A 288,358-nucleotide genomic window follows, 5' to 3' on the forward strand; every position below is an offset into this window, starting at 1 on the left:
TATAAAGTACAGGGATAATATTTTTCAGAACCTATGTTCTAAATGTCACCCCAGTACTCAAGATATAAAGACACAGACTGAGCAAACTCAATCTAGGGATTCATGTCCAAACGTTTAATGATGAGAACAAATAGGAATCCTGTCTATTTGTGCATGTGAGACTTGTATGGGGCAAAATGGTCAAGTGATAGCATTGCACTTCACTTATGCTTAACTTTCAAAGGAAAGCTGAATGAACAGACTTAGCTTTAAGTTAAATTCTATAAATAAAAATATCAGGCAAGGAAGTGATTCTGTTACAACAGAATATAAGGCGGAGTCTCTGTCCAATCTAATTCCCTTCAGAGCTTTGCACTGAAAAAAAAAAAAAAAATTAGAATTAGCACAGCGAAAAAACCTGCAGCAAGAAAACAATTTCGTGTTAGTTTCTCTTAGGGCAGCTTGTAGAAGAACAAGGTGCAGGATAGCTAAGGTGCACCTGCCTGGGGAACCTTGGCCCATCGGAGGAATGTCACACAAACTTTACACCTGTGTTATTTTTTTCCACCTTTTAAAGGTGATATGCTATGAAAGATTAGCATTCTAAGTCCACTGGTGCGCAGCGCATCTACAGTGATTAATTCAACCCCTTTGAGAACCACATACAGAGATATAATTCTTATCTTTCAAGATTGCCCCTTAGCTTTTGTCTATTTATGTATCCTTATTTTCTGCCGCTTCCCAGCTCACTTGCTAGCACTATTAAATACTTTGTAATTTCCCAAATGCATTATACCAAAGTTTTGCAAAGCCTCTGCACAGACTTTTTCTTTAAATCTCCCCGAGGTGGCAGCCACCTGTCATGCATCCTTCAGAGTGTAGCTAGGATGTTTCCCCAAACACATCCTTACTTTCTCTTTCGGCTACATCTGAATCTTATGTCTATAGTCTGTCCACCGCACCATATTGCATCTGTCTCTGCTCACAGGCTCCCAGAGTTTTACTGACCCTTGAATGTACTTTGTCCAGTGTCTAGGACTTGGCATTCAGTCATTATCCTGGTAACCTCAAACTTCACTATTTTCTTATTAGTTACTGTAAATACAGACTTGATCTTGAAGCCGAAACCCTATTATATATTATACTACCTTTTATCAGAGAAACTCAAACAGCAATGAGGCTCTAATTTCTCTGATACTGAAAATAATGGCTTCAGGATCACAATTTGATAAAAGCTATAAATGTCCTGTATCAGAATTTTTTGAGGAAAAATGTTACAACATGTAAATTTTGAACAAAAAGAGGCTTGAAAACTTTAGTAGTTAGAAGGCGCAGCTTCTCTATTTACAGTTATTATGAAATTTGCAGGGGAAAATAAGCACAGTAATTACTCCTATTAGAAATTTATTCTGGGGCGCCTGGGTGGCTCAGTTGTTAAGCGTCTGCCTTCAGCTCAGGTCATGGTCCCAGGGTCCTGGGATCGAGGCCCGCATCAGGCTCCTTGCTCGGTGGGAAGCCTGCTTCTCCCTCCCCTGCCCCCCCTGCTTGTATTCCCACTCTCAGCTCTCGCTGTGTCTCTCTCTGTCAAATAAATAAATTGAATCATAAAAAAAGAAAGAAATTTATTCTAAAATCCATTTAAAATTAATGTTGAATTATTGATAATTGCTGATTATATGTATGGAATTGTTTTTCATACTGAAGCTAGAAGAAAGTAGAGCTCATGAACTGGAAAGAGATCAAATAATTGATGTAAAATCTATGATCGCAGAATTTCTTTTAATTTTCCTTAAACAAGCCTAAAAGGTTACTGGTAATCACTCGTTACATTATGCCTCCCTAGAACGTGGGTTCCTGGGTGAGGGAGAGAATATTCTGTGAGTATCTCTCTTGATATAGACATACTTTTGGTTATAGAGACTTCCCACACTTATTCTATACTAGATGGCAAGGTAATTATTTTTTTAATTAGGCTAAATGTTTATAGCCTTTTTATGGAAAAGTTGCCACAATGATGCAATCAAAAATAAGAATGGATTAGGAATTTTACTAGGAGAAATAATATAAAATCCTCTGTCTCCGAGATAACCATGTTGACAGTGAAAGTTGTAATTAATATTATATGAATTTTTGTACCTAAATTAACAAAGACTAGGAAGTTTAAAATATCTAAATGTTTGGAATTAGAAATCAAAATATTTAGGAAATCACACATTCAGGTTTCTAGACTTTTTCACATTGTATTCCAGCACTGAATTTTATGATAAAAATAAGATAAATGGCAATTCTTAATTATCATGCTGTCCTTTTAAGTCTTACTTTGGCTGTCTTTAAGCTGAGTTTAATGTATAGCATGCTAATTAAATAATAGCATGATATGACATTGGTTCTATTTATCTTAAAGGCTAATCATTTTTAATCAGTTACTTTAAATTGTATATAGCAATTAGATTTCTGGGAACATGATTCCATAGTACTTCTGCATCATTTTTAGTATTTTATATTTTAAGTAAGTTATATATTGAAGGCCTAAATTATTTATAACTATATTCGATATTCAAACAAAATGAGTGTGTACTTTTTGCATTTTGTAATAAAGTATTATAATATTTGATTATATTAGACACTTTCTAAAAAGTTCCTCAAATTAATGATTTAATTATGGATAGGTCTATTAAATTCTAAACTACCACTGCAAAAAATTATATGGTGATTTTCGAAATCTCTTTACATCATTTCTGAAAGAGTTGAGACATAAACCTTTAGGTTTGATTTTGTGGGGAGTCATCCTGGTGAAAAGTCAGCTACTGCCTCTTTGGACTGAATTAATATTAGATCATAATGCTTTATAAGGTCTTCCTACACTTAATATTACTAACCAAAAAAGTTTAAGAAAGCAACACTTGGTTGCTTAAAAGTAAGCTATTTGGGGGCGCCTGGGTGGCTCAGTTGGTTAAGCAACTGCCTTCGGCTCGGGTCATGATCTCAGGGTCCTGGGATCGAGCCCCGCATCAGGCTCCCTGCTCCACGGGAAGCCTGCTTCTCCCTCTCCCACTCCCCCTGCTTGTGTTCCCTCTCTCACTGTGTCTCTCTCTGTCAAATAAATAAATAAAATCTTTAAAAAAAAAAAGTAAGCTATTTTTTAGATTATCAAGATACCTTCACATCTAATTATTTCAATTCTCTGTGCTAAAGTTAACACAGGAAAAAAGATTAGATAACAATTTCGTCTGTCCTGAGCTAGTTGTGCGTCTGGTCGACAGTTTGAGCCCTCTCTGAAATAAGGATACTTAATCTGTCAGATATATGATTGCAGTAAATATCTTGTACTATATCCTGTGGGGATAAATAATTTCTAAAAGAATTTGCCCCTTAATGTCTACATTTGAAGATGTATACAGCATAGCATTATTAGTAGTGACGATAAACAAATAAACTTTATAGCCACTTAGTTGTTCTGGCACAGTGTGAATCAACTTGTGTTGTTTGATGTCCCTTGAGCACTGGCTTGAGCCAGTTTAGGTCATGGAAGTCCATGAGGGAGGGGAGTGGCAAGAACAGGCAAGAGGAAAAGGCACAGGTTGCTCGGGCAGAGTGAAAGTTACAGGGAAAACTCAGCTTGCTTTGGAATAACAGCTGGAACATTGCAGGCATGCAGCAAACAGGTCAAAATATCAAATCTTTAATCAGTACTGGTTGAATGATAAAAACCTCCTAGTGACCTGTTCTTCCCCCTGTGTTGTACTAATGCTAACACACTGATTAGAAAATAAAGCTTGAATTTAGAGATAAAATAATGATTTACAATAATGATGATTTTTTTGAAATCATAAAACAAAGGAGAAAAAACATAAAAATTTTAGAAAGTACTATCATTATTTTAAAAATTAAAATGTGGCCTTCCTGGTAAAGGAGGTATATTTAATAATTTATATAAAACACGTCAGTGATATAATCAGCTTTCAGACCATGTGTCATATAAAAATTCATGTTTCTAAATAAACTGTTTCCAAGAATTCAGGATATATTACCAGTCATCTGAATTAATGACCTAAAAAAAAGCCCTTTATATAATAATTATGTAAAACAAGAGTGGAACTGGAAGCCTAGATAAAGCTCATTTGGTGAATAATTCAGACCCAGAAAAATTGATTTCTACTCCTAACTTTCTTAAAGCCTCTGGTTATAGTCAGATTCATCAGGCAATATGATCAAGTAGAGTGTTAAATTTTTCCTTCTTAAATAAGTCTAAGAGAGAAAAGTTCAAACCTAGAATTACATATTTGAAATCTTTATTTTAAGGCTTTAGAATCAGAGAATTTAAGATAGAAAAAGGTATCAGTCTGGGAGATATTTGCAAGTTAAAAACCATAAGAGCTGGAAGACCTTACAAGGTCAATCAAAATGTCTGCTTCTGATTAAACCTAAGAACACAATAAAAACCCGAATAACTAGATTTCAATAAACTACAGAAAAAAATAATTCAATTTCTTCAATCCAAAAGATGTTGATAATACAAAATTATTATATAAAGTTTAGTCTGTGCTAGCTACTATCCCAAGAGCTTTATATATGGTAACTTATGATGAAGAATCTGGGAAATCACAAAACTTTTAAGGTCATTTGAATTGGAATTGTCTAGAAGTATTCAAATGATCTTAAATTATTTCTCAAATAGAGACGTCATCAACAACACATTTAGTTGTTCCTTCTTAGAAGCTGTCATCCCAGTTTGCACATTATATTTTTTATCTCATTTTAATGAAGTTTTTGTATGTGTCTAATATTTCCATACAGAAGTAAACTCCATGAGAGAGCAATAGAGTTTTATTTCTGTTTTTACCACCATCCTCTTGTCACGTGTATGACCAAAAGTAAATGAGTGATGGCTGACTAGCCCAAATACATGGTTGTATCAAATGTCAACAAATAACATTTACACCAAAGAAAAGAGATGGACTCAAAGTGCTATATACTGTATAATGATTCCATGTAACCTTCATCACGAGAAAATTAATTCAGTCCACACATCCTTAGTGTTTGTTTGCTTGTTTGTTTTGTTGTTTTATAGTTTGGTTGGTTGGTGGTTTTGGTTAGAATGCTTTTCATGTAAAACACTAAGTTAAATGTCAGAGCAGGGCACCTGGGTGGCTCAGTTGGTTAAGCGACTGCCTTCGGCTCAGGTCATGATCCTGGAGTCCCGGGATCGAGTCCCGCATCGGGCTCCCTGCTCGGCAGGGAGTCTGCTTCTCCCTCTGACCCCCCGCCCCATGTGCTCTCTCTCATTCTCTCTGTCTCAAATAAATTAAAAAAAAATGTCAGAGCAATCCTTTTTAAGTCATCAGACTCCTCAACAGATGAAACACAATCTAAAATGATCTGGCTCGTTTCAACCACTATAGACTTCTTCCCTGATTCAATCTCCTGAACAACTTCACTAGATGTTGGTTATTTCTGACAATCGAGAAAACAATAAAAATGTGGGAAAGCATAGATAGCTCCTTTACCAGGAAAACTATTATTCTTTTTTAAAAAACATACCTGTTTTGGGAAGAGGGCTTTTTTAGGTCAATAATTCAGATGACTGGTAATATATCCTGAATTATTTTTAACTGACTTTATTTAGAAACATGACTTTTTATATGATATGTGGTCTGAAAGCTGATTATATCACTGACTTCCTTTCTACCAGAGATTTAATTTTATAAGACTAACATAACTGATTGATTTATATAATAATGACTTTTTTCTCAAATTAAAAAAAAAACTTCCTCCTGAAGTGCACAAAGTAAATTAATTTCCAGATTTATTGGCAGCAGAGAGGAGTTCTATCACCCTCATTACATAAATAAAAGCAAATGACAATCAAAGCCCTAAATAATCTACTTTGGTTTGAAAATCACCTTCCTTTGACACAAAGTCCCAAATGTCCCTACAGTGGGACATGTGCCTCATATCGGCAATTCTCTGGTAAAATAACTTAATTTGATCTATATATTATTACATGGTGCATTAATGCACCATAATCATTTTGAAGCCTATACTTTCGCTTCCTTTGAAATGAACTGGGAAAACATGCCCTCAAAACTCTGGTTCACTCTTCTGGGCACTGATATTTCACTATGCAACTGTCAGGAACTAAAAGATTAGGATCATAAAATTAAGTTTCCTGGGGAAATTAAGTCTCCTGGGGAATGTTCCATTCATGAACTGCCTTGTTCCCAGACTCCTCGGTCATTTTATTGCATTTTCCTTCCAACCTTGCCCGTGAGAAGAGGTGCATGGTCCAGATTAAAACCTGAAAAGAGGAGAGAACTGGAGCTTATGAACTAGGACCTAAAAGGACCCTGGGCTTCCAAGTATTTGCTATCAGATGGAGTAATGCAGCCAAAAGAGCTTTTGATTTCAGTAGAAATTAGGAAAAGTATTGGTTTAAAATCTGTGTCTTCTGATTTCCAACCAAAAGTAAAGCATTTTTGAGAAATCTCTAGGCATCCTATCTAATGCATCTCAGAGAGTGAGAGTATTTTATCTTGCCAGTAAAACTGAATGGTCCCTTGTTGATTGATATCAAAGACTATTACTCCCCAAAGGGTCAAATTATTAATTGGTCAGTGCATTATTTTGGGAAATAAAGTCAGAATTTCATCTGGCAAGAATAATGCCAGGTGACAAATGATTTTAAAATTATCATCAAATTATATTTGCCCAATAAATACATCAGAGCCACGAGTTCATAACTGCTGAGAGGACTAGAATATCTGGAGTCACCCTTTCCTGTAGATAGGCTTGACCATACACTGACAAGTTCTCTAACTCTCCTCTTTCCAGACTTTTAAAGATTGTTGAATTGTTTGTATGTTAATATAAGTTAGCTGGTGATATCCTTTCCAGTTTTGTATGATATTGAAAAGGGAGCTATGATAGGAAAAGCAGAGAATGAGAAAGATCCAAAGTTCTGGGTGTGGCTTGATGAGAGAACAGACCTAAGTATAATATGATTCAAAGTTGAATTGTACATTTTTAAATGGCTTTGGAGTTTTCATATTATTCTTGTATTCATTTATTGCACACCCAACAAGAACCCACTATGTATTTAGGGCGGATGAAAAGATAAGAAAAAAAGATAAGCCTGAAAGCCATTAAAAGAGCTTATGGTCCTAGTGAAAGAGACAGGAACATTAATTTACTATAATTGAAGACGGAAGGTGACAAAGTGCTGTAAGGGGGATATAATCCATGCATTTATTTATTCCTTCAAAAAGACACACAAAAGCTGCTTTTATACAATGAATATGGAGAAACTCCCTAACTGTCTCAAGAGATGATGTTCTAGAAGACGGTAATAAGTAGCTTGGGGAAGGGAGGTTTCTTAGAGAATCAGCGAAGATGATTTAGAGAAAATGATATTTGAATTAGGACTTGAACGAGGTGGGATTTCAACAGTAACTTAGAAAAACAAACTGTAGGCATCAAGAATTGTTTCACTCAACTAACATTGAGCATCCCCTCACTGCTTTCACATAGTTGTGTGGTCTGCATAACCACCCTCTGAGGTGTATAGGATCATCACCATTTTACATGAGAAAAGAATAAACTGAGGCTCAGTAAAAGGCCCACTGGATTTCATCTTTTATGTCAGATACTGACTTTAAGTTTTTAAAGTGTTTCATTCCACTGCAGGGATAAAGGTCTCTCAAAAGATTAAGAAGTATTTTTAAGAATGTGGAAGCAACTGATACAACTAGGAAATAAATGAAGAAGACTCCTGCTGATGGGGTAGAAAGAAAAGAGGAGGAAGGATGAGAAATGAGGAAATTTGTTTGTGTTGGCAAAAGAGCCAAGCCTGTTGATAGCTATGGGGAAAGCTCTGGCAAGACAGGGGGAAGATTCAAGAGGAAGTGTCTACTCCAGGAGCAAGACCCCAGAGGGGTTAGTTAGCAAAGGGAGGTAAGACTCAAGGACAGGGAGAGGCCAGGCTCAAACGGCGTGGGGGAGACTGGGACCTCTGGAGCAGTAGAGGGAATGAGTAAATGGGGCCACTTCCTGAGAGCTAGAAGAAGGTTGAGGAAATTCCCAGTGGGAGACCTTGTCACCCTGAGGTATAGGTAAGGTCCAGGGATACAAGTGAGGTGGAGTAGGAACCTGGTCCCATCCACAGTGGAGAATCAACAGAGAGGCACAAAACATGGAATAAAAGCCAAAGGACCCAGAGTCAAACCATCCTGAGGATGGCTCACTCTTCAGGGATGAGGGAAGGGAAGTTAATAATCATGCAGCATCACAAGTACCAAGACGGACACGAACACTCATACTGGGTGTGAGTGATCCACCCAGATGGTTTCAGAAGTGTGCAAGGCTAACGGGGAGGCTGTGGATCAAGAGACCAGAGTCAGGAGTGAGGGCATATCATACAGAGCACTGTCTCACATGCTCCCCTCCTTTATGTTCCAGCATTAAATGTCTAAAGACACATTTTTTAAAAAAATTATTAATATAAATTACTATGACTTTGAATGTCTGATGTAGGTGAGATTTTTCTGATCCAATCTTTTTAATAGGAAGTAGTGTGTCACAGGCTGGGGGCTGGTGTTTCCAAGCATAGATTTCAGACTTATACATTGCTAGGTGGGATGCCTGGTTCTGCGATCTGCTTACAGTGAAGTAGGCCAAGGTAAAAAAAAAACCTCCCTGCAATGTGGTTTCCTCATCTAAAATGAGCATAAGCAGAGTACCAAGCATTAAAGATACTTATATAGTATATAGCAAAGCATCTAATATAGAGAAGGGTCCCATCAATGTCAACCACTACCATTGGCTTTATTTGTTCATGGGTTAGAAGTATACAGTAAGATTCTCCTAATTTCTGTGGTCCAGTTACCAGCTCTGAATCCTCTCAAATCTTCGGAAGCCATGCATACATGTGTTTTGAAGGGACATGAGCAAAGCTACTCTTCCGGGAGATCCTACTTTCCTCCATCAGGTGTGAAGTCTCAGCCTCCTGGGTCTCAGACCCGCTCTATAATGCTCATCCATCAGTTGATCAATTTAGGGTATGAAAAGATGTGGAATTGGAGGGGGATCAGATAACTGGGTAGATGATGAGGCCATTAACCAAAATGGGAATGGAGAAGCACTTTTTTGCTTTGTTTTTTATTTGGGGGAGAAGATATTTGCATATGTAGGATTGGACATATTTGTTGCAAACATCTAGATGAAGGTGCCTTAACTAGGTAGCTGGAAAGATCTTCCTAGCTATCAGGAAGAAGTGAGGCAAAATCTGGAACAAACTGGGACCTCAGATGTTGCCTAATTCAAGATAGGAATGGACAGATGACTGTATATAGCTTGAGAATATATTACCTCTATCAATATTATTTTATTACCTCCATTAATATTATGTGTTACCTCTATTAAAGCTGTTTCTGATTACAATATTTTTAATAAAAGATTATAATGATGTCTTTTTAGCCACTCTGTAGAAAAAGATCCATACTTCAAAAAGTAGGTTTTTGTTGTTGTTGTTGTTGTTGTTGTTTTCAAGCCATTGAACATGGTCGCTTAGTATACTTAGGTCAAAATACTTAAACTGCCTCCACCAGTTTTGCTTTTTTTTTCCATTTATCATCACACATGAATTTTAAAAGCAAGTAATATATATTTTTTTTATTTCTTTGTCTTAAAAAAGGCATGAAATCTTACTGGTCTAAATGCAGTTGTTGGGAAGAAATAATGCAAATTAACAACCACCAGCATATTAGGCAAATTTTAGTTATTTTATGGAGTTTGGTATTGAGCAAAGGTTATTTTTTCTATTAAAGTTACAAGTACTACCACTTGAACTGTCCTGGGAAATATAAATAAGAGTTAGAAAGAAATGATCTCAGAAAGTTTTGTGAAGATTAAGTGGATCGTGCATGTTCCGTGGATGGTGCCTGCATACTGAGCAGGACCTGCCATGCAGGAAGTGCTCAAGGAGTGTCTGCAAGTGTTATTATCATTCTTCTAGAAATTAGTGAAATAGAAAGGCCAGTGCTGTGCACCAATGATTGTCCAGGCTATCCCGGTTCAGTGCTCACTAGTCGGAGTCAACGCTCCTGAGGATGGCTCACTCTTCAGGGATGAGGGAAGGGAAGCTAATAATCATGCAGCATCACAAGTAAAACAAGAGGGGTATGAACACTCATAATAGGTGTGAAAGATCTGCCCAGATGATTTCAGAAGTGTGCAAGGCTAACAGGGAGGTTGTGGATCAAGAGAACACCATGTACAAATGAACCAGACATGAAAGACCATTGGGGGTGGTTTGATGGGTCTGGGATGTGGGAACAAGAGTGAGAACAGGGTCTGGTGTGGTGTAGGGTGAGTAGATGGGCTTGGCTGTCACACGGCCTGGGATTTCATGTCCAGCTCTGTGATTGCTAATTGAGTATGTGGGAACAAGTCCCTCCACCTCTCTAGACCTCTGTTTCACAACCCACAGAGTGGAGATAATAACACTCACCTCTGAGGATGATCATTAGGAGTAAATGAGATTATTGTAAAGGATTGGCATAGCACTTGGCACAGAAGGAAAGGTATTTTTATCACCAGTATCAGGATCAGCCCCATGCTAAGCAGTTTGGATTAATTCTTGGGGGAAAAATAAAACCACCATTGGAGTTTCTTTAAGTGGGGAAAAGTAATGCTCATGCCTGTGTGCAAAAAAGATGTAACTGTTAACAGTATATCAAATTAAATAAAAAGAGTGAGAAATGGTTATAGAGAGACAGTGTCAATACTTTAGGCAAGAGAAAAACAGGCATGAAAAGGGAGAAAAGAGCAAAGGATTTATTCAGCCAAGATTACTATGTATCAGTCACTCTTCTAAGTGTCTGGAATGCATTTCAAACAGTGATTGCTAAACAGTCTTAAAAATAGGTGATCTTAATTCAGGGTGGTATTGCGTTAACAGAGATGTGTGACACGCCCAGGATCTACTTTGTCTATGGAGAAGCTCTTGAGGCATCACTGAGGAAATGTTTAGGGGCTAAAGAATATATGGACATTCGCCTTGGAATGTGCTGAACCCACCCTGAAGAAGGAACAGTATGTGCTAAAGCACAGAGGCAAGAAGGATGTGTTCCAAGGACTAAGAGCCCTTGGTATGATTGGAATGCATTGTGCCTGACATGGAGAGATGGAAAGTAAAACTGGACAAGCAGACCCAAGTCAGATCACAATGTAAGTGTGTCACACTAAGTTAATGAGAAGGCGCTGAAAGACTTCAAGCAAGAAAGTGAATTAGTAAGATTTCTATTATAAACATCCATCAGTATAAAAGTAGGAGAGTGAGAAAGGGTGATGCAGGGATGTCACATAGAGGGATAGTGCAAATTACAGGAAGAAAAGCTAAAAGCCTCAACTAGGACAGGACAGTAGGTCTGGAGAGAAAGTGCTGGAATCAAGAGAAATGGAGAAAGAATTTTGGGGGTGAGGGCGGAGGTAGAGTTTGATTACCAGTTTACTGTCTTGGGAAAGTCAGATGGAAAAAGAATATTTAGGGGAAAAGATAGTGACACTGGCTTGACACTTTTTGAGATGGAGATGCAAGTGGGACATCTAGATAGAATAGTTCAAAACATGTTTTTTTAAAAAAGGAGATTTAGACCAATAGAAATACATTTTAAGCTGCAAACTGAAGCCACATATAAATTTAAATTTTCTAATAGCCACAGAAGGGGGGAAATCGGAGGGGGAGATGAACCATGAGAGACTGTGGACTCTGAGAAACAAAATGAGGGTTCTAGAGGGGAGGGGGGAGGGGGGATGGGTTAGCCTGGTGATGGGTATTAAAGAGGGCACATTCTGCATGGAGCACTGGGTGTTATACGCAAATAATGAATCATGGAACACTACATCAAAAACTAATGATGTAATGTATGGTGATTAACATAATAAAACAAAACAAAACAAAAAAAGGGTAAAAAGAAACAGATGACATCAATTTTATAATATAGTCTGTGTAACCCAATATATTGAAAAGATTTGAATAAGTAATCAATATTAAGAAAAAGCAATGACTTATTTTACAGTCATGTGTGTGTGTGTGTGTGTGTTTAAAGTGTGTATTTTACACTTAACAACACATCAATTTGAACTAGCCACATTTCAAGTGCTCAGTAGCCGCTGGTGGCTAGTTACTGTCATATTAGACAGCACAGCTCTTGACCTTCAGAGCCTATGCAAAAGATGTCTATTTGTGGGTGACCAGAATAAAAATCTTTTCTGAAGCTGTAAATGAAAGAGAGCTAATTGGTGGGGGGGAGGGGGTGGAGGAGTAAGAGAGCTTATACAGGGGGTCAGGGGAAGAGTAAAGAGAGCTTATACGGGGGGACAGGGGAAGAGTAAGGGGAGCTTATACAGGGGGCCAGGACAGAGAGAGGAAATGCCACAACTGCCTCAGACCTTGATCTTCTATCTTTTAAGGATGTGAGATATGAGATTAGCATCTCAGTAATTTGGGGAGACTTTGATTATTTCTGTTGAACTTTTGCGCAACCAGAAACTGCTATATAATATGCAGAGCCTAGTGCAAGATTAAAATGTGATGCCCCCTTATTAAAAAATTATTAATAATTTCAAGATGATGACCACAGAGTATTAAACCCAACACCTGGCCCTTCTAAGTGCAGGATCAGGGGCAAATGCTCAAATAACAGGCCTGTGAAGCCAATGCTGCACACAACTTGCATTTTTATGCATCATACATGAACGCTCTTGCCTTTTGTAAATCAAATGCAATATATTTTTTTAAAGATTTTATTTATTTATTTGACAGAGAATGAGAGAGAGAGAGATCACAAGAGGCAGACAGGCAGGTAGAGGGAGAGGGAGAAGCAGGCTCTCTGCTAAGCATGGAGCCCAATGTGGGGCTTGATCCCAGGACGTTGGGATTAGGACCCGAGGCGAAGCAGATGCTTAACCAAATGAGCCACCCAGGCGCCCCTCAAATGCAATATATTTAATAAGATGAGTAATGAGATGATACTATGGGGTATCACTCCTGGCAGCCACTCTTCATGGCTTGAGGAAAGGCAACTTCTTTCCAGGCTGGGGTGCTTGAGATGCATGAGACCTGCTTTACCCTTCCCACATACCCCCACACAGATGGGACCTCAATCATGCCAGAACATCATCACCCCAATTCTTGCCTCATGTTGAGGGGGCCCACCAAGCACCTAACCTAGTAGATATCTGGCAGCTCCTCAATATCATTCTGCCTTCTAGAAAACCCTATTTCCTTACCCCTTCCCATGATAAGAGAGCATCTGACATGGAAGTCTAAAGGTGGAACCTCCTCCTCAGAGAATGAGAGGGGCAGTAGACCAGGGGAACATAACCTGGAATTCCCTCAGACAAGCAGAATACCTAGAGTTTGGGGGTAAGCTGTGCATATGCAGGTCTAGTTCCAGGCCAGTGCTTGAAGATGTATTATTGGAATTCTTTTATTGATAGCTTTCTGTGAATAGAACTCCCTCTATCTTTAAATGTCAATCTATTTATGGGCGCCTGGGTGGCTCAGTCGGTTAAGCGACTGCCTTCGGCTCAGGTCATGATCCTGGAGTCCCGGGATGGAGTCCCACATCGGGCTCCCTGCTCTGCGGGGAGCCTGCTTCTCCCTCTCCCCCTCCCCCTGCTTGTGTTCCCTCTCTCGCTGTGTCTCTCTCTGTCAAATAAATAAATAAAATCTTTAAAAAAAATAAAATAAATAAATAAAATAAATAAATGTCAATCTATTTCTTCCTGTTTCAATCTTGGCAGTTTATAAGTTTCCGGGAAGGCATCCATTTCTTCCAGATTGCTTAATTTATTGGCATATTGTTGTTGATAATAATTTCTAATAATTGTTTCTATTTCCTTGGTGTTAGTTGTGATCTCTCCCCTTTCATTCATAATTTTATTAATTTGGGTCCTTTCTCTTTTCTTTTGGATAAGTCTGGCCAGTGGTTTATTGATCTTATTAATTCTTTCAAAGAACCAGCTTCTAGTTTCGTTGATCTAATCTACTGTGTTTCTGGTTTCTAATTCATTGATCTCTGCTCTAATCTTAATTATTTCTCTTTTAATGCATGGCTTAGGCATCGTTTGTTGCTTTTTCTCTAGTTCTTTAAGGTGTAAAGTTAGTTGGTGAATTCGGGATTTTTCTATTTTTTTTGAGTGAAGCTTGGATGGCTATGTAGTTCCCCCTTAGGACCACCTTTGCAGTATCCCATAGGTTTTGGACCAATGTGTTTTAGTTCTCATTGGTTGCCATGATTTGTTTAAGTTCTTCTTTGATTTCTTGGTTGACCCAAACATGATTGAACAGAGTGGTCTTTATCTTCCAAGTGTTTGGATTTCTTCCAAATTTTTCCTTGTGATTGAGTTCCAGTTTTAAAGCATTATTGTCTGAGAATATGCAGGGGATAATCTCAATCTTTTTGTATCGGTTGAGACCTGATTTGTGACCCAGTATGTGGTCCATTCTGGAGAAAGTTCCGTGTGCACTCGAGAAGAATGAGTATTCTGTTGTTTTAGGGTGACAGCAGGTACTGGCACAAAAACAGACATGTAGACCAATGGAACAGAATAGAGAGCCCAGATATGGACCCTCAACTCTATGGTCAACTAATCTTTGACAAAGCAGGAAAGAATATGCAATGGAAAAAAAGACAGTTTCTTCAATAAATGGTGCTGGGAAAATTGGACAGTTATATACAGAAGAATGAAACTCGACCATTCCCTAACACCATACACAAAGATAAACTCAAAATGGATGAAAGACCTCAATGTGAGACAGGAATCCATCAAAACCCTAGAGGAGATCATAGGCAGTAACCTCTTCAACATTGGCCACAGCAACTTCTTTCAAGATACATCTCCAAAGGCTGGTGAAACAAAAGCAAAAATGAACTTTTGGGATTTCATCAAGATAAAAAGCTTCTGCACAGCAAAGGAAACAGTCAACAAAACAAAGAGGCAACCCACAGAATGGGAGAAGATATTTGCCAATGACACTACAGACAAAGGGCTTATATCCAAGATCTATAAAGAACTTCTCAAACTCAACATCCAAAAAATAAATAATCAAGTCAAAAATGGGCAGAAGACATGAAGAGACACTTCTCAAAAGAAGACATACAAATGGCTAACAGACACATGAAAAAATGTTCATCATCATTAGCCATCGGGGAAATTCAAATCAAAACCACATTGAGATACCACCTTACACCAGTTAGAATGGCAAAAATTGACAAGGCAAGAAACAACAAATGTTGGAGAGGTTGTGGAGAAAGGGGAACCCTCTTACACTGTTGGTGGGAATGCAAGTTGGTACAGCCACTTTGGAAAACAGTGTGGAGGTTCCTCAAAAAATTAAAAATAGAGCTACCCTATGACCCAGCAATTGCACTCCTGGGTATTTACCCCAAAGACACAGATGTAGTGAAAAGAAGGGCCATATGCACCCCAATGTTCAGAGAAGCAATGTCCGCAATAGTCAAACTGTGGAAAGAACTGAGATGCCCTTCAACAGATGAATGGATAAAGAAGATGTGGTCCATATGTATAATGGAATATTACTCAGCCATCAGAAAGGATGAATACCCAGCTTTTACATCAACATGGATGGGACTTGGAGGAGATTATACTAAGTGAAAGAAGTCAAGCAGAGAAAGTCAATTATCATATGGTTTCACTTATTTGTGGAACATAAGGAATAGCATGGAAGACATTAGGAGAAGGAAGGGAAAAATGAAGGGGGGTAAATCGGAAGGGGAGATGAACCATGAGAGACTATGGACTCTGAGAAACAAACAGGGTTTTAGAGGGGAGGGGGGTGGGGGGATAGGTTAGCGTGGTGATGGGTATTAAGGAGTGCACGTACTGCATGGAGTACTGGGTGTTATACGAAAACAATGAATCATGGATCCCTACATCAAAAACTAATGACATATTGTATGGTGACTAACATAACATAATGAAATTAAATTAAATTAAAAATAAATAAATAAATGTCAATCTAATGACAAATTTCAGACTCCTTGCAGCACATTATCTGCTGTGCTAAATAGCACCAAGCCCCAAAATGGTGCTAGACACACAAATGTCAGTGTGCCTCCCCACACTCCTTGCTCTAGTCTCCTCCTTCCTCCTCCCCATCTGTCTCTCCATGCTCTTTTCTCTGCCCTATCTCCACAGCCTTTCATTGCCTTATGTGATTATCATAAAAATTCAAATTATAATTTGCCATTTCTTTATTTAGTAAACAATTTGATGTTATCTACTCTTGGTTGCTTAGCTTTAAGAGTCAGTAAATGACAGTCCTTTTTTCTTTTGAAAAAGAAAGTGTGGAAGAAAGACTTGTTCATATTTGATATCCCATAATTGATTCTCCCTGTCTATGTGTCTTATCAAAGACAAGGTTCCTCTGATCCTGCATGAAAGGCCCCCTGATTTTGCAGGAGAGGAGGGAGCAGGCAGGGCAGGAGCCTGTGGGGAACTGTAGAGTATAAGGTCTAGGTGTGGACCTGGCCATCATGGAGGTGTGACCCCTGGCGTGTGACTTAACATCCTTCAGCCACAGGTTTGGTACCTGAAAAATGAGGATGTTATGCCTAGATCGCAGGACGACTCATTCTATCATATAAAATAATTCATGTGAAGTACCCATGTCAGTGCCTAGCACATAAAAGACTCTCAATAAATAATCACGCTATTACTAAAAACATTTCCTGGGATGAAAGAGAAATGGAGATCTTCCAGAGATCTTGACATAATAGAGCTTGACTGGGCCCAGATCAAAACAAACAACGAAAAAAAACCCTACACAAAATAAATAAAAATCAATTTTCACAATAGATAATTAAATTTAAAACCCCTTAATATAAAACCCACCAGACTTTCAATGATAAGAGTAGCTCTTAAACTTGACGTTCACCTTAAAACTCAAAGAAACTTCTAAGAGAATAACAACACACTTACGTATCTTCTGGTCTTGACTGTATTGTATCACACCAAGGCAAACTAACCTTTTGGTCATAAATTATGCAAAGTAGTAAGTGCAAAGATGATGTTAGGATAGAATGAGGGAGATCACTATTTTTAAACATCTTAATTTCAAAGAATAGCCATCCTGCCTAGTAACTATGCTAACAGAGAAGAATTTTAATTAATCCTATAATTCTAAAGTACTTGCTTGAGAATGCATTATATGGTCTTTTTCCAATAGATTTACCTGCTTAATTATGTTTTTCTTGGACTGATCTAAAATTAATCTTCATGTCTGATCTATAAGGTCTGTTAGGAATGTAAAATAACAGTAAGTATTCTTATAAGTAATAATAATAATAGCTAGCATTCATTGAATGCATACTGTGTCAGACAGCTTGCCAAATTCTTTAAATACCTCTCATTGACTATTCACAGAAACATTCTGATGAGGGTATTATTCTCATTTTATGGAAGAGGAAACAGGCTCTAAGAAGTTAAACAACTTGCACAGGGTCACGTATGAGGTAGGGATTCAAACTTGGGTTAGCCAGATTCCAAACCCTGCACTCTATTTTTCTAGACTGCCTATTTGTGGGAAATACAGATTAGCCAAAAGAAAATGTTATAACTTCCATTTTATCGTCCTCTTTATGTTTTTGTTTTGGGCTTTAGGAAAACATTCATTTATAAGAATGCACCGAGTTTCTTTATTCAGAAAGGCCAGAAATAGCACAACAATAAAAAGGCAGAGAGAGAAAAAAAATCTAGAAGGTCGATAATCATTATTTCTTTGTGCTAAGGTTGTGGATGGCTTTTCCTTCTTTCTTTCTTTCTTTCTTTATTATTTTTTTAAAGATTTTATTTATTTATTCATTAGAGACAGAGAGAGAGAGGCGGAGGGAGAAGCAGGCTCCCAAGGAGCAGGGAGCCCGGTGCGGGACTCGATCCCAGGACCCTGAGATCATGACCTGAGCCGAAGGCAGACGCTTAACCATCTGAGCCACCCAGGCGCCCTCCTTCTTTATTTTTGATTGTCCATATTTTCTAAATCTACTTAAAGTGATGAAAATTTTAAAATAAGGAGGCACATACAGATGAGGAACAAAGGAAGTTTGCATGGCACCTATCATGCTTAGGTATTTAATAATGATGTTATGATGCTAAGCAATAGCAATTAAAAACTAAAAAAACCAACAAACAAAAATCTGTGGAAACAAATATTTTTGTCAACTCCTTTTGCCTCCACTTTAATTTAGGAGGTGACTTGGAAGATGTACCACCAGGAAACTGATGGCAGCCATCTTGGTTTTCTGTACTCTAGGTCAGTGGGCCTGTTTACTGGCAGCAGTGGTTTTACCTCCGGATTAAGAATGATTAGTTCTACTTTGGAACCAAATACAGTTCAGCTGGAGTTCAAGAAGAATTAAGAGTCTTGTGGCTATGTACATGTTGAACAATTTCCCTTTGTTAAGGGCACTCTGATCTAAAGAAGAAAAGTGGCCACTCTGACAGTGTGTACTTTTTGGGTAAAACAACCTTTTTTTTTTTTTTTTTTTTTTTTGCATTTTAAGAGATTACCTAGTATGGGACATAGCAAGTGTGACCAATAACTTTTTTGATAAATTCCATTTCACAGTAAGTTCAACACACTAGGTGAAAGAGATGATCCATTTGAAATAAGAAAAATAGAGAAAAAAAGAGAACAATTCAAAAGATCATCCTCAAAGCATTTACTGTTCAATATCCATTTCCTGACCTGCCTTTCCTAACTTTGTTCATCCATCATTCCTTCTCATCAGCATGAGGTAAGGTTTCCTTATGAACTAGGCACTGTACTCTAAGAAGGAGACAAAAGTTCTTGCCCTCATGAAGCTTATAGTTTAGGGTCTGTTTATACTTTGTATATAATGAATTAATTGCCCAATTCATGAATATATGAGCCTTATAAACAAAACATATAATCATATGTGATGTGGAAAATTTTTTTCTTAAGGATTTACAATATTCATAAATGTATTTCCCATATTTTATTCTTATGTAGGTGGTAAATTTATGCATGCCACTGATAAAGTATACTCGTTCTAATTTAAACAGGTATAGTTTTTAAGTTGTATTGAAAATTAGCATACATTTCAGAATTAGTACGCAGAAAAACCTTCAAAGTTGTTTATGAAAAATGCCATTTTAATCAGCATCACTACAAGCAGCATATTGCAGCATACCTTAAAAGCACATTGATATTTTTAATTACTCTTCTCCCATTCTCATGGTTTTCAATTCAATGTTCAAATTTTTCAGAGAATAGACATTAGGGAATATTTACAACCAAGTACCCAAATCAGCTTCTTTCCATTTATGTGTTGTGGAAGGGGACAATTTCAGCGGTATGAGTCAATGTTGAGTCACTAACGTAGCTCATTTCAGGAAAATATGAGCAGGGAATCTTGAGTTGTGCCCTAAACTAATAAAGTCAATTGTTAGGTAATAAACACACTTTAGTGTATTTACAGTCTGTGAAATGAGAGAGACTTTCTCCCAGCCCATGGGACTATTTTAAGAATGAGGAAGTTAACATTCTTGATATTAAAATCTTACAGTTTCTTTTACTTGAATTGGCCATCTAAAAGTGTGAGTGGATGTGCAAATAAATGGAGTAAAATATGAGTCCATAGATTTCTTGGGTCTTTTGAGATGGAAACAATTCCAATTTTAGAATCACTCAGCTACTCAGGTATCTTGTAATAATTCCTGAAGTTAATAGTCCATACTTATCCCTTTGGAGGAAGCCATTAAAGCATACTCAACAGATGAAATGATAAAGATACATTGATTTCACTTGTAGAGCTACCGTGATTATCATGTAAGTGAGAATCTGGAATGTCTTAGTTTAAATGTGGCATCGTGTTTGAGTGTGGACACTAATCAGTATGTGCTACGAGACTATTTACTTACTTCATTGTTTCTGTGTTTTACATCTTACCCCAATGCCAGTTCCTCTCAGAACAGAGTTAACATGACCACTGAAGCAGGGAGTGGAGATAAGTCATGAGAAATCAGACCCTAGATCTCCTCCCTCCTCCGAGTCTGTGAAACTAGAGCCATGTTTCATCAGCTCAGAAATTAGCAAGGACTGTTCATAAACCTTTTAATCATAGTAGATAAATCGTTTCTTGTTGAAACAGAAATGTGAACACAGCCCATAAGGAACTGGTCACTTTGATATGGAAACAGTGCATGAGTTTATATGTATTTCTATGTGTATGAAGAAATTTCGAGTTCAAAACTATTGAATTTCCAAATAAAAACTTTGGAACTTCTAAATGCCCTAAGACACTGAGAAGATGATTGAGAAGCAAGAATAGCAGCAAAATTACGTACCCGTTCCTCACCTTGTACATTTTCAAGAATTCTTTAATACTTAAAAAGGAGTTTAATGAAATATTGCACCAAAATTAAGGTGATGTAAATATATCTCTCTTGAATGATTCCATTTTTAGAGACTAATGTTGGGCGCCTGGGTGGCTCAGTTGGTTAAGAGACTAATGTATTCTGAAGTTCCCATGCAAATTTATCCTTTTAAAAACAAAAATAAAGATGAATTTGTAGAATAAAATTATGTATTTATTTGATAAATTATATCCAATGTATTACATAAGTTTATTTATATTATATTTATAACTATGACTTATATAACATATAGTTGATATAATTATAATATATAAGTTATAATTATAAATGTAACTTAAAACTGATTTGATAAATTATATCTTGACAAATAAAATTATTTTGACTTTATTTTGAATAATTTCTGCATGAAACATGAAGGCTCTGAGTATCTTTGTACTTAATTCAAATCCGGGTCAGATGAGCTACAGTAAATAAGAATGAGTTCTCGATGGAGAGGGTCAGGAATAGAAGGAAGGCAATACCATTTCCCATGGGCAGCGATTCCATTTCAAAGCAGCACAAAAGTGAGCTTTAAAAATGGACTTTCACCTGATTTTTGAGGGCTAACGGGACAGGGGGAACAGAACAATATTCTGTTAACTGGAAGAAGAACATCATCACAACAAAGACGACCTAACCTGGTCTAGATCTGGAAGTCTAACACCTCAAAGAATAATTGGAGTGCACAGCCTGGGTGGGCTCTGAAACCCTGGAATCATGTATTCACCAGCTCAGGTTCTTTAGTTGGTAGGCTGTGGTGTTCGTTACTACCTGAAATTTCCAGCACCTTTGTGGTTACCCAAAATAGAATGTGGTGCAGAAGTCCAGTTTGGAGTCTCAAAGCTGTGTTCGAGTGTGTGCCAAGGCTTTTAAAAAGAGGCCAAGGGGATAGATCTTAATCAGCTACATGAGAAACAGAGTTCGGATTACAGAACGGTATAACCACTGCAATTTATAGCTCAGGTTTGGCCGCAAGCAATGGGCATCATTTGCTAAGACCTTTCCAATTCCTTCTTCCCTTACCCACTATTGTATATGGGAATTTAAGGACGACCTGAATTTAGTTCTCTTTGTCTTTTTTTGTAGGTAGGATTCACTACAGCGTGTAATTGTAAAACTCGCCCAATAAGTCCATTCTAATATAATGCTCTAAAATAAACTCCGCTGTAGGTTTCTACTTTTTAGGAGTGTTTTATGGAGCGAGTCCTGCATTAATAAAAAAAAAATTTCTCACAGAATTATCTCATCTTAAGCCATTTTTTCTACCTATCATAAACAGTGTTATTCTCCTCTGATCATTGATTGATCTTAGGATCACTTTGTTCTACTCAACAGTCTGGCCAGTGCCTCAATTAAAATGTATTTAATATTAAGCTTCAAAGCTCCAAATTTTACTTTTCTCTTTCAGGTATAGTCTGTTCATTTCTACCCCCCACTGAATTCCTTCTCACTAAAATTATTGAGAATTTCTACTCTTCCTAGTTTCTTATCTCTTTGAAAACCTCTTTTTGTTGCCGTTGAAGCTATCCCTTGATACTTAAATGAGGCTATTATTATGGGTAGCATTACCCTCCAATTTAGTTCATCAGAGGTGTGAAGGGCATGAAGAGCACATCTCTATCAAAGCTACCACCGACCGACAGGACCCAGGGGACATTCTCCCCCATTTCAGATCTAGAATACACTGTCAATGCCCTTTCACCCCCACCACGACAGTGCCTCTCAGACCCTGGTCCTAGGAATGGCTTTCCCATAAAGTGATCCTGTGCGCCCCAAAAGTCAAAATGTAAAGGGGACTATTAGATAGGTTGTGTCACGTTTCTTCCAGCTATGATTTAAGGTTAAATGAAAGGTAAGAAATATGGGATGCCAAAATTGGTGCTGAACATCTCCGAAATATGTCATATCTGAGAAATATTGTAGGCCAAGATCTAGGGTAGGACCACTACATAAAGCCTGTCAACCTAGGATTAGCGTCACTGGATTGAGATATAAAACCTACGAGCCCCCAAGGTGGAGACACCTGGTGTAGGGAGGAGAGAATGGGCGGGGGGGGGGGGGGCAGGAGGGGTTCAGAGAGAAGTTAGAAGATCTGAGTTTTATATAAAAACTCCTGTGAATTAAAGAAGAAATCAGACAAAGTTAACAAAAATCATGGACCTAAAGTCATTACCATCTTTCTACAAAGGAAGAAAATACAGGAAACATTTAAAGATGCTATTTATAATCCCTTCAGGGGATCACCAGGGAGAACCTTCTCTGTCCCTTACAGCTTGTCTTTCCCTGCTAAATATGTTGTGTGAGGAAAATGTTGTCCTTTACTTACTCTTTACTTAAATCTATTCCCCAGAACATCAGTTCCATTTGCCAATGCCTGTCTCCCTCAGCTATTTTCACTTAAACAAATGAAGTCTTCTATGCATGTTTGTGGTCGTTTTAGTTTTCCATTCAGGGTATTCCTGTCTTGGTTCATCTGATACACACACACACACAGTATATTCTAGTGACCAGACACTGTTCTAGGAACTGGCCATGCTTATGTTTTTAAAGGGAGTCCTGTCCTTAAGGAGCCTACAGTCCAGTAAGAAACAACAATGTATTAAACCTTTATTAAATATATTAAACCCTATTCTGCAACAGGCTCTTACCTAAGTAACTGATTTTCACACACAGTCTCATTCCATCTTCTCAAAAGGCTCCTAAAGAGGTAATTGGTATTGTCTGCATTTTATAGACAAGAAAATCAAGGTTCAGACAGATTAATTTGCCCAAAGCGACAGTCCTTGCCACTTGGGAAACTAAGCCTTGGGGTCAGCTCTGTGTGATTCCAAAGCCTTGATTCTTTTTTTTTTTAACAATGTAATAATTGCTATAATAGAGGGATACTTATACTTCAATTATCATTCGTTATAATTATAGTCAGTGGACGTGTTTGTTTGTAACAAAGATGAATAAGATTATAATTCTGCCTCTCCCATCTGCTAAAGGTATGATCGTCTCTTACAAGGGCCTTACAAAGTCAATTCTCTGCTTCTTCCAAGTTATTTCTTTTAATGCCAATATCTTTCCTCCCTTGTTACTTTAAAGAGGGTAAAGCCATAAAGTCATTAGGCAGAGATGGGAATTTTCTTAATCCAACTGTTTGATAATTCCATGAATTCTTATTTAAAATTAAAATTGAGGAAAAAATACCCATAAAAGTCTGAACATGAGCTGTCTGAAATGTTATAAGGAAATTAAGTTCAGTATCTAGGTGTGTCTGATCTGTTTCGTTTTCCCCATGAACAAATGTATTTGTGAAGATTAACTAATATATTTGCCAAGATCTTTTTCTATCTGGTTTTTAAAAATTACTAATGATTGTTGTGTGTCAGTGGTGTTTTCCACTCCTCTTAATAACTCTCTAGGGTAATTAATGATATCCCCACTTTTCAAATGAGGGAACTGAGATCCAGAGATCATGCCCAGATCTGATAAGGGGCAGAACCAGAAAACTAACTAATGACTATTTATCCTCAAAGCCCATGATTTAACTTTATGTGTTGTACATCATTGAGATAATGATGATAACAGCAAAACCAATGCTTACGAGTACCTATTGTGTATCAGGCATTGTTTTAAAGTTCTTTTTTTTTAGTAATCTCTACACCAACATGGGGCTCAAACTCATGACCCCAAGATCCAAGAGTCTCATGCTCTATGGACTGAGCCAGTTAGGCACCCCATTTCAGGCATTGTTCTAAAAGCTTTGCATATATTAACTCATTCTTCCTCATAACAATCATCTGAGTCAAATACTGCTATAATTCTTATTTCATTAATAAGAGAACTGAGCAGGAGGAAATTCAAGTAGTGACACTGTTGGAAGTAGTACAGTCTGATTTGATCGTTGGCAGACCGCCTCCAGAACCTTATTGTCAATTATTATATCCTTGGCAAATATTGATAGAAAGGCAAAATATTTATACATGACTGCCTGTTATAAAATGGAAGGTATTATGATTTATAGTCCTTTCTTCAATTTATGGTATTTAATCAGATGTCATGAGACAAGAATGCTTGAAATAATTTCCACATTGTATGTATATCTTCAGCTTTATTTAAAACTGGAAAATTATTGACTTCCTAATCCAACATATCTTCCCCTCAACTATGACTGTTAACATTCACCATTTTAAAAAAATTATAAGTAGAAATCCTAAAAGATATTTTAATATTCAAACTCAATATATTACCAGCCTTGAATATCTTTTCAACAGTTACTTTTTCTGTAACAAGGACAAATTCTATTATTCAATTTAGATTTTAAAGGCTGGGTCAACTACATAGAAGTTCAAAGTTTTCTGAACAATGCTGTGGCCAGGGACACTAAGAACAGGATAAACAATGGGTTCCTGTTTTGTATTTCCTGTAGATTATTACTATGTTCTTATTTCTCTTGATTTCACTGATCATTCAATGTTAGTTTTAGGGGAAAAAAAGGGCCAACTATGTTACCACTATATTTAGAACCAAAAATATTCAAATGATGCAGCTCTTAGGGGCTTTAAACACACAGGCTCTGTCATGGCAATTTTCACTCCATTTGGAAGTGATAACAGGCTTGAAAACTGAATACCACCCTGTCGTAAGGGCTTAATGGTTGATGCCAGAAGTTCTTTCAAAACTTCTGAAACTATATACTCTATTACTATCTTTCTGCCTGCCTAATATCATGAAGTAGTTCTTAGATGATTGTGTCAGGTATGTTTCCAGCTTCAAGTAAGAGATTTTCTCAAGAAAACCATTTAACCAGTGGAGAGGTTGGTTTACCACAAACAAGCAGCAGCCCAGGCTGGGTTCAACTCTGTCACCCTACCCTCAGCATGTGCCTCCCAGGACAGAATCGGCATTTCTGTCAGCTAAGAGGAGCAGTGTTTGGTTAAGAGGCAAAGGGCAAAGAAGCCTTCCTCCCTGGAGGCTCCCTGATCTTACCGTGTACGTGAAGTGTCTTGCCTTTAGTTTATTGGCCAGAACAGACTGCAAGAAAATCTGGGAAACTAAGTTTTGAAATAGGCATATTATCAGGATTCTGTAGTAAAGGTGAAAGCAAAAATAGATTCTCAGTAAGGAGAAAGCAATGTCTGCCACCACTGTGCTATATAATTTATTTATTTTAAAGAGTAATAAGTATGGAAAGAGTGACTTGATTGTAAAATAAAATGGATCAGAGAGAAACTTCAGTTGAAAATGACCCTTAAAGAAATACTTGCTGTAAAGGGAAGGGTACTTGCTAGAAGGCAAAAGGTGAGTATTTGCTTCGATTCAGAGGTCCCTCCCCAACCTCTGTCTGAACACAAAACACGCACTGCTCCAGGAAGCCGGGTTCCCTTGTACCTCCCACTGAGACCAGTCCAGCTCCAGCTCAGTCCCCAGAGTCTAGACGGATTCCCACAGCCTCCCCCATCTTTTTCTGTAAAATTGAGATATCATTCCTCATTTCTTGACATTTCGAACATACCCCTCCCATAGCATCTAATTTCTTGTGTTTCCTCTTGTGAGTAAGACTATTGTTGCTGTTTTTAGTAGGTTAACTTTGCTGGTTAAAGCATTCCCTCCCAAAGCTCACTATCTGGCATACATAAAGGTAAGGATATTTGCAGGCCCACTGAGGGAAACAAGTGAGGTTGCCAACAGCCAAAGGTGATTGGTCCGGGAGCCTCAGCAGCCCCGGGCTTCACCTGACAACTGGAGGGGTCATTATTATAGCAACATCTGCAAGCCACCCAGAACACACAAAGAGGTAGGAAGGTCTGGCTCTGAGGACGGACAACACAAAAAAAAAACTATTAACGTGTCCAATCTCTTAGGTTTCCCATTTCCAACTTTCATTCATCTTGGAAGAAGTTTCTCTTATGTGCTTGATATAATGAATCTACAGTTCCTTCTGACCCTTGAAGGCTAGTCAACTGTTCCTTATTGTTCTTTGCTTACCCATCATCTCTGAGTTTTAAGGACACTTTTCTAACATTTTGTTTATTATTTATGTGTGTGACTATCCTTGTAAAATTAACTTTTATGGTCACAGTAATGATGGAAATGTGCCATGGATTATTGGGTTAATTCATTTTTCAAATGCCTCAAAAGATATTTTTCATACTGTGCCTTAATGATTTTGAAGTGTTTTACAAATTTGTAAAGAATATGTAAGAAGTACATCTTCAGACATTCTTATCTATAACAAGCATCCTTCTGCCCATGGTAGAAGAGAGGATTCCACAGCTTTTAAATATGGAACAAAGATGTCATCATGTGTTGCCGAGTGCCTTCTGCAGAGCCTACTGAATCATTTATTCAACAAATATGCATTAAGCACTTACTCTGTGCCAGACGCAAATACAATATATGCGTGGGAAATACAATGTGGTGGGAAATACAATGTGAAGGGAAAAGAGGAGCTTACAGGCTAATGGAGGAGAAATACACTGATTGCTCACAGAAATAAATGCAACCAAGTTTGATACTCAAAGAAATGCAGAATATGATTGTTCAAGAGTTAAAAACACATGACCCTGGGTGGATCAGGGAAGCCTTCCTGAGGAAGGGGGCACTTTAGCTGAAGGGTGCACAGCATTAACAGCTGAGCAGGGATGTTCCAGAGAGAGAGAACGGTGCACGCAAGAGGTCTAAATGTGGCCTATCCTAGGAACTGAAAGACCAGAGAAGCTAGAAGAAAGGAGCTAGAAGGTAGGTCGAGAGATGTGGGTGTTGATGTAAGAAGATGATGCAGAGCTTTAAATAGGCCACTTTAAGAAGGCTTATCTTAAAGATTTCTATACCATATTTAGCAACTGTTGCATATGCTTCAATTTCAATAGAATATAAATATCAAGAGAAGCTAAGTCATGGTTATATAAACAGCAGAGGTACTTTTTAAATATATGTGGGATTCAGACAGCACATATAAAACCAATAAAGTTTTAACTAGAAAACTGAGTTTTAACAGGTTTTCAGAAGTTATTTCTGTATAAACTCTTGCATTTGATAATAGTTCTTTAGCCATTCCTTAAGATTATCACCTTATCCTGTTAAAGTCCAGCCCCAGATTGCGTGATGGCAAATCATCCCCTAAAAAACATTCACTCCACTTCAGTAACCAGGTAGTAGAAATAATTGGACAAACTACTTGACAACTTCCAAACAATTACACCTGCAGATGCAGATTATGATGGGGATTGCCGAATGTAATTTATAAACACCCAAACAAAAGCATAGATGTTAGAATTAAGGAGGGGTTTATCGCCCAGTCCCTCTGCCTATGTTTCAAAAGCACGAGCGTAGAGCGTTTGCATGCCTGGTCTGAAATCACTCAAGCTCCTGAACTTGAGTTTCCCCCTCGGTGCTTTATTCCTTGTTCAGCTTTCAACATATGGAGGTTTGTGTAAATGGCCTGGTTGACACTAAGTGCATGATGCTGTGAAGCATCATCATTTTTATTGCATGTGCTTTACTTTGTTTCGTGTGGTTGGAGCAGACAAGCATAAAAGATGTTATTATGCTTAATCTAGCCCTCATTTTGCATCCAGCATGCCTGACTTGGGGGTCCATCCCTTCCTGCAATCAGCATTATCTGATTTCTGTAGTCTCTGTAGTATGAGACTCTGACTGCCTTTTCAATACATCTTTGAAACTCATGCCAGTGTTTCAGGCCGCCTTGCTGCCTCTCCCTAAGCACTAAAATATTTGACTAAGAGAATAATACATTGTTCTCCTGGAGTATTAGACAATGCTACTCAACTGACATGCGCCACAGAAGCCTTCAGACATTTATAGTGCAACTTACTTTTCAAAGACATTTATAGTGCAACTTACTTTTCAAAGGACTTCAGGGGAAAAAATGTAACCTAGAAAACAATATTCATGGGAAAACTACATTCACTTCCTTCCTACTGAGATCCTTGCAAATAATAGGAAGTGACGAGGAATCAATTGAGAATTCTGAGTTCTCTTGGGAAAAAAAAAATTTAAACAACTCTCAAAGAAGCTTTCAAAATATGTGTATTCAAGAAATCACTCCTAGAAAATCCCTGGAAATCATTGTGATATCAAAAAATTTACTAAACTTGACCATATTTGGAAACCTGCAATTAGTTTACTATATTTTAGCTGTTAAACCAACAATAGCATTTACAGTGTGCCAGACTTTTCTACCTTCTTTTCAGACAACTCTTTCAATCCTCACAACAACCCAGTGAGGTCCTGTGACAGAGGAGGAAACTGAGGCACAGGGAGGTGAAGTAACAGGCCCAGGATCACAGAAAAGTGGTAGGACCAGGATTCAAACCCAGACACACAGACTCCAGACTCTATTCTTAAGCATTAATACATATACACATTTTTAAGGTCTTCTGAAAACAACCAAATAATAAATTGAGAAGGGAAGCTACAAATGGTCTCTCCATACAGAATTAGGAGTTTTAAAGATTACCAATGTGGGCCCACATTCTCCTTTACAGTGAGGATTTTATTTTTCTGAAGATCTCTGGAACACACAATGCTCTGGTACCACCTGAAAAAGCGAGCAATGGTTTGGCAAACTGGGGAGATCATTCCAAATAAGGTGCTCACTTCTTTACAGGTGGAACGGAGGTGTGCTGGAGAATAACAGAAGGTCTCTCTGCTCCAGAACACCAATCTGCCTCATGGTTCTAACAATAGAGAGTTCCATGACTTACCAAGATCCTTTCTTGGATCAGGACAGTTTGGTCTGTGCCAACTATGTCTTAGCATAGATTGTTCTTAGTTTGACCACTGCTTAGCTGAGAGCGGGAGGAGAGAAAGAAATGTACAACTCAACTGACTTTCCACACTTCTGTCCATTTTTTTCCCTCCTCATCTCTGAAAGATTATTCCAGATGGAGCCTCTGAAACCAACCAATCCTGTCCTTATAGAGAGTTTATGAAACTCTGTTAACACGGCTGCTAGTCCCACTCATGACTTACAGCACATTTTTTCTAAGTTGGTCCTCATCCTATTTTTTGAGCCTGCATCTCTGCTCAGCCAACACTTGGCCTAGTGTTCTAGTTCCTCGGAGACCAAGGCTGTGTATGCTCGGCTTTATCCAGTCTTCCCTGCAACTCCAAACCTGGGGCAGCTGGGGATTTGGGTCAGACTTGCAGAAGGCAGGGATGCTCCTACCAGTGTCTGCCTGCTGGCTGCAACACTCACCCACTCCATCCTTGTGTGGTCTCCACCAGCTCCCTTCTGTTCAAGTCTTGTTCTCCTAGCACCTGACAGTACCAAACATCTGCCCCTCACCGCCCCTCCAGAGCTTGTCTGGTTTCTGGGTCCTGGCAATTCTGCATCTGGTCTGAGGGCCCCACTGCCCACCAAGCTCTCAGTGCTTGCTCTTACATTAGAATCACCTGGGGGGGGGGGGGGCTTTTTAGATACATTAGATTTCAACCAGATTAGTGAAAGCAAACTCTCTAGAGGTGGGTCCAGTGTACTGGTATTTTTAAAAATTTTCCAGATAAGCCTCATATGTACCCAGGAATGAGAGTCACCACTCTATATTAGTTTCTCTCAAATTTCAAGGTACATACATATAACCTGGGGATATTGTTAAAATGTACTTGTTGGTTCAATAGGTACGGGTGAGGCCTGAAATTTCACATTTCCTACAAGATCCCGAGTAATGACTTTGATGTTGGTCCATGGACCACTCTTTAAATAGCAAGGCTCAAGACCAGTGGTCCTCCAAGTGTGGTTAAGAATCACTTGGGGACTGGGGCACCTAGGTGGCTCAGTCAGTTAGGCGTCTGCCTTTGGCTCAGGTCATGGTCCCAGGGTCCTGCGATCGAGTCCTGCATGGGGCTTCCTGTTCAGCGGAGAGTCTGCTTCTCCCTCTGCCTCTGCCCCAAACCCCCGCCCATGTTAGCTCTCTCTCTCTCTCTTCCTCGCTCTCAAGCAAGATGGCAGCACACAACAGAAATATAAGGCAAGCCGCACATTTAATTTAAAATTTTCTAGTTGTCACGTTTTAAAAAATAAAATTAAACAGGTAAAATTAATTTTAACAAAACGGCTTATTTAATCTAGTATGTCTGAAATATTATCATTTCAATATCTAATCAATATAAAAATTAATATGATAGTTTACATTGTTGGGTTTTCTTTTGACATCTCAGTTCTGACTAGCTGCATGTTAAGTGTTCAATAGCCCATGTATCCACCATCCTGGACAGCCAAGTAGACTTACAACAGTGATAATAGCATTAATTATTATTGAGTACTCGCTATGCTCAAGCATTACTTGGTTAAGCATTTTATGTACATTATTATATAAGCCCTCCTGCAAGCCTGTGGATTGGTATTGCTTTAGCCCCACCTTATACAGGGGAGGGCTTATGCCAAAGTCCCATTTGGTGTTTCCCCAATACAGGAAGCCCACACCAATATAAGCATCACCCAATTACTTTAAATCATTTTATTTGTAAAAACAAAAATGAAAGAAGAAATATAAATAAAATCATTAACATTACTACTACTAGTATAGTTGCTAAGACATCAGTCACTTATAAAAGTCAGAGTAGTTCGGTGAGTAGAAAAGTCCAAATGTGCTATCCTCTCATTTTTAAAAATATGCCTGAAGTCCAACTTGCACTCTTCTGTGACATCCAGTCTGTTGAAAGGTGCCACCTGCGAGGCTGTTTGGACAGTTAGGGTCGCTGGGGAATGGCAGGACCTTGATGAGTCATGTGGCGAGACAGGGCTGGTGCTGAATGGAAGCAGCTAGCAGGGTCAGAACCTGTCCGTTCAAGTGCAGACCATGACATAAAATGACTCTAATAATAGTTAAATGTGAGGCAGTGAGCTTCTCTTAGTGTTGGTGCAGGAAGCAGGCAGTTTGGAATTTAAAGGTAATGGTTGACTTAGTAGTCTTCGTTTTAGTAACTTCGATAATTTCTCGAGGACAGCCAACTTTTACGTGTATTTTTCTTTTCATTGTAAACTACTATACGGAGGAAAAAGTAAAAACTATTAAAAAGAATTTCTATCTGAGACTAGAATTTGCCAGAATTACCATCTATCATTTTGACCAAGTAAAGTAAGTATCCTCTTTTTAAATGGGCAGGTATATAAGACACAGTAAAATGTGACCATTTAAAATAAATGAACAGAAAAATCCACAATTCAATAGAGATCTTTTAAAACTCTGCTATCCATTTTTAAAATAAGGTTAATCTTATTTTAAAATTTTGATTAGATATTTCAAATTTAAGTTATACTTCTTTTTTTAATTTAAATTTAAAATTTAAGTAACTAAATTTTAATTTAATTTAGTTTTAATCTAAGTGTAGGCTACCTGAAGGATTTCACTATTTTATCACACTTGAAATAGCAGTCATGTAACCATTTTTCTTTACAGATCATACATAATCCTCAGTATTTTCTATAGTCCGTTTCAGTGTCTTTCTTTAATTGCAAAGAAACAATTGGATCTGATCTGAGCCTCTAGTAACCAACCTTCATAACATTCATTATAAAATACATCCAGGTGGCTTTCACACTGGACTAAGGATCAGAGAATTTTCTTCCACCTCCTCTTAGCTCCCAGCAGTACTTTCTCACTGCCTAAGCGTTCTCTATGTTTCGGGAGTAGGGAGATGAAAGAGTTCAGGGATTTCATCTACATGGATTAAAGGCTTTTAATACTTAATATGTTTCCTCGGGTAGGAAGTAACAAATTTCCTTCTAAGGGGTGTTGTAAAAGGCAGAGTAAAACCCACAGAAGCCAGAAGTTGGTCTGATGACCACCCATCGTGTCTTCCTTCAGTCATAGTAGAAAGAAATCCCGATCTCCAGTTGCTACGACTTGAAGAGTCTCCTCCTGTGAAAAACAGGCTATCAAAGATTATGACAAATTCTCTTTATTATTTATTCTTGCTGCCTCTTCGTGCTGTAAACCTTCTGAGGCAAGGACACTGTTTATTTTGCCCACTCTTGTATCATCAGAATGTGTTGAGTAGAGGAGGCTCAGATGTACTTGCCACTTAAGTTGCTGAATGAATGAATAAATGAATGAATGCACAGAACGTCCAGATCTTACTTTATAATTCTAGAAACAAAGTGAAAGCTCAAAGTCTGCTGGCCATTGTTGGTGACCCAATCTGAATTACTTCTTTGGAGGCAGAAGCAGGGGATCTGTGTCTGTCTGCATCATGTCACTGAATGGTCCCCAGTCTCTGCCAACAGATAAGAAATGTCAACAGCTTAACCCAGTAGCTTTCAAAAATAGCATAGTTGATGAAACTGGAAATTTAGGTGCGTGCTAGAAATAAACCATTTGTCTTCAGTCTTAAGAAGGATAGGGTGAGAACAGATATTCCTCAGAGAGATCTAAAATATTTTTTTAAGACCCATCCAGGCGAGTAAATGTCGGAAGAAACATCTTCCCTCTCAATAAAGCATAAATAGGACACCTTATTTTCAACAAATCAGGTAAGTCATTCTGAAAACTTGAGGATTACGGCAAGGCACCGTGTTTCTTTAAGATTGCAGTCAGGATTTTTTGTTGTCGTTTTTCAAGAGCGGTGGCAGTTTTCCCCAAAATTTAAATGAGTAGTTGTACGGTGAACCAAGTTGTTGTGGGTTTCCTGGTGCATGCGCCCTCCCCCCCCCCCCACCACGTGGGGCAAGGGGGAGGGAGGTGGCGACTCAGACATGGCTTTTTCATCCCTTTACAGACAACTCCGGCTGCTGTGAATGCTGAAAATAGCTCAAATGCTCTCAGAACAGTAGCACCACCCAGCAGCTGGGATTCTTTCCCTCTCTTATTTGCCTTCTCTCTTGCCTTTTTTTTTTTTTTTTCCTTCAGACACTTGGATTGGATTTAATCTTAAACCTCTGGAGTTCAAGACCTTTTAAAAAGGGCTAAATAAACAATCTCTACATGTAAAAGGCCACTGACTCCTACTTCCTCTGTTTAGAGCAACTGTTGAACGCCAGCTGCCTGTAGGTAAGATTTTTATTCTGGAATTATTTAAATGGTTTATGATATGTTTATGACTAATGTCTTTTAAATAACTCATTTATAGTGAAGCTAAGCGGGGGCTGCAAACGATTTCCAGGTAAATACGGTGTTCTGGAATACAGAAGTGGCATCTCTGCATTTTTGTGGCTGTACTTTTAAACTTGGCCCCAAGCTCTCTGTCATGTTGACCCACGATACACACTCCCTGTGACTGAGCCGCGTCGGAACTCTAATTAACCTGAGTGCCAACCGAGAGGGGGGCTTCCAGGCATCATAATTTTGTTGTTTAGACTGTTTTACTTATTTTTAACTTTCTCAAGGCACCCAAAGAAAGAAAAAAAAAAAGGGAGAAGTTACAACCACCTGAGTAAAGAAAATGTTAGTACTTGGTCTTTAAGGACAATGAGACAGCTCTACTTTATTTTGTTCTTTCGTCCCTGGTTTATTGATTGCTAGTGTGGAATTCGAACAGGTTTTTTTTATTTGTTTGTTTCTTTTTTTTTTTTTTTTTTTGTATGTCCCTAGGACAATTCAGGTGACTCTGTTTTGAAAATGCCTTACCTAGCCGCAGGTCGTTTGCTAGCAGGTTTCCATAACGTTGACAGTACAATATTTTGGTGAGGTTTCTGTCTCTCTCCTCTCCCCCTCCTTATGCTCACTTTTGCAAAGTACTTTGATCTGTGGACTTTAACTTCAAACACAGCATTTACTTTGATTGTGGGTACTTACTATGTTCAGTAAAAATCCTTTTGTTGTTGTTGTTTGCTTAATGCTTTTATACCATTTCCTTTAAATAATCTATTGGGCTTTGGTTTTTCCCCGCTGATGATGTCTTAGATTAACCCCCAACTCAAAGAAAAAGACTTTTTTATGGCAGGGTCTCTCACCACATAGACTTTACGACAGCTCTCTGCTGCAGATCTGTGAACACAGCAAAGGCTGGTGCATACAACCCGAATCTATCAACCCCTCCCTTGACTGCCCTCTTGCCTCAGAAGTACAGTTTGCCTCAGGCCCTAATGCTGCTTTTTTCACAGGGACACTGAAATCCTTGGAATTTAAAGATTCTTGTCTCCAAAGAAGTTTATTGGTATCTCAGACCACATGTCAAAAGAAAACATGCATTTTAAACACACTGTGATTATCTGGATAACTTTAAAAAAAATAAAAAGAAGAAAAATTAAAAGGAAAGAAAATTTTTAAAAAGGAAAACTGGGTTGGGGGGAGACAAAAAAAAAAAAAAAAGCAAAAAACCTTTTGCTGCCAAAAGTCTGTTATGCTGGTGAAACTTCGGCTGAATGAGGGATAAGAAATTTTTATAAACAAGTGTATTTCCTAAAATAGGCTAAGTGGAGCCCTTTCTTGCCATTCAAACATTCTTTTAAACGTTCCCTTTACTTTAAAGAAAACTCGTGTTGATTACACTGGTTTGTTATTTTCCAAGTCCTCTGCTAGAGACAGAGGTTGGTGGCCCCTGGCACACTGCCCCTGCTAGTTGGTTGCAGGTTAGGAGTAGAATGAGCCTAATCCTCTCAGGAGACCTTTTCAGTCCTGGCCAAGGACTGCGGCTCCTTACAGCCGGCCCAGACTGCACCCTGCACCTTGCGAAGAAGGAAGGAACCAAGTGGCCGCAGGACAGAGTTTCCAGAGGGGCGGGGCTGGGCGAATGCCAGGGGAGAGGTGGCTTCCCATGAGGCGAAGATGTAACATAATCTCCAGAATTTGAATGTAGTCAGAAAACCTAGAGATGTTCAGTCATCCTACTTTTTTTATTTCCAAAAGTTGGACGTTTAATTGCTACCTCTTCCCCTTCAAATCTGCATTGGAAGGTGTATATTAATAATCACATTTCTGTGTACAGTCAACATTTTAAATCCTCTGGTTATTCTGACCAGGTGCTTCACTGCTTCCTGGAGCCTTTGGAGGTCTAGAATTTTCTCCCCCTTAAAAGTAGGAAGTGTCGGCGTGCCTGGGTGGCTCAGTCGTTAAGCGTCTGCCTTCAGCTCAGGTCATGGTCTCAGGGTCCTGGGATCGAGCCCCGCATCGGGCTCCCTGCTCATCTGGGAGCCTGCTTCTCCCTCTCCCACTCCCCCTGCTTGTGTTCCCTCTCTCGCTGTCTCTCTCTCTCTCTGTCAAATAAATAAATAAAATCTTTAAAAAAAAAAAAGTAGGAAGCCTTGATTTGACATAGCTGAATGCAATTGTATTGCCAAAGGCAATACAAGTTTAGTTGGAGGATCCAGCGGCACCGAGATGAAATGGATTTGGAAGATGATAGCCACTCCATTCTCCGGCAAGTCGTCTTTTCCTGTTTTGTCATTGTTGTGGGGTTTGTTTGTTTCCCTTCACCCCTTAATTTTGCTCTGAAATTTTGGATTGTTTGAATGTGAAGCTCAAGGTGAGACCCGCCAAAGACCGAGTTTCACACAGGTTCCACATGAAAGAAGTATTCTACTCAGCCTTGCTCGAAACTTGGCCCACATTTTACCAGAAGTTTCATGAATGTCAGTGAGTCTGGATTTGAAACATAATCCAAAACCTGGGGACTTCTGGCGACTTTGAGGCTTTATTGTATAAGTAGTGAATCTGTCAAACAAGGACATCCCTTATTTTCATATCTTCTACTGTAATTTCATGTGTACACACTTTTTTCCCCAATAAATTCTCATTTGTTCTATGATATTTTAAGGCAGGTTTAATCCTAATATGAATTTTTATAGCTGTAGTATTTAAACATCGGCAAATATAAGCCTGCATTTTAAATTCCAACACAGTCTGAACCACAGTGGTGTGAACATGTTGGTATAATTCAGCTGCAGGAAGGAAGTCCCAGGAGAGTCATGGAATGCCTTTCTTTGCTCAAATATACCTCTGTGCTCGTGAGGAACAAACAGTAACATTTTGTCCAGGTCTATCCATTTGACAGTGTGCCTTTTGTTCCCCTCTCCAAAGGTGGTGTCAAATATATTGGTGGGAAAATAATAAACTTCCAGATTTTTTTTTTTTTTTGCCTGCTCAACTGATACACTCCCAGGGAACATTGTAAGCATTGAAAAGTTCAGTACTATTACTTGTAACGTATACTGAGAATAAAAGAGTACTCGGCAGAGACAATTTCCTTCAGAAAAGCTGGGTGACCTAGAGCTGATGTGTGTATTAACAGTCAGATGGTGCAGGGTTGCGAAGGGCTGTGTGTGTGTGTGTGTGTGTGCATGTGCCCACTGAGTGGGGAAAATGGGGAGTAGAGAGGAAGAGGGGATTTGTGAGCGAGCTTTGTTCAGCAAATCTGTCGCATCTAAAACAAAAAAAAATAATCAAGCCCAGGATCTGAAAACATTCCTTTCTTTTGTTGATCATATAAATATGTATTGGTCGAACACTGAATTTGGGAGAAGGAGGCATATTATTTTTCTCATTAAAGACACCAAGGATTACATTCTGATCATTAGGATTCCAGAAATGGTAAACAATGCCTAATAAAAATATGACCAATTAGGAGACCTACATAGCTGTGGATGAAATTGCATGAGCCAGTCTCAGAAAGAACTTCACGCTACTATGACCATTATAGATGCTAACCCACCCAGAGAACTAAGATTTGACATCTTTCTATCAGCTGGAGGATTTCTGAACTCATTTGAAGGATTTTCATAAAAATAAATTTGTGACCTCACTAAAGATTTAGTTTGACTAAATTTAGTGAGGTTTACGGTTATTCATTATAAAATTAAACTGCCATCAAATTTCATTTTGAAAATTTCATAATCTTATTCTTAATACCAAAGAGCATTTTATTAAAGATACAGTTTGCATTTTTAACAGGTGATGCACAAAATGACTGTAATTGATCCCACACTGAATAAGGCATTTAAAAAGCTGACAATAACAAAACCTGGGGGTCTTGTATGTAGGAGCTGCAGATTAACACTGACTTCACCATTCATAATGTATCATATCTGATTTTGTTATCCCAAAACTAATACATCAGAGCAGAGGAGAGAAAGAAGCACAAATGAAGGTGTAGAGAAAATGAGAGAAAACAATTCAGGACCATCCTACCAGGGGGGTTCTCCCTAAACACATCATGGTACAAAGAGTTTGATATTTTGAAAACTATCATCCATAATAAAATAGAATAAGGCAAAGGGTAAAAATACCAGGCTGAAAATAAACATCAAATTTATGCATATGCAAATGTTTCTTTAAATCATGAAAAGACCTTTCAAGAGTCACCTGGGTGGCTCAGTCGGTTAAGCATCTGCCTTTGACTCAGGTCATGATCCCAGGGTCCTGGGATCGAGCCTGCTTCTCTTCTCCCTCTCCCTCTGCCTGCAGTTCCCCCTGCTTGCACTCTCTCTCTGTCAAACAAATAAAATCTTAAAAAAAAAAAAACCACAATGACTTCACTAATTATTTAAGAACACAAAAATCAGTCACTTGAAAATCTTCTCTTGTGCTTTACTGTCAGAAAAATGGAGTCCATATAGCACTTACCCATTCTTTAAGAATATATTATTATAACCCATATTTATAGTATTACATTAGTTTTCTTAAAAAAAATTAGTGTCAGTGATAGATATCAATATTAGATGATGACACAATAGGGTCCCCACCCAGATAGGCTGAAGAAGGTTATTGACCTGAAGCAGATAAAACAGTCATTTCCAGGAAGGTCATCATTCTCTACCTAAGTTTTTACTTGTTATTTGGATATTATAATTGGCTGTGAAATAGAAGTAGTACTTTAAATAATGCTTTAATAATTATAATATCAAAACACCATGATGATCTTAAGGCCTCTTACTTATCCAAGATGGACTGTCAAAAATATGTGGGCATTTCTTGTAGGTTTAAATGCAGAGACTGCTGTCAGGGGATAGTCAGGTCTCCTTAATATCACTCTCATCCTGGGCTTTATCCTGGGGAATCATGGAGTAGGAGACCCCAGTGACCCTCTAAATCACTCCTGTACCCATTAGGAAGCCCACTTGGGCCACTGGCTAGAGTCAGGGTGGATATGGGAGGAGGAGACTCCCCTTTCCTCTGTACTCGGGCAGAAGGCCTTTCTGAGTCTCTTGGTTCAACTATTCTTTTTTTTCTTTTCTCATGGTTCTTCTCTATTATTTCCCCTTCTCTTTTTCCAGGAGAAACAAAGGTCTTCCCTGCAAATTTTGCCATTCTTGAGTCGTTGGAGGAGGAAAAAGTCCAACGGAGTTAGCTCTGGGGGCTGTGAGATTCATACCCATTACAAGGCTAGCCCGTGGCCCCCTGAGTTTATTTGCATGGGTGCCACAGGTAGACCTGTGTAGTAACTGTTGAATAATTCATAGTAGGATAAAAATAAAGTAGATATGAAGGAAGCCTTTCAGGTCAAAGCAAAATATCCATTTTTTTAACCAAACTTTTTATTTTACAATTTTAACTTTACAGAAAAATTGTGAAGATGGGACTAGAGTTCCCATATACCCCACACCAAGATTCTCCTATTATTAACATGTGACATTAATATGGTAACTTTGTTACAATTAGTGGACAATATTGATACATTATTAACTAAAGTCCATCCTTTATTCTTACTTCCTTAGTTTATACCTCATGTCCTTCTTCTGTTCCAGGATCCTATCCAGAACGCTATATTACATTTAGTCATCATGTTTTCTTAGATTCCTCTTGGCTGTAATAGTTTATTACCCTTCCCTTGTTTTAGATGACCTTGATAGTTTTCAGGAGCACTGGTCAGGTATATTGTAGAACATCTTTCTATTGGAATGTGTCCGATGTTTTTCTAATGATTAAACAGGGATGTGTTTTGGGAAGGAAGACCACAAAGGTAAGGTGCCATTCTCATCACGTCATGTCAAGGGCACATACTATCAACATGAGCCATCACTCTTAATGGCCTTGATCACCTGGCTGAGGGAGTGTCTGTCAGGTTTCTCCACTGTAACGTTACTCTTTCTCCTCCTTTTCTTACTGTAGTCTCCCAGAGGCAGTAACTTCGTGCAGCTCGCACTTAACAAGTAGGGAGTCACACTCCTCTTCCTGATGGAGTAGCTACATAAATTATTTGAATTATTGAATTCTGCATGGCAGATTGTCTATTCTCCCCAGCTTATTTAAATTCAATCATTTGTATCAATATGAACACAGGGATATGTATTTTATACTTTGCATTATAATCCAATACTACTTAAGTAAAGTAAGTATGGCCCCAGCTGTAGCCATGTGCAGTTCTTTCGCGAGGCTGTTATGGCCTTTTTTTTTTTTTCTAAGATTTTATTTATTTATTTGAGAGAGAGAGAGTACAAGCAGGGGGAGCTGCAGAAGGAGAGGGAGAAGCAAGCTCCCAGCTAAGCGAGGACCCCGAGACAGGGTTCAATCCCAGGACCTAAGATCATCACCTGAGCCAAATGCAGACCCTTAACTGCCTGAGCCACCCAGGCGCCCCAGCTATGGCCTTTGACATAGTCCCATCGTTGTGAGGATTTTTTCCCTGGTACTACAAGATGCTTCAGCCTCATTGTATATATTTCCTGTCCCAGTCCTAGAATCAGCCATTTCTTCAAGGAGCCCTAGTTCCTTTAATAAAGAACGATATTAGAAACCAAGGCCAGAGCATCTGTTTTAACTTTTGAATGTGACCTTACCAGCCACTTGCTTTTTCACTTGAAGAAAATTTTTTTTGTTTATGGATTTTTTCAGTCTGTAACTGGTAATAACTTGATATGTATGTAAGGATAGCCTTTCTTGATTTTTCAGACTAACAGGACACATGCTGCCCTTGCATACTCACCTTTCTGTGATTCTGAAACAAATTTAATCCAATATAATCAAATTTGTTCTTTATTGTTAGTTTTGATGGGAGATTGAAATCTTAAATGTGGTCTTCAAGTCTTAAATGCACTGTTTAAAGGTAGAAATTGGTTGTTTCTTCCTTAAATAGATGTAAGAACATCTTACATTATTTAAAATATGATCAAGATTATTAAACGAACATGGAATTCTGTTGCCAAGCCTGCCACTAACCATGTTCGAGGAACCATGCCACGTGCAGCTTAATAATCTCATAGAAGACTCAGACAACACAGACAGTCAACATGCATCAGAAGATGGGCAGTGCAGGGGGCGCCTGGGTGGCTCAGTTGGTTAAGCATCTGCCTTTGGCTCAGGCCATGATCCCAGGGTCCTGGGATTGAGCCCCATGTCCGGTTTCCTGCTCAGCGGGGAGCCTGCTTCTCCCTGTCCCCCCTGATAGCTCTTGCTATCACGCTCTCTTTCTCAAATAAATAAATAAAATAAAATTTAAAAAGATGGGCAATGCAGAGGTCCACAGTGCCATGGGAGCACAGAGTTAGGACTGAGAATCAGGCTTCAATAATACTAGAAAATCAGAGAGGTTTTCACAGAGAGAAGAGCTGTATTTAAATCAAGTCTTTGGTTCACATCAGAGGGCATTCAGATGGAAGAAGGTGATTGTGAATAAAGACTCAGAGGAGAGGGTGCCTGGGTGGCTCAGTTGGTTAAGCGACTGCCTTCGGCTCAGGTCATGATCCTGGAGTCCCGGGATCGAGTCCCACGTCGGGCTCCCTGCTCAGTGGGGAGTCTGCTTCTCCCTCTGACCCTCCTCCCTCTCATGCTCTCTGTCTCTCATTCTCTCTCTCTCAAATAAATAAATAAAATCTTTAAAAAAAAAAAAAAGACTCAGAGGAGAGAAAACTCAGTAGACAGAGTATATCCAGAAATTTGGTATCGCAAAAACAGGACTGACAGGAGACCCCTGGAAAGGCATATTGGGTTGGCGTTCATTTGTTGAGAAGGAAATTTTCACAGCTAGGTCCATATGTTAGTACGACTGCTGTCCAGTGTTCAGGATGATTAGGGAGATGAAGCACAGCACAGACCCTATTAAGCAGATATAACTGATAAGGGGGCAAAGTAGATATAAGAAAAGGAGACTAGCTGCTACAGAGCATGAGCCATCAGGATAGTTCCATACCACTGTCTTCAACTAGACTTTGCCCTAGAAACTGAAAGTCTACCTACAAAATGATTGCACCTGTAATTTTATTTAATATTCAGTATTATCAGAGATAATAGGTTGTATGTTTATTGTTTCACCAAATGCATATGTAGTTCATATTCAGTACTTACTTTTATTTCCTTGATTGTCTATTTTAATCTGCAGTGGTATTACTATTAATATGGGGTTGGGCATGCAGGCATTATGTTCCCCAATGTACACATGAGGACACTGACACCCAGATAAGTTGCTATATCATCCACTTTATGTCCCAGTAAATAGCAAATGGTAGATTGGCTTTCATGTCAAGATTTTTCAAAGTGTGCCATTCTACCCAGTTATAAAATACAAACATAAAAAATAGGTTAGAAATAATGGCCAAAGAATAATAAGAAAATGATTAGTCCATGGGGTGCCTGGGTGGCTCAGTCGGTTAAGCATCCGGCTGTTGATTTTGGCTCAGGTCATGATCTCAGGGTCGTGAGATCAAGCCCAGCGTCAGGTTCTATGCTGGATGTGGAACCCACTTGAGATTCTCTCTCTCTCTCTCCCTCTACCCCTCGCCACACCCCCCACTCCTGTGAGCTCTCTCTCTCTAAAAAAAGGAAAAGAAAATGATTCGTCCAAGCAATGAAAGAGATATTTCTGAATTCTAACAAGTTTTGACTTTCTATGCTTCACTGAGGAAAAAAAAAAACATAAGCAAAAGAAAGATGAAGACTACAGAGAAAGACATGAATGTTCCAATGGTATAATGAACCATAGGTTATGACTAGGCTGATAGAAACAAGACACAGGTAGCAAAAAAAATAATAAGGTTTAGAAACTTGACACAGTTTAAGAAAAATAATGTACTCTCTTATAAAAGGTCGATTCAGTATTAGAGAGGATAGAATAGAATTATTAGTCTCTTGTTCTAAATCTAAATTTGGGCCTGAAAAAAGAAACTGAGTTTAGTTTAATGGAAAAACACATGTACAGCATGTGTTTTTAAAGCATTGTATTTTGGGCACTTTGACTTGTTGCATATCCTGGTCCAAGTACAACTTTGAATCGGTTTAATTCTGGTGGAGCCTTTGCTGTTGACATGCATTCAGCTCAGTGGTGCTTCTCTTGCTCAATTTTGCAAACCTAAGAAATTTGGTTGGTTTTGAATTTAACTCCAAATAGTATTCAGAAGTTCTGTGTTTGTTTGAACTGACCATTTAAATATTTTTAAACTATGCAGCATTCAACTTTTAGAGCAAATTCTTACTATTAAAAACAACCCAAGAACGTTGAAAAAGTTACATATGGGTACATTTTAAGTGAATTTAATGAACATACAACCAAATACAGTTAAGAAATGTACTTTTGAGGGGCGGCCTGGGTGGTCCAGTCAGTTAAGCATCTGCCTTCGACTCAGGTCATGATCCTGGGGCCCTAGGAGGGAGCCCTGCATCAGGCTCCCTGCTCAGGGGGAGTCTGCTTCTCCCTCTTCCTCTGCCTCTCCCCTTGCTTGTTCTCTCTCTCTCTCTCTCTCTCACTGAAATAAATAAATAAATAAAAATCTTTTAAAAATGTACTTTTGATCTAAGATCAAAAATATTTTCTAGTCTACCTCTATCGTTTTACTATCAAAGTATTCACTCTTTAAAAAAATTATTATTATACTGAGACTAAAGACCGTGGTTCAGAATGGAAAATTATCCAAAACCCAATATGGCTACCTAAATGTGCAGTTAGATTAGAAACCCCACGCTGTGGTACCAGCAGAACCACGGGTTAGAAGGTATGGCCTGGCATCAGACTGACCTTCATGTGTAATCTGTGTATAGACCAGAACAGTGAGCCTACGCTGAAAGATTCGGCAGGGGAGTGTTGGAGATAAATGAAGAAGTTTTGTGCTAATTCAAGAAGGGTGTTAAATGTCAAACTAAGAGATCCAGGCCTCATTCTCAAGTAGGAAGTGGTCATTGTCCTTGACTATACAGGACAATAAAATGCTAACTTTTGGGAGAAGTAAATAGCTTCCAGAGTATCACCTCTTAGTGACTGAGTTTAAATAAGAAATCAAATTATTCACTATAAAACTCATTTTATAACTTAGAGTATAAATTGTTTTATATTTCTGTTTATTTAACTAATATAAAATTTTAAGTAAACTATGAATTATTTTAAAATTTGAAATATACATTATTTACATATAACATGTTAGTTTTTTATAACAATGTAGACAATTGTGTATAAATTGTTTACTATAAAAATCAATAGTTTACCATTACTAGTTCTAACATGAAGTTAAATCATTGAAATCTTCTTTTTGTATCAAATATAATTATTTTCATTCAAGGCAGAATAAAACCAAAGCCAGACATAAACAAGTTCCTAAACTTTATATTGATAACACAGAAGACTGGGGCTTATGATAAATTTCTCAAAAATAAGTAGAAAAATAAAAAACTGAGTAAAAAAGTAAATTCAGTAGGAATTAGATGAGTTTTTATGGAAAGAATAATGAAAAGCTGTCTTTTATTAAGAAAATAATTTTTAAGGTGATTACTGGTCTTCAATACAAAATGCATTTTATGTTAGCTTGTGTTTGAGCAACTTTACTTTAAAAATTAATGAACGTATTTCATGTTCCAAAATTAACTTAGAGTTGGCACTCAGGCTTTGTCTCACATGGGGAGAGCCATCACTTACTAACCACAGCTTGTACAAAAACTTGTTAAAACTTGTCTAGAAACAAAGTGATAATTTTTATGCTAAGGTGAGAAAACGTGATTGCAGTGAGATTTTTATCTTCCTTACAAGCTTTATCTATTTTAGATAATGAAATTAAACAAAAAGCATTGAGAGTTAAAAGTCATTTGTTTCCACATCAGAATTTTCTATACTCACACATATCCTAGCTCTAATCAATATTCTGAATGACTAAATAAGAGCATATGTGTAAGAACACTTGGCAGAAGACCATTTTGTATTTTTCAGTGAACATCATAGCTTGGTAAATTTAACACTTGACTGTGCTTATTAATTTAAGAAGAATGGTCTACATATAAATCAGAAAGGAAGAAAATTGGGAGTTTACTAGTAAAACCGAATACTGTTTTCAGTGACCACAGATAACTACCTCTCATTCCTTAGGCAATTTCATATTCATTGAATGAGATATTGTCATAAAGATCTTTTTACAGTGTCTCAGTCACTTATTTCTGAGAGACTACTTTTCCTAGTATATGTGAATCATATGGGGCTCGAGGGTTAAAACCTTACACTCTGACTATGGACCAACCTCAATGCAGGAAAATTTGATAGCACTTTCAAGATAAAAATTCACAACCAGACATAGGGAGGAATTGCTTTAACCTTTAAAAAAAAAAAAAAAAGCATCAGTCAAAAACCTGCATCATAAAAGTGCACAGAAATATATGGACTGAAAAATGTGAAATTCAGACACCAGAGGCAGGGAGGATGTTTCAATCAGAGAGATGTACAACAGGCTTCATCTGAATTCAAATGTCTTCTGTCTTAAGATGAATAGTGGGTACATGGATGTTTGTTATATTATTCTCCATATCCTTTGCTTGAATAAAGACTTTCATCAAAAAGTCTTTTCCCTCTATCTCACATGCCTTAAGTTTAAGATATAGTCTATAAACAGAATAGATTTTTAAATATATTTCTCAGCTGCTAATATTGAGAGACAATATTAATTTTTTACTTAAAGCGGCCCAGATTTTCTGAAAATTTACAAAGGTAAAACAATACAACAGATGGTATCATGTTTGGCCTTTTTTCTACATTTTTTGCATAGAGCCCAAAACTTCTATCAATGGTGAATTAGAAAAGAAAATGAATTTAGTTCTTTAGCAGACAAGTATCTATTGTAAACCTACATTCAAGATCATTTTTCATAGTGTATTATTCCACAAGACCTAGTTATATACAATTCTTAGAACCTACTAAACATGATATTTACTCTTTAAACTATTAACTAATTTGTCAGGCTTTACAAGAATTTGTAATGGGGTTTGGAGCTAGTAGTGAGTAGGTATATTTTATCTTACCTTTTTTAAAATTTCTTTAATTTTTTAAAAAAGATTTTATTTATTTATTTGAGAGAGTGAGCAAGCAAGAGAGAGCATAAGTGGGGGGAGGAGCAGAAGGAGGGAGAGAGAGAAGCAGACTCCGTGCTGAGCAGGGAGCCCGACACGGGACTCGATCCTGGGACTCCATCCCAGGACTCTGGGACCATGACCTGAGCTGAAGGCAGATGCTTAACCAAATGAGCCACCCAGGTGCCCCCTTATCTTACCTTTTTAACATTGGCTTTGGTATAATAGATTGAGAAGAAAGGATTACTGTTTTAAGATGCTCTATGCAATAAATATATGAGAAGTGACTTTATAATATTTAGGCAATCCTCTCAGTTGCTTGAGGACCAAAGATACAGTTAGATATGCATCAGTTCCCAGTGAACATGATACTGTGCAAAGCGAGTACTGCCTATATTTAATATGAAGATTTTACTCTGTAACTTAATATATTTCTTGAAATTTAACTGATTTTTAAAATTTACAGGGCACCTGGGTGGCTCAGTCGGTTAAGCGACTGCCTTCAGCTCAGGTCATGATCCTGGAGTCCCGGGATCGAGTCCCGCATCGGGCTCCCTGCTCAGCAGGGAGTCTGCTTCTCCCTCTGACCCTCCCCCCTCTCATGCTCTCTCTATCTCATTCTCTCTCTCAAATAAATAAATAAAAATCTTTAAAAAAAATTTACGTACATACAACTCTTCCTTAATTTTTACACTTAACACATCTTGGACATCAGAGGGGAATAAAAATCTAATGATCTTTCATTACCATTTGGTAAGAATCAGTATTTATTTTGGGAATTTTTATTCTGATTTTTTTCTCTTTGTTTTATATAGAGTTATTCCAACATGCTAAAATGGAAAAGTTGGCAGACATCACTATCTTTTTAAGAGTTTTGACAAATGATAGATAATACTGAATAATTTTTTCTGGATTTTTTTTTTTTTTGGTTTTTACAAGTAATTTTACATGCAGTCTGAAAATTCAGTACAAGCCAAAAAAGTTCATTATTTTAAGTCATAAAATTCAAAGAAAAGATATTTTGTTTCTAGGTAAATTCCATTAAAGTATATAAAATATTTAAATGATTAACAATAAACACATTGAGAAAAATAGTGACGTTCTAATAACACAAAGAGTAACTTTGAATTCCCTCATGTCATTGTTACTAAAGCTAAGACACCTATTATTACATTACTAATACAGAGTAATATATGGGAACAAAGATGAGAAAAGGACTTTCAGATTACTACCATTAGACAGTGCTGCTTCTCTGACCTTCATGAGAATGCATCCTTTCTTTGTGTTCTGTGACACTGGAGTATTTTCCTTCAATCTCTCTGATGATGCCCCAATTCTGCTTACACGTCTCTTTCTTTGCCTGGCTTGAAAGATACTCCCTTGGGTTCTGTCCCTCTTGTCCAATCTCCCCTGATTTCACCTGTTTCCCCCTTCATAATAATCCCCAAATCTATGTCTCTACCCCTGATCTCTCTCACGAGTTCCAGACTCACATTTCCAAGTCACTGGTAAACATTTCCTATGAACATCTGCAGGGCCCCTCAAACTCAGTACTTCTAAAACTCATCATCTTCCAGCTCCCAACATGCTCTTCTTCCCCAGGCCTATATTTTAATAACTGTGTCACCCAGTTACTCAGGCTTGGAATCTTAAGCAAGCATTCACATTTTTCTTCATACCAATTTAAGTCACTATTCATTGATTCTACCTACACACACATCTCCCTTGAAGCTAGAGTTATTTTGCCAAAATAAACAAACTTTGCATGTGGATTTCCCATCTACCAAACTCCCCTATCATATAGTAAATACATCGCCTTTGCTTTCTCTTCAGGCTTTAAGCACCAAGAAAGATGGCCATGTCAACCAATGGAAGTAAATTCTGTGCATGGTGTTTAGGTATCAATAGTCCTGCGTTTTCCCAGATAAAACACAGAGCTGGCAACTAACTTTTCCAAACTCATTAGTAAGAAAAGGGTGTGGCTTACTGTGCCAACATGGAACAGAGATCCAATGTCAGTCCTATTGCTTATCTCAAAAAACCCTTGTCCTCAAGATTCTCCTTCCAACAGAGTAATGACAATGTTCACAAATCATCTGTTTTGTTGTCACTTATTATGTACTGATATGATGGTTGTAGGCAAATGCTAAATAATAAACATCTTGTTAAAAAAATTGGAATATAATCACAACGCAAAGTTTTAAACCAAAAACTCCATATGATTCATGTGGTAGTAAATGAAGTCTTAAAGAAATAAATTATTTTAAATAGAGATTTAAATCAAACAAAATGTGTGTATCTTCAAAACTAAATAGTAAAATAAATAAGTGCCTGAAGCAATATAAAAAGATGGTATGACAGGGACGCCTGGGTGGCTCAGTCGTTAAGCGTCTGCCTTCAGCTCAGGTCATGATCCCAGGGTCCTGGGATCGAGCCCCGCATCGGGCTCCCTGCTCCGCGGGAAGCCTGCTTCTCCCTCTCCCGCTCCCCCTGCTTGTGTTCCCTCTCTGGCTGTCTTTCTCTCTGTCAAATAAATAAATAAAATCTTTAAAAAAAAAAAAAAAGATGGTATGACAATATTTCATTCAATAAATATGAAATTGATTACATATTAAAATTCATCATCTGTGGTCACTTAAAACACTATTTGGTTTTACTACTAAACTCCTAATTTCCTTCCTTTCTGATGTATTTGTTAGATCATTCTTTTTAAATACAGCCAAGTGTTAAATGTATGAAGCTATAATGTTCAGTAAAAATACAAAAACAAGAGATGGAATCATATGCAGGGAAAGGTCCTATTCATTGAATTATTATGATAATTAAAGTAAATATAACTTCATTTGAATAGCATGATATAAAGGATAAAATCTGAAATGTCAATCTTCTGGATCATCTAATATTTATGACATCATTTATCTTTATGGCATTTAATCAATAACCATTTGTTGAGCGTCTACTGGGTACTCTGTCCACAGTGCAGTGGGAGACAGTTGTTGGAAGGTAATTACCACAGCCACGTGATTGAAATTGTAAAGAGAACTATGAAAGAAAAATGCAGGAGGCTGAGAGCAGAGTCTACAATTTTGAGAACCAAGAATCAATAACAAAAAGACTTCTAGATTTGGAACTTAGTGAAATAATTGGGAAGATGAATTACTTGGGGTAGGAATCAGAAGAGGTGTTGCATTATTCCTATTTTGTGAGCAGCTGAGAAGAAAGTATAAAGAGATTATGGGCATGACCCCTCCAAAAACAGATATATCAGGACCACCATGAACATCTACTCTCTAAATACAAGTCTATTTGTGTGATGGCCTTTGTCTTTTGGAGAAAACATCATGAGAATGATAGCTTGCTGTTCTACTATATATAAATTCTCCATGGATTATAGAGATAATGTTGTATTTGCTCCTATTTAAATATTGAAGGAGTATGATTTCTGAAATGACCTATGAAAGATGAATGTGACTTTGGAGAAAAACTTATTTCAGCTTTGAGTAAGGATTTTCAAGATAAACATCCAAGAAAAAGTCTAACAGAGGAATATTGAAACAAAATTTCTAAATGAATAAAGACCTTACTGATTGCAGCTATGAATTCGAGTACTTTCACATGTGTTCAGGTGTTTGCTTTGAGGCATATGAGTTAAAAGTGAGAAAGAAAATGTTTAAAGTTTTCTTTCTCACTTTTAACTACATTTCAAAGAAATACATAATTTCAACGTAAAGGATATATTTCTTCCATAGATGAACACAAGTGTGTGTGTGTGGGGGGGTGGGATTAAATCTTGTGGTTGGTGTTACATCTGTTCATCTTTATTATGTGACTGAAATAGCAATCATTTAAAATAAAATATTTTCTGGTTTAATAATATGGTAACAAATTATTCACAGTAGGATTGATTACAATTTTTTCTTCTGCTCCTTATACTTAATCATATTTTTGAAATCGGCAACAAACTGTTTTAAGGATGTTAGGGTTTTTCTAAACAAAAATATCTGCATGCAATGTGGGAAATGTGGTTTTTAATGCATTACACATTTTAATTTTTCTGGATATGCTCATGAACTCATATTTTTAAAAGGCAGCTGAGGACTCTTACGGTATTTCTTTTCTGGGGATCTGTATTGCTCTAGAAAATGCTGTTGAAATGGCAAAGTGGATGTCTGTATAGATACGTTTTATTAATTTTTCAGATTATTCCTTCCTCATGTTTGGCTAAACCATGGACAGTAACAAAATGTAGTAAAAAAGAGTCATAAAAGATGAGTCACCTTTAATTCAATAAATATTAAACAATAATTAAACAATTAAACCATTGTTCCTGAAATAAGAGGTGAATCCAAGACCTGGGAAATCTGGACATGAATGCGGAATGGAAATATGTCAAATAAAGTGTAAATCAAAATGGCTGTTGGAGTCCCCTAAACTGTGAAGCCCTTGAGTATACACCATTTCAATGAGCCACCTTGCAGTGGAAAATAGAAATTTGCCACATAGGAATATCAAAGTGCTGTGGCCTAGTATATTTTGTAGAAGTTGAATATTTAACTTTAGTTGATTGCTAAAATTAACTTAGAAAACTGATTACAAAATAGGATTTTGCAAAATGTGATCAACTTTGAAATAATAGTAACAAAGGGTAAGCAATTAATGGAATCATAACTATGGAATCTTACAAATTTATTTTATTGATGTACTATCTGAAGTAACACCATCTATCTTTGGATATTTATCATTGGAAAACTCCTTATGGCATTCATCCAAAGTACAGCTAAATCTTATCAAATTATTCCATTTTCCATATTTTTTAACAATTTATCTATTTCAGAAGTTTCTTAGGCCTTCTCTACTTTAATCCTGCACTGTTACGAGATTTTGTGAATTGTTGTAACTATGTTCTCTCTACCCACTGTCATTAAATATATATCTTGTCATAGTCGTGTGGCTCAACCCTTAGAAAAAGATATCCCTCTTCCCCCATCCAATGCATGCACACACACACACACACACACACACACGAACACACAAATCTTAATTTGTTTCTAGATAGATCAAATGGAGCTCCTTATCCTCATCTATGAAAAGAGTACAACAGAACCTAATGATGTGTGGTATGGTGATAATTACTGAGAAAAAAAAGCAATCAACTCTTTGAGATTGTTAGTTGAAAGGTGCCTTCCTTGTATGAAGCAGAAATAGTTGTCACTCTTCAAATCTGAAAGCAAGAAACTTATCTCTCGCTCGGGATTTTGGCGTACCACAGGACATGCTTCATTTCTAAACTTAGAACAACACCGACATCTCCATCACCGTAGAGTTAGCATGGTCATTCACTTGGCAGATACTGTCTGAACACCTTGAAGAGAAAAGCACTGTTCTGGGTGGTTGGGACTTATCAGTGAACCCTGACTGGTAAAACACTGGTAAAAATTGCTCCTCCCAAAAAACTAAGATTCTCCTGGGAAGAAACAAATAATAGAAGATAAAGAGGATAAGAAATTATATAGCAGGTAAGACAGTAAAAATGCTTTTAACAGAGCAAAGTAAAGAGGATCTGGAGAACGTGCTGAGGACTGTGCAGGGCAGCCATATGCATACGGCTCTCTGGGGGACATGTGTTCTAGGCAGAAGGAGCTGTCCCTGCAAATTCCTAAGGGAGCTACTGCACCCTTGTTTGAGGCATAGCGAGGAAACCAGCAGAGGAGGGGAGATTAATGGAGATGAGCTCAGAGAGGCACTTTATAAAAGGATCGCTCACGGGTTGCTTGCAGTAGAGTGGTATAATTCTGAAAGTCCTTTCCATGAAAAACTGAAGTGTTTCTTTTTGTCGATTTAAACTTACACATTATTTATACCCCATACAACCAGTGGTCATATATTCCAAAGCCCCTGGACCACTTGAATCCATAAGCACTAGTGTTTAATGAAATATTTATATTCAAGTCTATAAACCTAACACTATGACTCTGAGTGCTTCCAGCAGATGATTCTGACTGCTGAGTATGTACACGGACCATGGTGACATTATAAAAAAAAAAAAGGTTTTATATATATATATGGATTATTTCATTGAACTATATAAAATGGGTATTGATAAATGTATTTACTAAAGAAAACACTGAAGTGTAACACAAGCAAAATTATTCTGATTTATTGGCAATTTGTGAATTATTATTTAGGGCCTGAGAGTTTCTGCACCACTGTTCTTATTCATTGTGTGAATAGTTGCATGTTTTGATGTCAGTAATGCTATGAACGATAGTCTCTACACAACCCAAGCTATGTCAAATATAGAAATCTCTGTTCTGGTCACCAATCTCTATGTTAATAATCTATAGCAGTTTCCATTTACTACTTTCAGTCACATCAATGGGCCCACCCAATTTGTATAAGCTATCGCTTAAAGATAACTCCTATAATAAAAGTAAAATAAAAGAGCTACCGTTATGGCATCATTTTTAAACACCTAAGCCTGATCTTTACCATCCAGTTGTACAGATCTAACTGGAGGGAAGGCAGATGTTTTAAGGACTTGAAATAGCTGGACTAACTTGCCTCTGTGATATATTATACAATACGGAGCAATTCTACGCCAAATGGATTTCCCTCCGCTAGACTGCTGTGGCTTTATGTCTTGATTATATTACCTTGAAGGAGTTAATACACTGGATCAAATTCCTAGGACTGAGAATAACTGTTAAAATAGAATTGTGGTGTTGGTATAACGCAAGTGACATTAAAGATAAATGCTATTATCAGACTTTGAGATTATTTTATAAAGGCATTAATTTCTGAAGTCTCTTGAATATGACGTTAATGAAGAAAAAGAAACATTAACAAAAATCTCTAAGTGCTGTAAGGTACAATTAAAGGCCAAAATTTGATATGAAGTATAGGTGTGTGTTTTCCTACCCAGAAATCAAAATTTGAAAGACAGTAAGGGCATTTTGTCCTGCCTTGCCTTCGTCATATACATGAATTGCCCGTCTCATTTCTGAAGCTAATCATGAAATGGCAACATAATCAGATGCTTCTTTTTATAAAGTCATGTTTCCCGAAGGGGCTTAGCACACACTCAATATCTTATGTCATAATAGAAGCCACTGAAGTCCAGAGAAGTGAACTAAACTTGACAATATCTTAAAGTTTTCTAGTAGAAAATCAGGCCCCCTGAACAATAAGCTTCCTGGTTTTTCCATGTAGTTCAATGAGGAAACCATCCCAAAAGTAGAGAAATGAAAACCCTCTTCAGGATCCAGCCCTGGGTGTTAACCTATATTACCTATAAGTGCATGTAGCAAATAAATGTTTGTAAGCTGACCATGTATAGTTAAAGCTATGCAGAGTTCAGGCCATACTCAACAATGAGTAGACCTTGATCTTGGGATGCTTCGAATACGTATTTTTTAATTTTGAAGACTGATTGATATGGGCTTTTTTTGGAGAATAAGCTACCTAGAACCAGGATCCTAGAACAAAAGAGTAAACTTCAGGGAATATTCTCCTTATCGGAAATCAACTGCCTAGGTTTTTGGAAAACATGATTAAAAATCCATCTAAAGTAAACAGAAAAATTATACTATACTATATAATTGTACTGGACTGAGGGGAAATTTTTAATTTGATTTACAGTAATCTTTAAATCTTACAGAGATACATGTTCAAATGTGAGTCACGATTTTTGATAGCATAAACACATTAACAATCATGAGCTGGACTGAGAAGAGCTTCTGTTACATATCTTCTATTTGATATTCTTGCAACATCCTCTCTTCAAGAAGCTGTAAGTAAGGAGTCCAGCTGATTTTACTTCTACCAACCACGGGTCTAAATCATATGCGCACGATTAAAATTCCTGGATGTCTTCATTTGTTTTACATTAAGCTGCCTTGATTTTATGGTTGCTTTAAAACATAACATTTGTAAAAAATCTGGGACTTTAATTTTTCTGTTGTTTTTTGTTTTACATTTTATCAGTGTATTATTAGATACACTGATATTTACTTCAGATCTGTTTTCTAACATTCAAAGTTAAATTTGTTCTTTTAATCAGTGTGACTGGGTAGGAGATCAGAATAAGTGATATGAACAAACAAAAGATTTTTACTTCAAATGAGATATGAGAAATGAGAAGCCATTGCCTTCTTTATATATAATTAGAAGGAAAGGTCTTGGAAGAATGAATATGATTGTTTTCAGTCCAAAATGATATTGATGGTGTGTTCTACCATGATGTTTATTGAATGGTAAGACGGGCAAAATGAGACCTTTAAGCTCCTGTGATCTGAGTTAATGGATGCTCTAGCCCCTGCTTGATAGTCAAATCTGGGTTTTTTAACTTGTTGCTATTTCCAAGCTCTATGACTGTTTTTGTTGTTCTGTCTCCTTTGCTAATTGTCTGCCAGTAAAAATGTGGCTAGCATAATTCAGGATCTGATGTTTATACCAAATTTCAAGTTGTGTGTTTTATAACTAAGAAACTGTCTTACATGTCAGAGTCCTCACATCTGTGATATTTCTGGTGCCTATTATTTTCTTGTGACTTTCCCTTCAAATGCTTTGGAGGAGCATAATTCAGATACAGTCTAAGGATAGTGGAATCTGTAGTCTCATTCCAGGTGGCAGTGACTTTTCCCTGTTAAGACAAATATACAGGTGATACTAATCAATCTTTCCCACAAACTAGACATGATTGCTAGTTTTGGAAGCAAAACTGTTGATCACAAAGGGAAAGGAACATGATCCCTTGGAAGACCAAGGGCGTGGTCTAACCATGACGACTGACTAGGCCTGTTCCCAAATTACTGCTTGGAACAGAGGCCTTCCCCCCACCCCAATTCTCACCCCCACGCTCCATTGACCTACACTGGTATACAATTTCCTTGTGTTGCACCCATTAGAATTTGAGGATTGTTATAGACATTGGCCAACTTTACACAGTTGGTAAAACTACAGAGCTACATGGTTCTAATGTGTAATATGTCAGTGTATCTTAATAGGTTATGTAATTATATATGAGGATGCATTTCTCAAGGGTAAATTTTTTAAAAGATAAGTGAATAATTTCAGAAATGCAGATCCAATGGTGCCATGATTTTAAAACAATAGGAAATCATGATAGAATTTAACTTTTTTTTACTTCATTTGAAAGTATTTACGTTACATATATGTCTTATGGACAATGCTGACTAAATATTTCTGCCTTCTAAGAGGATACAGGTTATACTGTTGAAAGTAAAGAAGGGACACCTGGCTGGCTCAGTTGCTTAAGTGCCCAACTCTTGATTGTGGCTCAGGTCATGGTCTCAGGGTTGTGAGATCGAGCCCCATATTGGGCTCTGCACTGGGTGTGGAGCCTGGTTTAGATTCTCTCTTGTTCCCTCCCCTCCATGCTCTCTCTCTCTCTCTCTCTCTCTCTGGGAAAAAAAGTAAAGAATGCACAGACGTTAATTTTTTTTTAATTCTGCCAAATGAAATGGTTATCCTTTTTACCTTATCTGAGAAGAGTATTTTTATAAATAATCTTTAAAAACAGACTTGAATCTGTCAAATTCCAAATCAGTACTCCAAATAAAATTTGTCAGATTAAATTTTTAGAAATTACGTTTTACCTTGAACTCCTTAATGAATTAAACAAATGAAATTTAAGATTTTCTTAGTACAAAGTACATCATATTGAATCCTTATGCATTTTATAATTCTTCTGATGATTTGTCTGTGTGTGTTTATACTATAACCTGTCTCTTAAAAGACTTCCAGAAAATTCTTTATCATCAAATAGTTTAGAGAAATGAAAAATGCTAGTGGTGTTAAAATGGCTTTAGTTCTATACTCACACCCCCAGAACTTTTTTTTTCTAATTTATAGGTCAATGTCCTACAAAAGCATAGTGGCTACAGAATTAAGATTCATCCATTAGGTCTAATTAGGATCAAATATTTATTATGCACCAGTAGCTCCAGTAAGTGTACTTCCTAGGATGGAAATTGTTTGTGGCTAATGTGCTGTAGCAATCCATAAAATACTCATGGCTGTGTTAACTGGTCCTGAGATCAGTAGCCCCCTTGTGGAATGCCTTTCATCTCAGTAGCTGCTTTATGTATGTGGTTGAGGTTTCTCCTGGTATTTTGAATGTAGCATATTAATGCCAACTTAAAGATAAAATATTATGAATAAGAGACATGCAGTGTTTTCATGTCTGATAAATATCTGTTAATTACCTCAAAAGGGATACAGATTATTCAGAATATATATTTTGTCATGGCTAAATAGGTCAGAATTCATTGCAGTTTGGAAAGACAAATATAAAATGGGACCAGTACCTGGGTTTAATTAAGTTGTCACTTCCTTCAATCTTTTCTTTAAGGCAATTTTCCACTCATTATATCTGAATTCTTTCTGAAAAGAAAGTGTGCTCAGCATATCATTGCTTTCTATTGGCATGATTTTGATGGAAGTTGTTTTCCGTTTATTAAAAAGGGGTGATGGAGCTGAATATATTCTTTTAAAAGTCTTGCAGTAGATGGATATATTAAATTCTAACCATTACAATATTTGTTGCTTAAATTCATGTTTAACAAATAGGTACTGACTCTAGAAAAAACCCTTCTCCAAAGCATCTTGGACTTGTTCCAATTGCTTCTGTGCCTAAGCTTCTCCTGGGGAATGTCAGGCATCTTTCCTTGGTTTCCTGTCGTTCTATATTCTCTCTGCTCTTAGACCTCCCATCCGCTTACGCACATGTATACGTGTGGACACACACACTCTCTCTCTGTTGTGGTCACTACGTATCTACACCATTCAGAACACCTCACCTTCTGAGGACACCTGGGCAGCTACCTCTCCTGCCCCTCACAGCCCTCAATCTGTCTTCCTTAATCTTGAGCAGAGATTGACTTTGCCTAAGGATGCCTATTCCTTGCTCCTTTGCCACCCAATTTAGCAGAATGTCAAAGATGATCACTGCTTTCTGTTCATCTCACTTTTTCCTGGGCTTGCCTCATTTCAGGTTGTCCTTTGTCTTCCCCATCCCTGAGTCTCAGCACTACTTCCTACATCCAGACTGCGCCACTGACATTCTTTTCATAGAGTTCATTTTCCCCTGCCCTCCACCTCAATCTTAATTGAAAAGCTCATGGATTTCTCTCTTTTCCAAATGCATATAGTACTTAGAGCTAATAGCATTCATTAGTAATTAAGTGTCTATGTTATATAACAATTCATCTGTGATTTGTTTGCATCTTTGTTTAAATCTTCTATCATGAACTTTTCGTGGGGTATGTTTTGTCTCCCCCAAGCAAGGCTATAAATTTTTTGAGACAGAAACTGTGTTGTGAATTTTTCACATCCCTTGAAATGCGATACATATAATGGGAATTTTTTATTGTTATTTGTTCATGTGATTTCAATTTCAACACCCACATAAGGTCAAGAAGAAGAGAAAGTAAGTGTATCAAAAGAAGAAAGAGAGAAAAGAATAAGTGCTCCTAAGTGGAAAAGAATACATGCTCCTAAGTAGCTTATATTTTGTCCCCAAGTTTCAAAATCCAAATGAAAGCCAAAAAACAAAGAGCCACATTTTCTCATTCAATTTCCCTATCACTCTTTAGCACTACTCACTACAACAAGAGGGAGCATTTAATTCTCAAATGAGCAACACAGTAGGAAATGTGGTTGAAAGTGGTGCTTGTTTGTTACTCCGGAATTAGTTCAGTTATTTTACATATGCAAAAAGTGTACTGACTTTATCAATAAACTCTGGTGAAAACCAAATTTGGGGACTCCACCGCAGCCACTGATTGACTCCTAGAGCTTTCCATTGTGCTGTATGACTAAAACAGAACATGCTGGTTATCTTAACTCTTATGATAGGTGATACAATGTTATTGAATTGTGAGATTCTTTTTAAATATATGATTTGAGGGGTACAGATTCTGAATGCATGTGTGCTCTAAGTTCTTGATATTTTCCAGTGGGGAAGAGAAAGCATTGCTGGAATTACGAGCAAATTTAAACCCACAATTCAATAGTGATTGAATTAAGCAGAATTTTATATTTGATAATACATAGTTGACACTTAAAATGATGCTTTATATCATCTTAAAATGGGGAATAGCTTCAGAAGGGTTAAAGAACTTGCTCAAAGTCACATTAGTCTAGTGAGTGGCAGAGCAGGGAATCTAACCTGGGTTTGTGTGACTCTCAGCATCCAGGATCAGTCCACTACAACACAGTCTTTCCACGATATGTCGATGGGATCAGAGGGAGGTATTTGCATGTATCCATCTAAGTGGTCACGTATAAACAGTTTACTATTTCCCCAATGATTATACCTAGCAACCAGCCTAACAAGTGTTTGTAGATGGAAAATGAAGCCACAACACTCAGTTGGGGCAGCAGATGAGCAATAATCTCCAAAGAATAACTTCTGATTTTTTGTTTATAAGGAGCTTAATGGGTATACACTTGGTAGGCATGGTAGGCATGCAGTTTCTCTTTCTTTTCATTCTTTTTTTTTTTTTTCCATTGCATTAAAGGCTTTGGTCTCCATTTCTGTATTTGTTTGTCTACTTGGGCAACTGAAAGTCTCCCATTAGATCCGGAAACTCTAGGCAATCTAGTCTACTCTGGCCCATTCTGCTTTTGCCTCTGCCACAGCTCCAAAATTACTTCCTCATTTTTACTGCATACATGGGACTAACTTTAGAGTTTCTTCCCTTCATAAAATTCCACTGGCCTGAAAATCCTTATACCCGAAGTTTCTTTTCTTTCTCTTTTTTTTAAAATTGACATATAATGTATTATTTGTTTCAGGGGTACAGGTCTGTGATTCATCAGTCTTACATAATTCACAGCGCTCACCATAGCACATACCCTCCGCAACGTTCATCACCCAGCCGCCCCATCCCTCCCAACCCCCTCCACTCCAGCAACCCTCAGTTTGTTTCCTGAGATTAAGAGTCTCTTATGGTTTGTCTCCCTCTCCAGTTTTGTCTTGTTTGATTTTTCCCTCCCTTCCCCTACGATCCTCGGTCTTGTTTCTCAAATTCCTCGTATCAGTGGGATCATATGATACTTGTCTTTCTCTGATTGACTTATTTCGCTTAGCATAATACCCTCTAGTTCAGATAAAGGGCTAGTATCCAAAATCTATAAAGAATTTATCAAACTCAACCCCCAAAGAACAAATAATCCAATCAAGAAATGGGCAGAAGACATACCCGAAGTTTCTACAACTTAATACAAGTGTCTCTGTAATTTTGACCCAGAATGACCAGGAATCAGAGGTCCATGAGATTAAGTAATTGTGTATAATTAGCTCTGATAGCCTATCTCCTCCAGCTTTCAGGAGAAAACTGTCCTTTTTTCTTTCTTTCTTATTATTGCTCAATGCAACAGGAGGACTTTACCTCCTGCTCCCTCAAGGCTGACTCTCAGTGGGAGATCAAGAAAGCAAAAAGCTCTAAGCAATTAAATCTTCTCTGACAGTGTCTACTGTTCCCAGAGGTAGCTCAGAGGGGGGCAATTCCTGGAAGCTGTTTGTCTTGGCAACATAATACCTTTTTTGCCCCTGACTGTGGCTCCCAGCAGTCCCAGGACTCAATGGCTTTGGCAGTAGCAGCTGCCACCGAGTGTCCCCGTGGTTCCCTGCTCAGATGCCCGGGAGCCCCTTCTGTGTCCCAGGAAGACGGGGTTGTTCAGCGTCCTCCCTTGGGACCACATCCAGAGTTTGAGTAATGGCAATGCATCACTGATTCCTACTGGTGGCGATGGTATTCTGTGGCTTTATCAAGACCGGTTTTTATTTTTTTTTATTCTTATGTTAATCCCCATACATTACATCATTAGTTTTAGATGAAGTGTTCCATGATTCATTGTTTGTGCATAACACCCAGTGCTCCATGCAGAATGTGCCCTCCTCAATACCTACCACCAGGCTAACCCATCCTCCCACCCCCCTCCCCTCTAGAACCCTCAGTTTGTTTTTCAGAGTCAATTGTCTCTCATGGTTCGTCTCCCCCTCCGGTTTCCCCTCTTCATTCTTCCCCTCCTGCTATCTTCTTTTTTTTTTTCTTAACATATATTGCATTATTTGTTTCAGAGGTACAGATCTGCGATTCAACAGTCTTGCACAATTCACAGCGCTTACCAGAGCACATACCCTCCCCAGTGTCTATCACCCAGTCACCCCATCCCTCCCACCCCACCCCCCACTCCAACAACCCTCAGTTTATTTCCTGCGATTAAGAATTCCTCATATCAGTGAGATCATATGATACATGTCTTTCTCTTTTTGACTTATTTCACTCAACATAATACCCTCCAGTTCCATCCACGAGACCGGTTTTTATTAAAAGGGTCTTGATCAAAGTTCCCTAAATGTACATTAAAACCAAACAAACAAAACAAAAAACAAGCCATACCTTCAGCAAGCAGAGCCATATTTCTAAACACACTTTTGGCCACTGTCTGCCACCCTCTGAAAAAAAAAAAAAGACCATCTTAGTTTGGGGTTCCCTCACATTGTTGCTCAGGCTCTCTTCCAAGAATAATGTAGGTGGAGCCCCTCATTTCTTCAGGTGGAAAGATGCTTCTTCTTGCAGGAGGGCACAGGAACTCATCAATAAATTAGGCTCCAGAAACAGCCCAGGGAAATCTTAGAGCTGCCACAGGTAAAATGTAAACCAGCTCTAATAATAAGTCAGGTTTGGCCATTATTTTTCAGTGGATTATTTGGATTCTTAAAAAAAAAAAAAAAAAAAAAAAAAAAGATGAATTAGCTCACTGACAAAATCTAATTAGACTGGAAAATTACTTTGAGGTAATTAACAAATCAATTCTACGCCCAAATGTCACTGTCAAAACTACAGATACAGGGGCGCCTGGGTGGCTCAGTCGGCTGAGCGGCTGCCTTCAGCTCAGGTCATGATCCCGGGGTCCTGGGATCGAGTCCCGCATCGGGTTCCCTGCTCAGTGCAGAGCCTGCTTCTCCCTCTCCCTCTGCCTACCGCTCTGCCTACTTGTGCTCTCTATTTCTCTGTCAAATAAATAAAATCTCTAAAAAAAAAAAAACTACAGATACAAAATCCATAATAAATCATCTCTCACCATCAGTTTTTCCCTCCTGAAACTTGCCCATGGGGCCCTCCCTTGAGAGCTGCGATTGGTTATATAGAGGGTGCTTTTGCTGAACTGTGCAGGGAGGTTGTGCAATTTGTAAAACCTCACTTCAAATCCCAGAAGCAGATGTACATACGGAAGGGCGAGATTGATGGATGCGAAACTGAAAATATTGTCAAGAACAAACAGCATAATTCATTTTTTTTTAAGATTTTATTTATTTATTTGACAGAGAGAGAGATAGCGAGAGCAGGAACACAAGCAGGGGGAGTGGGAGAGGGAGAAGCAGGCTTCCCGCTGAGCAGGGAGTCCGATGCGGGGCTTGATTCCAGGACCCTGGGATCATGACCTGAGCCGAAGGCAGACGCTTAACGACTGAGCCACCCAGGCGCCCCCAAACAGCATAATTCAAAGCCAACATGATTAAAAAGAACTTCACCCAAAAGACTAAAATGGCTCCTGAAAATGGAGCCAGTGATTTCTGTAAGCTTGCTTCACACACACTGGGGCCCTGAGCCACGGTTTGCTTCCTGAGAGCCGGTCCTTGCTGATGAGGCCAAGGTCATAGGTCGGGGTGTTGTATGGTTAAATGCAAATTTCCAAGTTCCACAGGGTCACAGAGAACAGCCTGGTCTACCTCAGTGGACTACCCCAAAACTCAAAAGATGTGCTTCAGATAAAAGCGAGCTTTGTTACCAGCTCTTACCACAGTGACCAATCTGGGGAGAAGTAGAAGGACCCTGGTCCAGGAGGCAGCAAACGCCACATCCTTCCGCCCCCCACCCCCCACCCCCCCACCCCCCCCGCAGGCACAAGGCAGTGCATGCTGAGAGACAGAAAGGAAAAGCCATTGCCCTGATCACCTGTGGGTCTGATGCACCTGTCTGGGGCCACCATGGGAACCAGGAAGGGACCGGCAATGGCCCAATCCTGGAATTTGAACTTCCAGCTGTCCTTGAAAGAGGACAGTGGTTTCTCTTTTGTGGGGCTCTAACCAAGAGAAGTCAGGCACCCCTAAACATACCCCATGAACTAGTACCCTTTAGTCCTTTCCAGTCAGATTACTGGAAGCTTGTTTGAGCTCACATTCAAACATTAGCAACTAAATTCAAATTTCTGCATCACAAAAAAAATGCATCTCTTGTTTCTAGCTTAAAGCCTATGAGGCTGCAGTAGTTCAGAGGACAGTCTGGTTGATGGGGGAAGAAAACCTCCTCAAAAGGTGGTGCTTCCTTACAGGGCCTAACTCCACACGGGAATATTTTCCTGGGCTTTCCTAACCGTACATCAACCCAGGATGAATTTAGCTCACTGTAGCCTGTCCACAATCTGCATTCCCACCTAAGCAACTAATCAGATAAAAGAGAACCCATGGATCCCCAGAAATCTATCATACTTCTGAAAAACAACCCTGAAGACATGCCCTAGGGTAATGTCCGTGGAGGACTTTTCAGGAACAACTAAATGGGTTTGAATTAGGTCACTAGGGAATCATCTTTCTATAACATTTCAGGCCACTTAAGTGTAGAGAAAACATTCTCTCCTGTAAGTCTTACCTAAGGGCGCCCCTGATGAAAAGCCGCTTGCTCTTTCTACCCTTGTGTTTCTGTCATTTTGTTATTCCTTCTATGATTTCTCCCTTAGTTGTCTTTTCCATGGTTTATAATGTAGAAAGACATAGTTGAGGTTTTGCTGATGAGGGAAGAACAAAGATATGACAAGGACGACATAATTAGGACAGCAGGGCCTACCCCACTTTTCAGGGAGAGCCAAAATGGCAGGGGGAGTCGTGGCCAAGAGATAGTGACCATAGAGAACAATGAAACAGGCTTTTATCACAGGACCTCACCAGACAGCCCAAGTTGTGTGTTGGGGTTGAAGACGGGGTTCAGGGGGGGAGTATATGCTTAAAAATGAAATATACCAGCTAAAGTGAACCAAAAAGGGAAATGCCAATTTGCTACTTTGTTTTTTTTACTTATGTAATTATTTAAATTTAAATTCTCCCCAAGTATTAAGATAGCATTCTACTGGGGCATGTGGGTAGCTCAGTTGGTTAAGCACCCAATTCTTGAGTTTGCCTCAGGTCATGATCTCAGGGTCGTGAGATCAAGCCCTGCATTAGGCTCCGCGCTCAGTGCAGTGTCTGCTGGAGATTCTCTCTCTCCCTCTTCCTCTGCCCCTCCCCCTGCTCATGCGTGCCCTCTCTCTCAAAATAAATAAATAAATCTTTTTTAAAAAGTATTCTACTAAATATAGTACAGTACACTAGAGATTAGAGTAACACACTAATTGAGTAATACAGAAAACTGGATCTAATACCCACCAGGTATTCTTGAAGACCCTGGAAAAGGCTGCATGGACTGAGTGTGTTTCCAAATCAGACAGGAATGCAATAATTTAGACAGTGGGGTCTACTGTTCTGATACCATCGGCATCCTCATAAATAGTGGAACTGTATTATTGTAGTAGCATCCGGCCAGGTTAACTTTTAGGAAACAAAAGTGGAAGACAGAATAATGAAAAAAAAGGGGGGGGGTGAAGAAAAAGAAGATAGAAAGGAAGAAGACAGAGAGAAGAAGAATCAGAAGGAGAAAGAGAAATACGAGGAAACTTAAGTTTGCCTTGTCCAACCATTCATCTAACATAGCGTGGGTGGGAGTAAGACAGGGGATTCGAAGTAGTAGAGTAAACTATGGGACCAAGAAACAGAGCTCTAAATGCCTCGGTGTATATACTGAAAGGAGACAATAAATCATTGCATACCACACTTTTTAGCTCTCTGTCTTCATCCTCAGGAGTAAAAGACAATGTGGAATAAATAATTATAAGACTTATAGCCTGGTTTGACATTGTTTGGCTGAGGGATTATTGGTCCTCTTCTTCACCATCCTACAGAGCAGTCAGGGAGCGGGTTGAACAGTCTTTGTAAAATCAACAGCAATATCAGGGATTAGTGTGTACGCAAGAGACTGCAAGCTCAAAATACTTGAGGTTTTCATGCTGTGCTGAAATTTAGTGGGTCAAATAACTTATCAACTATAGATCTCCTTTAAGCAGCACCTTGTCAAACTAGCTTGCCTCACACTAGGATGCTACAAAAAATATATAATAAATGGAAGTTATTGTAAAAATACGGTAACTTAAAAAAAAAGATAGTGTATCTAATAAAGAGTAACAGTGCAAAACCTCAATCTTACCCACCAGTCCGATCTTGGGATCTGTGGTCCAGATCTAGGGTGCTTTCAGAGATGGGTGTAAATGAGATCCTTTCTCAGGAAACTAGAGCTGGTACTGCCCATGCCCAGAGGGCTCAGCGCCACTGGTGGCCATGCTCACTGTGCCTCTTAGAGTTAAGGAGGGCGCTGACATGTGCTGAGGGCTGTGCAGCTGTGGAGTGGTGTTGGGCAGTGCACATAAGTAGACGCTTCATGTATACATGTTCCCAGTTTGTACCGCTACCTCAAATAGGACAGGTCAATGATTAGGAAACACTGAGAATCTACTTGATGCCAGATTCATGAATGATTTTAGCAAGTATTCCTCTTTCCTGACTTCCCTATATTATCTTTCCTTTTTTTTTTACTATAACAGGTATATCTTTATTTTTTTCAACTTTTCAACTTCTGCTAAAAGTTTATAGTTACCATAATAATGGCTTACAATTCTTGAGTATTTACGATGTCAGTGGCACTGTGGTGAGCAGTTTAAGTGGATTATCTTATTCAACCTCAAAGTAAACGGCAGTGGAATATAAACTCCATGAGGGCATGGACTTTGAGTGTTCTGGACTCTTCTGGATTCCTATTGTCTGGGAGGTAGGAGGCTCTCAATAAATATTTGCTGAAGGAATGAACAAACGGATGAGTGAGTGAAAGAGCAACCTATAAAATAGATACTACTATTATTCCCCTTTTGCAGGATGCAAGGTTAAATGGCCAATCAATGGTAAGAACAAGATGCAGAGCTGAGTAGTCTTCCCCACAGATAGGGCTCCCAATGTGTAGAGGAACTCCCTTTACAAAGGTCAGTGGGTTTTGTTTTGTTTTTATTCACTGCTTGCTTTAGGAACTGAAGAACCCTGAAGTGCCAACTGACAGCTTTGAAAGATAAGATTCTCAGGGGTTTTTTGAACTCCGCACCCAAATTGTTGGAGCACTGGCTGGCCCCTGAGAACCAGAGACTATACTCTCCACCAAGAATGAGCAGAGAAAAGAAGCCAGTCGGGCAAGTTAAATCAGAAATAATGAAAGGGAATTGAGATACCAATTCCGGAGAAAGGCAAGTGGGGGGATTGGGAAGGGCCTCCAAGCTTGGAGAGATTAGAGGCTGCATGGAAGTCCTGAAGCATTGGAGAGAAGACAAGCCAACAACAACCTCGATGGAGTCGAGGCCCAGGTGTGGTGGGAGGTGATAAACATCTTCATAATCACTGCTAAGACCAAGCATTCACATCTGCTCATTGAAGCGGGCCAGGGTATGATTTGGGGCTGAGTTAGTCCAACCTAATGGACCAGAAATAGAGCAGATAACAAAAACAAAAGTACATTTTGAGTTTACTTTGGGTAGATTTTAGTGCAGTGTCCAATCAGGGCCACAAAAGAAAGGGTGCATAATGAAAGGTAAGGAGGAAGGTAAATCTCAGGCTTACCATCTGGTTCTAATGCAGTGATAGGACTGGAGAGGCAAAAGGTATTTTCCATGCATTTCTCTCTATTACTCTCTCTGCCTTTTTCCTTCTTGACGCCTGTTGTTCTCTCTTGCATAATGTTAAAATTTCCAAATGATAGTCTCTTTAATGTCCTCATGTCAGTCATATCAGCATTCTTATATTCACAGACACTGTCGTATTCAAGCAAGGCACAGACCACAGGTCCTAATTTTGCGATTTTTAGTTAGACTTTCTCTACACAATCTTTTGCTCCAATTCTATGCCAAAAAAAAAAAATAGTTCATGCATTGAGAGCTGATCTAAGGTGCTTGTTTTGCATTTTGGCCTTACAGCATCTCTCTATAGTGCAGCAAGGACTGGGTGACCTTTAAGCCCTGATGTCACTGACTTCCAGCTCTCCTGATGCTGAAGCCACAGACCATTTTTGTGTTGGAAATTGCCTTCTTGCAAAAGCCAAGAGGATAACCCAAGCACCATAAATAACCTGGCCTGCCCACTCCACCGTCATATTCCGTAGGCTGAAGTTTATGTGCCAACTGACTTCGAACAGGAGCGCATAGGTTTTGCGCTGTGCCATTGCAGTAAATAGAACCAGGCATCACCAGTGCTTAGAGCGCTGAGGGCCCTGACGGCGGGGGTTCACGGTGCACCCGTGTCTGACGGCCAGCATAGGTAAGCCTGAGTTCAATGTATAACTAAGACTGTTTCGCTCTGCTCCAGTTCCGTAGAAGCCACACACACAGCAGACTTGTATTTCTGTCAAAGGCTTCGGTTTTCCGTCATCTATTTTTTATAGCACTGATACTAAACCAATTGCAGCAAATGCAGGGTATTATTTCTGGCGTGGGTGCATCACGATGCTGATTTGCCGTTCCTAGGAAGCAGGCTCACTGTGCTGGGTTTTATCATTTACCATGGGAGACCTGGTTCAACAAAATGTAAGTGCTTTGAGATGCTTGACATTTTCAAAACGTAAATAACTAATTCTCCATGAATGAGGAGGAAAGGGCCATATGATGAGAAGATGGGATAAGGATGGAAATTTTATTTGGTACCATTTGTGACAGGATGACAGTGGGTTGAAGATGAACAAAACTATTTCTTCCAGCCTTCAGTTTCTCAGTATAGCATTAATCTTTGAAGAGAATCTTGGTTTACTCTCAAGCAACTTTGCAACTTTTCAGAATCATATTTTCTGAAATGTTTGCATGTCCTCATCTGTATGTGCTTGTGGTTTTTAGATTTTAAGAAAAATGGCCAGGATTTATAAACCAGAAAGTTTGGGGGAAACAATCTATAAAGAACCATAGCCCCCTCCCCCATCCCGAATACACACGCACACACCTTCACACACTAACAAACACACAGAGATTTTTAAAAATTAACCAGTTAACTAGCAATGACATTGTATGTCAACTTAGAATACTTTTTACTTACAGTAGATTTACTGATTCATTAAATATCAGTAACAGATGACCATGTATCAAAATTGTCCAATGTGAAGCTTTAAATCTGTAGTGTATTTCACCAGGTCATTAGTGGTTTTTGAGAGCTAATGCTGTACAATTTATTTCTCTATAAATATTGATCACATGTTAGGTGTACAACTATTGGTTTTTCAGGCATGTTGTTGTTTTTGTCCTATTTTCTCCACTTTCAGATGATTTATTCAGTTTTCTGACTGTGAATGTAATAACCATTTTTAGCTGGTAAAAAAGAAAATACCAAACCAACCCATATGAATTGCTACTTTTCAGCGTTCCTATGTGTTTGTGCTTTAGCTAACAGCAAAATCAATAGGACTCCAGAAATGGAAACAAGTCAGCTCTGGGTGGCATTATTCACTTTCTATTAAACTTGACAGCTAATTTGCAAGTTCACACTTTTTTAAAGCTAGAGTTCTTGAAACATTGGCGGCTGAACCCTTCTAACCCCAGCTAAATATGCAGATAGAGAATAGAACCCAGAGAGTTCCCTAGCATTGGTATTGTTTCCAAGGTATTATTTTGGTCAAAGACAGAAATTAATTCTTGTTTAATGCTTTCTAGCAAAATGGAATGGTAAGAGGGCAGTGAGAAAAAAAAAAGTAGAATTGGAAGTGTTATAAAACAAGTCTAAACTTTCCATTAAGAGTCACATAAAGAGGGCGCCTGGGTGGCTCAGTCGTTAAGCGTCTGCCTTCGGCCCAGGTCATGATCCCGGGGTCCTGGGATCGAGTCCCACATCGGGCTCCCTGCTCAGCGGGAAGCCTGCTTCTCCCTCTCCCACTCCCCCTGCTTGTATTCCCTCTCTCTCTGTGTCTCTCTGTCAAATAAATAAAATCTTTAAAAAAAAAAAAGTCACATAAAGAATTCAAAGACCAAATATTTAATCAAAATTAATTTAACAAAATCATATTAAGTAAGGATCCTTCCTTAGACCTACTGTGGAATGTTTCAAATGCCTTTTCTATATAAAGATATATTTAATCTGATAGAGCAAGTGGCATTTTTATAACCCAGAACAATTATTTATTCTTAGAAAAGAAGAAATCCCGGACATGTAGCCAGATATGGGAAAACATATTTATGGTGTAACATTTTTTGGCATGAAATAGAGAGAAGAGAGTTTTTTATGAAACACTTGGCAAAGCAGAAAGCTTAAAAATATTTCTAAACTTGCCCAGTTGCAAAACCACACTGCATGTTTTGCCTTTTCTATTAGGGAAGAAAGAGAACCTCTGGGCTGGGACTGGCCTTATGAGTCCCATCACTTCACTTCCCCTGACAGGGACTAGTTAAACTAACTAAACTCCTGTTGGAATGCCCAGCCTGTCATCTCCTGTGCACAAAAATGAAACACATGACATTCTGAGAAAGAATTTAAAGCAGCCAATTTCTCAGAAAATATTTGAATGACCCTCGGAGGTTAACAGCACAATCATTTACACGAAAATTGCTTCACATGTGGATAATGTGTTCTTTTAGGGTCAGCAAAGTATATGTGTCTGCTCGAGGCTGCACATAAACAAGCCGCCTTGATTAAATCAGAAATGTAGGCAGACGTTGGAGAAGACAGGGAAATCACAGAAATGTTCTATTGCTATTCCTTCTTAATTCTCTAGCTTCTTTCTCTCAATGTTTTTGCCCCGCAGTGTGTTATATTTTGTAAAGCAGTTTCACTGGGATTGTTAAGCAACTAGCAAACTAGATCTTCTAAACTAGTAAGCCACGGTGTTCTTTTTGCCTCCTGGTTGGAGTAAACGAAGTGAGTGGGAGTGAAAATGTTTGCTTACTGAGAGGAAACTTCACTGTATTATTAAATTTTTCCCCCATTTCACCCCAGAGCTCAACAGGAGGTCTAGGTCTTTAGACTATAGACAGAACCTGATTTTGTGGAGATTTTGTATTATATATGGGAAAGTCCTTTAATTCCTTCCACCTGCCATCCCTTCTATGTAAAATGCAAATCATCCTAAAGGCACCCTACCTTCTACCATGCTGGGATGATACCATATACACCTAAGCTTCCCAGCCATGCTTCAGAAATAGGATCTCTAAACTGCCAGGGGTCTTAAAGACCATCTCCTTCTGGAAAAGACAATGTTTTAAGTTTTTGTTTTGTTTTGTTTTGTTTTAAGGATAGAATTCCCCTCCTCTTTCCATCCCCAACTTTTTTTTTTTTTAAGATTTTATTTATTTATTTGAGACAGAGAGAATGAGAGAGAGAGCACATGAGAGGGGGGAGGGTCAGAGGGAGAAGCAGGCTCCCCGCCGAGCAGGGAGCCCGATGCGGGACTCGATCCAGGGACTCCAGGATCATGACCTGAGCCGAAAGCAGTCGCTTAACCAACTGAGCCACCCAGGCGCCCTCCATCCCCAACTTTAAAAAAAAAAAAAAAATCTCATTTCTTTTGTACCTGCATTGTCAACACAGGTCTCTCTAAAAAGTACAGCCATTCTAGGGAAACATTCTAAAGGAGCAAATTCTTGACACTGCTTGAGGAAAGAGGAGACCCAGGCTCCTGATAATCCCTGTTGTCCTCCCGCACCTCCCTCTCTCCTCCGGTCCAGGAGCAGGCATGAGCAGGCAGTTGGGGCTGGACAGCTGCTGTTCTTTGTACCAAACCCCTTTAAGCCCCAAACCTGAAACTTGAAAGCAGTGGAAATTCTAAGTACAAATGCCAAGTCACAGCAATCATTGGAAAATCAACCTCTCCTTCTGTCTTGCCCTGAAAAACAGTGAAAGAAGCAGTACTTTTAAAGCACTTAAATAATCAATGAAAAGGGAGAAACTGTGGGCAATCTCAATGCCAATGAATGTTGCCAATTCTTACCTTGGTTACTATTCTTCAGTAAAGAAGGACAGAAGCTCAGATTAATAGATGTTGCTAAGAGCAACCCAGAACTTTGACATTCTTATTACGCCTTACTCAACATGCTGACTTAGAGTAGAATTGCTAGTGATGGAAACAAGGGGAGAAATTACGCCACTAAGCATGGTATAGTTAGGTCAAATAGATTAGGCTTCCTTGTTGGGGAATCTTTCAGTTTACCTCTATGTGGACTATCAGTTCTGATTCCAAGTCATTGCCGAGAGTGAGCTATCGTGTGAATGAGCCTTTTTCTTTATCACTCTGCTGTGGTTGTGGGGCAAGTAGGTGGCAAACACAGATGAATGAATCTGGAGTGTAGTCTTGAGGTAGCCTTGGGTTTCATGGGTTGTGTAAGAGTGACTCTGGGCTGAAGAAGACAACTCTGGAGAATGGACTAAGTGTCACCCAGAGTACATATTTACCTGGTAACTGTGACTAATCAAGCATGGCTCCATTTGTCAAAGGTATTTCGTCTGCAGCCTCACTTTCAGACTGTCAAAGTTCACAAACATTCAATGTCAGCAGCTTCAACCTCTCTTTAAAGTACATGCTCCCCTCCGACTTTTTCCTGAGTCCTAAGATCTGCTCAGTAATCTCCGGTGTACCAGTTCCTTCATGAGCAGACTCCTTTTATCTTAATACTCCCAGGGCACTCACAGACCAGGGAAGACTTGGGGGGGGGGGGGATTATTTTTTCCTCTACCCTGAGTCGAGACCCATGTATAAAAGAGAGGTTAACAAGAGAAAAACAGAATTTTTTCTGTTTTATTTATTTTATTACCATGCATACATCATGTATACATGGGAAATAGCCAGAGAAAAATGAGTAAATCTTTGAGGTGGCTTAGAATTCAGGCTTAAATTCTATCTTCATAGCGAAAGGGGAGAGTAAATGATTTTTAGGAAAGATGAATGGGCCCTTGGAAGAAGAGATGAAAGGTGTAATAGCGTGTGACAAATTTGTCTGTGTGTGGTGTCAACTTCTAGTATCCTCTCATGTGACAAGAGTTAGTCCTCCCTGGTTGATGACACTCCCAGGAGGGGATTTATGACAACTGAGTTCCTTTTGGAGGATCTGCCTTGAGGCAGACGAGGGGAGTTCAGAGAAAGCCTCTCCCTGCATTTGCTTTTCCAAGTGCCTACAGCCCCAGATAACCAATATACAGTATATTTGGGGTGGCATGTCCAAAACTCCTACAGTCATATTTTGGGGTGGCACATTCTGAGGCCTTTCACTTTTAAATGAGAATAGCCATTTGCTATTTCTTTTAATCCTATGAGTTGCCTTAGATACAAAGCATACTTTTGTTTTGTTTTCTAGTTTAGTACAAGCTCGTACTTGCTAACCCTAACACCTGCATGAAGGTTGGTGATTTTTTTAGGATGATATGACAAAATTTATTGAGATTGCTTTTTCACTGACTTTGTATTTAAGCATTCAAGAAACCATGATAAGGCAAAGTATTTGGGACTATTACAATGGATCGCTTTTGTTTTTTAAAAATCTTTAAAAAAAAAGGAATACATTTTTACATCAAGTGAGGAAACTTACATCTCTGTACATGAATTTATATGAGTTTATTTGTCCTACTGGGAGGTCAATTTTCTTTTTGGGGGGGTGGGGAGTGTTAGGACAGTCACAATGGATCACTTTTAATTCAGACTATCTCTGAGCACTGATTCTGGGGCCAGGCTGCCTGGATAAGAGACTGGGTCCCACCACTTATACCTCGGTAATTTGGCACCTGTCCGTAGCCCCACCTTGTGTGTTACTGGGAAAATTACCAGAGCTCATGGAAAAGAGCTTGACACACGGTCAAGCATGGTAAATGTTGGCTGCAATAAATACTATAATTGTGTTACTGGGAACTCAGCAACATTAGGATCATATTAAAAATTAAATTCTAAACATTTTCCAGGATATTTACTAATTGCAATTGTTAAATAAGCTGAACTTCACTGAGGCACACACACAGAATTTTAGTTATCTGTAGATAAACCATTTATTTTGGTGCATTATAGATGAAAGGGACAAAAGTATACATACCCACTCAAATACTTTAATGATACAGTCCAGGAATGGAGGTTTAACTAAAGTTTAATATAAAAGCAGATGCATTTTTAGTGAGATTTTTATCAGATATTATTTATAAGCAGGTAATTTAAAGAGAATGAAGACTTGGAGGGAATTTGGGGTGGGGCAGGAGGTGGAGAGAGTTGTGTGTGTGTGTGTGTGTGTGCAGTTCACCTTTTCTTCCTTCTTGTCAGAATAGTTCCATTTAGGAAACAACTCTCTTTCCCAATTTGCAGATATCTGCAAATAGTATTCTTCCCAGAAGGGAATAAATAGCTTACTATGATTCATTTGAAGCAAATCTCCTAGGATGTCAAAATGGATTATTTATTGCTATTAGAGGATTGATTTATCTGCAGAAACATGTATTCCTTCTTAGCATGAAATCAGGACTATCCCTTGAAATTGGTTGATTAGACAACTACCTCTTAAAGGCATATGAGGAACCCTGACAAGTTCCCACTAGCTCTCAAGTAGCTCCCCACATCCCTTGACCCTCAGTTCCTACCTGGTCTGAAACTCCTGCCCATAGCGTCTACTCTCTGTTTAGGAAATACAAATGAACAAATGACTCGCTTAAGATATCTTATAATTTAGGGGCACCTGGGTGGCTCAGTCGTTAAGCATCTGCCTTCGGCTCAGGTCACGATCCCGGGGTCCTGGAATCGAGCCCCGCATCGGGCTCCCTGCTCAGCGGGAAGCCTGCTTCTCGCTCTCCCACTCCCCCTGCTTGTGTTCCTGCTCTTGCTGTCTCTCTCTCTCTGTTGAAAAATAAATAAAATCTTAAAAAAAAAAAGATATCTTATAATTTATCTGAGAGACAAGAATGTATTCAACTCCTGTTAGCATATTTTAGAGCCTTAAATGGTCTCATAAGCTACTGCACCCCTTCAGGCTGCAGAGAGAAGTCCCTGAGAGGTGATGTTCAATAGTGAAGAATCTGGGCAACAGAAATTTAAATTGCAGAGAAAGAAAGGATTGAGTTGGGGTACAGATCAAGGAAAGATTCTTTGAAGAGGGGGACATAAAGGAGTCTCCTTATATAATGAATTTTTCTTTGGGTGGAAGGAAAATAGCAGAGCACTAAGTGGGGGACAGGGTGGGAACATTCTGGGAGAGCTGACTTTATCCCGCAGGAAATGGGTTTGCCTCCCCCTTACCCTATATGTCTCCCTGCTCTCCTGCCCTGCTCCATGCAGATCTGGAAAGGACTGGAGAAGCAAAGAAAAGATGGGGGTAGCAGGATAACATACATTAACACTATGGTCTTTGCAATACAGCACGCTTCCATTCTATTAACATGCTGCTCAGTGGGAATGAAGCTTTGCTAGGGAAAGTTTGTTTTAAATAAAGAAAAAGGGAAGTAGAAGTTAATCAGCAAAACAAATCAGGGCTGCCAAAGTCACACTGCCCTCTTCTCCCCTCCTCCAAGACCAATCCTGGGTAAAACAGTTCTGTTTTACCCTTTTCCATCTAATTTTGGTAACTAATTGTGATATGTAACAAACTAAAAATAATAGCAACTATTTGCACAATTTCCTTTTCACAGTTTTTTTTTTTTCCTGAGAAGTAGGTATCAAATCTTGTGAAGAACAAAGTATATATAATGATAAAGTTAAGTTTTCCTAAGTTTGATATCACTGCTATTTTGGTTGCTTTGCGATTGTGAGGCTGATCCCACCCACCTATTTATTGTAATGTTTCTCTTCTAGAGCCAGAATAGGACAGACTCATATACCATTCTGATCTGGGTGCATTTCTTCAGAAGGTACGCTGTGCTCATGGGGAATCGTGGCTGCCTAGGCTTGGGGCTGACGAGGCCAGGAGGAAGTCTATGCATGCATTTCAACAAAAAGATTTCTTAGTGAAGTAAATGAAATAAAATGATGGACACCAAAGAACATAAGTATACCCAGATCTCTCCTCACATTCATGCCTGTTGAGTTCGCAATAGAATTTCTGTCCTGAGATTCTACGTGAATACCCTTGCTTTAAACTGATTGACTTAGGAGAAGCCCGTGGGGAAATCAGAGGAAGTGAAGCAAGGAAGGTGAAAGGGTTATCAAGACAACACTCTTGCAGAGTGATTATTTTGGAATTCTTTACTCTGCCTTATTTCACAATGGAATGTTTGGGGGTCTTAGGAACACTGTGAGGAAACTAAGCCCCCCACCTTTGTCCTAAAACTCCTTCCTTGGGCTGCTTCTCAGTTACAGACATCCCAGAGAGTCCCTACTTGTTATAGGAGATGCCTCTTGCTTGTTAACACTTCACAGGGGCACAGGGAATGCACTTATCACCATGTACCCACCCCAGGCCACTCCACGCCTCCTGCGTGGAATTTTCCCTGGCTGTCCACCCCACTCTGCTCCTGTGGTAAATAGGACAGCAAGGCCCCACTGCTGGATGTTGCTGCTTGTTGCTCCAGGCTAGTTGGATGGCTTCCGCCAATGACTCCCCAAGCTCCTTGGCTCTTCTTCTGAAATCACCCTGGCCAGATATTACCTACTTTACCGTATGTTACTCATCTAACTCATCATGGAGGAATCTACCCAAATCTATCCCCCCAAAAAACAAATTTACTTTGTTCTCTTACCCTTTCAGGACAAATTGTTTCCATCTTTGGACTGCAAAAGTGGAGAAGCTGAGAGTATATATTTTAGTCACTGTATTTGTTCTCTAGGGCTGCCATAACAAAGTGCAACAAGTTGGGGGGGTTATAACAAAAGAAAAACATTGTCTCACCGTTGCAGAGGCTAGAAGTCTGAAATCAAGATGTCAGCAGGGCCATGCCCCGGCTAAAGACCCTAGGGAAGAACCCCCTCCTTGCCTTTTCCTAGCTTCTGGTGGGTGCCAGAAATCCTTGCATTCCTTGGCTTATGCCAGATCATTCCAACCCCTGCTGCCATTGTCAAGTGGTATTCTTTCTTCTTCGTATGTGTCTTTCTCTCTTTATAAGGACACCAGCCATTGGATGGAGGGTCCACCCGAATCCAGTATGACCTAATCTTAACTTGATGACATCTGCAAAAACTTTATTTTCTAGATAAGGTCATTTTTACAGGTATGGAGGATTAGGACTTCAGAATATCTTTCTGGGGCACAATTCATGCCACAATGACCACTACTGGACCATGGGTCATCCTCGAGCAGGAAGCAGCTCCAAAGAATGTATCATATCACATGCTCCAAGCACAACCATCCGTCCCCTGACACTGCACTCACCCCCTCCCACATCCATGAAACTGACCCACTCTGCAGGGGTCAAGAAGGTCCACGGTCTAATGTCTCACTGGCAGGACTAGCCCGAATGGTCCAGGCTATTTCTGAGTGAGGCCAGAGTACAGAGGACTAATCACGCCTCACTATCACTCAGGCACTTTGGTCTCCCTGAGAAATCCTGAACTGCTAAAGCAGAACTACTCCCTGGAAAATATCTACATGAACTTTAAACCCACAACTTACTTTTTCCTAGTTACAATGATCAGCCTTATAATAGATGACTCTTTTCTGACATCCTTTCTGTCACACTTTGAGGCCCTTCCTATCCACCCACAAATACTGAGATTGTCTTTCAAGAGGATGAGTTTCTCTAAAGCTTGATGTGTCCCTTGATTGTTGTGATCCTGGAGAGCTACAGAATGCCTTGGAGTTACATATTCCCACGTAAAAAAGTTGGTAAGATTCACCAGTATCCACCATGCTTTCCAAATTCCACTGCTGCATTACTTTTAAAAGGAAAGTTTTGACTTCCTCAATTCTAAATCAGGTTTTGAATGTGCATACTTTTCAAGAAAGGGGATCAGATATCAGGGCACAGATATCAGACAGTAGAATGTATTATTCTCAATCGATAATAATAATCTGAATGATAACTTTTAGTCCTCCATTTGCATGCCAGTTTGATTGAATATCTAGAAACAGAGACAAGAGGCAGAATGAGAGGGAGAGCCCACTTTCTAAAAGTCACTGTGTGGTCACTGCAGCAGGCTGTGTAAGAACAAGAGAATCTACTGAAAAAAATAAATACCAACAGGCTTAGTTAGGTATGATGGTGCAAAGCCATTTTATAAATATTTTGATAAGTCTATACAAGAGAAAGTGATTTGTGAGGTGGTTATTTTGCATGATGCTACATTCAAAGCCAATTGGAATTCCTCATTTGCATTAAGCATCTGAGCTGTTTGCCATTTGGAGAACTTTTCTATTCTAAGTTCAGCTCCTCCCATATTAGGTGGGCAGCCCTGGAGCTTCTGTATTCAAATCTGTCCTGATGAGACTGTGTCCTGAGGCAAGCTGTATGGATAAGAGATGAAGGGAGGATTTAAATTAATCACTGGGACTGTTTCGGGTTTTTTTTAAGCCATTAAAAGAGTATGGATACTTGACCATGAGAAGAAGATGTAAAATAGTGAGTGGCATGAGTCTTTTGTTCTGGATTAGGGGGAAAAAAAAAAACTAGTGGTTTCCATAGGAAAGATACTCAAAAGCAGATAACATCAATTTTTAAAAATCCTATCAATATACCATTTTATCATTCACAGTGGAATTTGGGTAGAACACTGACCAGCAGCTAGGTCAGGACAAAGCCCTTCCCAGGTTTCATGGTGGCTGACACTTGTTTACCTATTCCAGCAGGGAGGCCAAGGGCCTGGGCCCCAGCTCCCCCTTTGGACTGGATCTCCTCCAGTCATGAGTTCTGGGGCAGGGTCCCAAGCTGAGCTATCCCCATATTCTAGCTCTGAGACAGCCCAGTGCAAACTGCCTTGCAGCCTGGGCCTCCTCCCCAAGGCCTGTGGCAGTTCCCATGAGGAATCTCTGAGCGTCATTTCTCTTAGGAACCAAAAAGAAACTTGCTCAAGGACTTCTTATCAGAAATGCTGTGTCATCAGTGTTCTATTATAACTCATTGGATGCATATGTTGCCTTTATTTTTGAAGATGCCTAAGTGCTGAAACATGACTTAGTCGAGCCTCTCAGTGGTCCAGACAGGGTCCCTGTGAATGGGAGAAGGCAGGTTTCACAAAAGAGAAAAGGATGGTTTTACAAAAATTTAACCCACCTTCGAGATGATAAAATAAACATCTGGGGATATTTCTTTCCTGTTTTGCAAGAAAAAAATTCATAGTGACTTTTTAAAAAACAAAATTGGAATTACACTGTGTTGATTTGCATCTTGTACATTTTTTATGTCATTGTTTTGAGAATATTTTTCCATATCATTAAGTATTCTTTGAAGATGTAAATTCATTAGCTGCAAAGGGAATTACACGATAAATAAGTAAATTACTACACACCCCCAATGATAAGATACTAAACGTTTATACCTCTTAATGTTAAAGGAGCAGAAATTTTTCTGCATTGAGTGCTGTATTTTTCTCTTTCTTGAAAAAAAATTATGTAAATTATACTGTATATAAAATGTTATGGGGTTTTTTTCCTGCAAAATAGATGGTGATAATTCTAAAATTGGGCAGAACCATCTGAATGTGAGTCATTAGACTGAAAAGAGAAAGAGAAAAAACAATAAAGTGCCTTCCCAGAAAACTGAAGATCTGCATTATTCCTTGTGGTTCACAGGCTGGAAACTAGGGATGTGGGTAAAAAGTTAGATTGGATGATTTTCTAGAATTAACTGACCCTGAGTAGTCATGATTCAGAACCTTCAGAACTGCTGTCAAATGGCTGGGTGGGAGGAGTGTTATTCCCAAATCAGTTTAACATAAAGATGAGGCAGACAGAGAAGGCAGTTTCCATTCGTTCTGCTCTTTACTTATTCAGAAAAATGGAAATACAGAAAAAAAGCCTGTCTATAGACCCTTAGAGAGGAGTCCTCTAAAAAACTGAAGATTTGTTGGGGTGCATGGGTGGCTCAGTCGGTTAAGCTCTTAATTTCGGCCCAGGTCATGATCTCAAGGTTGTGAGATCGAGCTCCGTGTCGGGCTCCAGGCTCCCTGCTCAACAGAGAGTCTGCTGGAGATTCTCTCTCTTCCTCTCCCTCTGCCCCCTCTGTTCTCTCTTCCTTTCCCTTTGCCCCTCTCTGTTCTCTCTCTCTCTCTCTCTTTCTCCCTCTGAAATGAATGGATACATCTTAAAAAAAAAAAGGAATGAAGACTTGTTCAGCTGACGCAGAGAGGGATGGGTAGAAAGTCAATGAAAAATCTAGATTCCCTTTGTTTTTCAAGTATATAGACTTAAAACTTTCTAGCAGCTTTACCCTGAACAAGAGTTTTACTTGTTTAATACCAGTAGAACTTACACTTTACCACATAAGAAAATAAAGGAGAGTAAAATATAAAGAAGCAGTCTCTATGAATTGGAGATACAGCCTTCCTCTATGAAGATAAACAACTACCAGTCATAGAATTCTTATGTGTATTATTTAACTTTATGTGTATTATTTAATTCTCTTACAACCAGTGGTAACTACATATCATTCTATTCTACAGTTGAGGAAGGAAAGTTTGGAGGGGGCTGACTTCTTTCGTCCTTTCATTACTCCCTCATGTATTTGGCTCCTAAAGTGTGACCAGCATATTTTGGGTGCTGGAGATACTGGTAGGAACGGGTCATCATCTCTGTCCCCTCATGGAGCAAATGGGACTCACAGCTGGGATTTCCATTGTCTGCCTGTCTTCAAAGCACTGAAACCCAACACTACTAGTGTGATTTAATGACAAACCTGTGAGATCTCCCAGGAGACGGGGAAACAACATTGCATCTTTATTTTCTTCCTGATTTGAAAATCACCATAATTAACTTTAGAATTAGGAAATAAAATAATTAGTGCTATTGTGCATCATTTTGTGATGGCTAAGTGAATGCAGGAGGCGTCTGATCAACCAGATTTAGAAATAAGGCCCTGTGGTTTTGCTAGTTCACCAAATAATAGTCTTATCAATCTCAACAGAGAAGACAGGAATGTTTCTAAGGTGGCGGCAGTGAAAGAAATTTTCACCAGTATTTACCCAGAACACAAGATCCATCACGATAATCAAAGTTAGATAGAATGGCAAAGACAGAACCTTAGCAAAATATTTTCAAGTGATCCCCAACCACAAATACAGAGTTGGTTTTTGTTTGGGGCGTTGGGTTTTTGTTTGTTTGTTTGTTTGTTTTTTGCAATTCAAGGGTCCTTATCAACCGTACAGCCAGGTGAAAACATTTGCCTGACAAATGGTAGGTGACAGATGGTAGAACCAGAGCCTTGAAAGCATGGATTCATGACCACATTCTTCCCACCACACCACCAAGGAGCCTTCTTGGGGGGAAACAGTCACTGGCATTCTGTTAGCTCTCCAGTCTCCACAAGACGGAGAGGATCATAACCGAATCCTATTCTTGGGCTGGTTGGATAGACACACAGACTCAGAAAGCAAGCACTCTCTCTGTTTCTGGAATTAAAATTTTTTTTTTTTAACATTTTAATAATGTTGTCAAAAGTTATTCCTCAAAGGTTTATTAAAACTCAAATTATTTAGAAGAAATTGACCATGTTTACTTTAAGCATTTTTTTTTTTAATATCAGACCCCTAGTCAAGGATTATACCACCAGGATGGGTTTAACCTTAAAAGCCCATCATGTTCCCACAAGAGTTACTCATCAAAGAAAGGATGAAACCTGCCTAGAGCAGAGTCAGGGACAAACATTAACTAGTAATTCAAAACAGTGATTGAGGTGGTTTTATTTGGGTTTAATTATTTCTCCTGAACAAGCTCGTCTTCTTGCTTTGTCTTAAAATGTGTAGGAAACCTGGCTTTATCAAAATAAAATAAGTCTAATCACAGGACATCATTTGGAAATCAAATTTTTATTAATGCATAATGGTTTAAGAACCTTGATAAATAAGGCTTGTGTCTTAATAAACACATTTTAAAAGAAGCTTATTTTTTTTTAAGATTTTTTATTTATTATTGACAGAGAGAGGCACAGCCAGAGAGGGAACACGAGCAGGGGGAGTGGGAGAGGGAGAAGCAGGCTTCCCGCGGAGCAGGGAGCCCGATGCGGGGCTCGATCCCAGGACCCTGGGATCATGACCCGAGCTGAAGGCAGACGCTTAACGACGGAGCCACCCAGTCTCCCCTTAAAAGAAGCTTATCGAAGAGACCCCCTCAGGCATTTCTTTTTTTCATATAGGTATGATCTGATTTAAAAAAAAAAAGCTTAATTTGGTAATCTGGTAACTAAATTATTAAGTTTTTGCTAATTTCAAAAGAAAATCAAAAGTATTGAAATAAGTAAGATGGACTTATCAATAGTGTCCTACACTCGAGTATGATAAGAGCCAACTACTGAATTTACTAAAATCTTCCTAGCTTCTTGTATGTGCATACTATTACATTGAGAGTAAGTCACTAATACAATATGTTGACTCTAGTACCTATTTAAGTTAGCTGCAGTTGTGACCACGGAAGTAGTAGGATCATTAATGCAAACTGTGGACATTCTTTAACAATCTGTCCACTTCCCAGAGGAGAAGAGAAGCTGTTTTGATGAAGCTATTTCTATCACATCAGTGTTGATTGAAGGGAGTGACTCATTTAGTAACCATGGAGACAATGCCAAGGAGTATGAAGAGAGGAACGTATGTGCGTACTTCCAGATGCTGCTGCCTTTGTGAAAGCATCTGTTCGGGGATCTAAACCTGTTAGAAGCCTACTGAACGTCTCTAAAACCAAACTCATTTGGTTTTGCTTTCCCTTCACACATTCGTTGCTTCTCTGTGGTAGGCTCAAGCAAATATAAAACAAGGCAACCCAATACTTCGCTCACAGGACCCTGTGTTCTTTCCAGAAATGTGTCTCATATTTAAAGATGGGTGTCCAAATGTGCTAAAAACAGACCCTCCTCTCAAACCCATTTCTAATACTTCTATTTCTGAAATCCCTGGTCAATGTCCAGGCGTCCCATACTATATTTATCTGTATCTGTATATTTATGTCTTTCTATTTTTCTTGCATCTGTTTCCGTAATTTTCTAATATATCAACCATATATACTTGTAGGACAAACAGTACAAGAAAAGAACATAAGAAAATAAGCACCCAATCTCCTTATTCACTCAAGCTAAGTCTGGTGTGTTAGTGTGTGCATATCTCCTTAAATGTAGTTTCCAAAACTATCAATTCAGCTTCAGTAGTTCCTATCAAGTAACCTTTGTTAGATTAAGTATCTTTGAGGATAATTCTTTTAAAAGAAATGACGATGAGGGGTGCCCGGGTGGCTCTTAATTGTCTACCTTTGTCTCAGGTCATGATCTCAGGGTCCTGGGTTGGAGCCCCGCATCAGGCTCCCTGCTCAGCAGGGAGTCTGCTTCTCCCTCTGCCTGCCAATTTCCCTGCTTGTGCTCACTGGCTCACTCTCTCTCCCTCTCTGGCAAATAAGTAAATAAAATCTTTAAAAAATTATAAAAAGAATAAAAATTAAAAATGAGGAAAATTTTGGGTATTTTTCTATTTAAAGTTAAATTCTACTAATATGCTGCCTTGAACATTCAGCAAGGATTTCCTGAAAGCCTACTATTTTTAAGTCACAATGAAGAATACAAAAGTAAATAAGTGTGGTCCCTATCCTCAAATAAAAGAAAAAAACATAAACACAAATAACAAAGTAAGACAAGATGAAGTGGCTCAGACGAAGAAATACATTTAAATGAGAGTATGAGCAATTTATGTTGTTTATATAGGGGGCTACTTTGAGATGAGCCTCTAAGAAATGGGTGTGATTTTAAGAGTAATTAGGAGTAATCCCAATGGAAGAAACATATCACAAAACAATGTGACTCAAAATCATATCTGCCATGCCATACCAGTCATGCACACTTGGAAAGCAGGGACTTGTTTTTATTATCTTGGCACCCCAAGACCCAAAACAATGTCTGACACATGGCCAGCCCCCAGTTAAAATGTGCTCATAAAAGTCAAATGAAGGCTAAAACATAAAATGCACATAAAGAGGAGATGCAAAAAGTCCAGTTTTACTAAAGAACAGAATATAAGAAGGGAAATAGAGTATAATGTCCTGAAAATTAGGTTGGGAACATATTGTGCTGGGCTTGACTTGGAATTTATTAATAGATAATGTGAAGTCACTGTTCCTTTTCAAAAGATTGACCTCGCAACACTTGCACCATGCGATCCAGAGAGAGGAGAGATTGGGGGGAGAACAAGAGACAGAAAAACCAATGGAGGGCGCCTGGGTGGCTCAGTCGGTTAAGCGACTGCCTTCGGCTCAGGTCGTGATCCTGGAGTCCCGGGATCGAGTCCCACATCGGGCTCCCTGCTCAGCAGGGAGCCTGCTTCTCCCTCTCCCTCTGCCTCTCTCTCTCTGTCTCTCATGAATAAATAAATAAAATCTTCAAAAAAAATGGAAAGATTATTACGATAACTTATTTGAAAGAATGAAATTGACAGAAATGACGAGCCAGAAATTAAGAGCAATGGTTACACATACTATATGAACAATAGCAAAACTCATAATACAATCAACAAGACCTAATATTTAGTGATCAATGCTATAGCCAAGCACAAAGTTAGAATTTTGATTAATTATCTCCTGGGATTCCCACCACAGAATTGTAATACACAGTTTCCCTTGGTGAAGAAATTGAGACTTGGAGAGATTAAGCAACTTCCTCAGGGTAGTGCTGCTAGAGCTATATAGGATGCTGTATTTTGTTTGATCCTCTGGAATAGAGTTCTACATGGTAGGTGCCAGAAACCAACATTTAGAAGCTGTGTCATAGGCAACTTCTCCTCTGAATAAAGAATATGATTAGCTAGAATATCCAGCATCAGTGGTAATAATTCCAAACTAGAATCTCTGCAGCGTGGTGCATTTGTGGGGTATTTCCCACCCTTTTGTAACTATTGGATTATAGCAGGCTCTAGATTGTAACTGTTGACCCACAGAAGGCTGAAGTTCATTGTAAATATTAATAGGAGAAATGCTTGAAAATAGAGTTCTAAATCTTTTTATGGAACCAGTCAGAGATTTACTGTAATTGCTTTTTTAAGAAAAAAGCTCTCCATCAAAATATAAACTGGCAACACCATCTTATATATGATGCATTTTTAAAAAAACATATTGAGCACATAAGATGTACAAGGTGCTGGGCGCCTGGGTGGCTCAGTCGTTGAGCGTCTGCCTTCGGCTCAGGTCATGATCTCAGGGTCCTGGGATCGAGTCCCGCATCGGGCTTCCTGCTCCTTGGGAGCCTGCTTCTCCCTCTGCCTCTCTCTCTCTCTCTCTCTCTCTCTCTCTGTCTCTCATGAATAAATAAATAAAATCTTTAAAAAAAAAAAAGACGTACAAGGTGCTGAACTGGATACAATGAGAAACATTAGAGAAATTAGCCTTAATCTCCCAGATATTATATTGAGAGAAACAGACGGACATGAAGGAAAAGTATTCCAGTATCAGTCAAAGAAAATGTTTTGGGAATACAGTCAGTACACTGGACATATGAACAAACTGGCTTGTGAGTCTCTCTCCATGTTTCAGGCCATGAGAAATACATGCATGATTTCAGATGCTATTTTTGACTGGAGAAAATAAATTGTAGGTTATAGGGTTCAAATAGACTAAAAGCATTTTTAAAAACACATAAAGAAAGAGTAATTAATTCAGGGGTTGAGAAGCCTTGAAGAATGGGTGGAATTTGGGGAAATAACAGGTTAAGGAAATTCTATATCCAGATTGGGAAAACAGCATGGATAACATGGTGGATTCAGCAAGAGCAGAGAGACATGGCTGAAGGGAGGGAGGTGGTGAAAAAAATGAGACCGAAAAAGGAAAATAGGGTCAGATCAGGGGATGGCCTTGAGGTCATTCTAGACCGTCAGAAGTTGGCCTCTCCGGGGGTACCTGGGTGGCTCAGGCAGTTAGTCCAACTCTTGATTTCTGCTCAGGTCATAATCTCAGGGTCGTGGGATCCAGCTCCACATCAGTGTGGAATTGCTTGGGATTTTCTCTCTCTCTGTGCCTCTGCCCCTCCCCCTGCTTGCACTCACGCTCTCTTTCTCAAGATAAATAAATAGAATCTTAAAAAAATTAAAAAGAAGAAGTTGGCTTCTCCAATGATGAAGACCCCCCGTAAGTTTTGAAAGAAGGGAGTGAGGTAATCAGGGTAGCTTTTAGGAAGAGCCCTCTGACAATAGCACAAATGGAATGGTGGTGAAGAGAGGTAGGAAAGTTCAGTGAGGTTCACCTACTTGAGCTCTTAAAGACAAACTGTACATCTGATCATTAGATAGCACATCAGGATTCTATCACAGAGATCAATTCTGCAAGTATCACAGCACTCCAGAAAATAATTGTTGTTGAAGGATAACTAGCTCCTTCTGGTAGCTATGAAAACCATTAACTAGCTGCTCATTTTTTTTTCTGTATTTCTGTGCATGAAAATATCCAAAGTATTCAATAAAAACACACAAAAGTTGTCCCAGCACTGCTTAAGATCTAAATTTATGCTGTCTTTTTTTTTTTTTTTTCCCAAAAAACCCAAGCATCCTCAAAGAAAGCCAAAGCAGCTATATGTAAGTTAAGGAACCCAAGATCTTTTTAATACTAGGCTTAGTTAATTCTACTTGGATTGTTAATTCTACTTGGAAGCTGAAACAATGAAAAGCTAACTTACGCCCTCAGAACTGCTTCCTGTTGTCCAGTTGGAAAGGAATTGGCATGTGGAATAGAGGAGCAAAGTTACTCGGAGTCTCAGGTGTTAAGAAGCATGCTAAAAACCATGAAAACTGTCACTTCTTAGGTGCCTGCACTTTGTATCCAAGGCATAACAAGAGAAGTGTGAAGTAAGTAAAGGGGTTATACTCCAGCATTGCTGGAGTATAGATGAATATACGAAGGCCGCTCTCTCCTCATTCCTTATGAACCCAGGACCTTGACATTCACTGAAGCTAAGTCAGCGTCCTGCTCTGTGGCTGTGAATGCCACCAGTTCCTCAAAGACCCTACAGAGATAACTGAACCAGAAAGACACATGCTTAAAAAAGAAGCACTACATAATTGCAAAAGACACATCGCCCCCGTGGAGCCCCCAATTCTCTACGCCTTAACAAGTACTGGAAATTATTCTAAGGAAATGAATAGACTAAGGCTCAGAATAGTGCCTGAAGCAGATCAGTGTCTCTGCTTTTTATGGGTATCGAGCATACTTTGTACTGGCGTGTTGGGTCTTTTTTTTTTCTCCTAGATTCCCTTAAAACCTCACAGTTATTTTCTCATGATCCTCATAGAAATAAATCACTCTGTTAACATATGTTGCTTCGGTTTAAGCTCATTAAAACATACCCCATTCCATGTGATCCATAATTCAAACTAAGTTGGTACTTATTCTCCAAAAACATAAGACTGTTTTCAAAGTTCTTAGAGGAGATGGATCAAAAGAGTCTTTCTCTGTTTTCAGTGAAGTTGCTGCTATGCTACAGAAAAAGGTATCTGTGTTATTTCAGGTGCTTGCCTTTAGGACCAAAATTGTGCCCACATACAATATGCCTTTAAGTGGCTCTGGGATTGATTAATTTCTCAGATGTTTTCCTTCTTCCCCCTATGATGATGTGAATTCAGCTCTGGCCCACTTCAGCTATTAGGCAAATTAAATTATACTAAATCTTAGAAAACTCGTTATTTTCCTGCACTTTGGGTACCCATTTTGGGTAGAGTTTTAGGTAACATTAAAGGACTGCTAATAAAAGCTCAGGTACTTCTAGTTGATAGACACTGAATATCAATAGTATTATCAAGGCTTCAGCCTTCAAGTAAAGGAAAAAAAGAGATATAGTTTTTAGGGCCGACATAGGGATGAAGGAAAAGGACCCTTACTGTTTCTTCAAGTGCTACTCTTACAAAATTTTTTCAAAATTCTGACCCAGAATAACTATTGATCCAGCCCTATGTTCTACGAATCAGATGCCAGAAAAGATTCATGGTAGGTGACCGTTCTGTAAAGCCTGAAGTGATAATCAGGATTTTCACACCTCAAAAATACCCAAAAAGGTAACATAGCTGCTTCGAGTTAAATTCCACTAGACTAAATTGCAGAAACAGTTTTACAAATAATGCCACTTTGTAATTAAATGCCCATGTGGGTGATAATAACAATAATAATAATAAATGCAATTGCTCATAGCTGATTAAGATTGAAGAATCATTTTGAGATCCTAAGAATTAGGAACTCTTCCTGTCTTGTCAGAATTCCATGGATGTTTTTCTTTTCTTTCTTTTTTTTTTTTTTTTAGAAAAACCAAAACCCAGAAAGTAACATACATCCCTGACACCATTCTCCAGATAAGTAGACAAAGCTTGTACATTTCATCAGCCTGTTTCATCACCCTGTCTGCCCTCCCCCCACTGACATTTATTTTTTTTGTGGGTTATTCTGAAGTGTGATTAGTTCTAACATCTCTTACTGAACTCATGACCCTTTAACAGGTATCAATGGTGTCCATTTTTATAATGACTTGGGTTTAAATTATTGTTTTGGCTAAAATCTAAAGAACATCTCATTTTCCTTCCTTACAACATTTTGCTACACATTGAAAAGGTTGTTTTGGAGGAAAATTATAATCTCACATAATAGTTTCCTCTAAATTATTTGGAAGTTGAGCAACACAGGACCTAATTATAAGGAACCAAAGTCTATAATTTCCAAGAGGAAGACCTCAGTTGTCTGGAGCAGGGCCCTTCCTCAAGTGATGGATTCAGTCTCCTAAAACAGGTCTTGTTTTCCCTCTTCTCCACTGCATTTTTAAACAAAAGCCATTTTGCTCTTGCAGACAGATCTGGTATTTTCTTATTCTACTTTACAGTAAAATATTTGGATCCTTTGAAACTGCGGTCTAGAGTTCATCCTCTGGTTACACCAAAAAAAGTTCTTTCTCCATAGTGTTTGCCTCCTGACCTCATTTGCATTTTGCATCTGGAGCAAAATTGCAGTCAAATGTGAGAAAACAGAGTTTTGTCTTTCACCGGCTGCTCCAGAGTTTGCTTACACAGGCTTCCAAGGACCTCACTGCTACCTGTTCTGTATTCTTCCAGAAAGTCAGGCAAAAATTCCATCACTGAAGTAATCTTGTCTATAAATAGATGGCAGATCAAAAGTTGCTATCACACTTAAAGAGCAGGAGAATTAGGAAGTTAGTTTTTATTGCAATTCATTTTTTGTTCACGGTGTATTCTGTCCTAGATTGTCTCCTATTTAGCCTGACTGATCCCATTAGGTAAACAAACCAGGACCTTTAGTGTCATTCCCATTTCAGAGGAGAGAAAACAAAGTCCCAAATCCTGGTAGACAAAGTGACATGCCTACAGTCGCATGGATAAGTAGATGTTGGAGCCTTGGCTAAAGTCTTAAGCATTTTTTTTCCAGCTTTACTGAGGTATAACTGACAAATACAAGATATTTAAAGCACATAATATGATGATTTGATGTCTACACTGTGAAAGGGTTCCCCCATGGAGTTATTTAACACATCCATCACCTCACATGTTTACCCATCCCCCCCTTTTTTTGGTGATACCATTTAAATTCAGCATCTAAGCCTTTAAAGCCCTTTAAAGCCTGATTCCACCTTCCTCATCCCACAACGCCTCAGCCCAAGGGACAGATTTCTCAATATCTCCACTGTGAAAAAATAGTAATTCATTCTTTGAGATGATACTGTAAATATCTTTCAACAATTCAAGTAAATGCATTTTCTAGGTCTCAAAATCAAAGGATAATAAACAAAATGTCTTGTGGCACCCAGGACAGTTTTCACATAAAGTGGATGAGCAAGGAACACCTGGGTCCCAGGTCCACTCTCTTAGATATGGGGAAGCTTTTGCCTTTTTTGGCCAAGATATGCTTCCGCAAATTTTTTAGAAGATGTCTATGAACCCTAACGTTGTCCCTATTTCTACATTGTAAAGGCAAAATGCATTATATGCACAATGCATTATATATGAGGTAAAATACAGCTTGATTCATCGACTGGCTGTAGTGATCCTCTCACTCGTAAAGAAGTTTATGCTAAATGTGAATAATCAGAATCTACTGTTATAATATCAACTCAGGAAAAATGAGGAATTTAAGGCATTTTTTGCAATTTATTTTCTAAACCTCAGAATAAATAATCTCGTTTCCTATAATACATTCCATGAATATTTTGTCTGTTATGGTTTTGGGCTCTCTTAACAGTCAGCTGATTTTTACTGATCAATAAGGGGATAAATATTGGGCTTTACGTGCTTTGTATTTAAAGGCTTTACAGATTTACAAATTCCATCTTATTAAATAGATCATGTTACTATTTGTTGGGCCTCCGGGCTGTTTCTTGAGGTTCTGAATCATTTAAAATTCCACTGAAATTTCTCTTTAAATGTATTGTTATCATTAATAAGTTCTGTCTGGAAACTTAGAAATTAAATTTTATATTTAAATTAGGCAACTGTTTTCAAATTGTTCATTTTGGGAATTCAATTAAATGCATGGTAAAATTAAAAATTAATACAGCTCTGTGCATGTCTTTTGAGTATTTCTCTAACAAAGGCTCGCTAAGGACTGTTTAAATGTGTAAAACACTGCATTTAGTCTTTGGGATAGAAAACCATGGAACATGGAAGTTATGTCTTGTCCTTGTCAAGGAATTTATAGTCCAGTGGAGATGATGAGGCATTCAAGGAAGGAAAAAAGAAACGGAGGGAGGGAGGGAAGAACAGGAGACACAGAGGGAGGAAACAAGATCTTCAAAAACAGCACAGGGGTTAGAGTGCCACCAAGAATACATTTACTACAAGTAACATGTCAACATTTCAACATGTGACAGTTAGAAGGAAAATAAAATTTACTAAAAAATTGCAGACTTTCTCCTTGCATAAATATAAATTATATTATATATATAATATATGCTAATATATAATATTATTTTTATAATGTGCTGGATTCCAAATGTCACAGTCCATTCCCTGGGATACAAGCTCAGTACTATTACAGAGATCCAAAAACAATAGAGGCTTAAACAAGAGAGATATATATTGCCCACTCCTGGAAAAGTGCAAATTGGTGATGTAAGACGAGGAGCTCCATAATTATCAGAGACCTGGGCTCCTTCCTCCACATTCAACAACACGTGGCTTCCCTTTTATGGTCAAGATGGCTGTTCCAGATCCTAACACCAGGTCTGCTTTCCAGGCCACAGAGCGGAGAAAGAGGGAAAGCAGAAGGAATGTCCTTTCCCTTTAAGGCTACAGCTCCTCAGAGAGTACACACATCATTTCCTCTCACACTCATCAACCAAAATTTGGTCACAAAGCTAGGGAAACAGAAATGTAGTCTTTGGCTAACGCCATGTTGCCCAGCTAAAACTTCTATTATAAGAAGGAAAGATTGGGTAGGAGAAGACAACTATCTCTGCCACGTGCAGTAACCAGGCTATAAGCAGAACTCAGTTGTTATGGATAAGAAAAGAGGGTTTTGGGTTTTGTTTTGTTTTTTTATATCACGTATTACTAGGGCTTTCATTTTCAAAACAGATTAGAAATGCATCTTGGATGATTTCACAATCAAAGGAGGATTTCTCACCTTGTCAAGTGCTACTCATTTGCAGCTGAAAGCTAACACCTTATGCTAAGCTAGTCAGAGCCAGATATAATTAATTAGATTAAGCTTGTCACTAAAATATCAAGACAAATGGCTTGAAACATGGCACTTTCTCCCTTTGCCTTGCCCCGCCCCCCCCTTTCTGGTTTATTTACAATAAAAAAGTAGGTTGCAGGATGGAGTTGCAGAACTTGATCCTTATAACTGTTACTCTATATATCACATAACTGATAACCGAATGCTGGAGAGAAAAACGTATCCGAATTGTGTTAGCATAAACTGCCCTAGCCTGAATCACATTTAATAATTGATTACAGTGTACAGTTCATGCTGGTTTGGGAGTCTCTATAAAAATAATACTGGCAAGTCTGTTTACATCATTCTCCTAGGAACCTTCTAGATTTAGTATCAGAGCTGAGCCTCGCACCTGCTGCCTCTCCAAACCAGAAAGACTGAATTTTCCTTTTTTTATTTTTCTGGGTAACCTCTCTCTAAGAAAGTGATTTGCCAGAGTAGTTTTTTAAATGCACCATTTAAACAACTCCATTACGTACTTTACTTTTATGCAATAGGTAACAAATAAGCTGTTTTATGGAAAACCAGGTTCTGTTTTAGAGACATTGGGCTGCTACTTAATGGGATCTGATAATCCATTTATGGAGCGCGTTACTCGTTTGTAGAGCAAAAATAGATCATCCAACTATTTCTGATCTATAACTCTGGGTTTCCACATGACAGATTTGCCTAGAGCTAACCTGCAAAGGAAAATATTGCACACAACTGCTCTTGTAAAGATAGATCATAAAATCACAAAAATGTGGAGATCAAACAAACAATGTCCAACTACCTCATTTGCAAATGAGGAAATGGAATTCCACGAAGGCAGAAAAATTCCTGAGGACTCCCACCCAGTTAGCGACCAGAACCTGGAACTTCCAAATCCCAGAGAAGTGCACTTTCTCTTGCTCGACACCCAGGTAAACATGACTTTTAAGTGCCATAAACATAGATGTCCTTGTGCACAGGAGCTGCTAAATATGTGGCCCACCTTAGGTAGTCTGAAGCAAATATACACCAAATTATTAAGAATAGGGTGGTAATCCACAACCAACAAGGCAGGAGATACAAGAAAACCTCAGCTTTCTCTTTGCTTCCTTGAAATTCCTGTCTTTGTTCATCAACTCTATTTGTCTGAACTTGTGGCTTCCCAACTTTTTCAAGTTTCATATACCTGATCCTCAAGCTCTTGGGGGTGTTGAGCTGTGTTCAGGATGCAATAAAATAATGCTAATAATCATAGTGAATATCATAACTTATATGCCTTAATCAATTTTTTGTAGCAGGTACTTTTCTAAGAATATTACTTTCTAAGTGTATTACATATATTATTTCACTATAATTATATAGATTAATTCCTCACATTGATCCTATCAAGCATGTACTATTATTTTTCCCATTTTATAGTTATGGAAACTGAGGCACAGAGAATATAAGTAATTCAATCCACTTCATACAGCTAGTAAGCAGTAGTTAGTACTTTTAATCACTATATTGGCTATCATAGAAAAAGAAGTACATATCACATAACCATATGTCCAGGAATTACTATGGCATAATGAAATGAGCCATGGTGTTGGGGCCAGACGAGTTACAATATTTTCTTTTTTTATTTTACCTCTCTCCAGAGGGCTGAGTTAATTATACTCCTCAGTTTCTGGCCTGTTATCTCTCTTGACCCATACCAGGCTCCTACAAATATGTGTAAGCACTTTTAAAGCATAAGCCATCCACCATACCTATGCATAATACTATTTTTTAAGAAATTACTAAACAATTATGATTCAGTTTGATTAAACAAATATGCATTAAACATTGGTCACACGTAGACTACAATTGGAGAAATACGGGTCTTGCTCAGAGAACAATTCTTGTACTTCTACTACATAGATCTTTACAGCTCCCTTAATCTCCCTTCATGTAAAACAATCTGGGTTTCAATGCTTCCCTGCAGGTAGCTGGAAAAAATTATTCTTATGCAATCACTGCCTTTAAAAAAAAACAACTTTTGGCATTTTACAGTGGGGTGGTTATGCCCTATAATCAAAGGCAAACATAAACCGGTCATCTCCTAGCAACTCACCGAAGATTACTCTCAGGGAATAATTTGTGTGGCTGAGTCTGAATGCAGATAACTTTGAACTTTGAAGCCAGAAGAAGGCCTGCACTGGCCATTAACTCTTTTTAGTATCCTGCAAATACAGTGAACCTATTTTTGATGGTGTTGCAGGAAGAACGAACACTAAAATATTCCGAGCATGAGCAGTTTGATGTGAAAGGAACTGAAGAGTTTTAAAAATCTTCTTTGTTATTGCTAAAAAATCTAATTGCAATTAAATGTCACTAGTAATCAAGATCATTCTGCTGCTCTGCAGTTTCCCTTTGCTCAAGCCTGCTCTTCAACTCTCTCTTACAAAGGGACATCTGTCGCCTAGGGTTGGACTGCACCATGGCATCCTTACCTTCCCTGATCCTTCTCCCAGTGGGCTTTTTTCTGCCCCCACCGTCTGCTGTGCTGGTGAGACCAATCAATCAAAGCCAGCTCCTAGTCAGTCTCAGGAAGCTGCTGTTCTTGGAGTCTTAATGTACAAAATAAAGGTGCAATCAACACAGATTTTACTCAGCCATCTGTGCATTAAAGAAACAAATGTGACTCCAGGAGGATTTATTTCTTGTCTTCAAACCAAGATTTAGTACACTTCGAATATAATTAGTTTATAAAAAGAGAAGACCTGAGTAGAGAATTCATCTGAACAAATAACCGAGGCAAGAAAGGGACCCATATCTGAAGTGATCCAGCCACTAGTCACAAGTATCAACACCAAAGAAACATTGACTTTTTAATAGCAGGAGTAGTAACATTTTTAGCATTATGTGCCAGACCTACTTCTAAGTGCTTTATGCATATTAATCATTGGAGCCTTCAAAAACTCTAGGAGGTTGGCACCATTGTTATCCCTATTTATAGAGAAAGAAACTTTAAGGTTCAGAGAGAGGGTAAGTAAGTTGCCCGAAGTTACCCATGTGGATAGGGTAGAATGGGCTTTTAACCCAGTTGGCTTGGCCACAGAGTCTATGCTCTTGATCACCACACTAGCCCGCCCCTGCAGTAGACATTATCATGTAGTAATCCCATCTCTCTGTCAGGAAACAAGGCAGAAGGTGATGCTACAGTTCTTGAAAAGAGCTCATAATTTGGATCATAAACATTAGTTCTGAAATACATTTTCTATGATATCCGATGATGATAGAGAAAGTTTTTCTGTTTCTGTTTATTAGGAAGAGGAAGAAGACTGCTTTCTTTAAGGTCTCTTGCTTGTGATTGGCATATAGAAAAGTAGCCTCAAAAAAAAAAAAAAGAAAGAAAGAAAGAAAGAAAGAAAAGTATCCTCACTTTGAGCAGACTGAAAAAATGTAATAGACTTTGGGTTTGCTCAGTGTTCTTCAGTACTTGCATGAGAGGACATTGGACAGTGAACATGATTAGTAGTCTTTAAAAAAAATATTCTGTTACATATCCCAGAAACATTTACTGAGCAGTTAGTATTTGTTATATATCTATTAAGCACTTAAGGAATTTTCATTTATCACTTAAGGATCTTGGTCCTTCATCCATTCGTAGCCAAGAGAGGGAAACATGAATGAAGCTGTCACTCATGCATCCTTCCAGAAGATTTTGATTCTACATTTTCAGTCTTTTGCATTTTAAATTGTGGAGCCCCAGAAATTTTCTACTCACTAGTTGTTTTTTTTTTTTTAAGATTTTATTTATTTATTTGAGATAGAGAGGGCACGTGAGAGAAAACCCGAGCGGGATCGGGGGAGGGGGGTGCAGAGGGAGAACCAGACTCCCTGGTCAGCAGGGAGCCTGACATGGGGTTTAATCTCAGGACCTCGAGATCATGACCTAAGCTGAAGGCAGACACTTCACCCACTGAACCACCCAGGTGCCCCCATAAAATAGTTTTTAAACTACTTTTATGAAAAAAAATTTTTTGAAGTTCAATGGAGTGTCTTTTAATCCTGGTAAGTTAGGGCTTAGAAAAAAAGTAGTTAATGTTACCAATGCTTTGTATGATTTTAAAGTCAGCCCCCTTTTAAGCCTTCATTATTTTGGGTTTAATTTAAACCTTTCCTTCTTTAACCTGAAAAGTTATGTTATTTTGTTTTACATCTGTCCCTTTGACCTTGTTATACGCCTTTTCGCAACTTTGTTATCTCTTTCTTGGAATGCAGAAGTATTTCTTGGAAAGAAAAGCTAGGTGATGCTAGAGACAACTAATATTAGAATAAATTTTGTTAAATCATCTGCTTTTTACCTATTGCCTAGAATAATCCTATTTTATGCCTGTGAAGTCAGCATAAATATTAATGACACCCCCTTTTAATATTGCTCTATCAGTTTATATAAATTATGTAGGCATGCTTTCCAAAAGCAGTATAAAGCTAATGGTTAAGCAAAATAAGTTTGTTTTTATTTGCAAAAAATTCACGTATATATACAGAAAATTTTGATATTTCCTAAAACCCATGATGAAAAAATGCCATTGTAAAGTAGATTATTTTTTTTTTAATGATGATTTACAAGGCTTTAATTTGTGGTCCAAAACCACAATTCCTTATCTCTTTATGGAGTCATGTGTTCTGAAAAAGGACAAAAGGGAAAGTTTAAAATGATTTGAGATACAGAGATAGCAAGATGGTATTATAGTCATTTCCCCCCACCCCTTATCCTCAGGGGATACATTCCCAGACCTCCAATGGATGCCTGAAACCACGGATAGTACAAACCTCATATATTCTGTTTTTTCCCATATGTGCATATCTACGATAAAGTTTAATTTCTAAGTGAGGCACAGAAAGAAATTAACAACAATAGTAAAATAGAACAATTCTAACAATATATTGTAATAAAAGTTATGTGAGGGCGCCTGGGTGGCTCAGTCGTTAAGCGTCTGCCTTCGGCTCAGGTCATGATCCCAGGGTCCTGGGATCGAGCCCCACATCGGGCTCCCTGCTCGGCAAGAAGCCTGCTTCTCCCTCTCCCACTCCCCCTGCTTGTGTTCCTGCTCTCGCTATCTCTCTCTCTGTCAAATAAATAAATAAAAATCTTTAAAAATAAAAAATTTAAAAAAATAAAAAATAAAAAAATAAAAGTTATGTGAACGTGGTCTCTCTCTCTCTCTCAAAATAACTTATTGTACGGGTACTCACACTCCTTCTCGTGCCGAGGTGAGATAATAAAATGCCAACCTGACGACGGGAAGAGAGGCGAATGACACAGGCATATGACATAACATTAGGTGACTACTGACCTTCTGACGTTACATCACCAGGAGGAGCATCTGCTTTCAGAATGTGATTGACCCTGTAACTGAAATGGCAGAAAGCAAAACACAGATAATGGGGCGGGGAGGTGGGGAGCGCAATGGTACTTACTGCTGTTGTAAAACATATTTCTGTGCAAATTTTAGGTTCCAAGTTCTGGGTACTGATGAGGTAGAAAAGAGCTGACAGAAAAATTAAATAAAGACAGATAAACATTAAGTTTCTGCAATCTGCCATTATTCTACACAATGCCAGCTCAGTGTATTTGTGAAATAAAAGTATAGACCAAGAATAGAGTCAGAGGGCTAGCTGGGGGACCGGTGGTATGCTTTGAGGTTCACTGTAAGACACTGCTCAGAAATATCCTATTCTCCAACCTGCTGGCTCCTTCAATTATTTGGGATATCCTTTTGGAAAGAAATTGAAGATGAATCATTAAAATGCACATGTGTTATTTGTATAAGGCAGTATCTCATTATCTTTTATTTTTTTATTATGTTATGTTAATCACCATACATTACATCATTAGTTTTTGATGTAGTGTTCCATGATTCATTGTTTGCATATAACACCCAGTGCTCCATGCAGTACGTGCCCTCTTTAATACCCATCACCAGGCTAACCCATCCTCCCACCCCCCTCCCCTCTAGAACCCTCAGTTTGTTTCTCATAGTCCATAGACTCTCATGGTTCATCTCCCCCTCCGATTTCCTCCCCTTCATTTTTCCCTTCCTACTATCTTCTTTTTTTTTTTTTTTAACATATAATGTATAATTTGTTTCAGAGGTACAGGTTTGTGATTCAACAGTCTTACACAATTCACAGCACTCACCATAACACATACCCTCCCCAATGTCTGTCACCCAGCCACTCCATCCCTCCCACCCCTACCACTCCAGCAACCCTCAGTTTGTTTCCTGAGATTAAGAATTCCTCATATCAGTGAAATCATATGATACATATGAATCTTTCTCTGATTGACTTATTTCGCTCAGCATAATACCCTCTAGCTCCCTCCACGTTGTTGCAAATGGCAAGATTCCGGGGGTTTTTTTATGGTTGCATAATATTCCATTGTATATATACCACATCTTCTTTATCCATTCATCTGTTGATGGACATCTTGGCTCTCTCCATAGTTTGGCTATTGTGGACATTGCTGCTATGAACATTGGGGTACACATACCCCTTCGGATCCCTACATTTATAATCTTAACAAAACTAGAGGAAATTAAATGTAAGTTTGGAAATCAGCCCTATATACAACTAAGTAAGGAAAATTGTTACCACCAAGTAATTTTTTCATTATACCTAGAATAGACAGTAGTCTTCTATCACGTTTATGAAATTGAAAATTAAGATCCTAAGGAGTGGTGGTGATCCCAAATTTCACTGAATTATGTCAACATTGTTGGGATTCAATGCCCATGATCAGAGTTCAAAGTTTGATCACGATGTTTGTCTAGTATCCCATGACAATACAGCAAAGACAAATAATGGTGTTCAGGATGAACATATGGCAATATCAATTTATACAATGCTGAAATATAATGGCAGTGGAATGATTAGCAAATAACTAGTTCTCCAACAGTTATAGTTCTATAACTATCAAATAGTTATCAAAGAACTATATGATTCTAGTTTCTATTGATCAAATTATAAAGCACTGACTTGTTCTACTTTTTGATTTTCTCTTGTACCCTTGTCCACCACAGCCATATTTCCCATAGCTGCCTAATGGCTAAAGCTAATAAAGCTGCCTAAGTGGTAAAGTTGGTGAAGTTGACTACCTCTTTGCATTTCTTAAGGAAAAAAATATATATATATTGACCTCACTAATGTGTCATACTCATCCCTTCCCCTAACTACCCTGTGTGAGCCACAGGATGCCATCATGCAGGTGGAAACTCCGTAGGCTCCACCCCATGACTTAATTTCCTGACTGTGAATCACATTCTCCCCATAATGGTCCTGGTCTTCCGAGCTTACATTCTTATGGTGGGAAAGAGATAATAAACAAACATGTAAGATGAGAGATGATGAGAAGTGCTCTGAAGAAAAAAGCTTTTAAAGGGTAAAGGAAATCCGGAGGAGAGCATTTTATATGGGGTGCTTAGGACAGGTCTCTCTGATAAGGTGGCATTTGAGCACAGACCTGAAGAACTAGAGGAGAAAGCTGGGGATTCATAGAGGAAAGGTTCCAGGCAGTGGCGAAGATTCTGGGGATCATTGTGGGCTTGGCGTGTCCAAGGAGCAGTGAGATGGTCAGCAAGCCTGGAGTAAGGGAGCATGGAGTGAGAGTGGTAGCCATGAAACCAGGGATATGATGAGAGCCCAGGACATGGAGGACCCTGCAGGCCATAGTACAGATGGGAGATGGGAAACCATGGAAGGGCTTTGAACAGGAAAATGAGTGATCACTCTCTGATTTTGGAGACTTCATTCTAAGTACTTAGATAATAGTAGAAAGTAAGTGATCTAAGTGGAAGAAAGGAGAACAATCATAAGGCTACCGGAATAGTTCAGACTTAGATACAGGTATCAGGTGGTAGTGGAGAAGACGATGAGAAGGATTTGGATTCTAGATATATTTTGAAGGCAGAGATGGTATGATTTGCTCATAAATATAAGAGAAATAGGAGCCATATCATGTCACTGGTTTTGGTCTGGACACCAGAAATGGTGATGCTGTTTGCAGAGACGTGAAATGCTACAGGAGGAGAGGGTAGGTGGGGCTGAATGGGAGGTCAGGTTGATGTGCCTGGTGGACATCCAAGTGGACACTGTGGATGCGCAGTTCACATTCCAAGTCTGGCACTTGGAGGACAGGTCAGGATAGGAATCCTCAAATAGTTCTGATTTAGGTTACATAGCCCCTCTTTCAAACACATTCATATTTTACTCTGTGACTGCCTCAAGTATGGTTGCCTAAACCCCACATAAGTTTGGGAATTTTGCTTGGGAGGAGTATAGATCCAATTGTGCTGAAACAAAAACAAAGCAAAAAGATGATGGAATGGGTGACAGGACATGGGAGACATGCTTCCCCTGCTCTGCAATTTTTGTAGGTTCTTTGACCCTTAGAACTCACTTGGATGATGCTGTACAGTAAGAGTCCACGTGAATGGAAACATTGATGAGACCTATACATTTCTATAAATCTCTCCAGTTAAACTTAAGAAACTAAATATCTGTACTAAAAAGTTGTCTAGATCGGTTACGCAATTCTATCTTAATTGTAGAAGGCATTAAATCGGCTTTAAAATAATTCCAAATATCTAATTTGTAGGATCCTTATTATGTTTTGGACATATTTATGTGCAATTTGCTAATAGAGCTATGACTCAGTTTTGTGTCTCTCAAGGCCTATCACTGTTCACCTCTCTACGCCCCCAGGCAGGGGCAGCCCATGCCCTGGCCTCGCAGCAGACTGGCCAATGCTCACTTCTGCCAATAGCAGCCACAGTTCCTTAACTGATAAGACAGGGGGCTAAGTAAAGCAGCTGTATATCTCACACAGAGCACAAAGACAAAAACAAAAAACAATTCAGTGTTGGAAACTAACAACCATAATACAAATATAGGCATCGTGCCATAGTGCGGGAAAGAATTTACGTGGCAAATACAGGGGAAAGCATATTCGATCCATCTTGAAAGTTTAGGGTACATACACATCTAGAATAAAATGTAAGGCTTCAGACATATTCAATCGGGAAGAGAAAAATTCCCTCATGCTTATTGAACAACAACAAAAAAAGATGTAAATAATGAGTTTGAACACTTAATACCTTTTGGCCACTAATATCTTAGGAGAAGGAATAATAAGCCCTCCACAAGATTGAGGGATTGCTCTATATCTTCTAGTTTAGGTTTTAGGATCTCTGGGCTAGCAAAGGTTTTGTGAAAGCAAAGCTAAAAGAATAATCGTGACTTTTAGTCCTGGGAACAAGAATCACAGCATGCGAGAGTTAATAAAAAGCTAGAGGTCTAGTCCCACTCATTTTACAGATGAGGACACTGAGGCCAAAAACTTTAAGTGACTTTGTCTCTCCCCTCGAGGTACTTAAAATGTAGCTAGAAAGGTTGGGCGCCTGGGTGGCTCAGTTGGTTAAGCGACTGCCTTCGGCTCAGGTCATGATCCTGGAGTCCCGGAATCGAGTCCTGCATCGGGCTCCCTGCTCGGCAGGGAGTCTGCTTCTCCCTCTGACCCTCCTCCCTCTCATGCTCTCTGTCTCTCATTCTCTCTCTCTCAAATAAATAAATAAAATCTTTTAAAAAATATGTAGCTAGAAAGGTGATGCATATAACAAATTAGATAAATCACAGACCCTTCCGAATGCTGCCAGAGTTTATAATTCAAAGTCCAAGGAACAGCACTGGTGGTTACAGAAATGCAGGCAGAGATGTGGGTGATTGGGCCAGGGTGGGGGGTGGCGATGAAGAGCTGGAGGTACACTTGGAAAAGCAACCTCCGATAAGGTAACCTAAGCTGTAGATGCTTTACCTTAGGGAACAGTACGTCGATTTTCCTGCCACACACAGGGCTATCGTCTTTTAAATGCAGGTGTGTGAGTATGCTCGAATTTACTTATATGCTTGTTTTCATTTTATTTGAAAGGTAACAAAAATGTATCACAAACACCTAGAACATTGGAGGAAAAAGTCACTAATAATTATCCCTACCCTAATACCCAAGATTAGGCTTTCTTTGAAACCTCCCGTTTAGTTTTAGCAAAATGTAGCCTCCTTCATTATCAACTGAAGTGTCCTTTTATTTAAAAAGAAGAAATAAAGGTTGAAGAACTCTTTGGTTCACAAGAACGGAATTGAAATTTTTGACAAACGATAGAAGAGGTATTCAAGTTTATACGTAATCAGCTCTGATTTTTAAGTGTTGAGATATATTGGAAAATCTGTCTGGAGAAAAAAGAGAAAAGGGACAGAGATATATACATTCACATACACATAGAAATAAATAGATACAGATAGAGCTAAAGAGGGGAAATCCAGAAATAATGTTCTAATTCAGATTTTAAAAGATCGTATATAAAAGCAATGATAAAGGGAATATTAAACTGTCTTGAAAGTATTTGTATCTTTGAAAAATGCTCATGTTTAAAAGATTTGGGGCCTCTTCCTCTTTTTTTTTTTTTTTAGGTTGGTCAAAACCACATGTTTACTCCTCTTTTCCTTTTTTATTTACATGACCAGGAAAAAGCAGCAGGCAAGGAGAGAGCGGGACGCAGGCGTCAGGGAGGGTGGAAAGAATGGGTAAGATAATTCCAGGAAGAACTCAAAATAGCTAATTAGTCTTTTGCCAAATGTACATGAAGTAATTTACTTTTTATAAGGTTCGTTCAGCTGAAGAAAATGATTTCATTTTCGAACATTCCTGTGACTCTAATGAAAATATGACTCATCCAACTGATGGCTCATTCTTCCTCTTGAGACCAAACCTTCAGAATCAGGATGAACAAGAAAGTCATGGAGCCACAAAGGGTGGCCCTGAGGATGGCTTTGGTGCTTGCAAAGTCAACAAATGATGTCTGTGCTTCCCGTCTTCATATTTCACATGTATCTATGACCACAGTTTCTTGACCGGATGCGTTTATTATGGGTTATTATGTAGTAACATAGAAACTTCAGGAATGACATGTTTGATGTTGGCCACAGCTCCCATACGTTTCTGAGGGTGCTGTTTACTGACTGATGAGCATTTTTGCTCTTCACCTAAGAGCATCTCTTCCTCTGGAAATCGAGAATCCAAGTCACATTTGCTTTACACTCATGATCAAATTAATTGAGAGCCACGTGGGGCACAAACCGTGCCTCCAGGAACAGGCATAGAAACAACTTGGGCTCCCTAAGGGGGAATGAGGATGGGCCTGGAGTCCCCTGCGGTTGTGATCTGGCATGACGTGCTCAGACATGTCCGTGGGAAATGCCTCAGATGATTGCCTCCACTGTCTTAGCGGAAAATCTGCGTATCAGGAACAGTGGTCTTAGGGGCCCCTGGCTGCCTCAGTCGGTAGAGTGTGCAATTGAATCTTGGGGTCATGATTTCAAGCCCCACATTGGGTGTAGAGATTACTTTAAAAAAAAAAAAAAAACCAAACAGTGGTCCTCTCTTTGAAACAGATTTGCAAATAACCTTATGCCTGTGATAAAAATTATATAAGGAAGTTTATATGCAATATGTTTTGGGGGTAGTTATGATATGCATGAGCATTTTCGGTATTGCTCATTGCAGGTTAAATGACACATTGATCAATTCAAATTACGACAGTCCTAGACTGAAATTTTGGTCAATCCCTAAGAGAGACATTTATAAACTGTTGTAATCCTTTCGGTTCTTAGATCTAAGAAGGACTTGATAGTGCAGTGTTTATGTTTAGGAACAAAAATTCTGAAGCCAAGCTGCCTGGATTCCCAAACTTGACTCTGCTGTCTGAGAGCTGTGTGAACTTGTGCTAGTTTCTTAACTTCTCTGAGTTTTCATTTTTTTTTAATCCATAAAATAACAATAGTATTTGCCTCATTTGGTTGTTATGCGCCTCAAGTGAATTCATATATAGGTAAATACTCTCAGAATAGTTCCTGGCACACGGAAAGCACTTAAAAGCTATTATTACCACTGAAGTTCTCTGGCAAGCAGTAAATTAACAAACAAAGCAACAAGACACGTGGACATAAATATTCATGGCAGCACTATTCAAATTAGCAAAAACCTAGAAGCAACCCAAATGCCCATGAGCAAGGAAGTAGATAGATAAACTGGTATATTCACACAGTAGAATATTATACAGGAGGCAAAATGAGCACACCATAGAAACAAGCAACAATATGGATGAATCTTAGCAATATAATTATATCCTGCATGAAGACATTGTTATAAAGATAAAAGCAGCTAAAATAAATATACTTGCAGAAGATACATACATTCAATGAAACCACATAAAGAGGAGAGCAAGAGAATGACCCACATGGACTTCAGAACGATGGCTACTTCAGGTGTGAGGAAGTGAAATAATGACCCAGGCCATCTGGTTAGATGCAGGCTCCTATCAAAAAGTCTATCTTTTGCTTTAGATGGCAGGTGTGTAGGTGTTTGGGGGTGAGGGAGGAGGCGAGGGAAGGAGAGACACATGGACCTATGATAAGACTTTGTCACAATCCAGTTGTGTATCCCCCAAAGTAACAACAATCACTGTCCATTATTATAATCAATTCCACTAATGCTATATTACAAATAATTAAAAGATAACAGAGCCGTGGGATTGTTTGTTGGCTTTGTGTTGATCCCATTTTTGTTGGGGTAAGGAGTAGTAAGGTAGATATAAACCGTGTATGTATGGAGCATTTTTCTAAAATAAATATTGTTATTAGTCTTCTTCTCTTAGAAAAATAAAATGACAGGTCATGTTAGTATTTAGATTTCAGACAGTGCAAGGTGCTTTTGTTTAAACTGTATGATAGAAATTAGGGATTTATTATTGGTTAAATCAGTGAGGCAAGCATAGCATGTTCATTACTACTATTGATACTCAGGGATCCCAAATAATTTCTTCAATACACTTCACATTTCAAATAAAACCTGTGACACACAGAGTGTGTGTGTGTGTGTGCTCACGTGCGCACACGCACGCATTGCTTTTTTCTCCCACTTTTATCTGCCAAGCTGTCCCTACCATATACCACTGGAAGATCATCCATTTAGTGTCCACTGCTGTCAAGGGGACATGAGGCAATAAGATCAGTCCCTGTATCACTATGGGCTGGTCATGTGCTCCCATCTCCTCTATACCCATCTCTGGGTGTTAAACCATGCCTAAACCGTACTTGTCCTATGTAAAACCCCAAAAACTAAAAATACTTATCATCTAACACCCAAATCCCTTTGGCCAAATGAACTGTGGGGCTGAGATGGATGTATATTGTCCTTTCTAGAGCTGAGTGTCTCTTGTTTTACTTCTCAAAACACAGAGAGTTACGAGAGAAAGAAATGGCAGGGGTAAACACCAAGTTCTACTTATACAGTGACTGGCTCTCAATTTTTTTGATTAATGGATTAATGAATTGACTAATGAATAGGTGGTACCATTCTCTGGGTTAGGGAATGGTGGAAAATGGGCTGAGGTTTGGGAAGGGAGGAATATCATGAACCCAGCATGAAATGGGAAATAAATATTAAGGAGATTAAAATTACACCTTAAATGTACGATTTAGAAACTGGGATAATTGAATGAGGGTCTAGGCTGTCATTTACCTTTGATGATATTAAATGCTAGGTTCTTAAAATGCTAGCATAAATACTTAAGCTACATAAACCCTTTCTGAAACATTTACACATGTAAATTGACACGGTATGTACAAATCATTCTTATGTGCTCATTAAAATAGGACCTTAAAGGACCCAGTTTGGACATTATTTCTCAGACCTAGAGTTAATCTATATTTTGAAAGGAAAATAAATTACTTCTTTACAACCATTCCATAATTCACTCTTTCCTCAATTCAGATTGTCTTTCTCAATCACTTCAAATGAATGATACATTTATCACACAGTGGCCTTACAAATAGCCAAGCATATTAAATCATAGTTTGTATCAGGTCAACATTCTTATTCCAAAGCTTCTGAGAAGGGGAACTTTCTTCTGTGGGTCATAAGACTTCGGCAATCTGTTTGTGAGCCTGATACCAAACTTTTGCAACAGTAAAGCAAAGTATGGAGCAGCAATCATCCACGTGAAAAATACCTCGAAATGTCACAGTCTTTCCCATGCTATGGCAATTTAGCAAGTGATGACATGACTGATTCACCCAGAAAGAAAATGCAATGGAAATATTGGTTTGGAACACAGTATGCCTAAGATCTCTCAGCCTTTTGTGTCCTCAGAGGTCAATAGAGTTTACTCTTTGAAATATGAGACATGCAAAAGAATATAACATTTGGAATGTGAACACGCATTCATGACTTACCTGCTTTGAAGGCCTTCTCTAAGGCAAACTCTAATAGAAAACAAAACAAAACAATAATCCTTGTCACCTCCAAAGTCCCTACCACCACCACACCACCTGTGGTGAAATAAGACTTTAAAACAGTGATGATAATTTTTATTGATTGATGTTTACCTTTATGCAAATTGTTTTGGTATAGATTTATAAAATGAATGTGATTTTAGGTAAGATGAACTCCTAAAATGGATCGTCTCAGATGAAGAGCTTTTTTGAATTAATATAGAGAGAATTCTATAGATTTCATTTCTGGAGTTGTGTAACCTAGGCAGCTAAGAGGAAGACAGATTTGGATAATGGCTCAGACTTGTGTTAATACATGTCCATCTCATTCTGATGCTCTTGGAAATATGGATCTTTAAAAGTCTCATTCTTCTGAATTTTAATATATAAATGAGTCATTAAAATACTGACTTCCAGTTAGATTCTGCTTGATATCATATACAATCATGTTAATAAGCATATTGGTTTGCACATGAAAGCTTAATAAATATTTGTCAACCAGATATAGCCTTCTTAGATTTAGGAAAATTTCAAAAAAAAAAATTTTTTTTTTTAGATTTTATTTATTTGAGAGAGAGAGACAGAGATAGTGAGATAGAGAGCACAGGTGGGGAGGAGAGGGAGAAGCAGGCTCCCCACAGAGCAGGGAGCCCGATGCGGGACTCTATCCCAGCACCCTGGGATCATGACCTGAGCCGAAGGCAGACGCTTAACCAACTAAGCCACCCAGGCGCCCAATTTAGGAAAATTTCAGACCATAAAAGGGCCTTATGTGCTTTTGAATTTTAAAACAGGTCTTTCATTTTATAAATGAAAAGGCTCAGGCCCAAAGAAATGCAATGGTTTTAGCAAGCACACATTCACACTTAAGACTTAATATTGACACCCACTTTAGTACAATGAAGAATATAATGGAATGTTAAGAGCAAGTACCTGAAAGTTCCCTAAAATCTGGAGTGTTGAATACTGACTCTGCCACTTAACCAGCTGTTGATGAATTTACATGTGTATTTCTGAAGTTGCCACTCCCACAAGAAAGTTCCTAACTTGGAGCCTATCCATTATCTTTTGCTCCCTCCCAATAGGAGCTACGTTTTATTTTTTTTTAATTGAGCTATAACTGACATATCACATTGTATAAGTTTAAGGTGTACGATATGTAGATTTGATACATTTATATATTGCAATATGATGACCTACATTTTCTTATCCTTAACTCTGACATAGGAAGGGCAGACAGCCAACATCCCAACAATAGTGAGTTCACGTTAGAAATTTTCAATGTGCTATAGAAAAGGGATCACTTTCCTAACGTGTATTTGCTGGAATCATCATAAGTCACATGGTCACCACTCGGTTTCCAGATTTCCATTACCAAATGCTGCAACAGATATGAGGAAATGCTTTTGCTCCCCCGTGAAAAAAAAAGAATTGATACTGAAGTCAATGAGTATCAGATTTTTGTCATGGGGATGTCCACGCAGACATTTCCACCTGTGAACCTGAAGGAGAACAGTGAGTCCAGGTGAACAAAGAGCCCAGCCTGGGTCGTGAAATTCCAGACTCCGTCCCACTGCTTATCCTGGAGGAGGAACCAGCCAGCCCTGAAAGAGTTTATGTCCTCATGTATTTGGGAAGTCAGGATGAAATCTTCTCTGCTTTTCAAAGAGTGGAAGTCCAGGATAGATGAAAAAAAAAAGTGGAATACTTGTTTCCATAGATAAACAGGGAAAAAAGACTAAAGAGGTCAAATAAGATTTAACTACATAGGTTGAAATATGCCCAAAAATCATCATAAGGAACATTCCAACCATTTCTAGATTTAGCCACCATGTCAAATAAGTAAGGATGTTGTGAAATTACAAAATCTTCGTTCAAATAAACTTCAATGTTCTCCAATGTATAATTTAAGTATAAATTTGTATGTTATTTTCTTTGCCTATTTTAGGTAGATTGAGTGAAAGTTTTAGCTTTAAATAGTGACAGGGTACAAAGGACTATATTAGGTATCAAAAATGAAGAATGCTGGGAACATGTGAGTTGGGTAAGAATGAGAAGTGAGGTCATTCGGGTAGGTATTTTGCTGAACAAAAAGGCAATAGATACCAATCCCTGTTTTGCTGTATAATTCAGAAATCTTAAACCTTTTAGTTCTAGGATGGACTCACATTCTTTCTGATGAGAGTTGTAAAGCAGATTGTTAAAAACCCAGCAATTTGGGTATCCTGTTTCTTAAATTCAGGTGCATCTTAAGGGAATATTGAAGCTTCTAGTTGGGGGGCGCCTGGGTGGCTCAGTCAGTTAAGGTCAGCTCCGGTCATGATCCCGGGGTCCTGGGATTGAGACCCGCATCGTCAGGCTCCCTGCTCAGTGAGGAGTCTGCTTCTCCCTCTCCTTCTGCCATTCCCCCTGCTGGTGCTCTCTTTCCCCCCCTCCTCAACCAAATAACTAAAATCTTAAAAAAAAAAAGAAAAGAAAAGAAAGAAAGAAACTTCTAGTTGGAACTGTTATCCATCTGTCTTCCTGTCAATGCAAAGCATAAATGTGGATTACTTGACAGCCTTCACCCTGAAAGCCACTGAAATGATTTCCCTGAAATGAAAGAAAAACCACAATAACAATAAAAACCATGTATATGTTACTAATTTTTCTTACTGCTGCTGGCACTCGCCTGGCAGCTCACTACGGTATTTCTACCAAATCCTTCAGCGGCCTTGCCCAGCCTCTCTTCGGTGGTCAGTGACAGCCTCGAAAGTCTGCTTAGCCACTCACCTCCATGACAGCCTAGTTCATGGAAAAACACAAAAAGAGGGCATTTTGAAATCGAGGCAACGAGGTCCTAACATAGCCATGAACGTGGGATCACAATCTCTCTTGATTTATAAGGTAACCACTATTCATATATATTGGCTTAATTATATTTTTAAAACAACTAGGTCACTCTTAGTTCACAGTCTAATAAAGCCCCTGGACTTATTTCAGGTAAAATGATTTGGTTTAGCCAAATTGCAGGTCTTCTTATTTATCTCTGTTAAGGTTTAATTCAGCTATCAAGGTAATCTTTTTACTTACTATATATTCCTCTCTCATGTGTATGCCTTCTATAGAATTGATAAGCATGTCACAATTTTTTCCCCAAATAAAAATGTGGAAGTCACATAGCCAGGGAAAGACACACCTGAAAATGATTTTTCACTCACCTACAAGTCCACCTACTACTTTTACATTTAGTGCACAGAGATGTCATGAAGAATTTTGCCAAATTTCTTGCCAAGACCTCGCAAACCATTCTTACACTCCAAAGAAATAGCGGTATGAAAATGATGATGATGATGATAATAATAATAATTCATTTCTTCTATCAGAAGTAAATAATTTTAACAATAGAAGATATCTATCTTTATTACCCATTTTCATTAGATCCAAATGAATGGGGTCATAAACTCTCCACTGTTCAACAAAAATACCAGAAGTTTTGAATTTTAATAAATTCAGAATTTCCTCAAAGACAGTATTTTCCCCAATTGGCCCATTATTTTCTTCCATGGGTTTTTAAAGAGGAAATTGAAGGAAATTTCTACCGCCCCCCCCCATTTTTTTTTCAAAGTTCACAGAGCAAGTTGAGTTTCACTCTTCGATATCTGAGACACATACAAACACAGGTTTGTAATAATACTGCAATAGGGCTGTCAGTAATACTGTCAAGGGATACTTTGACATCACTAAGTTATAGAAGCATTATTTCGGGAAGCACATGTGTCAGAAGATAAACATGACTTTCTTAACAATAAGCAGGATTATTTAGCTATAGTCACTTCATAAAATAACATTGCCATGGAAATATGTTAGAATAAACATACTTATTAACTTAAAATTCTGAGGTTTTCTAAAAATGTCACCATCTATAGCAATTGGTCTGGGCTTTAGCTAAATAAAGCTTTCCATTTGGACTACTGCAGTAGCTGGGCAAAAGGAGTCCTTGTCATAAATAGCCATTATTTTCATATTAGTATTAGAAAAATAAGTATAGGGGCGCCTGGGTGGCTCACCTAGTTAAGCATCAGACCCTTGATTTCAGCTCAGGTCATGATATCAGGGTTGTGAGATCCAGTGGGGTGTTGGGCTGCTTAGGATTCTCTCCCGCTCCCTCTGCCTGCCTCCCCCCCACCCCACCCCCTGCTTGCATGCAGGTGTTCTCTCTCTGTCTGAAGAAGAAGAAGAAGAAGAAGAAGAAGAAGAAGAAGAAGGAGGAGGAGGAGGAGGAGGAGGAGGAGGAGGAGGAGGAGGAGGAGGAGGAGGGAAGAAGTAGTAGTAGTAGTATATGGTCCTCTGTCAATAGCCCTTATTTATTCATCAACAGGTTTAGCCTTCTCCCACCCCTTTTCCTGATACTTCATTCTTTCCTTTAAACCCTGCCACATATGATTCAGAACTTAAGCACTATGCTTTATGTAATGTCCTGTAATTAATTGTAATGTGTTGAGTGGAATTATCTTGATCTTAAATGATATTTTAAGACGTCTTAAAGGGAGATGCCTGTTCTTTGCTTACAGTCAGGAGAGTGAAGCCACTTTTGGGTATTTTTGAATGAATTTGATCTTGGAGCAGTCATTTCTCCCAACCCAAAATGCCTAATCTCAAAAATGACTAGAGTGATCTAAGATCCTTTTCTGAAGGATTTAAAAAATAAAACACACATAAAATGATACTTATCTTCTCATGCCACAGCATTTAAGGTTTGCATCCATTTAAATTCTAAGTACGTGGGGCATCTGGGTGGCTCAGTTGGTTAAGAGTCTGACTCTTGGTATTGGTTCAGGTCATGACCTCCGGGTCATGAGATGGAGTCGTCAGGCTTCCTGCTCAGGGGGGAATCCGCTTCTCCCTCTCCCTCTGCCCCTTTCCCCCTGCTCATGCTCTCTCTCTCTCAAATAAATAAATAAAATCTAAAAAAATAAAATGAAAGGTTTGAAAATTAAAAGTAAGGGAAAATTTATTCGGCAAATCTCAAACATTTTTTAACAGTTCTTCTATTCCTTTATTTCTTTTAACTGGCACATAAGTGTTTGTTAGCTTTTTTTCATTTCAACTTTATTGGAGGTATAATTGACATATAAAATTATAAGATACTTAAAGTTTACATCATGGTAATTTGATATATTTAAACATTGTGAAAGGATTGCCATCATCAAGTTAACATATCTATCACCTCACATACGTACACACACACACGCACACACACTTTTTTTTTTTTTGGTGAGAACATTTAATTCCACTCTCTTAGCAAATTTCAAGTATACAATACAGTGTTATCAATTATACTCACCATGTTTTACATAATATCCTCAGATTGTATCCATCTTATAACTGAATGTTTGTATACTTTTACCAACCTCACTTTATCCTCCCCATCTTCCAGCCCCTGGAAACTATTTTTATACTTTCTGTTTCTATGAATTTGACTTTTTTTTTCTTTTATAGATTCCACATATATGTTATACCATGCAATATTTGTCGTTCCCTGTCTGACTTATTCCACTTAGCATAATGCCCTCAAGGTCCATCCATGTTGTCTCAGCAAGATTTTTTTTCTCATGGCTAAGTAATATTCCATTATATATATGTTATATATATGATAGAGATATATATACATATCCCACATCTTCTTTATCCATTCATCAGTTGATGGACACTTAGACTGTTTCCATATCTTGGCTATTATGAATAATGTTGCAATAAATATGGGAGTGCAGATACCTCTCCAATATCCTATTTTCATTTCCTTTGGATGTATACCCAGAGAGGGATTGCTGGATCTTATGATAGGCCTATTTTTAATTTTTTGAGGAACCTCCATACTGTTTTCCATAGTGGTTGCACCAATTCATTCTCACCAACAGTGCCTGAGGGCACCCTTTTCTCCACATTCTCACTGGCCCTTTTTATCTCTTGTCTTGTTGATAATAACCATTGCAATAAGCATGAGATGATATGTCTAGGTTTTGATTTGCATTTTCCTGATGATTAGTGATATCGAGAACCTCTTCATGTACCTGTTGGCCATTTGTCTGTCTTCTTCAGAAAAATGTCTAGTCAGTTCCTCTGCCCAATTTTTAATCAAAGTTTCTTTGTTGCTTTTTTGGTTTGGGGGTCTTTGTTTTGCAATTGAGTTGTGTGAGTTCTTTACATATTTCAGATATTAATCCCTTATCAGGTATATGATTTGTACATATGATTTGCACATATTTTCCCTCATTCTGTAGGCTGCCTTTTCCATTACTTGGTTTCCTTTGTTGTGCAGAAGTTTATTAGTTTGATGTACTTTCACTTGTTTATTTTTGCTTTTGTTGCCTTGTTTTTATTGTCAAATCCAAAAAATCATCATCAAGACCAATGTCAAGAAGCTTATCCCCTATTTTTGTCTAGGGTTTTTATGATTTCAGGTCTTATGTTCAAGTCTTTAATCAATTTTGAATTGATTTTCGTGTATGGTGCAAGATAAGGGTCCAATTTCATTCTTTTGCACACAGCTGTCCAGTTTTCCCAAACCATTTGTTGAAGAAATTATCCTTTCCCCATTTATTTTCTTGGCTCCCCTGTCAAATTAATTGACCACATATGAATGGGTTTATTTCTAGCTTCTCTATTCTTTTTCATTGATCTGTTTTTCATACTATTTTGATTATTATAGCTTTGTAATATAGTTTGAAATCAGGACATGTGATGCCTCCAGCTTTGTTCTTTCTCAAGATGGTTTTAGCTGTTTGGAATCTTTTGTGATTCCATACAAATTTTGGGATTTTTGTTCCATTTCTGTGAAACATGTAATTTGAATTTTTATAAGGATTGCATTGAATCTGTAGATTGTCTTAGGTAGTATGAACATTTTAACAATATTAATTCTTCCAATCCATAAGCATGGTATATCTTTCACTTTTGGGGATCTTCTTCCATTTCTTTAATCAATCAATGTCTGATAGACTTCAGGGTACAGATTTTTCACATCCTTGGTTAAATTTATTCCCAGGTATTTTTCTTCCCTTTCTTTTTTTTTTTAATTAATTTATTTATTTTAGAAAGAGAGCATGAGAGGGAGGGCCGGGGAAAGGGAAAGAGAGGCTCGATCTCATGACCGTGAGATCACGACCAGAGCTGACACCAAGAGATGGACACTTAACTGACTGCACCACCCAGATGCCCCGAAGATTTTATATTTATTTATTTATTTATTTATTTATTTATTTATTTATTTATTTATTTTAGAGAGAGAGAAAGAACATGTGTGCGCATGTGCACATGAGCAGGGGTGGGGGCAGAAGGAGAGACAGAATCTCAAGCAGACTCCACGCTAAGCGTGGAGCCCATCTCGGGTCTCAGTCTCACAACCCTGAGATCATGACCTGAGCTGAAATCAAGAGTTGGATGGTCAACTGACAGCTAGCCAAGCACCCCTCTAGATATTTTTTTCTTTTTGATGCAATTATAAATGGGATTGTTTTTTTAATTTCTCTTTCTGATGTTCCATTATTAGTGTATGGAAATACACTCATTTCTGCATATTGATTTTGGAACCTGAAATTTTACTGAATTTGTTTATTAATTCTAACATTTGGTGGAATTTTTAGGGTTTTCTATATATAATATCACATTATGCACAAACTGAGGCAGGTTTACTTCTTCCAAATTAGAAAAGTAAATGATTCTTTTAAAAGATCAAAGATTTGTTGCTCAAAATATAAATTTATGGTACTCTGTACGATGGTGGAAAGAAGGGGAGATACTTTCACTTAGGAAACTAAACAGAAATGGCTATCATTGGGATGTTATCACAGCAATTTGTCACACAATTCTTTGTGTGACATTTTATAGACATCTCTTTCCTCCGACTGTCACCTTTGGGCTCTACGCTGTCAAAGGTAATAGCAACGGATTTATAAGAAGCTAATTGTCACACCCTTTAAGTGTTACTTTCCCTTAGGTTCACTAGCAACTTAGCTGGGCTAGAAGACAAGTGTTTGATTCAACTATTTCTTAGATCTATCGCCTCTTGTTGACTACAAGGTGGGAAAAAGAAAATCTCAGTTAAAAAAAGGCTCTGTTTAAGGAAGAAAGAAAAGTTGCCTAGAAAGAATTCCTTTTCAATTCCCATATGTTGCTAAATTGGGGATGGGATAATTAGGAGATGGGAAAATCCACACAAATCAATCTAATAAACCATAGATGCTCACTTCAATTTAAAGCAATAAAATAATGTCCTAGGTATTTTCAGGGAAGTCTAGATTATTTTCTTAAGACTCAGTCAAAGACAAAAGGTATGCCTCAAACTATTTGAAATATTGGTGAATAAGAATGATGCTAATTTGACTGGGGGTGATTTGCTGCAGGAGGGAAGGGAATAGGTTTGATCTTGCTGCGTTGCTACTGTTGAAGGAGATGATAATGACATTGGTATAAATCATTTAGATGACTGGGAATAGGCAGAATTGGATTTTGAATCCAGGCCTGCCTTACTCCATGACCTTTCTTTCCAACACTATTCAGTTCACCTGGAACATGTGTTCCTATATTCTATTAATTCTTCACCTGTTTCTTTGATAATGTGCCTGACTCATCAGATCCCCATTAGGAATCTGCTTTTTTTTTTTTTTTTTTCATTAGGAACCCATTTGGCTTTTATTTTGCACAATAGAAGCCAGTGGAATTTTTCTAGTACTTTTGAACAAATGACTTTGTTTTAGATAAAAAAAAAAAATGATGCATCTATAAGTATTTAGATGTATCCTATAATCATTCTCAATATAAAAGTTAAAGATACCATGAAAGTAGGATATTAGAATAATATTCAATCACATGATCATTTAATGTGAAAAGAAGTTATTTATAATTAGGTAAGAGAGTGAGTGACAGACTTTGAGGCTTTGGAATAGCTTCAGAAAGAAAATTATTTACCAGGTGATTGACTTCTTCTAACCAATATGGTCTTTTTTTTTTTTTTTTAAGATTTCATGTATTTATTTGAGAGGGAGAGGAGAATGAGAGAGAGAGAGAAGACAAGCGGAAGAGCAGGGGGGGAAGGGAGAAACAGACTCCCCGCTGAGCAGGGAGCCCAATGTGAGGCTGGATCCCAAGACCCTAAGATCATGACCTGAGCAGAAGGCAGACGCTCAAGCCACTGAACCATCCAGGCACCCTAACCAGTATGGTGTTTAAGAAAAATCTGTTAAGTATTTTGACCAGCTTGCTTTGTAAATTCTCGAAAGGAAAATTGTTAATTTCCATGTTAAACATGCTATTGTTCCTCAGGAAGTTTTTTCGGGTATCAGGAAAATTGGTTTAAAAGAATGTTTTGGTTAAATTTGGTAAAAAAAAATTATATATTCTTATAAAAATAATGGCCTCAAGTTCTTTGTTCTTCACTATTCATGGTGATGATCTGTCTTTATTCCTAGAAATGATATTGAATGTATTCTGATGCCAGCAATCATGTATAAATGCTATGGGTAATTTGGCTCCTGAATAATAAAGACCCAGGCACTGTTAGTTCAGGAATGTTGGGAAGAATTTTGAGTTCTTACATGAATGCTGAGCATGGACAATCATGCCCTCACTATTAACTATGAGGACATGGACCACCCACTCAGAGGCGTCTGAGGAGTTTCTGAGTCAGTGTCATCTACCAGTTGTCATCGATTCAGAGAAACCATTCAGAAAAGTGGTTGGGGTGAATTCTTACGTTCCTAAATTCAGGGACTATAAAGGACAAAATCATCTACTTGGGGTATTTCCTGTGAAAATTTTAAAACAGCCTGTTGACAGAAAAGATAAATGTAATCAACCTAAAAATAAGTCATTTGATTGTAACTGAAAAGTAAAACAATTTGGCACCCAAGAATACTTCTAATCCTACCACTGTCAGGGAGAGAGAGAGACACGCATTGGCCACTCAGTAGTTTATCCAGAAAGAATGGTACACATGATCCATTCCAAAGTAAATTCAGGTTAAAATCTGGTGCATAGCCTCAACATGCATCATTTTTATTCTTGTGTCTAAACTGTGTCTCTAAAAAATCTAACACCCTTCAATATTTTCCTACCACTTAGACTGTGTTTCCTTTCTTCTAAATAATATATGAGCTATGAATAGATCAATTTCAAAATAACCCTAGCAATTATTGGATTAAAATTTTTCTATGGAAAATCTTTTGGGCACCTTCTCACATTAGCTGAGCTAAAACATCGTCCTATAGTTTTATAGATGGTCTTGGTGCTTGAATTTGAGTCTACAAAAATAAAATGATTTATACAGAATTCTTGGCCAAACCTGAGAAAAGGATTTTGCCTCTGCTTCTCTTCAGAATGGGATGTCTGATAAACAAAAGAACTCAAGCAGAATTATAAGATTATGAGCACAAAATCATGTTAGTGCCTATGCATGAACAATCAAACATCTTCTTAGGACCCTCATTCAAAAGTTAAATTACCCAGTCTATTGTCATATGCCTGTTGGGTATAAAGACTGTTCTGATCCATAAGAAAAAAATGGATGTCAGATAATCGAAAGAAATGCAAGCGGAATTAAAAGGCTACAGACACAAAGTCACATTGTTACCCATGCATGAACAACAAACCCAATCTATTGCCATATGCATATTGGAAATGAAAGCTGTTCTGACTTATACAAAAACAAATAGATCGCTATATACAAATTAGTATATATATAAAGTTGCTTTTTACATAAGACTTGGCAAGAACTGAACTTAAGTAAATACAGCTCCACACCACCTGTGGAAAATCATTTTGACACCAATGCACAGAGAGTTCTTTGCTCTGTGGATTATTTGCTGAGGTTCAAAGTGGTCTGTATTTTATCATTGGTTTTCATTGTCTTGGCCCTTGTTCCATCCAATTTAGGAGAATGCTTGAAATACTCTCTCTTCTAGTAGCATGCAAACACTCTAGGAATTCGATGCTTTCCTGAATAATCTATGCTTGTTCTGTAAGTACAATCTAAGACACTTTTCCAGAACAGAACAAAAGAGATTAGATTCGTTTTAGTTTAAACTGTCTAAAGAGAGTTCTCAGTTGTGGATTTATTAACGGCTTTAGTACAAATAATGGAAATAGAATCGTGCATTTTTATTAGTCATCCAAGAAGCCTTTATTTCAGGTTCTTCTTGAAAGCTCAATCACCCTGGCTCTTCTTTTAACAACTTGGAAAATGTCTTGCCTGATTAGGAAGTTAGTCATTTCACATTATGACATCTAAAACAATGAGAAGCTTAAAAACCTCACAAATTACATTTATTAGTAACAGGATACATCACTTTAAAAATGAAAATCTCAAGGATCTGTGGCGCCTTTCTTTGTTCCTGTTAATTTTATTTTTCTTTTTGAGTGGCAGATGTTTTGTAAATATCAGCATTTGAATTCAAACAACAAATGCTGACGATTAGTTCTCTACATAAAAACATTACGATTTTGTATTGGCAGGTTCTGTATTCCGAGCGAGCGTTGTTGACCTTCCTTCTGTCTGATGTTTTCTTTAACAATCCATATTGTTCCAAGGCAAACACGATCTTTGTCATTCAGCTTTAAAACTTAGGACAGTTTTAAACAAACCGCGTTCTGAAAAGGAGTGCTAACGTAGAATTTGGGAAATGTTCTTCCAGTCCTCATTTTCTGGAGACTGTTTATTCCTTCTTGTTTTAGCAGTTGCCTCAGACTTGGTCACAGACATCCCCTGAGGTTTTTCCTTTCCATTTACTTTACCCATTTAAGGTTAACATATTAAGAGTTTTGCTACCGAGAGATTAAAATAAATATGTTTGATGGAGCTTTCTCAAGGCTCCTGGACTGACCACGGCCTTCTTCCCTGACTTCACTGGCATCTTCAATACAGGCCATGTGAAGCCTACCAAGTAGAGTTCCTCTACAAGCTGCCACATTTTTCTGTGTATTCGGGGGAGGGGTGAAGCATGTGCCTCTTACTTGTATGCACTGAAAAATCAGAGATAAAATTCATCCTAATAAAGTTTCCCTCGTTCAGTCTTGAAAGTCAGTTGGCCTTTGGGATGCCTGGGTGGCTCAGTTGGTTAAGCTTCTGCCTTTGGCTCATGATTCTAGGATCCTGGGATTGAGTCCCGCATCAGGCTCCTTGCTCAGCGGGGAGCCTGCTTCTCCCTCTCCCTGTCGCTCCCCCTGCTTGTGCTCTCTCTCTCTCTGACAAGTAAATAAAATCTTTAAAAAGAAAAAAAAAAAGGAAAGTCAATTGGCCTGTGAAATTTTACTGTAAAATTCACCATAACATTTAGTAACTCAGTATTAGAGATGGCAGCTTTAGGCAAGAATGTGACACTCAACAGAATCAGGTGACACAAAAATACTACATAACAAGGCTATCATCTGTATTGTTTTCAGCTTATAGCTCTAAAAAATAAATTGGAGTGACTATCATTACTGTGATTTTATCCATTCTCTATCTTCGCTGCTTTAGTATTGATTGAATACCAAGGTATTAGGAATTTAATCTAGTCATTAAAGATAAATCCTTTTCCTTTTGGTTCATAATTATGTCTCCTGTCATTTTAGAGGTTTTTTTTTTTTCCCATGCTATTATATTTTGCCATTTCTCACAGACCCTGGGAGAGAAGATAGGTATTGTTGTACTTAGCGGGTGTTCACATTTTATCATTATAATGTCACAGTAGTGATGAGCAAGACCAGGCTTTCTATAAGAGGTGAACTTCGATGGCCATATTGAAAGGAAACGATGGATAATGAATAAAGCCAACAACATGAGGACAGGAGAAATGGTCAGAAAGGAAGAGAGGGCAAGAACCCTGGCAAAGATAAGAAAGTCAGGGAGCTCATTTGGTGCTTTTTCTAGAGACTGAAGAGAAATATATTTATCAAAAGTCCTTCTTGGCAGATCATGACAAATTTTTTTCATTTCAACCTTATCCCCACTTAATCATAATGTATAAATATTTTAAATTATCAATGCAGGATCTAGTTACAATGTAGCTGTAAAGTGCTGCCTTGTCTTTGCCCCCTGCTCAAAATAAAGCTGTTACCTTTTTGCCCTGTCCACCATGGTGCTTAGCAGCCAGAGATGCATGGTCTCAGACATGTTTACCAAGTAAAACACTGACTTGAGGGGCGCCTGGGTGGCTCAGTCATTAAGCGTCTGCCTTTGGCTCAGGTCATGATCCCAGAGTCCTGGGATCAAGCCCCGCATCGGGCTCCCTGCTCAGCGGGGAGTCTACTTCTCCCTCTCCCACTCCCCCTGCTTGTGTTCCTTCTCTCGCTGTGTCTCTCTCTGTCAAATAAATAAATAAAATCTTTAAAAAAATTTAAATTAAAAAAATATATATATATTTTAAATTATCAGATGTTAGAGTGCTAATGTACATGGAAATGGAAAGTGTGGGACTAGAGAAGTTCATGTTCATCTAACCACGGGTCCTAATCAAGAGCAAAGGCAGAATGGCTGGGGTTAAACATTTCTTTCAGAGCTTTCAATCTTAAAAGAATTGCTTCTTCCTATGACAGCATGTCCTTCCCCTTTGGTCTCAGTGTGTGGATAAGTGAGAAACTCTAAAAATGGGCTAAGACAATATGCCAGGGAAAAAACTAAGTCATCTCACATATCAGAAAATAATACACAATATCTTAAATTTTTTCCTACAGCAAGCAACATTCCACCAACCATTTCTAATGAATTAATCTCAATTGTTATACATCAAACACTTCATTGGGAAAAAACACAGTATCTAATGCTGAAACAGAAATCGGTTTTGTAGTAACTATTTATTTCCTGTGTCTCAAGAAAAAAATAGGTGAATCTCCTCTTCCTTGACTGTTTGTTCAAAATATATGTTCAATACATTGACCTAGTAATATATTGAATACTGTAAGGTTATGATCTCAAATAAAATAAATTAAATGATGTAATAAATTGAATAATATAAGGTAATGACTTCAAAGTACCAGGGTACCTTCCAAAAGAGGACACTTACCAACCAGGTGACCCCTTCAGGGTTAGAAAACAAAAGCTGTCAGTATAAATGTAAAAGAAATTTAATTTTTCACAAAATTCCTCTCGATTTTCATCCGTGAATGGTCACCATTAAACAAAAACCTAAGTTTATGTTTATGATCAAGAACCAATAATGACTGAAGTTTAACTTGAATACAATTATAAATTCTGCCCACCTTATTAAACCCTGATTTAAAATAAGACAATGACAATGTGATATTAATGCACAAGTACACCAAAAACAAAACAAAAACACTCTTTCCTGATATTTAGTTCCACACGCAGTGAACAAATTAATGCATCATTTTTTTTCTACAGGAAAACTGAAGACTTTAATAGCAAACCCTCCAAGGTCAAAATGAATACAGGTATGCTGTCTCTGTTAGTTTTAAACTCTTTAGTTTGGTCTTTAAAAATCATCTTGGCCCCAAATCATTAAGTTTAGTACTCTGCTGATCTGAGTGGTCTAAATTCATTACCTGATTTCTCTCTCTCTCTCTCTTTTTTTTTTTTTTTGTGCTCCAATCCTATGGCTATCAAATGTAGAATTTTCTGTTTTGCTATCTACTCTTACTCCCTTTTCTATAACCGTATCTTGAAATTAACTCCTATAAGCTCTAGGAAAAGATAGCATGTCATTTAATGCATACATTTGAAATTTCTCACTTAAAATAGGATAAATTCGTAGGCAAATAGGTCTAGCAGAAAATACTTAAAATTTCCCTTTCTATAAACATGTTATGTTAACAGTGTTAGCAGATAGAGTGGCAAACTTCATAGGAGATCAGCTTAATTAATCTAGACACGATACACATAAAGAGGTAAGCATTATATTTTTAGAATGAGAACAGTATCTCCAACTAGCTTTAACAACATTGAGGTCTCTGAACTCTGTATTACATACAGATTAACTGTACAGTGTTTGTGACACGTTAGGTACATATGAATTTTTTTCCACAGTAGAAATCTTTGAACTTATATTTTCAGCTTTCCCCCCCGTAATTGTTATATTCTCTACCAAGTAATTCTGTAAAACAACTCTCTCACAGAAATTCTGTAACCTGTGTTCTAAAAATACTCTTTCCTATCCACAGGTGATGTCTGGAAAGTTGTTTTAGGCAGTTACTCCATGGCAAAGTAGAAAGGGTAGTCCCAGATATTTTCTCACATCAAGCTGCTTGCCTTTTTGCTGTCTCTTGTTGTTAGCAAAATGCCCCAAGGGAGGACTAACAATCATTGGTGAGAACCAATATATCTAATCCCTAGATCAAGTGTGGAGACATGGTCACTTGTCTTTGTCCATGATTCTGTGGCTGCCCCTTAGCAGAGACGTCAGAGAACCGTGGGTCAGCTGGCCCCCGAAAATGCAGTTAGAAATGTGGAGAGCAGGGGCGTCTGGGTGGCTCAGTCGGTTAAACTTCTGCCTTCGACTCACGTCATGATCCCAGGATCCTGGGATCGGGCCCCACATCGGGCTCCTTCCTCAGCGGGGAACCTGCCTCTCCCTCTGCTTGTGCTCTCTCTCTCTGTGTCAAATAAATAAATAAAATCTTTAAAATAAATAAATAAATGTGGAGAGCAACAGGCAAGACGAGGATATTGGACATAGTAAAATATATAAGGAAAGCTTAGAAATCAAGAGAAATGATAACCCTAGAAATGGACCAAGTAAAGGCATTTGGACAATTGGAAATGTGGCAGGCAGACGCAGGAAATGAAAGCAGAAATACTATTAGGCAAAGGGATTGAAGAAAGCGAAAAGAATAGAGAGAACACAGCTGAACAGGAGAAGTCATGGTGTGAACATCACTCCAGCAGAATGTCCACAGGAGGAAGTTAATATTCACTGATTGTTCTCAGGCATCTTCCCACAGATTTATCTTGAAGCTAACTTCCCAGTATCCTTCATTTTGTGGAGTGCTGATTTGCCTTTATATTATAACGCTGTGAATGACAGAGGGATAATATGTGATTATACTAAATATGCCATATTCATTACAATGCATTCAATAATTAATCTTCCTTGTCATAGAATGCAAGTCCTAAAAGCAAAGTAGGCAAAGAGAAATTTGTACATTCGCTTAGGTCTTTGGGGTACTTGAGCCAAGTTACTGCTCCATCAGCATGAATGTAACTCTCGAAAGTATGCTCTCGTTTAAAAGGAGTGAGCTCAGCTCTATATGGAATGCTAATTTGCATAGTTATTTTGCTTATCTGGGTGACTTTATACACATATGTACATATAAAATATAATATTCAAACATATGCATACCAAGTTGATTAGAAGTGACTGGAAACTTTTGTTTAAAATTCCGAAGTAGGGCGCCTGGGTGGCTCAGTTGGTTAAGCGACTGCCTTCGGCTCAGGTCATGATCCCGGAGTCCTGGGATCGAGTCCCGCATCGGGCTCCCCGCTCGGCAGGGAGCCTGCTTCTCCCTCTGACCCTATCCCCTCTCATGCTGTTTCTCTCTCTCTCTCTCTCAAATAAATAAATAAATAAAATCTTAAAAAAAAAAAATAAATAAAAAATAAAATAAAATTCCGAAGTAATACTATAATGTTGCTATAAAAACAAACCACCTTAAAATATATATATATATAAACATTGCTGTAGGAAATTGAAGAAAGCACTGTTGCTGTATCTACAAAATGAAGTAGAGTCTCGTTCCTAAATTTCCGTACATAAAATTGGTCTTTATTATCTACCTATCAATCATTAAAAAGATATATTAGTATTTCAATGTCGATGTGTCAGTCACTAAAGCTTTTGAAAAAAATATTATTTTAAGTTAGCTTTTTCATTTTTAGTTGAATACATTATAAAAGAGCCAAAGAAATGGGATTCATTTTTCATACAAATGTATCTAAACAATCTATAGAAATATGCAAAACATGCTATATTTCCACTCTTAGAACCTGTGGACCATTATTTTCTAAGGAAAATCTTAGCTATTAAAGAAAGGAAGGAGGTGAGCGCTGTGAATTGTGTAAGACTTATGAATCACAGACCTATACCTCTGAAACAAATAATACGTTATATGTTAAAAAAGAAGAAGACAGTAGGAAGGGAAAAATGAAGGGGGGGTAGTTAGAGGGGGAGATGAACCATGAGAGACTATGGACTCTGAGAAACAAACTGAGGGTTCTGGAAGGGAGGGGGGTGGGGGGATGGGTTAGCCTGGTGATGGGTATTAGGGAGGGCACGTTCTGCATGGAGCACTAGGTGTTATGCACAAACAATGAATCATGGAACACTACAGCAAAAACTAATGATGTAATGTATGGGGATTAACATAACATAATAAAATAAAATCTAAAAAAAAAAGAAAGGAAGGAGAGAAAGGCATCAAATAATGCATAGTGTGTGATTTACCCATGAGTGTTTCCCAGCAGTTGGAAACAGCTCCTAGGAGGCCTACAGCTGGATGCAAAAGTACGCCACTTTGCAGGCCATGAATGAGTGTGAAGGTGAGAACAGCATCAGGATTCTTTAGGATGATCTTGCATGTGCAAGACAGTATCCTCATTTTGAGATCTTAAAAAAATACCTTCAAGGAACAACAGACAGTTATCAACACATAAGTAAGTAGAAACAGAATAGAATAGATGTTTCTCTTCTAACAATTTCACAATCATCTCAACTTTTCAAGGGGAGCTCTGTACTAAACTGTTAATAAAGACTGACTCTCCATTCATTTTATGTAGGTCTTAGAACTGCTTAGACTACAGAAATTGTTTAACACAGAGGTTCCTACCCTTTCTTGTTTTACGGTGCCAAGATATCTCAGTTTCAAGCCAAAAGAAATACCTAACAGTTCTATTTTTTAAGTAGTAGGTGTGGACAACTTAATAAGCACTTATGTTCTACCAACTGAGAAGCAATTTGAAAAAAATAATATACTTTAATAAAAAAAAACAATCATTTTATTTTATTCTTTATAACCATAGTTACTTACTAACAGGATATGTGTGCCTGTTGGACACACCAAAACTTCTCAGATCATGGAATTTGAGCATACCTCGCCGCTCTCTTCTACTGGTCCAAAATTATTTTCTTTGCCACAGTGATCACCAAAACTCAGCTTTTCAGAGATGCGATATCACGTAAAGGAAGACAGCTCAATCTATTACGCTGAAAATGGGAAGTGGCTCAGGCTAGTAGTTCATGCAGGATCTGATAGGTATCACTGTATTCTCCTCAAGGACATTAAATATCCTCCCAAACCCTTGGGAACCTCCTGATGGGTGCCTCGGCACACAGTGTTGGAACCACGTGTTTAACCGGTGACTCTGAATCTCCTCATTGTGAAATTTTTCTTTCCCATTCCTGCTGGTTTTCAGATGTTCAGAGTTCAGAGAACTAGAAAATAAAATTTCTTAGAAGTCAGTTTCCACTTTCGACACCCTTCACCACACAGTCCTTTTAGACCTTTGATGGCTACTATAGACCACATATTCACTGACATCACCTCGATTTTATCTGAAACACTCCCCCTCTTGTAGCATTTTTTTTTTTTTGCAGTTTGCTAAAATCCTATTCGTGCCTCTCTTAAAGATCTCTTTAGTATTGTATGCTTCTACCATTTGTGTCTTTCTATGTTTGATCTTGATTTATTTGAATTCACATCTGTTACTTCCAATCATTTTTCTGTATTAACTATTGTCTGCATTAGGAAATTGTTATTTTAAACATAGGTTTAAGAAATTATATCTTGATATGAGAATCATTCTACCAATTTTAAGTTCTACTGAGCTTACTGCTTGTGATTTGACCAGGAATTAATTCAAATTGTAGTTCCAAGCACTCTCAAATTCCCTCACTTCCAATAAACAAAGTGGATACTTTAAGAAATAAAGAACAAGGGGAAAAATAAGAATACCATGTGGCAATATATAATGATTATGTTATCATATCGGTGGTTTTTTATTTGTTTTTCTTGTTCTAACTTTCAAGAAGAATTCAATTTCAGTTGTTTTCCTTCCAGGGGAATGAGCAAAACTATTTATTGCACATTCCATATACAAAGGAATGTGGGAATGAAATTGGAATCTGTTCGTAAATAGCACATGAACCTTCTAATTTTAGAAGTCTAAATTCTCATATCACATTAAAATAGCTGATGCCTTTTCACTTGCTTTATCTCACATTGCGATTTGCTTAAAGTAAAAGCGTATAGATCTTCATATACATATTGTTCAATAGCATAAAAACAATGTAATTTTTTAAACACTGGTCATTTCAATACTGTATATATCAATATTGCCTTTGATTCCAAATAAGCCAATTATTTCCATAACAATAATAACTACGCGAAGACAGAGAATTTCTGTAATAATACGTGTTTCTTTATGAACCCTAAACATCAAATATACCATGCCTGTATCAGTTAACAACTTTTACTTCAAGAAGTGAGTCCAGCTACCTTTAGGAATCATAAATAGTTAAAATACAGCAACACCTAAATGATGGATACAAAATAAGTCATACCATAGCTCTCAATATTGAGTCAAGACAGGTTGTCCCTAACCTTAAAAGCTACTCACACTGCTTATAAATTTAATATGAATTGAATTTAAATGGTATAAACAAAGTTGAGTTCTATATTTGTGTTTTCATTAAAGAAAACCCATAAAATCTTAAGTATAAAATCTGTGTTTTTACTAAAGTACTGGCATCTATTTCTAAGACAGACCCCAGGTTCTTTTTGTTCTGTTCTCTTTGTTTTGGCTTGGGGCGGGTGTGAAATTTTCAGATATATTCCATGGTTACTAACCCTGACTGCTCATCCTCCTCATGGATGTCTGGCACATTCCACTTAGAGTGCATGATACTGCATGTGCTTTTCTCCTTTGCTGTGGCTTCTGCTGTGTCATTTTTTTGCTTTCAGATAGCGGTGGGTATGCTCGCAAACGTGCCACCATGTCTGTTACATTAACATCTGTGAAGAGGGTTCAAAGTTCTCCAAACCTATTGGCTGCAGGTATAATATCACCAACTCACAGAATGTCTCAATCGAATGACTTAATCTGACCTTTCTCTCTTTCCAGAGTTATCTTGTTTGGATGATGAAAGTAGCTGTAAATACCTTTCGAATGCCCTACAAGTTCTTAGTTTTCTTGTCTCAAGGATAGCTCCTATCCCTTCTGGCTTTTTTTGTTCTAAAAATAAAAAGCCAAAGGAAACTGATATCTTATTTAAAAAAACAAAAAAAATTCAAAAAAACTAATTAAAAACAACAGTCACCTGCCAAAAATGTGCTGAGGAACAACTGCAAGTGTTAATTAACTATTTAAGTTTTTTTTCTCATGAACTAAATTAATAAAATATTTAGTTACGATAACTAACAGGGGCTTTAGTTGCTCTTTTTTAACCTAAAAACTGTTGGGCGGGTGGGTACACATGGGGGCAGGAAAAGGGATTTGCAGGAAAGTGAATTGTTATTAATTCACTTCTTTGCCAAAGGTCACAAGCAATGTGATAAAATATTAGTTTTGAAAAAGACCTTAAAGCTTCCTTTAATCCAATCAGCAAAGATCCTTCTAATGTAAAGTTTTTTTAAACATCTTGGTCCAGTTAAGATTAGCACATACCCACAGATTCTATATGTATGTATCTGTAGAAAGTACTTGGGAGTGTGCTATTTTGGCATCCACTGAGGTGCGTCTCTTTATGACCTACGCCTGTGGGTACAATCTGCACCAAGAGGGGTTACTGCTGTGAAGGATCAAGGTGAACCCTACAACCCCAGTGGCTGGAGGCCCTGAAATAGGCCCATAGCCTCTCATGACTAGTTGGTTGGTTGGCTGGTTGGTTAGTTGGTTCGATTGTGGGTTGGTTAGTAGAGGGTTCCTTGTTTTTTATGTATAGTATTTGTGGGTTTAGGAGAAGTTGGAGAGAGATGGAGAGTGTTTAAATAATTTTAATTCACACTGTGCCTAGTAGTGTCTTTTACACACATAAATTTAGTAGTTAATTAATACTGAAGATGTCCTTGGTTAAAGCCACTTTGATCCTAAACTAGCCAGCCATGTTGAGGAAAAAAAAAACACGATTTTAGGCGTAGAATTCCCACCCTTACCCACCACCACGTCCAGTTCACAAATGGATTTTGATGTACAAGTTTAAATGGATTTTGATGTACAAGTTCCATTATATGGTGCATTTTTAAAAAAACACAAACTGCACTGCTATGTATATAGCATAATATCATTTTGGTTAAGAAAAATCTCTACATACGTATTTGTACATGTTTGTTCGTGTGTGTACGCACATGGAAACATGTTAGACAAACTCAAATGTGGATACCTGAGGGAAATGGTAATGAAGGGAAAAAGAAAATAAACAAACAAACAGATTAAATAAATAGAATTTCTAAGGCCAGCAGGTAATTGGAATGCCGAACCACAAATATCATTGACATTTCAACCAAGTAAAATTCCGTCCCAAGCTATTCAGATGTGGACCATCTGAGTGGCCCATCTAGGGAACGTGGCACGATTTCAACAATGCCAAATTGTTATGATTTACAAAAGTGACCACAAAAGAAATAACAGTAGATTGAAATAGAGATTGCCATTCTGGAGAGTCAAAACTAGAATACCAATTTCATATCACTCAGCTTAGTGGAAAAATTTTAATGCTTCAGAATCAAAATAACAAAAGATTTAATACTTTAGGAAAATGAAATAATCTTCAGTAGTAAAAGTATGTAATGGCTCTGGACCATTTAAACTTTTATATCACTTGGTCTAAGATTTCTAGAGAATGAGTCCCCTGAACTTTGTTTTTTGTTACATGAAAAATGGATCTCTTTTGTATTAATTAGACACGTAAGATATATTCCCTTTTCAAGGAAGTTTTAATTACATTTTGAAGAAAGAAATCAGCCTCTTTATGCCTCTTTCATTATACAAGAAATGAGGTTCTTGTATGAGGTAGCCTTCACAAGAACTTATTTGACACCGTGTCTTTTTGTGAATCAAAGGGGGATTAGTAAATATTTACTACATTAGATTATTAAAATAAAACAGCCTATAAGTAAAAGACCACCTCCACAAAGGATTCTCAGCTTCCCTCCATCCTCCCTCAGGTCACAAAGTCAGTATGAACTGCTAGTCATCAATTATTAGTCCCTTAAATCAGTGTGTCTTTGTCCACCCTTTAGAGGTAAAGTCCAGTGAACAATTCATAGCACACCGTGATGTTTTCAACCCAAGCTAAAACCACAGCAATGACTATGTTGACCATTTCATTTTACCAAAGCACTTGGCAGTCTAAGATAACACTGGTATGCTCTGGTGACTGGGTCCGGCCAACGCCACCCATGTGTTTTATACATACCCTTGGGAAATCTCATCTGTTTATACCTCAAGTTTCCTTTCTTTAAAAAAAAAAAAGAATTCATTTGTCATTTTCCTACCTCTCTGAGAACTTAATCATTTCCCAGACTCAGAAGGATTTGTCATAATTAAATAAGAGTAAATTAAAAAAAGAAATAAAAGATCTTATCACAGTACTTAGAAATACAGTAGGCATGCAATTAGTTGACTTGAATTACTATGTTTAATTAATTCTTGGAAAGCATTTGAGCTCTCTAAAGAAAGGAGCTATAAGAATTAAAATCATCATAATTTTCAAGAAAAGTATAGTTTATAATGTCTAATATAGCATACCAGTTAAGAGGAATTTAAATAAAACCTCAGAGTAAAGATTATGATGTAACAGTTACCACAAACACAGCTACATAAAAACTGTGATGTTGGAATCATAAAATCGGAAAGGACCTTTGAGGGCATCCAGCCCAATCTCCAACCTGAGCCAGGAATGCCTTGACAACTTCTGTGACAGGTGTCCACCACCTTTTGCCTGGAAGGGGGATGTTCATTGTACCAGTGAAGAGTGCTGATAGTTCTTAATTCTCACAGACCCTATTTATATTCACATGCAAAATAGCCAGGGAATGATAAATTTGTCCCATTTACTCATTCTTAAATTTTCAGGGAAGCAATGACCATCAACTAAAGAATGCCAGGAATTAAAGGCTCTGATCCTTAGAATTTTCAGAAGTGAACAAGCTACTGGACAAAACCATTTTTGCCATGACTCTGCCAAATCATTTACATGCTAGACTTTTTTTTTTTTTTAACCGATATTCTCTTTACTTGCCATGGTTCCAGGATGCTTTCTGTTACCTGCTCCAAATCACACTTGTCTTCCCTTCCTAAGCGTTCTTCGCAGAAATTAAATAAAAGCAGTCTATGGTTAATAGTAGTCATGTGGGATAGTATTTATCTTTCAGTGCCTCTGAAGGATTATAATAAAATAGCAAATCAGGACTGGATGTATTAAATATCTATAACTGGTTTTATGTTAAAGAAACAAACGTTGTACACTTGAGTATCCTTAAGAGACCACCCACTTAACAGTAGATTTTAATCATTAACTTAAGACTCATTAAAATATGGGTTCATCCTGAAGTTTTAATCCATGGCCGTTTTTCTCCCTTCTCCTTGCTCATAATTCTACACACGTGTGTCTACCATGTTAAGCAGGGCTCAGTAGAGTTCATCCTTATTTTTTTTTTAATTTGAGTATAGTTTTAAAAAGCTCACCATCATTAATATCCCATATTTCCTGTAGCAGAGGTACAGTTTCATTTGGAAATCCTTGGGCCCAGTACAGGGGGAGAGAGAAGCCGCTGGTGGAGCCCAAAGTGACTGTCCTCTGAGTCTCACACTTAATGTTTATCCCACTGTGGGTTTCATAATCTCCAGTGTGGTCACCGGTAAGAAGAATAAACTATCAGTTAAAGGGAGTTTATTTCAAGTGTCCTTCAAATCTGCTCAGTCAATATACCTTCCTCCTCTACACCATGTCTACGCCACCTCCACCCCCGGCATATACCCACACACCCTTCTTTATGAGCTCAGTTTTATCAAACTAAGAGTGAAATAAAATCCCTATTCTTAAGCAAATAATTATAATATAAATAATAATTAGTCATGCTGCTTCCCTTTTCACTGCCATTCCCTCAAGTCCCAAAACGTGTTCCTTGTCCACAAACAGTATGTGACATGCGGGTGGTCATGACATCTCTCTCCCTGAGTGCCCCAAAGCAGAATTCTAATGATTGCTCTGTACTGCTACCCTGTTTATTTTCTTTATAGAGTCCTCATTATTATTTAAGTGATAGTGAATTTCAATCACTTTTGCTTCCATTAAATCCTAGAAATAGAGTCTAGTAAGCATTCCACATAGAACTCTTGAAAGCTATTTTTACTTGCGGTACCTATTTTATTACTCTGATTTTGAATTCATTAGAGATAAATTCCACACTATATTAGCTATTATCATAAAGGATAAAGATTTGTTAGTGTTCTCTAACTCACCTGAGCTGGAGACATGGTAACGTACTCTGTGCTAATTCACATTTCTTTTTCTTCCTTTGATTTGAAAAGAATATCAAATATTTTATCTAAAAGTCAAACTCTCATTTCTCAACTCATTTTTATCACTCCAAATTCATGTGTTTAGATTTCAAAATATCCCATAAACATTAGAAAGAAAATGAAGAGTCCCTTTTACATGTAACATTCATGTTCTATTAGGCACTGAAATACAGCAGTTTAAGAATGGTCTCAGGGACCCTGTGGGGGGAGTCTAGGATTAGATAGAAGATCAGGCTGGATGACCCCCAAAGTCCTTTCTAAAGTTCAGGCTTTATGATTCTATGTGAAGTTGACCATGTGGTATAAAAGAACCAAGCAATACAAACCAATCGCCTCAAGTGTGCATAAGTTACAGAAGATTCTTGAATGTATAATTTGAATAAAACCGACAGTAAATACGTCATTGAGCCACTTTCCAACTGCATTATAAAAGCAATTTCTTAATACTGAAACTCATTTTCCACAGCTTACTGCAAGACAGTGGAATATATTGTAACATCTCTTTCATATTTGAATACAAAATGACTTTAAAATGGCAATAAGGAGGAAACTCAAAGTCTAGAGTAGAGAATGATTTGAAAATATCACATAATATGGTAGAAACAAGTACACTTTCTTAAAGTATAAAAATTAAGTGCAAACTACAAAAAATCGATCACTATCTAACACAGGAGTTTAGTATGCTTAGTAACACCAGAGCACTAACAGCTAAGTATCCGATGTTGATTTAATGCTTGAAGAAACAGTCACTGCTTACAAACCAGATACCTTTTGATCCTTTAATTTGATATTTTAAGATTCATATATGCAGCTTGAGCAATAATAAGGGAGAATTACATGGTTGCAATATTATTGAAGGAAAAAAATCAGTGTTTGTTATATGTGTTAATTACATATTATGATTAATGAATGAAAATCTCATTGAAATAAAAATAAGTGCACAAACCTCCCATTTAGTAGATTTGACTAACTTAGAGTTTTAGAAATGAGATCATGTTTGCAAAAAAAAAAAAAAAAAAAGTGGATGTGGCTTTTTTGCCAAATGATCTTTACTGGATTGTTCATTGCTTGTTTGCTAGTATTAATTTCAACATTTCTTTTTCTTTTAGGGCGTGATTCTCAGTCACCAGACTCAGGTACAGAAAAGCTATTCTGAATAATCATTACATTTGTTGTGAGTTTTTCTTAACATATCCGTAGTCACATTGTTGACCTCGTAGTAAACTTCAATTGCATATACAGTTATGTCTATTAAACTAAATTTAATTTCTAAAAAGAAATCTTCAATTTTAGAAATAAAAATAAATTTTACCAAAAAAATGTTAAAAGTGAATGTAGATATTTTTGTATCCAATTTGTTTTCCCTTAATAAAAGCTTGGAGATCTTACAATGATCGAAATCAAGAGACACTGAATGGAGATGCTACATATTCCTCTCTTGCAGCAAAAGGTTTTAGAAGCGTTCGCCCAAACTTACAAGAAAAAAAATCACCAACTCAGGTAATCCTGCACACTCTTGTCTACTGTGTTATGTTAAAGCATGGTTATCAGACTACCGCTTTAGAGCCTCTTCTCTAGTAACAGGTGCATATTTAGATACATGTTTTATCTTTAATATGTTTTGCTTTTGTATTTGTATTCCTTGCCAACCTTGTATTTACAACATAGAAGACACATTTTAAGTTCAAAACAGGCTTTGTGGGTTTTTATTTTTAATTCAGTTCATAAAGGTAGATCACTTTCTAACATAATGATTACAATTATTTTTTAATTCTTAAAAAGCTGTTAGCTGATGCTTTGGACTTCGAAGTTATGAGGTCAGCAATATGTTATTTATTCAATAAACATGAGTTATGCAACTGCTTATTATATTAACTAAATATAATACTCTGTGTTGGAGATATTAGTCAAATTGTGCCCCAAACGTGAAAAGTGTTATCAAAACAATGTGACTAAATTTACAGTACCCATACCTCAAAGTCTAACAATATGCATATACCTCAAGGTCTAAAAACATGCCAAGAGAACACATGTTCATTTTAACATAATTTTCAAGAATATAGATGGAGACAAACTTCATAATGTATTCTCTATAAAAACTCTTTTCTCCCGGAGAGCAACTATTGATAATAAATTAAAATGCATTCTAAATGGAATAAAAATGATCATTTCATCTAGCCAACAAAATGTGTAGAATAATAAGAAGGTATGACATTGCTTTACTTTCTTTAAGGGTAATGGTTTCTATAATGACTAACTTTGACTTTCTCTCTGTTTTTCCTTCAACATTATTTCTCTCTTCGGATGTTTTTGGCAATCCAGGCACCCTTTCCACCACCCAGAAAAGAGAGCTTTTGTAGCTCTTTGATAACCAATCCCACAAAGGGTGACATTTTAGACCAATTAGTAACTAACACACACACTCCTTCCTGTACAAAGTACTTTACTAACAAAAAACCTCTTGAGGGAACTATGTATTCTAATGATGACTCCAACCAGACAATTGTGTATTCAGAAGAATCTAACACAACTGTGTCATATACACAAAAAATCACTAACCCGCTACCACCAGCTGCCAGCACTGGTCCCCTACCAAATGCTGATATCAGCACCCCATTTCTACAAGAGGACTATAGTATGCAAGATTCTCAGACTCGAAGAATTTCTACATTGAAACTAATCCATAACCAGGATCTAGAAAGTCATGTCCACTCTAATACTCCACAGTTTTCCCAATCTGTGGAAGTGCCATCATTTCTCAAAAGGCCTTGCTCACCACCTCCTAACCCAGTGCCTGAGATACACACAGCATCTCTTTCCATTCAGATAAACCCCGTTTCAGGACATGATCCTGAAAGCCACAAACAGCTACCTGAGCTTTCTCCAGAGACTACAAAGATACCTCTTCAGCAAGAGAGACAAAAATCTGCAGTTGCTGCGGCCTCTCAGTCCTCAGACTGCCGGGTGGTACATTACACTTTCCAATCTCTTCTTATAGGTGTTCAGTAGAGACCCTAACTCTTTTGGTTTGGCCTTCTTATATAACCTAATGCTTTGTAGTTCCAAGCAGGAAGGGAAAGGAGAAAGAAACCATCTTCCTCATCTTCCTATTTAGAACCCTACTAAATTAATCAATAAATTTCTAGGTATGTTTTAATGTAAAAAATAGTAATATATATCAATGTGTATATACATATATATACACACACACAGATCTTTTATCCAGAAATCATGTTCTAAAATTTTTTCCTTCTAAGTATTTATTAGAAGTCATTGATGAATTGGTTATCACTTAAGACTCTGCAAACCACTTCAGCATTCAAAGTACTTTTAAGTTTTACAGTAATATTTTTATGCCAGACCTCTGAGTACCTAGATTTACTTTATTTACATGTACATATTCTCTTAAAATAATTAACAGTTATAATTCACTTTGGCAGGAAACATGTATCTTAATTCAACCAGCATTTATTCCTTTGTAGCTCAATATTCATTTTCGCTGAACCTTGATCAATTTCTACCTCTTAAAATTTATTGCAGAAAGTATTTCATCAATCCTTAATACCCAGACAGTTAGAAAGTAATTTTTTATTTCCCTATATGTAAAATTCACTCATGGTGTAGTTCTGCTGAACTTTATTCATCATTTAGAAGAGAAATGTGTTCCTCTTCTTGGTTTTTGCAAAATGGCCTAGTTTTAAGAGCATAAGCTTTAAGGATAAACAGATTTCAGTTCAACTCCATCCCTTCCCCCACCTATAAAGCAGAAAGCTTAAGCTTAGATAATTAAAAAGATAAATGGGTGTTTTCACACCTCTACTAAAATATCTCCTTCATCAGCTAATTGTGATATGCAAAATTAATTCACTAGAGAAATTTCTTCGAATTAAGGTAGTATCTTTTGAAAGCCCCTATGAAATATGACAACAATAATTGTAATAGGAACTAACAAATACTAAGAGTTTATTATATTCAGGCACTGTTACAACTTATTTATATTTATTAATAACTTCCACAATTCCACGAGGTAGGGAGGAAAATCAAGACACTACAGACAGGGTTCTGCCAGTGTCAGAGAGCAAACTTAGTTGTGTCCCAGGACACCTGCTTCCAGGAAGCAGGGGTAGGAGAAGTCAGAGCAAACACCACCACATTAACAACTCAGGTTACTCATCTAGCATAGTTTGGTTCTTCTAAATGGTTTTATTATGCTTGAAAACTTAAGTTTGGTAACTTCCTTTTTAGAAGTTTTGTCGCTATCCATGCTGACCAGAGATAGTTGATTTCATTACATAATCTCCAGAGAATCAGCATGATCCAAAAATTAAGATTTTTTTTTCATTCAACAGTTATTTATTGGGCATCTACTATGAGTCAAGTCTGTTCTAGTCACAGAGCTGTATTCGAAACCATTGATAATTAAAATCTTGCCAGGGAGGGGCAAGTATTAATAAAAACTTACATAAGTAGATTACCTACAACAGAAGGAGATTATGAAAATAACTAAGCAATGTTAAGCAGGGATCTGGGGAGCAGAGTTCATGTTACTTAGGATAGTCAAAGAATCCTCACTGAGAAGACAAAATAGCTTTGAAGGGGGAAGCCCATTCCTGCAAGAGAGAGCATCTAGTGTCAAGGCTTTAGAGCTGAAGTATGCTGGGGCTGCTCGAGGACCAGCAAGGAAGCCAGTGGAAGAAGAGGGAGAAAATGAGGTGTGGAGTAAGCAGAGGTGAAGTCAGAGGCCACAGAGGCCAGATGACAGCAAGCCCTGCAAGCCATTGCAGGATTTCAACTCTTATTCTCAATAAAAATGGGAGTCATTGGGAGATTCTGAGCTGCCACATTGTTCTTTGACTCATCATCTAACTGAATCACTCTGGCAACTCAGTTGAGAACAAACTATAGTAGGGCAAGAAGGAGAGTAGGCAAGCCAGTCAGGTGGCTCTTGCAACCATTTAAGTGACAAATGATGGTGGCTCGAAGCAGAGTGGAAGCAATGAAGGTGGTGAGAAATCGGATTCTGGATGTATTTTGAAAATGGAGAAAAGAGAACTTCCTAACAGACTGGCTATATATGGGACATGAGAGAAAGAGAAGAGTTGAGATTGACTCCAAGTTGTTGAGTCTTTGCAACTGAGAAGGACGGAATTTGCCATCCTTTGTCTATAGAGACTGGATAACTGAGGGTAGAGCAGGTTTGAAGAAAGATCGGAGGTTCCATTTGGGACATGGTTAGTTTGAAGTGTCTATTAGATATCCACATAGAGAGGTCAAGTATGAAGTCCAATGTAGGAGTCTGACATTCAGATGAAGGGTCTAGGATGGAGATATAAGCCATCAGCCTATAGATGGTTTTTGTAGGCAAGAGACAGAATGAGATCACCAAGGCGTGAGTACAAAGAAAACAGGAAGCCTGAGAACTGAACCCAAGAGCATCGCCATAGTAAGAGGAGGAACCAGCAAAGGAGACTAAAAGGAGCGTACGCTAAGGAAGGAGGAAATCCAGGACCATGTGGTATCCTAAAAGCCCAGCTAGGAAAGTGTATGGAGAAGGGACAGTTAACTGCACAAATACTGCTGATAGGACAAGTGTACCATGAGCCCTGCTAACTTACCCTTGACTTAGTAGTGGGGACAGAGACTTTCTCAGATCGGGCTTAAGAGAGACTAGGAGAAGAGCAATTGCAAAGTCAGCCTTTCAAGGTGTGATTATTGTAAGCCCTTTCATCCACTTATTCCACATCCTTGAGTCTCAGTCCTTCATCTGTAAAATGGGAATACTAATGGCATTCATGTCACAGCACTGGAGTGAGGTTTGGGTAAGATACCGTATATAAGGAATTCAGCATAGTGCCTGCTACATAATAATCCCTCAATATGTAGTCATTGTTGTCTTTTCTTTAATAATATCCTTTTTTGGGGCACCTGGATGGCTCAGTTGGTTAAGCGTCCTACTCTTGGTTTTGGCTCAGGTCATGATCTCAGGTTCCTTATACTGAGCCCCGGATCAACTCAGCGCTCAGTGTGGATTCTCCTTGAGATTCTCTCTCCCTCTACCTCTGCCCCCGCTCCCACCCCTGCTCACGCTCTCTCTCTCTCTCAAATAAATAAATCTTTAAAAAAATAAAAAATAAATTAGTATCCCTTTTCCAAACTCTGTATCTGATTGGGAAAAGGAAATATATTGTTTTCAACAATACGTTTTTTATGAGTGGATTAAAGTTTATTTCATCTGACCTGCAGTTTGTTCCAAGATGACAGTGTGTTGTCTTTTATAGCACTTTTTCAAAAGGTGGCCTAACACTGTTGTAGTTTTGACTTTTTTTTTTTTTGTAGTAAGAATATTTAACATGAGATCTACCCTTTTAACAAATTTTAAAATGTACAATACGGTATCGTTAACTACAGTCACAATGTTGTAGGGCAGGTCTCCAGGACTTATTCATCTGGCATAACTGAAATTTTATACCTGTTCAACAGCAATCCATCTTCCCACCGCACCCCTGCCCCTGGGAACCAGCATTCTACTCTCTGTTTCTCTGAGTTTGACTATTTTAGATACCTCATGTAATTCAGATCATGCAATAATTGTCCTTCTGTGACTGGCTATTTCACCGAGCATAATGTCCTCAAGGATCATCCATGTGACAAGATTTCTTTCTTAAGACTGAATAACATTCCACTGTTATTTAGAAACCACATTTAGAGCTGAAGTATGCTGGGGCATTTTAACCACATTTTCTTTATCTATTCACATTTTCTTTATCCATTCACCTACCGATCCAAGTTGTTTCCACATCTTGCCTATTCTGATATATGTCATTTTTAAGTCTCATTTTCCATGTAATGGCCTTTCATAATGGTGACCTTTTCATTTTAAACACTTACATTCCACATTCTTGGCAAGACCTCTCATTAAACACTGAGAGCTGTAATCAGCCCAATATAGGCTCTACTATAAACAAAAACTCTCTGCACTGAGAACTGAAAAGGAAACTTCAGCGTCCTACCAGTTTCATTTACTTTTTTGTTGTTGTTGTTTTTATTAAAGTCTGACCATGGGTTTAAGAAGAAAACAGCAACCTACTTTTAGGCATTTTGATTCTCTCTGTATTTGATAACATACTGCTTTATAAACTTTATATGTTTCAGTTTTCTTCTTACAAAGTTATGAATAGCGAGAACACAAAATGAGGTGTGTTCCCCTTCTGTTACTGTGGGAACAGATATCCTGTTGCTAAAAACGTCACATTGTTCTTCAATGTCAGATAAGTGAAGGTTGAAGCCAGAAGCTTTGAAAAGACAGCAAAAGCGACACCCTGAACATTTTCCCTGGCATTTGTGAACGCTGTGCCCTTTGCTTCAGGAAGATAAACTCGACCCTTCTATTATGAAATAACATAATCAATCATTTGCCAAAGCCTTACTTTCACAGCTGCTGCAGCACATATATCGAGGACTCAGAGGAGAATTTGTCTCATTGTCATGTAGAAGAAGAAGAAGAAGAGAAGTCATCTCTTTTGCTCCATGGGATCGAGATGGATAAGTTACAGAAAGCAGAATCATGAACAAATGTCAACAGTGTGGAATGATAGGAAAGGTGTAGAATATAGAGTGAGCTTTCTAGACCAATCCCATCAATACCAGCCCAGATCATTCAGGTATGCCATCAGGTCGGCCAACCAATGTCCCACAACTTCTTCTTCATTGGTCTGCTTTGCTATTAGTTGATCAGGTCTCGGGCAATTGCTTCATCTGACTAATGTATGTCATGTGAATATTTGAGGGATTGAACAGTGGAGCATATTTTGGAGCCTGATATGAATTTAGAAATCACCAAGGATCTCCTCCACAACACCTCCAAACCAATGAATGTGCGTGACTTCTTGAATACACTTAGGCATGGAGAGCTCAGTTACTTTAAGAGGCAGCTCTGCAAAGCTCAAGCCATTGTAGGGTCTAATTATGAGAAAGTATTTATAATATTGAGTCATAATCTGCCCTAACTTCTGCATATTCTTCCCCCAGAGCAAAAGAGGTGAAGTTCTCTCCCTTTTCTACATGACAGTTTCATATTTTTGTTCTCTCTACCCTGCTCTTTGCTTTGTGCAAAGCATTCCTGTGCCTTCCAAGCATTTCAGTTTTTTTTTAAAAAATGACTCATTTATTGAGAGCTATGACAACACACCAGACACTGGACTAAGTACTTACATTTCCACACCTAATTTTTATGAGCTTTAGGAGATGGGTTTTATTAATGTCCACATTTTACACATGAGGAAGCTGAGGCCGAGGGAGGTGACAGGACCTGCCCCATCTGTCCGACTCCAGACCCACAGGTCCACCAGTAGCTTCCATTGCCTCTGTTTTCTGATATAACTTGACTCTTGAACCCCATCTTCTGGCACCGTTCTTAAAATATGACACCTTCCCATGATTCAAAATCATATTCTCCGAGTACCACAGAGGACTTGCAATTATAGATATATTTTGTTTGCTTGCTACTGAGTTCATTTTATTTTTAATTTGGTGGCTTTAAGGAGGAACATGCCTTCTCCATGCCACCATGGCCCCACCATTCCTTCTTATCTAATGCCTGGCTCGATCTGCACATTCTGAGTACATTCCTAGCCCAGGGTAGGAATTTGAGTTGGCTAGGCCTACACACCACCAATACATCTTTCCACTGTTGACACTCATCCTTCCTGCATCTCCTTGTTCCTTAATTCCTCAAGGAACCCAACCTAGAGTTAGTGATCTCTTTCATCAACAGCTTCCCCTTAGCATTCTGGGTTGAATTCATTTGGACCAAGATGTTCAATGCTATTCTGAATAACTGAATGCTCTCTCTTAGAATATTAAGTGTCTTGGGGTTTAAGTGCTGTCCCTTTCTTTTGTAGAAACCAGGCAGCAACAAACTGATGTTTCAAGCTCCTCCCTCCCTAACAGATTAACAACTGGAGAAAGTAAAAAGGAACGTATACCAACAAAAGTTGGTGAGCCTTGGCCTATAGTCAAACACCTTAACCTTACATGTCTTGAAAGATGAAGACACAAAACAACTAAGATGATTTTCTGCAGTCATCTGTCTGCCACCAAATTCCGTAGGAGAAAAAAAACTACTCTTGTTTTAAGTTAATTTTCCCTACTCTAAATAATCCAGATTAGTAACATATTTCCTCTCCTCTTTTCAGGCTCTTGCTCTTACTCATCACATTTTCCTCAGAGAAACACATATAATGTAGTTTTCTCTCCTGCTATATCTGAGAGAGAATTTCATTAACGAGGAGATTTTGTGTAGGTAGCCTATAGAGTTGATTTTTTTAGTTTCGTCTACAGCAGTTGAAGTGTGGTATGACTCACCGAGTGTTATTTCATCTGGTACACACACATATATTAAGACTCAAAATTGTGAACATATCAGGAGATAGTGAGAGAAGTTCAAAAAGTGAAATAGTTCTGCACTCTTTTGGAAGAACCAATGAATGGGTAAAAACCATTCTGACACACGATGCTATAAACCAAATTGATCATATTACCCATGACAATGGTGGTTTTAGAGGATAGGCTTTAGTGTTTGACATGTAACAACTCCAAAAGGATGCATACAGAGAAGCCAATCCACTGAGGGTTACAGTCATTAGATTTTCCTTTTAATTTTGAAGGGAAAAAACGTCTTTGAGCATGTAACTCAAATCCTTTGGCATGATTTATATTGCTTAACAAAATTTCCACTTTACATAAGCAAAACTAAAGAGACTCATGTTATATGGAAAACTCTTTAGTGAGACTGCATTATTATAAGAAATTCCATGGACGCTATCCTCACCCAAGACAGCTTTATACTGAATTGCATTTGGACCTCTAGCAAGATTCTAACATCTTCAATTATAATTGTTATAGTTTCATAATATTATAGTTTTACTTCGTAATAATACAGTTTTACTTCATTATAAAAATTTACTAATAATGTGGATGCCTTCCTACTAGAACATTTTAAGTTCTGGCTAACTTGAAGATCTCTGTCAGTTAATTCTAGAGATTTTAAAACTGTATACAGTACAAGAATATCACTTTTAATAAGTGTGTTTCAGCACAACAACCATCTTATTAAATAAAAATAGGATAAGGAAATCTGTCTTTTTACCCAGGGTTTCTTAACTCCTTAGATAAAGAACGTGCTTTCCAGTATCCACGAACCACGATTTGTCTCCTCCCCCCACCCCTAGCATGCAGCCCCCCCACCCCCCATTCATTTGAAGAACAGAAAACCCCCTAGGGATAACCTTATTTGAATCCCCAGGACTAAAGTTTATTTACTTGGGACAGGGAGACAGAGGAGAGGCAGGTGTCTGTTCAGGAAGCCTGCAGAGGGCTTCAGGAGACCTTTGCTCCCAGGGCTGGTGTTTTGGAGATGACAGGTGTCTCTCGTTTGGGCCTCCTGAGCCTTGTCAGTCTCCCACGGGTCCTCGTGCAGACTAGTGGTCAGTAAAATAGGCTCTGTTGCACTCCTGGCAGGGTTGCTGTGATGGAGGAGAAGCCCCAAGGAGCCACATGGGCTGTGACTGACTAGGAAATGGTTCCTTTTTTTTTTTTTTAATGATTTTTAAATACTTTTTTTAGACCGTTCTCTTGGTACTTTTTTTAAGCTTAAGTCAGCATTGTCTTCCAGTGTTAAAGGCATCCCTCACCTCTGCATTGAACTTACGGTGTCCATCAATACAAAGGAATGGAACATCCATCCTGAGCCAGTTCCATTATGTGTAAATTCATACTATTTTAATTTTTTATGCAATCTGATGAGTAGATGAGCTCAGATTTAAAATTCTTAAAGGCACGTTTATTGTAACAAGAATTGTTATGTATTAATACTGCAGTTTTCAATAAAGATGGACTTGTGAAAAAAAAAGTTAAGTTTATGATTAAGTTTATGCAGAATTTTATGTATACATGAATTTGTGTATTTTTCCTAAGAGAAGAATCAATAGTTTTCATGAGATTTTTTTAAGGCAGCTATGACTAAGAGAAAGAGATATATTTGATTTTAAGTATTCAATTAAAAGTCTGAGAAAAAGAATTAATTATGACTTTTTATGAGATCAATAGCCTCTGTGACATCAACTGTTATTAAAATGATGGCTGGCCAAGAACACCAAATAGTACCATTTAAACCTTTACGAGGCAAGATTTCTAAGTACATACAGTTTTCTTTAATTCATTCCCCATCCTTGTATTAATGCCCTAGAATAGTTCTGGCTATTGGTCTTACAACTTGCACTACATCAAACACTCAAAAAAAAAAAAAAAAACCCTCTTTTGATGGGGGTAGGGAGGAGTTGAGAAAAAAATTTTTGCTTCAGAGTTTCCTTTACTCATGATGAGGGTGATGCTTATAATCATAGTTGACTGTGTGGATAGACATCACAATGGTACAAAGGGATAGTTACACAACCTGTAATGGGCCATCCACTCTCTTCCTTTCACGGACAACCCCTCCACCATGTTTAGCCTCTTGAGTTATATAGCCTTGGAGGTATTAAACCTTTTGTTTCTCCAGTTTCTTTCTCCTTTACCTAGACTTAAAACCAACAGCAGCTCTAACCAACTGGGGTACCTTCTAACCATCATCAGGGGCTGATTTTTGTGTCCACTTCATTTTGATACACAGGTAGCTCTATTTGCACTGCTCGGTTATTTTAAAGTTCAATTCTCTTAGTATCTTATAGTGAAATCAAAAAAGAGATTCACTGAGTGGAAAGGAAACAAAATTCCCTTTCCACTTAATCACTTTTGGTTCATCATTCTTTATATCTGTAAGTCAGAAAAAAGATGAGACAACCTGTTTTATATTCAGGGGACAATTTCCAGGGTGGGGGAGTCAGTAAGGATAAATCTGCTATAAGATTTTTCTACTGAAAGGAAACGAATTCTCCAACCAATAGACAACCTGGTATTATTTTGCCGTCACAGGTACCAAACACAAAACTTCTGAGGGAAAAGTTCCATTATGCCAACACTCTCAAAGCTCCCACTCAACATTACAATGCAGTGCCGTGTGAAAACTGGTCTTATTTCCAAAAACACTCACCGGATTCATTTTCTTCATATTTCCATGCTTGTTCTGTACTGTGTGCTGACACCTAATCCTTTGAATGTATTCCTTAAAGGTCTTGCAAATAGAGCTGATGATAAAGCTGAATAAAGCCTTCTCTGACACATTGCAAAAAGAGATGTTTTTATTAACTGGATAATGTATATCTCTTTGACTCTTCCCTCAAACTCAGCCTGGAAACCAGAACTTAGCTGCCAGTGTGCTGGAGGTAAATGCTTCACAGACACACAAACCACACCAGAAGCTTCTCCTTCATGCCTTCCTTCTGTGGTGCTTTTTAACTCAACCACTTTACCCAACAGTGGTTCCAGCCAAGGTCACTGACGCCGCCACCACCTGCTGATTTGGGGCCTTCACACCTGCACAAACAAACCCCCCCACCGCTGACCCTCTCACACTGCTTTTTATAAACCCCTTCTCCTTGCTCCTGACCTCCTGACCCACAGTCATACCTCAGGCTCTCTCAGGGAGTCTTCCCCTGCCACCCCAGATGAGCTCAGGTGGCTGACTCGTGACACCCCTGACCATTCTGGGACCTTCCCCAACTGTGGGTCAGAGGTCTGCCATGACAGATGGCACCCCCATAACCACCACTGCTGTCATGCATCAAATTATTCTTCCTTCTTTCACCTCCATCACTTTTTAAACAGATCTCCATGGGACAAACACAAGGACTGATTGATTTCTTGTCTGCCATCTCATTTTGCTGCCAAGCATTTTTATTCACATAAGTGTAAATTATATCTAAACCAACTCCATACAGTCTGTCCTTCCAGAAAATCCTTTACAGTCATCCTCATAAACCTACTCTGAGATGAAAAAATCAACTATATTCTCCTTACTCATTTTAGAGTCATTTATATTTATACTGTGTTGCTCTAGTTAATGAGTTGTATAGTGATTTGCCTTGATAATATTTTTAATCTTTAAAAAAAAGAAATTGTCTCAGAAATTTAGATAAGTGTATATATAAAATATTATTATGATTAGATTATAGGGAAAGTCTAAAATTTTTCACAAATTTTAACCCAGTATTAAATCCCGGTAGATAACAGTTTACCTCTGAGATTCATACGAATGTGTTCTGTGTGAATAGCTCATGTATCCTTGTTTCTCACATACACAATTGCTGCCCGCATGATGCTTATTCTTGCTTCTCTCTCATTAACAGCTACATCTTTTGAACCTAGCTGTCTTACAGGGATGAATGATGTAGATACTCTTAGTCTACAATGCAGAAATTTAGACCTCTGATTTTTTGGAATTATTTTTCCTGAGCCATTCTGGCATAGAAATTTGTGAATTCGTTTATGGTTTTATATATCAATAATGTATTTTCCACTTAGAGCAATATAGAAATACTTCCTATACATAGGACATCCTTTAAATATGTCTTTATGACAAGCTGTCCCTAATAAATGATTCACAAATGACTAAAATGCTTTGAAATTTTAAAGTACAGATTTTCAGTCACATGTAATGTATAGATAATGGCTTCATTTTGAAAGTTACATAACTCTAGGCAAAAAAAAAAAGGAATTTTTTTCTAAAATTGATTTCATAATGCAGTTTGAAATAAGCACTGTTATAAACAAAATTTTAGTTATGGTACATAGATTTTATGTTGTGTCAAGGTCATAAACCTGAAAATTTCATGCAGGGAGAAATATTATAAGCCATATGTTTTTCAAGTTGCAATTATAGAAGACAAAAGATACTAAAAACTTTTTCGTATCTTTCTTAAATACTTAACAATACTTTACATGGGATTTCATATTCATTCAAAGCCTGGATATAAAACTTTGCTGTGAAATGTTCCAGTTAGTGACTGGGCTACAGAAAAAAAACTCACTTGGCAAGGGACACCCCACCCCCTATCACCACAGCCAGGAGCTCAGCAGGCCTGGGCCTCTCCTCATGTTCTCCTGTGTTTTCAATAGTTCTTCATTTTTAAAACTTTAAAGAATGGTAGGGCCTTTAGCGAAAGGTACAGAACAGTGATGATATATCAATTTATGCACCAACCGATTCAATTTGCTGTTTTCAAGACTCTTCAGGAGCCTGAGAGGCATACGTATAGTCCTGTGGGCAGAACAAGAGCTAACTGTAACTGAACTTAGTTTCAAGTTACAATTGAAATTGCGCCTAGGTTCTCCAAGAGATGATTTTCCTAATAATTATTTCACTCTAACAATAAATTATTTTCTTAAAATTCTAAGGGTATTATTTCATTAGTAAACCCTTAGTTGGTTTAACAGGATGAAAGCCTAAGTCTATCTGCAGGATTTATTTTTTTACCCATAATCAATGTTACTGAAACCATCAAAATAGGATTCAAGGCAATTTTCCTAAGTTCAGTAACCAAGTAACATGATGGTTTTTAACAAGAATTCTCCTGCTTTTAAACACTCACTGTAACACCTTATAACAATAGGATTGGAATTATATTTACACAGAACAACCAAACTGATTTGGGCAAGGTGGGAAAAATATTCTCAAATAATCCGTCAAAGTTACAGACAGGCTCTGAAGCATTTGGGGTAGGCCAGCACCTCACACCGTTTGAATGTCCAGTGCTCTTCGGGGAGCAGACCTATAGGATATGGTGGCTTCTGTCAGGAGAGTGGTTTCTGGAACAGCTTAGAGAAGTACGTCATCAGCAAGCACCATCATTATAATGGAATGTTGATTGACTGTAGGACAGATGTGATATGGCTACAAGACAGTGAAATTAGATTAACTCTTGGTCATTTCAAAACACCTGCTTTAAAGTGAAAAATCATGGAAATATGCAATTAATTGACTACCTACATTTCAGGCCTGTATTTTAGAAGTTTAATCTGTTTTAAAATAAGGAGGAAAAGTTCACAAATGATGGTTCTTTTTCTATGTGCATATGTGTGTTTGTGTGTATTCAGCTGTAAGGTATTTTAACTAAATGCTTTCACTAATGTTTTGTCTCATTCCCATGCATTATGTAATCTCTACCACGCTGGGTGCTGTGTTGTGGATAGAGGGGCATCCTTAACAGTGGTGAGCTCAACCTCTTATGAACTCAGTTGATCCATTTCAATTACAATATATATCTATTGAATATCTGCTATGTTATTAGCCCAGGTTGAATGCATAGAAGCAGATATATGACTCTCCAACAAGTATCTTGAGATATCACTGGGGATATAGAATACTCAGATATAAAGCAATCAAAACAATAAATTATTAAGAAACCAAAAAGAGACCCATAAAGCGCTAAATGAGATTGGAATAGGGAGAAGCCAGTGGTTTATCAGAAAAGCTTGATTCTTCTAGAATAGACTGCTTCATGATATATAAATCCAAACAGTTGTGTTCCTTATGTTATCACCTCGCCTAGAAACATCCATTCACTAGAAGATAGCCCTAAATCTGAGAACCAATGCCCTTCTTCCTATCCAAGAAGATTCCTTTCAAATCCCTCACGCAGAGCAGTGTGACAATTTTCTGACCACTCGTCATGACTATAAAAGCAAATTCACCCTCCACGTTTATTTTATGCTGACTCCCACGGATGCTTTTGGCATCTCTCTTGGCAGAGTGCCATGTCAGCTGCTTCTATTCTTCCTAATTACCTCCTGTGCCCTCTGACATGTAAGACAGTGATTTCAGAAATGAAGGAAGACAGAGAGGACATCGAAAAAATGTACCCTCTCCCTCTAGACATCAGTTTTCAAAGTAAATAAACATTTGACAGCTGATGACTGTCATGTGAGTGAAGTCTCTTATTGTCATGTAAAGGAATGATGTTTACAGAGGACTATGTGCTGTAACAGGATGTCTTTGCTCTTTTCTCAGAGCCAGATAACAGTGAATGGAAACTCTGGAGGTGCTGTGAGTCCAATGAGTTACTATCAAAGGCCGTTTTCCCCTTCAGCTTACTCTCTCCCAGGCTCGCTCAATTCAAGCATTATCATGCAGCATGGCCGCTCACTTGGTGAGTCATTTGATAGTCGTGATTTCCATGACAATTTCAATATAGCAAGTACAAACCACATGGGAAGAGACCCAGAGTAATTTTTCAAAAAGGGAGGAAGAAACATTCAATACTCCACTATTTAATGACCCTATCCTAGGGGAGGAACTAAGAGCTGAGGATTCAACATGGGAGAAAATAGGCATCCAGCAAACCCAAAACGATGATGGCTGCATCTACCTCTGAGGCTATTAAGTGTTTGGGGGAGAAAGAAAAAAGTGGCCAGTTGGGTAGGAGAGTTCACATGACCAGAACATTCACGTAGCACATTTCCACGGATGGCAAATACCTCCATGTTCAACACAGCCTTTTTGTGGAAAAGCTTTCATTGTAGAAAATGGTCTTGGTATATGTAAAGAATTGTTAACAGTTAAAACAGTCGGGATGCCTGAGTGGCTCAGTTGTTAAACGTCTGCCTTTGGCTCAGGTCATGATCCCAGGGTCCTGGGATTGAGTCCCACATTGGGCACCCTGCTCCGTGGGAAGTCTGCTTCTCCCTGTCCCACTCCCCCTGCTCATGTTCCCTCTCTCACTGTCTCTCTCTCTCTGTCAAATAAGTAAATAAAATCTTTAAAAAAAAAAAAAAAACACTTAAAACAGTCTAACAAGGGGACAGGCTGCCTCACCAAACAGTAAACAGTAAACCACTGCCTCAGAAAGTGGGAAACTACTCTTCAAACTGAGACCAGAAGACCATCATCAGTCAGGGATAGCAGTTCCTTTAAAGAATGATCCCTGATTTTTATAGAGAGTTCTTAATCCTTTGAAAATTTAAGAATTTGATGAAAGGGATTTCTCCTCCAGAAAAAAAAAAATGAATATTTGAACATTCATAAAAAATTGTAAGCATATAATTTCATAGGGCTTGTGACCTCTTTGAAACCTCCTGGATGAGAACTTGTACCATATAATGACAAACATTTTTATGTGGCAAAATATAATAGGACTGTTTAGAAAATAATGTATTTCTTAGTTTTTAAAAATGTTTAAAAAAAAAAAAAAACCGCAAACACTAAATCAAACCAAATCAAACCATCATCCGAATTCAAGCTGAGAAAGTTTCCATGATGTTGAGCGACTGGAAGGCTTCCAGACAGCAGGGAGGAAGGTGGTGGAAAGTGAGCCAGCTACACTCCTCTCAGAAAATCAGGAGAGGACTGATGCTCTGGCCACCACCAACAAGCAACAGAAAGAACGTAGAACACAGGACTTTCACTCCCATTTCCTCATTAACAGCAAGCAGCATCGTCCCCAACAGTTTGTTGAAAGACGTGATGCCATCAGCTTACCCAGGAACATTCAGCGTGTACATTGCAGATCTCAGCTTCTGTAGTCAACCGAACCTCTCTAACACTTACAAGAAGCCCTGAGACTCATTAAAGAAAAGTCTAAATACACTTGTGCCTTCTCTGATGCTGCTCCTGGGGATCATCTGGGACTCTTACAATGATGTCCTTTTAGAGCATAAGAAAGTAGAATGCCTTTGTGCCAAGATGTTGCTCTGTTTTAAACAATCAGTCCATAGTGCAGGATTATGACGGGAGTCCATTATACCTAGATTTTTTTTTACAGAGCTATGCATTATCACACATCTATAGTAAAACTACAAGTTATTCTAGGTCGTAATGTTTTCCCAAATAATTATTATCGGAGTCTGACTCTCTGTGCTCATTACCTGTCTTAATAAACACAACTTTGTTCCTTCCACCCCAAGAAACAAAATATATAAATACTTGAATGCAGACAGGCTTTCATATTAGAACATATCAATGGGTAGATTCACATACAAACCGTACTACATGGAAAGAAATTCCCTCTATAAACACAGTCGAACAGATTCCAATCGGCCAAGTGCTGAGATAGGTCCTGAGGAGAATATACAAATCTATCCTGCCTTAAAGAAACTTTATATTGCATTGAAGCCAAAAGACTACAAAAATGAGAGTAAGTAGACCTATAAAAGACAAATGAAATAAAAGGCTAAACTTGTATTATGTAAGCTATAAATTCACTGAATCTTGTGAACCGTATGTGAAGACAGAGTTAATACTGTTTGCTTGAGCTGGGATTTTGCACATATGAGGTACTCAAAAAATATTTGATGTTTAGTAAAAATACCACCATCATAGTTCCCAACTCAATTCCTTTTGGGGACTAAGTGGGAAATCAGAGTCAAATACCACATTGTGTCTTCATCTGGAGTTGCATGGAAAAGATACTGCTTTTACATACAATGACAGATGAGGCCATTCTTCATCAGAAATGGATCGAAAATGCTTTTCTGTTGCAAACTCAATTGAACATAACCATAATAATAATGATAGCAGTTATAAATGTTATTATAGATTTTAGCTTATAGGGATCCTCACTGTACTTATCCCTATAATGATGAGTTAAATCTTTTTAAAATCTTACTTATGAAGTTTTATATAAATTTGTTACAAAAACACAGTCATATCTTTTGAGAAAGAGAAAGAGAGAGAGAGAGAGATAATCCATTAATGCTGAAACATTAGAACTTTTCCATAGCCACATAAAAAGAGACCTTTTTGAGTACCGGATCAGACAACCTATGTCAAGAATCATTCTTGCTCACCAAAATTTTGAAATTTATTGTAAAAAAGCAGGAAGTCATATTATCAATTGTACAAAATGAGTGGTAATAATGTTGATCTTCATAGATATCTGTGAACTAAGAGTAAATGGAATATATAGTACATAAAGTCCTCTCTGTTTCTTAGGAAAGTATACTAAAAGTTAATAAACATGGCATGAAGATAGGAACATGAGAAATCGCATCTAATGTATATGCCTAGGGCAATTTTTATACTCAAGGGGCAAGAAATAGGTTTTGGTATTTTAAGGTTAAGGCAAAGATATTATGGCCATCATGACTACTTAAATAAACATCAATACCAATAATTTAAAATCATTTATTTAATCCGGAAGCTTTCACATCTAAATATATGTTCAGAGGTGAAGATTTCTTAATGTGATTTTTGTTTTTATTTTTATAAAATTGCTGCTGTATACTTGACAGTCATATCTTTTATTCTCAGAGGACATTTCAGCATTTTTAATAAATAGTAGTCAGAGTTTCACAAAAATAATATTAACGTCTCAGTTTCTGCCTCTTCATCTATAAAACGGAGCTAACACACTAGAAGGATAAGACAAGGTAATACATGTACTTTCTTAACACAGTGGCTGTTACATGGTCACACCGTCTTTCAGCAAATGCTATTCTTTCCTTCACCCTTCTTCAGAAAAGCACCTTGTTGTTATTGTTGTGTTGGGTACCTACCTGCATAATAACAATAGACGGCTCAAATGTAAGGTAAACGGGTTAAAAGAGATAGTGATGGCAATGGATTCTATGTTAGAGTTGGCATCAATATACAAGAGGCACCTTCAATTCATGATTCCTTGTGCATCTGATACATTGTATCTCCCCACACGGTCTCCGCAGATTCCGCAGAGACATATCCCCAGCACGCGCAGTCTCTGGACAGCACCATGGGCAGCTCCATACCACTGTACAGATCCTCAGAGGAAGAGAAGAGAGTGACGGTCATCAAAGCCCCGCACTACCCGGGGATCGGGCCCGTGGATGAATCCGGAATCCCCACAGCAATTAGAACGGTAAGAAATGCCAGGGTGTGCGTTGTTGCAGGGCTGGGCACAGACTCTACAAAGAATGGATTGTCGATGGCTTTGTGCATTCCGATGCTCTTATATAATGAGGATGGCCCTCTGTGCCATCTCAGTTCTCAGGAAATATTATGCTGTGTGTGGCAGAGAAAGAGAAAAAGAACTTGTCAATCGAAGCTGATCACACAATCTGTTTTTGCATTTTTAATTGAAAATCATGAAAACTGTGATCATGGGAAACCAAAAAAAAAAAAAAAAGGTTTTTTGTTTTACCTTTTTCCAAGGAGTGTTAGGGCAACAGAGAGAAAAGAGAAGGAAGGAGGAAATGTGAATTATTTGGCTGCATTAAATTCCCACATGCATTGCAAATAAACGAGCGATTTGTTTCTTGAAACGGCTGTGTGTTCACATCAGGAGACTGGGAGCTGTGAATTGGGCATTGGGAGGTGAGATGATTAGAGTGAAGGGAGTTAATGTCATGGAAAGGAAAAACTGAAGAAAAATACACATTTTAGTGTCCCTCTTCAGCTGTGCCCGCTGCAAGCCCTCAGGAATGATAAATGAAAGTGTTTGGATTTTTTTTTTTTTTTTAAGTCTTTAAACTCTGCCAAAGCATTGCTCAGTGTGTCAGGGCAGCCCCTTCTGGCAAAGCTCAGCAGAGGCAGCTATTGAGAGAGCCTGGGCAGGCAGCAGCTCGCTGACCAGTCTCCTTGCAGAGAAGGTTGGGGCTAGCCGGCAGAAGGAAGACTCTGGGAGCCAGGATGAGAGCAGCCGCGCCTCTGCAGGTGAATTGGGGGGCTGTGCAAGAAGGGGGCGCAGGCAGAACACAAGTGCCTGCAACACCCACATACCTGGGGGTTGGAGGGGGGAGGTGTTGCCAAGAGCTGCTTCCCTGGAATGCAAACCCTGGGGGGCCAAAGACAATAGCAGATAGAGGAAAAGAATGGGAAAGGGATCAGGAAAAAAAAGCAGTGGTAAGATTGCATCTCTCATGTGGGGATGAAGCGCTCTGAGAGAAGAGTTAAAAATTGATTATTCCAAGCATCTGTATTAGAACCGAAAGCCAGAAAGTCAATCGGTACAGCAGTTGCTGGGGTTGTAGACTCGCTAGATTCTGGGAACACTGAATGTGGCTAATTACAAAGTCCCACAGATCTATGTTGGAATTGATGATTGTCATATTTAAGTAACAGAAAAAGTTCAGAGATTGTGACTGACAGTCCTATGACAACTACATGTTTCTGGTGATGGTGTCTTGTCATTTGTTTGCCTTTTAAGATTTCAGACTCAGAATGGTTAAATTTGAAATCTTTTTTCCAAATAATGTAGGGATGCAGTGTCAGACAGGAATGGTGTCCCTGGTTTTGTTTCCTTGACCCTCAAGTCACAGAAGATGCACACATTAAGAGATCCCTGGTTCTATGTTGTTATAGGTTTCTGTCTGAAAAGATTGTATCTGAGATCTCTGAGTGTGTCTTTAACATAGATAAATGATATATAAGAAACAACACAAAAAGCTGGACCATTTTTTTTTATCCATAAGTCATAATTTTCTTACATAGCAAGGACTTGTTAGTTTTCAAAAGGAAAAAAGAAACAGGCGTCATAGATGGTTAGTGAAAATCAAGGAGTATTAAAATTCTATATTGTCTTTCTACTTGCAAATCAAAAGCATGTTTAGATATGCATAAGCAAACACATGTACTAAACATTCAATGCTAGTTTTCCTTCCATAAAATAGAAAAGAAAATATAAGCAGCCCAGAAGTTCCTTATAAGGAACCATAATTTTTATGTACAGCTGTGCTCTTATTTAGACTTTTAAAACTTTACAAAGAAGGTGCAGGTCTGTGAAGACTCTTATTCATGGTCCCTATTTTTTAGCCTTGCTGAGCACATCCCCAAGTATAGCTGTGTTTATAAATGTTGAGTCAGGCCATCTCTGAGCCACAGCAGGCCAAGAATCTCCAAGGTTGTTTTTCTTTCTCATCCGTGTAGAAAGTAATGATTATCAGACTCAAATTGCTTCACATGGAATTCTGCTCAGTGTAGCCACCAAAAGCAGTCCTGTCTCAGTGTATCATGTTATGGTCTCATTTTAGACAACCAGCCTATACCAAGGAAACAAAATTTTGTAAAGTAAACTAGAAACTCTAGAAAGCCAAAAGTCAACAAATGTACCTTTGAGTTATTTGAACGAAGGCTCCCCCGTCTGCTCTCTCTCGTGTGACCTGGGAGTCTGTGTTAGCCTTTTACTGCCATTCTTAACGGCAACAAAAATCGCTAGGGTTCAGGTCCCAGGAGGTTGTCTAATTAAAGCCAGCTAGTTACGTGAAATACAAGAATCTTTTCTTCTAGTTCAAATATAACACTGTTTGAGCCTTTTCAAAGCTAGAGAGGGGCAAAAATAGAATAGAATCCCTGTACACTCTTGTGTAGAAAATATGTGTCCTTTCCCTTTTTGGAAGTCTCTGCATGATACATCAATGTAGAGTTCTGATGCTTTGTAAACTGTAGCAATGTAAAATGCAGGTGTATTCTGTCAAGATTATAGGAAACAACTGAAAAGTGAATTGCTAGTACTTAACTGTGCATACAAAATAACCTTGAAGGACACATACGAAAGTAAACGTCCGTAAATTTGAGTAGAATTCTATTTACTTCATCTCAGTATTAGCCATAAACACTGGGGTTATGCTAATTTATAAATTTAGCCATTTATAAAAGAAACTTTAAATGTTTAGAGTGCTTCTTTTAGAAAGGGACAGAGAGTTTTAGTATTGCCTTATACCAGTTTCATATTCCTCTTTGCCAACCAGTTGGGCATTTTCTGGCATCTCTGCGCTCACCATATAAAGCTAGCAGATGGCAGAACTGAGCTCCTGCCTGATCCATGCCCTCCAGCAAGTGAAGAAAAAAAATCCTGTCAAGATACATTGCCATATACAGTGATATAACTTACTTACTCGATTTCCTTGTTGCTATTGGTTGTGTCCAGGATGGCTGGGAAACGTGTGTGCGTTAAGTTACGTCTTATTTTCTGTTGCTGAATACCTGAAGGAAATAAAGCTTAACCAAATAGAAATTGATCTTTTATGAACATGTCCCTGAAAGATACATGTTCGCTACTATGTTTAAACCAGCAAGGAATAAAACGATGCCTGTTTCATCACTGCCCCCCTCCCACCAGCTCCCGCCATTTGAATATAAGGTCAATCAACAATCTCCTCAGCTTTTCCATTGTAGAAAGAGCGTCGAATGAATGAAGAGGTGATTCATAACAAAGTCAAGTAGCTCTTAATGCTAATCTATATTTATAGCGATTATCAGAACCATATATTCTTAGAGACAAAAATAAATTTAGATTTGGCACAAACCCCTCAATTTCCAGATGAAAATGCAATTATCACATTTCTGAGGGAAAAAAATAGGATATAAGATCCATACCAAAGCTCAGTCTAAAAAAGTACAAGAATATTTTTATGGCAGTCCTAACAGAATATTTTCTATCAAGAAAACTGTCTCGGAAAATCCAGTTTATTTATGACTGTACACAGAATGATTGAGTTTCTTGCTGGAGTATTTCTGGAAATGTTGAGATAAAGATCTTGCCAAGCAAAATCTTTATTATTATACAGGTATAGGTCTACTTTCACAGGTATAATCAGGTAGCGTTCCATCCAATAACCTGGATTCACTCACTATTTTATCCTTAAATATGTAATGTTCCTTGAGCATAGCTTATATTCTGGGCATTGTTCTAGGTCTTATTGTATATGAGGCTTCATTCCATTTCCATAACAACCCTCTGATGTAGATATAATCTCATCTTAGAAAGGACAAACCTGAGGCCTAAAAGCTTACCTAACTGGCCCAAATTCATATTGCTAGGAAGTAGGAAACAATAATTAAAGGAAGCAAGATTTGAATCTAGGTTGAGCTGACACTAATTTCTTCTTTCCACTACAGTCCACTGTTTCTATCATGCCCAAACCCCGGGTGTGTCAGGAGCTTCTACTCCCAAGGAATTTACAATTTAGCCAAGCAAATGTTGCCTGTATTTTATTATCATGTTTAAACAATTTCAAAACAATATCTACACCTTTTTTAGATTTGCTGCAGGACTATGTCATATTTTTCTCTAAGTTGAAGCTGATCCGAATACAGTTTGAAAGTCAAAATTATCCCCTAGTAATTCTAAAAATAATGTTTTGAACAGAACACTCACTAAAATGTTTTTAAGGATAATGATAATTATCACCAAAAGGAGTTAAGCAAACCATGACAACACCACAACTTTTATTCCGTGCATTTGATATAAATACGTTTGTGCAAATATCAACTATTCAGTGCTGGGCACAGTATGATTTGCGAAAATTAAAACCATACCATATAATGTGCCAGTTCAGCCTCAACTCAAACAAGGGGTGACATATTTACAAACTGCAGACATAACTGGAGAAGTTACTGTCATCATGAACTAGATTTTGTCTTTAATCCCAGAACAGAAATCTGCTATGAGAAAAGATACAATATAGAAGGAAGAACGTTGAGGAACACTGTTGATTTGGAACCAGTTTTTTTAACTCCTGGACATTCTCTTTTATAGACGGTTGACAGACCAAAGGACTGGTACAAGACCATGTTCAAGCAAATCCACATGGTGCACAAGCCGGGTATGTATGTTACTCTGTTTTCTGATCAGATCCTCCTGGCAGAAGGATGTATATGTAGACTCCTGTATAGTTCTGGTTCACACAAACTGTTAAGGGCCTAGCAACACCACAGCCCTCCCTCTTTCTCTTCTGCTCGCCTTCTATCACCCTCCAATCACAGACACTTGTGCTCCAGCCTCACTCCTGAGCTGCCAAGAAGCCTCTTATTAGCTGACCCTTGGAGGGCTGCCAGGTCCTCTGCTCCCTCCCTCCTTCCCTGTCCACAGTCTGGAGCGCTGTGGCGTGGTGTGTGCTTAGACAGACTCATTGTTCCTCTGTCCACACATGTCAGCTGCTTGTCGAGAGAGTGAGCAGAGGTAGGTCTCACAAGGTTGACAAGAGATCTTTAAAGCACTTCCCTGAGGAAATGCATGATTCTGAAGAGAAGGTTGCCTGAAGAAGTGAGGAAAAGGCATTGACCTTGTATGCTGGGGAGAGGGCCACCGAGCAAATAGGTTACAGACAAGCGAGGACAAACTGCAGAAGCCCAGCAACAAAACAATATTAGAAAAGTTTTAAAAGTGGTATTATGAACTAGGCAAAATACATTGGTTTTCTTTTTTTTTTTTTTTAAGATTTATTTATTTATTTGAGAGAGAGAAAGGGAGAGAGCCAGCCAGAGAGAGCAGGAGTGGGGTGGAGGGGCAGAGGGAGAAGCAGACTCCCTGCTTAGCAAGGAGCCCAACCAGGGCTCGATCCCAGGACCCGGGGATCATGACCTGAGCTGAAGGCAGTCGCTTAACCAACTGAGCCACCCAGGCACCCAATACATTGGTTTTCTACCAAATTTGTTTGTTTGTTTCTCTGAAATTCTACTATCTTGTTATGATATGGTGACCAAATCTGTATTACCATAATATTTATGTTTCGTTTTCTAGATGATGACACAGACATGTATAATACTCCTTATACATATAACGCAGGTAGGACGGGTTTCCTTGCTCGCGATGAATACGTATGCTCGGCAATGCTTGGAACACTTCACACTCACTTTTTTACCCCTGTTTGAGCCGCATGTTTTCAGTTTATACAATTAAGAGGATGCTCTTTCCCTTTTCTCAAAGCATGCATGACCAAAGGATCAATCTTTTCTCATGGAAATGAGAACTAATACTGTTTTCTCTCATTCATTCTCACTGTCATTTTATTCTGGGCTTCAGGAATGTTTAACCCAAGTCTGAAGGACAGTCTGAAAGAACACACTGTAACTAGGGTACAAAGTCAGATAAAGATCTCCTTTTATCAGCAGCGAGAGTGATCACAGTTGCGTAAGATCTTTCAGATACACTTCACAAAAAACAAGTCCAGCAAAGTATTCTGTGACTTTGTCCATGCTTGTGCTCCCAAAATGCAACCATTCATTGAAGGATTTTTTAAAAATCCCACTCTGCTGGGCCGCTTTCCTGACTCAAGGGTTGCCAACAGTCCTCATGGCACGACCACAATTCTGGGCGTTTCTCCTTGCATTTGAGTGTGTGGGTATCGTGTGACGTGCTTGCAGGCTGAAGTACCCCTACAAAATGTTTCCCTTTCTCCTAAATGTCACATTAGGGGATCCTATAGAGGGCTTCCTGTCCCCGCTCAGCCCCAGGCTGGAGACTGTTGTACAGTCTGGTTTTCCTTTCTTTAGAGCGGGCTCGGAGGCTCAGGCTGCTCACCTCCCCAGCAGCAGCAACCTCACCTCCTGTAGGGGTCCCCTTGCTACCTGCCCTAGAACTGCACAAGATTCTCCCCTCCTTGATGCCTGAAGGCTGGCACTCGGGCCCCTTACCTGTTAGGGATTCTGCTAACTAGTCTCCAAAGACAAATGGAGAAGAAAGACCGGGCAGAACAAGGTTAGCCAAGCAGCAAGACCTCTGAGGTGTCGGTCCTCCCTCTTCCCGGTGATACCGGGAAGCCCAGGAAAATGTCTCCCTCAACTTTTATTCCTAGCCACAGGTACTCCAGACTCACCTCCTGGGTTTAGCTTGTTAACAAAACAAAATTCAGCCAAGTAAATTTTAAAGATATTATTGGCTTTATTCAACGATTCACGAATCCGGCAGCATCCAATCTAGCAGATAGAAAGGAGCTCTGAAAGACTTTCATAGACAGGAGCCAAACAAGGAAGCTATACAAGGCGGAAAAAAAAAAAAAAAAAAAGTCAGTAGGTGATTACAAGGTTACTTCTCCTTTAGGGGATGGCAGGTGAGCTCACCAGTGCTGGTCAGGTGATTCCTGACTGTCTGGTTTTCTAGCAGAGCCAAAACTGTAATTAAGTCTCCATTCGGTGACATGGGGCTCAGCATACATGAGTGACTCCATTTGGGGCCTGTTTTGTTTTTAACAAGCTGTAAGTTTGAAGTCTGATTGTAGAATCCAGGCAAAATAGTAAGTGCAGACATTGTCTTTTTCTTTTCTTTTTCTTTTTCTTTTTTAAGATTTATTTATTTATTTTAGAGAGGGAGGGAGGGAGAGTGCCAGCAGGGGGAAGGGCAAAGGGAGAGGGAGAGGGAGAAGCAGACTCCCCTGCTGAGCACGGAGCCCGAGGCGGGGCCCCATCCCAGGACCCTGAGATCATGACCTCAGCCGAAATCAAGAGTCAGATGCTCAATCAACTGAGCCACCCAGGCGCCCCCGGACATTGTCTTTTCGTTTGTCACTGCAATTTGTATGGACCCTCAGGAGAAGCAGACGAATGAAAATTGACCTAACTCAAAAGACTGAGGTGGCAGGAGATTCAGAATTTTTATAATGATTTTTACTGAAATTCTGTATCCATTAGTAATTAGTAAATTGAACAGTAGTTACATATAAACTTGCAGAGCCCTTTCGTGATAGTTTCACTGTTTCTTTGGTAGACAACTGCAACCACCGTCTCCCCTCTCTACAAACCCTGCGTGCCGCTGGGCTATGTCCAGTCCTTCCTGCCTCTTTTTGTTTTTGTTTTTGTTTTTCCTAAGCCATCTCTGCTGCCCACTTCCCTCACCCACCCACCCAAACCAATCCTCCAGGGTTCACCCCAGTGCCATGAGTTCCATAATAGCCCCTCTGACCAATCTACCATCTTCTAAAATCTTTAATTCTTAATATGCATTTTCCTCATTTGGCCTTTATCATGTTACCAATTATTTTCGATCACAATTCTATCCATGTCTCATTTCCCCAGATACACTAGAAGCTTAGAGAGGATTTTTGTGTCCTTAAGCCTTGCTTAAGGCTTATACACAGCACATATACAACTTGCTCAATATTTTGTTTGATTGCAATTAACATGTCAGTTATCACATGTAAATCAGAGCTTTTAAAGTAATAGAAGATATTTGGAAATGGTTCTGTGAACTATTTTTAATCTTCCTCTGAAAACTTAACTATGTTATTAATTTATATTATCCAGGAGAATAATTGCCAAGTACCTCTAAATTTATTCCTAATGCCAGTCTGAATTATTACTAATTTCAAAATGATTGTTGAAGATTTACTGTAATCAGTCATTGTGTACAGAATGTATCAATAACAAATCAGTATAGTAAACACGCTGAATAAATTAATAATATTCATCAATCGATTAAGAAATACTGCCCAATGCATGCGTCATGAATATGCTTACTGATAAACATGTTGGGAAAATTACCGGATATTTTGTGGGGTATAAATAATTTGATGTGCTTTTAAAATGTTATCTGCTTCTGTTTGTTCTGTTGTGTTGTGTTTCATGATAGGCCTGTACAACTCACCCTACAGCACTCAGTCACATCCTGCTGCAAAGACCCAGACCTACAGACCCCTCTCCAAAAGCCACTCCGACAATGGCACCGAAGTCTTTAAGGACGCCTCCTCCCCTGTCCCTCCACCACATGTTCCTCCTCCAGTCCCACCACTTCGGCCAAGAGATCGATCTTCAACCGAAAAGTAAGGCACTTTCCCCCAAAGTGGCCTATATTTAGTTTAGGATAAAAGGAAGACCATCTAACATTTAGTAGAAGACTCAGTGCTTACATTACCGAGATAGGACACGTAGAACCTGAGTCAACGGATGCGCCATGTTGACCTCTATTGCGATTGTGGCAAGCACAATCTTGATTCATAGTATCATAATCAGCGAAGCTTGAGTTAACAGGAGCACAGTCTTTTTGATCAATAAATGCATGTAAGAAGACAAATAAATAGAAATAACTGACACATACTCCCTCTGACATTGCATGTCAGAGACTCTGCAGTTAATTTTCATTTTCCTCAGATTTGAAATGTTAGGTCTATTAATGATTTACAATTTCCCCTCTGGTACACAACAGTCTCTTTTTGAAAGCAGGCAAGGTTATTCATAAATAATAAATAAGGTATTAGTTAGTGTCTATTTGTGACTCATTTCTATCGGCTTCTCAAGATGATACTAATTTTCATTTCCCCACTGAAATTTTTATAGAAACTATTCACACGAAAATAAAAATTTATAAACACACTCTTACTGCCCAATTTTTATTAGGATTATGGCTAATAATCCTACTTATAGGTAACCTTTATTGAGAGCTCACTATGAGGCGAGCACTATGCTAAGTACTTTCCCTCTATTATGTCATTTAATTCTGAGAATGACCCAATGAGATATGTTCTATTCTAAACCCATTTTAGAGAGAAGAAACTATGGTTTAGAGAATGAAAGTAAATGGCTCAGCTCATACAGCTCATATGTCCAAGCCAGGATTCAAACTCAGCTCTAACTAAAGCAATAGCTCATGTGATCCTAGCAATTAATAACAATATAGGAATTATTCAGCATTAATGCTAATTATTAAGCACCCACCTATCATATCCATCCCATAAATATTATATTTACCCCACTGTACCATTAAGAGTAACTGATGATCATAGAGGATACAAGATACCACGAAATAGACACATATCACGTGTGAAGAGAGCCTCGCTTTAATCTCCTCATGATAAACTATATGTTTATAAGTGTGATGCCTTAAATTTGAGAAATAAAAGTCTAGCACAAAATGGCATCTCTGCTATTAAAAAAACCAAAATTAACTCAAATTTAAATGTATTATTTGTCCTATGTTTAGTAGAAATAAATCATTAAGAAATATGATAACGTCTTAAAAATTTCTAGATGGCTTCCATATACATTGTCTCAAAGGAAGCCTTCTTTTGCCCTCTGGCTACCTAGAAAAGCTTTACTTTCAAAGTCCTTCGTTGACCTCCTTTTGAAGGATATTAGTTCAGGAAAAAGAGCCGCTTCCAAGATCTCTTATGCAAGAGGATGGCTGTCTGACTCTGGGTTTTCAAGGGTAATATCAAAGGAGGCTCTCCCCTGCCACACAGCTTGCTTCTGTGGATGGCAGCCCAAGTGACACTTTTGTACTTTCCCCAAACTGTGACGCCACTTGCAGGATAAATAAGATCAAGCATGGCGTGCGCATTCCTCCTTGTCACTTTGGATCAAGGATGCCAGGTCACAGAGTGGTAAGCTAAACTCACATTAACTCAATGGACCATAACCGCCATTTACTCTAAACACAAATATACACAGCTATAATTTGTATACCATCCCAAGGGTTTCCCAAGCAGAGCACTGGCTGCATGTATATCCATCCATATGCCCCTTGTGTCAGTTATTGAGCCTTCAGGATCATGTATGGAAAAAAAAAATTAGAGGAAAATATAATATGAAATAGAAGAATGGCTTTCTTTAAATCATTTATGTAAAACAACATATGAATGTGGTTTTTTTGCAGATTAACTTTTTATCCTGAGATACTTTTTAAAAATCTGTACTAAGATTAACTTTGCAAACAGATAGCAAGTGGTTTTCTAGTACTCCTTGAAGCATATAGAATTATTTTTATATAATTGTTGTTTATTTCTAGGCATGACTGGGATCCTCCAGATAGAAAAGTGGACACAAGAAAATTTCGTTCTGAGCCAAGGAGTATTTTTGAATATGAACCTGGGAAGTCATCCATTCTCCAGCATGAAAGACCAGTAAGCACTTGTCACTAAACAGAATGCCAGTTCTCTAGGCTTCTGGGTTCCCAAGCAGACCTGAAGTTTGTATCATTTAGCAATGTTTGTCGCAAAGTTGATTTGTGGATTTGGCAGTGTTTAGAAATCAACTTGATTTTGTATCGTGATTCGTGCATCTTGTCTGAGAATTGAAGATACGCTGTCTAACATATTGTCCCTACCAACCAAATAGGGGACCCATTTGCATTTAACTATAGCTGTGCTTAATCATGGCCCTGAGCTTAACTGTTTAAAAATTCATAAATGCAATACTTAATTACCAGTCTACATTGCTAATGAGAAAAATCATTCATTAGTCTCTCTGATACAAATGGGCCCACACAGTCCCCATCCCTTCCTATATCGTTTGCTTAATATTTCTTTGGATTAAGGGGAAATTTCCCAAATGCCTTTCTTTAAAAAAACAAGTTGTTTTAATTGATTCTTGTTAAATCTCTCTCAGGTTACCAAGCCTCAAGCTTCCTGATTGTCAATCTAATGGATCAAGATTATATTTAACTTGGCAGAATGTTTTTCTAGTTATTTCATACACAAACAAAAAGATACATAAACTTGCCTCTTCTAAGTGCAATTTAACAAATAGGTTATTCCTTGGCCCTCTCGGTTTTTATTTTCCCAGGCCTCCTTTCTGAGTCCTCTGCTTTCCCTCCTAGATCAGTGCCCTTGGGATCTCTTTGAAACTGTAATTCCTTTGCATCTCTATCAAAACCTGCTTCTAGAGATCCATTTATAATTTACACTCTCCCGTTGTTTTAAAAGAATTTTGGGTGCTGTCAGTGAACAGGAAAAAGACTTTCCTTTGTTCACTCCTTTAAGAGTATCCAAGAAAGCATATTATTATATATAATGCAAGGCCAGCCCTGAAATTTGATTGGAAAACTTTGCCTTACCACACCCAACATGAGTGCCCTTGATTTAGTTTTTGAAACCCTGTATTGATGGTTATGTTCTTAAGAAACATGTTCAAAAACCTTATAATCACATAATTCCTACATAATATTTATGTAAGCCTTCTTTGCCTTTCTTCAAATAACTCCTATCTTTTAGAGTAACAGAATTCACCAGAAAAACTGAAAGAAAAAAAAAAAGAACACCATTGGTTTGCAGGCTTAGTGCAAACTTAGAACCCATTCACTAGCTTATACGCTTGAATATCATGATACTTTGAAATTTCTAGTCTGAGAATTGAGTGAACCACGATGTTACCATTGCATAAAACTGAAAGTAGCAAACTAATTACGCAAAATAATGAGCCTTAGATTTAAACGTAAATAACAAAATGATCATTGATGATCTTTCTAACAATTTATAAGTATGTTGTGTTTGTACTGAACACTTCAAAGCTGTGGTCTCAGGAAACAGGATTGATTTTAGAAGCTTCCTCACCAGGATATTTCTGTTATTTACTCATTCAACAACATTTATTGAGCACCAACTATGTGCCAGACATTGTATTAGGTGCTGGGACACAGTAGTGAACAAGGCACAGTCTCTACCCTGAGGAACTTTGAGTCTTTCTTTTGATGAGTATGCAAAGCTGGGCTTGTATTCTAAGAAGAATAGAAAGTTCTGGGAGCATTTGCATAGCTGGAGATTTAGGCATGGATAGGGCTCAGCAGCCACAGGGAAAAAGTGGAAGGAACCAAGAAACTTGGAAGGAAATGAGAATGGATATCTTATGGAGAAGTAGAAAGAACCAACATTTTTACTCCTCCTAAACAATTTTGCAGGGGGACAACATTGTGCAAAAGTATTTGGGCTAGTCATCTGTATCATTTTGGCCAGCCTTTTTTATTCTAGGAACAGGCTATTTTTCCCTTGTCATCAATCCTGAATTCATTCTCATTGCCTCCCTAAATCAGAGAAAAAACAAAAGGCTAAGTGCAGTGATACCGCAGAGACTGGTTATCTACTGCTGTAATTTACATACGATTCGGGAGCATCTTCAACCCACAAGATGGAGAGGATGGAGAGCAGATTGGCTAAATGCAAGTAATGTAACAGCAAGTGAACAAAACTGAAGGATTTCAATGGAATGCGCTCTCCTGTCTTTTTACTCCCAGATGGTTTGTGAGCATTCCTTTGCTCTTTTCCTATTTAGTTTTTGTAAATAATACACAACCTCTTGGTAATTTTCTGTTGCTCTTTTGAATTTCTAGATGACACCATCATCTGCCCAGTCTTCCCAGGTGTCACCCTGGACTCCCCTCTCTCCCAAAGATCTCGAAATCCTACCCCTGCCGTTCCTCTCTTCTGGCCCATAGTGTTTCCATTGCCTGCATGACAGGGACAGCCACCTAATTAGTGTCCCTAATGCTCCTCAAGTATCCTTAGAGCAAAACCCAAATTTCTTCATGTAATTTCCAAAAAACCTTGGGATCTGGCCCCCGCTGAGCTCGCCAGCCTCACGTCTCTTCCTGCCCTTCCTGCCAACTCGCCATACTCAAGTTGTGCAGACAGCCTTCAATGCCCGCCTTCCTGGACTTGTCACAGGCCCTTCCGCTGCCAGGAAAGCTCTCTCTCCATCGCATTTCACCTGTGGCCTTGTCTCTTTTCCCCCAGGGCATCATGGCTGATGCCTCCACCCCCGGGGGGCGGGGGTAAACCTCCCCTGCTGTGAGCCTGTAGCATGAGGCATTTCTTCCTCACACACTGAATTCTAATGGCCTGTTTCCTTGTCTGTGTCCCTCACTGGATGTTAAGCATCTTGAAGGCAGGGACCATGTCGAGCTCACCCATTGTATCCCCAGCACCCAGCACAATGCCTGGCACATGGTAGCTCTTCAGTGAATAGTCATTGAATGAATAAGTGAATGAATGAATATAGGTTTTACCCTTGCAGTTAGTGGGTAAAATTGATGAGGCTGAATCCCTGTTCTGTGGCTCATCTGTGAAGTCTATACTCTCCTAGCGACGAAAGGCACAGTGGGTCTCCATCACAGCACGCGCAATAGATGTGACACATGGCTATTATAACTGTGGTTCACTAATTCCCTGATTCCCTGGAGTACACGGTGGGCAGAGAAGGCCGTGCTGCTTGAATAAAAGTCCTCCCCCAGACTCTGGCCAAAGGGATCCCTTTCTTCCTTAGGAATCAATGGAATAAGTGTTTATGGTTTTAGCAGGAAAGTAAAGGTCAATGCAATTTCTTGAAGCATGTAGATGTTCATTTGACTATAAATTTGAAAACACTGATCAAAGGGGCCTAACATTTGATCTACAAAAGTACTTCGCAATTACCAGGAATTTATCTTTAACGGACTTGAACCACAATGTAGTCCATGAGGCAATCATACAAACTCTCTGCTGAGATTATATTAATAAAAACTTTACATCCCCATCTGGATTGGATATATTTATAGGTGAGCCAAAATTAAATTACATTAAAGTAAATTAAATTAAGCACTTACTCAGGATCCATCTACACATGATAAAATGAAAACAATATGAAGACATTACCTTTCTCTACAATAACTAAGCCAGCACATAATGAATAAAGCAGAAAGAAATAATCTTCGAAAGCATGGTGCAGAGTTGAAATGCAATTTAAACCCGCAGTGAACTTACACTTCCTTATCAGTGAAGATCGTCAAAGCTTAACGTATAAAAATTTGGGGAGTTTCATCTGGTGGTTTGAACCCAGCTGACAATTTGTATATCATTTATCATGGAACCACAATAAATATAAAACATAGTGGTGAATACCATTAAAGCTTTAAAATCTAATGAGCATAAATTTTAAAGTATTACGTTATATTGGCACTTCTTTTTGTTTGGAAAAACATATAAAAATTATACACCTGCAATGAGAATATTGAGAATAGTAGAATTTCTGTAACCTCAAAAGCAACTAAATGCTTTGAAATTGTAGAAAACATAAGAACTTTAAAAATGGTTCACCCTTGGTTGCCTTTAAATAAGAATCCTGTCTGATTTATAGTTTTAGATTTTCTTAAACACTTCCTCTTGCACTGATACACATTTGTTTTCAGCACAGATGTGCCGGCTTTTTCAAAATGAGAAGAGAACAAAAAAGATTAGAAAAATGTGCAACAGTGTATCTGCTTTTTTATTGTTTTTATGAGCAATTAGAGTAACATATAATCATGCTTCTTCCTAAGTGAGATTCCGAGTGCTCATATTGGTGTCAAACAACTCAAAGGAACTTTCAAGTTACCCATGGACAGTGTTGATTTAGTGAGATTATCAGTGTGTATATTGTCTGTTGGCTGACCATGTGTATATGTTATCACTGACTTTTGTGAGGCTTTTGTGTCCCTTAGCAGTGGATCTAAATTGCTACATAATACATACCATTGTTGCATAACTAAAGCAATTCAATAGGTCAACCACAGTGAAAAGAAAATTCTAGCTCTGCCGCTTGCATTTCTTTACCATAAAGGCTATACTCAAATGTATGCCTTTCATTAAGTTCGAAAGTTATAGATAATTACCATTGATCATTGTTTGGGGCATTCTCTCTGCTAATTTCTAGATAGTTGCCCACTGAGACTATAAATTAAATTTTTAATCTATAAAATCATAAGTCATGAAAAACAGTCATTCTGAGCTATGGTGCAGGATGGTAGATATTCTTCCTTTTCACATTCTAATTTTAGTACATGTGCTGCCGAAGCGAGCACTCCACATTCTATCATAGAAATATATTTCTATAAATCAGGATTTCGTATATCTGTTTGTTACATATTTTCTTAAAGTGGAAGTCAAAGTGAAGTTGTAACCACTGGTAAATACACTTATTTGTTTAGTAAATTTGCTGCCCTCTGCTGTTCAAAATATTTTTTAAACAAATCCGTTTTCTCTAAGAGAAATTTCTATCTCCCTTTAGCAAAACAAAGTACTATATGTGAAAGCAGAATTATAAAACCAAGAATTGGTAATATTATTAAGTTTATAATATTAAAAACAATGAGATTTGAAAGAACCAAAGATTTGTTTTCTTGTGGAAGAAGTACTAGGCCTCTCTACACAGAACAAAAACTACTAGAAAATTCTCTCTAATGTCAGGGAACCTGCATGGCTCAGTCGGTTAAGTGGCTGCCTTTGACTCGGGTCATAATCTCAGGGTCCTGGGATTGAGTCCCCCGTCGGCAAGGAGTCTGCTTCCTCTGCCCTTCCCCCAGGCTCGTGCTCTCTCTTTCTCTCTCTCAAATAAATAAATAAAAATCTTAAAAAAAAAAAAATTAAGAAAGAAAAGAAAATTCTCTCTAATGTCAATTACCCTAAAAATCCGCTCTAGTAGAACTATTCCATAAAATATTCATATCCTGCGGCCAATATCTAAATGATAACTGGAGAAAAACAGTATTTTGGTTAAGATCAAAATCTCAATTAATACTTTTGTACTATTGAATCAATTGTAAATTGAATCAAGTTTTTTGCAACATTTGCCATAGTAATTACAGGATGTTCTCCACAACATTATAATAGTAAAGCAAAATAATATTTTAAAAGAAGGAAAAGAACAATCTCAATACCAGAATGCCATTGTGGGTTGTTTTTTGTTTTGTTTTGTTTTGTTTTTGTATATGTGTGTGTTTTCCTCCTGTGCTCATCCACACACAGGCTTTGTGATATCATTGTAAATATTGTACAAACACATGATCATATTCACCTTTTATCACTCACCATTCCACCATAAACATCCCCCAGAGTTACTACACGGTCTTTATCATTATGATCACCACATATTTTGGATAACTTAGGCCCTTTCACTATTTTGTTATGATGCCTCAAATTTTCCTGTCACTGTCTGTAGCTACACCATTATAATCTCCTATTAGAAAATATTGAAATAAAATGCTCATCTCTAAAAATACTCTGGATATAACTGATTATTGCACACAGACTGTATACTATTAACAAAATGATTGGGAATTCAAAAAAGCAATAAAACACCTAGACAAGCTAATGTCAAAATAGTGACTTTTGTTTGAATATGGACTACTATCTCAGAACACTCAATATTACAAAGAATATGTCCTCTCCTGGCCAGGGTGAATGGCTTTTAGGGACCTGGGTTTTTTGTTTTTTTTTTTTTCCTGACTTAAATATTAGTCCAACTGCACCATGTTTATTTAGTGTCATGAAATAATTGTCAAAGAAGTAATAACCCATATGTAGTACGTGAAGCATCTTCATTTAATATTAAGTCAATAGCCTGAATCAGTCTGATCAGGCCTGTAATTATGGAAAAGCGTTCAGGATATTATTGGATAAAGTAAATGCTCCACGTCTGGTTTTTCCATTACTAAAGCAATTGTATGTATTTTCTCAAGCTGTTTATATTAACACCCCTAGTTTTCCTATCTTAAATACAATATTCAGAAACCACTGGAGGGGAGCAAGTCAACTATAAAAATTGGCTTTTTCTCTGAATTACAGTGTCAACCAAACCAGAGTGGGATTCTCTTACTCACCCTCTCCCCACCCTTAGCCAGCTACAGTAGTGTGAAAACCCAGCCCCCTCCAAATCCATTCCTCCAGCTGAAGGTGGACAGGTAGGAGGTGATTCTTGGGTGGTAGCTCATAAAATGTGATCATTCCTCACTTTCTGGGAGGCTCCTTGTCTTCACACCTTTTCAGGGGTCCAGACCATTCCTAAGTTATCTGGGTCTCCCCAGGGACACCTTACTTTTCTGAAACGTTTCCTCCCGATAACTGGTGTCCTCTTCAATCCATCAAGAACCTCCATCTAATGAATCAGTGTTTCCTTCACCCCTCTCTCTTACAGCCCCCTCTCCCAACAACTCCGACACCTGTTCCAAGGGAACCTGGCCGGAAGCCTCTTTCTGTTTCACCATACGGAGAAGTAACTGGTAGCCCCTCCCCTCCGCCCAGGACTGGCCTCCCCTTACCAAGCCCGCGCACCCCGGTTCTTTCCCCCACCTGGGTGAGCTCCTTCCTTCATTACCTTTGCTAATGCCCTTCGGGAAACTCAGGGGTAGCCCTTGCTCTCCAGCGGCTAAGGGGACAATCAGAGCCTAGCTACTCACCACCACCCCCACCTTGCTGCCCCTTTCTTTCTCAACTAGGCCCCAGGTTCTTTACGCCAGTCGACCCCTAACAGCCTCCCAGCACCTCTCACTCCTCCCCCCCACCTCTCTTCCCACCTTTTCCCTCCCCCTCTCCGCCAGGCTCTCCATATATCTGCACCCAAGCCAACTGTCTGCAGAGCAGCCTTACATGCTGGGATCAAAGAGGGCAGGGGCGGTGGAGTGACTCACCCAGATGAGCTACTTGGTGACTAAGTGGAGTCTATTTTAACTTTAATCGGCTAACGTTAGCCTATTTCTGGTGTGCTATCCATGCTCCTTCTGGCCGCCACAGAGTTTTTCATAGTTTCTACATCAAAGCTAAGGAGCAAACTCAAAAGAGAAGACAGAGGTGGAACAGAGGAAGTGACTAGGGGCCTAGGTGATGCCATCGAAACTCATCTTCATATCCTAATTTTACTCATTTTACTTTACATCCTTTGTTCTCTCCTGCTGAGATTTGTTGGATGAGAGTTGGTGCATGTCTGCGTGCGAATGCGCGTGCGTGTTTTTCATACCACACGGCGTTTCCCTCACTCAGCTCAGTGTGCCTTTTCCTTCCCTTTTCCTTCACATCTGCTCCAGACTGATCGCATAAATCCAGATGACATAGATTTAGAAAATGAGCCCTGGTATAAATTCTTTTCAGAACTGGAGTTTGGACGCCCGGTAAGTGAGGCTAGACTATTAATATAAGAAAACTAGGGGAATGTTGTTTGATTGATGAAACATACCATTATCAGAAGAGATAGGGGTCATTTACAGAACAAAAGCCAAATGTATGCTATTTAGACAAATTGGGGACGGCTGAGCCCACATCCACTTCTGTACCAAATGGTTAAACCTGCTCAGACACTTCCTATGTACTTTTTCTCTACCATGCATCATGCATTAGGATGATTATATCTAAATTCAAAATGCTGGGATCGTTTCTGTCCTAGAATATTCAGGCAATTGTTAGAGGTTTATAGAAGATGTATAGCTGTTTACAGTCCATTTTGGTCTAGTTCAATCAGAAGAAGTATCGTGACGTTTATAATAATAATTACTATTATTATAGCTCCCATTTGCTGAAGAACTACCAAGCACTGGCGAGTGCTGGGTTCTGAACTCATCATCTCAGTGAGTTCTCTGGAGGCCCCTCCAATAAGAAGAAACCCGAGACCAGAGAGGTTACGTAAGTGGACAGTAAGAGGATAGTAAGTGGTAGAGTCAGAAGCTAAACCCAGGCCTGTTGAACACACCAAACATCTCTGGGCAATTCCCACAATAGTATGCTGTCAGTATACTCCCACAATAAAATACCTCATTTACTCTTAGGGATACAAGGAAAGAGAAAAATAAAGAAATCCTGTGGACCTTGATTTCTAGTTTTATGCTAGTGAAACATCTTGTCCCCAAACCCCCACCACAGGTGGGCCTTACGAGAATTGCCTAGTCTGTTCAGGATAAAGAGTCAACTCAAGCCCTAAATAACAATTTCCTTGACTAGAAGTTTCACTGGGGAACTCTATCCACTGATAGCTATACATTTGATATGTGTCAGTTACATACTTTTTATACTCTTACTGATGTTTCGGAATTTTAAATTCTTAAAGAACAGAACAATTCCACTGGACAGAGCTTTACTGAAGATCAGAGAGTGTAATCTTTCTTTTACCATATCAGATACTGATTTATATACTCATAAACTGACCATATATTAGATACTGGGTGGTTATAGTTGTCCCTGTCGTCCATTGAAATGCCAAGGACACTTGGTTAGATTCCTTATCTTATTGAGCTGGATCAAAAGTGACTGTAAATAAATATAAACCAAAGAATTTTTCCTAGAATTTATATCCCTAATAGGAAAAGTGTTTTTCTCTCATTTTTTTTTCCTAATTTGTATCCAACTATTCACATAAATGCATTTTATTTTAGAAAAAAAAATCCTCTAGCTTTATTTTATATGTATTGTTATTAGTGATTACATGGCTTGTAGGGACTAAACCAATTTCTGTTCTGAGCCTAAATTACCAGCATTTTTTATAATCATTTTCAGCCCCACATGGAAACTCACCTGCATGCTATCCACTACTCCTTTAATGTTTCTTTAATATACCTTGCATTCCTTTGTGGCTAGAGACTATGAGTGCTCATTTTGATTCTGATGAAATGAGTTTATAAATATACTAATCCCACCACTAGTAATTTTGCCCAGTGCTTGAGAATATTTATGAACATTGCACTCTTCCTCCTAGGCCACCCCCATTTGGCTCCATTCATGCACTCTTTATGTGTATCTGATGCCATCAGCACTCAATTTCTAACTGTTGTCACCTTTTCCACATGTCCATTCCTTGCTGCCATTGACTCTCCTCCATTCCATCTCTACACTTCTGCTTATGTGGTGCATCTCCACCCAGCCTCCTAAAAAGGCTCTGGACTATGTTCAAGATCATTCTTCTGGTGTTTCCAATGAGGTAAAAACAAATTATTCTCTTTTTCAGATTCCTCTCTTAGGAGCTGTTACTGTGATTCTGAACGATCCATGTTTTAACAATTCACCATAGAGTCTAAGCTATTTTGGAAAATCTATCTTTGCATCACTGTGTTGTATCCAGCATCATTGCTTAGACATTAATTATTCCAAAGTTGTTGTTGGCTCGTTCTAAAATGTAGGTGAAGAATCATTTCGGCCATAACTTTCCACTGAACTATTCAACACGGTCCTGGTATCCAGGAGTGTGACAATTACAAAATCAAAAGCAGCACTCTCAGTGCATGTCTCAACCGTCTGTTTTGATTAGACTTTTGTCAAAGACTATGCAGAGCCATTTTATCATCATGCTTGGAGGTGCAGAATGACAGGTTCTTAATTACATGTTTATGGCCCACATATTCTTAAAATTTATCTAAGTCTTTCATTTTCCTAAATACGATTTGTGGATTTTAGCATCAGATAAAATCAAGAATAGAGCTGACAAACAACTGGCACACAGGTCACAATTCCCCAGTTCCACATCCTTGACAGGCATTACTAATCCTTCTCATTGCTGTAATCCAGGCAGCCACTGTAATAGATTATAACTGGCATATGAGATGAAATGCATTTGCTGTCTCTATTTTAGAATGCTCATGACAATCTGCTAGGTAAAAAAATGTATGCCAGGCAATACCAAATTTTATTTGATTTAGGCAAAGAGAGTATGAAAGAGGAAGAAACAATCCAGAGTCAAAGCTTTTTATCCTGGTTTCTGCAAAGAAAAAAATGAAATTATTTTGGAAAGCAGATTTAAGACTTACTGGTTGACATAAGCAAAAGTGACAGTTTTGCTAAACGTCAGCCTCGCCTGTGGTAATTCTTAGAAGCAGCTAGAATGGGAGCAGAGTACATAAACTGGTTTTACACGGTAGTTTCTCTGTGGTCCTAAGTATATACAAAAACACTTAATAAATAACTTATCCTCATCAAAAAGTCTTAACTGGGTTAAATATGTGCAACTAGAAAATAAAACCAGTAAGCCACCGATGCCTCAGAAAGTACCCCTGACACACAGTTGTGACGACTGTGGAAGAATCTCAACAGGAAATCTCCAACTCCCCGAAGCTTCCCTTTGCAATTCTGAATTACGCATCAGAGTGCATGTTCACACCAGAGAAGTAATCAAAATATTTACATATTCAATAAAAAGCAAAATAGAGTAATCAAGAACATTCTAGATTAATGAATGCAGTCATTTCTAAAGGGTTATGTTTTGTAGACAGGCATAGAACCTAAAGACAAATACAACAAGCAATTCTATTCTCTGTGTTATGTTACCTTCACATCTGAAGAAAGGGTATCATTTCGACATACGAAGGGCCCAAGAATTTACTTTGGAATTCAATTTGGTCAGATATATTTCTGATTTTTTGGTCAGATAGCTCTAGGATGTTTTGAAGGTGGTTCTTTGAGAACTGAGAGAAAATTTAAAGATCACTAATTTTTAAGTCAAGAAAAGTAGAGCCCAACGATTTTTTAAAACTATGTCCAAAATTACAAGGTCAGATGGTGGCAAGTTAAAAATTAAGCAGATCTAGAAGCCTTCACTTCCATGCCATTCCCCTTATACCACACTTCTTAGCACGTTCAAGAGATGTATTTGGATCTTTGGATCTTTTAGAAACAAGTTATTTACTTAATACTATTCCTTGTTAACTATTTTTGTGAAATAAGTTCCTATAATTAACATTACACAATAACGCTTGGGCTAAAGATAGTAGAAACTTAACTCTTTGCATTCTACATGTGATGGTATTGGCAAAAAAAAAAAAAAAGTAACATAAAAAAGCACTTTGCTCGTGGTTAGACTAATTTGCCATTATCTATTTGGAATTGAGAAGGAATATTGTATGATTCTGTAGCATATTAATTTCACATAATGGTGTTTCAGAGTGTAAAAAAAATATTCTGATAAGGGACTGGATTCTATCTTCAGTACCCTTATGTAAAACATTTCTGGTAAAATTTGTAATTGATTACACATTACCTTAGCTACCATTTATCAAATGCCTAGCATATGCCATGAATAACATACTTTCTAATCCATAAAACTGAGAAACTGGCATTAATGAAGAACAATTAAAGACTTTTAAGCAAAGTTTAATCATATGATCACTTAGCAGAAAGAGTGATTCAGTGTCCATACTTTATTAAAATGAACTTCATTTAGGTATGTTAAAATATGGTAATACACAAACTGAGTAGAACATAATAGGTAAAATAGGTTACCTCTTTTCTAGAGACAATTTCCATTTCAGAATGAGTTTCATTCATGTGATTAGCATAAAGTTTCTCTCTTAGTCATCTATCTAGACCTTTTACTGTTTCCTTATAATTTAATATTGAACTTTTTCCTTTGACAATACATAAAATCACAAAATTGGTTTCAGTTTATTTTGGATTGTGGAAACCAGCACAAGGAGGAATCATTGTAGTTTCTTTGCCTAAATCTAAAACACAATTAATTTATCAGTGGAGAGCCTTCACTTCTTATGCTATGTTTTATCTCACATTACAATTTTGTTTAGGCTCATTCCAAGCTTGCAATTCGAAATTTCTAATCACTTTAGGGTGATTACTCTTAGGATGTTCCTCAATTGACACTTTTTGATAATCAGCTACGGTTTGTGGTTGGGTATCCCATTAATGCTGTGATCCACACACACAGCAACGCTCTGAGGTTATTTGGTGATGCTTTTCTGAAAACATAGAGAATTGATATTTCTACATCAGAATATAATCATCTGGTTTTATTTGTGTACTGGTTTGCTTTCCTTCTTATTTAGTATTTTTTTTTCACCTTTCCAGTGTCCAATTCAGAGTTCAGCAAGCTAAGTAATCATGTAAATATATCAGATTAATGGACCAAATTTTTTCTTCTAATTTCATATTTGTTGAGAACCTAGGAATCTAAATATTTTCTAGGAATTACAAATATTAGAATATGCTTTTTCTGTCTAAAAGGAGGGAGGATATTCTGTAGCAGAAAGGTGCTTTTGTTTGCTTCTGGGCAAGATTCCATTCTCACTCAGTAAGATGGAATTAAATGAAAATATTAATTAACAGAACCAATTTTAGAGTTATGCATAAGAGGGCTTCTCAGACTAATCTACATAAAGAATCTACATAAATAATACTAATATTTTAACTGGTTAATTGGTGCTTATTTATAAGTAGAAAATAAAGTAGAAAATAAAAACTAAGTAGGTTTTTAATACTCTGGTAAAATATTTCTATGTGACAGGAACTTAAGATAAAATCTGTCAAATCCCGCCCTTTTTTGGGGGCTGTTATTTTTAAACTTTCATATGGAAGGACATTTTTAAACTAGAATTTCAGTTCCTCATCAGTTTGTGATAACTAACTCATCATCAAATATGCCCCAAACCAAGACTATGTATATATATTATTATACATATATACTTGTATATACACTTCCCTGTACATTCTAGACATCACACCGCAACTACTTTTGCTTATCTTGCAGTGTCATTTCAAATACTCAAGAGCTCAATACAGATCCTCTCTTGCCTTAAATATTTCAGCATTTATTCCAGAAGATGGTCGTAGGCAGTGAAAAAGTCATATCTAATATTTTTGCCTAATATCTGTTTAATTGTACTGTTCAAAATGAAGGAGTATGAAAATGGTGTGTACAATAGGCATTTGGAATTATGTATCAATTTGTATTTTTTATATTTCTTTATTCCTACAACCATGGACAACTGAGAGTTTATTTTCTCATGAAAATGTTAAAAATCCACTTTTTTAAAAAAAACGTTACATTTTGGTTCATTAATCATTTATTTTATACCAACCCTGAACTTAACTATTTTGAAAGATGCCAGTCTGCACCTGATTTAAGTACCAGGCAGTTCAGTTTAATTTCAAAACAAATTCTGTGGTATTATTAAATGCCATGCCTGTGTTGACAGAGGAAAGATGTCTCAAGTTCTGCTTAAATGTTATATTTTAAAGAGAACACCCGGCAACATGACAAAAAAATTATAAAGAAGGTTAATGTTGTATAAAGCCTGAATGATGATTACAAGTATTTTTTTAAACATCAAACCATTACTGTATGCAGAAAATTCCTGTTTACAGTCTATTTCCTACATGAAGAAGTGGTTAACGACTTTTCTTTTCTCCCCCAGATAGTGTTTGGGCTGTGGATAATTTGAGTTAGACAGAGAAATACAGTGTGGTATACCAAAAGAGAAGGTAGATAGGAAAAAAGTAGAAATCAGGTTACATGTTTTTCTCTTTGAAAGACATTTTGTGATCAAAATAAATGGTATTTTTCATCTCAGTTTTTATAATATTCTTTTTAGGATACCTAATTTAATGTCCACGGACAAATGAAATTTTGCCCTGGTAAAAATTTTCATGGAACTATTTTTCTATCTTAACAGGCCTCCTTGTATCAATCCTCTATAGACAGAAGCCTGGAAAGACCCACTAGGTAAGAACGTCATTACATCATACAACCAGAATATTCTATACCAGTGGTTTCTTTTTCAATAGGAATACTACTCAGTGAAATAATAACAAGGGTTATGTTATCACTCACTATTATTTGGAACACCATACTTTATGAAGTTGTTTTATTTTGTTTTTGTATCATTTCATATGATCATATTAAAAAACTCATAAAAATTCAGTGAAATAATTCTGGATTCCTTTACGAAAAAATTCTTCCCTTCCCTCTCTCCTCTAAACCCAGCTTTCTTTTCTTTAAATGAGAATTATAAAATCTAATTTTCAATATTATTAGCTGATATTTATAATAGTATATTTGAAAAAAATGTATAAATTACTAGAAAATTTCTAAATTATGTTCAATATCTATTTATTCATTATATGCTCACCACACAAATCAGAAACATTGTTACTACCAATAAATGGGGGCTTACTATATACCAGACATTCTAAGTACATGATACTGTATTCAGACCCAGACATATTCGATCCTTAAGACACCACAGTGAGTTAAGTACTATCCTCCCCATTTTATCTCTGAACAAACTAAACTTAGGCCCCATAACTCACCAAGTTCACACAGTTGGCAAGGAGCAGAGATAAACTAGAATTGAACCAGAATAACCTGGAACCACTAGTCCTGACTGTTCTAGGCGTCTGCCAAGGTAAGTTCAGTTCCTGGGCTTTATACTTTATATTTTTATAGTATATTTATACTTTATTACTTTATAGCATTGCAGAAATTCAGACACAGTTCAATAGCTATAGCGAATAACACAAACTCTCAGCCACATTGTACCATCAACAACAAATAATGATATAACATTAATTTGCCCTTCCATAGATTTCTATCAATGTAAGTCAAAAACTTTGTAAATCGGGTACTTTGTAAATTGGGTTCATGCGTGCCATCCAATGACATCAGTGTCACTAAGAAAAAAGTTCCTCCAAGTCCTCCTTTGATATCTTTTACATCTATATATGCTCCTAAAATGTTTGAACTTTCGAGTTCTAATCTGACCTGAAGACTGCCGGAAAGACATACAGACCCTCACATGACAGGATAGGGAGAGCAGAAACAGGTCTAGAAGAAGACAGGCATCCTCTCTAGAAGAACGCAGACAAATTCTGAGGTCTGGCCCCATCTCTATACTTGCAAAGTGTGTGTTCCGTTCACTCATTTATGAAATAGGGATAACCGAGCGTCCCTCACAGGTTTGCTGTGCGGGCCACACCAGACAGTAATGTCAGCAAAGCAAACAGCGTATTGCTGGCTCACGGGACCTACCGGCGCTCTGACTGCCATTGTTGATGTAATTTTAGGTAATGATTTGACAGATGGCATGCTGGGTGCTGTATATCTCCCGTTCCCTGGTGTTTGGCTTAAATGATACTGTATTCAGAACCAGACCGTGATAAAAACTTCCTGCCATGACAGACTGCTGACACCATTTCATACAACTGGGTGAAAGTTCCCTTTAATATTTTGCTTGCTGGCCAGATTATTAGTCATTCATTATTTAAATAGGAAAACATTAGGGGCATCTGGGTGGCTCAGTCGGTTAAGCGTCTGCCTTCAGCTCAGGTCATGATCCCGGGGTCCTGGGATCGAGCCCCAGTAGGGCTCCCTGCTCAGCGGGGAGTCTGCCTCTCCCTTTCCCTCTGCCCCTTCCCCCGTTTGTGCTTTCTCTCTCGATCATTCTCTCTCAAATAAATAAATAAAATCTTTTTTAAAAAAAATAAAATAAAATAAATAGGAAACTGTTGGAATTCCAGTATAAGGGTTTTCAAGCGAAGAGTAGTAGGAAAAGCCATAGGGAAACCTTGAGATAAGAGAAATTTGTCTCACCAGCTGTCTTCCTTTTTGGAGTCTTTTCCTCCCCTGTGGCTTGCCTTCTCTGGATAGAGTCATGTTGCTGGAACTCTTCTTTAGAGAGAAAAGATACGTGACACAAATCACAACACTGAATTGTCAGTCACAACATATTACACTGAAAGAATTTTTACTTTAGAACATTATTATAAACTTATATCCACACACATAAGAAAATGGCACGTGGATGTTTATAGCAGCTTTATTCATAACTGCCAAAACTTGAAGTGACCAGAATGTCCTTCAGTAGGTGAACTGAGAAACAAACTGGTGCATCCACATGATGGAACAGTACTCAGCAATAAAAAGAAATGAGCTATCATGACATCAAAAGGCACAGAGAAATCTTAAAATCAGGATATTCAGCAGAAAACAACCTTAATAAAAACTATGGACTTTAATTACATTTAATAATAATGAATCAAGATGTTCATCAACTGTCACAAATGTATCACAGGAACAGAAGATGTCACAGTAGGGGAAACTGTGTGCGTAAGGAAAGGGAGCATAGGAGAACTCTCTGTACTTTCCAATCAATTTTTCTGTAAACCTAAAACTTCTCTAAAAAAAAAATTACAGTCTATGAATTTTTTAAAGAGATGATTATAAAGAAATAGTGTTTAATAGCAAGGAATGAATTCTTAACACTGCAGTTTGGGGGAAGAGAGGGAAGAGTGGTCGTGCTGTCCCCAGCACCTTCCATCAGTCATTCTGAGTCATGGGTGAACCTCCTCCAACACCAGCCTAACGGACGCTGATCCCTTCTTTTAGTTCTGCGAGCATGGCCAGTGACTTTAGGAAAAGGAGGAAGAGCGAGCCTGCGGTGGGGCAGCCCAGGGGCTTGGATCCAAGTGCGAGCAGGACTAGCCCAGGGCAAGTGGACCTCCCAGGATCAAGTGGCACCCTGACAAAATCTTTCATCAGTTCTTCTCCTTCTTCCCCCTCAAGAGCAAAAGGTGAGCGATAATAGATTGACATGCAAGCAATTTATGAGCTTAATTTTAAACCAGGGTACCATGTGAGAGCTGGTCCAGGATAACCATCCAGAGAGAGCTAGCATTTAAATACAGTGTCTTGAATACAATATAGTCTCAGAACTCTAAATTTATCTTTTTTACACACACTAGGTCGGGTTGGTGAGCCATTTGAGTGGCTCGATGGACTCTATCATTTAGCATATTCATGCTTTTTTCCTCCAAATATATCATTTGTGGGTTTTTCTTGAACAAATCCAAAGTATCTAACTTACTGTCAGGCTATTAAAAGATTACATTTATGAATATATGCATATTGTCAAAAATGTTCTAATGTTACTACAACTAGCAAAGTTAATCACATTTATAGAATAAGAATTAGAAGTAGCAACAAAGAACATTATTGCCTAAAACACTTTGATTTGGGTTTTTTTAAATTATTTAGTTCTAGATAAAAATGTGTTTGACCTACTGAAGTTATTTCTTTAGTCATCTGTTCTCTATTTTGGTGAACATTCATATAGACAGTAGAATATCTGTGTTCTGCATGGTACACGGTGTTTGATTCAGAACATTCCACTAGTAAGAACTAACTGGTTTCAAGCCATACTTAGAAATTTTAGATATCACCAAGCTACTTTTCCACATGGCCTGTCTCCTCTCCGGAAATTCGATGAGCTATGCTCAGAGAAGGCAAGTCTCTCCTTCAGGTCTCTGAAAGACTGCTCAGTGCATTATTGCTGTGTTAACCAGAACATTCCCAAGACGGAGACCGAGGCTTGAACCGGCATCTGCAGGTACCTGAGGCCATACCACATTTGGGTCCCCACAATCTCCCCCAGTCTCCTGGGGTTGAAACAAAACACCAAAGGAATTTGAAAGGTGTGAAGAACCTGAGCTCTAACAGAAGTTTCCATAATATAGCACAGATTCAGCTACACGTATCAAATGTAAGCACTAAAAGTGTTGCCATGTGGTGATTAAAGTTAAGCAGTAGCTGGTTTAAGGAGTGAGCCCCTTTTATGACACCTTTCATCAAATTCACAGAGGTGCTTTGATCAGATTCTACTCATTTATGCAAATGAATGCCTTAAGATAATAAGTCATGAAATACCATTGATTCATTACACTTGGATAGCGCCCAAAAGTTAAAAGGTTTCTGATTAATTTAGATAATTGTTTTTATCCTAGGGAGTGTTAAGTCAACTTCCTTTCCCAAATATTACATATCTACTTAATATGCTTATCTACTTTTGAAAAAGGTGGGTAAGATTGTAAGACAGCAACTCTCAATACGGGTATTTTCCTTCATGGGGTTCCCTTCTAAGAAGGAAATTTCCCATTAGATGTACTTCGGCCTTTTATTTATTAGTGAACTCAGCAGAGCAAAAATAAAGAGTCTTTCCAAATACATTCCAAATTGAGGTCAGTTTTAGCTATTATCAAATTGCAAGTTATTTAAAAAAAAAAACAACCTCCCTGGAAAAAAGCAAGATGCATTTACCTCTGATGGGAGTTTTATATTATATCCAATTATCCTTATAAGAACCTGCCTCATAAGAGGTTGGAAGTGGAGCAATTAAAGAGGTAAATTCATTTATCTAAAGAGGCTCCACTTAATTTTTTTCTTGGAAAAATATTGGCAACTATAGTGCACGACATCTTGGTTTTGCAATTTTGGAAAATACTTTGTCTTACTGCTTTTTGTATCTAATGCCCATGAAAAATTATTTGCTACAGTTATGGGAGTGGTATTTAAATGCAAGTTTATAAATTACTCTTTACCTCTCTGTCATTATAAATCAAATGAGACTCAAATCCTGACCCTATTAAGTTAATTAAATCGATATCACTTTTGGCCTTAATTGTTCAACCCTTAAATGACTATCAGGTCATGCTATTGATTAGCTTTCGAGATACTGTTGTGCTTCTGGCACACCAGGTTTTGCCAAAAGATGTGTAAACACAATCAAAATAGGTAGATTAGCGACATTAATTATTTTTTATACATGGTTTTGTTAACTCTAATATCTGCAAAGCTACCTTCATTGAAAAAGTTATTACCTTGCTTTAGAATCAGGCTTTTTTCTCTAGCGTTGAAGCTACATGTGTAACGATCGGTGTCTAGACCAAACCATACTAACTGCATTCTCTTTGCTGTGCTGTCTGATGCTAAGTGACATGCTCTCCTCTTTGTGAACCTTTTAACTTCTCCAAATGTCTCTCTTCCACCACGCTGCCCTGGATTAAAAGGTGGGGATGATATATGTCCGTCCCTTTACGGTTACTCAGGGTTCAACGGCAACCCCTCCAATGAGTTAGATTACTGTAACGCTTACAGACAGCATTTGGATGTCCCTCGTGACTCACAGAGGGCCATTACTTTCAAGAACGGCTGGCAAATGGCCCGACAAAATGCAGAGGTCTGGAGCAGCACCGAGGAAACGGTTTCCCCCAAAATCAAATCCCGTAGTTGTGACGATCTCCTAAATGACGACTGTGATAGCTTTCCTGACCCCCAAACCAAGTCAGAGAGTATGGGTTCTCTGTTATGTGAAGAGGATTCCAAGGAGAGCTGCCCTATAACGTGGGCTTCCCCCTACATCCAGGAGGGCCGCAGTAATGGCAGGTCAAGGCTCCGGCACAGGTCAGCCCATGACGCTCCAGGCTTCCTAAAACTGTACAAGAAAATGCACCGCATTAACCGCAAGGACTTGATGAATTCAGAGGTGATCTGCTCCGTCAAGTCGAGAATAATGCAGTATGAGAAGGTGCAGCAACACAAGGGCCTGCTCCCTGGATGGAGCCAGTCCTCCACGGAGGAGGTGCCCAGGGACATGGTCCCCACCCGCATTTCTGAATTTGAAAAGTTGATTCAAAAGTCAAAATCCATGCCCAATTTAGGAGATGAAATGTTATCTCCCCTAGCCCTAGAACCTCAACAAAATGGTTTATGTCCCAAGAGGCGATTTTCCATTGAGTCTTTGCTGGAGGAAGAAAATCAGAGTAGACACCCTTCTCATGTACAACAAAGCTACAAGCCTAAAACCCTGGTGCCAATTCATATTGAAGTCACCAGTGATGAGCAACCGAGAACGCATATGGAGTTTTCTGACAGTGACCAAGACGGAGTTGTGTCTGACCACAGCGATTACATCCATGTAGAAGGATCATCCTTTTGCAGTGAGAGTGACTTTGATCACTTTTCTTTCACATCCTCTGAAAGTTTTTATGGATCCAGCCACCATCACCACCACCACCACCACCATCACCGGCACCTCATCAGCTCCTGCAAAGGCAGATGCCCGGCCTCCTACACTCGATTTACCACAATGCTCAAACACGAAAGAGCTAAACATGAAAACGCTGAAGAGCCCAGAAGACAAGAAATGGACCCTGGCCTTTCTAAACTTGCATTTCTGGTCAGTCCCGTGCCTTTCCGGAGGAAAAAAAATTCGACTCCCAAAAAACAGACTGAAAAGGCAAAATGTAAAGCGTCTGTATTTGAGGCTCTGGACTCTGCCCTTAAAGACATTTGTGACCAAATTAAAGCTGAAAAGAGAAGGGGAAGTTTGCCAGACAACAGTATCCTGCACCGTCTTATCAGTGAACTTCTGCCAGATATTCCCGAAAGGAACTCATCCCTTAAAGCTCTCAGAAGGAGTCCCATGCACCAGCCTTTGCACCCACTGCCTCAAGATGGTGCTAATCATTGCCCATTGTACCAGAACGATTGTGGGAGAATGCCTCACAGTGCCTCTTTCCAAGACTTGGACACCACCAACAACAATTACCACCACCAAGACCACGAGAGTGCACGGAGTCTCCAAGGTGGATGAACTTCTCTTTCTTTTTCCTTGTGGTTCAGACACCCACCATCCAGCACCTTCACCTTCCATTCCTACATCTCATCATTCCTAAGCCGTGAGACCTCTCGGCATCATTCTGTGTTTTGAAGCAAATGCTTGTTGTGCAAACATGTCTTACTGAATAGTCTCATTTGCCCATGTGATATTCGGGCTGGATGTGTGGCTTAAAGTGACCACTAATTCACAAAAATTTACTCATTCAAAATCAAAAGGGAAATCCATCTTGTAGCTTAATGTTAGGGCTAAAACCACTTACATCAAAACAACAAATTAAACCTATTTTACCACTTTAAAGGATTCCGAGACAGAGACCATGATTGAGTATCAGTATCCTTAAGAAACTGACAACTCTTTTTTTGTTGTAAAGTGAATCAAAACCAGTAACTTAACAAATAGCTTTTTCCTTGATTTTATATTAACTTCATAAAGTTATATTCACTCAATAAATAATTTGCTTACATGCAATATAAAGACACTACATCAAAACACTCAGGAAGCAAAACTGAAGTATGTAATGAGTCATTGATGGACAATGAAAAAAGAATAGGATTTGTTTAACGACTTTCTTCATTTAAAGGACACAGTGGAATAAAATTTTTGTGAATGTATCTTTAAGCTATATATACAGAAGTCTCATCTCCATCACTCAGTGTATTTCATTTTCTCTGCCTCTCCATATCTTTATTTATTTTCTATTTCCACTGAAAGAATCCTCTATCGACATGTTAATTAGACCATGTAGGTTAAAAGTGACTCCCAAGCCCATTTTCATAGATGGACTATCACTTTGAAGTGGCAACACAAGGACAACTAACAGTTCAAATGCAGGGGACTTTCTTGATGGTTTTTTTGGGTGTTTTGACATTTTCATACAATCTTTATACAATTCTTTTTGTTAATTCTTAAAGTACGTCTGTTTACGATGTAAATTCTAAGAAGCCAGAAAGAATATTCCATGCTGAAATTTGGATTAGCAAAGTCTTCTATGCACGGGACTTCTATGCAAAGTGCTTTACACTCCTTACCTAATTAACACTGGCCTGAACCTAGGTGATAGGTGTGATTATAAGCACTGTTTTACAGTTGAGACCCAGGGAAGACAAGAGATTTGACCCAAGTCATTTAGGAAGTAGGTAGGAAAAAAGAGATTCAAGCTCCTAATAATTCAGAATTTGTAGTATAGGATATAATTTCTATAGGCAAAAAAAAAAAAAGGCAATTCGAATTTCAGATTAATTATAATATATTATAATAATATAATTAATATATGTGGCTCAGCTGTCAGCTGCCATTGCACACATTTGCTTATTAGTATTTATCTTTGCTTCCCTTTATACTACACAGCACGCTTCAAAAATAACAAATTCGAATTTTTTAAATCAATGCCTACAATTTGAAATTTTTACTGATGGAGACATGTCATAGTTTAAGTTTTGAATTAATTAGCTACCTTTTCCAGTTTTTCAATATTGGACAATTCCAGTTTTTCAATTAAGTAGATCAATAATAATAATAATCCCTTCTAAATTTTATGCACAGAGTGCCTTATTGAAACATGATTTGAGAGGGCTTTGAAATGCATTTAAACAAAATGAAATATTTACTTTCCAACTTTGTTTAGCCCAATTGAAAAATAGGTTATATTCCAAGGATTAGCAGAAGTAATTTACAAGTTAATGACCAGTATGAGAGCCCTATGATCATAAAAGTATATGTATTTAAAATGGAAAATATATGGCACATAATCCTCTCTCATTCTTAAAAATAACTGATTAAGTTTTACCTGAAATATCTGTGGCCATGCTACCTTACTAAACCTAAAGACTTTGGAATTCACAACTGATAGATATTTATCCTTATATGTTGTCGCATAACTGATATCCCACCTGCTGTTAAGTAGACAATTCTACCTTATAGTCAAAGCAGTCAAAATCTTTAAACAATGTTTTCTTTTTATGAATTGGCATTTTAAATTCCTTTATAGCTGTATTTATTTTCTTTTTAATGCTTCTTGTTAACCAGTATAACTAGCTTTATTAAAGGCTAAAAGAAAGAATCTACTAATTTTGACCCAGTTACACTGGTAGAATTCTGTAACAGAGATTACTGGGATATTTTTAGCCTCTAGTTACATTTCCATGTATAAATGTGTAAAGTATGAGACCATTTAGAGATACTTGTAATCATAATTTTGTAATATAATTATTTATACTTTGTTTTAAGGTAAACAGAAACAATTCAATGTTTCATAAGCAGTTTGGCAAACAATATGACACTTTCTGTCTAGAGAATTTTTAATCCCTTTGTTTCTTGGAATAAATATATACTTTCTGATAAGGTAGCTGAGCAAAAGGGAAGGCAAAAGATAGAGGCCTTTTAAGCCTTCAAATGACGTCTTAAGACTCACTAATGAAGAGGGAGCAGCAAGAAGGGGTTGGGGGATGGACACACCCATGTTCTGCCATCACCATACTTTCTTTTTTTTTCTCTTTTTCATTACTGCATTCTCAAATTGTTCCACAAAATGTTTTAGTTTTTGTAAACTGTTGCTATTTTCAAATTGTCCATCTTCTCTAGGCCCTATAGTGTAATTATAAATCGGAGGCAAAAGGAATTAGAAAGTGTTAAATCTTTGAGATGAGAAATGCCCGCGACTATGAATGGTCTACACCGGATGCTGCAGCATAACTACACCAACAATGTAACAATTATATTTGTGACTAGAACACTTCTGCCACCTCGAGATATTTTTCCCTTTTGAAATGTGCTGGCTTTGTGTCTTCTCTCGCAACTTTGTAATGACCTTTGAGTTTTATACCCATGTCTTCCATTGTGGTGTCTCTCTAAATCTGAAGGAGAAAATAGTTGCCACCAGGGAAAATGGCTAAAAGGGTCAGCTTTTAACTAAGTGGATACTCACTCCGACCCCGTCCTCTCCCGCAGACCACGAGTTCCCTAGAAGTTACGCTTCCGCCATGACTGACCTGGGGAGAAGCGCACCGCGGGAAAGAAGAGGAACTCCAGAAAAAGAGGTAGTGTGTTTAGCGCTACTTGAGTCTTTTTTCTGCAGCGTATTTGGCAAAGCACTTGTCAGCCAAAGTGATGTCCCAAACCAGTAAAGAACCCAGATTAAGAACATAAAAATGACAAGAGAGAAACTAGAAAGTTTCCCTGGAGCCTGAGCAAAGGACTCCAAGCAGGATGCACTCCGACCCTAGCTGCACATCTCCCCCAGCTGCAGCCCAGTTTCAGCAGCGAGGCCTCTCTGAGTCTCGACCTGATACCCATGAATTAACAAGGGTGTTCTGCCAAACTCTTGAGCTGGGTTGCCCCACAGAGGAAGGAGATTTCCCTGTGCAAATTTCCCCACTGATGTAGGGGAGAGCCCTGGGTCATCTGTGTAGCAAATCCATACAAATTCAACATAAATGATTTTTGCTGGCCTGCTTTTATTGGAGAACATCTCTGAAAAATCACTGCTCCTAGGAACCACCTACCAACTAGCTCTTTGTCCACGGCTCCAGCTCAGGGCTGGAGCTCTGGTGCGTGCTACCTTGGAGCTGTTTGACCGCAGCTGAAAGCTAGTCTTGGACTGGTAGCCATTTCAGGAGAATCACTACAGGTGTCTCCTATGGTCTCGAACCTGTGGGACCTGCAAAGAAGTCAGGAATGTTCCAGGTTGCCTAAAGTTCACAGAATCACGAGGAAAGAGAGTGGGGTGAGGGGATTACTGGGAAGTGGAGAAGGAAGAGCTGGGGTGGCTAGCTGTGGGGTGCAGGTGATTGAAGGAGAGTGTATGTCACATCTTATCATGACGACAAGACGGGTTTGCTATGTGCTAAAGAGTTCCTGAGCCCTCCAAGGAATGCAAGATGCCCAAACCTATGCTCTGGGCCACTAACTAGCCTCCCAGTGATAACTGGGCTAATATTTCTTTGCTACTATGTTGATAATTATTTAGTAAAAGGGATGATGGTTTCCTTCATGACTTTTCCCAGTCTTTTTATTATGAGTCTGAAGGAGTTATGTCAATACATAGAACCTAGAGCAACTAACCTTCTGCAGTTATCCCAGGAAAAGCCGGATTTATACCTGGGACAGAACCCTCGGCAGAAGCCTATTCCAGCATTCATGTTCCTTAGTTTCTAAGACGAAATATGATATCCAGTGGTTATGATGCAAAAGTCATCTACTACATCCTGTTACCACTTAAATACCTAAATGAAGGACTAATTGGTTGATTTATAAATTGCAGAGGATTTAAGTTATGTTTCATCATTCTTTGTGCTTTCATTCCCCTTTAATTCACGTGAAATTGCTTTCTTGAAAAAAAAAATCCAAATTGTAAGTTAGTGCTAATTGTTTACCTTCCCTTTCAGAAATTGCCTGCAAAAGCTGTTTATGATTTTAAGGCTCAGACATCTAAGTAAGTAAGATAAGTGTTCATTATACGTCTTAGGGTGGCTTTAAACACTTCAGTAATATTTAAGAGGTAAATATTGCAGTGAGGTGTATTATAAATAAGGTCTAAGTCCCAATTCAGTAATTGGCTGTAATTAGTGTTTCCTTCACAATTAACTGTGATAGGGTTAATTTTATTTTCATTTGAAGTTTAGTTGAGAAACACTGAGTTTTAAATGACATTAAACATGTTAGAGCACCATGAGTTCAAAGGGATAGGAAAACAAAGTGATATTAAGAATCTTTGTTTCTAGAATTTTCATGTCAAGAATGAAATAAAAGTAAAGTGCTGGGGAGTAATTAACACTAACTGAGAGAATTTAATAACATTTATCTATCCAACGAAATTCAGGGTAGTTTGTGGGGTAGAAGAGTAGAACTGTGTACAAAGATTCCCATAGTCAAAACTCCATGTCTTAACACTTTAACTTTGAGATTCTGAGCAAAATTCTCTCCTATGGTCTTTTGATGTTGGTGTTTTCATATTCCTATGTTGCAGTATTTTTTTTTTTTTTTTTACCTTTTGTACTTAGGAACTTGTTCATCAGGTGGGCATGTGGTTAAGAAAGGCTAGTACTAAGCACATAAAGAGGCTTAAATAGGAGGGAGTCTTCCAGATTTGTCGTGGCCCATGTGCATAGACCTGATTTAAGAAACTTTGAACTCCGTTAGAATTCAAGATATTGAAATCATTGTATATTGGCATTAAATTATCCCGTGTTGTTTAGACTGAACATATATAATAACAAAAAATTTTGTTCATAAAAATGTATATTAACTAATATTATATTAATCAATTAATAGTTCTAGAAACTGTCTCTGCCATAAGACATACAAAAATAAAATCACTCAGAATTTGGTAATACTGCTGAGATGGTGAATGAACTAAATAGGAAAATGCTACTTAGAAATTAAGATGGCTTAAATCTAGTGTTTAAAAAAATCCTGAAGAAAAGCTTACCCATCTTTTTTTTTCTTTTTTTTTTTTGGATGAGATAAATAACATCTGCTTTGTTTCTACTATACTCTAGTCCCTATTACTGCTCTTTGGATATGGTGTGACGATTTGTATGATGCATGCCGATTTTACAAAATAATGATATAGAACATGTAAATGTCATTTCTTCCTTGTGACAAGCAATCAAAAGCTTTTTTAAATGTATGAAACCCTGGGGAATGACAGGGCATATAACACAGGAAAGGTATCCACCCAGGGCCCACAGCTTTTTAAGAAAGCTTAGTAAAAAACAAGCTTTGGGAAAAAGATGATATGCAGTGCTAAGGAAAGTGTTTGGGGTGTTAATTGTGTTGCTGAGTTTTGTTTGCTCCAAGTGCCGAGCCTTATGCCATCCTCCAAGGCCATGTCCTCATTGCAAAAGCTAAGTTAGCAAAGGTTCAAGGCTTGTAAATGACAAAGCCTTTCTGAATGGTTGTCAGCACCACCCCCACCTTTCACGAAAATCTTTCTAGACCCACAAAATCTAATTGCATAAACCTTCAGAGAAGTCGATCCAATAATCACCCATGGAAGCTATCCCATATTTTTTGTAAAAAAAAAAAAAATGTTTCCCACATACCATAAGTAAACTGGTCTGATTGCAGCTTAATCATATTCCTCTCGTTCCGTTCTCAGGAAATGTAAAGAGCAGCCCCCGGTGTAGTTACCCTATTTGACACGAAAGTCGAGGTTATGGATGACTCACAAAGCTTTAAAAGGCTCACACACCCAGAAGCACTGAATGTCCTAGAAGTGCTCTTAATTAATAGCTAGATGTGAGTGCTTTTCGTGCCTAACATCAAGAGACAGATAGATGTATCTGTTTTAAATAAATATTTGGTTTTTTAATTTTATTTTATTATGTTATGTTAATCACCATACATTACATCATTGGTTTTTGATGTAGTCATTCTGTTTTAAAAGCTATTTTTCTTTACCTACTGCAAAAAGTTTAATTTACAAAAATACAGCTCAGTAACTCACCCAATGTGATGTCTCAATCGTTAAAAAGGAAGAAGAGATAAAATGTCACCATTGCCAAAGGTTATCAATGACCACTATTCAAAAGGTTTAGGGGAGGGAGGAAACAAGCTTTACCATAATGGGGCTCAAAAAATCTAGGTCTGAGATGAGAGGGACACAATTTTGAAACTGATAAGCGAGATCTCTGTCCTTTATCTAGAAGCTCTCAAAATTTTAAATATAAGCCTTTAAAAATAGAAAAGATTTCTTTTCATATTGAAAAGAAAAAGTTTTCTCTAATTGACATTTAAAAACAAAAAGCTAAGCTTCCTAGTCTCCTTTCCAGAAACCAAACACACCTGGTGCTAATAAAGCTGTTGGACTGTAAACATTAAATATTTTGCTTTTTGTTTTCTACATCAGGCACTTCAAGAGGGAAGTGTACTGTATTTGAATGTAAGGCTCTGTGAGTCTCCTTTGTCTTTTGGGTTACTGGAAATTTAATGCACTTTCAATGTGACTATTTTAGCACTTCTAATTGCTCGATCATTCTTTTAATATGCAACAGCTTTTTTTTTCCAATTAATTCTTTTAATCAATGAGAAATATTCTACATCTCATATCCACCTGTCTCTTCATTATCTATTCGGCACAAATAAACGACCCAAATCCAGATTCTGAATGAAACGATGCAGAAGATTCAAGAGTGGGAAGGCAGATGTCTAGGAAAGTGGGGCTCTTGGGAAAAGATAGGAAATGAGTGTCCTCCAACAAAACATAATTATGGAGGCAAAACAACAAACAGATACAATTCCCTGGATAACGAAGCCATGGAAAACAGACGCAGGGAGGATGAGCAGGTAGGCATGAATTAGCCAAAATAAGGAATGTCTTTAGAACTTGAAATTACATACCCACATTTACCTGCTTAGGAGAGAAGCAGGTAAATAAGCTTCTTCTTTGAAATAGCCCAGATGGAAAAGCATAGTTAGTGTCTCAAAAGTATTTTTATTTTTTAAAAACAAGGGGTGCCTGGGTGACTCAGTCAGTTAAGCATCTGCCTTCGGCTCAGGTCATGGTCCCAGGGTCCTGGGATCGAGTCCCGCATCGGGCTCCCTGCTCGGCGGAGAGCTTGCTTCTCCCTCTCCCACTGCCTCTCCCCCTGCTTGTGTTCTCTCTCTCTCTCAAATAAATAAAATCTTTAAAAAAAGAAAAAAGGTCTAGGGGTACCTGGGTGGCTCAGTCAGTTGATAATCTCAGGGCCCTGGGATTGAGCCCCACATCCAGGCTCTGTGCTCAGTGCGGAGTCTGCTTCTCTGCCCCTCTCCCCCTACTCATGTGCACGCTCACTCTCTCTCTCAAATAAATAAATAAATCTTTTTTTAAAAGGTGTAAAGAAGGCAACAACAATTTGTGCATGTCTTTACACCTAAAACATGTTTATCTCTGCTTCACTGAAGAATAAAAGATCTTTTTCTTTACACAAAATACATTCCTCATCAAGACATTCCACTTAAATTCCTGACAACCAGCTTCAAGGACCCATAAATAACAATTTTTCTGGTGATAGCTCTTCTGTCCTAAAGCTAAATATTTATTTTCCTTATTGTAAGCGTTAGCACATCAAAAGGAGACAGAAGGAGAAGTCAAGTATCTGGCCAACTAGCTAACCAGCTTCAGGATAAACAAAATCAGTGCAGATTCATCACTCCTCCACTGTAAACTCATGATTACACAGCAATCGCACGTCCCTGCCTTTAAATTTCATATGCATCTGCCCGTGATTTATATCAAATGTGATGTTTATACTTGGTCTTTTTTGAAATCACTTCTGACGTTATAAGGTGATCAGTGAATCCTAAGAGTTTGCAAGGAAAATCCTTATGTAACTGGGCTCGAAAAAGATTATTTAATATGGACAGTATATTTCTCAGCCAAATGCAAATCAAGTGAGAGTGTTGATCTTAAGAGTAATTGCTCTACATCAGGGAAAGACCCACTGAAACGTGTCTCTTCCAGGGAGCTGTCATTTAAGAAAGGAGATACTGTCTACATCCTCAGGAAAATAGATCAAAATTGGTATGAGGGAGAGCACCACGGGAGAGTGGGCATTTTTCCAATCTCCTACGTCGAGGTAAGTCCTTTCCTTTCCCTCTTCCGTGATTGTTGCTTCCCAAGTCACCACAGATCAAGAATAAATAACTCTTTTCCCTCATAGAAACTCATACCTCCTGAAAAAGCACAGCCTGCAAGACCACCTCCCCCAGCCCAGCCTGGAGAAATCGGAGAAGCTATAGCCAAATATAATTTCAATGCTGACACAAATGTGGAGCTATCGCTGAGAAAGGTACCCTGGCTGTTTTCTTCAACAGTGCATTTTGAAAGGCTATATATTTTCAAAAGTAAAATAGGTTACCTTTTTCTTAGACAATTTTTGTGTTTTCCCCATGTGCTACAAAGGACTCTATCAGGGCCGCCCTGAGGCGCTGTTACCCACCGCTCCCGTGTCCTTCCAGATGCGGTCCCCTACGGAACACAAAGCTTCTGAGAGACATTGCCTCCCAGGCTTAGCATGGCAGGCTCCAGATCCTCTCCTAGGGGCGCCTCGAGCTGGATCTCCTGCAGCTCTATATATGGACACATCAAAAGGAAAAGCACTTTCATGCACCTCAAAATTTTGTTGTCCTGCTGCCTTATTATTCAAATTTAAAAAAATAATAATGTTCCAACATTTAATTTTATCTTGGAATCAATGAATAGTCCTCACGTAATGCAGGTACTTCTCACCCCAGAGCCTTTTTGAGGAGTCCTTTGTGCAGTGCTGTTCCCTTGATCAGCCCCCTCTGGGCCTCATGACCGACCCAAATTTCACTAGCAACCTATCCAATTCCAGTATATCAGAAAGAGCTCCTTTTGACTTGCAACTTTACACAGTGAAGAAAGAGCAAATGAACAATTGTCATTCTGTGCTAGGCCATCATGTTCATTTGTTTGAGGCAACCACAGGTCTGCACAGAGCACGGGCTAGAGAGTCACACGCTGGGTGGTTCTCGAACCTAGACCGGGCAAGTCCTCAGCCGGGAGCAAGGAAGGGAAGTCCCACTGTTCTTATCCTGGCAGAACCTCATCTCGTCCTCCCTTCTTTGCCCTGGTTCTGCATCATCAACCGATTCTTGTCCACCCTCCAAGCTGCAACACAGCTTTCCATGAACCAAACCAGCTACCGTTTCCTAGTAAAAGAGAAGCTTCTGCCGATGCGATTTATAGCTCCAGCAACAGCCTAGCAACAGTAATGTGTTACCGAGAAAATCAGTACAGATTTTAAGAGTAGGGAGATTTCCTTTTCTTCAGTATGTTCTGCACGGAGGCGGTGTGGGACAGGCTCTAGGAAGACTGGCACCTCGAGGGGCCCCTGCAGGAGGCCTCCCTACTGCACTGCAGCTTTGACTCTGTCCCCCTCCGGGGCCCCATCAGCAGCCCAGACTTCCGTACCACCTGCTGGATGCGGATGCTGCCATTTATTTTTTTTTTTTTTAAGATTTTATTTATTTATTTGAGACAGAGAGAATGAGAGACAGAGAGCATGAGAGAGAGGAGGGTCAGAGGGAGAAGCAGACTCCCCGCCGAGCAGGGAGCCCGATGCGGGACTCGATCCCGGGACTCCAGGATCATGACCTGAGCCGAAGGCAGTCGCCCAACCAACTGAGCCACCCAGGCGCCCCGCGGATGCTGCCATTTAAACCACGGTTTGCCCTATTTATTTCAGGGCCACACGTGGTTTCGAGTTGAAATTTAAGCTGGGTTTTGTGGCATTGGCCTGATCGCTGCCGGTAGCAGGAATGGTGACCGTAGAAAGTTCTATTATTGCTAAAGCCAGGGGTTCTGTAAATATGTTTAATGACCACTGTGGCGTGGCTGCCAGCCAGTTAGAATGGACAGTGTTGCATCAGGATGCAGAGCAGGTGGAGGTGAGCCCTGGCCACAGCTGGGGATTATGGAGGGGACTATCTCTGCCCCGTCCTGCTAGCCTTACTCTTTGCTGCTCCTTGGCCGCACGTAGATGGAGAGGATACGCCGTGTGCGGTTCAACTTCATCCCTTCCGGAGGCTGATTTCGGCAACCCATTTCAGACACACAAGCACAGCGTGCCGAGTTGCCCTTTTCTGAAGCTCTTCCTACAGAAGGTCATTCCCTTGAATCCATCAGTGATAGGATAACACTACTGTCAGTGAGCTTTTCCCTGGTAAACCATTCTGCTTTTTGAAGTAACTGATGCAAGTCGTTTCACATGGTACCAGGGCGAACACGTGAAAGCCCGTTCCCATTAGCCAGGCATCCCTAGGGGAGATTCTAATGTCATGATTGAATGATGAAATTGCATATATGTTGATAATCTATAATTCGGGTGTGAGCTCAGAGACTTTATTTGTGTTTTCCTGACAAAAACAAACAACAACAACAACTGGAGGTTTCAAACTTTTCCCAAATGGAAAACTATTGTTTATTAGACAACATTGACAATTACTCTTTTTGTTGTTGTTGTTATTACGTCTCTATTTATAACGCATTTTCCTAATATTCCTCACAGGGAGATAGAGTTATTCTTCTGAAAAGAGTTGATCAAAACTGGTATGAAGGTAAAATTCCAGGAACCAGCAGACAAGGCATCTTCCCTGTTTCCTACGTGGAAGTTGTGAAGAAGAATACAACCAAAGGTGCTGAGGATTACCCTGACCCTCCAACCCCCCACAGCTATTCTAGTGATAGAATCCACAGCTTAAGTTCCAATAAGGTAAGAAGACATTCCAGCATATTGGTATAATGTTTGGGAGCCTGAAGTAAGATCATCAATATGTGACGTTAGGCATTAGGCTAGAACATCATATCTATTGCAAAGCATAAATGTATATGTTATGTTTCTAAGTGTGCGTGCCATGTCAAGTCAATATAATTTCTTTTTCTGAGGGGTGCGAGCACAAAGGTTTGATGCTTGATTTTGATAATTTTATTCTCAAATTAAAATACTGAAGGAGAAAACATTAGTATCTTAAAATCCCATATGATATATACCTGTATATATATATACACATTTATCTGCTTTTTGAAAATTTTTCTGAAGCTTGATTTTTTTTCTAAAGCTTGATTTTATTTTTATAGATGCATCTTTTACATGGATTATATATAGGTATAAGTAGTATATATAAATATATGTGGATAGACAGATCCCAAAATGGTCTATTTCATCAACACATGGTAATTAAGTTGACAAAATTCTATAAAAGTCTTGGGGTTTATTAATATAGAAAGAGAGAGATTAAAGAATTTTAATTATGGTCCGTAGGTTAGTTGGTTTATTAGTTTGAATGAAAATGTCATTGGTTATGAGGAGTCCTCAAGTTTATTTTATTAGGTTTAGGATGATTTTGTGCCAGATCTACTGTCTGACTTGAGCTGTTAGCTAAAGGTCGTTATCTTTCTCAACATGTAGTCTGAAACGGACTTTGCTTCCTGATCTGGTTAATTAGAAGAGGCTATTCTCCTACTTTCTTTACTCACAGTATGAAGTTCTCCTTAATTTTCTATTGGATTATAATATGTTGTGTTCTTTTCATGGATGGTATTTAGGGATTTCTTTCTCCTTCTCATTAACTTTCAAGTATAAAACTTTAAATTCCCAAGGAATTATTCTACTTCCCAACACTTTAAACATTTTGTTTTGCATAATTCATTAAACATTTTGATTGAAATCAAGGCTGGGACATAGAAAAATAAACCATTTAGAGTTGGCAGAATGACATCATTATCAGACGTTATCAAAGTGTGAAGTCATTTCATGTCCCAGCGTAAGAAGGCATCCCCGGTGACCCAAACTACTCCTTGAAAATGAGCCTAGAAGGAGTTTACATATGTAAATGATCAAAGAGTCTACTCTCTCAAGAGAAGCATTTTTTTTTTTAAAGGGCATTTTTTTAATTTATTCTACTTCTCTTTGAAGACTAGGTTTCAGTTGCAGGGTAATTGACCTCAATCCTTTATCATTTGATAATAGAGCAGTTTGGTACCATCCGATTTTGTCTGATTGATTATAAAGTTTTCCAGAAGCTTCTTTAGTGTGTTTACTTCACTACCAGAGCTTAGTTTTAGAGATCAACATCTTTCCTTCTATAGTTCCTACTGATATAAAAGAAAAGATCAGAATTCTTCACCTATATATTTGTTTTAATTACCATTCAGTCATCTCAAAAGAGCGACCAGCTAAATTTCAAAAGGACCATACCTCCAAGTAAAATTTTATAAGAAAGAATAAGCATATATCTACAAAGCCTTATTTAACATGTAAGAAATTCTTCCATAATGTCCTAATTAATTCTGGCAATGTAATATTATAGATCACAGCATTTTAATCTTGATTGTGAATATGATTTAAATGTATTTTCAGTTTCCTAAGTTTTTTCTTAGAACACCAGATTTTACATTTTATAAATAGAGAAATTTCACTAATAACAAATTAGTGTTTTATTCTCACTGCTGGGAAGAAAATATGTTGAAAAGCTCATGTCTATAATTTGAAAAAAAAACACTTAATGGTTTCATCCCATCTGGTAATCTATTCTATGGTATCACTGGCTTAATGAAGGAAACTTCTCAGTAGTGTTGAACTGGACCATTTTCAGAAAAAAGAACTATAGTGTTATATATCCTAGTTTCTAATTGATATTTGCAAAGAGAGGAAGGAACTCATTGACTCATGAATCACTCTTTGACCCACTCAAGTCACAACATACTATATTTTAAGGGAGATTCAAATGTTAGTTGATATTATTTCTGTTTTTAGTGTAGTCGAGTCCAACTCTAATGCTTTAGGGAGAAAAGGTAATTATATGATTTTTGTATTATAGGTATATTTATGTTATATAGGTAACTCAGATACTTAATCTCACCGTTAGCTGAACTAAGTCCCTTGTAAAACTAAGCACTTTGAACCTGTTGACATGCATATTGTCGACCATGGTGATAATCGGAGCAGGTAGTAACAGTGATAGTAGACAGTGGTAATCATGACAATAGTAGGACTTAAAGGTCTTTCTTCCTCATCCACATAATATTCCTGACCATGACAGAAAATGAAAGTGAAAAGTCTCTTACGGTGTTATATAACAAAGAGCATAAACTAGAACACTGGCCAATAAGAGAACTTCTCTAGCCTATCAAAGGAGATTTAGGTAATTTCTGTCTTATTAAAAATTGAACATAGACAGGCCAGCTAGGAGAGGCTATCTATCTAGTAACAGACCACATGTATAGTATTACTCTATATCAGGTGCTCGGCAGCCTTTAGTCCTAAATCTTCCACTAGAATGCTCCCATGAGCTTTGTAACTCTTTGCCTCATTTATCCCACCCCATGATGACAGGACATCATATTTCCTTTTTTAAAAAGAATAGCTAAATAAATTCTATTAATGCCCCATTCCTATTATAGGACACAGAAGTCAAAAGTTAAGTGACCCTAGGACCAAGAGTGCTGAGTGCGTGAGTGAAGTCTCATCCTAAACAACCAACTAGAAAATGCATCTCCAAAAATCTTCCTTTAAGATTTTTTTCCTTCCAAACCCAAGCCATCTACCTGGAGAGAATGAAAATAAAATGCCATCCACCAGACTCTCAAGGCCTTCATATATCTAGCATGTAGCATTCTTTCTAGTTTGGCAATAATAGATAAATGTCTTAGAATATTCCTAGGCAGCACTTCTAAAACTACTTTTAAGGAATTTCCACTAAAATTCTGTTTTGTTCTATATATCCAAGATATAGTGATAATATTAAGATACACAGTATTTTTGCTTCAGGAGATTAAGTTTCATAAATTATACTCCACAGGTTTACATAAAGGAATGGGAGTCCTAGCAGAAGTTTACTCCCATTAAAATCATATGTTCCCTTTCTATGTAAACATTTACCTTGGACTTTTTAAACTTTGAAATAGAAGTTAACGTAAGTTAAGTTGTGTTCTGATCCTGAGTTTCTGTTCTTAAAAAATATTTTTCAGAATTTATTCATTTGGAAATGTGTTAATGTTATACATTGCAAAATAGATGTGAGTGAGAAAATTATGGAAGTTCAGACATAAGTGAGAAACATAAGTGAGAAAATTATGGAAGTTCAAAAGATTTGCAAACATAAGTGAGAAAATTATGGAAGTTCAAAAGATTTGGTACCATTACAGGAAGAAAGAACACTAAACAAATTCAAGGAATAAGAATTTTACAGTAACATTATTTCAGAGGCCTGCATCCTAAGTCAGTATCTGAAGGCTAGTTTAAAAGAGCTAATCTATTAATAAAATCACTTAAGTTTTCACTGTGTGACCTTATAATCTCTCTGATAGCTTTATCTTATCCTGACATCTAAGACATCTCCAAATACTAGGAGAGTTTCAGTGTTCAGATAACCTTATAGTTAACATGCTAATGATTTTATTTAAAGTCAGCAAAATATCTTCAAGTCGAGACCATAGCATAAAATATTTTTATATGTATGACCATACCTTTCCTGCATTTCTCTGTCTCTGTGTTTTGACGTATTATTATTATTTTCTCAGTTTATTTTTTAACTCCATAATCCCTGCTCATTTCTAAGTTGGCTTCCAGTGAACCAGCCCCTCCTCCCATGCACAAAGCTTCACCTGGCTCAGATAAAACAGCCCAGGGGTGGCTGTCCCTGACAGCCACGTGTCCACCGGCAAATCCTTTGACCCCAACGCCACCTCCTTTTCTGGACAACTTCTTGGATGAATTAGAGAAGCTTGTCGCTTTAACCTTAGCAGCTGACCCAGCCAAACCAAATATCCTAGAGGAAATCATCCTTGAAATTAAGGAGGAGCCCTCAGTACCCCTCTCATTGCCTCCAGCTTCTGTACCTGCCAAGTCCGCTTCCTCTCTGCTACCTGTCCCGTGCTCAGGGGTGACCTCAGCTGCAGTCCAGCCTTCTGAGGCAACACCACTGCAGGATCCCAGAAAGACAACTCAGAACAAGTTTGCAGAGTTGACAAAAATGGGAAAGGGCTTTGGAGGCCCCAAGAAAGTACCTGAAGTCCTAGGTGATCAGTTTGTGGCCTCCGCACACACTAATATGGGTCCCTTGCCCAAAAGTCTCCCTGTCATTGGAGAGGAAGATGAGGATATGTGTGAGGGGTTTACGTCAGGCATCCGAAGAGGGCCAGAATCTCAAGAACCAGATGCTCTGTCGTGTGCCCATGATGGCCCAGAGGTGACAGCAAGCCTGCACATCGAAGAGGAGGAAGAGGAGAAGAAACCTGTGTGCTTAAAATATCCCATAGCCACCCCCACAGACCCTAGGACCCCTAAGGAAGACAGCAATGCAGCGAAGGCCAGTAATGAGGTATTTTAATCTTGCCTAATTACTGAAGAACTAACCGGTCTTACTATATTTAGATAGTACAGTTAATCACATTAATAAACATCAATTTGAGCATTGCCCTAGAAGGCTTCCTCTTAAGAAACATAAGCACTACGTAAGTTGGGGGTGGAGGAATGGGTATACACACACCAAATTCCAGTAAGACGATGTAAATATATGATATAATTCCATTATTTACTTATGACTATAAATTCATATTAGAACAGTCTGTAGTGTATAATCTTCCTGATTTTTTGTTATTAATAATGATAGCCACATAGTTGAGCTCTTACTACCAAACACTATTCTAAGAACCCTTCATGTTTACTTTTCATAACCCAATGAGATGGGTTATATTATTAGCCCCACTTTAGAGATGAGGAAATTGATACAAAGAGATGAGTCCAATTCAGTTTGCAAAAAAAAGAGCGAGAGAGAGAGAGAGAGAGGGAAAACAAAAAAGTACTCCATGCTCTTTTAACTCTCTGAAGAGAGTTATTTCTTCTAGGTGGTGGCTACTTAAGACTACTAATGCATTTTCATCTTACAAACAAAGAATCTTGGGCAATGATTTTAATTAGTAAAGAGGGAAAATACCCTAAATCTTTAGCCTGTAAATTTTTTTCTTAAAACAAAAACAAACCTTGATCTCTCAAATATGCCACCTGTAAACTAAAAAGAAAATGTGATTACTGACAAATACTGAAATTACGAAACATAAAGGAATGTTTTGTATCATGTTACTATGCAAGTCACTGCCCCCCATGGATCCTCTATTTAAACATCTTAATTTCAAAATCCCCTAGTTTTCTATGATGACCTTACCAGTAACACATACAGAGGCACGTGGCCTATACTATGGGGTGTTCTTGGGCTTAAATAATGATCAGTGCCCACGAGGCCCCTGGACACCCACAAAACCCTGAGGCTTGGCTCAGTTCCTCAACCAGGAGAGAAAAGGTCACCTGAACAAAGAACCCAGCCACACCTGTACTTGCGTAAAATAAACACACTATTGAATACAAGAGATCATTCATTACAGAAAGCCAAACATGTTTCTAAGTCAGTTATTTATTTATTTTTTTAATTTAATTTAATTTTATTCTGTTATGTTAATCACCATACATTACGTCATTAGTTTTTGATGTAGTGTTTCATGATTCATTGCGTATAACACCCAGTGCTCCATGCAGAACGTGCCCTCTTTAATACTCATCACCGGGCTAACCCCTACCCCTACCCGCCTCCCCTCTAGAACCCTCAGTTTGTTTCTCAGAGTCCATAGTCTCTCATGGTTCGTCTCCCCCTCCGATTTCCCCTGCTTCGTTTTAAATAATTCATTTTCCCTCCAGTCAATTGTAAGGCTCGATTAGATATGTGGCTTGGTTCCCAGGAGCCTGTTGCCAGCAGCTCCTGGGCCAGGTGGTATGGGGGGTTTCACAGCGGTTCCCACCACGTACCCACATGCACACCCCCCACAGGCACACGTCATCGCTCCCCGCTCCCCTAGCTTTGCAACAAACTCTCTAGAAATCGTGATCTACTTTACCAGCAAGTTACAAAGAGTCATCGCTTTTCATTGTTTTTCCCTCATGTTTAGAAGGAGCCATCCTGTAAATATAAAGTTGTAGAATCTGGGGGTTCCTGTCTCCAGCCACCCACCTCAGAAAAATGATCCCACTCACTGGGAATTCTGAGTCAAATTCACAAGAAAAAGTTAGTGCTTTTCAAGCAAGAATTTGTCAAATGTCACTTGCCAGGGCATTTGGTAACGTTAACATTATTCGAGGTTGGGGGATATTCTCTGAAGACCAGGTAACCTCGTCTCGCACAAGCCGTAACCACATCTTGTCTTTCCTCAATCTTTAAGCCGCCTTCACTTTCTCCGGGAGATCGAACGTCTACACCTTTTCCCAGCTGTCTCCTTCCCTCCCTCCCTTTTCATTCTCCCTTGGCCTCTGTCTCTGACCTGGCCTCAACATTTTCTCAGAATCCCCAGCCCTACTCACCTCCCCTCCTCCCTAAATACCCTTACCGACAGGAGATAAATTCACCAAAATTAAAGGTAACTGCATCTTGAGTGTGATTTATTGCATGTCTTTAAATGAATTTTGTTAATTAGATGTATTTAGATTTGTGCCATCTTACAAGTTCTAAAAAGCCATGGAAATATTGGTTGCTAACTTTTAACATCATTGGCATGGCCTCTGTCCAAACCTTTATAAGATACACTTACACAGCAGCGATATCCAGACTGAGGAGCAAAGCAAACGAAAATGTATTTTTTTTGGAGAACCATCCCATTCAAAGACATCAACTTTGTGCCTGCCATCCTCAGTGGGCTCACTGCCTCCCATGTGTCCTGCCCATCAGCGGGGTCAGCAGAGCCTGAGGGCAGGATGATCTTTGGCACTGTCTTGAGCCTCCTTCTTCCACAAAACTGAAATAAATTAATGAGAATTGCGGGAATGACGCTTTCTTCTGTTAACAGTTCACAAAGCACTCAACTCTGAGTCTTGCAGCCTGGCAGCCCTGCTGGTTTTTAACTCTCCGTAAGGATACCATGTAAAAAGACTTCCAACGAAATTAATGGCTGGCTCTGGAAAGGGATTTAACGACAACTGCGGCATAAAATGAATCCATCACAGCAAAGTTCTGCTTCTGCAATCAGAATGATCCTGAAATCTCTTCCTTTAGACAAAAGGTGATAGACTTCAAATAATAACCCATCCTCACATTCAGTCTTTGGAACTTGAAATGGGAGCCTCTGCAGTTAAGTGAAAACACAAAGGTTTTGGTAGAATCCAGTTTCTGTGCTAAGAAGTACCAACCCCCAACTCCCAAGAAATGTCATCTGCACAGTATTGCAAACTCCCATCACTGACTCCATCCACCCAAATAGTCCAGTAACGTGAATTCATTTTACCTATGAGAGGAATTTTTTAGAAAATGGAATACTGTAAAGACTAGATGCTCTTTGATCTTCAAGGTTTCATTTTGGTCGGCATGAAATAATTAGGAAATTTTAAAAATAATAATAACACTTTAGATGATATCTAAGACTAAGCATTTGCCTTTCCCCCACTCTTTCTCTGGTTTTCTTTTTAAGGCCAAAGTATTTATTCCTTGCCTTTCCCTTACTTGTTCTTTAGCACTTAAGCTTAGTCAACACATGGCAAAGCAACTTTAGAATTGGACTTCTCTAATTTATTTTTTTAAGATTTTATTTATTTATTTGACAGAGACACAGCGAGAGAGGGAACACAAGCAGGAGGAGTGAGAGAGGGAGAAGCAGGCTCTCTGCGGAGCAGGGAGCCCAATGCGGGGCTCGATCCCAGGATGCTGAGATCATGACCTGAGCTGAAGGCAGGCGCTTAAATGACTGAGCCACACAGGTGCCCCATGAACTTCTCTAATTTAGAGAGATGAAGATCTCGCCATTGTAGTATCAAGGACAAAACCAGGATTTACTCACGTTTATTCTCCTGCAAGAACCAAGCTCAGTCTCATACACACATTAGGTTTCAGTTGTTTGCAGAATGGTATGAGAGAATGGAGGTATTCACAGTAACGATGTTTTCAAAGAATACTTTCATAACTACATCAAATAACCTACTCCAGAAAAATGAAGAGTTTTTTCTCTATTTTATCTTACTCGAGAGCAAATGAGCATTTTAAATACCCCACTGAGCTTTCTGAAAACCTTTTCTATTCATAGGAAGAATATAAGTTGAAGTTATCTGTGCTTATAAATATAGATGCAAATTGAATCAGCAGCAAAGTTTAGGCCATTATTATAATTTAACCCCACATCTGACACTGATAAACTGTGCGGGCTTGAGTCCTCTAAGAAGGCTGCCTATTTCTTCCATTTCAAGAATGTTATGAGTTATGCTCGTTACAAAGAAAGTAACCCTGCACTAAAAGCAAAGACAAAATCAAATTTTAATAATGTTTTAGTAGGTAGAGTATAGGACGCATGAAATCATTACAATACTTTTATCAACCCCATCAACGATTATTTTACTTAACGCATACTAATTTAATGCAATTTTATCCTTTTAAAGTATTTTCTGAGACAACGTAAATCTTTCACATACAATCCAAAATCTTTCCTAAAAGTAAAATTCACCAACACTTTATAGATGACAGAACTGAAATGTACATATAAATTATGAGTGATATATAAATCAGAATCTGATATTTTGAGCATCTTTTTTTTAATAATGGTTTTTCATACTAAAAATTATCATAATTCTCTATTCTTCTATAAGCTGAACTTCCCCTTCCAGCTAAGAGATTTATGGCATGTGGACTCAAATTGCAATGTAAGCTCTTTATGAAGAGATAGAAAGATTCTTCTTTGGGTTTCTTCCAAGAAACTCAGTTATTGTGGGCCCCTAAGGAATCTCCTCACTCTAAAACCATCCCATCAAAAGTAATCCCCTTGAGCACAGTTTCCAACATGGAATCAAGCACTGATTCTTCCTAATATGTCCAAATGATCTTTCCAGCTGTTTATCCACATCATCCCAACAGCTAAATGTTTTTTCTCCATGAGCCTTGATGTTCATAGAACCCCTATATTAGTCGAGATTGGGGCAGCTACCACGACAGAAAACTCAAAATAATTATAGCTTAAACAACGTACGAGTATATTTCTCTTATGCATAAATGTAGGGCATCTAGGGCTGGTATGTGGCTCCACAGTCATCCAGAAACCCAGGAGATTCCATTTTATTTTAGCACATCATCTTCCTCAACAAGAAGCTTCCACTGCATGGTCCAAAGTGGCTGCACCAGCTCCAGCAGTCCCTTCCTACTGCATATATCCCATCTGTCAGAACTTACCACATGAGCACATCTCGATACAAGGAAGGTTGAGAAATAGACTTTATTCAGAATGTCCATGTGCCTCTCAGGATTCTACTACAGAGGACAGACAAAGAAGAGAACAGATACTGGAGAACATCAAGCATTCTCTGCCATACCTTTTAAGAAAAATACTTAATGTATTTCATACCTAAAGACTGCAGATTTGAGGTCAATCATTACTAATTATTATAAAAACGTTCCTCAATAAGAGTTAAGAAAACCACACGCTTTTTTTAAAAAGTCCTGCTGAAGTTCCCATAAGCAAATCAAATACTTGTCTAGCACTTTGGACAAGTAGTAGATCTTGTCCACTCCTGTGGAAAGAAAATAAAGCATCCTCACACAAGAAAGGTTAGTTGATTCACTGTCATATTAAAAATCTTATTTTGAAAGTAGGCCAAAATAGTCACAATGTGGAGTTAGGACAATATTCCTAACTATTATAATAGTATTTTAATGATATTTTATCATTTTTTTCCAGAAAAGCCATGGTTTCTCCTTATGTGTTTTTTAGTAACTGTGCCCCTGACCAATGATTGAGACTTTTTATGAAACTCGATGGGTTTAAGAGAAATTTCTATCGTACCTTGCATCTATTCAAATAAGCACAAAGAAAAGAGGTCAGATCTGAGGCTGTCTTGAACGCCGTTGTTAAACGTTCTATTAAAGACACACAAGTTCTTGTATGTGTTCTTAGCAATCGACATAGCACTCAAACATCTTCTTGATGCAACTTAACTCCGTAAGTCTCTCTCTGCTCTGCCTGTTGAGTTCCGTCTGAAAGCATCACTTGTTGCCTGTGGTGTGAAAACTGCGGGCAGCCAAAAGAGCTGTCTTCAGGCTAACTGGTAAACCCTCCCCGCTCTGCTACTTTCAAGAGTTTGGCATGCTGCGTGTGCATGAAAAAACAAAACAGGAAAGCTCCTCCTGAAGGCCATAGAATGAAGACAAGAACTAACTAACTTCTTATGGCTTTTCCAGGCTGACTTAAAAAGCGAGATATTTGTCTTGGGTAAGCCTCCGCGTAGCCCAGTGATGTCTAGGAGATCCCCCTGCGGCTCACCTGTCAGAGGGCTCAGCAGTTCCTACAGGGTAGGGTCAGAACACCCCGCCTTGCGCCAGGCACCCTGGCCACCTGTCCTCAGTAGGCTGGTTCTTCCTTAGTTGTCATTGCTGTGTTTTGCCCCTAAACTGGGGCTAGAAGTACCCCTGAGATGCAGGGACCACTGATGATGAGCTGTGAAATCAGATCAACTCGAAAATCATCTCCTGTCTTTGGGCAACGTGTTTCCCTTTTATGTCTGTATGTGTAAGCTTTCCAAACGCCAAAAAGACAGAATGAGATTCTCATTTGACAAATAAGGGTGTAGTGTATGTTGTCTTCTCCATCCGTCTCATGCTTCCATGTTCTCTGTAAATCGCTGCTTTCCTTCCAGTCACCGTTTTTAGTGCAAAGAATAAAGCTGTTGCTAATCATATACTGGACTCACACGCTTCCAGTAATGTTTGCTTCTGTGGCATTCAGTTTACTTCGACTTTTTTTCTTAAATCCACAATACCTGTTGCAAAATATCTTGTTGCTCTGGTGATGTGTGTTACATTCGCTCCACGGTCCTTTTTAAGCCTAAACCAGAGATTCAAGGATATTTCAGTACTCTGGACTATAGGTACTCCCAGGCTTTTGACATCTCTGATTGAATTTAAAGGCGAAATTACTTTTCCCTGTAACTCCTTAGTTTTGTAATATCAAAATCATTTTCATATGAATGGGTTCTAAATGGTACTATCAGTTCTGAGGAAGGCAGCCAAGGCATTTGGGGATTTCTGTCTCTGCAAAAGTCAGTCTTTTCACCATTTCTATTTGATAAACCCTGGTTTAACCTTACCTGGTCTATTACATGACTATGGTTTGCAAATTGTTAAGGGACCAATTGACTGCAAAGAGAATTTCCTTTTCCACTTTCAAAAAATGTAGATATCTCTGTGTTTATGCCATTTTTTGTGCTTTTTGCTTGCATAATGAGACCTCACTTTGTTTCTGAGGCAGAGATTTGGGTTGCCATAGAGAAAGAGGAATGTTGATTTGAAGAGATTCTTGGGTTTACTCACAGAAGGGCCTTCCAGAGCCAAAGCAAAAAGGAAGATTTTTCCACAATTAATATGGCCCAGCCATAGATTTCCCATGGTCAATGAGATGCTATGTTTTAGGTTATCTCAAGGTTTTTTCTTTGCCAGATTTTTACATTATGTACTTAGAAGTTATATGTGTTTATGTGGAACATAGATATTCTATATTCTTTAGATTCATGCAAAGTTGTGTGTCATAATTTAAGAAGGAAAAATAAGACTATAAACATAAACATGGGATTGTTATTAGGAGAATTTTATCGAATTCTGGTGGGCAAATACTACAACTAACACTTTCTGGAAAAAAAAATTAAAGAACTCTAGAAGTGCTTATAACTTTTTCAAATATTCTTCCACATTAGTATGTAAGGTGACAGTCAATTCTTACTTAAGAATTACTGAATACTAAATATAGCTAATCCTCCAGAGATGCCTCTGCAGAAACACAGATAGATAGATGGGTTCTGGACAGACCGCATCTCCCCATCTGAGCTAGGAAAGTATATGTTTTACTACAATCAGAGATTCTAGGATATTTCAGACCAGTTCCCTTATGAGCAGTGGGTTGGTTCTGGTTTTGAATATTAGCATGTGTTTAAACTTGTCTCATTTGTATCCACTTTTGATAACCTTAGAAAATAACTACACTAAAAGAGAGAGGGGGGAAAAAAAGATTGCTACATTACCAAGGGAAAAAAGTTAAATAGGATTCTATGAAAACAACATGGTGCTTCACTGGGTTTTCTAATTTTTATTGTACTCTTCAGACACACATAAGACTCTCTGAATGTCACAAATGTATATGCTATATTGATCACAAAACTGCTAAGAAGTTACGAGTAATGAGCAGAGTTAAAATAGAAGTAAGCACAGACACAAAACACTGGTGGCTAAAAAGTGATCCTTTCTCAAAAACTTAAAATGTGGGAAGGAAAGTACATAGTCAGAAAAACAGATGGATATCTATTCCACAACACTCCGTGGTCTTGTAAAATAACCTTTCCAAAATGAATGCAGGCTGAAGGAACTTTGTAGAGCGGTCCGGAGGTATATTAGCATGTTGCTGACACTCCTAACCACTCGGGGGCAATGGAGTGCAGATACAGTCCAGATCTTTTCCTCAAGGTTTCTGCCCTTGGAGTTCTAACACCAGAGTGGGGGAAGGCAAAAGATAGTCTCCTGAGATAATTTCCTTGAGTATCCATATGGAACATAAACCCTTGCCTAAAGGACAAAATGAAGGTGCTGATTTTAACCAACTTAAGCCATCTATTCCATCTGAGTAATGCAAGAAAGAGTGCCAGTCAAAATTATAATTGTTTCTTCTTTTTACTTATTTGTGATACTAAGAAATGATCTTTGAGTTTGGGTTTCCTGATCTGAAAAATGAAGCTGAATGGTCACTAGGATTGTTTTTACATGACTGGGACACTTGAGAATTAAGCGACCAGTGTGAGCTGTCACAAGGCTCTGACAAGTGAGGGGTATGGTTGATGATGGCACCTATATATAACGGAAGAATTATACCTGTGGAAATGTGGGTTCCCCCATGGACTCTCTGAAGGGGACAAGATTCTAATCACCGTCTTGTCCAGTTCCTTAATTTTAGAGATAATGAAGCTGAGGTGCATATCCAAAGTTACATTGTCAATGACAACACCAGAAAGACACAATGTGCCCTCATGAATAGCTACAAATGCTACTTTTCATCTATTGACCAAATACATTTAAAATAAATTAATTCAAATACTGTAACTAGTCATCTTTCCTCAAAACTGGTTCCTAATTATCCAGATTCACATGGATATGATTCCTGTTAAGGTAACTTTAGAAAAGTTCTAGAAGTCACCATAATAATAGTGTCAATGAAGGCTGGGGTAAACCTTGGCCTGAGCATGTGGACAGTATAGGGACCTGGTAAGTCAGAGAGGAGGGTGGGGGGTGGGGTTCTCCTAAACGCTGTAAAGGAAAAGGAAAGATATTGGGAATGACTGATAAAAGCAAGGACATTGCTGACTGGCACACCCAGGAACACGACTCCTTGAGACGTAGACACCTGTGGTATTAATGGAGCCGCATACTTCTGGCAACAGGCCAATGTTCAGAATTGTCAAAGGGGTGATTCACTTAAATTCCTTACGGCGTGAGTCAAATGAAAGGAATTAAAGTGGTAGAATCGTAATGATGACGATGAAAAGGCACTATATGGACTTTCAGAGCAGGTTGTTTTGTATCAAGGAACAATCTTTGATTTTTAAAAGTCATATTCACATTTTAACATAAGAGAGCAAGGAAATTAGACCCACCAGTTGTACCAAGCCTTGGACGCCATGATGAAAAGTCAAACTTTTACTCAACTTAAAAATATTAGAATGATTTAAACACGTAGAAAGAGCACAATGAAATGTGTGTTACAAAGCATTTTTCTCTGAAGATAAGAACAGGTAATCAGATCGTATTTTCTTATTGATAACTGTGCTGTAAATGGTGCAATGATGCTTCCGCGAGACAGAAGCAGCTGTCCTGGTATGTGCTTCGAAATACAGCATTTTTCATTTTTTTAAATCACATTTTTATATTTTTTGAGTGACTAATATGAGCATTTTCAATATCACGTGGCTTGAACGTATAATCTTTGGCCAGAAATTTTAACTCCTGGAAATGTGTCCTAAAGAATGGTCCAAAGCAAGGAAATAACTCTTTGTATAAAAATGTTTATAACATTGTTGCTCATGATAGTGAAAAGAGGCTAGACCAACCTTCACTTCAAAAGCAAAAGGGAGGAACGGTTAAGAAAACTAAAAAATATATCTACACATATGTGAGGGAATATGATTCTGCAGTGATTTAAAATGAAAATGAAGACTGAGAAAAGAAGACTGGAAAATTATTATAAAATATTAATAGTAGTTGACATACATATATCTTATTCCTGCATAAAAGTTATGTATACATGATTAGACGAGAATTTGAAGAAATCTAATAGGGCACAGGCTTATGGATAACTTGTATTTATTTTACATATATTTATTTTTATTCATCTATTTATTACTTATATATAATAGTTATAGAATTATTCAATATGTTTACATTGAATTAAATGGCCTTAACATGGCTAGAAAAATGGTTTAGTCTTCATAATTCTTAAAATAGTATATCTTATCATTTTAATAATAGATACATTGTTAGTAACTTTATATTGACTTAAAGAAGTATTGTGCTCTTAAGTCATGCTTGTGTCCAATAATTTTTATCCACTCTTTAGTCTTAACTTTATATATTCCATGCAGACTGTTGAGTGAAATTTCTAAGAATAGTGTGAGTAAACTTCCAAATAATAGATGGAATGCTTCAAGTTTTAGTAAAGTAAGGACTTAGTCTTATGCTAGATAGACAGCTTGGATGGAAGGGAGCGGATAAAGAATTTAGGAAGGAGAGCAGATTATAGACTCAGACTGAAAGGAACCCCAAATTTCTGCATCCATTCTTGGGCCAGGGGGATTTCTATGGACAATTTGTAGAGGATAATTCCCAGGCTGTCAGTAATCCATTCATAACTCTGGGACCCAGCAACTGGCCCTAATTTCTCAGGACATGGACCTACCAACTGATTCAGTAGTCATCAAGAAGAAGAGGATGCTTTTGAAATGTGTTGTGAATGAATTGTAATGTATTTCTTTTCCTAAAATAGTAACATTTAGGTAGTCAGTATAAACGATGTTGAGTTTACATATTCAACAAACATGTTAACTTTCAATCGTTGCAATATTTATGTGGATATATGGGATGCTAAGGTTTGTCATTTCCAATATTATAAGTATCTATTACAGATACTGGTCTTGATGCTTAGTTTAAAAAGAAAGGAAACTCTTTTGAGAGTTCAGTGCACTGGGAATTTCTACCAATATTTCTCTTCTAAGGTAAAATGTTACATGTTACCTGGATATTGTTTGTTACATTCTATTTAAAGTTCTCTGTTTTCTCTTTTTAAAAATGCATGTGTTTTCTCCACACTGAGAACAGAGAGTGTTAATTCCAATGTAGCATGGGATGTCTGCCTATCTATATTTTCATCTGTACTGTATGTGAAAATGTTGTCTGTGAAGGAAAAGTAGAATGAATGTGGATACTTTGCTGTTAGACTAACTGTGGCCTATTTTCTGCTTGTTTGAGAAAACGCTGAAGAGTAAGGTTGTATGAAGGTGTCCAGACTTCTCATTCTAGTGGTTTGGTGTCTATGTTCTTGCCATATTCCTGGCCTTTGAAAAATCAATGGGACTAAACCCTGACTTTTCCTTAATGCTTGAGCAGATTAGACTGTAAATATATTCAAAACATTTGACCCTTGGTTATTTTGATTTAATGTAAAGCATCCTTCAAAATATTTGAATATTAATCCTGCAGAACCCCTTTATTTGGGTTTTTTTGTTTTGTTTTGTTTTGTTTTTTACAACAGGAAATATTAAATGTCAAGAAAAGTACCATGCCATTACCAAATTATCTTTTACTTAGTACCAGTTTAAACACTGATTACATTGAAAATCATTTCATTTCAGCCACAGCGTCCTGTGTTTACTCATGAAAACATTCAAGGTGGGGGGGAACCGTAAGTATTCTTCTTATCTTCTAAGTTCGAGACTAACTTTGACCCACAAAATAGACAATTGATGTACCAAAACAGAGGCCCGTTACAACTTTGCAAGTGAGAGAGAACAAAGTAACTAACATGAGGCTCTTCCACGAAGAGAAATTACAATGGTCTCCATCCTTCATAACAGAGAGCAGAAGTTCATTTTAAAAAGAAACCCGTGACTTTGTATAGAAGACTGATTTACACACCAGAAAAACTTTCCAATGCCCCAGTGATGCCCAAGATTTATGAATCTGCCTCCCTCTCTGCTCTACTCACCATGCAAATTCTAGTAACCACAGCTTGAAAGACACAGAAATGTCCTAACATTGTACACATTATTTGAAGACCAGAAGAATGTCAAAGTAGACCAGAAGTGATAAGTTAATAACATAATTCCAAAGTTACATTCTTACAAAGGTCTTTGGAAATGGCAGTGTATTAAAGACATTCACTGTCATTCAGTTAAATGCTTTTCCACACTTTCAAATTCCCTCCCCTTTCTGACCTATGAGTCAATTTAAATTGAAGGTGTCACACATTGTCTTTAAGATTCTCTTTGTGTGTGTGTATCTTTTCCTGTTCCGTTTTGCCCATGACAGATGTTCAGAGGCTATCTACTTCCTACTGCCCACTGCCTAGTCTGTAAGTCAGGAGCTAGACCCCTGGGAAGGAGCAGGGAGGGAACTAAACCTTGTCAGGCCAACCTGACCACCAGCAGAGCCTCCCTCTGGAGCCTGCTGCCCACATTCTGCTCACCTGGGGTGAAACAAGTCAGCAGGGCCTTCTGTGGGGCCTGGTGCCTTCCTCACCACTGACCCCCTCCTCACTCCTCGGAGACCTGGCACTGAGCTAACAGCATGCTCTTCAGAAACTATCTCTAACGTCTCACCGAGTACAGCCAGAAAGCTTTGCTCCTTAGGAAAAAGCTTATGAAAAGAACAGGTTGGAAGTAAGAATCACTTAAAGCTTCACTTAATTGGGGGGGGGGGGGGAATCAAATAAGACTTGTAATTCTAAAGTTTTGCTTTGTTTCCTTATTCATACAGATGATAGGAACACATCACCAAAAAAAATAAATTCCAGGCCTGTTCAGGTCTATTGCATTAGCAACACATTGTATTTAAGCAGCTGTTAAGAAGGAGTTTATGAATCGATAGGTACATTATGTTATACCATTTTTATGTCCTATAAAGTTAATACTTCTACGTGGGGTCATTTGGGTATTTATGCAACCACAGAGCTCACAGGTGGGAAAAGGCACATTTTCAAGGCCCTGCTATGGACATTGGAAAACATTCTGTACTAAATTTCTATCCGATTACAAGCCCAATGAGTGGGATTATGGGGTGTCACTAAATCTCTTTCATTTAAAAACTAGATTGGAGTGCAAATAGGAACATCATGTTATAATGTTGCTGCAATTCAGAATGGTGATAAACCATGTCATAGGAAAAGTTGCAAGTTTATAGAGAGAGTTTCAAGCTTGGCTGAGCATTGTTTATTTAAAAGACAGATTTCTTTCTGAAGCATCCTGATCCCACCACCATCATTCATCTCACCAATACATCTTTCAAAATAGCATTTTAATTGTAATTCGGCTATGTTTCCTGTCGTGCAACACTGATTTTGAAAGCCAACAGAGGCGGGGGGGGGGGGGGTTTCTGGAAGGTTTGTTTATGTTTCCATGAAACTCCCAATTTTTTCTTTCTTTCTTTTTTTTTTTTTTTTTTTGTGGCATAATTAAACCTGAATGGTAAGTAAATTTTGACAAGCACACTGGCTTTTGTCATACCAAAGTGAAGTAGGAGTTTGTGCCAATTTTGGTGGGGTTTTTTTTAGCTCTTGGGACCTTGAGATTCCTCAAGCAGCTGGGGTTTGGTGACTTAAATAGGCCTTTCTCCATATGAGGTTGGACAAGTGCCTGGGGGAAAGAAGGCCAAAGTCTGTAAAGCTCAATCAGAGAATCAGGGTGTTTCCCCAAGTGAGAGCTTCAATGTATATCCATTGAATTAGCCCAGGAATGACTGTGACATCAGAAAAGGGACCAGGTTGAAATCAACTTTCTCCATATGAATATACAAAAGATACCATCCCTTCACCTAAGCAGCCTCAAAATCAAATCCTTAAAGCAAACAACAAAATAATCTGTCTACTCCAATCGGGGCTGGCCCCATGCAAACACCCAAATTAAGCAGTGTTGGTATTCAACCCTTCCCTGTCTTTTTTTTTTTTTTTTTTAACCACTGCTCTGGGAATCTGCCTACCTTTCTCTGTCCTTCTCCACAATCAGAATCCTTTCTCAACAGAAGACATCAGATGCCCAATTTCAACAGAGTACAAGGGACAGAAAAGATTTTCTGGGAGGACAAAATATTAACAGGGAAAGAAATCTCTCAGGGTGTGATCTCAGGGTTTGGTGCCGACGGGGTAGATAATGTATTCCAGGAGATGCACCACACCTCACCAGCTCTCTCCCAGACAACTACCACTGCGCCCAATGCCTGCCAGAAGTCAGCTTTATCTGGGTCCCCCAATCTGAAAAATTTCATGGACAGAGAGGGAAGCCAATGGAGCCATGTCCCTGATTTATGACATGTTTGAGTTCAAATGATAGGAAAGCTTTGTTCCACCAAAATGTGATTTTCTGACTGAAGGAAGTAATTAGAAATAAATCATTCTTGTCCCAGCAGTATTCAACATTATCTACTTTCTAAACTTGACTTTAAAGAATCCAGAGTGCCCTGAAATGTGGTTCTTATTATCGTATATTGGCAGAATACATAACTGTTAGAAGACCCAGCAAAAACAAAATCACTGATTTTTTTAAATCCCCCTCATGATACTGGTAATATTTTGGTAGTAATATGAAGTTTTCATGTTCCCTGCATATCAAATGCTTCCTGAGCTGTGCAGCTGCTAGAATTTGTGTTTTCACTTTCCAAAATGCCAGTCCACATTAATATGCATTAAAATAAATACTATTTTATTACCACAAATTCGATTTTACTGATCAATGTCACCAAAATAAAGGCTCTCCATGAATTCAGGCAGAGAAAGGAAAGTGATAGCATTCTATCAGTAATTCTTTCTGATATAAAATTATTTCAATAATCCCTTCTCGTTGTTAATTGCTGAATAATGCACACATTACTTCTTTTATAATCTGTACTATTATTTAATGTCCTCATGAGATCTATCACTAGACAATTGGAATACAGGTCTGATTGATAAATGTCAAAATGTTTTAATCCAACTTGTGGATATTACAACAAATATTCCTCCTTGTAGTTTTGAAATGCTATCAGAGTGGGTCTAAGCCCCATGAAAGTCCAAATATTTCTACTTATGTTACATGCTTACTAAAGGCTTACACTATCTAATTTTACATGTTAATAAGGATAGAAATGTTCAAAGTAAAATGACTATGTACAATCTTCTGTAGTTTCACAAAGGTGTAAAGATTTGTCTTTAAACATCCATTTGTCCTGTTTAAGGTTTCAGGCTCTGTATAACTATACTCCTAGGAATGAAGATGAGCTGGAGCTCAGAGAAAGTGATGTCATTGATGTGATGGAAAAGTGTGACGATGGATGGTTTGTGGGTATGTGAACACTTCCTTTCAGATGCCTTTGGCCATTTTATAATTTGCTTGCATTTGCTCATTTGTGATAGTCAAGCTTTCTTTGATTTCATGATGCCTCTGATCTTCCACGCATTACATATGCACCATGTAATCCCAAAGCAACATTGCATTGCATTTTTTTTAAGTAGGCTCCACTCCCAGCATGGAGCCCAACACAAGGCTTGAACTCACAGCTCTGAGATCAAGACCTGAGCTGAGATCAAGAGTCGGACGCTTAACTGACTGACTCACCCAGGCACCCCTGCATTGCATTTTTAATATGGTTTACTCTTTACTGCTTCAGGTATATGTGATTTTCTGCTGGTTTTATTTCCAATTCAATGGAGAGAAGAAAATTTCTTTGAATAGCACCAACCAGAAAGACTGAGATCTAAGAACCATAACAACAGTGTTTCCTAGATGAGAAGTATTAACACTCTGTTCAGTGGGCAATGTTAGGTGTCAGCAGTGAGGATCTAATTGGAGAAAACAAAATGAAGTCAGCAATTCATCTACTTATACTAGGTCTGATGTTAAATACCCTAAAGTTCAATGATTCATCTTCATTTTAATTTTTGGTAAAAGTAGGGAGAAGTTCCATTCTTACCACTTAAAAGACAACCCCATTCTTACTTTCTTAAAAAAACAATAGGAGGTGTCTGGGTGGCTCAGTTGGTTGAGCAGCTGACTTGATTTCGGCTCAGATCATGATCTCAGGGTCATGACATTGAGACCCACATCAGGCTCCCTGCTCAGCGGGAGTCTGCTTGAGGATTCTCTCCCTCCCTCTTCCTCTGCCCCTCCCCCCACTTATGCACTCTCTTTCTCTCTCTCTCTCTCTCAAAATAAATAAAGCTTAAAAAAAAAAAAAGGAAGACTAGAGCTCTTCTGAGAAAACATTTGTAGACAAGATCATACAATGGGACACGTACACCCTGTTGAAGAGGGGTGGGACAGACCCCTTGCTCACTGAGCCCTGCTGTTGAGCTCCACTGCTCAGCTCGACTTGATTCAGATTGTACTTGACAACGTCACTTCCCGAGAGCTTTCTGGTCCTCACTCTTGTCTAGCAGCCTTGGCCATGGAACATCGTCCCGCTTAGTATCATTACGTTAAAAACCCACCTCCTCAGCAGGATGGTCTTTCCCTTCGGGCTGAGAGGCTGAGCTTTTCTGTTTAGCCTGGTTGTGTCTGGGAGGGCAGCTTTTAAGCTTGAGAGGCAATGAAGGCATCAGGCAGTACAGAGAAAACTGCTCCCTTAGTCTTCCTAGGGTCTTAATGTGAGCTTTCTTCCTTTTCCAAAGCCCACAAGGCTTGCTTTCTTCGTGAAGGCTCTCGAAACTGAAGCGTTTTCAAGCCCACATATATAAACTGATATTTCATTGTTGCTCATTTCATTGATTGCTTCTATTTTCAGGAACCTCAAGAAGAACCAAATTCTTTGGTACTTTTCCGGGAAACTATGTCAAGAGGCTGTGAATCACTCTCCCTCCTTTTTATGCCGCATTTCAGCACCACAGCTGCATAACCTTGCCCGAAAGAGCCCCTCAGGCCTCCCGCTGTCCTGCCTTCCAGTCTCCTGTGGAAGTCACCCACCCCTCACCATCTCTACCTGCCTCCAAACCACCAGCAAAGGGAGCGCCGCTGCCGAGCCCGGGGGAGGCTGGAGACTTGCTTCCGTGGGAACGTGCATATTCCTGATTTCTGCTCTAAACTTTGAAAAGTCGCTATGCGAGATCAGAAAGAAAAGCATTAGAGTTAGAAAGGGTTAAGTATTTGAGGCAAAAAAAAAAAAAAAAGGAAATATCTGAAGAATCTCTTTAGTCCACTTTCAACGACGTTCTCCCCTCAGGCAACCAGAGATTGTTTATTCCTAAATGCTGTGGTTTGCATTTTCACATTCTTAGCTTGGCAGTATATTTTCCTTTCACGAATTTGCCTAGTGTCCTGGTTTACACGACATGAAAACTGTACTTCGGCTATTGTTTGCCTGCACTTAAATATTGTAATACGCACAGTGATTACAAAATCTAAAGCAAGCGTAGGAAAGTTAATTCGGATGAGTGTGATTTTGTTGATTGAATGTGAGTTTTCAAATAGGAGTCTTTTCCTGCAGTTTTTTTTTTCTGTACTTTTTAGAAGTGCAAACCGTAAGTGAATAAGAGCCTTTGGTAATAATCATGAGAGTATAAGAGGTTTAGCTAGACTACAAAAAAACAAAAAACAAAAAACAAAAACCTATTGTGTTGTAAAGTTGCATTGCTATTTTATATTAAAATGTAATAATCAGCATCATGAACAATGAGCTCTTAGTGTTTTATTTATCTGGTAAAATTTTAATAAAAGCAGTGTTAGTGAGAGGTGCAAAGAATTATTCTAACGTAGACACTTGAAAGTATCTGTAAGCAATATTCATAAGTAAGCTTTCACTGTGTGCACACGCATACATTTGAGATTGTGCAAGAACAGACAATCCATATGGTATGTTGTACATTTTATGGGAATGTAAAGGAATCCCACACGTGATTTTATAGAAATAGAGTACTTCAGAAGCATCACAAGTATTAAGGCTGGTTTTAGCAAGGATTATGATCAATACAATTATTTTTACTACAATAGTTATTTTTCTTCTATGGAACTCAGAATCCTGGCAACATTTGAGGACAGGAATATGTTGAGCCTGATTTTCCTGGTGTGTGTAAAATATTTCCTTGGAATCCATGAGGCACTTTTTAGAAGCAATGTTAAATCATTCAGGTTATATTTTCTGCCCTGAAGTAGAAATTTACAAAATGGCTTTGGGACCTGAAAGATTTAATGTGGCTAGCGGTGCCTGAATTACACATACTTTGAGAACTAGCTTTGTATTTCTTATGACTTTGCATAAGAATTATTCATATTTGGATCTTGAGCACCTTATAGATAAAACTTTTTATGGCTTTCTTCTGTGGACAGTGGTTGATCTTTTCACAATGTATGTAGACTCTAGAATTTTGTACATATGTTTGCTTTTTTTTTTGTACAGATTATTTAGTTGTCAAGACAATGGGAATTTCTTAATTTGGTCTTTATCTTTCACTTTAAACTAAGCTAAAACACTTCCCAACAGATTATCCTTTACATATCCCACAGATCACAAGCACGCCTTGATTGTGCAATTCTGTAAGATAGCATTTATGCAAAAGTTTATGGACTTAAAAGATCTTAGCAGCCAAACTGAAGTGTACTGATTACAGAGGAGTTTCATTAGTAAGAAGGTAAAGAAACATCTTTGAGTAGCCTACCTTGGTAACTGTCAAGTTCACAACCAGCTTTATATCTTAAAGGCTTTGGGTTTGAAATTAAGTCAACTGCATGCAGCTTTGCTGATAAATGAATAATTACCTTTGATGCCATTTATGAGAAAAGATTTCAATATCTGTTGCCTGTCATATTTAAGAAAAATTACTGTTTCTACTCTCTGTATCTGATTTTAAAAGAAAAAAATATTCGTACCTGGCTTTCAGGTAATTGACTTTGAATTCTTACAAGCGAAGGTCATTGTGTTTTTCTTGAATAGACACCTAATAAATTTTGCTTGGAAGTATACTTCAGTTTTTTCTTTTTGACATTTATCCTTAAGAAAATTGTGTAGTTTACCCCAACTTCTTCGATAAACCAAGAGAAAATGCATTTGTTCTATGTTCTCTTGAGACACAAATGGAGAAAAGATGTATATGCATCAGCTCCCAGAAGAAATATTCTTTAAACCTGCCACTAAAGCTCATTTGCTAAATACTCTCTGGCTGGAAATTACTACTCAGCTAAAACAACACATTTAAAAGTATTTATGCCTCAAAAACAGCTATTTTTCCAAGAAGAAGTTAATTACAAGAAGTTGTAAGCACTTTCTCAATTCAATCACCTTAAATTTTAAAAATTCTTGCCCTAAAAAGCTTTATCGCCACCGGCATGGCAGTCTCTGGTAATACCCACAGGCTTTCAGTGAATTTTAAATTATGTGCTTTTCTCTCACACAAATAGTAAATAGCTAGCTTTCCTACTTGGATCCTTTCTTCTTTCTTTTTCCTTTTTAAAAAATTTTTTTATTTAAATTCAATATAGTTAACATATAGTATATTATTAGTTGCAGGGATAGAATTTAGTGATTCATCCGTGGCATACAACACCCAGTGCTCATTCCATCACGTGCCTTCCTCAATGCCCATCACCCAGTTACCCCATCCCCCAACCCCCCTCCCCTCCAGCAACCCTCAGTTTGTTTCCTGAGATTAAGAGGCTCTTATGGTTTGCCTCCCTCTCTGTTTTTGTCTTATTTTATTTTTCCTTCCCGTCCCCTATGTTCATCTGTTTTGTTTCTTAAATTCCACATATGAGTGAAATCATATGGTTTTTGTCTTTCTCTGGCTGACTTTTTTCACTTAGCTTAATACCTTCTAGTTCTATCCATGTCATTGCAAATGGCAAGATTTCATTCTTTTTGATGGCTGAGTAATATTCAATTATATATTTTTATATATATTCTATTATATGTATTTATATAAATATATTCCATTCCATTATATATAATTCCATTATATATTTCTATAAATATATATAATTTATATATATGTAAATATATATAATTTGTGTATATATATATACACACACACACCACATCTTCTTTATCCTACTTGGATCCTTTCTAATAGACCTTGGACCCTTGTGGCTCTATGTGTTTTGACCCTCTCCCACATCTATGTCTCACATCTTCAGAAACATATTTCTCTGTTGGCAATTCAGTTCTGATGTGTTTTGCCATGTTGCTTCACCTTGATGCCCACCTTGATCCCTTCTATTTCAGTGGATAATTTCCACTGTATATTAGCTTTTCACTAAAATGTGTTCCCTTTGTGTGAAGAATATGCCCCAGAATATTCTTTTGTACGTGTTTTCATCAGAACATTTGTGGGTCATTTAACTAGGTAAATTAGAATCGGATAAGATTGGGATGCTTGTTTGTGTACTCAGGTTACTCCCCATTGCTCTCCTCCAGTGAATCTCTTGCAAAATGATCAGCATTCTAAAAATACGTATCTGGGATTTTAAAAACACATGTGTCAAAATCTAGATTTCTTCTTCCTACTGGAGAATTAACCATTTGTGCTTCTCTGGAAAATCTACTGAGATGCCACAGAAGCTTTCCTGAGCTCAGTGAACCCTCAACACCTTTGTGGTTTGCCCAGACTTCAGTCACATCCATACCAGATACTGCCGCGAGGTCTGGAGCAGCGGCAGCCATGGTGTGACTGTCCTGCCATGCTTTCTCATTGTGGATGTCAGCATTCTGGATGGAATATTGAATTATTTTTTGCTTTAGAATCATTTAATCCTTAGTAAAGTATTTTGCTTGATTTTATGTCAATGCACACGCATCAACATACACCACAAATTACTTCAGGCATCCCGTTTATGTTACTGAAGCCTGCCTCCTCCTCCCTTTGCCTGCGTAGATGGAGCAGGACTCATTGTTGCGAACGCCATACAGACAGGCCTTATAAAGCACTGTCTGCTTATCTGCCTCTATCTGCTATGGACTCACATCTGAGCATTAACTGTACCAGGTCAGTGGAAGAGTGGAAGCAAGGGACTCAATGGCATTTGATGGGCCAAATTTTAATCCTTCCTTTAGCTACACTCTCACTAAAAAGCAGGCACGTCCATTTCTTATTTGATGGAAAGCAAAAAGAACCCGTTTGAGTAACTGTTTCCATGAGCTTTCTCTGCTTGCTCTCTCTGTGTAGGTGGTCAGTTTGTGTGGCCTGATCATTTCTTCCTACTGTCTTCCAGATTTCAGCCACAAAAGAAGATATTCTTTTTTTTTTTTTTTTAAGATTTTATTTATTTATTTGACAGAGACAGAGACAGCGAGAGCAGGAACACAAGCAGGGGGAGAGGGAGAAGCAGACTCCCCGCCGAGCAGGGAGCCCGATGCGGGACTTGATCCCAGGACCCTGGGATCATGACCTGAGCCGAAGGCAGTCGCTTAACCAACTGAGCCACCCAGGCGCCCAAAAGGAGATATTCTTTAAAGAAACATTTAATCAAAAAGACTAAGTACTCTGTCAGCTTCCAAAAGCCTGTTTATTTAAAGATTTAATCATTTCATCCTCCTTTCCAGATTGTAGCCTTCTAATGGCTGCTTGTGTATCAGTTATGGGTTCAAATTATTTCTTCGTCATGAATGACTGGGTCAGAGCACAAGCAGAGATTGGCATTATTAACAAATGGTCTACACCAGGGATTAGTAACCTAAGGCCTGTGGACCGAATTCAGCTTGCTACCTGTTTTTTTATGGCTTGCAAATGAGGAATAACCACGGTTATTCCCATTGTTTGTACAGATACATATGTGCTATCAATTTGGTGATAGGGAATACGAATTTTGAACCCCAATGAAGTGAAATGTTGTCTCCCCAGAAAAAGAATCCTTTTCTTTTCACTGGTAGATCTATATCATAAAACTTCTATAAAACTATAAAACTATAAAAACTTTACCCTGATATTGTTATATTTTGAATTTCATCAATTAATTGGTGGAAATTTGGTTTTTTTCTTTGTTATGTAAGTATGTACATTGTATCTTCAATTTTGCCTCCTGGCCCACAAAACCTAAAATATTTACTATGTGTCTCTCTACAGAAAAAGGCTGTGAACCCCTGGTCTATGCCGATTGCCGGCAACAAACCTGAAAACTGACTAGAGGGAAAGGAATATTGAGCATCTGCTATATTACCAAGCAGTAATTTACACGCGTTCCACTTATCCTCAAACAAATCTAAGAGGACATCTGCTTTGTGCCCATGTTATAGGTGAGGAAGCTGAGGCTCTAAGAAGTTGATAGAAAATATGCAATGGAAATTAAATTCAGAATCTGGTTTATCTATCTCCCAAGCCTGTGCTCTTTCTCCTAAATCATCCAAGTATGGTGCTAAACACACTGTTGATCAAACTGTGCACCCAGAGTTAAAAAGCTGCATCCACTGACCTCCTTCCTCCCCACCATTCTCACAAACTCTGCCATCATGAGCAGCCAGCCACTCATAACAGCACCTCGTGGTGCACAAGATGACAAGGGAGATGTATGTGCTCGGTGTTTCCCTGAGGAAAGCTAACTCTGGTTTCTAAAAGCACACAGTAACCAGCAAGGATGTAACTTTGATTATTGACATGCTTTAATTGAGCATAAGCCTGTCCATGCATTGCGATTCATTGTGATTCATGATGGCCCTAGAGGAGACTGCTTGGAAGCCTGCTCTGCGGTGGGTGGTGCTCTGGGAAGTGCTTGGTATTGTTGAGCCGCTTGGAGACAGACAAGCCCAGCATGCTCTAGGAACACAGTGTGCTTACTGGATGTCTTTTCAGTATCCTAAGTCCCAGGATACACTAGCCATTCTCCACTGGATGACTTGCTAAGCCTTAGCTCACTGCTAAATTCAGCCACTCGACTCAGGAAAATTCCATCTGACCTCATGCACATACATATATCTTGACCCAAAAAACTTTCAGTACAAGACAGAAATCTGCCTAGCAAATCTTCACCTGTTCTTTTGGGGTTTCTTGTTTCATCCTTTTCCCTAAAATACGATGGGTGACTCAGTAGTAGTCCCAGCATCTTCTAAAAATAAGTGCCACTTCAAACAAAACTCCTGCTATCATTAACACCACCAGTAGACAAGTGTCAAATCTTGCACTGATTTTACGGGAAGCTTGAGAATGACTTCTTTTTATTTTTTTATTTTATTTTATTACGTAATGTTAATCACCATACATTACATCATTAGTTTTTGATGTAGTGTTCCATGATTCATTGTTTGCGTATAACATCCAGTTCTCCATTCAATACGTGCCGTCTTTAATACCCATCACCAGGCTAACCCATCCCCCCACCCCCCTCCCCTCTAGAACCCTCAGTTTGTTTCTCAGAGTCCATAGTCTCTATTTCCTTTTTAAATTACATAGACAACAGACACTTATTATAGAAAAAATTAGAAAATATAAATGAGCAAAAAGAAGAAACAAAGAATTACTAACAGGCCCATTTAAGTTAAAGATTACACTTTGGGGGATGCCTGGGGTGGCTCAGTCTGTTAAGCTCCTGCCTTCAGCTCAGGTCATGATCTCAGGGTCCTGGGATCGAGCCCCATGTCAGGCTCCCTGCTCAGCCGGGAGTCTGCTTCTCTCTCTGCCCCTCCCCCTGCTCATGCTTTCTCTCTCTCTCTCTCTCAAATAAATAAATAAAGACCTTCTTAAAAATTAAAAAAAAAAAAAGATTACACTTTGGAATATACCCCTCCAGTGTGTTTTCTGCACGTGCTTATTAGTGTACGTGTAGTACACAGTATGTAGGCAAAAGTGGGATCATATTGAACATACTATTTTATAACCTGCACTTAATATTGAGCAGGACTCTGAAAACAAAAAAAAAGAATAAATGAGGTTTTTAAGTTAATTTGACATTACCAAGGTTTATAAAAAGAGTGAGGAAAAGTCAAAGTCAATCTCCAGGATTTATGAACATGTAATTAATTCAAAGCCAAGAGGCAAGAATTACAGAATTACCACTAAGCTAGAAAATCTGTTGTAATCTGAAGAATTACTATGGGAAGGAAAGAAAAGATGAAGAGGGAAAAGAAAATAATATTTATTATCTCCCTACCATAAGCCATCACATGCATTAGACATTTTTATAGCTAAGGAGGGGCTAAAGGAAGAGAGATATTAAACTGAGATACACGTGAACTGCAGAGCCGTGGGATACAACATCCAAACCATCCTGGGGGTTAGCAAAGTACACAGGTTTTGAATCAAAATTTGACAGAACAGATAAAAATTTATTTTGAAAGTAGATATATTATAGATAAGTTAGATCTAAAGCATTTTTATAATGTGCTAGCACCGTGCTTCTCACCCAGGATAATTTGGTTTTTCTCCCAGGGGACATTAGGCAATGTATGGAGACATTTGCACTTGCCACAACTCGGGGTGCGGGGTCCTGGCATCCAATGCATAGGGGCCAGCGATGCTGCCAAACTTCCCCCAACATACAGGACGTCCTCACAACAAAGAATTTTCCAGCCCAAGTTGTCTATGTGCTCAGGTTCAGAACCGCTGCCTGGGGGGACCCATACTGCTTAGGAGAATCATAGTACCACTCATTTTTTTAAATCCAGAATTAAAGAGCCAAGAGCCAGAGACCTAATGGTCTCTATATTCTCCCTACATCTGGCAACTCCAGATCTTTTGGCAGAAAGCAGTCCCTCCTCCCAAATTTTGCAGGTAAGAACAAAATACATATGAAAGTATGTATGGAGTAAGATAATAGGTGAGATTTGATGAGGTGCAAATCAAACAAGTGCTGATAGATAAACATAATTGGTGAAAGCATCTGTGTCTGCTTCTCAAGTCCATCTAGAGCAGAGGACACTCTCACCTACAGGGGCTCTCATAGAAGAGTGTAGGTTTGTCAAGAGGTGACATGAGTTCAGCTATTAAACAGTTCGTAGGGCTCCTGGTTGGAGAAGAGAGACTCCACCTCCTTCCAGAAGATGTGCAGATCATAGGGAGCTCATGACAAGGCTAGCCTGGGCTCTGAGTGGGAACCTGGACAATGCCATCTCCTGAGGCTTAACTTGGGGCATCCACTTGTGCCCCTCTAATCATTCACACCAGTGGGAATAGTCTCATCTCTAGTTAGCATCTACAGTAATAGTGACTGTTTAAATACAAGACCAGGAGCTCAGTCTTTGGTATGGCTGAATTATGTCCCACCAAATTCATACATTGAAGCCCTAACCACCAGGACATCAGAACATGACTGTATCTGGAGGTAGGGCCTTTAAAGAGGTAATTAAGGTAAAATGAGATCATGTGGGTGGTCCCTAATCCAATATGACTGGTGTCCTTATATTAAGGAGAGATTTAGACACAAATGTGCACAGAAAGTAGACCATGTAAAGACCTGGGGAGAAAACAGCTACCTACAAGCCAAGGAGAGAGCCCCCAGAAGTGTGAGAAAATAAATTTCTGTTGTTTAAGCCACCGGTCTGTGGTACCCTATTATGGCAGCATTACAAAAATAATCCAGGCCTTCTCTCAGGGCCTCTCCTTCTGTGCTCCTCAGTTCTCAGTGGGCGATAAATGCAGAACACATATCTCGCTCCAGAGGTGACGACTGCAATTCCCCCTCCTCCTAACCCTGTCCTCAATTTGGAATTTGCATATAAAAACAAAATATAACAAAGGATAACTATTGAGTAGTTCTGGCCTATGCCTTCACCAAGAGAAGAGACCCCCTTCCCCTGGCGAGCGTGCATGTGCACAAACACACACACAGAGCCAGCTTAAAAAAATAGCCAGTGGTATATCCAGTAATGCAGCAAAAAAATACCAGGTCCCCAGGGGATAAAACTTTAGCAAGATCTTCTTACTCATTGTTAATTACACATCAACTTGCATTGACAAGAAAACCCGCCATCAACTCACCCTACAGCATAGGGCTCTATCTGAGTCAGTGGCAGTATCCTTCACAGGGAAAGGGGTCCCTGACTCCGATCTGAACTTTCTCCATTGTCTTTTACATGTCTGCACATCAATCAGAACTTGAGTACCTCCAGGGAGTTTGGAAGGTTCAGTAATAACATACTTTATGGAATCATAGGTCATTGAACAGCATTTTGCTGAATCTTGAGAATGTAAAGCCAGGTATTGAAGCACCATCTCATTTCAACAAACTTGCTGAACTCATCGTGGTGGTTAAAGCTGTCTGCATAGGGTCTATTGAGAAGCTACCCAAAGCCTTTTATGTCTCCACAAGCTCCAGGGATTTCTGGATTATTCTCTTTGTTAGCCTTTCAGAACTCTGGGTCCCCAGGTGTTGCAAGGTGCTGCCATGATGGCTACCCCCTCCACGGGGTACACATTTCTAATGATAATTGGACAACTTGGAAAAGGTGAGCAGATGAGGGGAAAAAATCAAAACAAAATAAATAAATGGGTGCCTGGATTGTTTCAGATGATACCTCAAGCCCTCAGTCTCTTTTGAGGTCTTTGGCAGGCAGTTATTCCACAAGACCAGGCTATTTGACCTATTTTGTATCACCAGATATTCTTGACATGATGCTTTAAGAAGTCATCTCGAATACATACTCAGAAGAGCCTTCAAGGGAAGTGTTAGCAGTCTGCTAATTTCCCTTCCACAAGGAATGGAGGATGGCATGAAACATTTCATCAACTCCTATTTGCCACTGAGTATATAAAATATATACAAATATGTAAACGTTTAAAAATGTGTAAATACATATACATATATTTATACAAGAGATATATATGTATATCTTTTTATGGACAGCATTAAAATACGAAAAGATAGAAACTGACAGCTATTAATATCAGAAGTTGTTAATTGGATAGTCACAAAACATCAGTGTTCTTCCTTAGGGTACAAGTATTAAGGCCATGATGAGTTATAAGCTCAAGAATTTGTAGATAATACTTACCCCAGAAAAATTCCCTTGGAATCAGTGTGCCTTTTCTAATGACTTAGTCATATCAAGTAAAATTGGTCTCAAAATTACATTGGCATAAATACTGATGTTATTGGGTCCATAATGTAATACCACCCAGTAGCACATTTTTATTGTCATTGCTCAAAGACATTAGACTATATTTGAGCCATTGCCACTGGTTTTTTCCTGCAGATGAGCTTTGATACAAGGAATAGGATTTCAAGACCAAAATTCCACACAAAGTTGGCACTCAAGGCATTCCAGCTTGAAGATTCCTGACTGAATGCCACCAACATCTCAACTAAGCACCCTGGAGGGTGACACTCAAAGCTGTTGACACAGCAAGTCATGACTCTTTCAGATAATTCCACTGCACTCCTCTTGGTGACTCAATGTCAATAAAGCATGTTTGATTCAAAACAGAAGAAAATACACACACAGACATCAAGCTATTCACAACCTGTGTATGTCCCCATGGATCAGCCCAGAAACATAAGATTTGCTTACTTACAGAACTGTTGATAGCATGGGCTTCTCCATAGAATTATTGGCATTTCCCCCCCACCAAGCCTTCAGCAAAGAGACACAGCCACTGGCAGACAGAAATGAGTTGGAAATAGCAAGTTTGTCTTTGATCTACTCCCTAGGAAAAGCACTGATATTATTTGTTCAAAGTATTTACAACAAGATCTCTAAAATAATATCTCTACCTCTCCCTCCCTCTCTTTTTCTTCTTCTGTCTCCTACTGGAGGAATCTTAAAATGCTCATGAACTCTAAGCTAGTGCTATCTAGACCTCCCACCCATGCAATATCCCTCAACACACACAGTTATGTCTTTGGTCAGCTGTCAGATGATCTGAAAACAAGCTCAGCAGACATCTGCCCATGGATTAATGGGCATGGTATTTCTTTCAGTATCAAAGATAAATTGCTAGACAGCTGTATTTAAAACCACAACATACTTCTCAACACTGATGATGCACAGATGAGATGACCTATTTCCTAAATGGCATCATGAATAATCTTCCTACCTCAGGAGACAGTTTTCCCTGTAAGAAAAGATTTAAAACAACAAAGGCACGATGTAAACTTCCAATCCAAACGTGTCTAAGCTTCCTTCTTGACTGTGTATGGGTGCTGATAATGACATGTTATTTGAGGATCATTCTGGAATTCAGTTTACAAGAAGAATAAGTATAAAAGAGTGAATGACTTGCTTTGCTAACACCAATCCTATAAAACAGAAAAGCATATTTTTCAAATGCAGACTCACTTGGGTTTCTAAGGAAGTGGCCCTGACCTGGTGACAACTTCATTTAGCTTGTAAAATGGGTACAATTTTTAAAAATCACATAGCATTTATCTGAAAAGTAAATGAGTTAAAATATAAAAGCAGAATCTAACACATTGTTGGCACTAAATAAAGGCTAGTTCCATTTCTCCTTTTGAAGTTACCATTTTGGCTGATTCTAATTAGCATCAAACATTTGGATTTACTGTTAGATACTCCTCTTGGCTACACTGCCGAGTTGTAGAGGTGGGGTGTTTGAAGAGGACAATCAGCATACAGCACTTAAAAATACATTTTTAAAAAGATTTATTTATTTGAGCGAGAGAAAGAGAGAGCAGGGGAAGGGGCAGATGGAGAGAGAATCCCAAGCAGACTCCCTGCTGAGTGCTGAGCCCAACTCAGGGCTCCATCTCATGACCCTGAGATCATGACCTGAGCCAAAATCAAGAGTCAGATGCTTACCCAACTGAGCCACCCAGGCAACCCTAAAAATACATTTGAAGCCAATAAGATTTTCAAAGAAAATATTGTATTGTATAAAACATGTGTTGTAATTTTTCATCATAAGTTAATCAGTTCTAAAGAAGGAAATGACATAAAAATGGAGTTAAAAACTAGAAATGGAGAGGGAACAAAGCAGAAAAATTAGATAAAGGGCTACCAGCCATTGGTTCTTTTGATGGTTCCAACACAGAGATCTAGTCTATGGTAGAGGCAGCAGAAACCCTGGTAGGACTGAGGGGTGATAAGATAAGCAACGAGACCAGAAGACTGGAGCCCGGCATTATGGAGCTCTGAATTCTGTCCTCATATGATCTGTGATATGAAGAAGTTACTGGAATGGCAAAAATGTCAACATCATCATTGGTGACACAGAGAAAATCAACTGAATCATCAAGATCCTTTCATTTCTATACTGCCCAAGAAATGTTTACAGAAAATATTTTAGGAAAAAGACCAGAAGACTCAGTGGCAACTGGATATGGATCTCAAAGAAGTGGAAATTCATAAACACTGGTTCTGAGGCTAGCAATCCTGCCATGGAGTGGGAGTGGGAATTGGGGACTAGAGGTCAGACTGTGAGCTCAGTCTCTACCCATGTAGGTTCAGTGAAGAGTACAGCACAAATCAAAGGGCATGAAGAGACTGGTTTTTTAACAGATAAAGACAAAACAAACATGAAAGTACTAAGCTTATGAATAATTAAACAACCCTAGAAATAAAAAATAAAATAGGTAAAATAAATAAATAAATAAGATAAAATAAATGATCATTTTTCATCTAGCAAATTGGCAACTATGCAAAAGTTTATCTCCATATCATGTTTGTGGGAATGAATATTGATAACATTTTGGATGACAATTTGACAATTCATAACAAAAACTTTAAAATACTATAAATCTATTGCTAGCAATGTCATTTCTATATATTTACTCTCTATATTTCTAATATATCTTTATATATTATTTCTATATATTCCATGTATATATTTACCATAAATAATTATGAATGTGTTCAAATATTTAGCTACAAGTATGCATTGTCATGTTATTTCTTGAGATCAATTAATTTTTAAAAACTTAAATACCTAACAATAAGAATTGTTAAATAAACTGTGGTACTTCTTACTATGAAATATAATGTAATCATTTTAAAAGACTTCATGGAACAATATTTAATGATGTATAAACATGTTCACAATACATTGTTAAGTGAAAAAAAAAGTTACAAAACAATATGATTTTGTTTTTGTGAGAATATATATTTTTACATATATGTATATGTACCAAGAAAATAGAAGGTTGAATGTGTGTGTGTGGGTGGGTGTGTGTGTACCTAGAACAAATGTATTAAGCTGGCCCTATGAAATTGTCAGTTTTTTAAGTCAAAAATAGTCAAATAACAATCACTTCATAGGGTTCATCCTAATACACCAATACATAGATATTGAAATGAGACTAGAAAAATATTCACAAAAATGTTGACTATGACCATATCTTAGTGATTATGGATACCTTTGTTTTTCAAACTCTTTATAATTAAGATGTATTTCTTCTGATATATGAGAAAGTTATAGTGAGGTCAAATATTTAATTACATACAAGTTAAATAAGCGTAAAATATGTCATTTCTTAGCTTCCAAATCCCCATCTTCTGGTTAACAGAAATACATATTATAGATAATTTATGTAATATTTACTTACAATACATTTACATATTATGTACATATATAATTAACCAAATATATAATATATATAATTATATAATGTATATATAATTAACCAAATGTGTAATCTTGTTTCAATGTAATCCATTCCAAGGATTTAAGCCTCATATTAGGAATGAATCACTCATCAGGATAAAAATACTTGGTCTTTCAGAACTGCCTCCTCACATATGCTTCCTTCCCAAGATAGTTCCCAAGTGAATGGGAAGAAGGAGAACTTAACATCCTCATGGTGGTGGGAAAGATCTGGTGGATATAGCACAACATCCTCTACCTCTTCTGGTCTCCAGGGCTGTGTCCCTTATCCCCTGGGTATCTCCTGGCCTTTGGGGCTGAAATCTGAGGATGGTGTAACTGGTGATCTGATCTCCCTTGGTTTGGTCAGGAATGATCACTTCCTGGCTGACTCAGCCTCATGTTAGCCCCTGCAGACTGCGGACTCCTGAACATCTGCCATGTCCTTCCTCCAGCGTCTGGCCCAGCAAGCAAACACACCCAGCCTCTGCAGTGGGGTCACCTCACCTTGCCATCGTGTGCACCATTATAGATTCTTCATTTCCCAATTCTACATCCCCATGAGATAAAGAACGAGGGCAGTCTGGAAAAGCTAAATCCCAGAGCCTCCTTTCTGCCTGACCGTACTGCCTTGTCCAGCTTATTCTGATGTAGCTGAGGTCCACATTGCTCTTCAAGTTAATTCACCTTAAAGCAGAGGCCTCCAGAGAGGAAATCAAGAGACACCCCACTCTCTTCATTCTTTCTCTCCTTCTCCATCTTTCCATCATTTCCCATGACAGAATATGGCCTGGCTTTTCTTTTACTTCCACGATACCCCATGTTGGACTACCCCTACTCCAGCTAAGTGTACACGGGTCTCTCCTCTGCATTATGAAAAACACTCTGAATGGTGCCCTCTATGCTCTGTTATTATTTTGATAAAGGGAAGTAGGAAGCCTTTCTCAAGAAATAGCTTGCAAGGTAACAGTTTACATCATTCTGGGGTTGTTGGGTTTTTTTTTAAAGATTTTATTTATTTATTTGAGACAGAGAGAATGAGAGAGAGAGAGCACATGAGAGGGGGTAGGGTCAGAGGGAGAAGCAGGCTCCCTGCTGAGCAGGGAGCCCAATGCGGGACTCGATCCGGGGACTCCAGGATCATGACCTGAGCCGAAGGCAGTCGCTTAACCAACTGAGCCACCCAGGCGCCCCTGGGGTTTTTTTATTTTATTTTATTTTATTTATTTATTTGACAGAGAGAGACAGCGAGAGAGGGGGCACAAGCAAGAGGAGTGGGAGAGGGAGAAGCACACTTCCCGCCGAGCAGAAAGCTTAGTGAAGAAGATAAACCAAGGTATGGAAAGAAATGATGGCTCAATCAAAGGAGCCTTGGTGAGAGAGTGTGGGGGAAGGAACCCGGGCAGCATGAAGCTTTAGGAAGATGACTCTGGGGGTTTTAAGAGAATCAAGATGGGAGCCGAGAAGCCAACAGCCATCCTGATCCAGGGATATACATGAGGGAAGGATTACAAAAATACAGTAAGCAAAACTTGGCCAGTAAGGAGAAAGCCTTCCTACTTCCCTTTATCAAAAAACTTCAAGTAGGGATTGAAGGAGATGGTTGGGATCCATAATGACTATGAGGCCTCAAGCCAAGCCAACCAGAGGAATGATAAAAACATTACAAGAAACGGCCCATTTTCAGTCTTGCTCTTAAAATAGAATGACAGCAATTTATTTTCTGCATATGTGTTTTCTGCTGTAGCAATATAAGTAGACCAAAAAGTAAAGAAGGAAAATTTTAAAAATCCAAAAATTTGTACTGAGTAAGTATATTTAATGGCAGTAAGAAGTACGATGCATATGTTTTCAACAAGTATTCTGATTTAGAACATATGTCTATCTTATCTTCAAAGGGCGAACAAAATAAAAAAGCATACCACTTAACCAAAAGTGTCTGAACTTCCACATGTCATCTCACATTGAATTCATATATGTTGTGGATCGCTTTATTATTGCATTGTTATCTAAGAAGTACTTTTTGCTTCAAGCAGTAGTTGAGTTGCATTCTGACCCCCAGTTGAGTTTTTTATGAAGTTTATTATTTTGGTAAAACAATACACAACTCTATATAAACTATTTTACAACATGGTACCAGATTAGGATGTTTGGAAAATCAATGTTTGATTAACAGTTCTCATATGGAGGGGACTTTACTCATACCACTGCTCAGATGTGTGAAGAAAACTCACAGCTTCCTTGTTTTCTTTATCCAACCTAATCTCTTCCATGTATTTTTTGCTGAGATATAATTCACATACCATGTCCCTTTAAAGTATACAATTGAGTGGTTTTTAGTATATTCACAAAGTTGTACAACCATCACCACTATCTAATTCCAGAACATTTTTGTGACTCCAGAAAGAAACGTCACACCCCTTAGCAGTCACTTCCCACTCTCCATTCCCCTCAGCCCCCGGCAACCTCTAATCCACTTTCTGTCTCTCTGCATATGCCTATTTTAGATATTTCATACCAATTGAATCATATACTGTATAACCAACCAAACCGCCCCTATGAATTCCAACTCCATTGGGTGGCAGTAAAAATTTACTTTAGCTCAAATTTAGCAACCAATAATATCTCAGATGTTTCTAATTTAAGACAATTTAATTTTCGTAAAGACTCAGGAAGCTTGTAAACTAACAGATTTCTTTCTCCCCTTCCTTCCTCCTTCCCAAGTTGATCTGGGCACAGGGGAAACTTTATGAGTCCTTGTAGCAATGGTGGGAGGGTGGGCTGCCCTCCTGGGCTAGCCTCTGCAGGGCAGTGGCCTGACAATCCTGGGCTCTGGATCAGTGCCCCTCTCAGGACAAGTGGTCCCAACAGGACCTATGCCAAAATCGAGTCGGTGGCTTGACCAACTGAGCCACCCAGGCATCCCTCAAGTTTGTTTTTAAATAAGTGGGTATTGTATGATCACCCGAGTTAGTAGAAGGGAAAATTTACACTAAAAGTTTCTAGTAAATGGTGGAGCTGTGGCCTGACTCCAGGAAACTTGGTTCAGTCAGAACCAGTGCTTACAACCTTCTGCAGAAGGTATTAAAGGCAGAGAGAATCACATTTGCAGAATCACCTGTAGAAGGATGGATAGGTGACTAGGGGCCATGTGGACTGCCAGTCTGAATTTCACCCTGAAAGCAAGGCCAAGCCTTACTTCCTTGGTTTTCTGTTGACATATACGTATCTCAGCTCTTCAATGGGATTGAAATCTCTCCAACAGGATCTTAAATTTTTCTCCACTGATGATGGTTTGATCCCCTGACGCCATGTACTTAAGGATCGTTTCTGACACAGTTTGGGCCCCAGATTAAATAAATCCAAGCACTTCTGAGTTAAAACAGAAAATGTGGAGTAGTGGTACTCAACTGAAAAGTTCAGATTTTGTACTGTGTACTGAAGAGAAAAAAAAAGGTAACCTTAAACGTGTGCCATTCTTTTCAAATCGAAGTTCCACGTGTTTCTTTCAAAGTCATTTCCGGATTCTACACATATAATGCTCCCTTAGGGGAAGTGGAGGGAAGAGGGAGGGAGGCAAGCCAGGCATTCTCCCTACTAAGTCAGTGAGAAAACTTTTTCAGGGCAGTCTCCCCAGAGCCAGGAGAGCTGTTGGTCAGCTGTTGAGAGATGGGGAATGAAGTCGAGACTTTGAGAACCACTGCCATCCCGATAGAGACAGCATGGTGCAGCAGCTGGGAGCACTAGTTCTGACCCGAGCTTTCTGGATTCAGACAGGAGTTCCACCACTTACTGCATATTTTGGACAAGTTATTCATGCCCTCTTTCCTTGTAAGTTGAGTTTATAATAGTACCTACTTGCTGGGGCTGTGCAGAGGGCGACATGTGTTGATACAGCATAGAGAACATTAGGAAAGTGCCCCACCATTGTCCCTGGCATCAGCCGTTGCTAACTCTAACCTCTCAGCATGATCCCTGAGTAAAGACTAAATGCCCATCCTACTTCCACTAAGCCTCCTTTTCAAGAAGCATCGTGTCACAGCCCTGTATCTCATCCTAGGCAACTGTTTCTTTTATACTGGAATTATGAAATGAAGGACTCAAATACCCACTTATATATTAGTGTTAGGCAGAAAGATGAGTTTATTTTCTCTGTGCATAATGCTTTTCTAAGCTCCAGCCCAACCAACATCATCCTGCTCTAGGGCACCACCACCAGAATGGAGTAAATCCCCCCAAAGAGTCAAGAGGTGAACATGAATCCAGGCACTCCTGGCTTCCCTTTGCCGGTTTGTGACACTCCAGCCTCTGACCCAAAGGTGAAAGAATCCTGTTCTGAAAATGGATACAAATCCTGCTGAGATTTGGCTCCTGTTAAGCAAAAGCTTCATTGAGAAAGAAAAGACTATGTCATTTTACAATCCTCTCAAGTTATACAATGCTGATTTCTGGAAAGGAATTTGTCATTGAAAGCATGAGGAAAACACCTTTTTAAATTATTTCAAGCAATCTGTGGAAGCATGATGCCAGCCAACCCTTTCAAAGCCCTCATCGTGAGCATTTGTGCTCGGAGGCTGCTAATTGCTGGCCTCCTTCCATCCTCCTGCAAACACAACACCATATTTGTCTCTCAGCTGTCACTATTTGTTAGGGGCCTATAAACAGAGAAGATTCTTTCTTAGCAACCACTGTGAACAAGTAGAACCCTGCCTTCCCCTCCCCCCCAAAAAAAAACAAGCTGAAATGAAGAAAGAAAGGAATATGAACCTTCCAAAGTTACTCGTGAAAGTCAAAATGACAAACCAACGTGGACAGTTTCCAAACTGCTGGCTGCCTTTGGTTTGGGTGGGGGGGGAGCAGGGGGGAAGAACCATCGAGAAACTTTCAGAAGTCAGCTTCAAGCAGATTAAAAGGCGACTAGAAATGATCTCACCACCATTTGCTGATGTCTGGTCACACCGATATCTGCAAGATAACCAAGAATAATCCAGTTACATGGCTCGATTTTATTTCCTTAGAGAATGCTTTGGGCTTCATCTTGCTATTTTTAGTCTTCAGCATCAGATGCCATGTGAAGCCATCACCAAGGCAGCTCAAGGATTCTACGTTCATCCAGAACAGGTAAAAGCTCTGGGAACCAACATCATCAAAAAAGCAGCTGGAGATCAAAGCGTTTGAGAGATTCTGGAAAGGAGGGGCAGTGGGAAGACAGACTTTTTTGGATGAGAGCCACAGAACAGTCTCTGGTGGCTGTGACGGTTTGGACAACTACACAAAATCGTATTGTTAAAGAAAGCATGAACCCTGACCTTAAAAGAGAATACTGCAGAGAATCTGTGGGAGCACCCCTGGCCATTTAAGCTTTCAGGAAGTTAAAAATGTTTCTGGAGTTAAATCAGTTCACTCTTGCCAGCCTGAGAACAGCTAGTTTGGAAAACAGGACTTGTAGGCATGGAAACAGCAGACGTCTTGGTAACGAACCTCATTACAGGGTTTAATGGAGAAAAACTGTGGGGAATCCTCAAGAGGGAAGGACAGATTTGGTCCAATTCTGTGAGGCCGGATAGGATGAAATCTATACCAAGGATAACGAAAATATGCTAAGCTTCAGTAATTAAGTGGAAAGAATTAAACTTTTGTAAGCCATGATCTTTCAAGTGCTGCTTGTCTGCAAGTATCAGCATCGCTAAAAATCAAAACAGTAAAAGTAAAAGACAACCAGAAGAACCTTTTCTCAATTCTATATTCCCATTATGCCATTGAAGACACATGACAAGAGATTGTTCAGAACTGAGCTCTCACAAATATTGCTTCAAAACTGGAAAACGGGAGGAACATCTGGGTGGCTCTGTCGGTTAAGCATCTGACCCTTGGTTTGGGCTCTGATATGACCTCAGGGTCCTGGCATGGAGCCCCATGGGGCTCCATACTAAATGCAGAGTCTGCTTGAGATTCTCTCTCCTTCTGCCCCTCTCCCCCCACCCCGCTCACACATGCTCTCTCTCTCTCTAAAATAAAAAAAATAAAATCTTTTAGAAAAACCTGGAAAACGTGAAAGTATCACAACTCAGTATTCACTGAGTGCCAGTTTTCACATCATCTCATTTCGATCTTCACAATAACCCTTTAACAAGGGTGTTAACTGCTGCATGACAGATGAGAAAACTGAGGCCGAGGAGTTGCGTTTGGTTAGACCCAGAGCCAGGCTTCTGATCTCATGCCAGGACTCACCCATCCCTTCCCCCCATTCTCCATCCTGCACAGGCTGTGATTTAGGTTAGAATGCAGTGACACATCCAGGCGTAACAGCTCCCTCCTATGGTACTGGTATTCCCCCACCAAATGCCACTGCAGGATTAGGCAGAAGTTACAGTGGGTATTTTTCATGTAAAAATGGGAAACTTTATTGCATACTGTTTTTATATTTTTAAAAAGCTCTTAAATATACAAATAACAAATTAAAATGAAAAGCTTTTTTTCCTTGGTCACAAATGTTTCCCTTCTGTTTTCTCTTCCTCTCCTCATCCTCTTTTCTCCTTTCTCTCTCCACTTTTACCCATTCACCTTACATTGAAGCTCACGCATTCTTTCTTTCTTTATTTTTTTGATGCAGTGTTCCATGATTCATTGTTTGCGTATAACACCCAGTGCTCCATTCAATACATGTCCTCTTTAATACCCATCACCAGGCTAACCCATCCCCCCACCCCCCCTCCCCTCTAGAACCCTCAGTTTGTTTCTCAGAGTCCATAGTCTCTCATGGTTCATCTCTCCCTCTGATTTCCCCCCCTTCATTTTTCCCTTCCTACTGTCTTCTTCTTTTTTTTTTTAAGATATAATGTATGATTTGTTTCAGAGGTACAGGTCTGTGATTCATCAGTCTTACACAATTCACAGCGCTCACCAAAGCACATACCCTCCCCAATGTCTATCACCCAGCCACCCCATCCCTCCCCCCCCACACCACTTCAGCAACCCTCAGTTTGTTTCCTGAGATTAAGAATTCCTCATATCAGTGAGATCATATGATACTTGTCACTCTCTGATTGACTTATTTCACTCAGCATAATACCCTCTAGCTCCATCCACGTCATTGCAAATGGCAAGATCTCATTCCTTTTGACGGCTGCATAATATTCCATATACACACACATACCACATCTTCTTTATCCATTCATCTGTCGATGGACATCTTGGAGCACCACGCATTCTTATATACCACCACCATGGCTCTCAAGAACTGAAGACCCCCTAAAGTACTCACTAGGGCCAGATGGTACCTCAGTGACCACCCCACCCATGTCCTCCTACCCACTTAGGACTCCTACCCCTTTACCCCACTCCAGCTGCTCTACGGGCTGCTAACTGAATAGTAAGGCAGAAATGGCCTACAGAGCAAACTGGAGAATGAGTCAAGGCTGCTGCCAACTTCTTATGACCTTTGGTCTCAGGAGGCCCTGTTAACATGGCTCGAGAAACAGTAGAAAGTGGACAACTGAGGAGAAAGCACACTAGAGGTTAATAGCTATGGTGAGGCCCAATTTGGCTACCCAGCCTTTGAAATCTAGAGGTAGAGCTATGGTTTGAGGACATCAATATGACCACATATAATTGGAACTACTGTGGAAATCACCACATTCCAACCTATTTCCCCCTCTCCCATATACAGTTTTTAATCACTTTTTTTCCTTCTCCATTCCTCCCAGTTGTAATTTAGAGAGTTAAGAAATAAAAAATTCTTCCTGTCAGAATACTAAAAGTGGTGCCTGTTGTTAACCTCAGCTACAGTGGGTTAAAGGGCCCCTGGTGACTTGAAGAATATGAATTTTCTTTCCTAAGTATCCAATTTAATATAACATAAGAAAATAAAAGTGAGAGAGAGGTCCCAAAACTTTTCCGGTCACTAAAAAACAAAAATTCTCCAGATAATTTGTAATACACATAATTGTACACATTTGCAACTACTGATTTACATGAAGTTACACTTTAAGAAAATGCATATATACTGACAATGCCAAGTGTTGGCAAGGACGTAGAGCAACTGGAACTTTCATACACTGCTGGTAGGAATGCAAAATGGTACAACCACTAGGAAAAACCATTTGACAATCTCTTAAAAGGTTAAATATACACCTTCCATAGGATCCAGTCAGTCTAAACCTAGGTATTCACCCAAAAGGAAAGAAAACATAAGTTCACACAGTTATACAGAAATGTTCACAGCAGGTTGATTCATAATAACCAACAACTGTAACAACCCAAATATTCATCAACAGGTATGGATAAACAAACTGCAGAATAATCATATGATAGAATACTGCTTAGCATGAAAAATAAAAAGCCAGGGGAGGAGTTTCGGTAGACAACTGTCTGTTCACTCCATCACAGTGTACATCCTAAAGGCAAATGGCTTTATATGGTAATAGAAAGAGATGTGTCACCAAGAGCTATGGGTTTGGGACCCAGGAGTTTTGTTATGGGATGTTCTTGGCTGAACATGAGCATGAGGGACCACCAGGAGTAGAAAGTCCATTTGATGCCCTCGGCAACCCATAGGGAGGCAGGGATGCTGGTGACCAGGGAGGCCTGAAGGTGCAGAGCCAGGCTTATAGGATCAGAAGTGCTCACATCTGGCTCTGGGGCTCCATCTTCCCCAAAACTCTATGGGCCTACCTGTTGTGCAAATGTGTCACCTAAGTACCACTGCCCCACTAGGAGTAAAACAGCAGAAGGTGTGCTCTCATCACCTGTATCTGGACTGCCTTCAGGCTGAAAGGAAGAGACCACAAAAGAGCAAATTGGGAAGATTTGTCCTATTGTGTTGAGAGTCAGTGTCTGAGGGAAAGAGACCCAGACCCATTGCAACATCAATAACACTGGAAGACTTAGAGCCTGTCCTGCTCCACATTCTCCCAAATGCCAGAAGGCTGCTGGCATTGCCATCTAGTTGACTCCTTCCTGCAGCACATTAATGGCAACAGGGAAGAAGGGTCCCAAGGAGACCCAAACCAAGGAACAGAGCCACAGTCATTTCTATGCTTAGCATCAATACTGACTTCCCAAAGAATCTTGTCTAAGTGAAAAGTCACATATATCAATTAATGTTTAATATTGCATACTTGGAGTTTATGACTTTATTCTTGACTTAATCACAAGTACAGTCTGTGCTTAGCTGGCCAACTAGGGGAAAAAAGGAATGTATGTACTTTCCAGTTTGGAAAGGAATGTGTACTTTGTACACATTAGTCTTATTTATCATGTTTGCTCAGTTTTAAGCTTTTTGAACCGTAAGATGGGCTTAAATAAAGTAAAAGGAAATTGGATTCCATCAATCAATACACTAAAACACAACCAAAATTAGATGTCATAAGGTCATGCCATTTCATCACTTGTAATTAGTATTGTCTGTATGGGCCTCTTTTGAGGAAATATGTATATAATGCTTCATTTTCTACAAAGAAATTCATCTTCTGGCTTCCCCACAAACTGAAAAATTACATAGTGAATGAGGAAAAAGGAAACTATTGTCCTCTCATTAACTAATGTTGAAGAGAAATTTATTATAGAAAAATATTCTTCCTTCTAATACTAGTCAGAAAATGAATTGATTTTGAAGCTTTCTACTTTTCTTAAAGAAAAAAGTCTGACCTTAGAGTAACTATAGTTTTTAGGCCATGTAATCACGCTTTTGCTCAAATCAAAATTCAGCGCTAATATACTTATCAGGAATGACTAGAAGAAAATGTCTGAAGCACAGTTTTTTTCTTTTTCACTAGAAATATTCATTTCTCAGATCAGAAAAGATAGTTTTTTCTCATGTTTCCCTCTTTATGTGTATTAAACAGAGTTTTTTTGATTCGTTCAAGGATTTACAGCATTTAGCAATGAGGGAGCTAGGAATTGTGCAGAAGCTAGAATCAAGCTCAAGAACTGGAGGATTCAGGTGCCACCCTGGGCCTGGGTGTGGCAGGCAGAATTCTAAGATGGTTCCCAAGATTAACACCTCAGTACACTCCTTGTATAACCCCTCCCCTTGAATGGGGAGAGACTGTGAGTATGGCGGGATAGTTGCTCCTTGATTACATTGTTAGAGAAGACACCACAGTAGAAAAGTGGAATGAGATTCCCCGCTGTTGGCCTTGAACAGAGGACCAAGCTAAGCCATGCCCGGACTTCTGACTCACAGAAATTGTGAAATAATAAGTTTGTTTGTCTTAAGCCATTAAGTCTGTGGTCATTGTTATGCAGCAATAGAAAAGTAATACACTGGGTTACCTTCTTGCTCCTCAGGGATAAAAAGGTGACAATTCCGACCATTCTGGTAAAACAGCCCACATCTCTTCTCTGCTCTTTGGCTCCTTACTCATGGCTCCCTCATGGTTTCTTCAGGAACCTCCTGCTTCATGTCTATATGTTGTTTCTATTTATGTTTCCACCAATAATTGAATGCCTCTCTCTGTCTCAAAGAAGCTGGGCAGACAAATAGATGTCTTTATAAGCAACTTAACTTAGTGAAGTACCATCATAATGCCAACTAATCCTCACAACAACGCTTTGAGGTGAGTGCCATTATTCTTCTTAGTTTTGTAATAAATAGAGGAGTTAGGTGACTTGAGTGGGGAAGCCAGCCTCAAACCCAAGACATCCTACCTTGTGTCTTTTGCTTTTTTCTCCTCTTCTGCACTGCTGCTAGCTTGAAATAGCAGGAGGTTCTCCTGAATGCCACACAGATCATGAAAACTCTACCCTGGAGAGCACTGATAATACACATTCGATTCTCTCCTCTTGAGACAAACCAAGGACAAACCCCTCTGAAGCCATCACCAGCTTCTCTAATTACATTGCTCTTATTTCCCCAAGTAAAACCTGAATCGGGAAGGCATAAGTGCAAACATGCTGGCTCTATGACCTTGGGCAGATTAGTTACCTCTATGAGCTTCAGTTTTCAGCTGCCAAATGGAGCTATAGCAGTAAGCTATAACTTACTCCTAGGGTTGCCGGATAGAAGCTCACAAAATGGTACTTGTGGTGGTGGTGGCAGTAGATATTCACCAAGGTACTTAATTACATCACAGACTAATTTGAATGGATGACCATACTGGTGGAGGAGTTTCCACGAAAAAAAGAACTGGCTCTTTTTTCTTACGGGAACTAATTTCTGAAGAATTTAAAAGCATTCAGAAGTCCCTGCAAGAGTATACTAGGAATGTATTTATTCAAGACATATGGCAATCTTGCTTTTTGGAGCTCTGTGAATGGGCCAGATCATCACCAGCAGAAAATCGCCAGAAGGTTCCACATTATATGTAAACTACATAGAATCAACCTGTGTAAAAAAGGTTAAGACAAGAGCATGGACTTCGTGGTTCCATATACTCAAGGCTTCCCCGAGTTAGTATTTACCTTATTGTGTCCTGGTCTCCTCATAAGTAAAATGAGGATATTAATGATGTTTTCATGGTGTTATGGAGAGTACTAAATGAGTTCATATACACCCACAGTGCTTAGAACAGTGTCTGGAATGTGATATGCACTCAGTAAATTTTAAAGTCTGGATATTCAACCACAGTTATTGAGTTCCTACTACATACCAGGCCCTATGCTAAGCATTGTGAATATGAATGATGAGAATGGAAGAAGAAAAAGATGAATGTTTATTGAGTCTTTATAAACAAATCACTCTGACAGATGCTTTACATATATTATCTTAGTTTTTAACTAGTAACCTTATTAGGTAGATATTATTTGCACTATTTTATAAATGAAGAACATGCGTAAAGAGAGATTAACCATGTTGCTAAAGTTCACAGATCTAGTGAGTGGTAAAGCAGGGATTCAAAGCCAAGACTAGGCTCAATCCTGCTTTGGCTATAAATAAGACACAATCCCTGTCCTTAAGGAATGAGCCATTTATAGAGGAAATCTGCATGTAAACGATGAAATATGATAAGATAAGTGCCAAAGTTGAGTTATATACAAAGTGGAGGTATTTCCCTACAGGAGTACAAGAGAAGTGACATGTGAGGGATGAATAAGATTTCGCCAGGAGAATAAGGGCACTTGGGGGGTGGAAGAACATGGGAGGGAAATAGTCATAGATTCAGAGGCACAAAAAAATGCCTGAGGTATTACCGGACCAGCAAAGAAAGTGACCAAGAATGCTGTCCCATGAAAGGGAACTTGCGTGGGAGTCCAGCCGTCTTCCCACATAGTGTGGTGCTACTTACATGATTCCAATGTCAGCAAGCAGTTCTCGCGGTAAGCACCAAGCAGCTCGGCATCACTGCCTGTTTTCCAGCAGCCCAAACCTAGGTCTACTGCACACCCAAGCTTCGTTGCACCTTTGAAGTACTTCTGCTTCCCTCCTTGTTCCTTGGTGCCCATGGCAGTTTTTGTCACTGCCCTGATGCTCTTCTGATTGTGTCTGGATTGTTCCACAATAGCTTCTTACAGCCTGCTCCATCAGCTTTATCTGCTTCAGATTTTTTCCATCAGTTCCATCTGCTTAAGAACATACATTTTACCAAGGTGTTTTAGTCTTGCCTCCATTCTACGCAAAATTAATCCTTCTGCTTCGTTACCAGGCTACTTTCTACAGATCTCTTTAGAACCATTATGTTGTATGGCTGTTCATGTGCCTCTTTTCCCTAATGTGAATTCCTTCAGGCTTCAGTCTCATTCATCCCCAATGTCTAGTCCAGTGCCAAACACATAAACATTTGATAAATGAATGAATAAGTGAATGAGGGAATGATAACCCAAAGGCCCTTGCCAGATGTTTAAAAGCCTCCATCAGATGGATCCATCCAACCCATCTAATGTTTCCTTCCAACAACCTTAACAAGAACACTTAAGGCCAATCTTATCTTTACTCAGTCTTTCCCCTACTACTACAATCATTATCCAAGCTCCTCACTGCCTCTTCCTTTACCTGCAATCCATACAAGATGCTTTTTCCTACCTACATAGTTTTGCTAATGTTTACCAGACTACAAAGCTAAATCCTCTCTTCTCTGCCAACTAAGATCAAACATTTCTTTTGTGATGTGCAGAACATTCAGGTTTCTTGCCCTGACTATTTCTAACCCCTGCAATTTTTTTTTTTCAGAATTGTCTTTAACTTTTGAAATTGCTAACCCTCATTCTACCTATGTATTCCCCAGAGGTTACTTTATACAAGCACATCTTGTCTTCTCAAGGTCAGGGAATGTCATTTCTTGTTTCATTTTTATCTGCCATTACTCAATGCTACAGACAGAAGTTTATTAAATAAGCGAGAAGCTGGTAGATTCATAATGGTTACTTAAGGGTTAATCCAATATAATATTATCCAGAATATTTCTAGTAGTGATACTAAATTACTATTTCTATGACATATGGACAGGCAATTTTATGAGGGACCAGGCTAATATATCCTCTGGTAAGAGAACTGAGACATAACTGACCTTTACCACGTGTAAGGACTTTCAGGGGATATGATCGGACATACTTAGATCCAAGGCTGTGCAATTGTTCCATAATTGGATTTTGCTGGCTTGAGAGCTCTAAGTTTGATCCTCTAGCACACAGGCTCTGAGTCTATGGGTTTCATCTGCCCTCCTGGGTCCAGGTCACGAGGTACACGTACTACAGCCTTCTTTCTGATCCCTGTAGCTCTGGCAGATGGCCACACTGCTCCAAACTTTCTCATCTGGAATGAGTAGATCCATCTTTGCCAGAACAGGCTTTAGCCCTAAACCAAACGGGGCAGCTGTTTGCCAAACTCAAAGATGACGTTTGATTCTAATGATCAACATGGAGCTGAGCTACTGAGGAGTAAATGAGAGGATGGAAAATAATGATGCTCAATTTCCAGAGTTACCAGCCATCATGGATTTTTAAAGGATCTCTCCAGTTGGCTCTGGCCTGTTGGGCTTCAATAAAACTCATCCTCGTTTACATTCTTTTTACATTTGTGGGAAGAATGTAAACGGAATGGTCACTTTTACAAAAGCTTCTCTTAATGCAAAATTAAGCTGGAAATCTTGAAATTAAGGGAATTTTTAAAAAATCTTAACATGAATAGAAGAAAGATGGAAAGAAAACAGGAAAGAAAGGAGTGCTTTATAATTCTCCTTTCTTGGTTATTCATTGGTTTCCTCTCAACACCTAATATTTCAGCACATCAAAATTTAAGCTGAATATCTGGCCCAGACTAATGAAATCTCATTCCCAGGTCGTTCTAACCTGGGATAAAAAGGTCAGAATTAAAGGTTGAAGACTACAATACTGGCTCCGCCCCAACAATTCTATAGGCCCTCCAACTTCCCCTGAATTCCCCAATTCTCCCCTGCCTTCCAGGAGTATCTCACATGCACTCCACCGTGCCTTCTTGCATGGTCCAGCTCCAACAACTGTTTACACCGAAAGTGGCAGTGTATGCCAATGAAACATGATGAAGTCAAAATCACCAGCGCTCAGAAAAGCTGCCATCACTTCTGCCTACGCCCCTTGAAGTCACTGGTCCTGAGAACAGTTCCCAAGGGCGTGGGCAATGGGACTACACCAATGTGTTCCTTCCCAGAGACAATGATATTGCTGCTAATGTCTACAAGGCCCAGCAGCTAGCCATGCCCCGTGTTGAGGGTGCTACTGGCTAAGGAAGTGGCCCTCTTAAAATACCAGTTGCTGGCACTCGGGTAACTAACAGTGTGTGTGCTTCAGTCGCACAGATATTTCCATGAAATCACTCCTTGCTTTAGGGCTTAGAAATACATTTATATGGCCAATCTGGAATGATAACTACTGGATATACTCCTCCCCTTTTAAAGCAGTCTGTGGACTCTTCCCTTAGGATCAATTTCTTCAGAAGGGCTTACTTCTGGGGCACCTGGGTGGCTCAGTCATTAAGCACCTGGCTTCAGCTCAGGTCATGATCCCAGGGTCCTGGGATGGAGCCCCGCGTTGGGCTCCCTGCTCTGCGGGAAACTTGCTTCTCCTTCTCCCGCTCCCCCTGCTTGTGTTCCCTCTCTGGCTGTCTCTTTCATTGTCAAATAAATAAAACCTTTTTAAAAAGTGGGGGTTACTTCTGATTTAAATAGCCGGTGAGTACCTGGTGGGCTCACAGGTCCTTCACTCATGCCCAGATAATCGTGAATCCCAAGGCATGCCTGCTGTAAATACGGGCTTTCTTTCATTGAGAGTATTTACTTCAAACACAATGAGAACTGGTCTTATCTTTATTCATGCCAAGTGGTAAAGAAACCTAGAAATTCAAAATTTGAATGCAAAAAGCATAGGCTATCCGCTCTATTTGAACGACTTGGTTGCTTTGTTTTTCTTCGTTTTCTTTGTTTGTGTCCCTAGAAATAAGCCCACGATCTTCTTTAAGTAAATTAAAACCTGTGTCCTAATCCTGAGAGACAACCCATTAAAACAATAATATAAACCATGAGAGACGAAGGACTCTGAAAAACAAACTGAGGGTTCTAGAGGGGAGGGGGTGGGGGGATGGGTTAGCCTGGTGATGGGTATTAAAGAGGGCACGTTCTGTGTGGAGCACTGGGTGTTATGCAGAAACAATGAATCATGGAACACTTCATCTAAAACTAATGATGTAATGTATGGTGACTAACATAACATAATAAAAAAAAGAAATTAAAAAAAAACATAATAGAAGATGGTAAAGAAATCTAACATCAGTAAAAGAAGTTCCCCTGTTCCTGATAATTCATTTAAAACTGCAGTAATCAATTAAACTTGTATTTCCTAACTGGGTATAACAACGTAAATATCTTAAGACTCTCTAAACACTTCTGTAATAAAGACAGCTTTTCTAATTTGAGGACCTCGGCGAAAGACTCATAAGAAGACATACCACTGAGGACTCTATATGTCCTGGTAGCCATGCTCTGGCCTCGACATCACAGCTGGATGACCAGGCAATATTAAAGCTCCTAGACCGACTAATTCTGTGTCTTCTATTTTAAACTGCTTTGTAAAATGAAATTGGACATGCCTGCAATTCTAGGAATTCCTGCTAGGCCTCCGACCAACCTCTTGAGTCAATCACCATCTCATTCACCTTCAAAAAATATTTAGCTAAAAAGATATCTTGCTTCCAGTGAGGTCCTGTGTTATTCAAAGTACACTGTAAGTTGGGCAGGGGGCTAAATTTAACCCATGAGAGAAAGAGACAACATAGAATTTGCCTAGGACAAAACATATCTCCACTAAATAGATTCACACATGGCACATGAATAACATAGATACAAATTTTTCTTTTTAATCTTGGCTTCTTTTAAATACCATGCTTCCCAATAAATGTACAATTTATTATTTATGTTTTAATTGCCAACAAGCATAACGTTCAAACTATTTTACTTACATTTTTAGGCAACACACTATCTTAAGAAATACATAACTAACATTTTTCAAGATATCTGAGACATCTCAAAATAGGTTTTAAATCATTTTACAGTTAAATTTTCAGGAAATTAGTAATCTGTAGCAGGTCAATTTTCTACCTGGAGAATGGAAATTTTAAAAATGCAAACCAAAGGATTCAACTGCCATATTAATGAGCAGATTTCAACCCATTTCATGCCCTCAGACCACAGCACTGAGACCAGCCAAACACCAAAAGGATATAGGTCCCTAGTTACAGGGAAACTAGATGAGAATATATGTACACAGCAGTAAAAACCCATAACATTGGTAGAAAACTTCCCAAAGTCCATAACCTCTTGACAGGCATTCATTTTTGCATCTAAAGAAAATGTATAATTTATATCTACCTTTTCCAATGTTCTGAGAAGAGAGATGACCCCAAGAACATTGCTACCTTTCACTATCCCAAGAATGAAAACACACACCAGTTTCCTGTCCCCAGATGATTTTTAGGCAATCAGCTCCAAGGAGCTATCACTCCATGACTGTAGGAATTCAGAAAACCCTCAGAGAAGACTACAAATTCCAACTGAGTATCAAAACATGAAAGAACTCTGGTTGCCTCACTGGACATATTCTGTAATTTGAATAGTTATATGTGAATTATGGATCCAATCTCGTCCATGATTTAAGCTAACTTTTTTTTTATTGTGGTAAGAACACTTAATATGAGATCCCTCCTCTTAACAAATCCTTAAGCCTACACCATTGTTAAATTAAATGTTGAATAGCAGATCCCTAGAACTTACTCATCTTGCAAAACTAAAGTTTTATATCCATTAAAGAACAGTACCTCATTTCCTCCTCCCCACAGCCCCTGGCAATGACCATTCTACTCAGTTTCTATGAGTCTGATTATTTTCAATACCTCATATAAATGGAATTATGCAGTATTTGTCCTTCTATGACCGGTTTATTTCACTTAGCATAATGTCCTCCAGGTTCATCCAAGTTGTCACATATGGCAGGATTTCCATCTTTTTAAAGGCTGAATAATGTTTTGTTGCATGTACATACCACACTTTCTTTATCCATTCAGCTGTCAATGGACATTTAGATTGTTTCCATAACTTGGCTATTGCAAATAACACTGCAGTGAACATGGAAGTGCATGCACCTCTTCGAGATCCTGATTTCAATTGTTTTAGGCATATATTCAGAAGGCAGATCGTTGGATCATATAGTAGTTCTATTTTTAATTTTTGGAGGAATTACCATACTACTTTCCATAGAGGCTGCACCATCTTACCTTCTCACCAATAGTGCACAATGGTTCCAGTTTCTCCACATTTTCTCCAACACTCATCTTTTTTTTAATAATGTCAACTATTTGATAGTAAGTCAACTTTTGATAGCAAGGAAGATTTGGAGACTCTCTTTTATTCTCTGGCTCTCTTGTAAAGAAAGGTGAAGTAGGAACATTAGCTTTTCTGCTGAAGCTGTGTATTCAACAAACATTTATTAGCACCTACTATGGGTCAGATCTCATATCAGACATGGGAAATGGAAAGTGATTAAGATGGGCCTCGCCTTTAAGAAGCTTAATGTCTTTAGAAGCCCTGCATTGCAATAGTATGAAATACAATGTGTATTTGGAATGCAGTGGCATTGTCTCTCCCAGAAAGGACACTTGATAAGTGATTGTGGTATGGTTGGTATGTGCTAAACTAGGGAAATGCATATGGTCCTATAGAAAAACAGAAGAGAGGCATATAACCTATCCAGGAGAGTGGGGATGCTTCCCAGAGTAGGTAATAATCAGATTCGAAGGCTATGTGGAGTAGGCTAAATGAACCATGAAGATGAAAACAAAACTATCACCCTCATTATGATGAAGCTCATTGGAGAAACAGATTTGGTTTGTAGTCAAGTGAACTTGCTAATACTCTCTGCCCCATACCCCACCTCACCCCAATCTAGGCACTGACAGTGTTCCAGAGGGAATTTGGGGTCTACAGAATAGGAATACCATCTCACACTGGGCATGACAGCAGAGGGAAGAAAAGGCACAGAATCCCCAATCCTTGGAGTTTGTTAATAGAATAACTACACCTAATTAAGAAATGCGGATCGGGGTGCCTAGGTGGCTCAGTTGATTAAGCGACTGCCTTTGGCTCAGGTCATGATCCTGGAGTCCCGGGATCGAGTCCCGCATCGGGCTCCCTGCTCAGCAGGGAGTCTGCTTCTCCCTCTGACCCTCACCCCTCTCATGCTCTCTCTCTCATTCTCTCTCTCTCAAATAAATAAATAAAATCTTAAAAAAAAAAAAAAGAAATGCGGATCAATGGCTTTCAAATACCAGTAAGGATAAAGGAAGAGTAAGGAGTGGGGTAGGAAGATGAGAATAATAGAGAATCTCTCCACATGAAAATAAGAAGGGTACAGCCTACGTATTCCTTTCTACCACCACCCTAAGATCAAACCATCATCTCTCATTGGATTACTGTACTAGCTTCTTAACTAGTCTCCCTACTTTCACTAAAATCCAAGCCCCACACGCAATGCTATGGACTGAATTGTGGTCCCCCTCCTCCGCCCCACCGCCGCGCCCCATATTTATATGCTGAAGTGCTAACCCCTAATGTGACCATATTTGAGGTAAGGAAGTAATTAAGGTTAAATGAGGTCATAAAGTTGGGACCCTGATCGGATAGAATTAGTGTCCTTATAAGTGAATACATCAGAAAGCCCATTCACTCTCCCAGGCAACTGAGGAAAAGCCACTTGAGGAAAGGCCATTTTATGTTCCCACCAGCAATAATTGAAGTTTCCAATTTTTCTACATCCAGCCAACACTTGTTATTTTAGATATAACATAAAATGGTGCAGCCACTGTGGAAAACAGTTTGATGGTTTCTCAGTAAGTTACTTCACAGAGTTACCATATGATCCAGCAATTTCACTCCTAAGTATACCCCAAATAATTGAAAACGTGTTCAAGCAAAAACTTGTACATGAATATTCATAGCAGCTCTATTTAAATAGCTAAAAGATAGAAACAACCCAGATGTCCACCAACAAATGAATGAATAAACAAAATATGGTATATCCATACACTACATCAAAAACTAATGATGTAATGTATGGTATTAACATAACATAATAAAAAAAATTAAAACATGAACCTGATCATATCACTCCTCTGTTTAAAATAAAAATTAGACTCTCCATTACGGCCTACAAGGTCCAACAGTATTTTGTGTCTGCCTGCCTCTTCACCCTCATCTCTTACCACTCTCTGCCTCAATCTCTGAACTATAGCCACCTTGGGCTTCTTACTATCCTTTAAAAATGCCAAGGGCATTCTCAACTCAAGGCCTTTACATATGCTGTCCCCAGACCTGATGGCTGTTCCTGCCCAGCAGATCTGTTTTCAAATAGGCCTCCTCAGGAGAACCTTCCCAAAGAACCCCATCTAAAGAAGTCCCACACATTCATATATACCTTTTAGTACTTGCTATCTCATTACGTTGGTTCATTGCCTTATAACCTCCAAAACTATCTGCAATTCATTGTCTGCTTTATACTGTCTTCTCCCAGTAGAATGTGAGTTTCATTAGAGTAGGATCTTTGTCTGTCATGTTCATGTTCACTGCTGTGTCCCCAGTAAGTGTCATGGTTTCTGGTACAGAATATTTAACAAATATTTGTTGAATAAATTACTTAATACATGAATGAATAGATGAATTCTAGGCCAAAGAAGCATCACTGTCAAAGACATATCAACAGTAAGCAGTTTGGTGAGTTCTGTTAGTCAAGAAGTGTTACTTGGCTGGAGAAAGGGTGTCTGGTCAAGAGTGTGGAATTTGAGGCCAGAGATCTGGTTTGAGGCAGAGCAGCTAGGCCCTGTGGGCTAAGCTAAGGAGTCTGATATTTATCCTGGAAGCTACTGGGGAGTCCCTGAAGAATTTTAAACAGCTAAATAAGGACATGATTACTCTTCTATTTTAGAAAAGATCACTTCAGCAGCAGTCTGCAGAGTGAATTGGAGGTCATGAAACCAAGGACAAGGAAAGAAGTAAGGAGTTTGCTAGTCATTCCAGGAAGAATGTGAGGTGCCTGAACTGAAGGAACAGACCTAGAGACAAGGGTTTTGATACAAGAGCTAGTAATGTACTGAAGCAATCCATGAGACTAGTGAACAGTCATATATTACGGGTGGTAGTTGAGGGCAGGAGTGGAAGACAACGCTCAGATTTGAGCCTCGAATAACTCTCCTGGTGATGATGCTGCTCTTCATCAGAAGAGGACAGAGGAAGGGAAAGGAGCAAAAGATTTGAATTTTGGACAAGTTGAGTTTGAGTTTCTCTGAGAGAAAGAGTGGAACAGACACTTCAACATCTGGATCTCACGTCCAGAAAAAGAAAAATAGTAGTAATCAGATATAAACTTGATTGAGGGAGGTAGGCTTTAATTTTTAAGCAGAAAAAGCTATGGGTTTTAATGAAAACACTTAATGAGATTCCAAAACATTGCATGAGCCTCACTGACATTTAAGAGGTAGTTATAAAAGGGGCTTTTTGAAAGAATTAAGAAGGAACATCCAGTGATCCATGTCAGAGAAAATCCAGAATATTGTGGTATGGCAGGGAGGATGAACAATTTTAACAGAACACCTAGGCCCAGAAACTTCACTGAGTTTGATTTTAATTTGGACCATGAACATCCAAGTCTATGTCTAAACTTAGTGATTTCATTATTCTAGGGGAACAGCAAGTATATTTTCCTTACAGACAGCTTTCCTGTAGACTGAAGACTTTCCCCCCAACCATTATCACCTGGGCCAGGACTTAGAATCTACAGTGTTCATTTCCTTTACGGTGTCACCAAAAAACTTGGGAAAATAGGACAGAAGTACTAATTTGCCTCCACTCCACAATGTGTCTCCCACATAAAGGAGGCTGAGCCTATTATTTTAGAGTCGGGATAATATTTTCCACGTAATTTAAATATGCACTACATAAATTATTCATTAGTTATTTTTTCATCTTAAATTAAAGAATTTTTTAAAAAGAGAAAACCAGACACCATTAAGATGACTATATATGGGACCCAGTTCTCTCGACTTAATTGACATGTCGAGTATAGAACACACACATTTTATTTGTTAGGAGGAGAGCCATGACTCCCAGTGGTGAAACAGGTGGAAATGCTCAAGGAGATGGCCAAAGCGTCTGTGATAGATTACATTCTAGCATTAATGCTTCACTTCAAACCTCCTGAGTGACTAAACCCAGGCCAGGCATTCAGCCATCTCAATCTAGAGCTCCCTGTACAGTCCCCAGGGTTTCCACTGACTCCATTCTCATCTGAAATGTTTTTATAAGGATGATAAACTGACTCCAAATAGAAAAGCCCCAAAACACATGTTCTCTGTTACTCAAGAATAGGTTCAGATGTGTTTTTATTGTAAATATGCATCCTGGCTCTTCTGATTGCTCTCTAGTGTCATTAAATATATGAAGGTACGTCTATAGAGAAACTGAGGGCAGTTAACCCTATCAAGTAAAATACTATTCAACTGAAAATGAGGCCTTTGATTTCCTGAGACACATTTAAGTAGGAATTTCTAGGATCCAGAAAGCAGCATAAACAGGCTGCAGTGAGTAAGACTGACTTCAGCTTTCTGGGAAGTCCATTTCCACCGTGTTTTGTGACGCTACCTAAGTCCCCACAGAAAACGAAACTTCAGTGTGAACAGAGCTGCTGGCCTTTAAGTGACCTCAGACAGTCTACAGAGGTTGTCAGAAGCACTCTGGGGTCAATAAACCTTAGCAAATGTGCCTTAAAAGGCAACATGGAATAGCAGAAGATTCAGGAAGAGGCAGAAAGAGGCCGGTCTAGGGTTGGAGCCAGCTCTGCCACTTACTGGATGTAAGATCTCAGGCAGATTCCTTATCCTCTCACAGAGCTGAGAGCCTAGGATAATAATATCTATTTTGCAGGGTTGTTTTAAGAATTAGAAACAATTAGCATGTTAAATGTTCAGCACAGCACCTGACCCATCATGGTAGCTCTTCTGATCAAGTTTACTTTCCCAGAATCAAAAACAGGTGACTAGTGCATGAAGAAAGAAGCATCTTACTCAACCGGCCAGTGGCAGGAAGCAACATGCCCTCATTCAGCTTGAAGTCCGCCCAGACGACAATCCAGTAAGGATGAAAATGCTAACGTTAAGCTGCTTCGAAGGGAAACATGTTAAGCTCTTCCCTACTCTGACCAACACCCACTCTCTCTCTCTCCTCTCTCTGTCTCCATCTGTCTAAAGGATTCTGCAGTTTGCAAAAGCGCGAGCACTAAAATGGCGGCCGCTGGCAGTAACAGCGGCGGGTGCCCAGGAGAGGCCTTTATTTGATGCTCAGCCCACACTGCCTGGGTTCATGTTTCCAGCATACTAATGATTCCCTGGATTGTTATTAGTTAATTCAGTGCAAGAAGTGGGAAATCTCAGTGACATTTCAGAGGGGAATACCAAATGAACTTGAGCTGAACCATCACCTCGTCCCAAGGAGTGTGACGACGTGGGGATGAAACAAAATAGGCTCCTGCCAGCACTGAAGGCGGACACAAAGCATGGAATTCAGTGTGGCTAATTCCCCAGAAGAGATTTCACAAGGGCCCAAATCCTCCAAAGCATGAAAACCACATGGATTCCTACCAAAGAGGAAGTCAGACACAATGTGTGGAAGGGCTTGGGAGCACTGGCTGACTGCCCAGGCCCTTGGATGCATAGCTTTGCACAGCCAAACCAGCAAGTACATGCAAATACAGCAACAGCAAGGTAAAACTGAGGGAGATGAAACTGTAAACAATGGACATAATGGCAATTGTCAAGGAAGGTACTTCTGGTAGGACTACTTAGAGGAAAGAATTTATAAGGAAGAGCTAGCTTCCCCAACCAATAGATCTCAAGACCAAAACCTGTTTCTACCTACCAATAATAACTGACCACTTCCTCAGTGCCTAGCACTGGATGGCAGTGGTGGTAGATTCTAAATAAATATAGCCCGTGTCCTAGAGGAGCCTATTGTCTAGTCGGCAATGCAAAAATAGCTCCATGAGAACGTCACCCGTGTGAGATTATGTGCCTCTCAAAGTTCAGATCCATGCCCTGTTGCTTTGTGTAACCCCAGCACCCACTGCACTGCCAGGTGCTCAGTTAAATTGGAGAATAGCCAAGTTTAAAACTGCGATATATTGACTAGAAAGAAGTATTAAATAAAAACAAACTTTCATGTAGATGCAGGTGGTCAATCATGTCTTTCCAGAAAATGTGAAAAGGGAATGGGATGTGATAGAGAAAAGAGAACATTTCAGAAAGGAAGAACAGCACATATAAAGATATAGCATTTAATTACTTTTTCTAAATGTGTGGTCCATAGACCACCCACAATGGATTTGACCCCAGAAACTGAATTCAAATATCTTGTGAGTGGAGCCCAGAATTTGCATTTCTGTTAAGCACCTAGGCTCTTTTAATGCTCATCAAAATGCAGAACCACTGGCTAAGGTGATCTCAGACTTAACAAAGACACACTCTTCCCTTAAAGACAGGCAGAAAGGAAGAGAGGTAGGGAAGGAAGAGAGGAAAGAAGGAAGGAAGAAAAAGAACGGAAAAACATCGAAATGTAGGAACCAAGTTGGGAAGGGGAGTCAGGGTCCACTTGGCCAGGCTCTGCAGTGACTGCTGTGTGATGAGGAAACCAAATCTGAATACAACCACACACATGTCACAGGATAAAAGGCCCTCCAAGCCCTTCATCAGCAGAGTTGGCCTCTATCCTAGGGATAAGAAAGTGCTGTTACAGGTTCCTAACCAAGAGAGTGACAGTATTTCAATCTGGCAGTAGTCTCTGAGGTAGAGAGAATGGGAGAGATTTTTGGCAAGGAGATAATCTCAGAACACTTACCACCATTAAGAGGTGAAGGCACTGAGTGCCTGAAACAGTCATGCAGCATTTAAAATGAAGACAACTAGATAATCAGTTGGACTGCTCATACACGTTAATTTATGGGAACGCCATGTACTCTAAGAAGAAAGGGGTCTGTCCTCTTCAAGACCTAGACCTCCACCTCTTGTGTCAATCCCCCAGTGGTGCTTCACCCACATCCCTCTCCCTCAGTTCTTCCAAATCTTCTTCCCTCTGACTTCAGCAAACATCAGTAAGCTTCCTATTTAAAAAAATAATAACGAAGTTCTTTCCCTTGGCCTGCATTCCTTCCACTGACACCTTTCATTTACCAATTCCTTGAAAAGGTAGTCTGTATTCACACCCTCCTCCCATTATTCTTCAAACCATGCAGTCTGCTTCTGTGTCACCATTTCTGACCCTCCTCTGAGACCCAGAAAATCACAATTACCAGATCTAATAGCACTCACCATAGCTCTACCCTCTACCCTCCACCTACCTGTGATATTTGCTGTCTCTCCTTGAATTCTTCTCATTTGTCTTCCATGTCACCTTTAAATGGTTTCTTTAAACATTTTATAAGAGGAAAACCATCTTCTTCTACTCCTGCCCTTGAACTGTTACTGTTTCTGCTGTTTCTCTAAGTTTAATCATTAATCATCTTCGTGTCATCAGTTTATTTTCTATATGTACAGGTCTGATTCTACTTTTTATTTGTTCATCTATTCATTTGGTTTTTTTTTAGATTCCACATAGCAAAATCATACAGTGTTTGTCTTACACAGTCTGACTTATTTCATTTAGCATGATATCTTCTAGGTCCATCCATGTTGTCACAAATGGCATGATCTCATCCTTTTTAAGGTTGTATAATACTCCATTGTGCACATGTGCCTGTGTGGTGTATGTGTGTATATATACACACACACACCATTTTTTTCTTATCTATTTGTCTATCAGTGGACACTTAGATGACTTCCATAATGTGGCTATTTAAATAATCCTGCAATAAACATAGGGGTGCATATATCTCTTCAAATCAGTGTCTTTGTTTTCTTTGGGTAAATACCTAGTAGTGAAATTATTGTGCCAGTTTACATTCCCACCAACAGGACACGAGGGTTCCTTTTTCTCTACATCCTCACCAGCACTTTATTTCTTGTCTTTTTGATTTTAGTCATTCTGACAAGTGTAAGGTGATATCTCATTTTGATTTTGATTTGAATTTCCCTGATGAATAGTGATGTTGAGCCATCCTTTCATGTGTCAGTTGGCCATCTGTATGTCTACTTTGGAAAAATGTCCAGTCAGGTCTTCTGCTCTTTTTTTTTAATCAAATTATTTGTGGGTTTGTGTTTTTGTTTTTGTTTTTGTTTTTGTTTTTGGTGTTGAGTTGTATGTGTTATTTATATATTTGGGTTATTAACCCCTTATCAGATATATCATTTGCAAATATCTTCTCCCATTCAGTAGGCTTCCTTTTTGTTTTGTTGATGGTTTCATTTGCTGTGCAGAAGCTTTTTGGCTTGATGTAGTCCCAATAGCTTATTTTGGCTTTTTCTTCCTTTGCCTTAGGAGACATATCTACAAAAATGTTGCTATGGCCAACGTCAGAGAAATGACTGTCTGTGTTCTCTTCTAGGATTTTTATGGCTTCAGATCTCATCATATTTAGGTCTTTATTCCATTTTTAGTTTGTTTTTGTGTATGGTGTTAGAAAGTGATCCAATTTCATTCTTCTGCAAATAGCTGTCCAGTTTTCCCAGCCCCATTTATTGAAAAGACTGTCTTTCTCTCATTGTATATTCTTGTCTCCTTTGTCATAGATCAACTGACGATTTAAGTGTGGGTTTATTTCTGGGCTCTCTACTCTGTTCCATTGACCAAGTTCCGTTTTGTGTCAGTACCATACTGTTTTGATTATGACAGCTTTGTATTATATCTTGAAATCTTGAATTGCAATACCTCCAGTTTTGTTTTTCTTTCTCAAGATTGATACGGTTATTCAGGGTCTTCTGTGATTCCATACAAATTTTAGTATTATTTGTTACAGTTCTGTGGAAAATGCTGTTGGTGTTTTGATAAGGACTGTATTAAATCCATAGGTTGTTTTGGGTACTATGGATATTTTAACAATATGAATTCTTCCATCCCTGAGCATGGAATATCTTTACATTTGTTTGTGTCATCTTCAATTTCTTCCATCATTGTTTTATGGTTTTCAGAGTACAGGTCTTTTCACCTGTACTTTTGGTGTACTTTAAATGGAATTGTTTTCTTAATTTCTTTTTCTGCTACTTTGTAAATTAGTGTATAGAAATACTACCAATTTCTGGGTGTTAATTTTGTATCCTGCAAATTTACTGAATTCACCTTTTAGCTCCAACAGTTTTTTGATGAAGTCTAAGTTTTCTATGTATAGTATCATGGTCATCTGCCAATAGTGACAGTTTAACTTCTTCTTTACCATTATAGAGGTCTCTTATCTCTTTTGTTTGTCTGATTGCTGTGGCTAGGACTTCCAGTACTATGTTGAATAGAGTGGTGAGAGTGGACATCCTTGTCTCGTTCCTGACCTTAGGAGAAAAGTTCTCAGTTTTTCCCCTTGTCTCGTTCCTGACCTTAAGAGAAAAGCTCTCAGTTTTTCCCTGCTAGGTGTTTCATAGATGGCCTTTATTACATTGAGGTATGTTCCCTCTAAGACCACTTTGTTGAGAGGTTTTTTTTTTTTTATCATGAATGTATGTTGAATTTTGTCAAATGTTTTTTCTGAATCTTTTGAGATGATTAAAGGATTTTTAGCCCTTGTTTTATGTGGCGTATCATGTTGATTGATTTGTGAATATTGAACCATGCTTGCATCCCCAGAATAAATCCCACTTGATGGTGATGAATGATCCTTTTAATTTATTTGCTAATATTTTGTTGCAGATTTTTGCATCTATGTTCATCGAGGATACTGGCCTATAGTTTTCTCTTTTTTTGTGGTGTCTTTGTCTGGTTTTGGTATCAGGGTAATGCTGGCCTTGTAGAATGTATTTGGAAGCCTTTCTTCCTCTTCTGTTTTTTGGAATAGTTTGAGGAAAATAGGTATTAGCTTTGTGAGTACATCTGGTCCTGGATTTTTTTTTTTATTTTTTTGTAGTTTTTGATTACTGATTCAATTTCATTACTGGTAATTAGTCTGTTCAGATGTTCTATTTCTTCCTGGTTCAGTTTTGGAAGATTGTGTGTTTCTAGGAATCCATTTTGGAAGAAGGAATCTTTACTCACATATCTGGTGTCTTGTCTGGGGCTACCAATAATAGTACCAACATGTGACTTGTAGCTTGGCCTTTCTCACAGCATGGCACCTCAGAACCTTCACATGGCAGCTAAACACTTCTGTCCCACGTGTTAAAATCAGTAGAAAGACAGCAATTACATCACCTTTCCTGACCTCACATCAGAGGGCACACAATGTTGCTTCCACCATATTTTATTAGAAATATAAGAGTCACACATCTGCACAATTCCAAGGGGTTGGGATACAAACTCCACCTCTCAAAATGAAGAATGTCCAAAAAATGTCCAGCACTCACAGCAATAGATTCTGCTATCACTCCAAAATACTCATCTCAAGCCCAGATCTCTAGATTTTTATATCCAACTGCTCTATATTTATATATCAAATTGCTTACTGTACTATTATCACTACTAATAATAGCAAACAAATAAGTAAAGCTCTCACTATTTGCAGATGACATGATATTACATATGGAAAACTCTAAAGACCCCATCAGAAAACTGTTAGAACTAATAAGCAAATTCAGTAAAGTTATAGGATACAAAATGAATACACAAAAATCTGTATTTCTTTATGCTAATAAGGAACTATCAGAAAGAGAAAGTAAGAAAATAATCCCATTTACAATTGCATTAAAAATACCTGGGAATAAATTTAACCAAGGAAGTAAGAGAACTGTATATTGAAAACCACAAAACAATAATGACAGAAATGGAAGAAGACACAAATAACTGGAAAGATATTCCATGCTCATGGATTAGAAGAATTAATACTGTTAAAATGTTCATACTACCCAAAACTATCTAAGGATTCAATGAAATCCCTATCACAATTTCAATGGTATTTTTCACAGATATAGAACAATCTTTAAATTTGTATGGAACCACAGAAGATCCTGAACAGCCAAATCAGTCTTAAGAAAGGAGAACAAAGCAGGAGGCATCACATTCCTTGATTTCAAACTATATTACAAAGCTGTAATAATTAAAACAATATGGTTTTAGCATAAAAACAGACACAGATCCTTGGAGCAAAATAGAGAGTCCAGAAATAAACCCACATATATATGGCCAATTAATTTATGATATAGGAGCCAAGAATATATAATGAGGAAAGGATATTCTCTTCAATAAACAGTGCTGAGAAAACCAGACAGTGACACATAAAAGAACAAAACTGGACCACTACCTTACACCATATACAAAAATTAACTCGAAATGGATTAAAGACTTGAACATAAGACCTAAAACCATAAAACTCCTAGAAGAAAATATAGGCGGTAAGCCCCCTGACCTAGATTTTGGCAATGATTTTTAATCTGACACCAAAAGCCAAAGCAACAAGAGTAAAAATAAACAAGTGGGACTACATCAAACCAAAAAGCTTCTGCACAGTGACAGAAACCATCCACAAAATGAAAAGGCAACCCACTGAATGGGAGAAAATAACTGCAAATTATTTATCTGATTAGAAGCTAATATCCAAAATATATAAGGAATTCAGACAACTCAATAGCAAAAACAAACAAACAAACAAAACCCACAAGTAATCCAATTAAAAGTGGGCAGAAAATCTGAAAAGACATTTTTTCAAAGAAGACATACAGACAGATAGACAACAGTTCCATGAAAAGATGCTCAGTATCAATAATCATCAGGGAAATGCAAATCGAATCCACCGTGAAGTATCAACCTCACACCATTCAGAATGGGTAGTATAAAAAGGCAAGAAATAACAAATATTGGTGAGAATGTGGAGAAAGGAAAGCTTTTGTACTGTTGGTGGAATGTAAATTGGGACAACTACTCAGTATGGAGGTGCCTCAAAAAGCTGAAAATAAAACTACCTTATGATTTAGAAATTCCACTTCTGGATATTTATCTGAACAAAACAAAAACACTAATTTGAAAAAATATCTGCTCCCCCATGTTCAGTGCAGCATTATTTACAATCACCAACTACAGAAGCAACCTAAGTGTCCATCAATGGATGAATGAAAAAAAGAAATTTTGATATGCATGTGTGCATATATACATATATGGAATATTATTCAGCCATAAAAAATAATGAAATCTTACCATTTGTGACAACATGGATGGACCTTAAGAGCATTATGCTAAGTGAAGTAAGTCAGACACAGAAAGACAAATACCATATGATCCCTCTTATATTTGGAATTAAAAAACAAAACAAAGTGAAACAAAAAGGAAAGTAAACCAAGCTCAAATTAGTGATTGCCAGAGGCAGGGAGTAGGGAGGTAAGGGAGAACAGATGAACTGGAGGTTTTTTAAGTTTAAACATAATTAAATAAAACAAAAACAAGTGTTAGAGACTGGCATATGCCTAAACTCCCAACAATCAGGACAAACAAATTAAAGAGATAAAAGGATAAATGCATGAATCTCTTCACCCTGGGCTCCAAATGGGGAGGTTGGGAATTTAGGTGAGCAGGGGAGGCTGTGGGTGTCCTTAATCATCATCAGAGAAGGGCTACTACACATGGCTACATCTGTGACATGATACACATCATACTTCTATGATATTATAGTCAGTTCTCATTATTCACATTAGTTATGTTCTATAAAGCTGCCGCAAACACCAAATTAGCAAATACTGAACCATTGCTCCCAGGGGAAATACAGGGTTAGGTTCCTATGACCTTCTGGTCACAACATTTTCATTAGCCAGTCAACACATAACCTTGTAAAGACCTAATAACTGCAAATTCTAAGTATTTTGTACTTGTTAACTCATATAAACCTCATAATAATTCCAGGGGGCAAGTACTATGGTAATCATCGTTTTAATAAAGATGATAGATAATCTGCCCAAGATCATGCAGCAAGGATATCATTCAGGCAGTCTGGTTCCAAATTTTAGTTTTATAATCAGTATACTATATAGCAGATATTCCACAGGTATTTCAAATCCAGCATTACCAAAACTGCTTCAATCTGCCAAACCCTCATTAAAATAAAAATATCTTGCTATACTTCTTATATATTTCCTCCTTGTTAATAACTCAAACATTCACATAATACCCAAATGAAGAAGTCTGAGAGCCACCCAAATGACCTAACCTCACTAATTCCCCATGTGAGATCTGTCCTCAGATTGCATCAATTAACCTTCTTAATGATTCCCATGTCTGCCCATTCGTCTCCACCCCCACTGCCCAAATTGACATCTTCCTCTGTAAGTTTTAACTGGACTCCCTGCTTCTTATCTCTTGCAACCGTGATTCATCCTCCCAATGTCCAAAATGATGTTTGTAAAATGCAAATCTGATTATTATACATGTTGCTTAAAACTCTTCAAAGGATCTCAATAAGATAAAATCAAAATGTCAGTTAACAGATGACATCCCTCTGATATGGTCCCTGACTACTATGACCCTTTTCTCCTGTCCCCACCCAGAATGATAAGATCTATCCATACCAAGTTACCTGCCATTTCTTAATTTGCCATCTGTTTCTTTCCTCCCTGCCACCGCACATCCTATACAGTTTTTTCTACCTTGAGCGTCCTCCTTCCTTTGCCCCTTTCAATTCCCAGTCACCTGGAAAATTCTTATTTACCCGTCAAAATCCAGCTCTAATATCCCTTCTTCTGGAAACACTGCTTGGTACCTTCCCTAAAAAGAGTTGATTACTTCATTCTTCATCAGTGTATAGAACGTTGTCCCAGCACTTACCCCATAATGCGGTCATGTTTTACATCTCCACCTCCCTTGTTTTATCACTGACTCCTAGAGGACAGAAAGTGGGCCTTATTCATCATTGCATTCCTGGTGCCTGACGTGTCAGAGATGCCCAGTGAATGCTTGTTGAATGAACGAACAAATGAATAAACCACAATACATAGTGACATTTGGCATACAGAAAATAAAGAAGAGGAAAAATTTACAGCATCTATTCTACCAACCTGGAACAGTAGTAGAAAAATGAACAGAAATGAGAAAATTGAAAGGCATTGAAAGGGACCCGGAAATCAGCTTGTGGTGACTAAAGAAAATGATGGGGTTGGGTTTGAACAGGTTGGATTGTATATGTACCAGTAGGTGGTTAGAAAAACAAGATCAGAAAATTGATGAGAGTTCAAGGTTAAAATTGTAGGTTTGAGAATTAAACTAAGAAGATGATTTTTTTTTACCAAGAGTTTTCCAGTTATATAAGAGTAGAATGAACAATTTTTATTGACCCTCCTCTAAAAAGAAAATGTTCAAGAACTTTCTAAACCTGGCTTAAAACAATAATCATGAAAGTCATATTTAACAGAATCATAAATTGTTTATCGTAATCCCTTTTTTTTTTCAGGTGGTCCTTCTGTTTTTATCTCTACTATCATAATTCTTTTTTTTTTAAGATTTTTTATTTATTTATTTGACAGAGAGAGACACAGCGAGAGAGGGAACACAAGCAGGGGGAGTGGGGGAGGGAGAAGCAGGCTCCCCGCAGAGCAGGGTGCCCGATACGGGACTCGATCCCAGGACCCTGGGATCATGACCTGAGCTGAAGGCAGTTGCTTAACCAACTGAGCCACCCAGGCGCCCTTTACTATCATAATTCTTAAAAAAGGGAAATATAAAAAGAAAATATATGGAAGGGTCATCCAGAAAGCACTTCTTAGAATAGTACCCAAACCAGAGGCAGAAACATCTGAGAGTGATCAGGCTTGGGCCACTGCTTCTTCCTTAGAATTCTCCCTCACAGCTATTCCCGCTCCTACTCTGACAATCACCCCTGAACGCTTTCCTGCTGACCTCAGGGAACAGTAGGATATAGAAAAACTGCCCATTTCATGTCCCTGATCTCCATTCTCTCTGCAAAGCCTGAAGAACTCATCAGCTATTATATTAATGTTGTACAGATGTTGCTTATATCTAAATGGCACCAAAATGACATGTAAAAAGGCAGAAAACAAAAAGCATATAATTAACTGGTTATATAAGCCAGCTAATGATGTGAGGTGACATATAAAAGACTGATTATTGCAATTACACCATGCCAAATATCTTGTCTGGTTTTTTTTCTTTCTGAAAAAAAGACTTTTCTGACCTTTATACCTACACCAGGCAGACAGGGATGTCAGGCAAATGTGGGTTTGTGATCTTACACAAACTACTCAACTTCTTTTTTTTTTAAGATTTTATTTATTTATTTGAGAGAGAGAGAATGAGAGAGAGAGAGCACATGAGAGGGGGGAGGGTCAGAGGGAGAAGCAGGCCTCCCGCCGAGCAGGGAGCCCGATGCGGGACTCGATCCCGGGACTCCAGGATCATGACCTGAGCCGAAGGCAGACACTTAACGACTGAGCCATCCAGGCGCCCCAAACTACTCAACTTCTAAGAAATTATTCCCTCACCTGAAGGGGAAAAATAGGAATAAGAATAGCATTCTCACGGACTTGCCACGAGGATGAGGTGAGGAGCGCACAGCAATCCCCACACCACCTGGACCCAGAGATACTCAGTGAACGCCTGCCCTCCGTTTCCTCCATGTGCTTTCATCTGGTCTGGGGGTCCTCTTGGACCACCTTGCTCCACTCAGCACCCTCCCTCTGTCTGAAGGCCCACACAGGACACTCTCACCTCCTAGGTTTCTGCTACACTCACCTCCCATGTGTCAAAAACCAACTTTAGAGACTGACTTTGAGGGAGGTGACAATTGCTCCAATCAAAATTAAACTATATATATACTTTTTAAAGATTTATTTATTTATTTGACAGAGAGACAGCGAGAGAGGGAACACAAGCAGGGCGAGTGGGAGAGGGAGAAAGAAGCAGGCTTCCCGCGGGGCAGGGAGCCCGATGCGGGGCTCGATCCCCGGACCCTGGGATCATGACCTGAGCCGAAGGCAGACGCTTAACGACTGAGCCACCCAGGCGCCCAAAATTAAACTATATTTTGAGCATAATGATGAATCATCTTCTCATGTGTACTTTTAGATGGTTCCTTGGATCGAGCATGACATTTTCACTTTTACATTGTTTTGTTTTTAAAAAATAAATTTTTAATATATTCGTATATGTATTAATGCATATTATATATACCCATAACTATAGGTGACTGTAGGTACTTACTTGCAGAAACGCTTGATAATTATTGATGCTGTGCCAGGCTCTGCGCAGAAGGAGCTCGTTGAATTCCCAAGGTATAAGCCTACGAGAGAAGTACAATGAGTACTCCTGTTTTACAGATGAAGAAACTGAGACTTAAGGACGTTAGGTAACTGCACTAAGGTCACACAGCTAATAAGTAAATATCAGCGCACTCAAAATTGCTGAGCAACTAACTGCTTTTGGTTTATTTTAACTGGAGACCTAGAAGCTGTGGTTTCAGTGCTTTTAACTTTGAATGGATGGAGCGCGCTGCTGAGCTCCAAGTGGAAGATAAACAGGAGGACAGGTGTTACTTTAAGGGAATACTAGGGGCTGTAACCCGAAGCCTCCTCGAGCGCCCGCCGAAAGGTCTGGGAGGCTGCCCCCAGCCGGTGTCGGTCTGTAAACTCCCGCGGGTCTGGCGCGTCTCTTTCTTCCAAAGTTGGAGCTCTCCTTGGTGGGAGGGGGTGGGGAGGAGGGTAGGCCAGTGACGTCACTCGGAGCGGGGATAAATCTCCCCGGCCGAAATCTGGGCCAGGGCACTTTCCGGGGAGTGGAGTGGCTGTCCGGTCCGGGGACACTTGCCGTGGGCAGGGCCGCCCCTCGCTGCGCCCCGGCCCCTGGGAGCCAAGGCGCTCCGGCTCGAGGCGGCGCCAAGAGCACCATGCCCCAGAGCGTGGTCCTCCCGGGCCCTGCGCCCTGGGGCTTCAGACTGTCGGGGGGCATGGACTTCAACCAGCCTTTGGTCATCACCAGGGTAGGTGCTTTCCGTTCTTTCGCTGCAGGTGAGGGGCGGGCGAGCGGCGGGTCTCCCCGGGTTGGAGAGCGGCCAGTGCGCCCCGGATGCGCTGGGTGGGTCCTCGGCTTCGGGCTCACAGTTGGAGGGGCGGCTGCAACTTGGCAAACTGAAGCTGGGAGGATGCGGAGCAACTTAGAGAATTTATGAAGTCAGCTCCAATGGTCTCTGTCTGCATCCTCTCTGTCCCCAGCAACTTTCTAGGAGAGTTGAACGGGCAGCGTGATTCCTCCGGGCTCAGAGGGGGCCAGGCTGCGAGGGCTGGGGGGCCTTCTGCCTTCCACCCGCCCCCCGTTTCCTTTCAGGAACAAAAGAAACGAGGTCCCAGGAAGAAGGGAGGAATGACTGACAGTGGTGGTTGTTCCTCGGAGCTAGACGCGCACCTGAGCGCTTTTCTCCTATGGATGAAAATTTCAGCACAGTGCTGATCCCAGGGCACAACCTGGGTCGGCCAAGTTGGAACCGCTCGTATCAGCCCAGACGGGGAAAATATTACTAATGTGTTTTCCTAGGTTTCCAGGCATTTTGAAAAAAAAATATTTTCCAAAGCTGGGAATTTGGCTTAGGAATCATCACCTATAACTCAAACTACAAAGAAAACGCGTCATAGTTTAGTTTACCTGGTGGAAAGTCACCAGTCAGCCTAATAACTCTGAAAAACAGTACTTTACTGTAAGAGCCAAGTTTTCCTTACTTAATATTCCCTAGAGTATTGTCTAATTAGAAAAAAAGAATAGAAGAAAAAGGAAATTTGGGGATTTCTGTCCTGTCAGTAAATTTCTAGTTGGTCTAGTTGATTTTTTTTCTAACACAGGTGTTTTGTCTTAATAGAAAATTATTGTTATTTCAGTTATCAATAAAAGGCATATTAAACATAATCTAAAAGCATAAACTTTCAGAATATTATACTTTCCTTATGTTTTCTTTTTTTCTCACTGCTTATATTGTATTTTATAAATGTATGCTTTATAATTTGATTTACTCATATAGATTTTTGAACAAGGCAATACCTTTTAAATTCTGTTCTACTTATATATCTATGAGATTTGGGAACCAATGTCTTTTTAAAATATCTCAAAACATGTACTGTACATGCACATACCATGGAACATTTCATGCTTTGTTTTACATTTTTCAAAAACATATAAACACATCTGACGTGTGTTTTTGTATGAGACATGAAAACCTAACATACCCCCAAAATGTTCCTAAGTAAATTAAGGAGAAAATGGTTCAGTGATCTGGGCCAAGCATTGAATGCCTTTTATGGATTTACCAACCCAGTTTCCATGATCTCTACTAAGAAATATTTTTAAAGTTTCTGAAGTATAGTTTTCTTTTGTTTAGACTAAAGGAAAATAAGCTTTTAATCCTAACAAAGGATAAATCATATTTATAGTAAATCCTAAAAAAATAATTTTGTCACCAAAACCTTTTAAGTGATTTATAAAAGAAATATCTTGCTATTACTATGTAACATGTCAATATGATTAATCTTATGTTTGAAATGTTGAGGTGTTGACATTATAAACAATGTTTATTTTAAAGCAGTACTTACATATTGCAGTTGGACTACAGGAACTATTGGCAAATGTATTTGATACGACAATTATTATTTGGGAAGCCAGTTCTTATCTGAATTTCTAATTCATTGCTAATTTATATCCCTCATTTTGACATAGTTCAATAATAATGCATGAAGCTAAGTGATGATTTCATTTGACTATGCCTTTTCTCTTCAATTAATTTAACTCAAGAATAGCAGGTAAAATTCAACTATTTTGCATTCCAAGTGTCCTCCAAACCACGCACATAACAGGCTCATGCTGAATATATGAAAGCCTGTTCCCTTGAACTTTTTGTCTTAGTGTACACCGAACTGAGAATGTTTCCACTGAAATTATAAGAACAGTAAAAAATCACTTGTAAAAAGACTAAAAGATCTTTTACAAAACTAATTATCAGGGTTGTAATTAAATAGTAAAATTCTATTACTTTTATAATTGTTGTATTATATTAAAAGGTAGTGAGTAAGATTGCATGTATATTATTGTACTCCTTTGCTTGCCATGAATGTCTCTTAGCCCTTTATATGCACTAACTCACTTAAACCTCACAATAATTCCAAAAGAGTAGCAGTAGTAATAGCTCTTTTTGCAGATGAGAGAATGAGGCCTCAAGAATTTCACTAACTTGCTGATGGTCACAAAAGGTGGGACAGAACTTGACACTCGTTCTACCTTCCTCCAAAACCTGCATTCTGAAGTCTACATGTGTAAAACAAAAACAAAACAAAACAAAACAAAAAAAACCTGTTTATTGTACAGATCTTTCCAAATAGGTGTTTTGTGCCAACCACTTCATCATCATCTGGTCCTATTGATTCTCTATCTTTAGGATCTACCACTTCCTTTTTTTCCTACCACTGTCCCTATTCAAGCTTCTGTAACTTCACACCTAGCTCCTTGTCTCCCCTCTCCGATTCACTCTGCATATTTCTTACCAGCCATCTTTGGGAAATGCTAGGTGGCTTCTATCCTCCCCATTCTTAAAAATCCTTCAATGCCAACACCAGTTGAGAGAGAATAAAATGTGCGGTCTCTGAGCACATTCACAGCCTTCACCCTCTTCCCAATTCATGTTTCCAACTTCATTTCCTCCCTCTCTCTTCCTTTTCTCTCCCTTTCTTCCTCTCACTTTGTAGATAAGCGGTTGTGTCACCACCCCAGACAACTTATGATTTCTCTACCTGTCTACACCCGCTATCATTTTTCTCCAGGTTTCTCCTCCCCACCCAACCCACTGTCCTCTGCTAGGAAACTCAATCAAATACCACGCCCCTAGGCTTCTTCTCATAGTAAGCATTTCATCCATTTGATTACCATAGCTTTTGCCCTACAGCCTCTCCTTACATCATGTCTTGTATCACAGATGTTATTTGAGTACATCTGTATCCCACAAATTCTATGCTCCCTTAAGGCAGGAATTTTAAATTTAGGGGCTACTCAGTGCTGAGCATCATCTATGTTACAGAAATATAGACACAATATGAATAATTGATTAAATTTTCACTTTTTATATAACTATTATTATCACAATAGGTGCAGATTATATCCTCAAAGATATTCCACAATAAAAAAAGAGAATTGCTTTATTGTTCATTGATCTGTTTTAGATAAGATCTTAAGTATGCAAAGAATTGAGAAACTAATGCCTGAACTTAATACCACAAAAATTCCCGAGATACATTCCTTAAGTCAAATCAATTTTTGTCTTCTTGCAAACTATCACCTTCCCTCCCTGCCTCACACTTTGCAAATGCAAATGCTCCTAGACAGTGGACCTCTACTCCACCAGAGTTGGGGGAGGGGTTTACAAATGTAACTTTCTCCAGCAATTGAAATTACAATTCACAAAATTAGGACAAAGTGTCCCCATCATAGAAATAATTTACGATCCAATTAATCAGCCGGGTGAATCTGTATCATAAAAGACACCAGAAGTAAGGTAAACCAAACACCAGACATTCTCAAAAAAATTCAGCAATGGGGTGTGATACACACATTTTGTAGGAAAATGGTTTCTAGGCAATAGGTGTGTGATACTTTGTGCAATATAAATTTGAGTTGTGGATGTGGAAGGGTTGTTACTGCAAACACCATATATAACTGCCCTCCACATTTCACAGAATAAATCTGAGGTTCACATCTCTAAGTGAGCAGCTTTTCTTTTTCTGCCAAGAAGATTCTAAGGAGTCTCTTTCTTTTTTAAGTGTTTGGACCACCCAGAAGGTGGATCTACCATCAGAGCCAAGTTACAGATGGTTTGTTTTCACAAATGGTCCAATTTGGAATAAAGTACAAGTTTCTTTTGTGTATATGATGTAAGATTATTATATACATCTGATGCTGACATGTCCTCTCCCGCTCAATGCCTCTTCTCCCCCTCTTCCTCCTTCTTTCCTATTCAGAGCACACTCAGGGCCAAGGTCACTATAACTGAGAACACTATATGCGTACCAATATAGAAAATGTTACTGTATTCTTAAGTTTTGCAGGCTTGAACATAGAAAAGTATATGACTTTAATATAAACTGTATTTGAAATTCGAGCTTTTAGAAAGAAGTGTTTACAGTTGAAAGCAATCCTTCACCAGGATTCAAGTGCAGTAGGAAGGTTGATGGGAAAACCTATTTAATTTTATTCTACCAAAGATGTCTGCATGGAAATGCTGGTTCATATGTTCATAACAGTCCTATATCCCACAAATATCTATTAAATGCAGAACACCCTGAATGTGGAAGGCACTGTGGGGGATACAATTATAACTTAATAGGTTTCTACTCCCTGAGACACTCAAATATGAGAAGAGAAGGGACATACATGTACATAAACTACCATGACATAACCTGTCCAGGACTCCATGAGAAAAGCATGGCCAAAGAGATAGGAGGAGTCAGGGCAGAGATTACCTGCAGGAGTGGCATTGTAGGATAGTGGAAGAGCTTGAGCTACAGAGTTAGCCCTATGAGGAAATGCAGATTTTTACTGGATGTGTGACCCCAAGCAAGTTTCTTAGACTCTGAGAGCATCCATTTTCTCATCTTAAAAGAGTGTCTTGAGAATTCTGTGAGATAATAATTCTCAGGAATACAATGCCAATAATAATAACAATACCACAAATGGTTCTCAACCCTGGCTGCACATTAGATTCACCCAGATAACATAGGAAACTATCAATGCCTGGGTGCTATTTGCAGAGGATCTGAGGTAACCGACAGGAGGTATGGCCGTAGAAATGCAGATGACAGCCAGGCACTAGAGGGCTTTAGATGCCAGGTGGAGCATTGAGTTTATTTGTAGGCAACAGAGAACAACTGAACAATGGGCTTTCTCACTATTTCGATCCATGCCCCACAGCATAGCCCTTCAGTGTATACTTGTCCATAACTATTTCATTTTTATTCTTAACATAAAAGTCTCACCAGGGGGGCCTGGGTGGCTCAGTCAGTCAAGCATCCGACTCTTGAGTTCAGCTCAGGTCATGATCTCAGGGTCATGAGATGGAGCCCCACATCGGGCTCCTCACTCAGCAGGGAGTCTGCTTGAGATTCTGTTCTCCCTTTCCCTTTTGCCCTCCCCCCCAAATCAATCAATCTTTAAAAAAAAGGTCTCACCAGGGCCAGCCATATCTTGTGCTTCCCTCATGTCTCCCCCAGTAAGTAGAATATTATAGATGCTTTATCTGTGATTTAAAGTATTGTCTTCCAAACAGACCCAAATAATAGGTTGATGTGAATAATAGAGATCATCCAAGGTGCTTGTTAAAACACAAATTCCCTAGGTCCTCTCCTAGAGCTTATGATTTGTGATTCCAGGCATCTGGAGTAGAATGGGAGTCTTTATGTCCAGCAAGGGCCCCCATGTGATTTTTCTAATTAGAGAAGTTGATATGGCAGTACTATTTTCAATATTTTCTCTAATGCTTTTGATATTTGAGACTCCAATGAGCCTAATAATAAAAACTCTATTGAGAAACTCTTTGCCTCATTGTAGCTCTCTCTTCTCCTGATTTGGGGGAAAATGTTAATAATAAACTATGAGCAATAACATAAAGTGATAACATAATAAAGTAATAATATAATGTAATGCTGAGAAATATATCTTTATGTCTAAACAGATAGTTTAACTTACTAAAACCAGACCAATTTAGTGGTCATTTTCTCATTACTAGCCTAGCTGAACTTAAGAACTAGAAGAAGTGAGGGGACCATATGTTCTCTTCTCTCTCCATCCTTTTTTTTTTTTTTTTCTTATCAACTCCCTCCTTAGAGATCCAAGGACATTAATCACTAGGTTGAATGCAAAATCAGAAGTGAGTTCTGGCATCACCATCAACCACCTTTCTTTTTTTACTTAAGATTTTATTTATTTATTTGAGACAGAGAAAGAGAGCACAAGGAGGGGCAGAGGGAGAAGCAGACTCCCCGCCAAGCAGGGAGCCCGATTTGGGGCTCGATCCTAGGACCCCAGGACCACACCCGAGCCCAAGGCAGACACTTAACCAACTTAGCCACCAAGACCTCCCCAACTATTTTTCTTATTTGACTTCTGAAACCATTGCTGACATAGCCAAACAGCTGTTCCCATCTTAGTAGGAAGCCACAGGTTACTTGGACATTTACCCTCTTCTGAAAAAACAGTCTTCATCATCCAACTTGCCTTAAAGTTGTTGCAATGGTCAAAATTATTAGAAAGAGCTTTGCAAATATGATATTTGCAGTAAATATAAGACAGTGTTAATACTTATGTATTAATTCTCTTAATGAAACTCAGTATTGAAGTTCAGTATCAAAGTTCAACACACACCAGATGTCTCAGTTTAAAATTGATATAGACAGACACACACACACAACCCTACCTTCCACTTATCCCAACCAGAGCTAAAAAATGATGTTAGGTTTTTCAAAATCAAGATTGAGCATTATATAACAAATCTATTTAAGTATATTAGAAAACCTAGGTGAGGTTTTAAAAGCAAACATATTGAGCCATTCTTTCTCATTTTTTAACTCAAAGAAAAGACTTCTGGTCTCCGAAGTTCAAAAATAGATAGTACTGATTTTGACAAACTGTAGCTAGAGGAGATTAAAAGTTTAAGATTATTTCTATCCCTGCAAGTCACACTGGGGATGGAAACTTTTATTCTAACAGTTCTGGGCTTGGGAGAATTTCCAAATGGAAAACAGCTATGAAATGCCTCCCAAAGGCTGGGATATAATAATCCCCATTGTCTTTTTTTTTTTAAGATTTTATTTATTTATTTGAGAGAGAGAGAAAAAGAGAGAGAGAGAGTATGAGAGGGGGGAGGGTCAGAGGGAGAAGCAGACTCTCCGCCGAGCAGGGAGACTGATGTGGGACTTGATCCTGGGACTCCAGGATCATGACCCGAGCCGAAGGCAGTTGCTTAACCAACTGAGCCACCCAGTCGCCCAATAATCCCCATTGTCTTCACCAAGCTTCTATCAACTGTTCCTATTAGAAAATAATCATAATCACTACAGTGAGATGATCACAGAAATCAAGTGAGTACAATATACATTTTGGTGATTAGACTGAAGATCTCAGACATGTGAGAATTTATTACCTTTGCAATTTTATTCATTTAGATGAATCTTGGCTATCCCTCAGAGCCACAAAGTTAAATAGAATCGATAGCTAGATTAATTAAGCAAATAGAGAAAAAAAATGAATGAATGATCCTCAAGTAAAACATTAGGAACTATCTAGTTTATTCCTGGAGCAGTTTGAGGTTTAAGTCAAGTCCCATGCATTCTTCTGCTCTAAACAGTAGGAACTTGCAAATGCAACAATGATAGGTTGACATTAATAGCTATAATCTTTGGGTATGTAGGAAGTAGCTCTTTTTGTTTCATGAGCTCTGCTTTAAATAACCCTTTCATTCATTTTCAATTATCCATTTATTCCAAATACTGGAATACAAACTGTGACACATTAGAAATATACATAATACTATACATATCCTCAAGAACTTCCAGTCTAGTTGCAAAGACAAGTAAATAAACAAACATTAAAGTACAACTTGTCTTCAGGAAGGAAATGAACAAAATGTAATGGTGGAGAATGATGAGGGGAAGGTCTGGAAAAGTTACTTCAGATGTTTGGGGAAGTCTCTTTGAGAATGTGACATTTAAGCCTATACCTAAAGGATGAAGAGGAGCAACTGGGTGAAGAGTGGGGGAAATATTTCAGGCAAAAATAACAGTGCATGTAAAACCCTGGCAAGGGTACATGCTTGGTGTATTTGAGGAACTGAAAGGAAATTGGAATATAGCACAGTGGGTAGAGGGGAGCAAGAATAGTAGAGAAGTAGGTAGGGTAAGACCAGGTAAGGACTATTAGGCAGTTGTAAATAATTGGGATTTACCCAAAAAAATTAGGAGTATGTATAGCAATCAAAAACTGAATACCCAACATAGTAATTAATAATTTCAAATTTGCTATATTTTAAACATTTAATAACCATGTTTCCCATATCCTTAAGTATTCCTTTCATCCACCTCCACACACACCCTGCCAAAAAGAAAAGAAAAGAAGAGAAATCCATGTGGGTTTCTTGTAGACAGCATAAAATTGGATCTTTTTTTACCTACTTTGACAATCTCTGTTAAAACACAGATTATGATGTGTTAGACCATTTACATTTAATGTAATTTCTGATAAGTTTTAATTAAAACCTAGCATCTTGTTAGTTGCTTTTTATTTGTTCAATCTGTTTTTCATTCATGGAGAAGACACTGTGTATAAATACAAACTTCTCTTATATCTGCAGTCTCCAGGGGTTCTAGACTCTAGATGTTAACTTTAGTGATTTGTTCATCATTTTAGCTGAACTCTATGACCCAAATGCTGCCCCCATCTTCCTCTGTGCTCTGATGCAAGTGGTACAACTTGCTTACATCTTGACTTTCCTTGGAGGCACCTGTCTTTCCTTAGATTCCAGGCTTAGTTGGTTGCGCTGCAGCTTTAGCTCTCTGAATAGTTCATGAGAAGTTATAATTTTGTATTATATGGCTTCTTCTTATTACTGCAGGAGTGATTCTCTTTCCAGTTTTCTACATCCTAGATGCCCCTTCATGTGAATTTTAAAGATCGTTACTTACAGCGATGCTACAGTAGTTTCAATTCAAATATAAAAGCTCCCTAAATGTGGTGAGGTTGTACTCCCAAATAGGGAGTTACGGATGAAAAAAAAAAAAAACCCTAAAGAATTAGTTACTTTGTTTAAAACAAAGAAAATAGAGCGTTAAGGAAGATGTTTTAGAAGAGAATAAGAGATGTCATGATAGATGAAATGTGGTTAGTGAGAGACAAAATTATTTAGCATGGTGGAAAAATAGAGCTAACAGAATTGATCATTTAAGAATTATTTTAAGTTAGATTTTAAATTCCCTGCCCTTGGGGCGCCTGGGTGGCTCAGTCGTTAAGCGTTCAGCATCTGCCTTTGGCTCAGGTCATGATCCCAGGGTCCTGCATCAGGCTCCCTGCATCAGGCTCCTGCATTGGACTCCCTGCTCAGCGGAAGCCTGCTTCTCCCTCCCCCACTCCCCCTGCTTGTGTTCCCTCTCTCGCTGTGTCTCTCTCTGTCAAATAAATCAATAACATCTTTAAATAATAATAATAACAAAATAAAATTCCCTGCCCAGCGAAACATTTAAAATATTACCAAGCTGAATTATAAATGTCAGGCACAAAACTCAAGATATTGCAGAATGTTGGTTTTTTAAATGATGCCATGATTTCTTCCAGATCACTCCGGGAAGCAAGGCGGCAGCTGCTAACCTGTGTCCTGGAGATGTCATCCTGGCTATTGATGGCTTTGGTACAGAGTCCATGACTCATGCTGATGCACAGGACAGGATTAAAGCAGCAACATACCAGCTGTGTCTCAAAATTGACAGGTGCCCTTTAATTAATGGTGTTAAAATGTGATCTGTTTTGCAGGAGAAGCCGACCCAGAACTATCAATGATTTCATCCTCCCAATGAGAAAGAGTTTCACAAGACCTAGAATTTTGACAGACTTTTTTTTTTTAGTGTATCAGCCACTTTGGTCTGTTCTTCACTGATGTCAGTCAATCTAGTAGTTGTTAACAAACTATTTCTGAAAAGAATTCTCTGGAATGTCAGAATAAGGAAAGAGGCTAAAAGAATTCTTTTTCCTCCTAATTGACTATGAAAATAGAACCACTAAAGGTACTGTCTACAGAAACACTGCCCAGCACAACTGCTGGTACTGCTGTTCTAAATGTGGTAGAGAATGGAATGGAATTTAAAGATTCTCCTAAAAGAATCTCTTGACTTGCCAAAATGTGAGCATATTGAAAACTGGTTGCTAAGAGCCTGTATGCCTTTGGCTGTTTTGTACAGAATTCAGCCCAGAAGAATCTGACAAGGTGTAAGCATGCACATGCAGTGAGAACGTTAGAAATGAGACGTTTCTAACCAAAAAAAAAAAGGAAATTGAACCTGATCTTTTGCCATCATAGGCCTGGTCTGAAGCTGAATTGTGAAAATAATGTTTTGTTATAGTGGTTGTTAGTGTGTGTTTATCCTGTTGCTAGTATATTCCCAACTTTCCCTGCTGTGGTTCAGAAGGCCCAATCAATCAGCCAATCTGCCATTTCAGGGGTGAAATTGACTCTTTCCCTATTTATGCATAACTAGTGTTCCTGCCAAGCACACAGTCCCTTAGGAGCACATGGTCCCAAACAGATACATGAGAAGGACATGAGATTAGATAAAGCTCATTTCCTTGATGCCAACAGCAAATCCCCCTGGCACACCACTCAGTCTCCTGTGGTGGCCTGGGTAGGATGGGAGGAAAGTAGAGGAAACCTAGGGAGTTTGCCCTGTGGTCAGTATCCACAATCTTCCTTTCCTGTACTGTTTCCTGCAGTCTCCAGAATCTTCCTTTCCTGTACTGTTTCCTGCAGGTACCCCAGACCTACGCTCTCCAGAAACTGTACAATGTCTTTGCCTTAGTCAGTTGGGGCTCCTATAACAAAAATACATAGACTGGGTGGCTTAAACGAAAGTTTATTTCTCACAGTTCTGGAGGCGGGAAGTCTGAGATCAGGATGCAGCATGGTCAGGTTCCTGATTATTTCCTCACATGGCCTTTCTTGGTGCGTGGACACACAGACTGAGATCGCATGTCTCTTCCTCTTTAAATAAAGACATTAATCCTATCATGACAGCTCTAACCTCATGACCTAAGCTAATCCTAATTACTTCCCAAAGACCTCACCTCCAAAAACCATCATATTGGCGGGTAAGGTTGCAACATAGGAACTTGGTGGGCGGGGGGGGGGGGGGGGGGACACAAACTTCAGTCTATAGTTGTCCTCCGTGCTATTTTTATCCATTCGAGTTTCCCCAAAAGTACCCAAAAAACCAATTAGATGGGAGAATACAGAATAATGAGCACGGAGTATTGTTTTTGCTTAAATTATCAAGGTTCGACAGTATTTTCATACACATTATGGTAGATTAAATTATGCTAAAACCAGAAGTACCATTAGAATTTAGAGTTTACAAAATTTCTTTTATTCACAGGGCAGAAACTCGCTTATGGTCTCCACAGGTATCTGAAGATGGGAAGGCTCACCCTTTCAAAATCAACTTAGAAGCAGAACCACAGGTATGAATTTTAGAATAAATGATATTCACATTATCTTTTCTTTTAAATGATGCGGATGCTTCCAAGAGGAAGAAATGACAAGTATAAAAAATCAGAATAAGCCACCTGATGGAGTAATTGTCTGTCTTTACCCTGTGAGATTAATTTATATTATCCATGTCTTTTTATATCAAGAGAAAAAAGAAGTATCCCCAGGCAAGTGCCTTGTTAAAAGGCAAATATGTTCTCAGGACAAAAATTTGGCTCTATCTACATACAGTCTACTTATTTTTTCATTCTTTGTGATGGACTTCTGCCAAATGACCATGACATAATCCAGGAAGTTTAACATGTTAAAACAAAGCAAAACGAAATTAGTGTCTACCATTTGAAACAGGTGTCTCTAATCTAATAATTATTGTGAACTTTAATTCTTTGAGGTCTTCATCCAGATCTTATTTTACATCCCTTTTTAATTCTCAGTTCTGGCGTTCTATAATTAAGTTTACTCTGCAAAAAGGATTTTGCATTATGTAATCATGGTGATATTCTACCCATGCAGTAGAATTACAAAAGATAGAGGCTTTTTCCCTTGAGGCAGTTCTAATGAGCTAAATTAATCTAATAATCTGATGCTTATCTGATGATGTCTACTTTCAAAAGCTCCAAAAAAAAAAAAAAAAAAAAACCCTGAAATGAAACCAACCCTCAGTTTTGCTGTGTGGGAAAATGTAATTAAGACAAGGATTTTAGAACCTCTCCTTAGCCAGAAGTTTCCCAAGTTTAGAGAGACAGATATATAAATTGGGTATCCCTTTTTAAACAAGTATTCATGCTAAGTGGATTAAATATTCCCAAACTGTAGTTTTCCTATATATCTATTGAAAATGCATTGAGAACGTATTTGTAACTTATGCTTCAGCAGCATTTCCTTTATCCAGGATCACCAACTCCTGAATTTGTGCTTCCAGTTTTCCACTTTCTCCATAAATTTACCTCCACTTTCTCCTTGATAAAATACACTGAGAGTAACACGTACCTGTATCTCATAGGGCTTCTCAAAGATGTAAATACAATACTGTAGAAAAAGAACCTGGCACATCGAATTGCTCCTAGAGGTACTCAATTTTGTGGGAGCTCTTGGTAATACTGTATGGTACCTACCCCCTCCCACCAGGCTGGCCTTTCCTGACAGTGAAATGGGAGGTTGCCCATGTGACAGGACTTCCTGGACACCAGGAACGCTTTCCACATTACTACTACAGGGGTCCTTACAAATTGCTTTGGATTAAAACTTTACTTTCAGTTCAGATAACATCCCCCCAGGAGAAGAAACATCCCGAGTGGCTTAACCTTTAGAGGGCATGAGTTTATTAGATCCTTGCCCTAGACTTTTGACTGGAGGAAAGGAGGAGCCTGCGCCTAAAAATCAGCAAAAGAGCAAAAGAGGAGAAAACAGGCCTCAAAGCGAGTGAGCAGGGTACGGAATATCCGTGAAGGTGGGAGCTGCTGTGTCTGTTCTCTTTACTTGGGAGTCTCCCAGCATGGCGCATAGCAAGCGCTCAATAAATAGCTGATGCGTGAAAGGAACTGGAGGTTCTACCGATAAACTGCATTTTCTAGCACTGCCCAGGACCACCCTTGGGACCCAGTTCTCAGAATGGTGCTTGGCTGCCACCAGCCCCTGCTGCTGCGTGGTAAGAGTGCAGGGTGAATGGGATTTAGGTCAGGTCAGAGCTCAGCTCTTCAGGAAGAGTGAGTGAAAGATGAAATAGACAAGCCAGATAATAAATGTGGTGAAAGGGGTCTGAATGCTGGTGGTGGCTTACCCCCTGGCATCGAGGTGGATTGGTGAATAATAACACCTCCAATCAACATTATCTTTGATAGAAGAAAAAACTGGAAGGAGAAAAAGCAAAGCTCTCCAGGCAGAGCTATCACTTGCAGATTGTCCTTTGCAGTAATGCCCAAGCCCACCAGCTTCCTCCCACCTTCATTGACTCATCACTTAGAGGCAACACATGAGAAAAAGAGATCATGTGGTGTTTTAAAAAACAACAGGAAGAAGTGAAAGTTTAAGGCTCATACATATGCATTAATTGACCACCCAATCTCTTATTCTCACCAGGACAAAATGGATAAAATTCTGAATTTCCTTGCCGTATATAGTACACATCCAAAATTGTACTGCACCCTTTGCAAATTATTCATTCATTCATTCATTCAAAATTTCTCCTAATTTTTAAAATCCAGTTTCACCAATATGAGATGCTAAGATATGAGGTCAATGAGACAGATCTGACCAAAGTACCAGATCCCCAGTGATCCCTGACCCTGTTGCAGTGTCTGGCATGTGGGTGACTCAGCAAGTATGTATTAAGCACAGGCTGAGCTTAGACCAAGATGGGAGCTTGTGTTTTGCTAACATCTCTCCAGAACTGGAGTCTAAGTGCCAACTGTTTGAGTTTCGTTCTCGAAGAAGCCCCTTTTATCAATCTACAAGTACTAACGTATGACCATGATTATCCCAAGAACTGGATTTTTTAAAATAGCCCACTTTTAAGTGCTCTGGCCTCTCGTCAATCATGTATTAGCCCACATGTCCTACATTTTGGGGTTAGGCAATATGGACATGTATGATAGTACCAATGGGGAAAAGATAGAGAATGAGATAGGTTTGAAAAAAAAAAGGTGAAGATTGGGTTAAAGGCTGCAGAAGCCAGTCAGATGGGGCCTTTGAACATTCCTTTAGTTTGAGTCATGACTAATTCTTACTGGCACCTCCTCCGAGAGAGGCCCGTGTTTGAAGGTCTCAGAGATAAGAACCATTTCAATTCTTCCCCCAATGGGCCAAAGGATTCCTGTCCTTCGGATCCTCAGGCCAGATTTCTGCATGATCAGTTCACATAACTTGGCACTTCAGAACGGACATTCCCTACAAACATAGCTAAACTCCAGCATGACCCTTGCTATCCGAAGCGCCAAAGCATAAACTTAACAAAATGCAGTGATTAAAAAAAAAAAATACAAGCAGTGAATTTAACCTGTAGCATGAGAGTGGAGAAAAGCTAAACTGAGGTTATGTTTGTCTTCTTATTTTATCTTTTTGTTCACACAAGCCATGCAAAAAGAGGTCTTGCAAAGAGAGGTCTTCCCCCACCCCCACCCCAAAAATGGGAACTCTGCAAATAAAGCAACTTTCTGGGCAACAAAGATGTGTCCATCTGAGAAACACATGCCATTAATATATCATGCTTTCAGATGCTACCATAGATGAAGAGAAAAGGCCATTGAGCAATACAATATTTGAGTTCTTGCTTCTCAACCCAAGTGAAACTTTAACTGCAAGTTTTGTGATCTTTGCTATTGGACTATAATACTCTTCCGTTTTAAAAGTAATATATATCCACTGGGGAAAAAACTCATTATATCCTACCATTTAAACCCAGCCACAAAACAAAAATGTTAGTGTATTTCTTTCCAGTTTTTTCCCTATGCATAGGGTTAGGCTTTGGGAACTTTTTCTTAGACAGTTATAGTAATAATTGACATGAAATTTTAATACCCAGTTTTTTTTTTCATTTGTCCATGTTTTTATTAAATACTTACATTTTGTTTTTATCAGTGTAGACTTGAATCTTAGGCTTAAATAGAACCTTAGAAGTTATTCCTAGCTATTGAATAAGTGTTACTTATTTATTTATAAAAAGTTACATATTTATATATAAAAAGTTATTCCCAGCCATTGAATAAATGCCTTCTATACAATCCTGAATATGGCCTATGAGCAGACATATGCATTTTCCTATACAAAGCGTTATTGCTCTAGACTAAAGGTGTTTTTAGAGCTCTGTGTCCTTCTCCAAAGCTGGCATTCTCAAATAAAACATTACTCTCCTCTTTGTTTAATGGTAGTTAACTCAAAATTATAATGTAGCTATCCCATACAGGAAAGATGCTTTTCAGAAACAAAATCATTCTTTCCTAAAAGAGAAGATAGCTGTGTCTATTTCCATAAAAGGACTGCATCCTTGCCATAGAAGACTTAATAATAAAGATGTATAGGAACAACACACAAAATCAAGTGAGGTATGGGTTAAAGTTGTTTATATTTTCAAAATATACCTTTATCCTACAATTTGTTGATAACTGGAAGATGGATTACAGAAAACAAGGTTTCTTAAACCCCATTTCCCCAAACTCTCCCCCTATTATATATGGGAAACACTTGAAACAGATTGTTGGGGGGAAAAAATTATAAGGGCGACTTTATTTTTCATTTGAGGGGTGAGCAAGAGGTTAAGGGTGGTGATTGTTCATAAATTCCAAACATGATAAGATACTGTCAGTTACTCAGTGTGGCTTGGCCAAGTATATGATCACTTGATATAGTTTGTTTACCTTATTTCCCCACCACTGTTTTTTATAAATAAATAAATACATACATACATATACGCACATTATCGAACATGTTGTTTCTGTTGGAGCTGGTAATTACCTCAGTTCTTGGACTGAATCTCTATCTCTGGACAACTTCTTCCAGTAAGAAGTTGAAAGGTGGATGTGTCTTTGAATGCTGTCATTGCTGAGGTTATTCTAAGGGCTTGGGAGATGGTTGTCAAGACGTGCATTCTCCCCAATATCAGCAAATCTCTATCCAGTTACCTAGCTTTGACTCTGGCAGCTCGAGGATTATATGAATTCAAAATATTATTCCTTAATATAAGCTCCTAACATTTAAAAAATACTATTGAAAATGCATTAATTAGGTGTAGTGATTACTTATTGAATTCCTAAGAGATGAGAATCATTTGGATGCTATTGTCTGGGAAAAATAAACACAAGAGCTGGACTACATTGACTGGTATATAATTTTTTTTTTTTACTGGTATTTTCTGATACTAATGATTTTCCTGAAAAAGTAAAAAGGAATTAAAGTGGAATAGCAAACTTCTCATCGGTTTTGTCTCTTGATTCAGTTTGACCATCAACAATGATGTAAGATTTGGATAGAATGTTGCCTCTCCGTGCCATACTTAAATGTTTACCTTTGATGTATACACTTTATTGTGCTTTTTTTTTGGAATGACTCTAGCAGCCCATAAACTAATGCTTTGCAAAGCCTAAATACAAATGTTTGAAGGCTATCTTAGAAACACTTCCTTTTATGATCCTTTTATGATTATGTGCAGAAAAAAGAAGGTGTTTTTTTTTAACAAATTACCATTTGCAACTTCTGCAATATATAACCCAAAATGAAAACAGCAAAGAAAAAGCTTGGAGCTCATTAACTCATATGCTGTTTTTTAGAAGCACTACTAGAGATTACTAGTGCATAAATATTTCCAGAGAAGTTGCCTCATTTATAGGACAGTCACCATCCATGTTTATTTATCATTTTAAGACTAAGAAGTAATAAGGGCAGAGACATTTTCCCCGTAAAACCATCATATGACATTAACCAATTTTTATAATTTTAATTCTATTTACCAAGATCTTTAAGGTATACTTAAATTAAAGGAAAACATTTTTTGAATTCCACAAAGCTTGAGTCCTTCAGTTCTGCCTGATTCACTCATTTAATTAGCCTAAGAAATTTAAAATACACCAAAACTAAATGAGACAATTAGCCTTCTGTCTTCTTTCATACCAAAAAGAGTCACAAAGGCTTGAATCATGGCCACTGTCATTACTTACAATTATTTCCATTTCAATTTTTCATACCATAATAATGGCTAATCAGAATGGTTAATCATAAAAACCCAATCAAAATTCATTATTAAATCAGCCGAAACAATCAGATGGTACCACTACATCAATGTCTGACTACACACATTTTCACAGGTTGTGGGACTCAGCGTTTTCCTAAAGCCAAATTTGGTTGTTTCGGTCATTCTGCCACCTAATAACGGCAGCTATCTTGTCGCCCAACCAACTCGTAGGCAGTGAGCCACTCTTCTGGAGGTAAAAATAATGAATCAGTAAGATATTAGTCAAGCCAACAATACTCCAGGATCACAGGCTAATTGTATTCAACTCAGACCTTTTCAAGTTCAAGAGGCTGTTATACTATGCTGTCTGAGGTTGATGAGAGAAAAGCTGCTCTCTACCACCTCACTGATTTTCACGTTCTGTGAGATTTGGGGCAGCTGGGGTCAAAGACTCCGCTAGTATTTGAAGTTGCACCTCACTTCCTTTTTAACTGCCAACGGACCTGGATGGAGGAACAGGGACTATCTGTGACGACTGCCTGCTCAGAACCCAAACGAAGCATTCTGTGGCATGGGTCCCTCCAGGAAGCTGTTGGTGTTCTCAAGCACAAGAATCTCTGTGCAAAACTCTGATTCCACCCCCTAAGAAAGGAAGACAGTCTCTTTTCCTAACAAAAAAGCACCATCCCACCATTTATTCATTTGTAATGACAAGGAGCGAAAAAAATGACATGAGTAAGAATATCACAAGACCTTTTTATTTTTTTAATAAAAACAGCCTCTTTTCAGTAACATTTCAAAGAATCATAAATGTTTGTACTAGTTGAAATCTGTGTGAAAAACTGGTGACACATTCACAAAAGTAAATGAAGTCGATGTGAGTGTGTGAGTGAAAATATTGGAAAGATTTATCTTACTGATCCTGCCAAATGAAAAGACTTGGGAAGAGAATCAGCTTGTGTGTATTTTAGCCTTCCCTTTTGGTTTTCTTCTGTTGCTTAGAAGAAAAACATACTTAATGACTTTACAAAATTATAAATCTATATAAAAATTGGAAAACCTGCTCTCATAGGGAAAAATCATCTTTTAATTCTTACTATTTGTTCTAAATTTAAGTTTAGACCTGAATGCAAATTAAGAATTTTGTTTTTTACTAATGATGTACTCTATGTTGGCTAATTGAAATTTAAATTCTGAAAAAAATAATTTTGTTCTTTGTGGTAGGTATTAAGAAAAAAGAAAATTTTACTTGGATTAGTTAAAGTGATTCAGTATAGTCATTCACAAATGCTCCCTCTCTTTCTGTTTCCCTCCTCCATTTCCTAAAATGGAGTAACTTTTATTGAGATAAAAGCTCTCTATTAATAGAAGAGAAAGCAAACGTAAGTTCTACTTGAGGAAATGTGAAGTATAATAATTATTCTAAGCCCCAAATCTCATTTCTGACACGGAATTTCTGTCTTCAAAGGAGTCGTATGAGAATTTCTTAAAAGCTATAGACGTAAAAAGTCAGTAGGGCCAGACGAAAGGTATAATGTTCGAATTATTTTATAATATTTAAATAAGATCAATTCCTTTGCACCATTTTGTGGCTGAGTACAGCACATGGAAAGTTCACAGAAAACGTAGAAAGTTTTATATTCACCTCCTCCTTTAACCTTGCCATGAATCTTGCAGTGGGGTAAAGAAGCCTTGATTAACAATAGCGATGCTGTTGGTTTGCTCATTAACGGCTTTCTTGTGCATTCTGTGGCTCTGTGTATTTTGTCTGCCATTGTACAGGAGTTCAAACCCATTGGTACCGCGCACAACAGAAGGGCCCAGCCTTTTGTTACAGCAGCAAACATTGATGACAAAAGACAGGTAGTGAGCGCTTCCTATAACTCACCAATTGGGCTCTATTCAACTAGCAATATACAAGATGCACTTCACGGGCAGCTGCGAGGTCTCATTCCTAGTTCGCCTCAAAGGTAAGTATCTGACTGGGTTTCCGGCCACCATGCTCTTAACAGCGATAGTACGGTTTCTTTTCCTTTCAAAAGTTCAGCTCTTGCTGTTTTATTTTTACTTTCCTGAAGGCACGATCAGATTTTTAGCTTAAAGACAAGCATCTAGAACATGGTTCTGATGTTCTGGAGTCCAATCTGCCAGTTCCTGAACATTTCTAGTGAACAGATGCTTAAAACGAAGAAATCACTCTGGTTCCATTGTCACCCTTCTTAGTCATGTCACTATTCGGTGGTAAATAATCCTCTCTGTACAATTATCATTCATTTACTTTTATCTTAAAAAAAAAAAAAAAAAAAAACTATCTTCCACTGAGGGAACTTTTTAACCCTTTGTTTTTACAGGATGTGAACTACTTTGAACACAAGCACAATATTCGGCCCAAACCTTTCATAATCCCAGGCCGAAGCAGGTCATAAGCTTTGAGATTTTGATGTCTGGAGTGCATGTTTCTTTAATAAAATCCTTACTAATCACTAAGAAGAGTAACACATAGGTGTTTGGAGTGACTCTGTTCATCCTGAAGCTTATTTCAAAAGCAAAAGAAACAAACTCACTTCACAGAGCAGAGGAGGCCGCTAACCTCCATTTCTGAGAATAAATACTGACAAGATTCTAGAGCTGTGAAAAGTTAGGCAATCACCACGTATATTTATAACTAATACCCTGCTGTTCTGAGGAGCCCATCCAGAACACAGTGACCTTTGAGGCAGGCAGGTGTACCCCATTCCCAGGTCAGGAAGGCCCAGCCAGCAGAAACAAACCTGGAAACCAGCCCCAAGTCAGAAGTCAGGAAGCAGGTGGGGCCCAGTGGGAGTGCTGGTGCAGCTTTCTATGCTGGACATTCTCTGAAGAGGCCACCTCAACACCTGCTTCTCACTGCAACTTCAGCCCGCTGGGTAATCCCACTCGTTCTAGCTCTTACATAAAAACAACTCTGCATTCTTATGGATCCTTACAAAGAAAGAGAAGCCACTTGGAAAGGAATTTTTCCACACTGGGGAATATAAGTATAAGGAAAGAGTTGGGAGAGAGGGAGATATGTCGGTTACCCCTCATGGATAACTGTGTGCACACGGCAATAAGAATGAGCAAGCTCTTCATGGCTGTCAATCAGAGAAATAGGTCATCTTCAGATGATCCTTTTCAAATGAATATCTTCTCTAGAAATTGTACTTCAACCTAAGGGGGGGAAATTAATGCCCTGTGTTAGCACTTTGGGAAAGAGTGACTTTAGGAAACCGCAAACCCATTCCTCTGACCTCAGCCACATTAGTCAGCCCTGAGGAAGGAAGTTGGTGGTTAGGATTATTGACTAATGATCTATATCCAGTGTCCCAAACTAGTGGCCCATCTGATTAATTGACAGTGTTTTACATAATCCTCCTGCTGCTTAAAAAAAAATGAACTTAGTAAATGCCTTAAGATGGAACATCTTCTCTCCATCCTGTCAAAATGCCCATCATTCCTGATACCTGGGCCACTTTCATACATGTGTAACCCTGCTAGCCCTTGGGGGTATCCAAGTTTATGATATGTGCTCTGGGTGGTCAGTCATCAATTGATATATGATCTCCTTATGCAGACCTTTCCATAAACTGGAGTCAGGGCCAGAGGATTATCTCAAAATAAGCTGGACAATTTTGTGATATCAGACTCAGACAGAAGCAATAGAGTGGAAAATCAGGAGACGATGCTAAAAAGGCAGTGACTACCAAGTACATCTTCCCCCACTAGAATGGAGCACCTTCCATCTTCCCAGCACCTAGAAACAAGGCTGGGACAGACTAAATGCTCCATAAATGTTCATTAGATAAAGGAACAAAATCCTAAGAGTACCTGATAATATTTTCTGATGGCAAGAAGAAACAAAACTATCACCCCTCTCTCACACATGCAATTCTGCACAAGCCTTTTTTACTTCTCTTTTTCATTCTCTGGTTCCCAGTCCATTTTCCTCTGAATCATCTCCCGATTTCTCCACATTCAATAGCTTCCCAGCCCCACCCTGATATCATAACACTAGATTAAGAGTAAAAATGCTATGTTACTATTGAATAAATATATATACTACTTTCTAAAGAAGCATCGTAAAATTAATACACTTGCATTCTTTTGACATTGGTTTAACTATAAGTTCACTAATCTGAACTATAGGACTTCAGGAGGGCATTAGGGTGACACAGATCTTGCCTTTGCTAAAGACCAGTAACACATTTAATTTTATAAAAATTCAGGGAAAGTCAGAGAGATTTAGGTAGCTAATGGCCTTTTTTTATATTTGCATTTTAATTCAAAAATGGTAATAGTGACAAGCCCCTCATACTTTTGTCATTGTAAGGTGCCTTTCAATATAGCTGAATTTGGGAGAGGAGAGAGGAGGAACAGGGATGAAAGACAGGCACCAGCATTTAATCTTAAAGAATTGTAAAAATGCCTGTACTACCTTTCCTTTCTTCCTGCGTCCTCTCACTATTTGCTCTAGCTTCTGAATTCCTTGTTCTTACCAAATGATTCTTTTGTCATGGTGGAATTTGAGGTGGCTATCCACCAAGCTACAACTACACATCAATGAACAATTTTTTAATCAGAAGTAAGTGGGAGATGCTAGATTGCTAATATGTTAATCTCCCTAGGGCCTTACTGATAGTTATGGTTCTTTTAATTATTTCATAATCGAATCATATTAGAAAGTCAGTGTTTTCATATGCAAATATGTAAATTTAAAAATTTTATTTTATAGATCCAAATGATAAAATAGAATCTTGTGAGTGGTTTTTGGACAGGTCACATCAAGAAGTTCATCCCAAAAAGCCTGTATACAGGCCAGGGAAATTGGTTCTCTGTCTGATGATCTATAGAGACAAGAAGTAGTTGAGTGTATCACCAAGCTTACAAGTGGTCTTGCCAAGTCAGTAAGTCAAAGTCAAAGAAATCTCATTAGTACCTACATTTTCAGTCACAGGAATAGGTCATGGTGACCCATGATAATACCCACAGTGACCGAAGTCCATGAAAACTATTTATTTAAATCATCAGTTCAAGAGATCTTGTAAAACTGCCCCAGAAATTTATAAAAGGTCATTCGTGTTTGCTTAGGGTTTACTTCCTATCTCTTCAATAACTATGGGCCCCTAAATAGAATGATAAAGAAGCAAGGCAATAGAAGACACAATCCTTGCTTAAATAAAATTATATACACAAACATGCTATATACAAGATTACTAATTACAACTACAAGATAAGGTCTATCTGTAAGTTCTGACTGCTCATAGTTTATCTATCTACTCTATGCCTAGCTCTATGCCTGGCACACAGTAGGGTCAGAGTAGCTATAAATGCTTGCTGACAAGGTTCACTATTTTAAGCCCAACTCTCCCAAGATTTAACTCAGTGTTTCAAATCCCAAAATTACAATTTAATATGCTTCATTGCACTTAAGTTAAATCAATATAATCCTGAGTAAACTGCACTATAACTGAAAATTTACTTTTATTTTTTACCGACTGAGGTCGACTTCAGGAGCTAGTACAGTGTTGAGCTTACAAAAATGGTAAATAAGCCACTGGGCATTTTGTATGTGATTAACCAATTTAGAGATTGGGTTTTAAATAGGCTCTCAACAGCCAGGAAGTGAAGGAGCACATCCATATGTACTTGCCTCATTTAGGTCATGCAGGTGGTTGCAATGGATAACACAGGACAAAAAAAAATTTAAAAATCCATTTTGTGACATGGGTTGTCCAGACTAAGCAGGCTACAACACTGATGAAGTCAACAAAATCAATGTCCAATATCCTTTTGGTTTTTGCTGTCTATATGGGGCTAAGGTTAGCATTAGTAGCCCTAGAGAGTAAATGCAAGAGTCACCCTTAAGCCCTAAGAGAAAATGGGCTTTGAGATAAACACCTCATATAAATTGTTCTCTGTCTGGAGTTTATAGCAACACTAACCTGCAAGCATGATAGACGTTTACAAATACTAACATTTCTTTTGGCTTAGTTTTAAATGACTGTGCTTTAAAAAAATCTCAGTATATTCCATTTTCTTGTAAAATGCATTTCTCACGCTGCACTTAAAATGCATGTAGAAAAATGACTTTAGTCACTGGTGCGTGAGCTGTAACTAGCCTCTTATCCAGATTCATAGAGAATATGAAATCTTCCTAGCTGTTCTTGAAATTGCATGACTGGCCTTTCTCATATTTTAATAACAAGTCTCCTCAGTTGATCTTTAAAAGGAAATGAGAAATATGCATGGAAATACATATGTGCCTCCAAAATTGTTACATGAAATAGCTATGTATGAAAGAAATATAGCTTAGCCCTACGTAGTGTCCAAAGAGTCTAAGACCACCTTATTTGCCCTCTAATCAATTGATTTCAAGGTGACAAGCACTTATTGGCTGTTTCTAGAGCCTGTCTTAAATCACTGAACAGTTTATTAACGTGTATTCTTCACAAAATTAAAGAATAAAAGTAGAAAAAGTTAAAATCTTAACTGTAAGACATTTACAAAATAGCTTTAAAACATAATCTTTATCACAGAACCTTCAAGTTCCCAGTTACTATTCAGTGAAAGCCTAAGTGCATTTCGGAAACACTTCTCATGAAATGTTTAGCCTAAATATCTGATTGTATCTTCATGCTGCGTAGTCCCTTACTAATTGTGAAGGATCATTCAGGAATATTTTGATTTTACATACTGCAGCTCATAAATGTAAAAGGACATCCAGCCAATGTCATTTCCCTGCACCATTTGTTTGTGATGTGGGCCAGTTTAAAATCATTTGGCCTATTTTTTTTTTAAGATTTTATTTATTTATTTGAGAGAGAGAGAATGAGAGACAGAGAGCACGAGAGGGAGGAGGGTCAGAGGGAGAAGCAGACCCCCCGCTGAGCAGGGAGCCCGATGCGGGATTCGATCCCAGGAGTCCAGGATCATGACCCGAGCCGAAGGCAGTTGCTCAACCAACTGAGCCACCCAGGCGCCCTCATTTGGCCTATTTTTAAAAAGTAAAGATAGCTGCATCTTTTCTACCTCACATACAATTCTGTGTGTAACCCTCCACATGTTGCCCTAGTAGAACAGAGCCAAAAAATGCAGTATCACCTGTAGTTTTTAATTTTCTTGCACTTTTTTCAATCAGGAATTTTGAAATGTCTTCCCTTTGTAAAACACACCCTAGCCAGAAGTAACCATTTCATTCGAATTTGATTTAACTCACATCTTACTTTCCGTCTTCAATTCCTTTTAACCTCTCTGTACCTGTTCTCTGTGTTCTGTCTGGGTTTTCCGATTCCTGTGTCACCTCTGTGTCACGTGGTCATTAAAACAGTGGATGCAGCACTCCATCCGGCATTGATGGCAGCAGCGGACGTAGCACCCCTTCTTCTGTCAGCACTCTTAGTACTATTTGCCCAGGTGACTTGAAAGTTGCTGCTAAGATGGCCCCTAACATTCCTTTGGAAATGGAACTTCCCGGTGTGAAGATTGTACATGCTCAGTTTAATACTCCTATGCAGTTGTACTCAGATGACAATATTATGGAAACACTTCAGGGTCAGGTTTCAACAGCTCTAGGGGAAGCACCCTCAATGAGGTAATGCGAGTCTTTTTGAACCATGGGCATATTAACTAAACACATGGGCGATGTCAACCTTACGGGTGTCTTTTAACATTGTCGTAATTCAAAGAAAGCTATGCGGAAAGCTTTAAAGAAAAAAATACTAGGGGTGTATTGCAAATATCTAGACCTAAAGATAAAAGTGAGTTCAAGAATTAACTAAGTAGAACTTTACGCAACAGAGCACAAAACAATGAAATCAGGGAAGGAGCAAATGTCTATCTCCTGTAGAAAGCCACAGTGTTCTTTACAAATGTCTGGTACAATCCTTCCCAAAAGTAACTTACAATCTAGTATAGTCTATGCTTCTTCTTTGGGGGTCAAAAATTGGGAAAGGAATGGGAGGTTCAGAGGAATTTTAAGAGGTGACACCTCTTGTCTCTTTTAGTGGTAGCTTGTGGAGAGGTGATCATTTTTCCATTTAGAATTTTTACCATGAATAAAGTTTTATAAGCTCAAGCTATTAATGTAAATATTTAATTTCCATCGGTCCCGATTTTGGCTCAATTCTTCTTTATTATGAATATTTCCTCAAAGTGCTTTTGCCATCAAGTTTTTTCAAATAAAGACTTATAAGATAAGAACTTACTACTTCTTTCAGTATTATATAACCACTTTTTATAAATCAAAATTTTATAATGTTTTAGAGTACTATGTAACTATATCCCAAAATAGCTCTAGGGATGAATACAATGAGATAATAAAGGTGTAATGTATCTCAAAGCCTTTTTGCGAAGAATTTCAGATATATAAGATGATGATTTTAAGATATGATATAGGTAGTAAAAATATGTGCAGATAGCAACTACCTTTTCTAGATAATGCAATTAAATGCCATTAAATAATAAAGCATTTAGTGCCTGACATGTAGTATTATTGAGGCATTTTCTTATTGTTCATCATGAATTATATTTGTAGAATATTAAAATAAAGCTGCTATCATTGTTGTAAGTGAATTATAATGTGCTTATTAAAAACAATGTAATCAATATAACTGACGTATCTATGAAAGTTTCTACATTATGTATTTTCACATACAAGCTGAATTTCTTCCATTTATAAGCAAAACGATAACTTTGTTGTTCTCAGGAGTTAACAAATTAACCCTAAAACAAAATTAAGCCTTACCTTTCAGCTTAATATCAGAAATGAATCTGAACTTTACTGACAATTTTATGACCGAGAATAATCAAACTGGGCTCACTCTTGCACTTCCTACCATCTGTATATTGTCTCTTTTCTGAGAAAAGTTAATTTTGTTCACATTATAATTATATATCCATCAGACATGAGTGTTATTTTTTTTATCACTATTCCCTAACAGTCACATTGTACTTGCCCTCTAAAGTATTCTGCCAGATGGAGAAGTGCTGATGTGACTCCCAGGTTAATGAATGACATCATGAAAGTGACCCATGTGAATTCATACCATATTTTTAACTGTATAGAGATTAACTTGAAAATCCTGAATCTTTGCTCAGGAGTTACTGCAAATATAGTGATTATTGCTTATCCATGTCTTGTGGCTTCTTGCACATTCCATGCCTCACAACGCTCCTGACACTGCTCACATGTCATCCTGTGTTTCAGTGAACCCGCAGCCTTGGTGCCCCCCCAGTCAGATGTGTACCGGATGCTCCATGACAATCGGAATGAGCCTACTCAGCCTCGCCAGTCGGGCTCCTTCAGAGTGCTCCAGGAATTAGTGAATGATGGCCCTGGTGAGCAGCCATGAATACCTGCTGGAACAGTATTGATGGAGGAGAGGATAGCAAACATACTGGGAATGAAAGACAAAAAATTGATTTAGTTCAGTGATCAATGAATCTTTCCTCAGGAAGATTTGGATGGCACTTGGTTTAGAAAAGGAGCTTCCAGAATGTATCCAAGTAGCCACCAACCCGGTGATAAAAGGACACCAAAGACAAATTCCATCCATAGTAGTCAAGGGGCTAGTTTGGCTCAAAAATCATTAGTTAGAATTTTAAATGGATATTGCAAAATTTATCAGCCTCCCCCCGCTCCACGGTGTCATCATCATGAAAATTTTAAGATAACACTGAAATGTTCACTTAATAACACTTACTATGTTCCAAACCCTGTGCTAAGTATCTTGCATACTTGATTCCTTAATCCTCCCAATAACCTGTGAGACAGGAACTATTATTTTTCCCTTTTAACAAAGGAGAAACTGACACACAGAGAGAGTGGATTTGTACAGAGACACAGCCAGTTAGAAGCAAGGCTGAATCTCTAGCCCACTACTGCTGTCCTCAAGGCCATAATCTTATCAATGTTTTTCTACCCCAAAAAGATATACACAGTCTTTTAAAAGTTGCACAAAAATAGGGCGCCTGTGTGGCTCAGTCGTTAAGCGTCTGCCTTTGGCTCAGGTCATGATCCCAGGGTCCTGGGATCGAGCCCCACATCGGGCTCCCTGCTCAGTGGGAAGCCTGCTTCTCCCTCTCCCTCTCCCCCGTTTGTATTCCCTCTCTCGCTGTGTCTCTCTCTGTCAGATAAATAAATAAATAAAAACTTCAAAAAAAAAAAGTTGCACAAAAATGCAAAATGCCCTACTAAGTTGGCTATTTAAAAAAAAAAAAAAAGAAACTTACAAGTGTTGGTGAGCATGTGGAAAAACTGGAACCCTTGTCCATGGTTAATGGGAATGCAAAATGGTGCAGCCACTGTGAAAACCAGTATGGTATTTCCTCAAAAAGTTAAACACAGAAATTACTGTATTATCCAACAATTGCACTCCTGGCTATATATCCAATGAATTGAAGGCAGGAACTCAAAGAGATACTCATACACCAGTATCCATAGCAGCTTTATCCACAATAGCCAGAAAGTGAAAACAACACATATGCCTATCAACTGATCAAGGGATACACAAAATATGGTCTATCCATCCAACAGAACCATTAATCAGCCTCAAAAATGAATCAAATTCTGATACATGCTGCAATATGGATGAACCCTGAAAACATGCTGGGGGAAATAGGCCAGACAAGAAAGAGAAATCTTGGAGGCATCCACCCCTATGAGGTACCTGGAATAGGCAAGTCGTAAAGACAGAGAGTGGAGGTTACCGGGATCTGGGAGGAAGGGGGGATGGGAAGTTACTGCTTAATGGGTACAGAGTTTTTGTTTGGGACGATGAAAGAGTTCTGGAAAGAACTGTTGGTGATGGTTGCACAACCTTGTCAATGTACTTATTGCTACTGAATCACACGTTGAAAAGTGGTCATTATGATCCATTGTATGTTCTGTATATTTTACCACAATAAGAAAAAGAAAAAAAATGCCAAATGTTCTCTGATCCTTTTCAGCATTTTATAACAGCTCCCCCCAACAGCGACGACAACTTTTAACAAATCCTTTTTGGAAAGGCCCTACTTCAGAACAAGTGATGCTTGAATCTGTCCTCCTTTTGAGATACTAGTTCTGGCGCAAATTAGGAATTCCTCAGGTTAAAGTGCACACCTTAAAATAGAAGTGAAGTACAAACTGTAGCCAGCTGTCCGCTTGCCATAAATGGAAACACTTTGTTTTTCAGA

At 38.5% G+C, this 288,358-nt stretch overlaps 3 protein-coding genes and 1 long non-coding RNA gene across 17 annotated transcripts in view; all 4 read left to right on the forward strand.

Moving 5' to 3' along the window:
• Positions 1-33,141: 33,141 nt before the first annotated feature.
• On the forward strand, positions 33,142-214,240 carry SORBS2 (sorbin and SH3 domain containing 2). 12 transcript variants are annotated; one of them, XM_035004220.1, is made up of 22 exons: positions 33,142-33,440; positions 118,153-118,202; positions 129,393-129,419; positions 129,659-129,783; positions 144,227-144,365; positions 147,874-148,046; positions 152,664-152,730; positions 153,648-153,692; positions 156,471-156,660; positions 158,622-158,736; positions 165,533-165,691; positions 168,242-168,298; positions 172,773-172,822; positions 175,484-175,668; positions 182,499-182,587; positions 183,935-183,981; positions 187,996-188,110; positions 188,195-188,323; positions 190,565-190,768; positions 206,954-207,003; positions 210,525-210,631; positions 212,070-214,240. In XM_035004220.1, exons 2-22 carry the CDS (start codon positions 118,193-118,195, stop codon positions 212,129-212,131), a joined length of 2,145 nt encoding a protein of 714 aa, XP_034860111.1. In that variant the 5' UTR covers positions 33,142-33,440; positions 118,153-118,192; the 3' UTR covers positions 212,132-214,240. The 12 variants fall into 12 exon arrangements, with proteins under 12 accessions (XP_034860111.1, XP_034860115.1, XP_034860112.1 ...); XM_035004224.1 differs by having other exon boundaries at positions 129,728-129,783; XM_035004221.1 differs by having other exon boundaries at positions 33,142-33,436.
• On the forward strand, positions 82,166-87,859 carry LOC118010055. The gene is made up of 2 exons (XR_004679101.1): positions 82,166-82,908; positions 83,116-87,859. It is a non-coding gene; the product is annotated as an uncharacterized LOC118010055 (long non-coding RNA).
• On the forward strand, positions 192,480-197,475 carry LOC118010054. The gene is made up of 2 exons (XM_035004229.1): positions 192,480-195,377; positions 197,266-197,475. Exons 1-2 carry the CDS (start codon positions 194,646-194,648, stop codon positions 197,473-197,475), a joined length of 942 nt encoding a protein of 313 aa, XP_034860120.1. The 5' UTR covers positions 192,480-194,645.
• A 45,744-nt stretch (positions 214,241-259,984) lies between the features above and the next one.
• Positions 259,985-288,358, forward strand: part of PDLIM3 (PDZ and LIM domain 3) — a 31,253-nt gene continuing 2,879 nt past the window's right edge. The window contains exons 1-7 of one of the 3 annotated variants that reach the window (XM_035004230.1): positions 259,986-260,214; positions 269,583-269,734; positions 271,391-271,475; positions 279,517-279,584; positions 284,511-284,774; positions 286,389-286,519; position 288,358. The exon at position 288,358 is cut by the window's right edge and continues 111 nt beyond it. In XM_035004230.1, the coding sequence (XP_034860121.1) occupies positions 260,122-260,214; positions 269,583-269,734; positions 271,391-271,475; positions 279,517-279,584; positions 284,511-284,774; positions 286,389-286,519; position 288,358 (794 nt within the window). In that variant the 5' untranslated portion in view covers positions 259,986-260,121. Of the gene's footprint in view, positions 260,215-269,582; positions 269,735-271,390; positions 271,476-278,947; positions 279,136-279,516; positions 279,585-284,510; positions 284,775-286,388; positions 286,520-288,357 lie in introns of all 3 variants that reach the window. The other 2 variants (XM_035004231.1, XM_035004232.1) reach the window with 2 other exon arrangements.

The sequence above is a fragment of the Mirounga leonina genome, unplaced genomic scaffold, assembly GCF_011800145.1.
Source record: "Mirounga leonina isolate KUSES-001 unplaced genomic scaffold, KU_Mleo_1.0 Mir_128, whole genome shotgun sequence".
Lineage (NCBI taxonomy): Eukaryota > Metazoa > Chordata > Mammalia > Carnivora > Phocidae > Mirounga > Mirounga leonina.

Coding starts and splice junctions, on each gene's coding strand:
- LOC118010054 (XM_035004229.1), top strand. CDS start 194,646: ATGCACAAAGCTTCACCTGGCTCAGATAAAACAGCCCAGGGGTGGCTG. Junction 195,378..197,265: donor CAGCGAAGGCCAGTAATGAG/GTATTTTAATCT, acceptor TCAATCTTTAAG/CCGCCTTCACTTTCTCCGGG.
- SORBS2 (XM_035004227.1), top strand. CDS start 123,629: ATGGATGTCTGGCACATTCCACTTAGAGTGCATGATACTGCATGTGCT. Junction 188,111..188,194: donor TTCCAATCTCCTACGTCGAG/GTAAGTCCTTTC, acceptor TTTCCCTCATAG/AAACTCATACCTCCTGAAAA. Junction 207,004..210,524: donor ATTCAAGGTGGGGGGGAACC/GTAAGTATTCTT, acceptor GTCCTGTTTAAG/GTTTCAGGCTCTGTATAACT.